This window comes from Bos indicus, chromosome 28, assembly GCF_029378745.1.
Source record: "Bos indicus isolate NIAB-ARS_2022 breed Sahiwal x Tharparkar chromosome 28, NIAB-ARS_B.indTharparkar_mat_pri_1.0, whole genome shotgun sequence".
NCBI lineage: Eukaryota > Metazoa > Chordata > Mammalia > Artiodactyla > Bovidae > Bos > Bos indicus.
The window spans coordinates 18,350,342-18,638,699 of NC_091787.1; the positions used below are offsets into that span (position 1 = coordinate 18,350,342).

A 288,358-nucleotide genomic window follows, 5' to 3' on the forward strand; every position below is an offset into this window, starting at 1 on the left:
CCATGTTTAAAAACAACTGGACTATATGATGGTTTTTTACTTTTATCTCGTTTGTTTTACTTTTTCTATTTCATATTGTTTTACCGTTTCATTTAGCTTATGTTTTCCAATTTCTCTTTTTATTTTTTTGCTGTTGTTCTTTCTCAAGCCTGTATCAAGCATAGTAGAAAAGCTTTTGCACACATACATATATATAAATGGTATGTATAATATATATATTTTAGAAAACTTGTGAATGTTTGCCTGGCTAAAAAAATTTATGACATATTGATTCCACTTGTTGTACTTAGTATGAATAGAATGCCAGATTTCTAATTTATATTTACTCAAAACTTTGATATAGTTCCATGTATTTTACATCTATTATTACTGCTAAAAGACTAGAAAGTTTATTATCTTCATGATTAAAAAAAAAATTGAATGAGGCTGGAAACATCTAATCCAATTCCGAGAATATAAAGAAATGCTATGTTGTAAAACAAAACAAAACAAAACAAAACGAAACAGGAAATTAACATGTGATATAGTATTATTAACTAAATTACAGATTTTGTTCAAATTTCACAAAATTTTATGCTAGTATCCATTATTTGTTTTCATACCTTCCTTATTCAAGATTCCACATTGTATTTAACTGCATTGAGCAGCTGCAGCTGCACCCAATAAATTCTGATAAATTTTATTTTTGTTGTTACAAATATTTTCTGATTTTCAGGTCTACTATATCCTTCTACTTTTCTGTATATTCATTCTATTTATTTTTGAGAATTTTATATTGAAACTCCAACTGAAATATTCTATAAGGGTGTATCTATAGCTTCTTAGATACACCCATCATTTAAAAGTGGACACTTAATTTCTAAATACCTATGGTTTTTAAAGTATCTTTGATATTAATTTCTCATTTTGATATTAATTTCTTATGTAAATGCTTTCTTCTCTGCAATCACACTCTGTTTTTTTAGTCTTCTAACTTTATTGAGGCTTTCAAGGGCTAAGTCAAAGATCCCTCTTGGTAAATGTCACATAGAACTTGAAAATATGCGGCTTACTTTCAAATATCTTCGATATTGATTTCTAAACATAATTCTACAGCGTTAAGAGAACACACTCTGTATGATTTCAATACCTGTAGACCATGGAAGTTTTGCACCTTAAGTCCATAGATATGTTTCAGTGTCTTATAGTCTATTGGAATTTGAATAGAATTTGTATCCTACTATTGTGTGAAACAGAGAAGGCAATGGCACCCCACTCCAGTCCTTTTGCCTAGAAAATCCCATGGAGGGAGGAGCCTGGTAGGCTGCTGTCTACCAGTTCTACCCCAGTTCATGGGGTCGCTAGAGTCGGACACGACTAAGCGACTTCACTTTCACGCATTGGAGAAGGAAATGGCAACCCACTCCAGTGTTCTTGCCTGGAGAATCCCAGGGACGGGAAGCCTGGTTGGCTGCTGTCTATGGGGTCGCACAGAGTCGGACACGACTGAAGCGACACAGCAGCAGCAGCAGTGCAGCAGCAGCATTGTGTGAGTTGTATAAAGCTTAAAAATGTTGAATTGGTTCATGACGATTTTCAGGTCTATTACATCCTACTTTTCTGTATATTCATTCTATTTATTTTTAAGGATTTGATATTGAAACTCCAACTAAAATTTTAAGGTATCTACTTAAAAAAAATAAGTATAAGATGTAGTGGAACTACATGTTACTCTGTTCTGTATTTTCCAAGCCTCCTTCTGTAAAGGTATTACCATACTTTCATAATTTAAAATATAAAAAGAGAAAAAATAAAGAAATGCTAGATAATGAAAAGGATTTTAAGTTGATGATAATGTGTTATGCAGAAGCAGCACATAACATTAATATGTAGGGGAACACAAAATACAAACAAGGACTCAGGCTATAAATGGAGTATACATAGAGCACAAAGGAAGGAGTGTAAGGGCACAAAGCCTTTGTGAACTTAGTGGTGCTACTACTTGGAAAAATGAATAAAATCTGCTGACTGTGGGTTGAGAGGAGAATGTGTGAAGAGGAGAGGAAAGATATTCTAGATAAAGAGAGGACAGCACAGATTGTTGAGGCCGTGTCCAAAGATGAGGACTATAGGAGGAGAGCACCGAGTAGGCCACGGTCGTTCCTGTAAATTGGGAAAGGTTTGGACTTTAACTCTGCTAGCACTGGCAGCACATTTTTAAAGAATCTTTTAAAATTAATTGGAAATATCTGGATTGAAGACTTGACAGAGTACAGACACATATGTATGTATGTATATATAGATATATATATTTCTATTTCTACATGTAATAAATATAAAATAAATATTTTAATACTTAAGATTAATAGATGGATAACTTAATACTTTTTCTCCCCTGTAAAATTAAAATCACTCCAACTAATTAAGCTGAAAACATGTTTCTAAACTGGCTAAATTCAACAAAAATACATCCATTCACAAAACCAAATTTTGTTTTCTTTTGAGTAAATAAAAATAAAATATATCCTGATACAACACTCAGGAAAGTATCCATTTTCAACAAAATTATCTATTTGGATATCTTGAAACATGTTTATGACAAAGCATAATTATGTATATATATCTTTTCAATATTTCTCTCCTTTAGTAGTTAACATTAAGAGATTACCACCTCTCTCAAAGCAAATTGCTGCCATTTAAAACACAAGTTTAGCAAGATAGGAGATGATTTTGCCTATCAAACACACCAAGATTGGTATTTTTCCTATCTTGAGATAAATAAAAATGTTGGTTACTATTTCTCTAATAGTTAAAGTTATGTTATTTGAACATTAAGGTACTTTGTTCATTTGAGTACATTTCTTAGCACCAGCTGCTGGGTATGTCTTTTCTCTGTTTACCCTGATTTCACAACACTGTTTACTTCTATCAGTTTAGACTAGAGGACATACCTAAAGGAAAAAGTCCAGAAAATGTTTTCATGAATCAGTCTTTTAAAGTATAGAAGTTTTAATCACATGACCTTGGTTTATCAATTTCTAATAGTTAAATATATATATGTGCATAATTAATACTTTTTAATCCAGAATCCTGACCCACATTAAAAAGGTAAAAATTATAAACAATGCCAATTATACAAATATGCCACAGAAAATAACATTCTACAATATTTTCAAATGAAATCTTGTTTTTAAAAATTCAAAAAATTCTTGTTTTTAGGAATTCAAAATTCCTAGTATTAACCAAGAATAAGCACGATACAGAAGAGACCATTTTCATTATAATTATTACTAGCAACAATGCAGTTACACATGTGTAAGCATTTAAAAAGAGGAGTGTCTTTGAAATGTAAATGCAAAAAGTCAACTCTACTTACATCATAAGTTTAAGACCAATAGAACACTGAAGACAACTATGAGAATATAAAAGGTCACGAAAGTTTAAATACTGTGTGATAATTCACTCTTTAAAAAGACAGTTTTGACAAATTCTAGCCACAGGGACAAATATTTTTCCTGCCAAACCACTTCTCTCATTCATGGTGCAGCATTTTACCTCTATCTAGTATGGTTGTTCCTTGTTCATGGTAACACAGGTGACTGCATTCAAATGGCATTTACCATAAATTGCACCGAAATGCCCTATAATTTCATTTGGACTGAATTAATTAACTTCTCAGTAGGTGGCTGAGGTACTGAACATAAGCCTAAAGAAATATTTGACTGCTTAACCTACCTTCTATGAATTGTCTCTAAATCAAGGCAGCTTCCATTTTAATAAACAGTACCAGGTAAAATATATTTAGTAAGACCTAAAGGGTAAAGATAAGGCATTTATAATAAATGGATTTAGTTTTCCACAAGCATGCATGTCCATTTAAAAGAAGTCAGGGGGCACGGCAGACAGTTAGGATTTAACAAAACTAATCAAGAGTTGGCATGCCTGATATTTTGAAAGTCTGTTTACCTTAGGAGGTATGCATTTATATTAACAAAATGCCTTCTCTGTCCTTGCAAGATTTTTAATAAAAAGCTCACTACTTTGTAGCAATTAAAATACTACTTTAATGCTGTTTTAAGTAATTTATATCTCAGGGCTTGAAATGTAAATCTAATTTTTAAAGATATTATCAGATCATCTGTATTATAATATCATAAAATACCTATTCTATTTATGATTCTCCAATTATAACATTATTAATATATGACAGTGAACTCTTTGTTTCAAATTTACAGTCTTCATATATCAAGAAGCAAATTAAAAGGACAAACAAGGAATGTGAAAAGTCAGCTCATAAAAAGCTGAAATGATTTTTATTACGTGGCATATTTTTCTCTGTCATAAACTTCCAGTTTAGGAAAATGAGAAAACAAATAGTTCTTTTGGCAAACTCCTTGAAAAAGTGTTTAACTCAGTATTTTTAGATTTTTTTTTAACTGTGGAAGAAAGAAAAGGAGGGAGGAAGAGAGGGATGAAAGGAGCCCCAACTTTGTATCATACCTTTTGCTGGGAATGGAGAGTGGGAAGAACTAACACTTAATGAGCAGTAGCTCAGAAGTACAGCTTAAGACTTCAACCCGATTTTAAAGGCTTTGTAACATATAGAAAGATGGGACCCCAGAAACAGTCTGAATAATTTTGGGGGAGATGGCCCTTGGTCAGGCTTCATCTAAATGGTTCTAGGAAGAAAGGCTTCAGCCTTATTTCAAAGTGCCCACTGAGGGCACAACTGCTAGGTAATTTCTCTAAGAACAAATTCTGGTTTCTGTACCATTTGAATCCTTCTTGATAATAATATGCATAAGGAGAAACAACAAGAATATAATTTGGAAGTTTTAAAACTGGTTTATTCTAAGGAAGGCTTTAACTTAACAAAAAAAGAATGCGTAGATGTCAGTTTCAGAAACAATTTTTCCTGCACATCTTCTAGCTTAGTAATTTAGTGGCAACAAGAGTCATTAATGCTGTCAAAAACAGCAGTGAGGTTTAAAAATAAAAATTCAAACAATAATATCCTTCACATTTTTAATATGTCATTTACTGAATTGGCAATCACAACTGAGATTTATGACAGCCTTCTAGTTAGAAAAAACAAATGAATCGTACCTTTTTAGGTTTTCATTGTCTCTAAATTTTATCAGGCAAGCATATAGGATTTCCTCCTCATCAAATGCTGTGTCTGTCCTGGTGTCTCCAGTCACAAGAGACCTTTTGTACTACTACTCCCTTGAGTCCCAATTCTTACTAGGAGTCCTGGGCAAACACAAAAGTAACCTGGCAGTTACATCATGCTACATAAATGAGAAAAGACTCTGCTATCTAAAAATAATGAAGGGATCCATTTAAATTAATGTTATTTTTTGTGAAGTAGTCATTTTACTTTGTAATAACGTAATTCTGATTCAAATAGAGTTCTTATGAGCTTTAAAAAATCTCTAGAGATTATATACAAGGCAGTAATTTAATTCTTATATTTTCATTTCTTACAATGATATTTGAGATTTTTAGTGCTGCTGCTGACAGCTTACGGAAACTGTTTTATTTGGAAATTCTGATTTTTAAAACTGTCCAGCTCTTATTTATAAGAAGCATAATTATTAAGAAAAAGGTTTTTTTTGTTCCTTTAAGGTATTCATTCTTTTGCTATTTATTCCTCACTTGATTTCATAATTCTGTTTGTGTCACTATGATTAGTTGCTATGGAAATTACCTCCTATGGAAATGATTCCAATGTCATTATTGTAATAATATGACTTTAATGACAAATATCAATAGCAGACACAAACCCCTGCTAGGAAAAGGAAATCTAAATAATATTTTTAGAAGGATTAATTCTGAAATTATCACGGCCAAATTTTCTGGTATTTTTAATAGGTCATCTGCTTTTTAAATAAGTATTAAATGAATTTTAAGGTGTTAACAGCTACTCATTTCCCCAAATGCCAACGTCACAATGGAAATTAATACCATGCATAGAAAAGTGGAAGTAAAGAACATTTCATCTACCTGTTACCTAAACTTAAAAAATGTTTTGCTTTACATATGAAAGGTAATGTCAATAGCATTTCAGGGATCATCAAGGAAACAACTTTGAATAACACATTACATATTCCCTTTAAAGATGAAGAATTTAATATTCCAAAATTTATCCCAGGAATTTGAAAGGTCAGTCAACTAGTGAGTAAAACAATAGATGAGAGCCAGTGGACTATTAGATGAGAATTCCAGAATGCTAAGAAGAAATCTTCTTGGGTGGATTCTATAATTTGTGGTTTGAATGAAACTTTTGAAACATTCCATTAGGATTAAAATTCTCACAATGAGAATATGGCTCTCATTTAACACATTTTAAATTACTAGACAATCTCTCCCCAAAGAAATTTTAATGCTTTCTTCTGCCTAGTGCTTGTTCACCATCTAGTACTAATTTAGGAATAAATTAACCCTTCCAACAATTGAGATATTGTCTAGAAACTGCCTCTTATGCTCTGCTAGAGAAATAATTCTGAAAATTATAAAAGAGAAATCCATTTCCTAATTATAAAATATTTTTATACCTATTAATTATTGATTTAAATCACTATCATATTTACCTACATAATTCATATCACTATATCTACAGTGCTTCTGAATTAAGCTTCACAGTTATAGATTTTTAAATGTTTTGCACATTAAGGGTTTTCTATACTTGCGTCCACCACCATGATCTAGGGTCCAAAATGTCTTTGATAGTTTTCTGCCTTGGAGCTGGTACTGGCTTGGCTTCAATACTGGTTTTAGTGTCTGTGTGTTCACCATCAGTTGAACTACTTTTCCTGGCAGGAAGAAGTTTTCGAGGAGCAGCCACCGGTTTCTGTAAGTGATGCATTGGGGTTGACAGTTTGGTATCCAAAGGCGAGGTCTGAGATACACTTGTTTTTTCCCAGTTGCCCTGAACCAATTGATTTTTGTTGCTCTCTGTTTTTAAGTTGAATGGCACTTTATCAGAAGGAGGAAGGGGAGCTCGTCTCTTTTTCCCTTTCTCTTCATGTAACTGCTTGCTTGCAGGAGATAATACCTTTTTCAGTGTGGCCCAAGAAGGAGATGAGGCTTCTTCATGCTGGCCAATTAGGAACTCTCCATTTGTCTCTTCAATTGTTTTTTGTATTATACCAGTTAAACTTTCAAGTTTCATAGGTGAATCAATGCCTGTAATAATTATTAGAAAAAATACATGGAACAAATTCTGAAGCAGTAAACCCTTTACCCAAGGACATTATTCCACTATGTTATCTATATAATAGTTATCCAAACCAGACCAGGATAAGTTTTTTTTTTTTTTAATATGTTTACTTGTAAAAATAACCATACTAATGGAACCAGAAAATAAGATCATGTACTGCATGCATGCACACACACACATACACACACATGCATAAGTATATTCCTAAATATACGTGGAAAATCCAGTTTTCAAAGGAGTTGAGCATCATCAGAATTTTTTTGAATTCTGCAGATTAAGTATTTATTAAATAACTTTGGTTGGGTTTAAAATCTATTCTGACTTATAGGTAAGAGTGGATTCCCTTTTATAAACCCCTGATAGGTAAACTAGGAAAATGTAACTGGATTAGTATTCCTTCCTGTAGACCAGCAAAGTCTTTGTAATAGGGAAAAAATCCAAAACAAAACCCCCATGGAAACAGAGTGAAGCCTTAATACCACTTTGGTGATTTTCCTTGGGAAAAATGGGAGACATTTATGTCAATTACATGATATTTTCAAATGTGTAAGCTCAAATGTTTCATTTTAAATCCAACATTTAAAGGTATACGTAAGTGTAGGAACACTGGTGGTAAAATACACTAGAATTTAGCACTGATTTGTGCTTGTTCACAACACTGCTCACTGAGGCAATCACACAAAGATAAATAAATACACTTCAAACTGTGGGGAAAATGGAATATTTATGAGTCTAGAAATCTAAAATTTTCCAAAGTATTAAACTTAACCAATTTTTTTGCCTGAGAGGAAAACTTCCATTTATTAATATTCATTTATCAACACTACTTTAAAACAAATTTAATAAAATATGGAAAAAATTACTGAACATAATTACATTTTAAAACGTCAAGGTTTATATCTTCAGAATTTTCATCAGCTACTCAGCTAATATTTATTTTCAGTGTACCCTTATTCATTTTGAAGTCTTAACATTTTTGTTTGATCTTAAGCATTCAAACTATGAAAAATGTGTATTCATTAATTTTGTATTAATTCATCTTTTAAACATGAGTTTCTTAGTCTATAATCGTAGTCTTTTTTCATTCATTTTTGACTGTGGCTTGAAAATTTTAGCATTTTAATGTCAATAGAATAAGCTGCTTGTTTGAGGACAATGTCGTTTTTGTTACCCTGAAGCTTAGAAAAGACAAACCTCACTTACTCATATCATGATAGACTGAGGTTGCCTCTTTTGTCAAGAACAAAGGTGGTTTCCGTGGTGACATAATCTCAATTTTCATAAGTTCTTCACAACAATGCTTCCATTGGCCTAAGAAAGAAAAAGGTAGGCTAGTTTAAAACAAATGTGAAATATATATTTAATTTTTAACAGATTATCAACACGTTTTTTGCTTTGAAAAAATAAGTGAATTCATGAAGTATTAGCTTAAAGAAGTTATAAAAACCTAGTACTACCCATTATTTCTAAGTCTAGGCACAAATGTACTCTATTTTAAATATAAATCTCTATGAACAGATATTAAGCTAAGTTCTGTAGGCTACTAAATACTATATTACTTCTCTAAATGGTCAATAACTAAAATGTTTATGGTAAAAGTTTGTGTAAGTTCTCTTAAATATTATATAAAAACATTCAGTATTTAAAACAGTTGAAAAGTAAAGATTAACTGAAATATAGTTAACTTGAAGGAAGCAAAAAAATATATAAGTAGTATTTCTCAGAAAATGATTTTAATTTTGAAAATTTTAATTAAGAAATAAGAATTGCTTACAAAAAATTCTTTTAAGATGATAATCATGCCCTCCTAAAAATCAGGAAAACTAGAAAAATGCTGTATTTTCATTTTATTTTGGGTACATAAAAACCTGTTACTATAAAGACAGATCATTCAAAATTCTAACTGGACGCGATGGACTTGAGTTTGAGTAGGCTCCGGGCGTTGGTGATGGACAGGGAAGCCTGGCATGCTGCACTCCATGGGGTCACAAAGAGTCGGATATGACTGAACTGAAATGAATTTATTTTAGGAAGGACACTTTAAAGCCATTAGGCATTCAAAATAATACTCAATAATAAAAATACTCTTGAGTAAGTTGTTTTAATATTTAAAATTGAAAAGTGTGGACCATAATAATTTTTCTTGTAATTACGGTTTACTATGTTCATCTCAAAATAAAATTCTCAGATTTATTTCTCCTGAGTGGATATAAAAAAATATTTAGCCTTTCCATCTTTATTGTGGACTTGTATGCTGAGTTTTGCCATTCTTACATGCTATTTTACATTAGCAAAGAAGTAAATGTAATAAACACGTGCCTTTTTACACTGATTTATGATCTGTATTTCTTTTTATTATATTCTCAACCTCTACATTCAACATCCAGCTTATTTCCCATGGCTTAAAAATTAAAGATACTTCATGTTTACTCAAATTATCTATTTTTGTTATTTTATGTCTAATTTATGTCATGTTAATATGGTAATATATACATAAATTTTAGATCCATCACTTTAAATAGTTAAGAAATAAAAAAAATCCCTTTCAATATGTTTTATTACAATGCTAAGTATAGAATATGGTAAAAAAATTTCAAAATATCTCATATAGCAATATATAAAGGGAATAAAATCTTGAGTTTAAGCCTCAAAGGTTGCTTTGTAGAATTTAAATCTAGTAGGATCTGAGATTTGATAACTTATTCCTCCTTTCTACTTCCTTTTTTAGATAAATATAGAAGCGCCAGCCTTTTCTTTTGGGGGGGGCATGAAAAAATGGCCTTAAAATGGAAAAGTAATGAAACACTTTAAACCAGCAAACAATTCTCTGTCAAACCTTAGATAAGGAATATAGTACAGCATTGTTTCAATATTGATAGTTCAAAGCTTTTCATTGTTTAACTGATAGCAGAATACTATGTTGAAAACTGCAATATAAAGCCACATTATCCCATGTGTTACACAAGTCAGAGATATAAATGTGGCATGTTCACTGATCAAGACATTACAATTAAACACTTTACCAGTAAATAAATTAGCAAGCATAGGTATATGTAATATGAACATGCTAACAATAAAGGCCCAGTATGAGATATTAAATGGGTATATTTTGCTCACATAAAATCTGTATATTGAAGATGTTTCCTACCACATATACTATTATAATGCTCCCATTCAAAATAATCTATTATGCTGAGCTGCTTATGAATGTCAGGTCCATGAATCAAGGCAAATTGGAAGTGGTCAAACAAGAGATGGCAAGAGTGAATGTCGACATTCTAGGAATCAGCGAACTCAAATGGACTGGAATGGGTGAATTTAACTCAGATGACCATTATATCTACTACTGCGGGCAGGAATCCCTCAGAAGAAATGGAGTAGCCATCATGGTCAACAAAAGAGTCCGAAATGCAGTACTTGGATGCAATCTCTAAAATGACAGAATGATCTCTTTATTTCCAAGGTAAACCATTCAATATCACAGTAATCCAAGTCTATGCCCCAACCAGTAATGCTGAAGAAGCTGAAGTTGAACGGTTCTGTGAAGACCTACAAGGCCTTTTAGAACTAACACCCAAAAAAGATGTCCTTTTCATTATAGGGGACTGGAATGCAAAAGTAGGAAGTCAAGAAACACCTGGAGTAACAGGCAAATTTGGCCTTGGAATACGGAATGAAGCAGGGCAAAGACTAATAGAGTTTTGCCAAGAAAATGCACTGGTCATAACAAACACCCTCTTCCAACAACACAAGAGAAGACTCTACACATGGACATCACCAGATGGGGAACACCAAAATCAGATGGATTATATTCTTTGCAGCCAAAGATGGAGAAGCTCTATACAGTCAGCAAAAACAAGACTGGGAGCTGACTGTGGCTCAGATCATGAACTCCTTATTGCCAAATTCAGACTTAAATTGAAGAAAGTAGGGAAAACCACTAGACCATTCAGGTATGACCTAAATCAAATCCCTTATGATTATACAGTGGAAGTGAGAAATAGATTTAAGGGCCTAGATCTGATAGATAAAGTGCCTGATGAACTATAGACAGAGGTTTGTGACATTGTACAGGAGACAGGGATCAAGACCATCCCCATGGAAAAGAAATGTGAAAAAGCAAAATGGCTGTCTGGGGAGGCCTTACAAATAGCTGTGAAAAGAAGAGAAGCGAAAAACAAAGGAGAAAAGGAAAGATATAAACATCTGAATGCAGAGTTCCAAAGAATAGCAAGAAGAGATAAGAAAGCCTTCTTCAGCAATCAATGCAAAGAAATAGAGGAAAACAACAGAATGGGAAAGACTAGAGATCTCTTCAAGAAAATTAGAGGAACATTTCATGCAAAGATGGGCTCAATAAAGGACAGAAATGGTATGGACCTAACAGAAGCAGAAGATATTAAGAAGAGATGGCAAGAATACACAGAAGAACTGTACAAAAAAGATCTTCATGACCCAGATAATCACGATGGTGTGATCACTGACCTAGAGCCAGACATCCTGGAATGTGAAGTCAAGTGGGCCTTGGAAAGCATCACTACAAACAAAACTAGTGGAGGTGATGGAATTCCAGTTGAGCTATTCCAAATCCTGAAAGATGATGCTGTGAAAGTGCTGCACTCAATATGCCAGCAAATTTGGAAAACTCAGCAGTGGCCACAGGACTGGAAAAGGTCAGTTTTCATTCCAATCCCAAAGAAAGGCAACGCCAAAGAGTGCTTAAACTACTGCACAATTGCACTCATCTCACATGCTAGTAAAGTAATGCTCAAATTTAACTTAGCATATATTATTAAATATTTGAAAAAATCTTTCACTATTCCAAGCAGTAACCTATTTGATGGTCTAAAACAGGTGTCATTCCTCTTTTACATGTTAGCTCTCAGATATTAAAAATTAGCGATTACCTCCCCACTGCCTCCCAACCTCCTTCTCAAGCTGTCCTTCCACAGGCTAAACACACCTAGCTCCATTAGTGTTTTCTCATCATTTCCAGTTTTCTCAGCCTCATGATTTTCTAACTCTCAAGCTAAGTCAAGTAATTGAAATATGTTCTAAGTATTACATTACTCTTACTTTATTCTGCCCTAGATATTTATCCTCTATTTTGTTGCATATATCACATTTCACTGAAGATTACAAGAAGCTACACTTATTACAAGGAGAGTAAAAATTCTAAAGCACAAGTCACTCTTTGGGATAATATATGCACTTCCATTTTTGCTTCAGATCTTCATATCTTACACAATGAATTCTAAACAGCAAATGTAATACTATTTATACTTTAAAAATTAGACTGGCAGATTTTATCTCCAAAGCATTAAATACTAAAGAAGTAGCCAGACCTGAGAACCTAGTTGTCATCACTGTATTACTTTGACAGTACAAAAATGTCATGAGATTCTTTAAGTTAATTTTTATTGGAGTATAGTTGCTTTATAATATTTAGTTTCTACTGTACAGCAAAGTGAAAGGACAGAATATACATATACGTATATTCCCTCTTTTTTGATTTCCTTCCCATTTAGGAAGGAACCATAGAAACAACTGAGTAGAATTCCTTGTGCTATACAATAGGCTCTCATTAGTTATCTATTTTATACATAGTATCAACAGTATCAATCCCAATCTCCCAATTCATTTCTCCTCAGATGTCATGAGATTCTTACCCCACCAACTGCCTCTTTTAGCATAATAAATTATTTTACATAATTTGAGGAATGAAAACACGAAATCATCTAACAGTAGTTGATATCTAGACTATATATACTATTCTCACATTTTTACTCCTCTTTCCTGTTTTTGTCTATACAAAAATTTTAAAATGCCAATGTGGATGTGTGCATACTAAGTTGCTTCGGCCATGTCTGACTCTTTCCGACCCTATGGGCTGTAGCCCACAAAATACTGGAGTGGGTAGCCATGTCCTCCTCCAGGCGATAGTCCTAATCCAGGGATCAAACCCATGTCTCCTGCAACACCTGCATTGAAGGCAGATTCTCTAATGCTAAGCCACTGGGGAAGCCCTTAAAATGCCAGAATCATTTCTAAAAGTAACACGGTCTTCTATAAGACAGACTCTCTAAATCAAGAGCAGTTAGGTAAGTAGTTAAAATTTTAGCTGTAATCAACAAATGAGAGGAAGTTGTTGTCTTTTAAGTTACATACCTAAGATCAGCTAAAATTTTAAAATAAAGAAATGCAGTACATGCAGGTAAATGTATAACAAATATTTAAACATCTACTAGTGTTAGTTGCTCAGTCGTGCGCAACTCTTTGCAACCCCATGGACTGTAGCCCACCCAGTTCCTCTATCTATGGAATTCTCCAGGCAAGAATGTTGGAGTGAGTTGCCATTCCCTTCTCCAGGGGATTTTCCCAACCCAGGGATCAAACCCAGGTTTCCTGTATTGCAGGCAGATTCTTTACCATCTGAGCCATCAGGGAAGACCCATTTAAACATCTACTGAGTGTCAAGGGACAATACTTAAGGAAAACAAGTTCTGAAAAATCCAAGAAAGCCCTGGAAGGAGTCCTCTGGTTCCCTGCAATAAGCATGAAACCTATTCAGGATTCAATTTTCTCATCTTAAAAGCAGAGAGAAATAATTTCTACTTCACTGGGTTGTTATGAAAAATAAATGAAGCCATATGGTATTTGGAAGCTAATCAATAAATTTATTTCCCTTTTCTGCCCCCTCCCCAACCATCACTGTAATAACTGGCCAAGCCATGGATCAGAGTATGCTTACAAAAATTAACCTGAGGACTGCAGATATTAACTATTTTAGAGAATTCTCAGCAACAGCTCCTAAAATGTCTAGGATTAGGATCTAATCCTAGATCCTAAAATAACTCTAGGATTATCTCGAAGAGCTGCAGAAATAACTTCCTATTGTTTAAAAATGGTTTTACTTTGCAATTCTATAGAAAAGTATCATAAAGACAGAAAATACTGATTGAATCTAACAGTAGGCTTAGTTTGCTTAGAAATAGCCATTATCAATAGTCTACATTTTCAATATACAGTTTCAATATTTTTGTTGATAAAATTCCTCCTTAAATTGAGAATATTAGAACCTCGTATATTTTACATACTATAACTCCATTACATTACTATCACATTGTTTTTATAATCCATGCCATTGAACTGTATTATTGAAACTGAAAAACCATATGTGCTGTTTAAAAAAAAAATCTCTTTGGATGATGTCCAAAATGATAGAATGAATCGGGAGTTAACAGAAGTCTACATAAAAATGAATCTCCTTCTGAACATTCCACTTATTTTATGATCATCACTATCCTAGAGAAGCTTTTTTTACTTATATAGCTTATTATCCTTTTGATTGGAGAGACTGCCTTAAGCCATTCAACCTAATATTTTGAGAAAAGGTGGTTTACTTGTTTTAGGGACCAGAACTTAAAAGTAACAGGCAATGATACTAGGAATTCACAGGTATTATCAGTCATGCACTGGGGAAAAATGGACAGAAAAAAGCATCAATGCATTGATGATATACTACCATTTTATTCAAGAGCATACAAATTCTTAATACAAACTATACAATTGTAATTTTAATATTTAGTTTGCTATGTACATCCTTTCATGCTACATGAATATACTATTAGAGAATCCAAATGTCAGCTTACTAAGATCAAAGAAATGCTGCCAGAAGGCTTCCATCCACTTCTGAAGATCTTCTCTATTGTCAGCTGAAAATATATGAGTTTCAGCCTGTCCAGCAACAGGGTTGATGACAGAGAAATTATTAATTCTTTTCGTTTTATCCTTATCCACTGCCCGAATTCTGGTTTCCTAAAAATAAGACAAAACTGATGTTTAACAAGAGACTATTTCTGTAATGATCAAATAAATGTGTTATTGCATAGCTACCATGTTTATACCAGATGCAATTACAATCTTATTGCTGATCAGTTGAAATTTAAAATACGTAATTTTGAGAATTTTCAACATACAAGCTCAAATCAAGAAAGTTTTTAAAAAATACTTTAAAAATACTGAGTAATGTTTCAAAGTATACTACACGTAGCACTAATGTTAAATTACATGAGATTAAAACATAACCTCTGTTGATCTCTCAGTTTAAGTAGGAGTTTGCTGTCTTTTATATACATCTTAAAATTTGTAATAAAACAAGTAAGCATGTTATAACTGTAATGAGTTATGTTAACTGTATTTCCAACAGTAATAAAATAATCAGTAAAGTATGTTTCTTACTCTAATATTCACTCATAGAATACAGTGTTATCAGTTAAAGCAGTAAAATCATAATGTAACATTTACATAATGTAGTAAAGTTAGGCTTTCATCATTAACATTTATTTCATATGTAACATTCATTTACCAAGCTCATAGCTAAAGATCCATAAAGTAATATAAATTTGAAAATGGTAAAAAAATTATTTTTTAAAATGATGAATGCACCACTTTATAACAAAGGCAACCGCTTCATACATGCTGATACTCTAAACCTTTTCTTTAAATTTTTTTCAGTATTTATTTTTGGCTGTGTTGGGTCTTGTACTGGACATGGGCTTTTCTCTAGCTTCAGCAAGCAGGGCGGAGGGAGTGGGGTGTTAACTCTTCATTGTGGTGCACGGGCTTCTCACTGAGGTGGCTTCTCACATTGGGGAGCACAGGCTCTAGGCAAACAGCCTTCAGGAGTTGCAGCTCAAGAGCTTTAGAGCACAGGCTCGGTTGTTCCATGGCATGTGGATTCTTCCCAGATCAGGGATCAAATCCATGCTTCCTGCCTTGGCAGGCAGATTCTTATTCACTGTGCCACCAGGAAGTCCCAATCTAGGAAAAAGGAAAGTCCCTTTTTTCTGAGTGCTAGTAGGTATGACACCGTGTGATCCGTCTTGTGTTTATGGGTAGAAGAGACTATTCCCAAGTCACATATATGCATTGCTATGTCATGTGATAAGCTAGCAACTACAAGTAGTTTCCAAGGAACTATGGAAAAAAAGTCTGAAATAGACCTATAAAGCAAAGATAGTGATCTGGCTGCCTGGATAATGACTGACACTTACATTTTTCTAGCACAATGCTGTTCACTAGAAATATGTTGTGTGCCACATAAGGAACTTAAGATTTTCCAGTAACCAAATTTAAAAAAGGTAAAATGAAACTAGTGAAAATAATTATGTAATAATTAATATATTATTTTAAAATAATATATTTTTGTAACCCAGATATTGAAAATATTTTAATATGTAATTAACTAAAAATGTTGAGATATTTTACATTGTTTTTTTCACACTAAAGTCTCAAAAAATTCCAGTCTGTATTTTTAGTTACACTATATGTCAACTTGGACTGGCCACATCTTAAGTACCTAACAGACACAAGTGGCTAGTGGCAACTGTACCGAGTAGAGCAGTTCTAGAGCTGGATGGCTAAGCCTACTGTAATGAATGCAGAATACTTGGCTGGCAGTTACAAAGGCTGGTTCAGAGTGGGAAGACATTATTCACTTTATACTGAATATAGAATGAAGAGAATCTGTGTGTAGAGTCACACACCAAAACCGATATATACATTTAATCATGTCCTATGTAGACATTTTAGAACTAGCAAAGAGTTTGGAAGAAAAGCTATCCATTCTCTGACAAACAGATAAATATGAGCAGGTGAACACCATACAGAATACATAAATTCTTTTCTGAAGGAACTCCTATTTAAATATCATGAGAAAAAATGTATGCTATATAAAGTAGTTCAGTTCAGTCGCTCAGTCGTGTCTGACTCTTTGCAACCCTATGGATTGCGGCACATCAGGCTTCCCTGTCTATCACCAACTCCCGGAGCTTACTCAAAATCATGCCCATCGAGTCAGTGATGCCATCCAACCAATCATCCTCCATTGTCCCCTTACTTCCTGCCTTCAATCTTTTCCAGCATCAGGGCTTTTCCAATGAGTCACATCTTCGCATCAGGTGGTCAAAGTATTGCAGTTTCAGCTTCAACATCAGTCCTTCCAGTGAATATTCAGGACTGATTTCCTTTAGGATTGACTGATTGGATCTCCTTGTAGCCCAGGGGACTCTCAAGAGTCTTTTCCAACACCAAAGTTCAAAAGCATCAGTTCTTTGGCACTCAGCTTTACTTATAGTCCAACTCTCACATCCATGGAAAAATCATAGCTTTGACTAGATGGACCTTTATTGACAAAGTAACGTCTCTGCTTTTTAATATGCTGTCTAGTTTGGTCATAGCTTTTCTTCCAAGGAGCAAGCATCTTTTAATTTCATGGCTGTAGTCACCATCTGCAGTGATTTTGGAGTCCAAGAAAATAAAGTCTCTCACTGTTTCCATTGTTTCCCCATCTATTCGCCATGAAGTGATGGGACCAGGTGTCATGATCCTAGTTTTCTAAATGTTGAGTTTAAAGCCAACTTTTTCACTCTCCTCTTTCACCTCATCAAGAGGCTCTTTAGTTCTTCTTTGCGTTTTGCCATAAGGGTGGTGTCATCTGCATATCTGAGGTTATTGATATTTCTCCTGGCAATCTTGATTGTTTCTCATGATGTACTCTGCATATAAGTTAAATAAGCAGGGTGACAATATACAGCCTTGATGTACTCCTTTCCCAATTTGGAACCAGTCTGTTATTCCATGTCCAGTTCTAACTGTTGCTTCCTGACCTGCATATAGGTTTCGCAAGAGGCAGGTCAGGTGGTCTGGTAGTCCCATCTCTTGAAGAATTTTTCAGTTTGTTGTGATCCACAGAGTCAAAGGCTTTGGCATAGTCAATAAAGCAGAAATAGATGTTTTTCTGGAACTCCCTCATTTCTTCAATGATCCAGCGGATGTTGGCAATTTGATCTCTGGTTCCTCTTCCTTTTCTAAATCCAGCTTGGACATCTGGAAGTTCACGGTTCATGTACTGTTGAAGTCTGGCTTGGAGAATTTTGAGCATTACTTTGCTAGTGTGTGAAATGAGTGCAACTGTGCAGTAGTTTGAACATTCTTTGGCATTGCTTTTCTTTGAGACTGGAATGAAAAATGACCTGGAATTTTGAGCATTACTTTGCTAGTGTGTGAGAGGAGTGCAATTGTGCAGCAGTTTGAACATTCTTTGGCATTGCCTTTCTTTGGAATTGGAATGAAAACTGACCTGGAAAATGTTAAGTAGAAGGACATGTGCTCATTTTCTCCTGTAAGAACTCCAAAACTACAACTCCTTGCTGAACAACTGTCGATTGGAGAATGTTGGATCCCACCAGAAAAGATACCCCATGTCCAAGGGCAAAGGAGAAGCCCCAGAAAGATGATAGGAGGAGCGAAATTGTGTTTATAATCAAACCCCTTATCCACCAGAGACGCTCAGAGGGCTCAAACAAACCTTGTGAGCACCAGGACCCATAGACCCCACAGAGACTGAGCCAGAACTGTGTTTTGAGTGTCTCCTGCAAAGTGCCTGCTGCAGGGGCAGGGGCTCTGGGTGCAGCAGACCTGGGTATGGCATAAGCACTCTTGGAGGAGGTCACCATTAACCCCACCATAGAGCCACCAGAACTTAACACAGGACTGGGGAAACAGACTCTTGGAGGGCAGAAACAGAACCTTGTATGCATCAGGACCAGGAGAAAAGAGGAGTGACCCCACAAGAGACTGACCCAGACTTGCCCGTGAGTGTCCAGGAAACTCAGGCGGAGGCGTGGGTCAACGACGGCCTACTGCAGGGTCGGGGGCACTGAGTGCAGCAGTGGGTGCATGGGACCTTTAGAATAGTGGGTCACCATTACCTTCATTACCGCCATCATTGGCCTCAGGTCAAACAACTGGGAAGGAACACAGCCCCACCCAACAACAGAAAATTGGATTAAAGATTTACTGAGCATGGCCCTGCCCATCAGAACAAGACCCAGTTTCCCCCTTAGTCAGTCTCTCGCATCAGGAAGCTTCCATAAGCCTCTTATCCTTATCCATCAGAGGGCAGTTCAGTCCAGTCCAGTCACTCGGTCCTATCACACTCTTTGTGACCCCATGGACTGCAGCACGCCAGGCCTCCCTGTTCATCACCAACTCCCGGAGTTTACTCAAACTCATGTCCACTGAGTCAGTGATGCCATCCAACCATCTCAACCTCTGTCATCCCCTTCTCCTCTTGTCTTCAATCTTTTCCAGCATCAGGGTCTTTTCCAATGAGTCAGATCTTCGCATCAGGTGGCCAAAGTATTGCAGTTTCAGGTTCGGCATCAGTCCTTCCAATGAATATTCAGGACAGATTTCCTTTAGGATTGACTGGTTGGATCTCTGTGCAGTCCAAAGAACTCTCAAGAGTATTCTTCAACACCACAGTTCAAAAGCATCAATTCTTCGGTGCTCAGCTTTCTTTATAGTCCAACTCTCACATCCATAGATGACTACTGGAAAAACCATAGCCTTGACTAGACGGAACTTTGTTGGCAAAGTAACATCTCTGCTTTTTAATATGCTGTCTAGGTTTCGATCCCTGGGTCAGGGAGATCCCCTGGAGAAGGAAAAGGCAATCCACTCCAGTATTCTTGCTTGGAGAATCCCATGGATGGAGGAGCCTAGTGGGCCACAGTCCACTGGGTCGCAAAGAGTTGGACACGACTGAGCGACTTCACTTCACTTCAGGTTGGTCATAACTTTTCTTCCAAGGAGTAAGCATCTTTTAATTTCATGGCTACAGTTACCATCTGCAGTGATTTTGGAGCCCCCCAAAATAGTGTCTGCCACTATTTCCACTGTTTCTCCATCTATTTGCCATGAAGTGATGGGATCAGAGGGCAGACAGAATGAAAACCACAATCACAGAAAACTAATCAAACTGATCACATGGACCACAGCCTTGTCTAACTCAATGAAACTATGAGCCATGCCCTGTAGGGCCACCCAAAATGGATGGGTCATGGTGGAGAGTTCTGATAAAATATGGTCCACTGGAGAAGGGAATGGCAAACCATTTCAGTATTCTTGCCTTGAGAACCCCATGTAGTTACAAAGCTTTGAAATTTTCAAATATCGTAAAATATAAGGATTGGTAACTTAGAGACAGTCTATCCTGTAGTTTTTTTAAAAAGTAGGAATGTATCTTCAGAGGATTATTATTTATGGCCAATATTGTAATTTTATTGTAATAGGATCTTTTTACACTCTTATGCCTTGGAATAAACTTCAGGAGTTAAGTTCATTAAGTAATTACTTATACAGTATTCAATAATGCTGCCCTAAATGGCATCTGGAGCCTTTGAATACATGTAATCAACCTTTTCAAATATAAACCTTATTATCATTAGCAGAGAATGACTTAAATCTCAAAATAATCTTTGATATATTCCTTTCAACCTAAATAAAAGCTGTTGCAGATATGGAGGGCTGCAGTGACAACCCTCTATTGCTGTTAATATTTAAAAACAAACCTGAATGATAAAACACAAACTATTCTTATTGCGCATTGTTGCTGAAACTGTGATTCTCTCCATTCAAATCGATCTTAATACAAATTCTGACTATCTTTTGTATTAGGTTGGTACAAAAGTAATTGTGGTTTTGAACCATGAACTGAAAATCATTATAACTAGGCTTAAACACATCTTTATTAATCAAAATAGGAACCATTACAATAACACATTTTTGCCAATGAGAACTAAGTTTGTTATTCCTACAAAGTAAAAATTCACGCTTTACAATTCAATGAACTCTTGGAAAGCATTTTCTGCCTCCTACTGGTTGTGCAAGTGTTTTGCCTGCAAAAAGTTATCCAGGTACTTGAAGAAGTGGTAATCTGCTGCCAAGCCGTCAGGTGAATATGGCAGACGAGACAAAACTTTATAGCCCAATTCATTCAACTTGAAGCACTGGTTGTGTGACGTGAGGTCGGACGCTGTCATGGAGAAGAACTGGGACCTTTCTGTTGACCAGTGCCAGCTGTAGGCATTGCAGTTTTTGGTCCATCTCATTGAGCTGCTGAGCACACTTCTCAGATGTAATGGTTTCACTGGGATTCAGAAAGGTGTATTAGATCAGACTGGAAGCAGACCACCAGTGACCATGATCCTTTTTGGGGTACAAGTTTGGCTTTGGAAAGTGCTTTGGAGCCTCTTCTCGGTCCAATCACTGAGTCAGCTGTTGCTGGTTGTCACATAAAATCCACTTTTTGTCACATGTCATAATCCAGTTAAGAAATGGTTCATTGTTGCTGCATAGAATAAGAGAAGCTGAAACTTTAAAATGACGATTTCTTTTGATTCGCGGTCGGCTCATGAGGCACCCACTTATCAAGCTTTTTCACCTTTCCAATCTGCTTTAAATGCCAAATGACCATAGAATGGCTGAAACTGAGTTCTTCAGCAACATCTCCTGTGGGTTTAAGAGGATCAACTTCTATGATCCTCTCAACTGGTAGTCGTCAACTTCAGATGGCCAGCCACTGTGTTCCTCATCTTCCAAGCTCTCGTCTCCTTTGCAAAACTTCTTGACCTACCCCTACACTGGATGTTTGTTAGCAGTTCCTGGGCCAAATGCATTTTGTTGATGTTGCGAGCTGTCTGTGCTGCTTTCTGATCCACTTTGAACTCAACCAAGAAAAAAAAAAACACTAGAATTTGCTTTTTGTTTAACACCATTTTTATAATCTAAAATAAACATAAAATAAACAAGTAATGTCATTGGTAAAAAGATATAAAGCAAGATATGCACATTAAAATGATGTATAACCTAACCACATTTATTTAAGAATGTATTCCAATATCAAATGACAAAGTTCAACAATGCAAAACCACAGTTAAATTTGTACCAACCTAATATACAGACTTAAAATGGATTTAATTTTTAAATAAGATTTTTATAGATGAATAGGCAGAATTTTTAATAATACCAATATACAATTTCAAACAAAAATAGCTATGTGGAAAATCTGACAACTTGATCATTTATATCCTTCTACAAGAAAACAGTACAACATAGAAATACTGAGCACTCCATTAACTCTGATAGCCATCAGTTCAGTTCAGTTACTTAGTCGTGTCTGACTCTTTGCAATCCCACGAATCACAGTACTCCAGGCCTCTCTGTCCATCACAACTCCCGCAGTTTACCCAAACTCATGGCCATTGAGTCGGTGATGCCATCCAGCCATCTCATCCTCTGTCGTCCCCTTCTCCTCTTGCCCCCAACCCCTCCCAGCATCAGGGTCTTTTCCAATGAGTCAACTCTTCACATGAGGTGGCCAAAGTACTGGAGTTTGAGCTTCAGCATCAGCCCTTCCAATGGCCGATAGCCATAAGTACCACTAAATCTTTATAACACGAGAGGATTTTTAAAGGTACAAATGAAACAGAAGATATCATCTGAATTAACTTCAATATGTTATCATCCAAAATAATTTAACTAGTGAGAAACTTTTTTCAACCAAGAAAGTGTATATCAAAGAAAAAGTGATTAAAAAGTTTCTGATAATGTCAGAAAGTTCATGCTATCAGTTTTTCACTGTGGAAAAAGTATCAGTAATAGTGCTCAGGACTTCACTTCCCAACAAGGAATGAATTAGAAAATACATGGTGCATTTTAGGACTGGCAGTCACTACGGGCTTGCACAATGTGTACATGTGGTGAGTTTCTCCTCTCAGCAGGGTGTGAAGGCGAACAACGTGGGTATTCTTGCCCCCATTATTTACACCAACTAAAACACTGCCTGGTACCCACTAACTGATTGAGAAATATTTGATGAATAAATGCATAACAAAAGAGTCACTCTGATAGCAATTAAAAGTTTGCTACTGAAAGACTCAGATCCTAGAGATAATCCATAGTCAGTCTTTATAGATGAGCAAACATGTTCTGAGATAAGTGTTCTCTCCAAGGTCAATTTCTTGTTTTGCTTTTGCTAATTCCAAAACTTTTAGCTGATCTGAGAGGCTTTAGAATAATACAAATACAATCTGAGAAGTCAATTTTGTAACAAAATACAATTAACTCAAGTCAAAAAGTTTTTCATTATTTTGAGTTAAAACTGTACTTTAACTTCTCTGTTTCTGTGGTAATGGAAAAATACCATATCAGAAATAGATGTATAATTTGTTTATCTTACTTTTGAATATGTGACTTTTAAAATGTCTACTATATACTCCGATTTTTATACTATATACTATGATTTTTAAATACTCTTTCCTACTAAATGGAATCAGAGTTCTTTAGAGAAATGGTTCATTTCCAGCCTGGCTCAAGAAATAGAATAAGCCTGGAACATCTTTCCTACCAGAAATCAAAGATTACTAAGGTTGTATCAAAAAGACTCAAGAGTAAACTTGAAGACGCTTCCAGTAGCCAATTAGAGGGCAACTGAACGTCAATAAGAATTACTACAGAAATGGTTTGATGCATGGAAAGTCTTAAAATCCACAAATTCATGATATTTAAAAACTAACTCATTGATCACCTCTGAAGGATGCTTGGGAACCACCTCATAGTTTTGGTAACTAGTGTATTAACTGTTGGAGAAGACTCTTTAGAGCCCCTTGGATTGCAAGGAGATCAACCCAGTCAACCCTAAAGGAAATCAACCCTGAATATTCATTGGAAGGACTGATCCTGAAGCTCCAACACTTTGGTCACCTGATACAGACAGTCAACTGATTAGAAAAGACCCTGATGCTGAGAAAGATTGAAGGCAGGAGAAGTGGACGATAGAGGATGAAATGGTTGGATGGCATCACTAAGTCAAAGGACATGAGTTTGAGCAAGCTCTGGGATATGGTGACGGATAGAGAACCCTGGTATCCTGCAGTCCATGGGTATGCTGCAGAGTCGGACACGACTGAGCGACTGAACAACAATGAAGTATATAAATGCAAAAATACAAGCGTTTATCCCGCCTTTCCTTTAAGAATTGTCCTTCAACCTAATAGCTGATAAAGCTGAGATATGCCAGCAAATAAACGAAAGAATGTTAAAAACAGCACCAGTTTGGAATCCCTGATGAAATAAAGAATTTATATAATGTTCATCAACAGACATTAACATGACTGGAAGACCCAGACAGTATTATACATCTATTGATAAAAAGAGTCACATATATTCTTACCAACAAACCAACTGTTGTTATTGCTTAGTCACTAAGTCATATCCGATTCTTTGTGACCCCATGGACTGCAGCACACTGGGCTTCATTTGTCCTTCATTATCTCCCAGAGTTTCCTCAAACTCATATTCATTGAGTTGGTGATGTCATCCAATCATCTCATCCTCTGTCTCCCCCTTCTCCTTTTGCCTTCAATCTTTCCCAGCATCAGGGTCTTTTCCAATGAGTCTGCTCTTTGCATCAGGAGACCAAAGTATTGCAGCTTCAGCATCAGTCCTTCTGATGAAAATTTAGGGTTGATTTCCTTTAGGATTGACTGGTTTGATCTCCTTGCTGTCCAAGGGACTCTCAAGAGTCTTCTCCAACACCACAGTTAAAAAGCCTCAATTCTTCAGTGCTCAGCTTTCTTTATAGTCCAACTCCCACATTCGTACATGACTACTGGAAAAACCATTGCTTTAACTACACGGACCTTCGTCGTCAAAGTGATGTCTCTGTGTTTTAATAAGCTGTCTAGGTTTGTCATAGCTTTTTTTCTAAGGAGCAAGCATCTTTTAATTTCATGATTGCAGTCACTGTCCACAGTGATTCTGAAGCCCAAAAAAATACTCTGTCACTTTCTACTTTTTCCCCATCTATTTGCCATGAAATGATGGGACTGGATGCCATGATTTCAGTTTTATGAATGCTGAGGTTCAAGCCAGCTTTTTCACTCTCCTCTTTCACTCACCCTCATCAAGAGACTTTTTAAGTCCTCTTCTCTTTCTGCCATTAGGGTGGTATCATCTGCATATTTGAGGTTGTTGATATTTCTCCTGGCAATCTTGATTCCAGCTTGCGATTCATCCAGCCTGGCATTTCACATGATGTACTCTGCACAGAAGTTAAATGAGCAGGGTGATGATATACAGCCTTGATGTATTCCTTTCCAAATTTAACAAGTCTGTTGTTCCATGTTCAGTTCTACCTGTTGCTTCTTGACCTGCATAAAGGTTTCTCAGGAGGCAGGTAAGATGGTCTGGTATTCCTATCTCTTCAAGAATTTTCCACAGTTTATTGTGACACAAAGACTTCAGTGTAGTCAGTGAAGCAGAAGTAGATTTTTTCTGGAACTCTCTTGCTTTTTCCATGATCCAGTGGATGTTGGCAATTTGATCTCTGGTTCCTCTGCCTTTTCTAAATCCAGTTGTATGTCTGGAGGTTCTCAGTTCACATACTGTTGAAGTCTAGGTTGACAGACTTTGAGCATTACCTTGCTAGCATGTGAAATAAGCACAATTGCACAGTAGTTTGAACATTCTTTGGCACTGTCTTTCTTTAGGATTGGAATGAAAACTAACCAATGAACAAACCTAAACCTGCTTCAGAAACAGAAAGAAAAAAGACAACTTGAAGATGCAATCAGCAAACTCTGGACTATAAAAACTGTGTAAGATAAATGACCAAATTTCTTCAACAAACAAATTGTGTGTAATTGTGTGTGTGTGTGTATATGTAAGAGAGAAAGCAGGGTGATGGTGGAATGAATGCCAACTGATTAAGAAATTTAGGAGACCTAATCAGTCAACTGCAGTATATGGGCCTTATTTGGATCCTGATTCAAAAAGCTGTTAAAAAAATCACAAGACAGAAATTTGAACACTGTCTGGATTTTTGATAACACACTATCTTTATATATAACTATAGATTTTCTTAAGTATGGCAATAGTAATATTTACAAGTAAAATGATATGATTGCTAGAATTTGCTTCAAAATAATCCTATGGTGGAGGTAATATTCTTTCTACATTTTGTCTTGAAATTTTTTCCAAAAAAAAAAACAAACCATAAAATACAACTACAAAAATGAACTGCCTGCTTTCTTACTTATAATACAAAGATAAGATTGCACTCACATCTTCCTCAGAAACATGTTGTAAAGATAAATGAGTTCTTTGAAAGATGTCTGGGCTAAAGTCTTATTAATCAGGCATGAAGACAAAATTGTTGATGGCTAAAAACAAGCTTTAGAACTTATACATACTCTAATGACAAAGAAGGCATACCTTCTACAAACATATGGCAAGGAATGTTTGAAATAAAGCATAACCATAAGTTAAAATAAGTACTGGGTGTAATTAGCATTAGTGTGATATAATTATTTTCAATTTATGTCAGTGAAATTAGATGCAAACTCTGAAGAAAAAGGTTGCTTAAAAAATTATTTTTGCTGTATTTAATAAAGGAAAATCTAAATAGTTGATAGGGTTCATACATTAAAAGGACTAACATAATCAGAAGAAAATCCCGTGTGCTTCATGATAATTTTACTTGCTAGGGTCCATGATAAATATAATGGTTAAAAGCCATTTCAAGACGTTTAACAAAGGACTATCACACCAACTAGTGTTATTGACTTGTTTAGTACAGATTTTATTATTCATTAAAATGAAGTCATGCATAGTATTTAAATCAAGAAAAGACTATTGATCTCAAAGACTCACACTTCTTTTCCATTCCACTCCCCACCCCACTGGCAATGGATAAAACTTTGGCTAATAAAATGCTTTCAACAATGTATAGGAGATTCAGTGGCTCCAGTTAAGTACCCTTTATTGAGGATGTCTAGCTCAACAACATTCATAGGGAAGTTTTTTGAAGTTAAACAATCACTTTGAAGTAAATCATCCTTTCAAATTTGGATTGAAAAGAAAAGGGGAATAGCTTTTAGGCTTTTCTTTTCTTAATGTGACTATTTCCACAGATGGCTCCCTCTGAAAATTAATGAACTGACTTAGCCTTACAGGAAATGCCATTTAGAAGGACAAGAATTATAGTCATAGAAAAGATCCTATGATCAAAATAGCAGAGCTATTATTTATATACCTTAGCAACTGTAAAATTTATGCTTTCACATAATTTTTAAAGCAGCATTAAGCAAAATTACTATTTTCTAAATCATGAGAGAAGACAATCAAAAGAAAGGAATTTTGCTTTGTATTTAATATTTAACATTGTTAAGCATAAAAAGAAAGATCTTAGAGACCTAGTATTGGAAATACACTAACAAGTGAAACAAAAACACTATTCTTAAAAGTTTTATGTGGTGCTTATCTGCTCTACCTATGAGAAAATACCAACTTGGCATTTATCAATGATCCTATTTATTTAAGAACACATTAATAGCACATCTTCCCTTAGAAATTTACAAATTAAGCAAAATAATTAAAACATCTATGTTATACTTCCCTCACGGCTCAGACAGTAAAGAGTCTGCCTACAATGTGGGAGACCAGGGTTCAATCCCTGGGTCAGGAAGATCCCCTGGAGAAGAAAATGGCAACCCACTCCAGTACTCTTGCCTGGAAAATTCCATGGATGGAGGAGCCTGGTGGGCTACAGCCCATAGTGTCGCAAAGAGTCAGACACGACTGAGCAACTTCACTTACTTACTTACCTTATATTTAAAACCAAGTAATTTAAAACACTGAGTAGACTGCATGGATTGAAATTTATGAGTTTATCATAATATTGGAGGTGGGACAGGACAATAGAAATGACACTCATATGCTACATCTGGGGGAGGTAATTCTACTCTAATACATGTTGCCAATATCAATATAATGTCAACATGTAAGACTAACTCCTTATTCTGAAAATTGGTCATTAACATTAAACATGAATCTAGCCTTTTCAGGAGTGACACAATTCATTCTTCTTTACAAAAGAGCACCAGCTAACACATATAGAGGAAGCACAGTAGGGAGAAAAGTATATGCAATCTCCAAAGTAATAACTGGTCTAGATAAGGGCAATCAGTTCATTAAAACCATGTGAAAGGTTGTTGGACAACAAACATATTTACACTCTGGCTATATCACTGAACTGACTACTTGCTAACTATAAAGACAAAAGTTAACATTTACTTTGAAGAGAGCTAGCAGTCATCACCTTAATCAAGTCATTAAACTTGTCATTGCCAACAGTGAGACAACCTGACATCATGTGACTCTGAACATAATGTCCTATAAAGTATTTGACATTATCCCTGAAATATTTTAATAAAAATGTGTAAAATGAATTTAATCAAGTCTCTAGACCTAATTTACAGTTTAGAAGAACTTAGGATGCATAACTGTTGAAGTGGCCTAGATTGAAAGTGAAAGCTAAAAAGATGTTTTAGCGACAATTGGGGAAGCGTGATTATGGACTGGACACTAGATGATACATAGGAAACCCTCCTAATCTGCCCAGCTGGGGTGATAGAATTATATATACACACATAATTCCATACATATAAATATAAATTACATAATTTGAGAGGCTCCTGTTTTTAAAAGGTGCATGTTGAAATATTCAGGGATGAATTAACAATACTGGAGACTTATGTTCAAATGTCTCCAGAAAAAAAAATAGATAAAAGACTTTATAAAACTTTCCGCTAAATTAGGTCCAATAATCCAATGTAAAACATGGTGACTATAGTTGATAACAGTACTGTATAAGTGAAACTTTCTAAGAGAATAGACTTAATGTTCTCATAAAAAATATCTAAACAAACTATAATCCAATAATGATTTTAATAATGATTACATAACTGTATCTTATTTGTCAAAATTATCAAACTATACCCTTAAAGACTTCCCTGGTGACTCAGAGGGTAAGGAGTCTGCCTGCAATGCCGGAGACTCAGGTTTGATCCCTGGGTTGGGAAGATCCCCTGGAGAAGGAAATGGCAACCCACTCCAGTATTCTTGCCTGGAAAATCCCATGGACGGAGGAGCCTGGCAGGCTACAGTCCATGGGGTCACAAAGAGTCAGACACGACTGAGCGACTTCACTTCTATACCCTTAAAATTGGTGAATTTTATTTTATGTAAAGTATACAACCATAAAGCTGATTAAAAATTAAATACTACAAAAAGTGTTTAACCCACTCCCAAAAAAAGAAAAATAAAGAAATAAAGCAAATATGACAAAATTGTTAATGGGTGACTCTAGATGAAACACAAGTGTTCACTGAGGTGTTTTTTTTACAACTTTTCTATAAATCTGAATAATCTTATAAGTTGAAAAAATAAGTAAAAATTGCTTTAATAAAAAATGTATCTACCTCTATTTAATTTTGTATATATATTCTTTCTGTCTTTTCTTTCCTCTCAACATATTTGTTACTTTTGTTTGCATTGCTTTATTCCCCACTTGGCACCTTGCTTTAGTTTTGTTTTCCAGTTTGTGCTTTAGTTAGTTTTGTTCTTAACTGGTAGATGTAATTTTTGATTTCCTTTGTTTGCCAGGTCAATCTACTGTACTTTATTTTTGCTGGACTGTTTTGATTTTGCTTATTGGTGTGTGTGTATATATATATGTATATTCCATTATTTTAATTATTATTTGACTGATTTTGTAACTGCCATTTGTATGGGATTCAGCTTTGGTTTCTTGTTTTCGGGTATTTGTTTTAATCTCACTTAATGCCATAACAAACCATTTCTGAAATCTTCATTCCTGACCAGAGATCAAGCCCTGAGCCTTTGGAGTGGGAGCACTGACTACAAAATCCTAGACTACCAGAGAACTAACCCTCGGGAGTATCAAATAGTGAGAACTCACACAAAGGAAACCCCTTGAATACAAGACTTGGCATCACCCAACCATCAGTAGCACCCTGTGCAGGATGTCTCATCTAAACAACAAACAAAATAAAAGTACAAACCCAATCACCAAGCAGACAGGATCACCACCTCACTCAGCCTTGCCCACCAGAGGAAAAACAAAACAAACAACAACAACAAAACTCAGCACAAATCTTATGCTATAGGAAGCTCACACAAACCAATGGACCAAACTTAGGAGGGCAGAAACCAAAAGGAAGACAGAATTCAACCTTGAAGCCTGGGAAAAGGAGACCTCAAATCCAATAAGTTAAAAAAAAAAAATGTAAAGACAGAGAAACACCACGCAAATGAAAGAACAAGCTAGAAACACAGAAGTCCAAATAAATGAAAATAGGCAAACTACCTAAAAAAGAATTCAGAATAATGATAGTAAAGATGATCAAAAACCTTGAAAACAGAATGGAGAAAAGGCAAGAATCAATTAACAAAGACCTAGAAGAATTAAAGAATAAACAGAGAGACAAACAACACAATTACTGAAATTAAAAATACTCCAGAAGGAATCAATAGGAGAATATCTGAAGCAGAAGAACAAATCAGTGAGCTGGAAGATAAAATGGTGGAAATAATTTCTGAAGAGCAGAATAAAGTAAAAAGAATGAAAAAAACTGAGGATAGTCTCAAAGACCTCTGGTATAATATCAAACACACCAACATTCAAATTATAGGGGTCCCAGAGGAAGAAGAGAAAAAGAAAGGGTATGAGAAAATTTTTGAAGAGATTATAGCTGAAAATTTCCCCAACATGGAGAAGGAAATAGTCAATCAAGTCAAGGAGCTACAGTAATCAAAGCAGTACGGTACTGGCATAAAAACAGAAATACAGACCAATGGACCAGATAGCAAGTCCAGAGATAAACCCACACCTCTGGTCGAACTAAGCTATTACAAACGAGACAAGACCATACAATGGAGAAAAGAAAGTGGCTTCAATAAGTGGTGCTGGAAAAACTGGACAGCTACATGTAAAAGAATGAAATTACAATACTCCCTCACACTATACACAAAAATAAACTCAAAATAGACTAAAGACCTAAATGTAAGGCCGAATACTGTAAGACTCTTAGAGGAATACACAGGCAAAACACTCCCTGACTGTAAATCAAAGCAATCTTTTTGAACAACACCCTAGAGTAATGAAAATAAAAACAATAATAAACAAATGAGACCTAATTAAACTTAAAAGCTTTTGTATAGCAAAGGAAACCATAAACAGAACTAAAAGAATACCCACAGAATGGGAGAAAATATTTGCAAACAATGAGACTGACAAATAGACAAAAAACACATGCAGTTCAATTAAAAAAAAAAACACACACACAACAAAAAAACCCAATTAAAAACTGGACAGAAGCTCTAGACAGACATTTCTCCAGAGAAAACAAACAACTGGCCAAAAAAGCATGTGAAAATATGCCCAACATCACTAATTATTAGAGAAATGCAAATCAAAACTACAATGAGTATCACTTCACACTGGTCAGAATCAAAGTGAAAGTGTTAATCGCTCAATCGTGTAAGCCTCTTTGCAACCCCATGGACGGTAGCCCACCAAGCTCCTCTATCCATAGAATTATCCAGGCAAGAATACTGGAGTAGGTAGCCTTTCCCTTCTCCAGGGTATCTCCCCCACCAAGGATCAAATCCCAGGTCTCCTGGATTGCAGGCAGATTCTTTACCAGCTGAGCCACCAGGGAAGCCCCCACTGGTCAGAATGGTCACCATCAAAAAATCTACAAACAATAGATTGGAGAGGGAGTGGAGAAAAGGGAACTCTCTGGTGCTGTTTGGGAATATAAATTGGTAGAACCACTATGGAGAACAGTATGGAGGTTTCTTAAAAAACTAAAAATAAAGCCATCATATGATCCAGCAATTTCGCTCCTGGGCATCTACCCAGTTCAATTCAGTCGTTCAGTCGTGTCTGATTCTTTGTGACCCCATGGACTGCAACACACCAGGCCTCCCTGTCCATCACAAACTCCACGAGTTTACCCAAACTCATGTCCATTGAGTTGGTGATGCCATCCAACCATCTCATCCTCTGTCATCCCCTTGTCCTCCTGCCCTCAATCTTTCCCAGCATCAGGGTCTTTTCAAATGAGTCAGCTCTTCGCATCAGGTGGCCATGTATTGGAGTTTCAGCTTCAACAACAGTCCTTCCAATGAACGCCCAGGACTGGTCTCCTTTAGGATGGACTGGTTGGATCTCCTTGCAGTCCAAGGGACTCTCAAGAGTCTTCTCCAATACCACAGTTCAAAAGCATCAATTCTTCGGCGCTCAGCTTTCTTTACGGTCTAACTCTCACATCCATACATGACCATTGGAAAAACCATAGCCTTGACTAGATGGACCTTTGTTGGAAAAGTAATGTCTCTGCTTTTGAATATGCTATCTAGGTTGGTCATAAGTTTCCTTCCAAGGAGTAAGCGTCTTCTAATTTCATGGCTGTAATCACCATCTGCAGTGATTTTGAAGCACAGAAAAATAAAGTCTGACACTATTTCCACTGTTTCCCCATTCATTTCCCATGAAGTGATGGGACCAGATGCCACACTGAGCTTTAAGCCAACTTTTTCACTTTCCTCTTTCACTTTCATCAAGAGGCTTTTTAGTTCCTCTTCACTTTCTGCCATAAGGGTGGTGTCATCAGCATATCTGAGGTTATTGATATTTATCCTGGCAATCTTGATTCCAGCTTGTGCTTCTTCCAGCCCAGCGTCTCTCATGATGTACTCTGCATATAAGTTAAATAAGCAGGGTGACAATATACAGCCTTGACGAACTCCTTTTCCTATTTGGAACCAGTCTGTTGTTCCATGTCCAGTTCTAACTGTTGCTTCCTGACCTGCATATAGGTTTCTCAAGAGGCAGGTCAGGTGGTCTGGTATTCCCATCTCTTGAAGAATTTTCCACAGTTGATTGTGATCCACACAGTCAAAGGCTTTGGCATAGTCAATAAAGCAGTAATAGATGTTTTTCTGAAACTCTCTTGCTTTTTCCATGCCAACGGATGTTTGATCTCTGGTTCCTCTGCCTTTCCTAAAACCAGCTTGAACATCTGGAAGTTCACGATTCACGTGTTACTGAAGCCTGGCTTGAAGAATTTTGAGCATTACTTTACTAGCGTGTGAGATGAGTGCAATTGTGTGGTAGTTTGAGCATTCTTTGGCATTGCCTTTCTTTGGGATTGGAATGAAAACTGACCTTTTCCAGTCCTGTGGCCACTGCTGAGTTTTCCAAATTTGCTGGCATATTGAGTGCAGCACTTTCACAGCATCATCTTTCAGGATTTGAAATAGCTCAACTGGAATTCCATCACCTCCACTACCTTTGTTCATAGTGACACTTTCTAAGGCCCACTTGACTTCACATTCCAGGATGTCTGGCTCTAGGTCAGTGATCACACCATCGTGATTATCTTGGTCATGAAGCTCTTTTTTTGTACAGTTCTTCTGTGTATTCTTGCCACCTCTTCTTAATATCTTCTGCTTGTGTTAGGTCCATACCATGTCTGTCCTTTATTGAGCCCATCTTTGCATGAAATGTTCCCTTGGTGTCTCTAATTTTCTTGAAGAAATCTCTAGTCTTTCCCATTCTGTTGTTTTCCTCTATTTCTTTGCATTGATCACTGAGGAAGGCTTTCTTATCTCTCCTTGCTATTCTTTGGAACTCTGCATTCAGATGGGTATATCTTCCCTTTTCTCCTTTGCTTTTCGCTTCTCTTCTTTTCACAGCTATTTGTAAGGCCTCCCCAGACAGCCGTTTTGCTTTTTTGCATTTCTTTTCCATGGGGATGGTCTTCATCCCTGTCTCCTGTACAGTGTCTCAAACCTCTGTCCATAGTCCATCAGGTACTCTGTCTATCAGATCTAGTCCCTTAAATCTATTTCTTACTTCCACTATAAAATCACAAGGGATTTGATTTAGGTCATACCTGAATGGTCTAGTGGTTTTCCCTACTTTCTTCAATTTAAGTCTGAATTTGGCAATAAGGAGTTCATGATCTGAGCCACAGTCAGCTCCTGGTCTTGTTTTTGCTGACTGTATAGAGCTTCTCCATCTTTGGCTGCAAAGAATATAATCAATCTGATTTTGGTGTTCCCCATCTGGTGATGTCCATGTGTAGAGTCTTCTCTTGTGTTGTTGGAAGAGGGTGTTTGTTATGACCAGTGCATTTTCTTGGCAAAACTCTATTAGTCTTTGCCCTGCTTCATTCCGTATTCCAAGGCCAAATTAGCGTGTTATTTCAGGTGTTTCTTGACTTCCTACTTTTGCATTCCAGTCCCCTATAATGAAAAGGACATCTTTTTCGGGTGTTAGTTCTAAAAGGTCTTGTAGGTCTTCATAGAACCATTCAACTTCAGCTTCTTCAGCATTACTGGTTGGGGAATAGACTTGGATTACTGTGATATTGAATGGTTTGCCTTGGAAACAAACAGAGATCATTCTGTCGTTTTTGAGATTGCATCCAAGTACTGCATTCGGATTCTTTAGTTGACCATGATGGCTACCTCATTTCTTCTAAGGAATTCTTGCCCACAGTAGTAGATATAATGGTTATCTGAGTTAAATTCACCCATTCCAGTCCATTTTAGTTCACTGATTCCTAGAATGTCAACGTTCACTCTTGCCATCTCCTGTTTGACCACTTCCAATTTGCCTTGATTCATGGACCTGGCATTCCAAGTTCCTATGCAATATTGCTCTTTACAGCATTGGACCTTGCTTCTATCACTAGTCACATCCACAACTGGGTATTGTTTTTGCTTTGGCTCCTTCCCTTCATTCTTTCTGGAGTTACTTCTCCACCGACCTCCTGTAGCATACTGGGCACCTACCGACCTGGGGAGTTCCTCTTTCAGTGTCCTATCATTTTGCTTTTTCATACTGTTCATGGGGTTCTCAAGGCAAGAACACTGAAGGTTTGCCATTCCCTTCTCCAGTGGACCACATTCTGTCACACTGAAACCATAATCACACAAAAGTTGCCAACCTAACCACATGGACCACAGCCTTGTCCAACTCAATGATACTAAGCCATGACAGAAGTTAGATATTTAAAAATAAATGTCATATGGTGTTGCTTATTTTGGGAATCTTGAAAAGTGGTACAAATGAACTTATTTACAACACAGATAAAGAAGTAGAAAATAATCTTATGGTTGCCAGGAGAAAAGCAGGAGGAGGGATAAATTGAAATATTGGTATTGATGTATACACACCTACATAGAAAATAGATAACTAATAAGGACCTACTATATAGCACAGGGGACTCTACTCAATATGCTGCAAATGACCTATATGGGAAAAGAATCTAAAAAAAGAGTGGATATACGTATATGTATAACTGATTCACTTTGTTGTACACCTGAAACTAACACAGTGTATAAATTAATTATACTTTCATACAAAAATTTTTTTTAAGTAAGAAATGCAAAGGAAAAATTTCTACTGAGAAAGGGCAGGAATCAGTGCTGGAATCAGCACTGGAGAAAATTAAGATGGAAATATTGCAAAGTTAGGTAATTTAACACTTTGTCATCATTTTAATTTTTGAGATAAGCAACTAAATTATATTAATCTTCCCAACCTTAACCTTACGATTTAATATTAAAATTCTTTTTGGTACTTTAGACAACAGTCATATTCACTGGTGGAGAAGGCAATGGCACCCGACTCAAGAGTTCTCGCCTAGAAAATCCCATGGATGGAGGAGCCTGGTAGGCTGCAGTCCATGGGGTCGTGAAGAGTCGGACACGACTGAGCGACTTCACTTTCACTTTTCACTTTCATGCATTGGAGAGGGAAATGGCAACCCACTCCAGGGTTCTTGCCTGGAGAATCCCAGGGACGGGGGAGCCTGGTGGGCTGCTGTCTCTGGGGTCGCATAGTTGGACACGACTGAAACGACTTAGCAGCAGCAGCAGCAGCAGCATATTCACTGGAAGCAGTAATTGTGTCATCAGTCCTCAGGGTCAAATACAGCTCATGTTGTACCAAGCCTAAGGCTGAGTCTATACAAATTATTAGATAAATAATATTCCTGTGAATCTGCAATGCTTAATTGTGGAGCCACCACGGGATTTCTAAATATGCTGATTTCAGTGATCATAATAATGGAGCTGATTGACTACAGAATCCCATCAGTTGCCAGGTCATCAGCCTTTATTACCACAGGAAAAATGAGTCAATTGAAAAAGGTCAATTTAGTCAGGCCATGTAAATACTGTTAACCACTTTTTGGAAATAGACTCATCATCAAACAAGAAAATACATACGCACTGACTACAGTAACCAAGAAGTTCTATTATAATTGTCCTCTTAAATTTAAATCGTAAAGTTTCAATAGATTCATAAGTTACTGCCCACAGGTAACTTGGCTTTGGACTGAGAACCTCATTTCAAAGCTACTTTATACTTTCAAAACTGATTCAAAGTGGATTTGGAGATAGGAAAGTTTAATTTTGCTTCATTAGCAGTATGACTATGAAGAAAAAAAAATCCATGAATTTTTAATCTATGTTTTCTACCCATTAGGAAAAAAGCGACCCATACAATTTTATTTACTAGCTAGACAAGTTCTATCTGATCTCTGAGTACGGGTTTTCACTTGTAAAACAGAAATAAGATACCTGTAAAACAGGGTTGACCTACCTGCTCTGCCTCCCTTAAAGGGCTGCGATAAGAAAAATGAATACCTTGAAGGCTGTTTTCAAATCTAACTTTTAAAATATCACTTGTTTGGATTACATTTTAATTTAGTTTATAGCTATCCATATTCCATTGTACAACATACAAGAAAAAAATTGGTAGGATTTCTTTTTTATTACTTAACTACCTAGTGAAAATAAGGTTACACAAAATCATCTATGTATCAGAAGAGCTCTAGCCAAAAGTATTTAACATGAATAAAGCAAAACAATTAGTCAAAAACAAATTTGGGAATTTGCCTGGACTTTTCAAAAATGTCAATGTCATGATAAATTTTTTTAAGAATGGCAAGTGAAGGGTACAATTTAGATAAAAAGGAAACAAATGACATGGTGACCAGATGCAATCTGTAATCCTTGATGGAGTCTTGGATAAAACAAAAAATAAAAATTGGAACATTTTGGAGACAATTGAGGCAATTTGCTCGGTATATTAGATAGCATTATTTCATCAACAATAAATTTATTGACTATGATAATAATATTACAGATATGAAGGAAATGTCCTTGTTTTCAGGAGAAACATGCTAATACACACTAGGAAAGAGATTTCATGCTGCTTGCTGCTTACTTTCAAATGGTTCAGAAAAAAATTTTTTTAAGTATCTAGAGAGAAAGCAAATGTGGTAAAAATGTTAAGAACAGCTGAATAATCTAGGAGATGGGTACCAGGTTTTATTTTTCTATTCTTTCAACTTTTCTATACATCTGAAATTTAAAAAAAAACTCTGGCGGGGAAGTGAACACTATGTTCAACAAAAAGTTGACAAACAAAGGAAAAATTACATCAATTTTCCAGTAATAAAAAGACACTGTAACCTAATTTTTAAATGAAAATAAATTCACTGTTATAATATTTGAGGTGTATTATTTAAGAGCAACATTAATCTTTCTAATACAACAGATAAATTAAGTGGACTTAATTACATAATAAAAGGTCTCACTATAGGATTTCCTTTAAGAAAAAGTGGCATCATCTCTAAAAGCAGGGCAGAAACAGATCAAATGTCATTACTGGAAAGATCATAGAAATTAACTAAATCTTTATACACTAGCAGACCAGTATCTACATGTTTTTTCAGGACATATACTAACATTTTTTCTCAAAAGATAACTTACAGGCAAGTAGAACATGTATATTACAGTTAACAGATGTGATGGCTCATGTTTTACCACACACTGAAGGCAAGCAAAGTTAAACAACTAGAAACAATTGAAGTTCATGGGCAGAAAACATGATCTTCTAATCTAGAAATACTAATTTAATTCTAGAGTTGGAATGCTATAAAGGAGGAGGAAAAACTCTCTAATAAACCCTAGACTTGGAGGATAGACAAACTTAAGATGGTGAGATAAAATAAGTCTGCCTTAGACTGAAAAATTTTCCTGCAGATTTCTGGGTAAAAACTTTCAAACTAAAATTTTATAATCTCCTTTTTATCAAACCAGTATATTTATATGTATGTGTATTCTTCTGGCAGAAGGCTAAACAACTGTCCATCAATCCCATAAGAAATCACAAAGTATACTCAGGAATTTCTTTTTATGGGTTCATTTAAGCATTAACTAGAAAGAGCATATTACTGTAACATGATGTTTATATGATATCTTAATTATACATTCATAAAAAATTTAAACCACCTGTTAATGTCAGGTCACCTTCTCTGCTTTAAGATCTATTTGCTGGTATAGATCTCCAATTACTACACTTTCTTAGAAAATATACAGTACTTCCTTTACCAGATAAGTTTTATAAATAGAAAAATAAGATTAAATTATCTTTATGAACTATTTTTAGCAGTTCTTCCCATTTTTATAAATAAGATGACAACAGTGTGAACTGTAATAGAAAATAATTTTATAAAATATTATACCTTTATCTTCAAAATAGCATTTTATTTACCTTGTTAATAGACACTATCAAAGCTGGTTCCACTTTAGCTTCAATTTCTTCTGGAGTGTAAAAACAATAGAGTTTACCCCCTCTTAAAACACAGTACAACCTTCTCCAACGAATTAGACCTCCTACCATTTGCTGAAAAAGAAAAATCAAGAAATTCTCAACTTTAAATCATTATTTATCATCTTAACCCTAAACTCAACAAAATACTTGAATTATCAGTTAGTTTTTAAAGATGTTTTAATATGATAGCTACCCAATTAATTTAATATACAATAAGTTAGTAGCCCAAAGTCAAAAAGTTAGTATCAGAGAAGAAATGTTTTGAATTCTCAAAAACATTATGCATAAAGGAAGTAATGATTATCACATAACTCATACACATAAAATCATAAATCAACGCAATTTAAGAGAAGCTAGCCTATTAAAAATTAGTGCTTAGAATTCCACAGAAATTCACCGAATGACTCAGGAAAATTATAAAAATAACTCAATGCTCAAAATATAACTTTCCCTTACTGTTCTCAGAACACGGACTTCCCTGTATAAATGCAAATTTTCTTTCCTCTTAATGGAATCTTTTTTAAAAAGCTATTGATTGACGCCCATAATTAATTATTTACTGAATATAAATAACTATAGTTATAAATAAATAAGGAGTAGGTTGCACAGAGGCAGCTTTGGAAGCCTAGAGGCCAAAACTGTGCTGAAAGCTGTCCTCATCAGTTTCCCCAAGTAGTCCTCTGTTACCGATTATCCTGTTGCTGCTATTAATGAAGCAGAGGAACCTGGAGAGGCAGCTCCCTAGCCATCAGAATTGCATTAAGACCCTTCCCCTTCCCGCCTTATCACTCCCAGCCATAACTCCTATTCTAACAATGAGGAAGCTGCCATTCAAGAGACAATTTTATATACAAAAAAAGAAAATACTTCTCAATATCAAAATGCCAAACAATTGTCACTGAGATCTAAATTAGAGCTACAATTGTTGTAGGATATTTAAAGTCTTCTAACCTGCTCATTAAGAAATCCCACAAATACATCCTCAGCCATACAGGTTGGTTGGGCGACTAGTCGGCAGCACATGTTACCATATAAGGGAAGCCAAAATGAAGATTCTTCTATTTAAATGAGAAAAAAAGTCAAGGTATAAATATGTGTTTATTTAAGGTCATTATACATTTCAATTATTTTTACAATTTTTTTTGCTTTATATAAGAACATATGTAAAGGTCCCTCCTACTCATATTACCATATTCAATGACAACATCAAATGAAAGAAAGCAGTCAGGACAGGATGATATTAAACTAATAGTTTGTAGTAGTGGTCCCCAACATTTTGGGCACCAGGGATCGGTTTTGTGGAAGACAATTTTGCTACACACTGCGAGGGTGGAATGGTTTCAGGATGATTCAAACATATTACTTATATTGTGCATTTTACTTATATTATTATTATTATTATTATTACATCAACTCCATCTCAGATCATCAGGCATTAGATTCTGGAGTTTGGGGATCCCTGGTTTATAGCATGCTGTCACCTGGAATAGACATGGAACTTTTAGTCTCTTGATCTCTTTCTTGATCTTAAAACAATTAATCAATGGAGGTAGTTCAGGGCATATAAGTAAACTCAGGTAATTTTAAAAAAATCCTAATAAAATGATTTTTGTATGTCACATTCTACTTTTTAGTCTGGTTTTCATTATAGTAATTAGCAAATTGATCCTCTGAATAAAACACTTCATAGCACAACTTAATTTAATAATAAACCTTTAGGCCCTTCCCCTTCTCCCTTTCCTTACAGTTGTAAGCCATTATGTGAAGCCCACCAAGATGGGGATCTGTGCCAAGAGTTGGGGGGAGGGGAACAGTAGTGGGCAGAGCTAGGTGCTGGAGCCAGGCAGGATAAGAAGGGTGAGTGAGAAAGCTTCCTGGCATGAGGCGGCAGAGCCTGAATGGGCTGAGGACGATGGATCACACGGGCAATCTAGAACCCAAGGGGAATCTCTTTTCAGTGGTTGGCCTGGCATGGAGAGTTGGGGTCCAGGTAGAGCAAGGAGGGTATCTATGCGCAGTGGCTGCCCAAGTGAGGTGTCAGAATCCAAGGAGAGTAAGAGAAGTGTGCACATTTCGGGGGTGGTCCAGACATGGGTGTCAGCTTGAGGAGTGAGGAAGCTGTTCACACATCTGGTAAACCAGAGGAGTGCGTCCAAGTCCAGGAAGAAGGAAATCCAAGCACAGGGGCAGCTGGGTATGGGGTGTCAGAGCACAGGGAGGCTGACGAGGGTGTCCACATGGGGTAATGAGGGCAGCCAGGCACGTGGGGTTAAAACCCGAGTCGGGTGAGGAAGGCAATTATGTGAGGAAGATGGGAAAAAGGTTGCTTTTAAGGAGACTAATCAAAGAATAAAAGACAGTAGATAATATAAAGATAATAGAAGACAGGTTTCTCACTATCACAGAAAGGAAATACAAATATGCAGAATGAACTCTTTGGTATTGGTTTAGAACTAGATGTACTGGTATGAACTCATGGTTTTCAACATATAGAGATTAAGAAATCCATGACAAAAAATATATACATGTATGTCCACTAAGAGGGCCTAGGAAAAGTGACAACTAATGGTGACAGTCTAATAGCGGTGAATTTACCTAAAGCTCCATGTCTTCTAAATAGTATTTCTATTCAAAAGAACCAGTCTTCTTTGGAGAAACGGCTGATTCCAGGACTGGGGCAGGTAAAGTACATGAAGAGTCTGAAATATTTTGTCATGCCTGAAGCAAGGAAGTACTCAATGAATGAGGAGGACATGGAAAAAGACAGAGACCCATCTTGAATGTAATCCCACTGGCCAAAACGGAGACAATTTTAATCTCAAAATAAACAAGATATTAACAGATTATAATGCACTGAGTAAAACTATAAAACACGAATCCATGTTATTATATAAATAAATCAATGAATAAGTTGGAAGTCTAATAAATATTATACTTAGTTTCAAAGTATCCTCATTCCACACACAAACTATATATTAATTACAAAAGGGGGAAGCAAAAGGAGTAACTGTACAGTAGAGAAGCTCGACAGACACCCTAAATCAAGCGACCGAGGTGCACATCATCAGTAATGGGATGAATCAAAATATGCCACCTGATAGAATGCAATGAGAATGCAGCACTTCTGTGACATTTCTGCCAAAGACGCATATCCTGAGTCTTAGCACCAGAAAACATTCAACAAACCTAAACACAGAGAACTTCTACAAAATAACTATGATATTTTAAAATGTCATAGTTATGAAAGCCAAGGAAAGACTGCAGAACTGATCTAGATTGAAAGAAACTAAAGAAGCATGATGATTAAATGCAGTAAGTGAATCTACACTGGATCCTTTGGTCATAGGGACGTTACTGGAAAAATATTTGAATGGCGTCTGTTTAATAGGAATAACAGTAATACATTAATATTCATTTTCTGACTTAGATAGCTGTAATGATGTAGCTGGATGTCTTTTAGCAGGAAATAGATACTAACATAGTTGAGAGTAATGAAGCATCAGATAAGCACCTTGCTCTCATATACTTCTTGAGAAAAACAAAAAGACCTTGATATTCAACTTTTAACTTTTCTATAAGTTTGCAATTGTTTAATATTCCGTTCTTTCAAAAAACATTAAGATATTCCTCTAATGTGCAGGTGGGTATACAGCCTTTATAACTGTATGGAAGGAAAGCACTGTATAATCTATTGTGTGTATCAGGGTATAAATAAAAATGCAACATATGGCCAGTCCTTTTTCACACTGGACCACACAAAAAAAGATTTATAAAGTTTTCACTGCACCCCTGTTGGTAAATGCCTATTAAATGACTAACCATTGGCTGTTACTATTATTAACCAAAAAGTAAGTTCAGAAAATAAAATACTTTTGGTAAAAATACAATTATTTAATATATATTTAATAGATGTAGCCAAGGTTTGGTACATCAGTTAAAAGAAAAAGACCAGCCTAAATGAAGAGCATATGTGTGGATGCTAAGTTGCTTCAGTAGTGACCAATTTCTGTGCAACCCTATGGACTGTAGCCCGCCAGGCTCCTCTGTCCATGGGATTCTCCAGGCAAGAATACCAGAGTGGGTTGCCATGCCCTCCTCCAGGGGGATCTTCCTGACCCAGGGATTGAACCCCAGTCTCTTACCTCTAACCTGCATCAGCAGGCAGGTTCTTTACCACTAGCACCACCTGAGAAGCCCAAATGAACAGCACAAAATAAAATAATTGTTATCAATGTACCTGCTCAAGCTTCTACTAAAGAATAGCACACAACAAAATTTCTGGGCCTATTCTTTTTTATTATTACCTCGTTAAAGCTGCTATCTTGTAGAAATGAAGGGCTTCATCTGAGAGAATTAAGTGTATAAATACAACACAGCCAATGATTTTAAAATGCAGATATAAATAAATGAGAATCTCCTTCCTTAAAATAGGCAGGAAATGAAAGAAACATTATATAAAAGCATGGATCTAAGAAATATATCTGAAATCAAATTTGTGATTTATGAATTTAAAGTTTTAAAGTGAATTTCTTTACATACGAGATTTATGGATGACTTGTCTTTAAGTTAGGATGTAACTCCTAAAGAAATAGAATCATAAGTGATTAGTTTTTCAGACCAGTTCATAAAGTTTGTTCAATCAACAATGTACCTGGAACCTAAACACCACATGTAACAGTTTCTCTAGCAAAATAACTTCAGATTTCATGGCACACCAAGAAAAATAATTCCTTCCTAGTTGTAGTCCTTGAAAAAAGATACTCAATGTAAAATTCTTTGCTCTACAGATCACATGCCACGTAGGCTGCAATCAGCTACTACTTCCCATGTAGATTTCTCTACAGCTCATGACCACTGGAGAATAAAGCACAGAGCTACAGCTTCTTCTACTTTTAACAAGAAGGATGGCATCTATGCTGGTCACTTAACTTGCCCAAGTATCAACTCTCATTCTTAAAAATACTACCTATAAAGTACTAGGGTTGTTGTGAAATCAAATAAGAAAATGCATATATATGACATTTATCACTGTATCTGGCATGTAACAGATGCTTCTTATAATTTCATATCCAGGGCACTCTCAGTCCCGAAGCCATATCCTTCCATTTTTCAATGCTGTCTTTCCAGTCTTGTGCAACACATTTAATCAAAATACTTTATTCTTCTTTACTAACCAAGGGTGATATTAGGGCAAGATGAAATGAAACAGGAAGTGAAAGAACAGTTTGACTTTTCATTACTCGAGGATTTTATCTAATTCATCTGTAGTTTCAGAAGGGGAACAAAATGGAGTTTTAAAATGACAGCGACAACAAAACAAAGGCAAGAGAAAGAATCCAGATAACATCTCAGTTCCATGTCAGTCAATCTTTACAATGTAACTTCATTGTTTTATAAAAAGTATAAAAATTTCTTGATGACAAATACAAGCCTTATGATACCATTTTGGCTTTTTCCTTCTTGGGAGAAAATAATAGCAAATGAAGCAACTGACAAACAATTAATCTCAAAAATATACAAGCAACTCCTGCAGCTCAATTCCAGAAAAATAAACGACTCAATCAAAAAATGGGCCAAAGAACTAAATAGACATTTCTCCAAAGAAGACATACAGATGGCTAACAAACACATGAAAAGATGCTCAACATCACTCATTATCAGAGAAATGCAAATCAAAACCACTATGACATACCATTTCACGCCAGTCAGAATGCCTGCGATCCAAAAGTCTACAAGCAATAAATGCTGGAGAGGGTGTGGAGAAAAGGGAACCCTCTTACACTGTTGGTGGGAATGCTAACTAGTACAGCCACTATGGAGAACAGTGTGGAGATTCCTTAAAAAACTGGAAATAGAACTGCCATACGACTCAGCAATCCCACTGCTGGGCATTCACAGTGAGGAAACCAGAACTAAAAGAGACACGTGTACCCCAATGGTCATTGCAGCACTGTTTATAATAGCCAGGACATGGAAGCAACCTAGATGCCCATTAGCAGATGAATGGATAAGAAAGCTGTGGTACATATATACAATGGAGTATTACTCAACCATTAAAAAGAATACATTTGAATCAGTTCTAATGAGGTGGATGAAACTGGAGCCTATTATACAGAGTGAAGTAAGCCAGAAAGAAAAACACCAATACAGTACACTAACGCATATATATGGAATTTAGAAAGATGGTAACAATAACCCTGTATACGAGACAGCAAAAGAGACACTGATATATAGATCAGTCTTTTGGACTCTGTGGGAGAGGGAGCGGGGGATGATTTGGGAGAATGGCATTAAAATATGTATAATATAAGAAACAAATCGCCAGTCCAGGTTCGATGCAGGATACAGGAACCTTGGGGCTGGTGCACTGGAAGGTCCCAGAGGGATAGTATAGGGAGGGAGGTGGGAGGGGGGTTCAGGATGGGGAACACGTGTACACCCGTGGCAGATGCATGTTGATTTATGGCAAAACCAATACAATATTGTAAAGTAAAATAATAATAATAATAATTAAAAAAAATAAAGACAGCTTTGAAAAAGAAAAAAGAGCAATAAAATTGAGTTATAAATTTCAAAAATCTTGTATATCCTCTTTATAGTATTTGGGAGACACTGACATAACTTTTTGGGGGGTGTTAGTTCTAAAAGGTCTTGTAGGTCTTCATAGAACCGTTCAACTTTAGCTTCTTCAGCATTACTGGTTGGGGCATAGACTTGGATTACTGTGATATTGAATGGTTTGCCTTGGAAACAAACAGAGATCATTCTGTCGTTTTTGAGATTGCATCCAAGTACTGCATTTCGGACTCTTTTGTTGACCATGATGGCTACTCCATTTCTTCTGAGGGATTCCTGCCCGCAGTAGTAGATATAATGGTCATCTGACTTAAATTCACCCATTCCAGTCCATTTCAGTTCGCTGATTCCTAGAATGTCAACATTCACTCTTGCCATCTCTTGTTTGACCACTTCCAATTTGCCTTGATTCATGGACCTCACATTCCAGGTTCCTATGCAATATTGCTCTTTACAGCATCGGACTTTGCTTCTATCACCAGTCACATCCACAGCTGGGTATTGTTTTTGCTTTGGCTCCATCCCTTCGTTCTTTCTGGAATTATTTCTCCACTGATCGCCAGTAGCATATTGGGCACCTACTGACCTGGGGAGTTTCTCTTTCAGTATCCTATCATTTTGCCTTTTCATACTGTTCATGGGGTTCTAAAGGCAAGAATACTGAAGTGGTTTGCCATTCTCTTCTCCAGTGGACCACATTCTGTCAAATCTCTCCACCATGACCCGCCCATCTTGGGTTGCCCCACAGGCATGGCTTAGTTTCAGTGAATTAGACAAGGCTGTGGTCCTAGTGTGATTAGATTGACTAGTTTTCTGTGAGTATGGTTTCAGTGTGTTTGCCCTCTGATGCCCTCTTGCAAAACCGAACGTCTTACTTGGGTTTCTCTTACCTTGGGCGTGGGGTATCTCTTCACGGCTGCTCTGGCAAAGGGCAGCCACTGCTCCTTACCTTGGATGACGGATATCTCCTCACCGCCGCCCTTCCTGACCTTCAATGTGGGATAGCTGCTCTAGGCCCTCCTGCGCCCGTGCAGCCACGGCTCCTTGGACGTGGGGTTGGTCCTCCTGGCCACCGCCCCTGGACTCACGTCCATCAGTCAGTGATGCCATCCAGCCATCACATCCTCTGTCGTCCCCTTCTCCTCCTGCCCCCAATCCCTCCCAGCATCAGAGTCTTTTCCAATGAGTCAACTCTTCACATGAGGTGGCCAAAGTACTGGAGTTTGAGCTTCAGCATCATTCCTTCCAAAGAAATCCCAGGGCTGATCTCCTTCAGAATGGACTGGTTGTATCTCCTTGCAGTCCAAGGGACTCTCAAGAGTCTTCTCCAACACCACAGTTCAAAAGCATCAATTCTTCGGCACTCAGCCTTCTTCACAGTCCAACTCTCACATCCATACACGAACCCAGGAAAAACCATAGCCTTGACTAGACGAACCTTTGTTGGCAAAGTAGTCTCTGCTTTTGAACATGCTATCTAGGTTGGTCATAAGTTTCCTTCCAAGGAGTAAGCGTCTTTTAATTTCATGGCTGCAGTCACCACATGCAGTGATTTTGGAGCCCAGAAAAATAAAGTCTGACACTGTTTCCACTGTTTCCCCATCTATTTCCCATGAAGTGGTGGGACCGGATGCCATGATCTTCGTTTTCTGAATGTTGAGCCTTAAGCTAACTTTTTCACTCTCCACTTTCACTTTCATCAAGAGGCTTTTGAGTTCCTCTTCACTCTCTGCCATAAGGGTGGTGTCATCTGCATATCTGAGGTTATTGATATTTCTCCCAGCAATCTTGATTCCAGCTTGTGTTTCTTCCAGTCCAGCATTTCTCATGATGTACTCTGCATATAAGTTAAATAAACAGGGTGACAATATACAGCCTTGACAAACTCCTTTTCCTATTTGGAACCAGTCTGTTGTTCCATGTCCAGTTCTAACTGTTGCTTCCTGACCTGCATACAAATTTCTCAAGAGGCAGATCAGGTGGTCTGGTATTCCCATCTCTTTCAGAATTTTCCACAGTTGATTGTGATCCACACAGTCAAAGGCTTTGGCATAGTCAATAAAGCAGAAATAGATGTGTTTCTGGAACTCTCTTGCTTTTTCCATGATCCAGCGGATGTTGGCAATTTGATCTCTGGTTCCTCTGCCTTTTCTAAAACCAGCTTGAACATCAGGAAGTTTACGGTTCACATATTGCTGAAGCCTGGCTTGGAGAATTTTGAGCATTACTTTACTAGCGTGTGAGATGAGTGCAATTGTGCAGCAGTTTGAGCATTCTTTGGCATTGCCTTCCCAGGAGGCCTGGCGTGCTGCGATTCATGGGGTCGCAAAGAGTCGGACATGACTGAGTGACTGATCTGATCTGATCTGACAGAACTTTATTTAGGAAAACCTTATTAAACATAGATTTATTAACAAATAAATCAAAGGGTGACTTTTTCCTGCATAAAATTGTGTTTATTTTTAATTACGTACTTTTTTTCCCAAAACATAATTGATTTACAAGATTTTCATTTCCATACATTTCTAGGAATATACCTATCACATCAAAAGAGTTTGGCATATAAGCTAGTGTTCTTAAATTTTCTCCAGTGGAAGCTACAAGTTTGGCTGTCAACCATTTTGGGGTGTTACTGCTGTAAGCACAGGCCTTTTCATAGTCTTTAATATTCTCCTCGGGCTTCCCAGGTGGTACTAGTGCCAACTCAGGAGACAGAAGAGATGTGGGTTCAATCCCTGGGTCAGGAAGATCCCCTGGAGCACAGCATGGCCACCTACTCCAGTATTCTTGCCTGGAGAACCCATGGACAGAAGAGCCTGGTGGCCAACAGTCCACAGGGTCACAGAGTCAGACATGACTGAGGCGACTTAGCGTGAATGCTCAATATGCTAATCTCTATTGTGTTTCTCTTAGAAAGAAATATACCACATAGTCCTCATGCTTATTTGCTCATGAGCATTTTTATTAAAGGAAAATCTAGTAATATCTTAAAGAACACTAACTACAAGGGACACTGATGAAATAGATGCTTTCTTGTGAATTTTATTCATTTCAACGGTCTTTCTGATGATTTAGTTGAAAGAATAGGATCTTTCATCATCAATTCCATTATTAACAAATCGATAGTATTTTGAATTTTCAGGTGCTTTATCAGTAATAATATATGCCTAACCAGAACACGATAAAGGACAGAAATGGTATGGACCTAACAGAAGCAGAAGATACTAAGAAGAGGTGGCAAGAATACACAGAAGAACTGTACAAAAAAGATCTTCATGACCCAGATAATCACAATGGTGTGATCACTGACCTAGAGCCAGACATCCTGGAATGTGAAGTCAAGTGGGCCTTAGAAAGCATCACTACGAACAAAGCTAGTGGAGGTGATGGAATTCCAGTTGAGCTCTTTCAAATCCTGAAAGATGATGCTGTGGAAGTGCTGCACTCAATATGCCAGCAAATTTGGAAAACTCAGCAGTGGCCACAGGACTGGAAAAGGTCAGTTTTCATTCCAATCCCAAAGAAAGGCAATGCCAAAGAATGCTCAAACTACTGCACAATTGCACTCATCTCACACGCTAGTAAAGTAATGCTCAAAATTCTCCAAGCCAGGCTTCAGCAATATGTGAACCGTGAACTTCCTGATGTTCAAGCTGGTTTTAGAAAAGGCAGAGGAACCAGAGATCAAATTGCCAACATCTGCTGGATCATGGAAAAAGCAAGAGAGTTCCAGAAACACATCCATTTCTGCTTTATTGACTATGCCAAAGCCTTTGACTGTGTGGATCACAATCAACTGTGGAAAATTCTGAAAGACATGGGAATACCAGACCACCTGATCTGCCTCTTGAGAAATTTGTATGCAGGTCAGGAAGCAACAGTTAGAACTGGACATGGAACAACAGACTGGTTCCAAATAGGAAAAGGAGTTCATCAAGGCTGTATATTGTCACCCTGCTTATTTAATTTATATGCAGAGTACATCATGAGAAATGCTGGACTGGAAGAAACACAAACTGGAATCAAGATTGCCGGGAGAAATATCAATAACCTCAGATATGCAGATGACACCACCCTTATGGCAGAAAGTGAAGAGGAACTCAAAAGCCTCTTGATGAAAGTGAAAGTGGAGAGTGAAAAAGTTAGCTTAAGGCTCAACATTCAGAAAATGAAGATCATGGCATCCGGTCCCACCACTTCATGGGAAATAGATGGGGAAACAGTGGAAACAGTGTCAGACTTTATTTTTCTGGGCTCCAAAATCACTGCAGATGGTGACTGCAGCCATGAAATTAAAAGACGCTTACTCCTTGGAAGGAAAGTTATGACCAACCTAGATAGCATGTTCAAAAGCAGAGACATTACTTTGCCAACAAATGTTCGTCTAGTCAAGGCTATGATTTTTCCTGTGTTCATGTATGGATGTGAGAGTTGGACTGTGAAGAAGGCTGAGCACTGAAGAATTGATGCTTTTGAACTGTGGTGTTGGAGAAGACTCTTGAGAGTCCCTTGGACTACAAGGAGATCCAACCCAACCAGTCCATTCTGAAGGAGATAGCCCTGGGATTTCTTTGGAAGGAATGATGCTAAAGCTCAAACTCCAGTACTTTGGCCACCTCATGTGAAGAGTTGACTCACTGGATGCTGGGAGGGATTGGGGGCAAGAGAAAAAGGTGACGACAGAGGATGAGATGGCTGGATGGCATCACTGACTCGATGGACGTGAGTCTGAGTGAACTCCAGGAGTTGGTGATGGACAGGGAGGCCTGGCATGCTGCGATTCATGGGGTCGCAAAGAGTCGGACACGACTGAGCGACTGATATGATCTGAACCAGAACACATGGCAGAACAAGCACCGCCTGTCCTCGATTATTTAAAGCCTGGCTTGAACACTAGCTAGCTACACAATCTGGCACATTACATTCTCTAAGCTATGTTTTATTCATCTGTAAAATGTAAATGATAACAAAATAAGGAACTTCGGAAGGTCAGAGAGTTAGCCAGTGGTAGAACTAGAATACGAATCCAAGGCTGATGGCTCCACAGTCTCCATTATTAATCACTTCATTGTAATGCTCCCTAATAACTATATCTCACAGAAACTAAAAATAAAAACTGCTTTAGCATAAGGACATGTAATAGGATACTCCACTCAACAGATTTTGGGGAGAACAATACAGTATTGTTAGCCTATGTCACATGTTGTACAGCAGATCTCTAGAACTTATTCACCTTGTATAACGGAAGGTTTATACCAGTTTATTAGCACCCCCTTTCTCTTCTTCCAAACCCCTAGTCACTGCATAGTAACTCCCATAGTAAACTACGCTCTGCTTCTAATAGTCTGTCTATTTCAGGGAGAAGGCAATGGCACCCCACTCCAGTACTCTTGTCTGGAGAATCCATGGATGGAGGAGCCTGGTAGGCTGCAGTCCACCACGGGGTTGCTAAAGACACTTCATATAAGTGGAAGCAGGTAGTATTTGTCCTTCTGTGACTGGTTATTTCAGTTAGCATAATGTCAAAGATCATTCATGAGGTCACATATTACAGAATTTTCTTTCTCAAGGCTGAATATGTCTGGAACATAACAGGCACTCAATATATGGTGATAACATCAATAATTCTAGAGAACTGACACAAAATGGAATTAAAACTTAATTTGCCAAGTTTTCCAATTTGCCAACTGATAATGCTAATACTATTACAAACTTGAAGTTGTGGGCGAAAGAAAGCTCAATTGAATTGTTCAGACCAATCCTCCCACTGAAAACTACTATAAAATGCTGAACCAAATCTATTTAAAAAACTTTAGAGCAACAAAGAGGTAACAAAACTAAAAGAAACTACCAGTACAAATCTGATAAATGAGAACCAGTAAGTTAAATGAGCACAGAATCTGTTTGTCTTGAGAGCATTTGCTAATCCCAGCAAATCCAATTTATGATTTAAAGATCCTGCAAGATGAGGGAAATAGATCAGAAATCAGCCTAGGACTTTAACAACAAAGGCAGATTAATGGGAGGATTCCTCATATTAAGCTGAGAGCCCGAAGGAATCACCAACGGGTAGTGAAAGTAAAGTCACTCAGTTGTGTCCAACTCTTTGCGACCCCCTGTGGACTGTAGCCTAACAGGCTTCTCTGTCCATGGGATTTTCCAGGCAAGAAAACTGGAATGGGTTGCCATTTCCTTCCGTAAATAAACCAGTCTAACTGCCCAGGATTCCCACTGCCTGGAAGTGGGGATGAAGGGATCCAGAGAAATTCAGACATGGTCTTTGGATAAAGTGAGCCTAGTCTCTCCAAGTTCCTGCCTGAAGCAGACACTAAGCATTAATTTATTCTGCTTTGTAAACAGTGAATTATAATGACTAGTACATGAAAATAACTATACATGAAGAAACTGAGTGGTAACCATTTACAAAAAAAAAAAAAATAGAAACTGACCAAGAAAGACTTTATATGTCTGAATTATTAGCCATAGACTATAAAATAGCTATACTCACTCTTTTAATAAAAACCTGAAAGATAATATTAACAGTGCATGCAGGGAATACAAAGTGGCATAGCAGATTTAAGAAAAAAATCAAACAGAACTTCTAGAAATAAGAAGTACAATAAATGAAATGAAGAACTTGGTATACAGATTCAACAGCAGATCAGACAGAGCTGCAAAGAGAATAAAGGAAATAAAAGAGTGCATTAAAAATTCTAGGAAAAGTAGCAAAGGGAAAAAAAGATGAGGAATAGATCATAAATGATAATAAAAATAGAGAACACAGTCAGAAAGATTAACATAGGTTTAATAAGAATGCTAGAGGAAGAAAGGCAAAAGAATGGACCAGAGGCTGTCTGAATAGACAAGATTTTGTCCAGAATAATGAAAGGCATCAATCAGCATAAAGAAGTTCAAGATTTCCAAAAACATCATAAATAAAACTAAATTCTTCACCTATAGCATGGTGAAGCTTCAGAAAACCAAAGACAAAGAAAAAAATGAAAAGTTACCATCACAGAAGCAACATGCTGACAAATGATTTTTAATAGCTAGTTCAAGACCCTGATAGCTCAGTTGGTAAAGAATCCACCTGCAATGCAGGAGACCCCGGTTCAATCCCTGGGTTGGGAAGATCCCCTGGAGACGGGAAAGGCTACCCACTCCAGTATTCTGGCCTGGAGAATTCCATGGACTATATAGTCCATGGGGTCACAAAGAGTTGGACACGCCTGAGCCGCTTTCACTTTCACTTTTCACAAGACACCAGAAGGTAGTGGAACTGTAGCTTTAATGCTCAAAAATAAAAATATTAAAGTGCCAAGCTTCTACACCATGTAAAAAATGCCTTTTAAGAGTGAAGCTAAGCAAAGTCATCTTCAGACAAACACAAAGAATCAAGAGGTATGATACTAACATAATATACTAAAATAAATACTAAGGATTATACTTCAAGTGGCAGGAAAATGATCCCAGATGTAATAAGGTATTATATAACACACAAGGATTTTTAACCTCTGAGCCACCAGGGAAGCCCCATTCATATCATAATTATTTGTTAAACTGCACATTTACATTTTATGAACTTTTCTCTATTTTTAATGTAATATTTTAGTGTGAAATTTAAAAAATGTATAGAGTCTCTCTCCTTACAACAAAAAGTATAAGTAAGGTAGTACATAATTTATATATTCTTCCTTGAAAAATGAAAAAATAAATAACCCAAATCATATTTCTAATCTACTTTACCAACACTACTGTATATGTTTCATCATAGGTAAAAGTAATCTGGGAGTGTAGAGAGTGCTTATGGTAAGTTTTACAAATCTTCCTAATCACTCACCTCCCTTCTTCACCCTGCTATCTATTTCTATTTAACAAATTTTAACTACCAATTATCATCTAGAGAAAAATGTTTAAGATTAATTTAGCCCCACTTTTCCCTTATATCCTCTGCTTTCTACCAACAGACAGGTTGGTTTCCTCAATTACAAATTCAAAAATAAGATAGGTCTTTGACAATTATTAACAGAAGAGTGGTGAAGTCACCCATTTCAAGTCAAAGAAAAGGATTCAGAAAATGCAAAACCTTTCTGTTCTTAACAAGCAAGCCTCACAAACAAATCTCTAGCAAATAGGAGACAGAGAGAAAAATAAACTTTTCACTTTTGGGGAAAAGGGACACACATATTTGAAAGAATCCACAGAATCACTCATGCCTATGTCATAGAAGCCAATAGTCACTTCAGAGGAACACATTAAAATCAGCAATTATTACTGTCACACGCATATATTGACATAACATTTATAATAAGTAAAATAAACACCATACGTACCATTCCCATTAACAGAGAGATTGTGGGTCTTGAAGCCATCCTCAGCGCTTTCCAAGCTCAGGGTAGTATGAGCTAGCAAACTGTACTTTGCATCACTAATAGTGAGAAAAAAGACAGGTGTCAAGAAGTGTAGTGTATTTTCTACTACATAAAATATTTAGATGTTCAACAACAACAAAATAAACAACCTGATTTAAAAATGGCAAAGGTCTTGAATAGACATTTCTTCAAATAAAATATACAAATGGCCAATAAAAATATGAAGCGATACTCAAGAACATTAATCATTAGAAAAACACAAATCGAAACCACTTCACATCCATTGGAACGACCATTATTAAAACACAACAAAACAGAAAGTAACAAGTTATTGGCAAGGATGTGGACAAACTGGAATCATTCTCCATTGTTGGTGGAAATGTAAAATGTTAACCACTACGGAAAACAGTATGGTCATTCTTCGAAAAATAAAATAGAATTACCATGTAAAGTCTGATGAGAATTTTTACTAATTGGGCCAGGTGATATGTTTCATAAATCTTCTTTGTCTCTTACTATATATGTAATAAAATAAACATTACAAAAAATATGTATAAATGTAGCAATAATGCAACACATGCATGCACTTCATTAATAAATAATGGCACACTCCACAGAATGTTGTTCCCTGGTGAAGGCGTCTTGGTTTTGGATTTTTCAGTTTTATTGAAAAACAATTGCCATACATTACTGTATAAGTTTAAGGTTTATAGCACTTGATTTTATTGGTTTGGTTTATCTGGACAGAGAAGTCCTGGCAGGCCACAGTCTAAGGGGTCTCAAAGAGTTGGACACAACTCAGCAACTGAGCATGAACATGGTGGTTTTCAATATACACCCATCATAGACAAGAGATACATCTTACTAGCCAATGTTTTTCTGTCAGTGTTTACATAAGAAAATGGATGCTTGTCTCCAAAACTTGACCAAATAAAAAAATTAACAAAACAACTCGTAAGTACATTTTTAAGTTACATTCTGAATACAACTGGTATAATTCAGACTTCTATTCAGAGTATTGGGAAGGTTGCTAGAGCAAAGACACACTATGAGAACCTCATTTTTAGTGTGGGCATTCTCTGCTATTTTCACTTGTCCTGACAAATTTCTACAGTGAGTTTTATTATTAGCTCTTATTTTTCCCTACTGTTACATAAGAAGTGCCCCACAAAAGTTGAGGAAGTATTTTTTTATAATGGTGAAGAATAAAAGCAATTGAGAACAACAATTATAATAGAAGAGCAAATATTACTACACACAAAATTGCCTATTAACAATCATATGAGTTGCTTGGTGATGGGGCACAATATTTAAGCACTATCTCAACATAATAATTGGTCATTGATACATGGATTTTATGCAACTACAATTTTTCCCATGCTAAACAATGGTAAATAGACTCCCTATTAGTGTTTTAGTGCAAAATGTGTTATTTTCAGGAAGAGATTATTGACAAGAAGTGGATAAGTGATGCAAGAGAGTGACGCTAGGTGCATCTGACACACAACAAGGCCGTCAGTGCAGCAGGATTACAGTGACAGAGAGGGAGACACAATGTCTACAAGCCGAGTACAGGCAGACACCCTACACTGCAGGAGGGTATGCCTTGTAGGGCGTGATGAGGCCCTTGGATTTTATTCTCAGTGAGACAGGAAGCAAGTGGTAGGTTTTGAGTAGAGGCATGTGCTATGATCTGACTTATATTTTTTAATGATCCCTCTGGGGCTATGTAGACAAAAGACCAAAGAGGCCAAGAGAGAAATGGAGATGCCAACCAGAAAGCTACTGCACCTCACCAGTCAAGAGCTGATGTAGGCCTGGAGTGGGGTGGTAGTTGATGGGATGGTGAGAAGTGGTAAGATTTTTGATATATTCTAGAGTTGACCCAATGTGGACACGGGATGCAAAAGAAAGAATCAAGGACAACTCCAAAGAGTTTGGCCTGAGCAACTAGCAAAAGCGACTTCTTATTAACTGCAAAGAGGCTGACTGAGAAAAGAAGGGATATGGGGAGTAAAAATTTAGTTTTGAACAGATTAGGTTTGAGACTGGGTTGTAGAGTAGGCAGGTGGATAATGAATCTGGAGTTATGAGAGGAAAAAGTATTAAAGAATGAAATTTGGGAGTTACCAATATATAAATGATATTTAATAAAAGTTACATAAAATGTGACAACTGAGTATTTGGACACAAGTACTCCATCATTTCAGATTAAGTTGAAGCACAATGAACAAAGGAGACAGGCAAGCAACAGTCACTGAGGCAGAAGAAAAATCACAAAAGTGGTGTCCAAGGAAGCCAAGTTCAAAGTGTTTCAAGGAGGGTGATCAACTGTGTTGAATACTGAAAATTCCAGGAGGAGGAACACTGGTAAATGACCATGGTATTTGGCAACATGAAGATCACTGCTGACCTTGATAAGAGCAGTTTCTGTAGGATGGGATAGAAGTTAACATGGTGAAACCTGACTGAACTGGTTCAAGACAATGAAGGACAGGAAGTGGAGACAGAGTATGTAAAAACTTTTCTGTAAAGGACAGCTGTTCAATGGGGCAAGAGAAATGCGAGGAACTTCAGCATGTTTATGTTTTTGGAAATGATGTAGTAGAAGAAAAACTGATGATAGAGAAGGGGGGACATGTGCAGGAGCCAACTTTTGAGAACTTGAGAAGATGATCGAATGCATAGGTGGGTGGTCTCAGATGGAGTAAGGGCAGTTCAAAAGGAAGGAAAGCAGCAAATGAAGATAAAAATGCAGGTAGGCTGAAAGATTCAGTTGACAGAGGATACACAAGTTCTTTTCTGATTACTTCAGCATCATCAATGCTGTATCAAATGAAGTCATCAGCTTTGACTATAGAGACCTCTGTCAGCAAAGTGATGTCTCTGCCTTTTAATATGCTGTCTAGGTTTGTCATTGCTTTCCTTCCAAGGAGCAAGTGTCTTTTAAAGTTATGGTTTTTCCAGCAGTCACATATAGATGTGAGAGTTGAACCATAAAGAAGGCTGAGTGCCAAAGAATTATTGCTTTCAAACTGTGTGCTGGAAAAGATTCTTCAGAGTACCATGGACTGCAAGGAGATCAAGCCAGTCAATCCTAAAGAAAATCAGCCCTTCACATTCATTTGAAGGACTGTTGCTAAAGCTCCAATACTTTGGCTACCTAATGCAAAGAGCTAGTTCACTAGAAAAGACCCTGTTGCTGGGAAAGATTGAAGGCAAAAGAAGAAGGGGTCAGAGAGAATGTGATGGTTAGATAGCGTCACCAAATTAATGGATACAAATCTGAGCAAACTCCAGGAGATAGTGGAGCACAGGGGAACCTAGAGTGTATGTCCATGGGGTCACAAAGAGTTCAACATGACTCAGCAACTGAACAATGACAACAACATCAGCTTTGAATCAGATCAGATCAGATCAGTCGCTCAGTCGTGTCTGACTCTTTGTGATCCCATGAATTGCAGCACGCCAGGCCTCCCTGTCCATCACCAACTCCTGGAGTTCACTCAGACTCACATCCATCGAGTCAGTGATGCCATCCAGCCACCTCATCCTCTGTCGTCCCCTTCTCCTCTTGCCCTCAATCCCTCCCAGCATCAGAGTCTTTTCCAATGAGTCAACTCTTCGCATGAGGTGGCCAAAGTACTGGAGTTTCAGCTTTAGCATCATTCCTTCCAAAGAAATCCCAGGACTGATCTCCTTCAGAATGGACTGGTTGGATCTCTTTGCAGTTCAAGGGACTCTCAAGAGTCTTCTCCAACACCACAGTTCAAAAGCATCAATAAGGAGTGGAAAAAGAGGTTCTATAAGAGAGAGTAATGTAATGTGAAATACTATTTCTGACAAGAGGTAAAGTGAAAGCCTGTGGACACTTCGGACGATTGCTCATATTGGAACTCACTTAAGATCAGTGATCCCTCTAAAGTGAGACCAGACAGTATTATTATTCTTATTTCCTCATCTATTCCTCATGAGTGCAGGTGCAGAGGAGCTAAAGGCAGGATTTAACCAAGCCAGTCAATCCTAAAGGAAATCAGTCCTGAATATTCATTGGAAGGACTGACGCTGAAGCTAAAAAGCCAATACTTCAGCCATCTGATATGAAGAACTGACTCACTGGAAAAGACCCTGATACTGGGAAAGATTGAAGGCAGGAGGAGAAGGGGATGACAGAGGACGAGATGGTTGGATGGCATTACCAACTCGATGGACTTGACTTTGAGTAAGCTCCGGGAGTTGGTGATGGACAGGGAAGCCTAGCGTGAAGCGGTCCATGGGATCATAAAGCGTAGGACATGACTGAGTGACTGAACTGAACTGAAGTTTCCCCAAAGTAAGTATAACAAAAGGAGAGAAATAATAGAAAATAATAAAATGGTAAATCAAGGAATTTAAGCTAATTGGAGTCAGAATATTGAACAGAGAAAGCTGGAAATGTGAGAGGTGGTAGATATCATTTGATATTACTACACAGACCATGTGCAATTATTAGTAATGACAAGATCTAGGGTACAACTGTGGGATGGATGGCTAAAACAGGCACAAGATCACCAGAGGCAAGGAAGTCATGAAACTTATTAGAGGTCAAGGTATTAGATGAACAGTCTGCATGCATTTTAAATTCATCAAGAAATATTATCTGAGATGGTAAGAAGCAGAGACTGGGAGAGAAAGAATGAAGATAATTCGGTGTTTTACTTTTAGGAGTGATGTAATTTATTCTTACTGACCACTAAAAGTATTAAAGTATTCTTCACTTCAAGAACAGCATCATTTCCATACACAATGGAATATGAAATACTGCTTTTAGTGTACACAGGAAGTAGCGATGTTACAGGCTGTGCATTTGTACCAAGTGCATTGCAGAGGTGGCAACCTGTGTGGCAGAATAGGCTAAAATTGTGTGATGATCCAAATATCTGTTGATTTTTTTCTCAGGCCTTATAAAATAATTGTGGCTAAGACATCTTTTCCTCAACTATTTGAGATAAACATGTAATACATTTGCCTCTGTTTCCAATGAATTACACATCTTAAAATAACAATACAAAAAAAGTTATTGATAACCTCCCCCAAGAATAAAGTATGATAGAACCAATTGATAGATAATGTGGTCTTTAAAATGATCATATTAAGACTCTGTAATAACTCAAGGAAAAAATGTGTGTGTGTACATATATACACACGTATATATATGAATGTATAGCATAATTATGAATATATATATACCTCACAAAGCTAGTTACTTTAAAACCTGGAGGAAAAATATCAGTTCAAAATTATAAAAACTATGCACAAGCTGGAATCAAGATTGCTGGGAGAAATATCAATAATCTCAGATAAGCAGATGATACCACCCTCATGGCAAAGTGAAGAAGAACTAAAGAGCCTCTTGATGAAAGTGAAAGAGGAGAGTGAAAAAGTTGCCTTAAAACACAATATTCAGAAAACTAAGATCATGGCATCTGGTCCCATCACTTTATGGCAAATAGATGGCAAAATAATGAGAGACTTTATTTTGGGGGGCTACAAAATCACTACAGATGGTGACTGCAGCCATGAAATTAAAAGACACTTCCTCCTTGGAAGAAAAGCTATGACCAACCTAGACAGCATATTAAAAAGCAGAGAAATTACTTTGCCAAAAAAAGGTCCATCTAGTCAAAGCTATGGTTTTTCCAGAAGTCACGTATGGATGTGAGAGTTGGACTATAAAGAAAGGTGAGTGCCGAAGAATTAATGCTTTTGAACAGTGGTGCTGGAGAAGACTCTTGAGAGTCCCTTGGACTGCAAGGAGATCCAACTGATACTAAAGGAAATCAGTCCTGAATGTTCATTGGAAGGATTGATGCTGAAGCTGAAACTCCAATACTTTGGCCACCTGATGCGAAAAACTGACTCATTGGAAAAGACCCTAATGTTGGGAAAGAATGAAGGCAGGACAAAAATGGAACAACAGAGGATGAGATGGTTGGAGAGCATCACCAACTCGATGGACATGAGCTTGAGCAAGCTCTGGGAGCTGGTGATGGACAGGGAGGCCTGGCGTGCTGCAGTCCATGACATCGCAGAGTCGGACACGACTGAGTGAGTGAACTGAACTGACTGGATCTATAAAGTAAAAGTGAAAGTCACTCAGGTATGTCCAACTCTTTGTGACCCCATGGACTATACAGTCTACGGAATTCTCCAGGTCAGAATACTGGGGTGGGTAGCCTTTCCCTTCTCCAGAGGATCTTCCCAATCAAGGGATCACACCCAGATTTCCCGCATTGCAGGCAGATTCTTTACCAGCTGAGCCATAAGGGAAACCCAAGAACACTGGAGTGGATAGCCTATCTCTTCTCCAGCAGATCTTCCTGACCCAGGAATCGAACTGGGGTCTCCTGCATTGCAGTCAGATTCTTTACCAACTGAGCAATTAGGGAAGCCCAATTGATCTATAATAAACTGAATACACTTTTTTCTCTTTCTAGGTTCTATTTCTAAAGTTTATATTACTTTTATAATGAAGTAACTGGGTTTCCCCAATGACTCAGCAGGTAAAGAATCCACCTGCAATGCAGGAGACACAGGAGATGCAGGTTTGATCCCTGGGACAGGAAGATTCCCTGGAGGAGGAAATGGCAAACTGCTCCAGTATTCTTGCCTGAAAAATCCCATGGACAGAGGAGTTTGGCAGGCTACAGTCCGAGTCGGACACGACTGAGCAACTAAGTGCACACACAATGAAATAAACAATGTTGTAGGATTTGTGAAGTAGCAGGATGAAAACCCTCCCCTAAAAATCAAAACATGCAAAGCATTATAATACTACATCTACCTATGTGCAGTTTAACTGACTTGCCTGTAGTTAGCAAGTAGTACACTGGAAACAGAATCCCATTACACTATACTTACTACCACTACCCTTTATACTTCATTAACAGTTTAATTAAGATAATTGTCTATTAAAACAGATACATACTATCTTTTACTATTGCAAGAATTCTGAGTGCAGGAAACATGGCTTACTAAGCTTTAAATCCAAAGTACCACATGATACAACTGCTGAATAATCATTTCTAAAATGATTAAACGAATAAATAAATAAAATTATACCCCATAGCTGAGTAATTCCTTAGTTAATCTTGAACACTGCATCATCTTTCACACTACCAAACCATCAACATCACCGTTTCTCAAAACATAAATAATCCAGTTATTCTGCACAAAGATATTTGCTTAATTAATTTAAAATGTAGTATAATGGCCTATTTTTTTAGTTAATATTTAGTTATTTTTCAGTTGATACTTTTCTGTCAAGTAAATAATCACTCTCAATTATACTAGTTTCCACAAGATAATTGTTTAAAATGATGTATATTTATACAGTGAAGAATAATGTACTAATTGGTTCTCAAGGTACATAAAATAGTTAATTCAGCTCTTAGAAACACTGGGAAAAATCTAGTTACAGGAATTTCAGTAAGCTAAATACCACAAATAAAACGAATAAATGAATCACACCAGGGAGCATGCTAAGAATTACCAAAAATGTTCACTGTCTTCTTTCAGATCAAACAATACTTTATGATGATATTTCAAGTTACTTCATTTTTAAACCATGACTAATTACAATGCCAATGCTTCCAAAATCAACAATGATCTCACTTTTAAAGCATTCTTGTCAGGATAACATTTTCTTACTAAAACATTACACTCATTCTTTTAAGCCAACCCTAATATTGAGTTCCCAAAAGTTTAATCAGCTACATTTTTTTAACAAATAGGCCAATTGTTGTAACATTTGATGCAGCAAGGGTTCCAAAAACATTATGAAAAAATAAATGACTACTTTAAATGGAAGTCTGAAAAAAAAATGTACTCTTTGTAAGGAAGAACAGCTATATTTGGTCACATGACATATTACTAGAGAAGATATATTTTGCCCATTTTGGTTAAAAATTAAAAGCTATGTTAGGAATCTTCTCATTCAACTAAATCACTATTAAAGAAATAAAAGCTGATCCTTTTAGGAATTTTGATCACTACTGCTATTCTGAAACTCCTACCAGGGTGCTGAAGTGGTCAGTTAAGGAAGGATCAGGTAAGACTGGTCCTGGGCTATGAGTTTAACTTGGCACACTCAGCATTCACACCAAAAGCTCAAAAGAAATGCTGGTATTAAAAGAATATAAATTGGTAAAATGCTATAAAAGGTTTTACCCTATCTTTTGATCAGCTTCAATGATATAAATAAGCAAATTCCATACAAGTTTCATGGGAAATGTTGATAAGGAAAACTGATATTTTGATTTAGGAATAAACCAAATAGAATTATCCTTGGGTCAGGAGGATTCTCTGGAGAAGGAAATGGTAACCCACTCCACTGTTCTTGCCTGCAAAATCCCATGGACAGAGAAGCCTGGTGGGCTACCGTCCACAGGGTCACAAAAGAGTTGGACATGACTTAGCGACTAAACAACAACAAAATAGAATGACGAACCTGAATAGAATAATGAACACTTCAAGACAAATATGTCAGTCCCTGTTACAAAGAACTTAATATCAACAATGTTATTCTCAAAAACACTTCTAGCCATTGAAGAAGAGTATAGGTTAAATATAAATTATAATATCACTTAGATTCAATTCATTTCAGTCGCTCAGTCATGTCCAACTCTTTGCAACCCCATGAACTGCAGCACACCAGGCCTCCCTGTCCATTACCAACTCCCAGAGTACACCCAAACCCATGTCCATCGAGTTGGTGATGCCATCCAACCATCTCATCCTCTGTCGTCCCCTTCTCCTCCTGCCCTAAATCTTTCCCAGCATCAGGATCTTTTCAAATGAGTCAGCTCTTCTCATCAGGTGGCCAAAGTATTGGAGTTTCAGCTTCAATATCATGCCCTCCAATGAACACCCAGGACTGATCTCCTTTAGGATGGACTGGTTGGATCTCCTTGCAGTCCAAGGGACTCTCAAGAGTCTTCTCCAACACCATAGTTCAAAAGTATCAATTTTTCAGTGCTCAGCCTTCTTTATAGTTCAACTCTCACATCCATACATGACCAGTGGAAAAACCATAGTCTTGACTAGATGGACCTTTGCTGGCAAATCACTTAGATTTATATATAATTATTACTATATATAAAATATTAAATTTATATTTAATTACTTAGATTATCTTCTATGAAATTATAATCATTGGATTTAAATTTTAAAATATCTGCCTACATTTTTAAATATAGTTGTATTTATTTATTGGCTGTGCTGGGTCTTTGTTGCTGTGTGGGCTTTTCTCTAGTTGTGGTGAGTGGGGACCACTCTTCACTGTGGTTGGTGGGCTTCTCATTGCCCGCGGGGGCTTCTCTTGTTGGGGAGCACAGGCTCTGGGGCACACGAGCTTCAGTACTTGTAGCAAATGGGTTCGTGTGTGGTCTTAGCTGTTTTGCAGCATGTGGGATCCTCCCAAACTAGGGATCAAACCCATGTCTTCTGCATTGGCAGGTGGATTCTTTACCACTAAGCCACCAGGGAAGACCCTGCCTACATTTTATAATCCTAGCAATGTTTCTTCATGCAGTGCTTCAGCATGAATTTTTTTAAATAAAATTTTTCAGAAAAAGCATTGATCGCAGAACAGTAAAAACAGTAACAATAATGGTAAGAGCTACATTCATTAAATGCTCACAACATACCAAGTTCATGAATTATCTTTCTGAACCTCATAATGATCCTATGGAGTTAAATATTATTCCATTATTATTATTCCCTTTTTACAGAGGGAAAAAGAAAAACCCAGAGAGTAGATTAACCTGTCCTGGGTCACACAAATAATAAATGACAGGATAAAAAATCAAGTACTGAAATCATGACGTTTTGAACTGTGTGAAAAGCCCAAGTATTGTTTTTACATGCTTGAAAGGTCCAGGAAACCCTAAAATGTCTCTAAGGAGGCTTCTATACTTGATCTTAGCCAAAAGGCCAAGAAGCGATCTAGGGAGCCTTCTTAAAATAAATGATTATGCCTAAGCATCCTTACCTTTCGTATTAGAAAACTGAGGCCCAGGAAATACTTGTTCAGGACACTACTAGTACTGCCATTTTCTAAATAAAGAATTTTGCTGCTTAAAAACATTTTAACACTACTGTATTTGGTGATTATCTCTAAGGTCTCTTTCAATTCTAAAATCTATGTTTCAAACTAGAAATATAATTGCTCATTTATTCATCAAAAAGTATAGTTTCATTACCTTATAGTTGAATTAAAACATTTTCTAGCAAATATTTGATATAATCTTAATCTAGAAAAGTTTTAAGTTGGCCTTAAAATTCTAAAGAGGGAAAATTAAAGGGTCTCGCTTCCTCCTTTTTAATGACATTTATATTATAAAGACATATCTTATATGACTGTTCTTCAATAGATGGCACCCATTCAAGAATCATGAAATCAATTTACTGATTCATAAACAGCATTTAAAAAAAACTGAAGATACCTAGAATAAAAGAAGTCTAATGGCTATACTATAAATAGCAAGAGCTAAGTATTGTTTCATGAAATCTGACTGCTGATGGTACTGTGTATTCAGTAACGATATAAAATGCATTTTTTACTCATGGTCTCAATCAAAATAAACTGAAAGCCACATTGCTAAAGTCCCAAGGCATTTTTCACATGTAATATAACTGATATGAAAGCTAATTAGCTATATTCTGATGACTGAGATTTCCAGGATGTACGCCTAAAATATTTTGCTTTATAATTATAGTAAAATTATTGACATGCTGAAGAGCCAACATGCAAAGAAATTCTAGGAATGCCGCCTGTACAACAGTTTTCCTAAGGAAGAAAGATAAAACCACTTGTAAAGCAACAAACACAATGTTTAAAGAAAGTATCTGAAAGAAACCAGGGCTCCTTGCAGAGGTGGTGATTCTAGTGTGAGCTGAAAAATAAAACATGAACACGGAACATGTTCCCTGGTCACAAAGCAAAGAAGCTAATTAGAGATTGTATGTGCCTGCTGAGTCGCTTCAGTCATGTCCAACTTTGCGACCCTATGGACTGCAGACTGCCAGGCTCCTCTGATTAGGCTGTGGCAAAAAGATGCTGAGTCAGCTTAGGGGTTCCCATTGATCAAAGATGGGGCAATTTGCCTTCGAAGAGAATAACAACTGCATTAGATTGAAACACAAAACTTCAGGAGTTCAAATAAAACAAAACACTAATCACCTCCATGCAAGGATATCAAATTATTATTCTAAAACTGGGTAAATAAGGCTTCCCTCGTGGCTCAGACAGTAAAATTGGGTAAATAAAAGAATTAAGTATATTTTTTCCTCCTTTTCCTTCATGAATTTTTTGCATTTATACAGAGTTCATGAAGGAAAGTTATTGAGAGAATTCCAGATTTAAAAATAAATCCGCAATATTGTAAAGCAGTTATCCTTCAACTAAAAATAAATAAAACTTTTTAAAATGACTGCATATAGAAAAATAAATAAACAAATGTAGGACAAATTTAGAAAGCCACTAAATTATAATCCTGAATGTAATAATGATCAGTCACAGCTGCTAAAACTATTAGATGTAACATTGATAGGGAACTTGACAATGGATGTATCAGGCTAACAACACCTGAACCCACTGATCAGTTTTAACCAGCTGAAGGTGAAACAAGACCTACAAATGGGATACAGTAGAAAGTACATATAATCAATATGAAATATTCCTGCCCTAAAAGAGAATCTGAAACTAATCAGTCCTCTAGATCTAACTGCAAGCTATAGGAGCACAAGGGATAGAAAAAGATATTTTAAAAAGATCACAAAGATGTAATCAGATAAATTGAAAATTTAGGAAATCTACAAGATCTAGCTTCTTCAATACATGTTGGCAAAGGAACAGAAACTTGTTAAAGAGTACAAGAAACTTAAAAGATTCACGTAAATGCAATGTTACAGACCTTGTTTGGACCTTGACTTGCACAAATCAGAAGAGAACTTCAGAATTGGGGCAATTTGAACAAAGAATGGCTATAAGATCATATTTAGGACTAATTTTTTATTTTGTTAGGTGTGATAATGGTAATGTGATTTTGCTATAGTAAGATATTTTTTAAAAATCTGTAAGACTGAAAGCATGACATATATTCAGAAATTCAATTAGTAGACTGATACGGAGCAAACAGTTTGATTTATAGCTAGTTCCTTTTCAAGAAAAAAATGTCATCTTTCTGGTAGATCTTGGAATTTCAAATCACTAAAAACACACTGTCACCCAACTTTCTACTTTCAAAGGAACATACCACCTCAGCTGGGTAAATGTCAGACAACCAAGTTTTGTTACTGCTTCAGGATGTCTTTTCCCATTTAAAATGTAAACATATTCACCACATACAATACTCTAAAATGTCACAAATACATAATTATACTATGTCTCTATAAATATTGTATTAGAAAACTTACTAAATTGAAGAACTGAAGGACAAGCACGTGATTTCACGATCTTCTTGAAGCACTGAACTGATTTTCTTCCCTGTAGCTTTGCTTATAGATGTTTTCAGTTTCTTAGCTAATTTTTTTGGTGTATTAGTTATAGAAGATTCTTCTGTACAGCAACTATATACTTCCACCTTTATCTGAAAGTCTGGCCCTGCTTCATTACTAAAAACAAGGACAATCATAATGTTAGAAATTTAACTTAGAAGAAAATAAAATTACAACACCCTCTGATGTTTTTGTAACTTCTCAAAGCAGCATTTGGAACAGGTTTATGTTAATATATATTAATAAGATAGAATCTCCCTGAGTTTATTTAGTATCTAAATGACTTGAGAGGGTCACTGCAACTTCTAGAGCTACCAGCTTCTGAAGTAGGGCGATTTTAACTCAATGTAAACAATATATTCAGGCAAATTACTTAAAGAAAAAGAATAAAATGCCCTGGTCATTTTGTTGCCAATGCTATTGTTCTTTTTTGTTCCCTTAATATAATTATTTTAAGGCATTTACATTATATGTGTGATTTCCTGAAATGACCATTCCTCAAAAGGAAAAGATGTGAAAACAAAAAGGAAAGAAAATTAAACAAAAGGCTTCTTCTGCTGAAACCTTGAGTTTTCGTTATCTTTTTCATAAAGTGCTTACAGTCCACTCAACAATGTGCCCCTCCTTCCTGCTCCACCTTTGTACCTAATAACTCTAACATTTCACTACTTGGTTATACAGGAGAAAACAAACGAATATAAAGAGATATACTTCACCAAACATTAGATGTATCTGTAAAAATGCACAATGCTACAACAAATAAACTTTGTGCATTAGCACCCAGCATAAATATAAATAGTACCAATCTTAAAAAAGAGAGAGAGACTTCAAGGCATGAACTCCTTGAGGTGGAATGAAGTCTTGATAATATTTGTATTCTTAATCTAGCATAAAATATATTCAGTATGTATTAAAAAATATGCATAAAATATTCAATGTCAAGACTGGCTTTGTTCTTTCTCAGACACAATGAATTATCTTTACAATAAAAGACTGTGGTGATATTACTACTAATAAAATATACTTAAAATTGCAAAAGAGGTCCATCAGCAGATTTTGCCTGTAAAGGAAGATCCATCAGTCTCAGAGATTTTAAATACACAGAATAGACTTTTTAAGATTTAAATAGCCAATCTATAGTTTGAATAAATCCAAGGAATAATTTAATTTGAAATACTTTTATAGTTTATTATTTGGCAACTTTTAAACATACAGTATTCCTGGTAATGACTAACAAATGTCAATATTTAGAGAAAAACCAGGGATTCATAAATACTGAATACTTATTAAAACAATCATAACAAAAAGCACATTTTAAAACAACATTTAGAACATTTGTGAGCAGTTATTTTTAGAACAATTTGAAATATTTACAGAATTATTAAAAAATTATAAATCATGAGTTGTCTTCCCAAGGAACTTGCACTATTCTGTGAAAAAAATTATGATTTTTTTCCTTTGTGGTGAAAATAAACAAAAGCAAATTGTTGTGAAGAAGAGTCCATTAACAGGACAATTTTGCCATGAAAAAATGCACTATAATAGTTGATAATGGAAATAAATATATTTAGATATATAATAAAAATTAATTTTTTAGTCTACATTATGTAAACATGTGGTAATATTTGGGGGATCCTAAGTAAATTCCTTTGGTTCAACAGAGCTTATAAGATGGTCTACACTACTAATTACACACAAAAAAAGTACTTTATTTTTCTGTGTTGTACAATTACTTAGGGAACAGTGAACCAAAGCCCCAAAACATGGTTGTAATAGTTCTTTTTTTAATGCTACATGCGTGGCAAAACTAGTACTTTCAATCTCAACTGTATATAGTTCCATAACTAAAGATTGGAAAAATCATATATATGGATTTCATTTTAATTGATAAGTAGTTAGTAGTATTTCAATATGAAGATACTGTCTTTGAAACCCTGTAAAAAATATAAATCGCATGCTGATTTAGGCCAATAGAAAAAAATGCCAGGAAAAACTTATATTAGTTAAAAATGATTTCTATGGCTACCATAAGAGTTCTTTCTGGTTCTATATTATGACCACAATAAAATAAGCTTGTAAAAGAGCAGGGCAATAAAAATGGCCCTGAGGATCACCCAATTTTTTATTGTTTTGGAGTACATGAAAGAAGTGCACCATAAGAAAAAGAACATCTTGAAATTTTACTAAAGTGCTTTTTCTACAGTACATATTTCAGAACTATCTAATAAAGTTGTTACACTATTTTAGTATTTCTGTAAGTAAACCTCCTATATGATATGTAATAAGAATCTGTTTTATGCTCAAACTCATTCTATATAAAATCATGTTATAATGATATGCCACTGTATTCATAGTTTTACTACTAATATTATATGATTTCCACTTTATTTTACATTGGAAAAATTTCAAATCCAGAAATGGCTTATAAATAATGCAACGTTCAAAATCAATTTGAACAGTTAAAGATTTTAATGCTTCAAAAATAAGTCAATAACTTTGCCTTCCTCTGAAAAAGGTAGAATTTTAGGTTCTTTTCCTTCAAATAAGATTAAAAAAATACTTACAATATGGTCACATTTTCAAAACATATATCTGTGATTGTTTTATCCACAATCACCATCTCAGTATCAAAAACTTCAGCTCCCAGTTTGAATAAACAAAAAATGGCATAGTGCTGTGATCCTAGAGAAGAAAAACAACATTAAAACGATGACTCATGTGATGAGTCATGCCTATATTATGTTAAAATCTACTTGAAAAAATAGCCTAAATATTTGTTAATAGATTCTTATTTTCATACATTGTACACTGTAATCCTTTAACTTTTTATTGAGACTGTTTTGTCAGTATATATTAATTGCTTGCCCAACTCAAATACAACTAAACTACGGAGTATCAAAAAATAAAGTTAAAAATATAGGCCTCTCAGCAGTCTAAAGTAACCACCAAACTCATAAATTTTATTCCTAGGAAACTCCTTAAGCTTTAATTAATAGCAAATTTAGCACTACATATATACTATTACCCCTGTCATTTTGGCTTCCAAATATACCTAATAAAAATAAGTTTTCTATTTTAAGAGGTTAGGAGCAGACACATTAACAACAAAACATTTTCCACCAAATAGAGAGGGGGGAAACTACAAAAACAATAAAAAGTAGAGATGTGAACACAAAAACCATAGCTGCTGGACCTTCTAATTTAATATACATATTTTTTAAGTATTAGGTGATTAAAAGACTAAATCCTCATTACTGAGAAAATGGAGCTCTTCAGATAAACTTAATTCTCTATAGTAATCAGAAAGATACACTTAATTCCCACATGTATTCCTTTATAAACTAATATATTTCTTAAATGAATAACAAATATACTAACTTGATTTTGTATTTTTCATATAAAACTAATTATGCTCAATATGATTCAGGCTTAAAGTATGAGGAACAAAGCTATCATAATAGACAAGAAAGATAAAGGATTGTCATAACTTTTCTGCATTGCCTGTAACAGCTACAAATCATTTGAGGTTAATTTCCATGACCCAAGCCATGCATGGATTTGTTAAGACTATATAAAGCTATATAACGCTGAAGGGGAAGAAAAATTAGATCAAGCTAAAAATCTTTTTTTCTTATATCCCATTAAATAATCTGAAGGAAGAGAACAAGGCAAAAAAAATCTCCAATATTTCTGGTCAAACAATGTGGCCTTTACTACTTCACTCAAACATCTCCTTTTGTTTCACAATTTCCTTCTCTATTACCTGTTGGCATCCTTGCACAGGTTCCTATCAATAAGATTGTGCTTATTCCGTCAAATGACATTTATTTCAGTGTGGATGCAGCTTTTTCTCCCAATTATCTCAAATTTACTACATACTAAAGAAAATACATCAATTACAATCAAAATCATACATACGTTCTTTATTGCTGAAGTGATCAGAGTCTTTCCACATTAGTGGTATACGAATATCTATAATGGAGGGGAAAAAGAAATGACAAGGAATAATTTTGGTAAATATCATTTCTTAGCATAACATAAACCTCTGTATTCCATAATGGATTCTGACCATCAAAACCAATATTTATTTATTATTAAATATACTAACATAGTAATATTTTCTCTTAAACATAGCTTAGACTATGAATATAAAATCTTACACTTAAACCTCACCAAGTATTACTCAAGAAATTAATTTATTAAGTAGCACCTATAATAAGCTTTTGTTATAAAATTTTTGTGATTTACGCTTTTGAAACAGGCAAAATTTGGGTAACCTAGTGTTGAATTTATATTTTGGGTAAGCAGTAGCAGCACATGTAGTTAAATAAATTTCAAAATCATAGAACAGAAGAGGTAGAAATGACTTTAGAACGAACTTTTATCCACTATGTAAACTTTAAAGATGAAAAAAATTAAGTGACTTATATAAGATTACTGGTTTCTGGAAGAGACCCAACTCTTGACAAACAAATCCAAGATCTTTCCATTAGGAAGATTTAACTTGTCTACAAAAGAATTTGCAGATCTTTATATATTCATGCTACAAACTGTAGCATTTTCCTTAAGAAATAAAACTAAAAAGAGGAATGTATTACTTCTTTCAGGCCAAGAAAGGGCCTATATTCTAAAAGTGATCTAAACATACTTCTCTCATTCACATATTCTTCAAATTCTAAGTTTAATAAATAATAAATTTATTCCAGAAATTAATCTAGAGCTTTCAAACAGTCAACATTTGTTCTTCCTAGTTTCCTCCATTCTTCCTTTTACTTTTAATACTAAGTTAACCTTATGGAGTAACAACTTTCCTTTGACATTCTTATGCTATCTGCATATTTTCAAAGTTTGAGAATTAAGATTTTACCAAATAGATTAAGATGAGCAATTATAGCATAACACAGCACAGTAGAGATCTCAATGGTAAAGTTAAGTTAGTTTTAATTTTGTACTCAGAGTACAAATTTCCAAATTTTGTGGAAATTTTCTGTTTAAAACATTTCCCTATTACACTTTGGAGTTTATGTGCCAATTTTTTCATACCTATTAATTAAGCCACTTTCAAATAATTAAATTCTTTATGAACATAAGCTATATGGCTATCTTTAAGCTGTGCTTCACTTTTAGATTCCATGATCTTTTGTCTACAATTTTGTTTAGAATTCTTTCTAAGGTTCTTAGTTCCTATTTTCAATTTCCTTTCTAGAAAAGCTTTATATTACTCTATTCTTATGCTTCCTAACTAGGTAGACATGTATGAGTGTTCTTCCCACTGCTGGTTTAGCACTAATTTTTATCAAAAAGTGAGAAAAATAAAACATTATTCTATTGAGTTCTTCTTGTGTCAAACCAAATACTTTACATATATCTCATCCAACAATAATTTTGAAAATATATCTACTAATTTATGATTGTGTTTTCACTGTCATTTATCTCAAACTATTTTTTTATTTCCTCTTTGATTTCATCATCAACCCATTAGTCTTTTAGTATCATGTTGTCTAGTCTCCATCTAATTGCTTTTTCTTGTTTCTTTGTGTGGTTTACTTCCAGTTTCATGCCATTGTGTACAGAAAAGATGCTTGAAAAAATTTCCATCCTCTTAAATTTGTTGAGGCTTGCTTTGTATCCAAGTATGTGGGTCTATCCTAGAGAATGCTGCATGTGCACTTGGAAAGAATATATATTCTGGATTTTTTGAATATAATATCCTCAAAATATCAACTAAGTTTAACTGTGAAAACACAACCATACAAAGTCTATAGGATGCAGCAATACAGATCTTCCTCAAAAAAAACAAAGATCTCAAATGAACAACCTCATCTACCAACTCAAAGTATTAGAAAAAGAAGAGCAAACAAAACCTAATGTCAGCAGAAGGAAGAAAACAATAAATATCAAAGAGGAAATATATTAAATAGATATTTTAAAACTATAGGGGAAAAAATCAATAAAACCAAGAGCTGTTTTTTTGAAAGGGTAAACAAAATCAACAAACCTCTGGTCAGGCTCACTAAGAAAGAGGATCCAAATTAAAAAAAAAAAAAACAAGAAATGAAAGAGGAGAAATAACAGATACTGCAGAAATACAGAAACCCATAAGAGAACACTATGCACAATTATATGCCAACAGATTGGACAACCTGAAAGAAATAGACAACTTCCAAAAACATACAGTCCACCAAAATGGAATCATGAAGAAATATAATTTGAAGAGATCAATCACTAGAAGTGACATTTGTTGTTGTTGCTGTCAGTTGTTAAATTGTGTCCTACTCTTTGCAATCCCATGGACTGCAGCTCCCCAGGCTCCTCTGTTATCACTATCTCCCAGAGTTTGCTCAAATTTGTGTTCACTGAGTCAGTGACACTATGTAACCATCTCATCTTCTGCCACCCTCTTCTCCTTTTGCTGTCAATCTTTCTCAGAAGTCAAACAGAATCTGTAAAAAACAAAATAAAAACTCCCCACAAAACAATCCAGGACTGGATGGTTTCACTGGGGAATTCTACCAAACATAAAAAGAACTTACACTGATCCTTCTCAAACTCAACCACAAGACTGAAGAGGAGGGAATACTTTCAAAGTCATTCTATGAAGCCACCATCACCCTTATATCAAAATCAGACAAAGACACTAACAAAAGAGAAAGTTACAGGCCAATAACTTTGATAAATATAGATCCAAAAATTCTCAACAAAATGGCTCTGATGGTAAAGAGTCTGCCTACAATACGGAGACCCAGGTTCAACCCTTGGGTTGAGGAGATCCCCTGCAGAAGGGAATGGCCGCCCACTCCAGTATTCTTGCTTAGAGAATCGCATGGAAAAACAGTCAGACACAACTGAGTGACTAAGCACAGAGCACATCCTTGATAAACACAGATCCAAAATCTATCAACAAAATACTAACAAACCAAATCAAACAACACATAAAAAAGATCATACACCACAATCAAGTTGGATTTATCCCAGGGTCACAACGATGGTTCAACATATGCAAATCAATCAATGTGATACACCATATCAACCAAAGGACAAAAACACATGATCATCTATCTCAATGGATGCAGAAAAAACACCTGATAAAATTCAACATCCATTTATGATTAAAAAAAAAACAACTCTTACCACAGTAGCGGGAACATAACTCGACATAATAAAACCTATTTATGACAAATCTATAGCCAACATAATATTCAACAATAAAAAGTTGAAAGCCTTCCCACTAAATTCTAGAACAAGACAATGCAACCCACTTCCACCACTTAGTTTGTTTTTTTTTTTTTTTTTGGCTGCACCTCATGGCTTGTGGGATCTTAGTTCCCCAACCAGGGCTTAAACCCAAGTCCATGGCAGTGAAAGCACTGAGACTTAACCACGGGACTGCCAGGAAATTCTGTCACCACTTCTATTCAACATAGCATTGGAAGTCCTAGCCACAGCGATCAGACAACAACAACGAAAAGAAATACGAGATATCCAAATTGGAAGGAAAAGGGGTAAAATTATCATTATATGCAGAAGACAGGATACTACAGAGAACCTTAAAAGACTCCACCCAAAAACATTAGAACTAACAAATTCATCAAGGTAGCAGGATACAAAATTAACATAAAGAAATCTGTTGCATTTCTCTACAATTAACAATGAAATATCAGAAAGGGAAAGTTTTAAAAAGGTGCTTTTAAAATCACATCAAAAAAATAAAAATATTTAGAAATAAACCTGATCAAGGAGGTAATTTATATGCTGAGAATTAGAAAAATACTGATAAAGGAAATTAAAGATGACTTAAAGAAGTGACCTGGAGAAGGAAACGGCAACCCACTCCAGTATTCATGCCTGGAAAATCCCATGGACTGAGGAGCCTCGTGGGCTACAATCCATGGGGTCTCAAAGAGTCGGACATGACCGAGCGACTTCTGTGTGTGTGTGTGTGTGTGTGTGTGTGTGTGTGTGTGTGTGTGTGTTAAAGTGAAAAGGTATACCATGCTCTTGAATTATAATTTATAGTGTTAAAATGGCCTTATAGTTAATGTAAGCCCTGTCAAATTACCCATCATTTTACACAAAACTAGAAAAACCCTAAAATTTATATAGGACCATAAAAGACCCAGAATTGCCAAAGCAATCCTGAGGAAAAAGAACAAAGCTGGAGGCATAAACCTTCCAGATTCAGATGAGACCTCAAAGTTACAGTCAAAAACAGTGTGGCATCGGGACAAAAACAGACATATGGATCAGTGTAACAGAAAAGAGTCCGAAAATAAACCCACACACCTATGGCCAATTAATTTTCAACAAAGGACGTAAGAATATGCAATGGAGAAAAGTTTCTTCAACAACTGATGGTGGGAAAATGGACAGCTACCTGTAAATCAACGAAACTCGAATACTTCCTTCACACCATATACAAAAATAAACTAGAAATGGCTTAAATACTTAAACATAAAACAGGACACAATAAAACTCCTAGAAAAGAACATAGGCAAAACATTCTCTGACATTTATTGTACCAATGTTATCTTAGGTCTCCCAAGGCAGTAGAAATAAAAGCAAAAAATAAACAAATGGGACCTAATCAAACTTTAAGCTTTTGCACAGCAAAGGAAATCGTAAAAAAGAAAAGAAAAGGTAACCTACAGACTGGGAGAAAATATTTGTAAATAATATGACCAACAAGAGTTTAATTTCCAAAATACACAAACAGCTCATACAACTCAGTAACAAAAAAGCTAAACAACTCAATCAGAAAATGAGTAGAAAATCTAAATAGACATTTCTCCAAAGAAGACATACAGATGACCAAGAGGTGCATCAAAAGATGCTCAACATCACTTTTTATTAGAGAAATCTATGTCAGAACTTAAATATTATCTGACCAGTGAAGTACTATCTCACCCTGGACAGGATGGCCATCATTAAAATGTCTACAAATAATAAATGCCGGAGGCAGTGTGGGGTAAAGGGAACCCTCCTCACTGCTGGTGGGAATATAAATTGCTGCAGCCACTATGGAAAACAGTATGGGAGGTTCCACACACAAAAAAAATAAAAATAGAGTTGCTATGTGATCCAGCAATTCCACTCCTGGGCATACATTCAGACAAAATTATAATTCAAAAAAAAATACACACTCAACAATGTTCATAGCAGCACTATTTACAATAGTCAAGACACAGAAGCAGCTTAAATATCACCAACAGATAAATGGGTAAAAAAGATGTGGTGTGTGTATATGTATATATATATTTACACGTATATACACACATACATAATGAAATACTGCTGTTGCTGCTGCTAAGTCGCTTCAGTCGTGTCCGACTCTATGCGACCCCATAGACGGAAGCCCACCAGGCTCCCCCGTCCCTGGGATTCTCCAGGCAAGAACACTGGAGTGGGTTGCCATTTCCTTCTCCAATGAAATACTACTCAGCCATAAAAAGGAAATAATATAATGCCATCTTCAGAAACATGAATATATCCAGACATTACCATAAGTGAGGTAAGTGAAAAAGGGAAACACAAATACTATATAGTATTACTTACAGGTGGGATCTAAAATGACACAGATGAACTTATTTACAAAACAGAAACAGAGTCACAGACATAGAAAACAAACTTGCAGTTACCACAGGGGAAATGGGGCGGGAAAGGGATAAATTAGGAGTTTGGGATCAGCAGATCCCATTATAATACAAACTATATATATATAAAATAGATAAACAAGGTCCTACTACAGAGCCCAGGGAACTATATTCATACCTTATATGGAGCAGAATATGAAAAAGAATATATAGAGGGATTGAACCCAGGTCTCCTGCATTGCAGGCTGATTCCTACCATCTGAGCCACCAGGGAAACCATGGTTGTTCAGCCAGCCAGTCGTGGCAGATGCTTTGCGACCCCATGGACTGTAGCACGCCAGGCCTCGCTGTCCCTCACCATCTCCCAGAGTTTGCCCAGGTTCATGTTCATTCTATCAGTGATATTGTCCAGCCATCTCATCTTCTGATGCCCTCTTCTCCTTCTGCCCTTGATCCGTGCCAGCATCAGGGACTTTTCCAGTGAGTCATCTGTGCGCATCAGATGACCAAAATACTGGTGCTTCAGCTTCAGCATCAGTCCTTCCAGTGAATATTCAGGGATGATCTCCCTTAAGATTGGCTGGTTTGATCTCCTTGCTCTCCAAGGGATTTTCAGGAGCCTTCTCCAGCACCACAGTTCGAAGGCATCAACTTTTTGGCATTCTGCATTTTTTACGGTCCAGCTCTCACAACTGTATGTGACCACTGGGAAGACCATAGCCTTGACTATACAGACCTTTGTCAGCCGAGTAATGTCTCTCCTTTTCAACATACTGTCTAGGTTTGTCATAGCTTTCCTGCCAAGCAATCATCTTCTGACTTCATGGCTGCAGCCACCGTCTGCAGTGATTTTGGAGCCCCAAAAGAGGAAATCTGTCACTACTTCCACCTTTTCCCCTTCTATGTGCTGTGCAATAATGGGACCAGATGCCATGATCTTAGTTTCTTAACATTTAGTCTTATGTTTAGCCTTAGCCAGTGAAAGCTGGCTCTTTCACTCTTCTTCACCCTCATTATCAAGAGACTCTTTAGCTCCTCTTTGCTTTCTGCCATTAGAGTGGTACCATCTGCATATCTGAGGTTGTTGATGTTTCTCCCACTTATCTTGATTCCAGCTTATAACTCGTCCAGCCCAGCATTTCTCATGATGTGCTCAGTGTATAGATTAAACAAACAAGGTGACAGCAGACAGCCCTGAAGTACTCCTTTCTCAATCCTGAACTAATCAGTTGTTCCATACAGGGTTCTAACTATTGCCTCTTGACCTGCATACAGGCTTCTCAGGAGACAGGTAAGATAGTCTGGTATTCCCATCTCTCTAAGAGCTTTCCACAGTTTGTCATGATCCACACAGTCAAAGGCTTTAGTGTAGCTGATGAAACACATAGATGTTTTTCTGAAATCCCCTTGCTTTCTCTATAATTCAGCAAACGTTGGCAATTTGATCTCTTCCTTTTCTAAACCCAGCTTGGACATCTGGAAGTTCTTGGTTCACATAATGCTGAAGCCAAGCATGCAAGATTTTACGTATGACCTTACTGGCATGGGAGATGAGTACAACTGTCCAATGGTCAGCACATTCTCTGGTACTACCCTTCTTAGGAACTGGGATGAGGACTGACCTTTTCCAGTACTATGGCCACTGCTGGGTCTTCCAGATTTGCTGACATAATGAATACAAAACCTTGATGGCATCCTCCTTTGGGGATTTGAATAGTTCTGCTAGACTTTCATCACATTCACTAGCTTTATTAACAGCAGTGCTTCTTAAGGCCCATTTGTCACACTCCACAATGTCTGGCTTTGGGTGACTACCATCATAATCCAGTTCATTAAGATCTGTTTTATACAATTCTTCCATTTACACACACACACACACACACACACACACGCAGAGCTAACACTCCTTCAGTTACAAGAACAACAAACTATAGGGAGACTGAAGTCTTTGGAAGCTCTTATAAGGCAGCTAAAACTGGAAAACTGTGTATCTGAAGAAAATGTCAAGATTATAGAAAACCATTTCACAACAAAAGTTACTATGATATGGACTAAAGAGGTTTTAAAGTTTGTAACTTTTATGCAAGGTTTGTTTGCCAAATTAAATTATATGTAAAGTAAACCTTTTCCTGTGTAAAGTTCTTAACCTTAATGAAGCTAAGCAAGTGCTCTAATGTTATGAACTGCATCCTGTTCTCATTATGCTCATTTTTGAGACAAACTAGAGAGTTGCTGGGCAGAAGACATTTCATTCCTTGTTAATTTTCCAAATTTAAAGGAAAAATGTAGTGAATAAATAATATGATTAAGTTTTAAAATGAGAGAACACAGATACGGTAAATAAGAGCCCAGCACGAGAGTCAGGCTCAGGCATCAGTCCTGGTTCTACACTGAGAAGTGGCTTGGACAAGTTAGTTACAAGACTGAGTCTCAGTCTCTAATTTGTAAAAGGAGGGCATTTGACTAGATCTCTAACACAGTCTGTTTCTTTATAGTTCCTTCTCTTTCCATATGATAATCTTATACTTACACAAAACCACATGCTGGCTAGAATTTTATATTATTAACTGTTGGATTCTTCTCAATATTTACTAAATTCCATGTTACATGACCTTTTATATTGTACAGGAAAATACTCCTGTTATCATTTTATTCCAGTAGAACTAAAAATAAGGAATCAACCATTAGCCCAGTCCTTAGGAGAGGTACTTTAAACTTCAAAGAATATGTACCTTATATGTGGCTGACCATCATTAGTTCAGTTCAGTTGCTCAGTCGTGTCTGACTTTTTGCGACCCCATGAACCGCAGCACGCCAGGCCTCCCTGTCCATCAGTTCCTGGAGTTCACCCAAACTAATGTCCATCGAGTTGGTGAGGCCATCTAACCATCTCATCCCGTGTCGTCCCATTCTCCTCCTGCCTTCAATCTTTCCCAACATCAGGGTCTTTTCAAATGAGTCAGCTCTTTGTATGAGGTAGCCAAAGTACTGGAGTTTCAGCTTCAACATCAATCCTTCCAATGAACACCCAGGACTGATCTCCTTTAGGATGGACTGGTTGAGAGTCCAAGGGACTCTCAAGAATCTTCTCGAACTCCCCAATTCAAAAGCATCAATTTGCTGGCACTCAGCTCTCTTTATAGTCCAACTCTCACATCCATACATGACCACTGGAAAAACCATAGCCTTTCCTGACAAAGTAATGTCTCTGGTTTTTAATATGCTGTCTGCTGCTGCTGCTACTGCTGCTAAGTCGCTTCAGTAGTGTCCGACTCTGTGCGACCCCATAGACGGCAGCCCACCAGGCTCCCCTGTCCCTGGGACAATCCAGGCAAGAACACTGGAGTGGGTTGCCATTTCGTTGTCCAATGCATGAAAGTGAAAAGTGAAAATGAAGTCGCTCAGTCGTGTCCAACTCTTTGCGACCCCATGGAATATGCTGTCTAGGTTGGTCATAACTTTCCTTCCAAGGAGTAAGCGTCTTTTAATTTCATGGCTGCAGTCACCATCTGTAGTGATTTTGGAGCCCCCAAAAATAAAGTCAGCCACTGTTTCCACTGTTTCCCCATCTATTTGCCATGAAGTGATGGGACCAGATGCTATGATCTTACTTTTCTGAATGTTAAGCTTTAAGCCAACTTTTTCACTCTGCTCTTTCACTTTCATCAAGAGGCTCTTTAGTTCTTTTTCACTTTTTGCCATAAGGGTGGTGTCATCTGCATATCTGAGGTTATTGATATTTCTCCCGGCAATCTTGATTCTAGCTTGTACTTCCTCCAGCCCAGCATTTCTCATGATGTACTCTGCATGTAAGTTAAATAAGCAGGGTGACAATATACAGCCTTGACGTACTCCTTTTCTTATTTGGAACCAGTCTGTTGTTCCATGTCTAGTTCTAACTGTTGTCTGACTCTTTGAGACCCCATGAACCACAGCACGCCAGGCCTCCCTGTCCATCACCAACTCCTGGAGTTCACCCAAACTCATGTCCATCGAGTCGGTGGTGCCATCTAACCATCTCATCCTCTGTTGTCCCATTCTCCTCCTGCCTTCAACTTTTCCCAGCATAAGGGTCTTTTCCAATGAATCAGCTCTTTGTATCATGTGGCCAAAGTACTGGAGTTTCAGCTTCAGCGTCAGTCCTTCCAATCAATATTCAGGACTGATTTCCTTTAGGATTAACTGGTTTGATCTTCCTGCAGTCCAAGGGACTCTCAAGAGTCTTCTCCAGCGCCACCATTTAAAAGCATTAATTCTTCAGCACTCAGCTTTCTTTATAGTCCAACACTCACATCCATACATGACTTCTGGAAAAACAATAGCTTTGACTAGACAGACCTTTGTTGGCAAAGTAATGTCTCTGCTTTTTAATATGCTGTCTAGGTTTGTCAAAGCTTTTTTTCCAAGGAACAAGCGTCTTTTAATTTCATGGCTGCAGTCACCATCTACAGTGATTCACCATCAGAAATATACCCTTCCAAACATATTGTTCTCACTTGCTAATTTCTTTAAGTAAATCTTAGAAATACTGTGTCAGAATCCCCCCTCCAAAATGTTTTATTAGAATTCTATTACCCAAAATGGGCTTTCCCAGGTGGCTCAGTCATAGAGAATCGCCTGCCAATGCAGGAGACGCAGGTTCGATCACTGAGTTAGGAAGACCCCTGGAGGAGTAAATGGCATCCCACTCCAGTATTCTTGCCTGGAGAATCCCATGGACAGAGGAGCCTGGTAGGTTGCAGTCAAGAGTCACAAAGAGTCAGACACAACTGAGTGACTGAGCACACATATTAGCCAAAGTCACTTGGGAACTGTTAATTTTACAAATATACTACTTACATAGAGTAGTATAATACAATTACTCTTACATCTTTATTAAGGTTATTCTTGGGATATTTATTATTTGTTTTTTTTGCTGATTTTATTGTAAAGGAGATAATTTTTGCCATCATATTTTATAACTAGTTTTGCTGACTCTGAGAGCAACTACCACCTTTTGTAAATGTCTCAGTAAATTCCCTTTGTTTTCTAGGTCTGCAATCTATTATCTTCAAATAGTACTTAATTTATCTGTATCTTTTCAGTAGTTTCAACTTTCATTCTTAGTATTTTAGCTAGAATTTCTAAAACTCTGTTGTAAAATTGATATAATACACAATGCCATTTTGTTCTTGATTTTAATAGGATTGCCTTTATTGTTTTCTATGACTTCACTGATGTCCTGTCAAAGGGCTTGCTGCTTTCTTGACCATAGTTGATGACTCACTGCATTTCACAACTGTTCTTTTTCATGGCTGTTCTTTTTCTTCTAGGGTGGTATTAACTACTTACACCACCTTGAAAGAAACACTGGACCCTTGCTTCTCTTGCCATACAACCACAGCTATTTAGTCAGTGTGCCCTTTCCCATGCCTAGCTATGTCAGATCCTCAAGAAGAGAAGGTGGACATTTCTTATCTATTTCCCAGGCGGTCATGTACTGTTCAGATGGCAAAAAAAAAAAAATGTATAAGTTAGTAATTATTTTTAAATTCAGTGTCAAAGAGTAGAATTCCTTCCACGTTCTTGTAAACGATTGACTCAGTTTTAGTTTACAGTACTCTTACCTTCTTTTATAATGTCTTAATTGACACTTTATTGTTGAAACTGATTAGGATAGCTAAATTGATGCTATTAGGTCCTAGAAGTTCTGTCATTTTCAAAAGTGAAATCCAAGTTACTTTTGTGAACTGATTTGGCTTTAGTCATGAATTAGTAGTCTGCCTATTTACCATGTGCAAGTTTTTTATGTTTAGCAGAAATAATCAGGATAAACCTCAATTACTCTTCTAACTTTCCTAAAGATCTGGCCTACAAGACCTTTTAGAACTAACACCCAAAAAAGATGTCCTTTTCATTATAGGGGACTGTAATGCTGGAGTAACAGGCAAATTTGGCCTTGGAATACGCAATGAAGCAGAGCAAAGGTTAATAGACTTTTGCCAAGAGAACACACTGGTCATAGCAAACACCCTCTTCCAACAACACAAGAGAAGACTCTACACATGGACATCACCAGATGGTCAACATCGATTGGTCTTCATCAATCAGACTGATTATATTCTTTGCAGCCAAAGATGGAGAAGCTCTATACAGTCAGCAAAAACAAGACCGGGAGCTGACTGTGGCTCAGATCATGAACTCCTTATTGCCAAATTCAGACTTAAATCGAAGAAAGTAGGGAAAACCACTAGACCATTCAGGTATGACTTAAATCAAATCCCTTATGATTATACAGTGGAAGTGAGAAATAGAGTTAAGGGACTAGATCTGATAGATAAGAGTGCCTGATGAACTATGGACTGAGGTTCGTGACATTGTACAGGAGACAGGGATCAAGACCATCCCCATGGAAAAGAAATGCAAAAAAGCAAAATGGCTGTCTGGGGAGGCCTTACAAATAGCTTTGAAAAGAAGAGAAGCCAAAAGCAAAGGAGAAAAGGAAAGATATAAACATCTGAATGCAGAGTTCCAAAGAATAGCAAGAAGAGATAAGAAAGCCTTCTTCAGCAATCAAGGCAAAAAAATGGAGGAAAACAACAGAATGGGAAAGACTAGAGGTCTCTTCAAGAAAATTAGAGATACCAAGGGAACATTTCATGCAAAGATGAGGTCCATAAAGGACAGAAATGGTATGGACCTAACACAAGCAGAAGATATTAAGAAGAGGTGGCAAGAATACACAGAAGAACTGTACAAAAAAGATCTTCACAACCCAGATAATCATGATGGTTTGACCACTCACCTAGAGCCAGACATCCTGGAATGTGAAGTCAATTGGGCCTTAGAAAGCATCACTACGAACAAAGCTAGTGGAGGTGATGGAATTCCAGTTGACCTTTCAAATCCGGATAGATAATGCTGTGAAAGTGCTGCACTCAATATGCCAGCAAATTTGGAAAACTCAGCAGTGGCCACAGGACTGGAAAAGGTCAGTTTTCATTCCAATCCCAAAGAAAGGCAATGCCAAAGAATGCTCAAACTACCACACAATTGCACTCATCTCACACACTAGTAAAGTAATGCTCAAAATTCTCCAAGCCAAGCTTCAGCAGTACATGAACCGTGAACTTCCAGATGTTCAAGATGGTATTAGGAAAGGCAGAGGAACCAGAGATCAAATTGCCAACATCTGCTGGATCATGGAAAAAGCAAGAGAGTTCCAGAAAAACATCTATTTCTGCTTTATTGACTATGCCAAAGCCTTTGACTGTGTGGATCACAACAAACTGTGGAAAATTCTGAAAGAGATGGGAATACCAGACCACCTCACCTGCCTCTTGAGAAACCTATATGCAGGTCAGGAAGCAACAGTTAGAACTGGACATGGAACAACAGACTGGTTCCAAATAGGAAAAGGAGTACATCAAGGCTGTATATTGTCACCCTGCTTATTTAACTTCTATGCAGAGTACATCATGAGAAATGCTGGGCTGGAAGAAACACAATCTGGAATCAAGATTGCCAGGATAGATATCAATAACCTCAGATATGCAGATGACACCACCCTTATGGCAGAAAGTGAAGAGGAACTAAAAAGCCTCTTGATGAAAGTGAAAGAGGAAAGTGAAAAAGTTGGCTTAAAGCTCAAAATTCAGAAAACTAAGATCATGGCATCTGGTCCCATCACTTCATGGCAAATAGATGGGAAAACAGTGGAAACAGTGTCAGACTTTATTTTTGGGGCTCCAAAATCACTGCAGATGGTGACTGCAGCCATGAAATTAAAAGACGCTTACTTCTTGGAAGGAAAGTTATGACCAGTCTAGATAGCATATTCAAAAACAGAGACATTACTTTGCTAACAAAGGTCTGTCTAGTCAAGGCTATGGTTTTTCCAGTGGTCATATATGGATGTGAGAGTTGGACTGTGAAGAAAGCTGAGTGCCGAAGAACTGATGCTTTTGAACTGTGGTGTTGGAGAAGACTCTTGAGAGTCCCTTGGACTGCAAGGAGATCCAACCAGTCCATTCTAAAGGAGATCAGTCCTGGGTGTTCTTTGGAAGGAATGATGCTAAAGCTGAAACTCCAGTACTTTGGCCACCTCATGCAAAGAGTTGACTCATTGGAAAAGACTGTGATGGTGGGAGGGATTGGGGGCAGGAGGAGAAGGGGATGACAGAGGATGAGATGGCTGGATGGCATCACCGACTCGATGGACTTGAGTTTGAGTGAACTCCGGGAGTTGGTGATGGACAGGGAGGCCTGGCGTGCTGCTATTTATGGAGTCGCAAAGAGTCAGACATGATTAAGCGACTGAACTGAACTGAAGTGAAAGATGTGGCCAGTGAGTGGTGAAGCTGGAAACAGAAAATCCAAGTATCTTCTGGAAAACAATGTAATCTCAGAAACGCTATGAAATTTTGTTGCAAATATTCATTTTGACCAAAACGAGTCATATTTTCATTCCCCTATCAAAACAAAATGGATTTATAAAGGTGAATTCATTTTTAATGTTCTTTGTTTTTATCTTTTACAAATACAGAGACAGGGTATGATTAAGCCTAAGCAAAGATGAGAAGAAATTTTGTAGGAGAAAATGTATCCCATTTTCTGAGAATTTTGGCTCCTTAATTTAAAATTATCATTTATAATAAGAACACATGAAATAAGATTAATTTCTACACTCAAGTATTCATGGTTAAGAAAATAGTTTTCTCTCTTAAATGGTTTTATTTAAACACTCTTCTAAATGGACAGTTAATGCTAATTTCATGAACTGCTGCCGTCAATAACCTATTATGAAATGACAATAGAGGCTAACTCTATCATGGCATTCAGTCTTCAACAACAATTTAACACATCTCATTTGTGTACTGAGTGGTACTACAGCATAAGCAAGGAATTATATTTAATTATTTAAGGATTATATTTAAGTATTTTTAGAATCCTCTTTAAAAATCTGTAATATTTTGTTTTTTCACATTAAAATTTATTGAACATAGTTAACAACAGTATAATATGTAAAAGTGCTGTTTGGCATCAGAAGCATAAATAAGATATAAAACATGTTTTATTCCACTCAAACTATACAGCAAACAATAGATTTTTATATATAGTTATTTTCTGAAGAATTTCTGCTAAGAATAATTCCTCTGATTTAGGACAATTATGTCATATGTAAAATACAGGTCTACCCGTCCTGTAGTAGAATTTTTGTTTATCATGAAGACATTTCTAAAAACAGTTCCTTGGGTGACATGGCCTGAAATGCAGCAGCAGGCTTCCTGGAGCTAAGAGAATAAGGCTTTCAGCCAATGAAACAAACTAGTTATTACTTAAGGACTGCTGGAGGTCTGTTGTTTCTAAAATGTATCAGTGAGATAATAATTATAAAAGATACATTATCTAACTACCAGACACATGAGTCAGTCATGTATTTATTCACTCCAATCTGTGGTATCTCCAAGCCATTGTCTTTAGCTTCCTTAAACACTTTGGAGAAACTGAGACAACACTGCATAAGTGCCATCTAGTGGTAAAAGGTTTCCTAACTGCATTAAGAATTCAGAGAAGGAAAACATCATTTCTAGGGGAATGATAACAGGGAAGGCTTTATAGGTGAGCTATTAGATCCTGAAGATACTATAGTTATTTCAAGAGTTAACTGGGGGTCAGGAGCATAGGGTGTATTTACAGAATACAGAGAAAAATATATGGCTAATACAGACAGCTTATGTATAGGAATAGTGGACGATATGACTAGAAAAATAGTTGTGAGTGTGAAAGTCACTCAGTCGTGTCCAACTCTTTGCAACCCCATGGACTACACAATCTAAGGAAAAATGGTTGGATCGAAATATAAAACTCTGGTGGGGGAGAGTCTACTCTCTATCCTATGGGCAACAGAGTGCCGTCATCATCCAATCAATATTCACTGAATAGTAACTACGTACGAGCGCTGTATTCGTTTCTGGGTATACAGTGACAAACCAAGCAAACACGGTTCCAACCCTCATGGAAATTTCAGGGTAGACAGACATTAAGAGGAAGCGGTACTCAAACTTCCGAGCAGAAAAGGAACGGAGAGTCAAAAGACTAGAGTTTGTAGCCCAGCTCAACTACTTACAGGAAGTCATTTAACCTCTGCTGCTGCTGCTAAGTGAGTCTGTAGAAAAACAGAACTACCCTGCTTATTTCACAGTGTTGCACTGAAGAGAAAACTACATTAATGTATGCAATATACATGAATCAGTTTTCTCAGACTGTAATAGTCTACACAAATGTAGAGCATAATGATGAAAACAGTGTTTTAGAACAAATATTCTGGTAGAGGTATGCAAAATAAAATGAAAAATGAAAATGGATATAAGGAATTAAAAAAAACCACTAACTCTAGGAAGTTACTTTATAGAATTTACTCAGCAATATAAAAATGATCCATTACAGCATACCTGATATGGCAATCTTTCCTCTACAAGCTGTCCGTTCTTTACTTTCAAAATTCTCACTGTCAAAAGAAAATGAAAACCTAATGAAAAAACAAAGATCTTCTCTAATAAGCAATTGTTTTAACAATCTTTCATAAATGCCTAAATATTAAAAACAAACACGTATCCTGGAATAACAATGACTTCCAGTTAATATAAACTATTTGACTCAAATTTTGTGATGTTTAGTCAACAGCTAGCTGACTTTAAAAGAAATAGAGCCATTCTCTCTTTGATTTTTTCATTTAACCTGTACTTTCCCTGATGATTGCATATCAGCTTACTCTACAATGAAAGTCTTTTGTGACCTCTTACATTTATAAACAAGATATGCCATATTTACACAAGTCCTAGGAAGTATATCTTGGGTAACCATTTCATAAATTACATTTCTAGCTTACCAGATTATAGTCATCTGAAAAAGTTAATAAATAAACTTTCTAACCATGAGCTTGCCACCAAAGAGTATATTATCCCTATAAAATCTCCAACAAACATTTAAAAAATTATTCTCTGCTACATATTCATGTGCAAGTAATATTGTAATTTATTTCCTTGAAGCTTTAAACACTAAGCATATATCAAAACAATAAATTAACTAAGGTGGCAAAGGAAGGGAGTGGCCCTCTAGAGAGAATAAATGTGGAGAGGAAAATATTAGCATGACAATAGAAAATGTCTCAAAGGAAATTCTTGGGATATAAGACACTTCCAGGTTTGAATGTAGACTATACTATTATCACAAATTTTTTTTTCAAAATAATTATTTCCATGCAGTTCAGTTCAGTTGCTCAGTCGTGTCCGACTCTTTGCGACCCCATGAATCGCAGCACGCCAGGCCTCCCTGTCCATCACCAACTCCCAGAGTTCACTCAAACTCACGTCCATTGAGTCGGTGATGCCATCCAGCCACCTCATCGTCTGTCGTCCCCTTCTCCTCCTGCCCCCAATCCCTCCCACCATCAGAGTCTTTTCCAATGAGTCAACTCTTTGCATGAGGTGGCCAAAGTACTGGAGTTTCAGCTTTAGCATCATTCCTTCCAAAGAAATCCCAGGGCTGATCTCCTTCAGAATGGACTGGTTGGATCTCCTTGCAGTCCAAGGGACTCTATTTCCATTACACCAAATCAATCCCATCTCTAAACAGTTCTCCAATATCCTGTTTCCTAATAAATAACCTACATTTAGAGATTAGCATTCCATTTCTAGAGCAATGTATCCAGGAGTAGTCTTCTGTGCACTGTTTTTTTCTTTTTCTTTTTTTCTTTTGTCTCTATTCAATTTGGTTAGCCAATTAACTGCCAGTTAATTTAATTAGGTACCTCAAGTATGTGATAAGATAGAAGCTTCATTTGAATACTGTTTTGATTCTAAAAGGGCTTTTGGAGAAAGATTGAGTGGGAGTGTGAAGTGTATCTAAGTTTCAGAAGAGTATGACACATTTTATACACATCAGTAGCCTTGCTAAAAAGACTGCACATAATATTCATTATCACGCATCAAATTTTAAAACAAAATATATCATCCTACTTTTTTTTTAATTCTTTTATTGGATTAAGCCCATAAGTATTACAGCTGAAATATATTCCAAAGGAGCAAAAATAATTTACTGAGGTACTTATGGTCAGTAAGCCTATATGGGACATTTATATATATAGTTATTTATAGAATTTATATATGTAGAATTTACAGAATCTAGCACTAGGTATAACTTAAGTAATATAGTAGACTTAAAGCCATAAATTCTCAGGATCCCATCTAATAATTTTGTGGTTACACTGGTATTTAAATTAAAACAGGGAATTCACTCAGTGAAAAATAAAAGTACTCATTATTTCAAAATAATGTTTTGTTGAATCATAAATTTTAGAGAGTCAAGTTCAATATTTCATAGACAAGTTCAGTTTGTCATGTTGGGGAATACCAGCTGGCTTATTAGGTCATCAGAGTGAAAAATTCAACTGAATAGTCTACTATGCTTTGAAATTATATACTGAAAGGCCAACTAGAAATCAAACACAAATCTCAATTTCCTCAAATTGGTACAAGAAATATAGTATAAACACAGTTGGCTGGCATTTGTAAGTAAATATTTCTAAAAATATCTCCTATATGAGCAATGCATAAATTCTTCAAATTATTTATTTCAATGAAAAAATACAAGGAAGCTCTAACACAGTGAGTAACTTCAGTATTATGGAATATATCATAGATTATGCTAAAATTTAAATCCATTAGGCATTATTAAATTGGATTAAATTTAAGGCTTTGGCAGACAAGTGAAATTCTAAAATACTAGAAACACCAAAAGCAACTGGCTGAATATTTACCAAAAAAATTTTCCCACTCTAAATTATTCAACCACCTGGCAGGGTATAGCTTTTTCCCCCTATAACTGTAAATTACTTGAATAGAAAAGTCCTTTTCAGGACTAGTCAACACATTTATTATACACAAATATTATCAAACTATAATATAAATCCAATTAACCATATAATCTTACAGAATAATTAAGTCTGCCTTTAAAAAATTAAGAGATGAAGTAATCCAGCCTCATGTTTCAGAAGCTTGAATTATTTTCAATTCAAATAACTCAATTGCTATTTAGGGTGCTAAAACGTTATGTTTTTCTAATTAATCCAAATTGACAACAAAATTGTTAAACATTATCTATTTAACAACGAGCTACTGTAGCTAAGAGTTTGCTACAGTTAAATAAATACTTGCTTTAAAATCTGCAATGTTAATGCCAATTCTAAATGCTACAATTAGCCAGTCTGAAGAAAAAGCAAATAACCATAAAAATCACTCAATCAAAAGCACAGCTATATAACAGTGTACCTTATTCTTACAAACCTGGTTTAGAGAATTATTTTGGTAAGATTTGTAAAAGCTAATTTAAAAGACAAATAAAAATATAAAAGTCAAATTTTTAACTATTTTATTAACATATTTCTGCCTGTAGGTAAATAAAATGACCAACAGAGGGTGCCAATCAGCCACTTTGTTGCTCTGTATTAAAATTAGCAGAGTAAATACAGATTACCTTATTTTATATTGTTCCATATTGGAATTTACAGTAACACTGCCTTCCAGAGTTAGCAAAATACTAAAATCTGTATTAAAATTAGCAGAGTAAATACAGATTACCTTATTTTATATTGTTCCATATTGGAATTTACAGTAACACTGCCTTCCAGAGTTAGCAAAATACTAAAATCTGTATTAAAATTAGCAGAGTAAATACAGATTACCTTATTTTATATTGTTCCATATTGGAATTTACAGTAACACTGCCTTCCAGAGTTAGCAAAATACATTAAGAAATGACACGATGAAAGTATTATTTTCTTAACAAAGCAATAGAAGAATTCTAAATAGGATTCTATTATTTAAAAGCAGGTTATAAAAATCCTTCACTTCTCACGGAAGTAAGTGAAGACTAAAACACTCAGAAATGTTTAACATGGAATTTTAAGCCATCTAAAACTATGTGGTATAAAATCAATACTTTCATAAGTATGTTAAGTTGGGAAGATGAGTTTTCTACTTTAAATCTTGAAATAACAACCTATTTTCAACAGACACCAAACAATATAAAGTTTAAAAAAGTAAAACCAGTAATGTCTTTAATATACCATACTGTATTGCGGAAATACCAAGAGTACATAATTTCACTGGCAATCTACATTTTTAGCTTTTATTTTTGTTTATGTTATAGTATATAAGTAAACTAGTCAATTGGAGTGTAAGAAACTATTTAGCTTTGTGGCATTATTAAAATCACAATCACGTTGAATGATACATATAATTAGGTCCTATAAATACCTTTGACTAGTATTACTTTCACAAAGTCAAATAGTTTCAAGAAGATAGACTAGTGGGTTAGGCCAGGAGAGCACATTATTGCTAAAATGTAAGTTCTGTAAGAATAGGAATTTGGGGGGCTTCCCTGGCGGCTCACTGGTAAGGAATCCACCTGCCAATGCAGTAGACGTAGGTTCGATCCCTGATCCAGGAAGCTCCCACATGCCATGGAGCAGCTAAGCTCACGCACCACAACTATTAAGCCTGTGTTCCAAAGCCCAGGACCCACAACCACCAGAGCCATGTGCGTGCTCCACAAGAGAAGCCACTGCAATGAGAAGTCCAGGCACCTCAACAAAGTACAGCCCCCATCCGTGGCAACTAGAGAAAAGCTCATGCAGCAGTGATGACCCAGCACAGCCAAAAATAAATAAATAAAATTATTAAAAAAAAAAAAAAGGAATAGTATTTCAGCCTATTTTGTTCACTGCTCAATCACCAGTGCCTAATATATAACTCAGTACAGTCTAAGGAACTCAATAAATGTTTAGTGAATATCAAATGAAGTAAAATAGGATATGGTCATTTTGGTGGAGCAAGTCCTACAGGTGTGACTCTTACCCATTAATAACTAGTTAGTAAGTTGCTGTTAACCTCTCAGACTCAAAATCCTCATCTGTAAATGGTGGGAAGTATTTATCTAATAGCTACTGAATAAAATAATATTTTTAATGTATTCTGTATCATTTTTTGGAGAAGGCAATGGCAACCCACTCCAGTACTCTTGCCTGGGAAATCCCATGGATGGAGGAGCCTGGTAGGCTACAGTCCATGGGGTTGCGACAAGTCTGACATGACTGAGGGACTTCACTTTCACTTTTCACTTTCCTGCACTGGAGAAGGAAATGGCAACCCACTCCAGTATGCTTGCCTGGAGAATCCCAGGGATGGGAGCCTGGTGCGCCGCTGTCTATGGGGTCACACAGAGTCAGACACAACTGACGTGACTTAGCAGTAGCAGCAGCAGTATCATTTTTGTGTTAGTCGCTAAGTCATGTCCGACTCTGCGACCCCATGGACTGTAGCTCGCCAGGCTTCTCTATCCATGGAATTCTCCAGGCCAGAATACTGTAATGGGTAGCCATTTTCTTCTCCAGGGGATTTTTCTGACCCAGGGATTGAACCCAGGTCTCCTGCACTGCAGGCAGATTCTTTACCATCTGAACCACCAGAGAAGCCCTAGTATTTGTGTATCATTCTTAGAAAGGTCCATTAAAACTAGGATTATTTTGTGAGTATTTGTGGCTTTAGTATTAATTTGAAGCTTACATGGAAGAGGCACTAAATCGTTTGTTAAAGTGATCAGAGTATGACTTTCCAGTTTCTATAAGATAATGATAGACAGTGATAGTGAAGTCGCTCAGTTGTGTCCAACTCTTTGCGATCCTGTGGACTATAGGCCACCAGGCTCCTCTGTCCATGGGATTTCCCAGGCAAGAATACTGGAGTGGGTTGCCATTTTCTTCTCCAGGGAATATTCCCGACCCAGGGATCAAACCCGGGTCTCCCTCACTGCAGGCAGATGCTTTAACCTCTGAGCCACCAGGGAAGATAATGATAGTCGCCTAAATTGGAATCTTTTCTAGAATCCTATGAAAAGTTTCACATCAACAAGGAAAGCAAATAAAATCATCTATGGCCCAAACCAACAGCATAACTGGAAAACAGACTTCAATTTACAACTGAAAACAACAGAGCCAGCTCTTGGAGGCCTTACCCAAATAGTCAGGTATTGCAAAACAATTGGCCACCTGATGCAAAGAGCTGACTCACTGGAAAAGGCCTGATCCTGGGAATGATTGGAGGCAGGAGAAGGGGACAACAGAGGACAAGATGGTTGGATGGCATCACTGACTCAATGAACATAAGTTTGAGCAAGTTGGGTGATGGTGAAGGCCAGGGAAGCCTGGCATGCTGCAGTCCATGGGGTCGCAAAGTGTTGGACATGACTGAGCAACTGAAAACCAACTGCAGAACACAAAATAAGATCAACTTATTTAATCCTCTCCTCTAGAAGATGGATACAAAATCTGGTGGCTACCACAGCCCTGGTAGGGGCTCCGAAAGCATTGTGGTTCAGAAGTTGTTAGTCTTGTGGAGAAGAGACACACACAATTGCCGAGGTATCCTTTGAAGGTTTGGCCATGAAAAAAAGAAGGAAGGAAGAAGACAAGGAAGAGGAGGGGAGAGGGAGCAAGAGGAGGCAGAGAAAGGGTGGGGATGGGGGGACGAGAAAGAAGAGGAGGAAGAGAAAGGAACTGAAATTAAAACCCCTTAGATATAAAATAGCATCAAACTATCCGAAAATCAGGAGAAGGAAATGGCAACCCACTCCAGTGTTCTTGCCTGGAGAATCCCAGGGACGGGGAGCCTGGTGGGCTGCCGTCTATGGGGTTGTACAGAGTCGGACACGACTGAAGCGACTTAGCAGCAGCAGCAGCAGCCACCCCCACCCCTCGAGGCTTTAACTCCAGGAAAACTTTCTGAAAATAAAAGAACTGAATATTTTAAGTCACTCAGTCGTGTCCAACTCTTTGAAACCCCATGGACGGTAGCCTGCCAGGCTCCTCTGTCCACAGAATTCTCCAGGCAAGAATACTGGAGTGAGTTGCCATCCCCTTCTACAGGGGATCTTTCCAACCCAGTGATTGAACCTGAGTCTCCTCTATGGCAGGCAGATTCTTCACCATCTGAGTCAATATTTCAAAGGCACTAAATGAGCCAAAATGCTCAGCCTTAGTCATATACCAGATAAATGACCTGGTCTTTTTAAAAAAGGAAAAAAATCAGACGTGAATTTATTGATAACAATACAACAATGGAGCAAGGTATTCAGAGAATCTCAGCGAAAGAAAGTGTTGGCCAAGGATTTCATATCCAATCAAGCTGTACTTTAGGTACCAACACTAAAGAAAAGCACTTTAAAGATACAAGAATGTGAAGAAAACTGTATTTCACTTTAAGGAATCCACTAGCTCATGAGCTTCCTCTAAACAACAGATGATTTTAGAAAGCATAACAAAAAGACAGGTATCAAACATTTTATTTATTGAACTGCAGACCAAAGACTAAAATAAAGGTGAGGATACAAGTGCAGGATTGGTATGTAAACACTATCTACTTAGCAAAACAGAAATACAACTCTAAAAAAAGAAGACAGAACGGTAGAAAAGGAAGAAATGGGAAAATAGAATAAGTTCATTGATTTCCACACAGAAAATTGTAAGTATAAACAAAATGGTATCATGTTGCTGCTGCTGCTCCTGCTAAGTCGCTTCAGTCTTGTCCGACTCTGTGCGACCCCATAGGCAGCAGCCCACTAGGCTCCCCCATCCCTGGGATTCTCCAGGCAAGAACACTGGAGTGGGTTGCCATTTCCTTCTCCAATGCATGAAAGTGAGAAGTGAAAGTGAAGTCACTTAGTCGTGTCTGACTCTTAGTGACCCCGTGGACTGCAGCCTACCAGGCTCCTCCGTCCATGGGATTTTCCAGGCAAGAGTACTGGAGTAGGTTGCCATTGCCTTCTCCAAAATGATATCATATAAAGCAGAAAAACAAAATAGGAGAAGCCTAAGAAAAAAAAGAATTAAGGTCATTATAAAGCTAACAGTATATAGTTTTTAAACATACAAAGTTCCAGTACTACAATGACAATCAATCTTCTTAAATCAAAAAAAGAATAAGGAAAACAGGCCACATATAAAAGACAAGCTATAATTATAATACACATAAGTTAACATATAAGAATATGACAAAACTGAAATCAAGTATATCAGCTATATATATATATAAAATATATATATTGTATATATATAAAACATATATTTTAAAGTATATCAGCTATATATATATATAAAATCAAACCCAGTTCTCCTGCATCACAGGAGGATTCTTTACCATCTAAGCCACCAGGGAAGCCCTAATTTCTCTAGTAAAAGGATTTTCAGATAGGCTCATAATGTAAAACTCATGAATACAAGAAACACACTTTCAACAAACAATTCATAAAGGCTATTTAGAGATGGACAAAGATATACCAAACAAATGCAAACAATAAGAAATCAGAGTACATAATCTTGTTATCAGGAAATTGTAGAACTCAGATCCAAAAGCTTTACAGGACAACAACAAAAGGAGACTCTGTAATGCTAAAGGCAGCAACTAGCAATGAATACATAACAAGTACTTAAGTACCAAATGTTTCATAAAACAGAAAGTATAGGATATAGAAGGGTAAGACAGCAAAACCTTAATAATAACAAAAATCTTAACCTCTTTTGGTCCAAGACAGTTCAAGTGGTCAAAAAATAAGGCAATAGAAGATCTTAAAAACGTAGCCAATAACACAGATCTTTTGCATATATATGAAAAAGTGAAGTGAAAGTCACTCGGTCACGCTGACTCTTTGCAACCCCATGAACTATATACAGTCCATGGAATTCTTCAGGGCAGAATACTAGAGCAGGTAGCCAGTTCATCCTTCTGGGGATCTTCCCAACCCAGGGATCGAACTCAGGTCTCCTGCACCACAGGCAGATTCTTTACTGTCTGAGCCACCAGGGAAGCACAAGAATACTAGAGTGGGTAGTCTATACCTTCTCCAGCAGATCTTGCTGACCCAGGAATCGAACTAGGGTCTCCTGCATTGCAGGCGGATTCCTGACCAGCTGAGCTACCAGAGAAGCCCCATTGCATATATGTAAGTATACATAGATATTGAACTTTGTTCAGTTCAGTGCCTCAGTTCAGTTCAGTTCAGTCACTCAGTCATGTCCGACTCTTTGCGACCCCATGAATCACAGCACGCCAGGCCTCCCTGTCCATCACCAACTCCCGGAGTTCACTCAAACTCATGTTCATCGAGTAGGTGATGGCATCCAGCCATCTCATCCTCTGTCATCCCCTTCTCCTCCTGCCCCCAATCCCTTCCAGCACCAGGGTCTTTTCCAATGAGTCAACTCTTCGCATAGGTGGCCAAATTATTGGAGTTTTGCATCAGTCCTTCCAATGAACACCAATGACTGATCTCTGTTAGGATGGACTGGTTGGATCTCCTTGCAGTCCAAGAGACTCTCAAGAGTCTTCTCCAACACCACAGTTCAAACCCATCAATTTTTTGGCACTCAGCTTTCTTCACAGTCCAACTCTCACATCCATACATGACACTGGAAAAACCATAGCCTTGACTAGATGGATCTTTGTTGGAAAAGTAATGTCTCTGCTTTTCAACATGCTATCTAGGTTGGTCAAAACTTTCCTGCCAAGGAGTAAGAGTCTTTTTATTTCATGGCTGCAATCACCATCTGCAGTGATTTTGGAGCCCAAACAAATAAAGTCTGACACTGTTTCCACTGTTTCCCCATCTATTTTCCATGAAGTGATGGGACCAGATACCATGATCTTACTTTTCTGAATGTTGAGCTTTAAGCCAACTTTTTCACTCTCCTCCTTCACTTTCATCAAGAGGCTTTTTAGTTCCTCTTCACTTTCTGCCATAAGGGTGGTGTCATCTGCATATCTGAGGTTATCGATATTTCTCCCGGCAATCTTGATTCCAGCTTGTGCTTCTTCCAGCTCAGTGTTTCTCATGATGTACTCTGCATAGAAGTTAAATAAACAGGGTGACAATATACAGCCTTGATGTACTCCTTTTCCTATTTGGACCAGTCTGTTGTTCCATGTCCAGTTCTAACTGTTGGTTCCTGACCTGCATACAGATTTATCAAGAGGCAGGTCAAGTGGTCTGGTATTCCCATCTCTTTCAGAATTTTCCACAGTTTGTTGTGATCCACACAGTCAAAGGCTTTGGCATAGTCAATAAAGCAGAAATAGATGTTTTTCTGGAACTCTCTTGCTTTTTCCATGATCCAGCAGATGTTGGCAATTTGATCTCTGGTTCCTCTGCCTTTCCTAAAACCAGCTTGAACATCAGGAAGTTCACGGTTCACGTATTGCTGAAGCCTGGCTTGGAGAATTTTGAGCATTACTTTACTAGTGTGTGAGATGAGTGCAATTGTGTGGTAGTTTGAGCATTCTTTGGCATTGCCTTTCTTTGGGATTGGAAAGAAAACTGACCTTTTCCAGTCCTGTGGCCACTGCTGAGTTTTCCAAATTTGCTGGCATATTGAGTGCAGCACTTTCACAGCATCATCTCTCAGGATTTGAAAGAGCTCAACTGGAATTCCATCACCTCCACTAGCTTTGTTCGTAGTGATGATTTCTAAGGTCCACTTGACTTCACTTGAATTCCAGGATGTCTGGCTCTAGGTGAGTGATCACACCATCGTGATTATCTTGGTTGTGAAGATCTTTTTTGTACAGTTCTTCTGTGTATTCTTGCCACCTCTTCTTAATATCTTCTGCTTCTATTATGTCCATACCATTTCTGTCCTTTTTGACCTCATCTTTGCATGAACTGTTCCCTTAGTATCTCTAATTTTCTTGAAGAGACCTCTAGTCTTTCCCATTCTATTGTTTTCCTCTATTTCTTTGCACTAACCACTGAGGAAGGCTTTCTTATCTCTTCTTGCTATTCTTTGGAACTCTGCATTCAAATGGGTGTATCTCTCCTTTTCTCCTTTACTTTTCACTTCTCTTCTCTTCACAGCTATTTCTAAGGCCTCCTCAGACAGCCATTTTGCTTTTTTGCATTTCTTTTTCCTGGAGATGGTTTTGATCCTTGTCTCCTGTACAATGTCACAAACCTCTGTCCATAGTTCATCAGGCACTCTGTCTATCGGATCTAATCCCTTGAATCTATTTCTCACTTCCACTGTATAATCATAAGGGATTTGATTTAGACCATGTCTGAATGGTCTAGTGGTTTTCCCTACTTTCCTCAATTTAAGTCTGAATTTGGCAATAAGGAGTTCATGATCTGAGCCACAGTCAGCTCCCAGTCTTGTTTTTACTGACTGTATAGAGTTTCTCCATTTTGCCTGCAAAGAATATAATCCATCTGATTTTGGTGTTGACCATCTGGTGATGTCCATGTGTAGAGTCTTCTCTTGTGTTGTTGGAAGAGGGTGTTTGTTATAACCAGTGCATTCTTTTGGCAAAACTCTATTAGCCTTTGCTCTGCTTCCTTCTGTACTCCAAGGCCAAATTTGCCTGTTACTCCAGGTGTTTCTTGACTTCCTACTTTGGCATTCCACTCCCCTATATTGAAAAGGACATCTTTTTCAGGTGTTAGTTCTAGAAGGTCTTGTAGGTCTTCACGAACCATTCAACTTCCAGCCTGAACTTTGTACTTTGATTAAAATAAATTCAACTTCAAAAATCTGTAAGACAGTCATGAAAGCTGACCACATGAAGTCAGAGAGAAAATGTCAAAGCATTTTGTAAAGTAGGAAAAAATAAAAATTTATCTGATCAAGATGCAATGTTAAGAGTAACTCATATACGAGAAAGTCTCCCAGAGAAAACAATTTAAAATATGGACAAACTATTTAAAACACAACTAGGAATAAATTGGACAGAGAAGGAAGTGGCACCATGGTATATTCATACAGAGAAATACTTATCAATAAAAAGGAACAATACATGCTAGCTACTGAAGAGTCTCACTGATGTATGCTAGTTAGTGAAGAATCTCAAAAATATTATGCTAATGAAAAAAACAGGGTATGCACTGGACAAATTCTATTTTTATTAATTTCTAGAGGCAAAATTAAGGCAAAATCTATGGTGAAAAAAAGAAAAAGAACAGTGTTTGCCTCTTCAAGTGGGAACAGAGGCAGGTACTACTCATCCAGCATTGAGGAAAAACAAACAAAGCATATACAGAAAGCATAGTTTATTCAAAGAGGGATAAAAGGCAACACCAAACTGACAGAAGTAATGAATGGCTGTTTATGAAACTGATAACATAAAACACAGAGAGAGAGAGAGCTATTTTAAGTAACTTTTAAACTTTTAACCTTTTATCCACAAGAATGTATATATATTTGTATGTATACACACACACATATGCAAAAAAAGAACTTTCATCATAAAAAATAATCTGAACTGATAGATGAATAGATATAAGACAAAGCAAATATAGTAAAATATTAATTGCAGAGTCTAGGTTGCAGATATATCAGTCTTCACAGTATAATTCTTTCAACTTTTATGTACACTGTAAAGTTTTAATAATTCCTATAGGTCAGAAAAGAACTACAAGGACATCTTGAACTTGCTCAGATGGATTTATATCAGCAATCATGCTGGTATTATAATTATGAAACTGTTTTATATAATCATAGTATAAAACAAATATATATACAAATCAAATAAGGAAATATATTGCTGTTTCTTAGGAATTAAGATATTTAGTATAAGAAAAAGAGATACAAAGTAATTCAAAAAACTTATAAATATCAATATAAACTCATCAGTTTTTAAGTCTTTCCCATAGTTATACCATTTTCAAGGCCTAAAATTAGCAATCCCAATAAAAGTGAGCATACCTAATGCTCGTATCTTGGTTTAAAATCACCACTGACGCTTAAAGCAGATCAAGATTCATTAAAGAAATGGCAGACTCTAGGTCTAATGCACAGAAAATACAAGGCAAACCTGGGTCTCCTTTTGTGCCAGAAAGTAAGACAGTTTCTAATGACTAATAGAGAGACAAGTCAAAAGGACAAAGAAGCCAGTTTAAAGGACCTTCCATTAAACAAAATTGGGACAATTTAATCTATAAAAAAGATTAATGAATATAAATGAAAATAACACACTGGATTAAAAACCCCCACAAATCTATGGAGACAGAAAGAAGAGGAATGCCCTTCCTTACAAAAGAATATTAGCCAAAAGTTATAGGAAAACAGAGTATTATTAATAGATAATGCCTGTCTTATAAAGTCCTAATAATTTAGGCAAGGATCATAAATGGATATAATCATTAAATGAAAGCTTGTTGGATAACAGAATATTCTCCCAGCTACAATGTAACAGCCCAAAGATTACTTATGAATCATGAAGGGAAAGCTATTATAGTATCACAGAGGAGAAATGTGGCAACTGCTATTTAAACCAAGCGATCAAACTCAACATTATTTAAAGCAGTAAAAACCAGTATCATATTGTTACACATTGCAGAATATACAGTATCCAATCTCACTTAGAAAAATTATTGAAAAATACGTTTAATCAGAATCTGACTAAGATCCAACTTTCAGTTACAGCAAAAAATGAGAAAAAGTTCAGTAATACCATAAACAATTAACTGATAGGAATTGGGGGATGCAACCCCAAAATACGCCAAAATGGCATACTATTTTGAATTAAAGTTACCTAAGAAATAGTTCATGCAAGAACACCCTAACCCTCCTTTGTTCCCCTGAAAGCAGGAAACAAGGCTCCTATGGGAAGATCTCCTCCCTGTGCTGGAGGATGGAGGCATCCTTATTGCCAGAGACACATAGTTTGGGGCAGAGAAGCTATATATGCAAACGTCATTACTTCTTCATTAATTTGCTACTCTAAGCTCAAATCTCTTTGTTTTCTCAAATCCTCACAAATAATTTACTCTTTGTCCAAAAAGGTATATAAAATAAACAACCTGCCTTGGTCAATTTTTGAATCTTTTAGTTATGTTCAGTTTAGTTCAGTCTCTCAGTCATGTCCGATTCTTGGCGACCCACGAACAGCAGCATGCCAGGCCTCCCTGTCCATCACCAACTCCCGGAGTCCACCCAAACCTATGTCCATCGAGTTGGTGATGCCATACAACCATCTCATCCTCTGCCGTCCCCTTCTCCTCCTGCCTTCAATCTTTCCCAGCATCAGGGTCTTTTCAAATGAGTCAGCTCTTCTCATTAGGTGCCAAAGTATTGGAGTTTCAGCTTCAACATCACGGCCTCCAATAAACACCCAGGACCGATCTCCTTTAGGATGGACAGGTTGGATCTCCTTGCAGTCCAAGGGACTCTCAAGAGTCTTCTCCAACACCACAGTTTAAAAGCATCAGTTCACTGGCACTCAGCTTTCTTTATAGTCCAACTGTCTCATCCATACATGACCACTGGAAAAACCATAGCCTTGACTAGAGATGTCTCTGCTTTTTAATATGCTGTCTAGGTTGGTCATAACTTTCCTTCCAAGGAGTAAGCGTCTTTTAATTTCATGGCTGCAATCACCATCTGCAGTGATTTTGGAGCCCCCCAAAATAAAGTCAGCCATTGTTTCCACTGTTTCCCCATCTATTTGCCATGAAGTGATGAGACAAGATGCCATGATCTTACTTTTCTGAATGCTGAGCTTTAAGCTAACTTTTTCACTCTCCTCTTTCACCTTCATCAAAAGGCTCTTTAGTTCTTCTTCACTTTCTGCCATAAGGGTGCTGTCATCTGCATATCTGAGGTTATTGATATTTCTCCCAACAATCTTGATTCCAGCTTGTGCTTCCTCCAGCCCAGCGTTTCTCATGATGTACTCTGCATATGAGTTAAGTAAGTAGGGTGACAATATACAGCCTTGATGTACTCCTTTTCCTATTTGGAACCAGTCTATTGTTCCATGTCCAGTTCTAACTGTTGCTTCCTGACCTGCATACAGGTTTCTCAAGAGGCAGGTCAGGTGGTCTGGTATGGGACCACCATATATACAAAATTAAATTTGTTTTTCTTTTACTAATCTGTCTTGTATTAGACCAGTCAAAAGAAATCAGAGGGGCAAATGGAAAAATTTTCCCTCCCCTGTACAGACAAATATAAAATGCAGAATACTTTTAGAGGATATTTTTTAAAGTCTAGAATCTTCAAAGCATCAATGACAAGTAGTTTTTAGAAAATGGTAAAATGATAAAAGAAACTAAAGAGACATAATCAAATGAATCTTGATTGAATTCTTGTTTGAGAAAAGCAATTATAAAGAATTTTCTTTTGACAACCAGGATAAACTGAATATTGACTGAATATTAGTTGATTATTATGGAATTCCTGTCAGTATTTTACATATGATAATCGTACTTTGGTTATGTAGGAAAATGTTCTTGTTTTTAGATGATACATGCTGAACTATTGAAATATACATCCCATGTTGTCTGCAACTTATTTTCAAATGCTTAAACACAGACAAAGAAAAATGTGTGTGTGTGCGTATGCATGCATGTGTTGTGTGAGCGAAAAATAAAAATATGCATGTGTGCACATGCAGGCATGCAAGTGTATATGAGTACAAAGATAAAGACGGAGAAAGAGCGAACATATTTGGCAAACTTCCAGGTGGAGAATAAAGATGATGTCTATCATACTATTCTTATAAGTTTTTACATCTGAAATTTCACAATAAAAAATTGATTTTAAAAAAGTTAACAAAGTAGAGAATAAAAAAGGACAATCGAGAACATGGCAAGCATAGAGGCCAGCAAAAACATTAAGAACCTAAGAACAAGGAATAAAGTAACAAGAAGAATAAGAAGTAACTGCCATACAATTAACAATTATTCAATTATAAGCCCTATTTGTTCATCATACACATGGAAGGGAGAATGACACAAAACATTATGAAGCACAAGTTAAACTGTTCTTAAATAATTACACGGCACTATTAGGTGTTCTGGGGGATACAAAGGTGAAAGAGAAAAGAATCAACATCAGGTGAATTGCCTTCAAGCTCTAGGCATCATTTCTATTTCACCAGTAAGTATGAACCAGACATTGTCCCTGTCTCCGAAAGTTTATCATGTAATTGAAAATACATATTCCAAAGAGAATATATTACGTTACAGTGAGATATTCATGGCTCAAATGTTACTAGAACTAAGAGGAAGCAAATAATCATTTTTTGAATCCTTACTGTGAGCATAAGTAAGAAATTATCTTTTTCTGAACTCACTTATGAAGGAAACTTTGATGATGCAAGTAAGGTATGGCAGAACAAAAAAGGTCTATAAAATGGAAACAGAAGATAGGACACTTCAGTATAAACAAAAGCAGGGGCAGGAAAATTCCAAATCCATTTCGGGGATACAGACCAAGCATTTGGCTGAAATAAATTTGCAAAGTAGAAATTAACAAACTAATTTGTAAACTATTATGGAAGTAGTTTGAGATCAGACCACAAATGCAGTGTCTATCTAAAGAATTTTAGTAAATGGAAACCATTAGCTGTCTTTAAGAAGTGAACCAATATAAGCAATTCTTTATGGCTATACGGGCTTCCCAGGTGGCACAGTGTTAAAGAATCCACCTGATAACGCAGGACACATAAGAGATACAGGTTTGATCCCTGGGTTGGGAAGATCCCCTGGAGTAGGAAATGGCAACCCACTCCAGTATTTGCCTGGAAAATTCCACAGACAGAGGAGTCAGGCATAAGGGTCAGAACAGTGCAATGAACTAGGCACAATTCACATTGCACGCGTATGTGTGTGTGTGCGCGCACATACAGGAAAAGGTGGTGAGTTTGACTCACCAATTAAACAACTAGCATATTGACAGACTGCTATAAACAAGCAATCCTATCCTCTAAACTAATGTCGTAAGCTGTCCACACTCTACCTCTCACCCCTACTACTACTGTCTACTCAACCTAGAAAGCTTTCTATATTTCACTTTTTTGGGGGGTGGGGGGCTGCACTGGGTCTTCATTGCTGTGCGCAGGCTTTCTCTAGTGTGGCAAGTGGGGGCTACACTTCATTGAGGTACATGGGCTTTTCATTCTGGCGACTTCTCTTGTTGCAGAGCACAGGCTCTAGGGCTCACAGACTTCAGGTATTGTGGGTTCCTGGGCTCTAGAGCACAGGCTCAGTAGCTGTGACACATGGGCTCAGTCGCTCTGAAGCATGTGGGATCTCCCCAAACCAGGGATTAAACCCATATCCCCTGCACAGGCAGGTCGATTCTTAACCAGGTAAATCCCTTCACTTTTTCCTGAGTCACTCTGACTCTACTATGAATTTTATACAAACCTAAACATTTTTTGCATATCTAGATGTAAAAAATGGATAATATACCAGAAGTTAAAGAGAACAAGGCTTCTGTTACATTATTAGAATATTATAGTAAGGCAACATTTAACCCATTATCAATATTCCCAGGTGGTTAAAAAAAGAGCTAATGATATGACTATATCACAGATTTATCAAGTAGGGTTCCTCAACTAAACCAGAAAATGACTACTATTTTCTCAGTTCTCCCAAGAACGGTACCAAACTAGCACTGTTCCCCATATACAGACGTTAAGCCATTGTATAGAATGCATGTCTTGGAGCATCAGGGCTTGTTTCTTGAAACCTCAGTTAACCAGACTATAAAATGAAGCAAGACTATTTGTTTACTTATAAGACAATTCCTAATAAATTAAGAAATAACTGAAACTGTTTGCAGAATGCTTGTTTCTGTGTAGAGAGCACCTCGCGTGAATATCAAAAAAATCCAAAACTCATGTATTAGTTTTTATAAAACTCTCATCAAAAGTTACTTATTTGATCACTTCATCTGTCCTTAAATTTGTTGTTCAGTTGCTCAGTCGTATCCAACTCTTTGTTCTTAAATATTTTCCTTAAAAATTGATTATTTCATTATTTTGTCTCACCATCATTTTCAATAGTCTGCCAGATAACCTTCCCAAAAACCCATTTTATCATACCTCTTTCTTGTTGAAAATAAAATGATAAAAGATAAGCAAACAATGAACTAAACATAAAGCCTTCAAATAACTTACTAGAGTAGCTTGGGGTAGTACAGAGTACATGGCTTCTTTGGGGAGGGTGAAGTTTTCTCTGGCATTTAAGTCATTTGGGTTCACATCCCAAACAGAGAGACACTACTGGGTGCCCTTTGAAACAGTTGCTTAGTATTTCTAAGTCCCTATCCCAAATCTTCAATAAAGTAGTTTATACCTTTCTCAGCTTGTGATGTGGTATTTATAAACGCCCTGGCACAGAATATGCCAGCTAGAAAGACTATCAGGAAATAACAATTAAATTTCTATCATTGTAAACTTTCTTGACTCTTTGCTATCCACATCCTTTCCCACTTTGGCTTGATCTTCAGCTTCATCCAAACACATCTTTTCACTGCAATTGAATAATTCATGCTCATCTTTCATCCCAAACTTTTGAGATTTTCTTTCTTAGAATCCTGCTTTCCTCCTACTCAACAAACCAAACTCTATCTATCCAATTCTTCCATTAGACCTTCCTTAACTATACCATTTTATAGTGATTTAACTCTTCTTTGAAAAACTCTAGATGTAGTCCATTAATTTTTTGACATTTTATCATAAAATTTTAGAGAAGGTAGACTAGTGTTAGGCAGTAGGCTCATTAAAGTGCTATTTAAGTTCTGGCAGCAAAGTAAAACTGGAATACTTTTCTACCTTGAAGACCACCAAAACGAAGAAAGGTACAGACTGCTGAGTCTCTGAAGGTAAAGTATTTGACTGCTGAATATACAAATATACTCACACTTTGACAAATTCTGTTCTTTGAATTTGAATTCACTAGCACAATATTTAGTAAATGTTCTACAAGTAGTAGATATTTGATAAATACTGGAGTGATTAATCAAATGCCATAATTTACATAACTTTCTTGAAGGAACTAAAAAAAAAACTATCATGGGATTCTTTTTTATCTTTAGGCTCTTTTATGTAATAAGAAAGTGAGTACTGTAATTTTCAGGTACATTTGATCAGTGACCTCGGGTTATATGTGCACATAACAAAAAGAAGTTGTAAACAAAATAATTCATACAGAATATTCAGATTTTTAAAGAAATAATAATTAACAGATGCAATGTTTCTATATGAGTGATAAACAAATATAAATGTTGAAATATAAAAGAAATATACCATCAAAGCTATTTTTATCAAAGATAATAAGTAAAGAAACTGAAGGTTGTACACATTTTCAGGTGAGAGTTCCAGATATTTTTTCTTATCTTTGTTATATAAATCCAACAGGGATTAAGACAATTTAACATTTTTACAAATCAGCAACTTCAGGAAAGCTGTACTGTCAAATTAATAAAATGGCCAGTTCACAAATCATCGTAAATATTTAAGAACATAAATATGAAGGGCAGATGTGATTCCCAGAGAACATTCTATGTAATTGTGAGTGATGACAAATACTGAGTGTTTAGTCCCACATTGTATACTTAAACCGGCTTCCCAGGTGGCCCAGTGGTAAAGAAGATGTGAGAGCCACAGGTTGAATCCCTAGGTCGGGAAGATCCTGTGGAGCAGGAAATAGCAACCCACTCCAGTATTCTTGCCTGGAAAATCCCATGGACAGAGGAGCCTGGCGGGCTACAGTCCATAGGGTCCCAAAGAGTCGGACACAACTGAGCATGCCTATACTTAAAATCCAGTGCTTCTCAAACTTTCCCACTTAAACAATCCTCCTAAACAAAATATTGTTATAAATCCTCCTTGACAAAATATTGCTAGGAGAAGCAATATATACCCCCGTGAGTAGCATAATATAAAACTAAGCCACACTTCTAAATTTCTTACACTTTATCTTAAAAATTCATGCTACAAAAAGATATGCCATAGTTTTTCTTTGGCTTTGCCTGTCTTCTGACACATAATCATGTACTCTAAGTAATATATTTGGCCCATTTGGGAAGCACTGACTTATTATGGGTATCTGAAAAATATTTTCCTACATTATGATACTGGAATAACTTCATTTTATAATGCCAGGGATAAATAATAGTGAAAATTATTTGACATATTATGAATACTAATTATATAAAAGGTGTTTTTAGGTTTTTAATATATATCTTAATTTTCAAAATGTAAATATTATGTCAACTGTAGAAAAGAAATTTTTCTTTACTACAGAAATTAAACAGAGATTAAACAGCTATCCCAAGGGAATAAAGCTAATAAATACTAGCCACTTTGTACACAAGTGTTTATTATATGATTTCATCAATATTTTATTTTTACAGAAACTTTCTCTGATGTGTGACTTTACCTTACTTTTCAAGAATTTCATGGAGGAGTACTGTGAACATCCAAATCAATGGCCACTAATGTCTAAAAAGAAACTTTTAACTAGTGCTATAGCTTTAACAATGATTAACCATGGATAATGTAAAACCATTTATATGATAAAGGAAGCCAGTATCTAGTCACTGAGTCAATTCTAAGGTCCAAATAAAACCTGGCACTGTAAAAGGCAGCACAAATCGACAGAGAGAACAAGGACCAGGAGTTACTTAGCAAATCATAAGTAACCTCTCATTAGCTTCTGTCACTAGTTAAAATATGAGTTGAGTGACTTGCTTCACTAGAACTTACACTCACCATACAAAAGGAATGTGCGTGCTGATTTTTAAGTTCCCTCCCGTTGATATCTTTAATTCTATTCATAGCTTTAATTTTGTTGCCCACTCATTTCAACTTCTATACCTAAGTTTCCCTTTCTCTCAGATAGTACCTTTTTAACAGTTTAAGTAATTAGCTTTTAAAAATTTACATTTGTACACATTAATACTCTAGTATCAATCTTGATCCTTCTCAAAATATTTCCTCACTCCTTGCTTCTTAACCACTTCATTTTACAACCTTAAAGTAATGAAAACAATAAAACTGCCCAGTAAAAACTGCTGCCTTAATAGTACGTTTACTCTGAGCCCTACTGTCAAAACATTTATGATACTAGAGGCTACTTCAGTATATTTTTTAAAAGCTTTGGTGATTTGACATTTAGATTAAATTTAAGGTTGAATCACACAGTGTTTTTAATGTAAATATTTAAGTACATTAAAAACCAAAGGTAAACAATGCCACTAACCATTTTCCAGCTTGATTTGCAATCTGCTCTTCTAACTTCTGCAGCTCCAATGTGTAAGCCATTATTCGAGCATTGCACACCATGAGATTCTTAACTGCCTGCAAAATCTGGCCTTTTTGAGTGCTCAAAGAAAGGAGTTTCCATATTCCTTCTCGTATTCGAATTTCCAAATCCATTTTTTCTTGAATGCTGCAGTTCTTAGAAAAGAGAGAGGGGGAAAAAAGCATTTTAAAAGGCAGCAAAACACAGAATAATATTTCTTTATATTCCTAAAAAATGAAACGTACTATCTAGTATTATAATTTTATAACATATCAGGAAAGTAATAAAGTTTAATATGTGATAGTATAAAAATTGTTAAATACGCTCTGCAAAATCTTAATTTCTTGCTTTATTAGGGAGCCTTTATAATCTACTAGAAAAACAGAACAGAAACAAAAGTGAGAAATACTACATATTTTTACTGTAATTGTACAAGGTTGAATAGTGCCCCCCAAACATTCTCGTCCTCCCAGAACCTCAGAATGGGACCTTATCTGGACAGTTTTGCAGATATAATTAGTTAAGATGAGGTCATACTAGGTTCATTTTGGCCCTAAATCCAATAACTATTGGCCTCATAGCAAAGTCAGACGGAGAAACAGAGGAACACACAGAGAACTCGATGTGAAGATGCAGGTAAAGACTGCAGTAATGAGTCTACAAGCCAAGGAACACCAATATTGCCAGCAACCATCAGAAGCTGGAAAAGGCAATGACAGATTCTTCTCTAGTCCCTTCAGCAGGAACATAGCCCTGCAGATACTTCTGGACTCCAGAACTACGACAGAAAAAATTTCTATTGTTTTAAGCCATTCAATTTTCGTACCTTGTTATGGCAACCTCAGGAAACTAACACAAAAATATAATAACCAAGGTGAAAAGTATAGCATATATATGTTTCATGTAAGTTGCACTGTGAAATGGCAAGATGTTAACTGATGATACTGAATTAACCAAGGAAAAACTTTCTAAAAGAACAGATGCTGAACAAAGGAACTAAGGTTTAGCAGCAGAGAGGTTAACAGGCTATTTGTTAGAGTAAGCAATGTAAATAAAATCTCAGAAGCAAGAGAATGAAAGCACCGTGCTAAGAAAATGTCAGGAGCTTTAGCTTCCTGGACCAGAGATTTAGAACATAGTTTTGTATACATTTATTTTAGTTTTAACAGTCACCATGAAACTACTAAATTATTTTAGTTCTGAAAGTCTTTCTTTCATTCTGTACAATGATCTTATAACATCCTGGCTCTAAAAGCAAGTTTCAGATATAACATCAAAATTCTATAAATTGATATGTACTCTTCTGATTTAATTCAGTGACTTTAAAAAAAATTATAAATCGCTAGATACTCTTTGTTATTTTGTTGTTTAGTTGCTAAGTTGTTACTTTTTACTATCCTACAAACATGTGTTAATGCTTCAGTATGTCTACTTCTAAAAACAGATCGCCCTGGTTTCTGTGGTTAAAAAAAAAGAATGCTATAATTTACCTTTTAAATGAAATAAAATCTGTATCAAAAATATGAATGAATCTAATAACAGAAGTTTCAGATACTGAAAAGACAATCTTTTTAAAAAGCAGAAAAGTTAGAGCAATAGTCTATGAAGATTCAGTTCAGTTCAGTCACTCAGTCATGTCCAACTCCTTGCGACCCCATGAATCGCAGCACGCACCAACTCCTGGAGTTTACCCAAACTCATGTCCATAGAGTCAGTGATGCCGTCCAGCCATCTCATCCTCTGTGGTCCCCCCTTCTCCTTCTGCCCCCAATCCCTCCCAGCATCAAGGTCTTTTCCAATGAGTCAACTCTTCACATGAGGTGGCCAAAGTATTGGAGTTTCAGCTTTAGCATCAGTCCTTCCAATGTTAACTGCTGATACTGAATTAACCAAGGAAAAACTTTCTAAAAGACTGATCTCCTTTAGAATGGACTGGTTGGATCTCCCTGCAGTCCAAGGGACTCTCAAGAGTCTTCTCCAACACCACAGTTCAACCCATCAATTCTTCAGCACTCAGCTTTCTTTATAGTCCAACTCTCACATCCATACATGACCACTGGAAAACCCATAGCCTTGACTAGACGGACCTTTGTTGGTAAAGTAGTATCTCTGCTTTTGAATATGCTGTCTAGGTTGCTCATAAGTTTCCTTCCAAGGAGTAAGCGTCTTTTAATTTCATGGCTGCAATCACCATCTGCAGTGATTTTGGAGCCCAAAAAAGTAAAGTCTGACACTGTTTCCACTGTTTCCCCATCTATTTGCCATGAAGTAATGGGACCAGATGCCATGATTTTAGTTTTCTAAATGTTGAGCTTTAAGCCAACTTTTTAACTCTCCTCTTTCACTTTCATCAAGAGGCTTTTTAGTTTCTCTTCACTTTCTGCCATGAGGGTGGTATCATCTGCATATCTGAGGTTATCGATATTTCTCCCGGCAATCTTGATTCCAGCTTGTGCTTCTTCCAGCCCAGCGTTTCTCATGATGTACTTTGCATATGAAGATTACTCGAAAAGAAAAACTGCAGATGATTTAACTTGACTATCCAAATCCAGCAAATGTACTATTCACATGCAGAAACAGACTTGTTTAATTATGTTCTGTAATTACATCATGTAATCACTGTATAAAAACCTTCTTTTGTAGCATAACTCAAAACTGATGTACTATATAAATGTAGTCATTTGCTACTTTTCCTTCTTTACACGTGACTGAATTTCAACAACTCCATCTCATCTTTTTATGACTTGTGAGTCCCAAAGTAAATTCCTTTTTAATGTAATTAGTAATTAATTATAAGAGTTATCTGTGTGACCCACATGTCTATAGAAATAAACTCTGGCAGGCAGGTTAGTATTGGAGAGCGCACTTACAGAGCAACTTGAAACTGGGATGAAAAACTACCCCACAACTCAAATATAAACAAGTACCATCTGGTGCCATTAAATTCAAGTTTGCTTTTTAAACAGTAGAATGAGGCAGCCAGTTGAACTAGCACAGTCATTCTTAAAGCTGCCTACACATTAGAATCACCTCAGGCAAAGAAAAACAAACAATTAGGATTTTTGGAAGTGGAACCTGCACATTTTTTGTTTTTTAAAATTCCTTTGGTGACTCAGTGCACAGTTCAGGTAGAGAACCAGCGCTGGACTGTTTGATATTCCCCAGCAATCTGGGAAATTGCAGAAACCTTAAGGAACCAGCAGGTGGCCACAAAAACACTAAGCAATTGGTTTCTAAGGTTTCTATCCTGTAAATGAAGATTGTCTCTCTTCATCAATTATTGATCAAGACTTCATAAAACTGGAGAGGCTTGGGATAGAGTGGAGAAAGGAAATGTACAGTCAGGGCTTAAAAAATTTTTACAGTATTTGTAGGATTAAAAGTTCATTAAAGAAATGAGATATAGCTGGCAGATATTAGAATTCTAATGTGAAGGACAACTCATTGGAAAAGACCCTAATGCCTGGAAAGATTGAAGGTGGGAGGAGAAAGGGACAACAGAGGATGAGATAGCTGGATGGCATCACCGACTCGATGGACACGAGTTTGACCAAGCTTCGGGAGTTGGGTGATGGACAGGGAAGTCTGGCATGCTGCAGTCCATGAGGTCTCAGAGTCGGACATGACTGAGCGACTGAACTGAACTGATCCTTTAGATCAGACTTCCCAGTGGCTCAGTGATAAACTGCCTGCCAATGCAGGAAACGCAAGTTCGACCCCCCGGGTCAGGAAGATCACCTGGAAAAAGAAATGGCAAACCATTTCAGTATTCTTGCCTGGAAAATCCCATGGACAGAGGAGCTTGGAGGACTACATACAGTCCATGGGGTCGCAAAGAGTCACAACTGAGTTACTGAGCACACACATCCTTTAGAGCGGGGGCGGGGGGGGGGGGGGGGGACGCTAACTATAGTTAACCTAGTGCCTGTTTTTGTAAATAAAGTTGTACTGGCGCACAGTCACGCCCATTTCTATTGTCTATGGCTACTTTCAAACTGCAAAGGCAGAACTGAATAATTTCAAGAGAGACTACGTGGCCCACAAAGCTGAAAATATTTACCATGTGTCCCTTTACAGAAGTGGTTTGCTGATCCCTAACCCAGCCAAATTAACATACATAGTGAACTGTGACCTCACCTCCCTTACTCTACAGTGAGTGGATGTGGATCTTGGAGGGCTGATACAAGTGGGATAAATTAAGTGTATTTTTTTTTTCTGGAGAATCCCAGGGACGAGGGAGCCTGGTGGGCTGCCGTCTATGGGGTCACACAGAGTTGGACACGACTGAAGTGACTTAGCATAGCATAGCATAGTTCATTTAAAATGTTGTGTTAGCTTCTGTTTTTAATGTATTCATGGAGAAACAAAAGGACCAGTTTTGTGTTCTTCATGCAAGTTCTCTTACTGTAGTATATACTATATGATCTCTGGGTCAAGAAGATCCCCTGGAGAAGGAAATGTCAACGCACTCCAGTATTCTGGCCTGGGAAATCCCATGGACAGGGGAGCCTGGTGGGCTATAGCCCATGGGATTACAAGAGTCGGACATGACTTAGCGACTAAACCACCACTACCAGACTAGAATGTACAGTACACATCTATGCTTTATATACAGAGAAAACATCTCTGGTCAAGGAAACTACTCTAACCAAGAAAAGCTTCATGGAGTCAAAGGACTTGGTTTTAGTTAAGAAGGGGTACAAAGCGCTCCAAGGCTAGGAGTGATGTCTAGTGCCAACCACAGTGAGAACAGTGATTGTGTAATGACATAAGCATTCGATGGTGATGCTTACTGACCTCAGAGAGGAAGAGTAGGCAACTAAAATCATATTGGCAGAGTCAAGACCGACTAGGACACATGACAAAAGCATGTCTCTAAATAAGGGCTTGCTATCGAGTCAAACAGAAGCCTTATCTCGTAGGTATTTAAAGTTAGGTTGATAAGACTAACCGGCTACAGCAAGGCTAAGAAGGAAATTGATGACTTAAATGTGGAAACTTAGATAATGTAGGAAACAGAAATATACTAAATTTTAAGAGCTAGAATGGCACACAAAGGAAGAACAAAGAAAATGCCAGAGCGGTGGAATCAAGCACTGACTAAAAAAAAGAAAAAGAAAAACGAAGCTGGCAGCTGGTAAAAAAAAAAACAAAACTGCATGAATCCAGATAGAACCTACACCCACCTAATGCATATAGTTAAACCATGTTAACCGAGAGACTACAATGAAAAAGACTCCAAAATGGCATATACAGATACATTGTTTCCAAAAGAAACTGTGTGTATTTTAAGAATTGTTTATGTACAGAGAAAAGTCTGGAAATTGTTAACAATGCTCATTCTGGGGAATGGAACTAGAGGAAGAGTTCATAAATTCATTTTTCTATGATTACTTTTCTGCAATGAGAAAGTATGCCTTGAATTTTAATTTTTATAAAGACTGCAAAAGCTTAAACATTTATAAGAAAAGGTAGGTGGCTGTTCCAAGTATTCGGATAAATGGGACAAAGGTAGTAACAAAACCAGTCATCTTTCAAGCATGGATGAGTGCTAGGTACTGTTAAGTGGAGTCGCTCAGTCGTGTCCAACTCTTTGCGACCCCATGGAGTGTAGCCTACCAGGCTCCTCCATCCGTCCATGGAATTTTCCAGGCAAGAGTACTGGAGTGGGTTGCCATTTCCTTCTCCAGGAGGATATTCCTGACCCAGGGATCGAACTGGGGTCTCCTGCATTGTAGGCAGACACTTTTACCATCTGAGCCACAAGGGAAGTCCATTAAGTACTTTAAAGAGGTTCTCAAATTCCAACAACTCTCTAGAATAAGCAATTTTCCCATTCCGCAACTGCAGAAACTGCAACTTAGAAAAGACAGCTAACTTATGCAAGGTTCCACAACAAGCAGAATTGGATTTTACCTTAATCAGACTTCAAAGACAATATTCTATGCTGTGAGTAGTGACAGATAACTCTAATGTTCAAGTAGAGAAGTTATACTAGTGAGTGATGATCTCAGAATCTTTGGGCCTATCTTATGGCAGGTTCATTAATATCAAAGGAAATATAAAAATTCAGTGTTAGTCAAGTATAAAATTTTTTTACTGACCCTCAATATTCCTGTTAGATTACAGCCTATTACTATTTGCAATTTTTCTCCACGATCCAAACAGAAGGAATTCCACAACTCAATTATCTTAATTTGTTGCTACCTATGAAATCATTAAGTATTGTACTTTCCTACATGTAAATAATCTCACCTTTATGTATATTTAAGTATTTCTTGTCATTCCACATAAAACTTCTTTAATGACCTTATTCTCATCTCTTTTGTACCATTCCAAAATACTGCTGCTACACACAACTCAATAAGTACGCCTGATCAGCCCCACCAACACCTATGTGATAAATGCAAGAGCCTCAAGATACCACCAATTCACTAGAAATCAAATTTTAAAAAATAATTAGTACGATCGAAGTGAAACAGAGCAGGACCCTTAAGGTCCCTGCCCCCCACGTCCTCAGCTTGCCTTTTTTGCCTGTGAAACATCTTTAGCTTAACAATAAGTTTAATCAGAGAAGTAAGAAAATACAGAAGCAAAGAAAAGCTTGAAAACAGGACAAAACAATAATATCAATAATTTAGTTAGTAAGGAAAGTCAATGCCATTTAGTTCCTTCTCAAGGGCTATAGATAATATTCTAAGCCATATCCCATGAGCTGTCTTATGGATACTGAAACCCCAACCAGGCAGAACAAGCTGTCAATACAAGACCAGACAGTAGCCATTACAGAAGCCGCCATAACTCCAAGAACTGGTCTCAAAGAAATGAGAACAAACCTACCCTGGAAGTGAAGCTTAACTATTTAAAACAATCAAGATGCCACTGGTCAGACTACCAATGACAATTTCAAGATGACTGTCAAAGCTGACTGTGCTATTTCTGCATGCAGCCCCCTCCCTCTGCCTATAAAAGCTTTTGGCCACTTGTCACTGGGGTGAAGTCAGCCTTTGGATACGAGTCTGCCCTCCCCCAGGGCTTCTCTGGTGGCTCAGAGGTAAAGAATCTGCCTTCCATTGCAGGAGACACAGGTTTGATCCCTGGGTCAGGAAGATCCCCTGAAGAAGGAAATACTAGAGTGGATACCGCTCTAGTATTCCTGCCTGAGAAATCCCATGGATGGAGGAGCCTGGTGGGCTACAGCCCATAGTGTCACAAAAGAGTGGAAGGACTGAGGGACTAAAGAACAACAACTGCCCTCCCCAACTCTTTGTTGGCCTCCAAAATGAAGTAAACTTTCCTTTCCACCAACCTTGCCTCTTTATTGGCTTTTAAGCAGTGAGCGACCCAGCTGGATACCAAATTTACAGTTTAAAAAAGGTACACAACGAGATAGAAAAAGAAACACTGCATCGAAATGTTAGAAACTTTTTAAATGCTGCCATAAAGCAGTATAAATTACCGATAAAGCTACTGCACTCTCTGCAGAAAGACTAAATGTCATGCTTTAGTTTTCACACCATTATGAACACTTCCTAATAATTTTGTATCTGCTGAGGATTCTAAGATTTCCAGAAAAGAAAATCGGTTTCTAAGCAAAGATAATAGGTTGGACCATACGAAATTGCTAATATTCTACCAATTCTGATCTACAAAACTGGGAATTTCATATGGTTTAACCTACTTCAGAAGTAGGTAAAACTGGAGATTAAATTGGAAGTGGATATCCCATTCAAAGGCAGAGTTTTCTTTCAAGCCCCATCTTTTAAGTATTCTTTAAAGGTTGAGAGTGGAAAGTATAATCTTTCAATAAATGCCAAGAAATAATAAAAGAATCCACTAGCAGACCAACTGTTTCTCAAGTTCAGATGTTCCAGTTTGCTTCTCCATCCCGCCCCACAGCATCTACAGTAACTATGCTTTACATCAAATCTAGTAACAAGCAAACTGTTCTCCACTGGCCTCGGGTGGGCTTCCGGAAAATCCTGGGGCTCCCAGTCCCCCGAGTCAGCCACACTTGCAAAAAGACAAGGTCCCAATCCTGGGAGGAGGGGTGAGGGGCAGGCGCGTCCAAAAGTCTCTTCCCGCTTCCAGGCCAGTTTCCTAAGAAACTGGGGGCGAGGGTGGGGAGGTGGGAATAGGGAGATCTCCAAGGTCCACTAGGGCCCCCAAAGTGCAGTCGCCTACTTTTTCCTTTTGTTTCTGACCTCGGCTGAATAGAGACGCGGACTGGGGCTTTTCGCGTCCTCCAGACAGAACTACCTCTTGAGGACCTGAAGCCGGGCCCCTCCCTCACTCACCTGCTGGGCCGCAGGCCCCGCCGCGCGGAGTTCGTGTCCCCTCAGGAGGTGCCGCTCCATCTCCAGCGTCACAGCTAGGGCCGCCGGCACAACTCCGAAGCTAAGGTTTGAAAAGCCCGCCCCTGGCTGGAGCCGCGGAGGACGCCAACCGCCGCCACGGCTGTACCAAGTCCCAGCGCAGGGGAGGGGGCGAGGGGGCTGAGAGCCGCCGTGCGCGCAGGCGCAGAGGGTACCCCGCGCAGCCCCTGTCTCAAGTTCGCCGAGACCCGAGTTCCCGGCGCCGGCTGGGAAGTAGGGAGCAGCTGGCCCACTTAAGGGAGAGGTTGCGGTGTGGGCGGGCCTGGGACAGGAGTGGGCGGGGTCGTGGGGAAAGCAAAGCCCACTGAACGCACCTGACGGGAAGCCTGGTTTAGGCTGGTGGTCTTCGAGGCAAGCCTTTTGCGCGCGGACCCTTCGGCCTGCATCTCACCCAAGGCCCGCCAGAGCTCTCAGGGTCAGCTGACCCAACGCTGCAGTCCTTGGACTCCCACAGACAACCTCAATTCCAGAAAACCAAGTGACACTGCCCTCAGCGATCACTCTCTCAAACAACGCAGATTGTCACCCGAGGTCACTTAGAAACCACGGCCTTATTAATCAGGCTGGTGAGACGTCGTGACAGGCATTTCACAAGCCTTTTTCTTTTGTCCCCAATGTTTCTTTGTAATTCCAGATGCCCCTCCCCGCTGCTAAGTAGTCTGTTCTTTCTTGGAAAAAACCCTTTCATTACTCTTTCCCCACCAACATCCAAAGTGACAACAGAATGAGGTATTATTTCCCCAGACTCTGATTTCTTGCTGTCCCTAAAGACCAATATAAAGACCCTTTTAATTATATTGGGAAATTAATTATTGGGAATTAATTATAATGCCAAAATATGGAATCTTTAAAAGTCAAAATTGAAGTGCCAAAGATTTCAGGCCTTTGTAAGTTCTTTAAAACCCCGCTGTCCTCTTGAAAAAGCAACAGAAGCTTCTTTGGCTTCTAACATGTTTTTTCTCCTAAGGGAAGAATCTATCAAAACAACCTTCCCACCCTCATCTCTTAAAGGCCTAGGGCACTTTTCATTCCATAAGTAAAATGAAACATTCAACATTTTTTGTTTGCCTGAGACAGTCCTTGTTTGCGTCTGTTGTCCCAATCAATATTCCACGGATCTTGGCTTGGCCTAGTTAGAGTGGATATAAAATTATGTGGTCACATCCACAAGGCTTTTTTAAACCAGTTAGTCTGAAGATGATCTTGTGAAAATATAAAGGATGCCCTTTCTCTCATAAGGGTAATTTGCCTCTTTGAGGCCCCGGACCAGTGATTCTAGAAGCTGCCCATCTAGGAATGGCCCTCTCCTTACATTAGGAATGTATGAGTCATTAAGGATGATGACCTACATCCTTACACAAAACCATAAAATACATAGAGCTCAAAGCTACTGATACAGAGTTCAACTCATTTTTTCCAAATACAGATCTACATTCCAGAGTCATTAGGTACCCTTCTCTGAGTGCACACCTCTCTCTTATACTTACCACTTTGTGGTATAATTATCCCCTACTCAAAGTGAGTCTCATGAGCCTAGTATAGTACCTGACCCAGAAATATTGGATGCTCATATCAGCCATATATTATTTTTCATATATCACACACAGCTCTCGATCAAAATACTTAGAGAAACCATCACTTCATGGAAACAGGACCAAGCCAGCCAATTGTTTTTTGTTTTGGTTTGTCTTTTAAATAATTGCTTATTTACTGAACCTGGAGTACATTAGACATGCAACCAATTTTAAATTTGCATCTTTTAACTCAGTTTTGAAGTGTTTACACACACACACAAATTAGCATGCAACAGTTGTCCTAAGGTAAAATACAGTCACCTTAAACTGTTGCAAGTATTTTCACCCAAAGTTGAAAAATTGTTTACCCTGAACATATTTAAATATATTGCATAAAACTCATTTCTTGTAGTTTTCCCCTTGCAAAGATCAAAGATAGATAGATAGACAGATATATATATATATATATATATATATGAGTAACCAATATACATCAGTCATAACATAATCCCCACACCAAAACCAGATGTTCCATTAATTTTAAATCCATCATCAGAGACCAAGAAAAGTCTCTAACAAAACAAAATTCACATGTGCCAAAAACGAAAAAGCCAAGAAAAATAAAAACCCTAGTACTAACAGTGATGCTCAGTACCTTTTTTATAGTGGCCAAAATGCCACTGATCAAAAATAAAATAGCAAGCCAACCAGTTTTAAATTGGACACTGAGGTAGGAATATTTGATGAGTAAATACCAGGTATATAATTGGAGATATACTAGGAAAAAGAGACCTAGGAAAGGTCATAGTCTGTAGAACAGACAGTTGCTATTAAAACTATTCTTTTTGGAGAAGATACAATGAGGTTCTGTCTCTTTATTATTCATCAAGGGATGTGCTCAGGAAGTGCTTAAGATACAACTATTATACAGTGATTAAAATAGCTCAAAGTAGGAATGCTATTTCCTTAGTTATACTTAGGTCCTTTGGTATTGCTGCTAATTTCCTCAAACATAGTTTTCTCTGGTGTATGCGATGTACATGAAAATTGAATAATCCATGAAAACCAAAAAATTAAAGATATCACATGAAGTAGTTTGGTCAGCTTGAGGGTGAATGAATGAATGAATTTTAAAACTCCTAGAAAGTAAGAAGTGCTACCTTTCGCCATCTCAGATGTTTGAGAGGTAACACTTGGGGGGTCTCTCATTTGACAGCTAACAGCCCACCCTCCTTGGGTTCCCACAGTAGGTAGAGTCTCACCGAACTGCCCAGGCATAGGAGCTTCAGCCGGAGATTGAGTGATGGAATTACTGTCCTATCAATGTCACTTCCCATTGCAAGTTCAACATTTAATATAAGTATCAGTTATAGCTAATATAACAAATACTTAATAATTAATTAACAGAAAATCAGTTTGGCATAAATGGACAGCCAATTTAGATAATACTAATAAATATTAAAGTATATTTTTCTTCTCTTTATTAACCATACTCCTTTTGTTAACTCTCTAAAAGGCCAAGAGAAAGAAAAATAGTAAATTTGAACTCAACTCTTACATAATAGACCCATTTTTTAAAAATGTGATTTGCCCCAGAACAGGTAACTTGCGGTTTCTAATATCCTCCTGAACATTCTTTTTTTTTTTTAAATCCCATTAAAAAACATTGTCTTGGTGCTTCCTTTACTCATCTGTTACCTTGAAGGTAATGAACTTAGAATGAACCTCACAGACTAGAGCTGTATCTTGAATTATATACATAAAAAAGAAGGAACTGAAGTAAAGATGCTAAGCAGAGGTGCAACATTTTCTGAAATGAATAAGCCATAATCTACAAACAGCTGAAGCATCATATAATCATAAGAAGAATATGCACAGAGTCTGAGGACTTATGAGCCCTATGACCTTGGGCAAGCTACTCAGTGTCCTTATCTATAAAACAAGTATAATAATACCCAGCTTGTCTTTTAAAAGTTGTTGAGGTACTCAAATGAGGTAAGATTTGTGAGAGTGCTTTGTAAACTGATTATCCAACACAAACATGAGGGATTGTTAGGCAGGAAGAAAACACCAATGCCTATGAGCGACCCAAGAACACTGAGAACTGAATGAGAAAAGCTTATATGAATGGGGTTGGATATAGTCAAAATATATCATTCACCACTGAAAAATAATTAATACCTAGATTATATAGACAGAATTCCTGCAGATCAGAAAAGTCCAACTGGAAAATGATCAAAAGTTATGGTAGGCACGTATCACAGGACAGTAAATCCAAATGACAAAATGTGTAAAAAGCTGCTAGACTTTATCATTAGTTTTAATCTGTACATGGAGGTACTATTTTATAATCACTAGACTGGTAGATAATAAGTTTGATAATACTAAGGATTGGTGAAGATACAAATCAAGAAGATACTATATACTGATAGAGGGGATGTAAATTTGTTAAATTACTTTGGAAAAAAACTTCAGAGCTATCTTGTAAAGTTGAAAATGCAAATGCCCAGCAGTTCCACTCTTAGGCCTGTACATCCTGAGATAACTTTTTGCAATCGTGTGCCAGAAACATTGCTTGCAATCACAAAAATATTAAGGCAAGCCAAAAGTTCATTTCAGGAGAACGGGTAAAAAAAACTGTGGTGATTTACCCAATGAAATATTATATATCAATAAAAATGTATAAACCGTAGATACATGTAATGTCATGGTTGAATCTTAGAAATACTGAATGAAGCAAGTTAAAGAGGAGTATATAAAATATATAATTTCTGTAAGACTAAGAGAATCTAAACAGTACACTGTTTAGGAATACATACATATGGTAGAGGTTTATATTATAAGAGAGTGCTAGAAGCAAAGCTCAGGACTGTAACAATCCCTGGGAGAGAGGCAATGGGATGGAATCAGAACACACTTTAGTAATGCTAATGCTTTAGTTCTTAAGTTAGGTGATGGGTTCACATTTTAATGTTTACCTGGTAGGTAACTTACCTAAATATTCTTTTATATGTCTCAAACATTTCATAATAAGAAATATTGCTACAATATTTACAGTATTCTTATATAAGTTAAATAATGGTGATAATGTATGGTATTTTAAAAGATACTTACCAAAATAATAATACATTTTTTGGCTTACAAAATTAGATTTACATTTAATTCATTTCCGGTACATATTATACTATGTGAAAGTTACAAGTACAGCTGTAATACATTGGTGCCTGTGCCCAGTGAGAGACGAGAACTGGCCATCTGGCCATCTGGCCATCTGGCCATGTGGATTTATCTGTGAACACTTAAGAGCCATTCTTTAAAAGCTTGGGTGAGAGGAGGGGGTGGAATTTGCAAAGGATGAGAGGTTTTGTCAGTAGGTGGGGATGAAATTAAGTGCAATTTGAGTTATTACTGTTAATAGGACCTGCATATTACACAGAGGCCTTAGGATATTCGAATGGCATTAAAATCGGAGGGCTCCATACCAAGCAAGCAATCAGCCAGAGGAATTAGTTTTAAGATTTTAATCAATGATCCTCAAACTATAGCACACAAAGACTTTTCAAGGTTTATAAAGGCATGGGCACTTTTAAAGGAATCACCATCATGGTCTTCAACTTATGTTCTCCATCCTAAAATTGATCTACATAACAACCTGCCTGCTCTCTAGGCTTCACGTAGGTCCCGTTTTCACAGCCACCTTTTCCCACTTGACAAAAGAAGGGCATCACGTTCACCCATTCCTATTGTGTGCCCCAGGGTATAAAAACCATCTGGGAGCCAAAGGGACAATTAAATTTATTGGTGTTGATGTTGCTGTAAGCAATGAACCACAGGCTTAGGGCTTACATTCATAAAAATGAAAACCAGATGTAGACGTGATATTAAAAGCTGTCTCATTCTAGCATTATTTAATATTCACCCGTGGATACATAAACTAACTGGAGGGAAGAAAAGGCTCATCCATCTCATCATGAGATTCATTTCCGGGAAAATTTTACTTTTGATGTTTAATATTGATTCATCATAATCTGTAATCAACTTATTTTGTTTTTATCAGCTAGGTACTACTAATAATTTTAATAATGCAACCCAAAAGAAAACTCTTGACAATGAAATCTAAAATTCCAATTAACATGTGTATGTTTGTGGCAGAGAAACATGATAGGATGAGCAATAAAGACCTCTTAAGCGTAAAAATATTTTATACAAGCACAAAATTTTGTGGAGGAAGTGGAATAAAAATACAAGTTCAAGTAGGAAGAGGAACACTAAAACTTACAGATGAAGTTGTTCATGTATTTAAATGGTGGCTGAGTCTTTGGCATTTTGGGTTCCATTGGACACAGTAAATATAATGTTTTAATTTTAAATTATAATTTTTCAATACATCAGCAATTGCATCGTTTGTAACTATTTAGATGTCTGCTAAAACATAACAGATGACACCTTAAAATATATGTAATGGATCAAATTTTTTTAGGTGTTTTACACAAAAATGTTTTAAAAAAATTCTGATTTGGATATCTAATAGCATCACACTATAGTACCCAAACACATCTATGTTTAACAGAGGACGTACACCTGCAAACTCACCTCCTCAAATATTTCTCTAATTCTTCTTCCACTTTGCACCCACCCCTACATGGTCTCTCATACGGACCTCTAGTTTCCAGAATGGACCCAGCTCCTTCTCTAGGTAACTGTTTTTCTTTACGTACCTTAGTGCCATGAGTTAGGCTAAACCTTTTTCTTCCTACTTTGGTTCTTTAATGGTTCTCCTTATGAATATTCACCATTGTCTTCTTTTCAAAAGTGGCCAAGATACTGCTCACATAACATTTTTAATCAGCTTTTCAAGTTCTGACAAAATAAAAAAGCCTGTTGGAATTTTTATTAGAATCTCACTGAATTTAGAAGGAAATGATATATTTAGGATATTGGCATTCCTATCTATGAACATCACATATGCTGCAAATTTAGATCTTCTTTAATGTCTTTCACTGAAGTTTTACAGTTTTTTCTACATAAGCCTTCCATATCTTTTGTTCCATTTTTAGATTCCTATATCTCGATATTGGAAATAAAGCTTTAAAGATATGTATTCTATTTGTGATTAGTGTATAGAAATAAAACTGATTTTCATCTGTTGATTTTATATCCAGCTACCATGCTAAAGGCAATGGCACCCCACTCCAGTACTCTTGCCTGGAAAATCCCATGGACGGAGGAGCCTGGTGGGCTGCAGTCCATGGGGTCACACAGAGTCGGACACAACTGAAGTGACTTAGCAGCAGCAGCAGCAGCAACCATGCTAAAGGGCTTGTCTGGTCGCTCAATTGGTAAAGAATTCTCCTGTGATACAGGAGTACGTAGGATAGACGGGTTCAGTCCCTGGGTTGGGAAGATCTCAAGGGCACGGCAACTCATTTCAGTATTCTTGCCTGAGATTCCCATGGACAGAAGACCCTGGCAGGCTGTAGTCCATGAGGTCACAGACACAAATGAAGTGACTGAGCGTGCATGCAGGCAGCATGCTAAATTCTCTTATCATTCCCAATAAACTATGGGTTTGGGCGGGCATTCTATGTAGATGACTAAGTGTGAATCATAACAATTTTGTTTCTTTCTTTTCTAATTCTTGTTATTCTTTTTACCTGACTTAACTGCAGTGGCTAAGGCAGGCGGCCATTATAGTGTTGAAGTGGTGATATCGGGCATTTTTGTTTTCTTCCTCAATTTGAAGGAAATGTTTCTAATGTTGATTTCTTTATCTCTGTAAGTATACATATTCACCCTGTAAGTTTTGATTTATGTTCTTCATTAAAGCATTAACTCTTCAAAAGTTGCCTCTCCTCTGTTCTCTCTATTCTGTCATTTCAGAACTGAAGTTTGTGTTCAAATTCGGCTAGCCTTGACTTTCTTCCAGAGAGGATTTGTCTTTGCTTCTTCTGGGAGCCAAAAGGCTCTAGGTACCTGAGACCAGTTAGGCCAGATTCTCAGGCTTACTATAAGGATCTCAGGTACAGGTCCTTCTACTTGCCACTGACAGCAAAACCCTTTGTGTATGTGAGTGTGTGTGTGTGTGTGTGTGTGTACATACACGTGTGCACATATAGCTTACAGCTCTGGTTTCAACTCAAGGTTTTTTGTTTGGTTGGTTACTATTATTCTGATTTTAGTCCCTTAGAGATTTTTCTTTCTGGAGATCTCAGCAATGCTATAAAAGTTATGTTTTATGCAAAATTTATGGTTCCTGCAAATTTATGTTTAATGGTTTCAGGAAACAAAATATTATTCACAAAATCCACTGTGCTGCTTATATTGAAGTCCACAAGTAAGGATATTTGAACAGCAAAAAATAGAAGAAGTAAATAATTACAGAATAAAAAGCAATCTTAAATTGCACATATTTGATTTTAAGAAAAACTCACCGTATTATCTCTTTCTCCTTCTGTAAATATAGCCACCAGGAACAGCTGCTCAATGTCCCAACAAGGTCATATTCCCTGATGTTCATTTTGAATGTGTCCAAAAAGGAAAATGGAAAGACAGAATTTTTAAAAGGTTATAACAGAGAGTCATGGAGAATAAATGGACTGGAAAGCCCCTTTCAGGTCTAATCAAGGAACATTTCTCTCCTCTTGGGATAAAGGATCCTTACAATATCTGCCTGCTGGGATTTCCCACCTGCTACATATCAGTAACTGCTGTGTCTCCCATTTTTCTCCAGGGAACAGTTATTGATGTTACCATGAGCACATTTTACCTGTGTGTATTGGATGTTTGGGGAACAAATGACTTGCCTTTTTAGTTCATAGGTTTTTAGTTCATAGTTCAAGAGAAGCCATACCCAGACATGAAGTGAATTTCTTCCTGATGTAGAAACTGTAATATATCACCCATAGAGCTTGCTCTTTGAACTTGATGACCTCATTGAAAGGCCCTTCGGGCACTGTTATTATCAGTGACGTTCACAAAATATTTCTGGTTTGGTACCCTTGTTCATAGATTTGCCTGTTTTTCATCTTGCAAAACTGAAACTCTATGCCCATTAAGCAAATATTCCCTATTCTCTCTCCTCCTAGCCCCTGCTAACCACATTCTTCTGTCTGTCTCTATGGTTTTGATTACTCTAGGTATCTCATATAAGTGGAATCATACACTATTTATCATTTTATGGTTAGCTTATTTTATATAGCTTAATGTCCTCAAGTTTCATCCACATTGTAGCGTATGTCAGAATTGCCTGAGAGTCATGTTTTGGCTGATGGATCGTGAGCAGAAGTGTCTGTCCAGCAGCTTTAAGAGCAAGTGTGTGATTTGATATAATTTTCTTTCCTTGTGTCCCAGTGACAGGCAACCTTACAGACAATGGATGGTACAATACCCTGGGTTTCAGAGTGAGAGAACTAGAGAACCCATAGACGTCTAGTGATGGACATGTATTATAAGCAAGAAATGCATCTTTGTTGTTTTGAGCCTCTGGACCTGGGGATTGTTTGTCACTACAGCATTACCCAGCCCATTTTGATAGATACAAGTACCAGACTAAGAGATGGTATTTACATTATAGTCTTAACCCTGCCACCTATCTATATGCCAAGTCACTTGACTTCTTTAAATGTAAGTTTTCTCACTTGTGATAGGATTAGTCATTCTCCCTTCTCTGCTTCACTGGATTTTTTTTTTTTTTGGATCCAGTATTTGTGAAAGTGAAAAATGTAAAGCATGTGCAAATATATACCAGTAGTATCATTAACACCATTGGATTGGTTTATTCTCCCCTGTATAATGCCAATCTCCAGAAAAAAAAAAAATTAGAGAAATTATGAAAAGTCAAGAATGTATTTAAATCAGGTAACAGTGAATGGATGACTTGATCATTTCAGCTTGAAGTGGTAATATTTCCACCTAAAGTAGCTAAATAACTATGCACACCTTCTCTTATAACCATGAAACCTCTTTAAAAAGTCTTTAATGCTTTTGAAATTTTATTGTAAGTTAAAGAGTTGTAACTAACAAAAGTAAAACCGAAGGTAATTTTAGAAGAAATAAAGTTTATTTTGGCCTTAGAAAATATGACAGTTTTGTGATATCAAGGTGAGAATTGAGATGGCTTGTTTACCAATATCAGTCAAGCTGATTAAACTTTGTTTTCAAACTCCATCTGCCTTTCCTTCACCCCCACTTTCTGAATTTCAAGGGCTTGACCCCTATCTTCCATTGTCATCCTCACATTAGAAAGAATGAATCATAGAGTCCTGTAAAAATGCCCTTTTCTATGGGCACCTAAAGACAGGAGAATCCGGTGACCGCTTTGCCGAGTGTGTGAGCATGTTGAGCAGTTCTGCACTGGTTAATGACAACCACAAACTGGTCACTAGAGGTGTTTGTGAGAGACATTCTGGGTCTTATGGGAATGTTGTTTTTGGCTTGCCGTTTGTTGTGTTATGAATGGCCAGGCAGGGAGGGCAGGGCTCCGTACTACTTCAGTGAAGTGCTATGCTGGCTGGTGCTGACATAGTAATGAAGATGATGTGATGAATAATTATATATGAAACTCTGAGTTACTTCTTCAATCATTTCTTTGTTACTTACAGAAAAAATATTCATTTGTAAAACATTCACTAAACTCTTTAGTTGAAATTTAAGTATAATAAGTATATAGTATCAACAAGAAACTGCTGCTGCTGCTGCTAAGTCGCTGCAGTCGTGTCCGACTCTGTGAGACCCCATAGACGGCAGCCCACCAGGCTCCCCCGTCCCTGGGATTCTCCAGGCAAGAACACTGGAGTGGGTTGCCATTTCCTTCTCCAACGCAAGAAAGTGAAAAATGGAAGTGAATTCGCTCAGTCATGTCCGACCCTCAGCGACCCCATGGACTGCAGCCTTCCAGGCTCCTCCGTCCATGGGATTTTCCAGGCAAGAATACTGGAGTGGGGTCCCATTGCCTTCTCCGCAACAAGAAACTAGTCACTTTTAACTCAAATAATGTAGTTCTGAGTTCTTCAAAGGATATTTGTGCATGCTAGAGGCTGTAGTCATCAGATATACATCTCTTTTTTATGTCCTGACAGTATGTTCACCTTTTGGGCTTTCATTTCTTTGCTTTGTAGATGTTAGCATAATGATGTCACTCTTTCTCCCTAGCATAGTATAAATAAAACCTGAGATTTTACCTGCAGGTTTAATGTGTAGCTTCCTTAATGTGTAGCTTTAAAACTTTGAAGAATTCTATGTACTAATCATACACTTGATTCATATTTGAAAAATATCTAACCAAAATATTCTTTTATATATAGCTGGGCTGAGAAAGGATATTTATATTAAATAGAAAAGGTGAATACTATAAAATAAAATGAACATATAAGATACAAAAAAAAAGAAAAAATGAGGTGATGTCCTTCTTGAAAGAACTTTCTTCTCAATGCCCAATATCTTATTTTTCTCCATGGTTTTTATTTAATTGAATTCTAGTTCACATCTTTGCTTAATAGTTTCTTATGTTCAAGATAATTATAGAAATTACATACAAAATGATATGTATTTTATTACCTAATGTGAAATTAGTTTCTACTTTTGAACATTACATTTGTTTACTGAAACTAAATTTGCCTCTATTAACTGTTTCAAATTCATAAGATTAAAAAAATTAAAAATAATGGTTAATGAAATCAGGATTGTCTTAAGTTACTTTTTAATATACTGCAGTTTAACAAAAATGAGCTTTATAAGTTGAAAATGTCTATAGAGACAATTTTCAAAATTCTTAAAAGCCCTTAGTGTATCTTTTTTTTCCTATATCTTAATTCATCAATAGGAGAAACCAATTGTTGATTAAGAATGTTAATCACCTTTTTTATTCAAACTGAGCATGTTAATCAACTTTTATCATTCAAACAAAATATTTCCCCCTGAAAAAATTGTAGGTGGTCCAGAAAATTTATTTTAATAGAATGCCAGGTTAGATTTGTTAAGTAAATAGAAGATCTTACAACATGTATTTTGAATTGGAGAATGATTAAGTAATTATCACCAAATGTATAAGATAGATGCTATACTATGTTTTCCTACCATACCAAGTAAAATCTATCCTGTAACAGTGTTAGCAAAAAAGAGATCTAGGTTGATGTTGATTCTTTATGGCTTATTAGGTCAGAATTTCTGTGACTATTGCTAAAATGGATCATAGGACTTTCAGAACAAAAAAGATTTATCACAGAATTTTAGAAATTAAAACAAGTTGTTAGAAATTATCTATCTAGTTCTAGTCCACAATTTTATAGAAGAGGATTAAAATAAGGTAATGATTATGAAGTGAAGTGAAAGTCGCAGTCGGGTCCGACTCTTTGCGACCCCATGGACTATATCCATGGAATTCTCCAGGCCAGAATACTGGAGTAGGTAGCGTTTCCCTTCTCCAGGTGATCTTCCCAACCCAGGAATCGAACCCAGGTCTGCTGCATTGCAGGCAGATTCTTTACCAGCTGAGCCACATAATGATTATAAAATGTTATAAAAATAGCAAAAGAATTTACTCCTTATTAGGTACAGTTAATATGCAACCAGGGCATACTGGCAATCTCTTCCTAAAGATCTTTAGTAATATGATAAATTGCTAGCTTTCACTTATTATGTACTTGTATGAACATTGATATATACTACTAAAGGCATTTTGAGGTGCAATTCCTATATCTGATAAAAGAACATTTCACAAAGTCAATTTCTGATGTGACCTTTTTGGTGACAACATTTACTGAAGGGCATGAATTGACTACTTACAGTATTGGCAAAGGTTTCACCCAGGTTGCAATTCATGATTTCACCAATGGCCATCTCCTCATGTTCATCAATTTCAATAGAAATATATGAAAAGTTCTTGCTACTGTTTCTCTTTCCAACTGTGAGTCCGAAAGTTCTAAGTCGTGTTGGACATGTAGACGGTTAAATGTAAAGAAGAGAGTGAGAAGGAAAAGACGCCTAGTATTGAAGATCCTGCTGGGCCACTTGTTCTCCTGCCTTCCGTACCCAGTTGTCGTAGTTTATAAATGATGCATTAATCAGCCAGGAGCTCAGGGGTTGTGACAGTTCCAAGTCTTTTAAATAAAACACCTCCCTTTACTGCACTGTGGTACAGCTGCACTTGCCAAAAAACAAATATATTAATTTATCCACTGAGAAAGTAATTTTTTTTCTTTCAAGAAGAAGCAGCAATTTTTCTTTTCAAATTTAAAGCAAAATCTAGCTTTTAAGATAGAGCTCTTGACCAAGAGTCACTTGTCTCTCAAGAGTCAGCCTCACTAGAGGAGAACATAGGCAAAACACTCTCTGACATACATCACAGCAGGATCTTCTATGACCCACCTCCCAGAATATCGGAAATAAAAGCAAAAATAAACAAATGGGACCTAATTAACCTTAAAAGCTTCTGCACATCAAAGGAAACTATCAGCAAGGTGAAAAGACAGCCTTCAGAATGGGAGAAAATAATAGCAAATGAAGCAACTGACAAACAACTAATCTCAAAAATATACAAGCAACCCCTACAGCTCAACTCCAGAAAAATAAATGACCCAATCAAAAAATGGGCCAAAGAACTAAATAGACATTTCTCCAAAGAAGACATACAGATGGCTAACAAACACATGAAAAGATGCTCAACATCACTCATTATCAGAGAAATGCAAATCAAGACCACTATGAGGTACCATTTCACACCAGTCAGAATGGCTGCGATCCAAAAGTCTATAAATAATAAATGCTGGAGAGGGTGTGGAGGAAAGGGAACCCTCTTACACTGTTGGTGGGAATGCAAACTAGTACAGCCACTATGGAGAACAGTGTGGAGATTCCTTAAAAAACTGGAAATAGAACTGCCTTATGATCCAGCAATCCCACTGCTAGGCATACACACTGAGGAAACCAGAAGGGAAAGAGACATGTGTACCCCAATGTTCATCGCAGCACTGTTTATAATAGCCAGGACATGGAAGCAACCTAGATGTCCATCAGCACATGAATGGATAAGAAAGCTGTGGTACATATACACAATGGAGTATTACTCAGCCATTAAAAAGAATACATTTGAATCAGTTCTAATGAGGTGGGTGAAACTGGAGCCTATTATACAGAGTGAAGTAAGCCAGAAGGAAAAACACCAATACAGTATACTAACGCATATATATGGAATTTAGAAAGATGATAACAATAACCCTGTGTACGAGACAGCAAAAGTGACGCTGATGTATAGAACAGTCTTATGGACTCTGTGGGAGAGGGAGAGGGTGGGAAGATTTGGGAGAATGGCATTGAAACATGTGTAATATCATGTATGAAACGAGCTGCCAGTCCAGGTTCAATGCACGATACTGGATGCTTGGGGCTGGTGCACTGGGACGACCTGGAGGGATGGTATGGGGAGGGAGGAGGGAGGAGGGTTCAGGAGGGGGAGCACATGTATACCTGTGGCAGATTCATTTCGATATTTGGCAAAACTAATACAATTATGTAAAGTTTAAAAATAAAATAAAATTAAAAAAAAAAAGAGTCAGCCTCAGTGTTGTTAAATTCATTTTCAGGTTTTATTAGAGAAAGATTTCCATTAGAAGTATAGCCAGCATAGGATTTTACCTGCTTGATTTTACATATCTAATTTTTCAAATGGAAAGTACAACAAAAGACTTGCCACCTTTACCTTCACCATCAGCCTCAATACTTCCATAGAGAATTTGTAAATTTCTGTATGTTGAATTAAGTAATTCCTCAGCATCATTATAATTCTGTGGCAATAAACCCCAAATTAACAAGGTTAATATCAAAAGGTTATACAAAACTAGATAAAATGTCAGTCTGATGCCATAGTAATCAATTTAAAAAATGAGACTACAAATCTGAGTCTATTATTATGATCATCATATTTATGATTGTATGAATAAAGTTATTCATTCCAGAATGTTAACAAGATGTCTTTCATGTATCATTAAAATAACTTGTTTCAAATACTTGGCTAAATTATTGAAGTACTTTCAATATTAATAATTTTGTACAAATGTCTAGCAAGAATAACCAGTCAAAATTAAGTAACCATCAATTAGGATAGATTATTTCTGTTGGCTCTCATTTGCTTTCCTAATAATCAACTTGATTTTTTTCTAAAATAGGTCAATATGAAATGAGTGCTAGTCATTTCACACTTCTAGCTTTTAATAAACCAAAACTGTTTAAAGAAATTAGTGATTCTCTTGTAAGTTATTAATCTTTACAGATATATCATGTTTTCATCCTTTAAATTTGATATGCTCATTTTCTCTTTAATTATCATATACTAGTATGATAATAGCACAGTAATTTTATCAGTTCTATTTCTAATAAATTTTGTAAAATTGATTTACTCTAAAATTAATCATATATGACTATAGCACAAGCATCATTCTCATTATTACACTATTGATTAAGGGGAATTTATTTTCAAGATGTTTAGCTTAAAATATAAAAGAGGGCATTAACATCCTTAATTTTTGAATTATTTTGTACTCTGGTTTTGAGTTTTGTGACTCCATGTCTAATACCTAAATCTCTCGTTAATTTAGGCTAAAGTCCAAGAGATAAAGAGTCAAACCCTTTGAATTTTCTTTTAGCAAGGGTATAATTCTAGCAAGAGTCATATTATTTAACAAGGTATAGGAAATAATACAGATCTGAAATGTCAAATAAGAAAATTAAACTTGAATCTTAGACATGTTGAAAGAGATGCTGGGTTTTTGACAGAAGCTGAAACTCCTCCATGGTTTCTATATTTGAGAAAGGTCATTCCCTTTATGTATTTATAGAATTTATCACTTCACTTAGCAATTGCTAAGTTACAGAAGAATAATAAAATAGAAAAAATTATGAAAATAACTGCAGAATAAAGATAAACAGAATCATTATCCTGAAAACATTATTCTTTTTTGAAAATTCTATCAACCAATTATTCTTAATGTTAAGTTTATCATTTAACTTAATTGGGGTCAATTCCTTTCTCACCTACATTACTCAAAAGCAGTACATATTTTCTTAATGGCTTTGTTTTAATGGCTTATTTTTCTTCTCTTAAATTATATCTATTGATCTTAGTATGCTAAATAAATGCTATGCTTAGGAAAGCATGCCATTTTTCTAACTGCTTTCTACACTTTCTAAATATTTCCCCTTTTAAAAATAGAGTTGGAATCTGTTTAGATAATACCTTAAACACTTCAGGAAACTTTTATAAAGTATGAGTTGGAAACTTTGCAAATACTAATTAATTAATTTGGAATTATTTAATTTGGAATGTAGAGTATCCTGATAGCAACTAATGGAGAGTCAGGTGGTAAATAAAACTCTCACAAGCCACTCCTTGGTAATAGCTTAGGCATACAGTTGTGAATACACCAGACATGATTCCTGACCTTATGGGACTTCTAACTGGAATGAATTTTCTAACGCATAAGACCTCATTGCTTGAAATGTGGTTCTGCCTCAGATGGACCTGGTATGATTGCTCAAACCTGATGTCCAGGTCTCACAGGGTCTCCTGATTACCTTTCCAAATGCTGAAAATATGTCATTCAGTTCACTTCAGTTGCTCAGTTGTGTCCGATTCTTTGCAACCCTATGGACTGCAGCATGACAGGCTTCCTTGTCCATCACCAACTCCCAGAGCTTGCTCAAACTCCTGTTCATCAAGTCGGTGATGCCATCCAACCATCTCATCCTCTGTTGTCCCCTTTTCATCATGCCTTCAATCTTTCCCAGCATCGGGTCTCTTCCAATGAGTCATCATTTGCATCAGGTGGCCAAAGTATTGGTGTTTCAGCTTCAGCATCAGTCCTTCCAATGAATATTCAGGACTGATTTCCTTTATGATTGACTTGTTTGATCTCCTTGCAGTTCAAGGGACTCCAAAAGCATCAGTTCTATGGCACTCAGCTTTCTTTATGGACCAACTCTCTCATCCACACATGACTACCGGAAAAACCATAGCTTTGACTAGACGGACCTTTGTCAGCAAAGTAATGTGTCAGATTTTTAATATGCTGTCTAGGTTGGTCATAGCTTTTCTTCCAAGGAGTAAGCATCTGTTAATTTCATGGCTGCAGTGATTTTGGTGCCCCCCAAAATAAAGTCTGTCACTATTTCCATTGTTTCCCCATCTATTAGTGTGTCTAGAAGATAAAATATTTTTTAGGAATATAGCCACAATCTCAAAATTCCAATAATTCCATACTATTGTCAAACATCTATTCAGTTCAGAATAGAACTATCTACTCATAGTTCTCTTATTGTTGCATAATATTTTTAAAATCTATTTTTAATTGGTGGATAGTTGCATAATATTTTTATACTTTAGAGGATTCATTTTGATATTTGGCAAAACTAATACAATTATGTAAAGTTTAAAAATAAAATAAAATTGGAAGAAAAAAAAAAAAAAAAAAAAGGAATCAGGGTGAAAATATGTTCCATACATTACTATTGGTTGATGCCTCTTAAGTCTCTTTTAATCTCTTTTTCTTTCTTTCTTACAGTTTATTCGTAGAATAAAGTCAGTTGATCTGCAGAATTTCCCACAGAGTAGATTTTTTTTATTGCATCTCCTGTTCTTCTGTCCTCTGAATTTCTTTTAAATTGGCAGTTGGATCCAGAGTAGTGATTCTCAGTGCGGGGGGTAGTCAGAGAGGAAGGAGCAATTTTGCCCTCAGGAGACATTTGTCAATGCCTGGAGACATTTTTAATTTTCACAATGGAGGTGAGTCTATTGGCATCTAGTGGGAAGAGACCTGGCATCCTGGTAATTATCCTACAATACATAGGAGAGGCCGCCTGCCCAACAAGAGTTATCTGGCTCAAAGTGTCAGTAGTGCCAAGGTTAAGAAACTACAGAGGCATGATCAAGTTCAAGTTTGATTTTTTTACCCAACTTTTTCCAGTTCATCTAACTATTTTTATCATCTTCACATTTTAAGCAATAATTGTTGGCATTAATTACATCAGTTTTAATGATTTTTAACATATAATTTGAGATATGCCATAGATTTTAAAAAAATATTTGAATGACTTTAGAAAGAGTTCAAAACTGCAAATACGATTAACATTCACTTTGGTTCCCAGACCAGATTATATTTTTGTTCACTAAAATATAATTATACTCACAAGGGTTTGATATCTCAGTACAGTTGTGATACTGAGGTACAAAGCACATTTTTTAATACTATTCATTCCAAATTAGTCCAGCTGCCCCGCTAATATATATTTTCTGAACCTATAAATTTAGTATTTATACAATTGTCTGTAAAATTTTGAGAAAATTCATGCAAAAGGCAGTGACAAGTTTGCTTCTCATATGTACAGCTATAATTAAATTTGAAAATAAAAAAGCCATCTGTCCCAGCTTTTGAAAAAAATAAAGCAACATCATTAAGAAAAAATTTGGAAAGAATATCTAATTTACAAATAGTTCAAGTCTTTAAAAGTTAGTCACTGAAAAATGCACTAAAGAAATACGTTTTTTACTGGAAGTAGCCTAGTTTTTTTTTTTTTTTTTTTTCTTGTGAAGTAAACTTCTGAGTCCCAATTCTGCCAGTCAACTGAGTGTAGCTTTTATGTCTTTATACTCTGTGTTCTTCTGTGTTTTTTTTAAACAGTGAGCAACGGAATGACATGCATTTGCAGAATGTGTGGTGGATAAAAGAGCACGCTAATCTTAAATTCTAAAAATATTTTTATGTCAAATATTAAAAACAAGATAAGGGTGAATAACCTTTTAAAATATTAACTGATTTTATGCTGGAATTGTACCCAAGCTTTGTTTGTGAGGTAAAAGCTCAATTATCTTCTTAGGAAGTGCATGAAGGTTCTACTTAACATACATGAATGTTTGGGTCAACCTGAAAATATAGATAGCAAAAAAAAAAAAAAAAAGAACAGCCTTTATAATCTGTATAATTTTTTTATTTCTTTGGATAGGGTATATAATTTGTAAGAAATTTCACTTAAATATTTTAAAATTATAATAAAAAGATAAGTGTGGTAAAATGATATATTTTGTTACCCATGATTTGTTGTAAGGGACAGAAACTGGCTCAAAAAATCTTAAATAAATGAACTATTTCTCCTCACATACCATAGAAAATCAGTGGTATAGAACCTGCCAATGGTCTACCTCCCCCTACTACCAATTTTATATTTTATTTTTTTGCTTGCTGAAACAGCCTGTCTCTCACTGAGGAGCTAAAAAATGAAATGACAGATCTGCACTTACTCAGCCTCCCTTGACCTAGATATGAACCTCTGACCCAATCCTGGCCAGTGAGACATATGGAGAAGTCCACTTGGGACCCTTAGAAAAACTTTCTTTCCTTATAAAAAGAAAAAGTCCTTGAGGAGAATCCACTTTTCTTTCTTTTCTCTGGACGTGGTTGTATGAGGCTGTGATGCTGCTGTGATTGGACAAGCTGTATGTACCAAGAACCCTAATTTGATCAACTGAGTCATTGGTAGAACAACTTACTCCTAAACTCTTCAATATATGAGGAAAAATGTTTGTTTTTAAGGGAATGGTATAAATATATAGTCCAAAGCTATACTGTTGATTTCAAGCATTGCTATGTTCAGAAACTTGTGAAATATTAACAGATATTTATCTGTTTTTCTCACTACTCTATTTTCCTCAATATTGGATTCATGATCAGGCTCCAGCTAGTGGCCCCTGCTGCGGCTGCTGTTAAGTCGCTTCAGTCATGTCCAACTCTGTGTGACCCATAGACGGCAGCCCACCAGGCTCCCCCGTCCCTGGGATTCTCCAGGCAAGAACACTGGAGTGGGTTGCCATTTCCTTCTCCAATGCATGAAAGGGAAAAGTGAAAGTGAAGTCGCTCAGTCATGTCTGACTCTTAGTGACCCCATGGACTGCAGCCTACCAGGCTCCTCCGTCCATGGGATTTTCCAGGCAAGAGTACTGGAGTAGGTTGCCATTGCCTTCTCCAGCTACTGGCCCCAGGCAGGTTCAAATTAATATCATATTTACCACTATGGTTTCAGCCTAAGGATAACTTCCTTCAAAAAAGTTCTGAGAATAGTCCTGGGATTTAGTCAGATGAATCTGACTTCATTTCTGTATCCTTTCCCGGAACAATCCTGGATATTACATAGGTGCCAAGGATAGAGAATTTCAAAACACAAGACCTATCTTCCCAGTCTAAGGAGGGAGACAGAGGTAAATCCGTTATTACAGCTTAGCAGATAAATGTCATGTGCACTGCATGTCATAGTTTTAAAGATCAGATCAGATCAGCCGCTCAGTCGTGTCCGACTCTTTGCGACCCCATGAATTGCAGCACGCCAGGCCTCCCTGTCCCTCACCAACCCCCGGAGTTCACCCAGACTCACGTCCATCGAGTCAGTGATGCCATCCAGCCATCTCATCCTCTGTCGCCCCCTTCTCCTCCTGACCCCAATCCCTCCCAGCATCAGAGTCTTTTCCAATGAGTCAACTCTTCACATGAGGTGGCCAAAGTACTGGAGTTTCAGCTTTAGCATCGTTCCTTCCAAAGAAATCCCAGGGCTGATCTCCTTCAGAATGGACTGGTTGGGTCTCCTTGCAGTCCAAGGGACTCTCAAGAGTCTTCTCTAACACCACAGTTCAAAAGCATCAATTCTTCGGCGCTCAGCCTTCTTCACAGTCCAACTCTCACATCCATACATGACCACAGGAAAAACCATAGCCTTGACTAGACGAACCTTTGTTGGCAAAGTAATGTCTCTGCTTTTGAATATGCTATCTAGATTGGTCATAACTTTCCTTCCAAGGAGTAAGCGTCTTTTAATTTATGGCTGCAGTCAGCATCTGCAGTGATTTTGGAGCCCAGAAAAATAAAGTCTGACACTGTTTCCACTGTTTCCCCATCTATTTCCCGTGAAGTGGTGGGACCGGATGCCATGATCTTCGTTTTCTGAATGTTGAGCTTTAAGCCAACTTTTTCACTCTCCACTTTCACTTTCATCAAGAGGCTTTTGAGTTCCTCTTCACTTTTCTGCCATAAGGGTGGTGTCATCTGCATATCTGAGGTTATCGATATTTCTCCTGGCATTCTTGATTCCAGCTTGTGTTTCTTCCAGCCCAGCGTCTCTCATGAGGTATTCTGCATATAAGTTAAATAAACAGGGTGACAATATACAGCCTTGATGAACTCCTTTTCCTATTTGGAACCAGTCTGTTGTTCCATGTCCAATTCTAACTGTTGCTTCCTGACCTGCATACAAATTTCTTAAGAGGCAGATCAGGTGGTCTGGTATTCCCATCTCTTGAAGAATTTCCCACAGTTTATTGTGATCCACACAGTCAAAGGCTTTGGCATAGTCAATAAAGCAGAAATAGATGTTTTTCTGGAACTCTCTTGCTTTTTCTATGATCCAGCGGATGTTGGCAATTTGATCTCTGGGTCCTCTGCCTTTTCTAATACCAGCTTTAACATCAGGAAGTTCACAGTTCACGTATTGCTGAAGCCTGGCTTGGAGAATTTTGAGCATTACTTTACTAGCGTGTGAGATGAGTGCAATTGTGTGGTAGTTTGAGCATTCTTTGGCATTGCCTTTCTTTGGGATTGGAATGAAAACTGACCTTTTCCAGTCCTGTGGCCACTGCTGAGTTTTCCAAATTTGCTGGCATATTGAGTGCAGCACTTTCACAGCATCATCTTTCAGGATTTGGAATAGCTCAACTGGAATTCCATCACCTCCACTAGCTTTGTTCATAGTCATGCTTTCTAAGGCCCACTTGACTTCACATTCCAGGATGTCTGGCTCTAGGTGAGTGATCACACCATCGTGATTATCTTGGTTGTGAAGATCTTCTTTGTACAGTTCTTCTGTGTATTCTTGCCATCTCTTCTTAATATCTTCTGCTTCTGTTAGGTCCATACCATTTCTGTCCTTTATCGAGCTCATCTTTGCATGAAATGTTCCTTTGATATCTCTGATTTTCTTGAAGAGATCCCTAGTCTTTCCCATTCTGTTGTTTTCCTCTATTACTTTGCATTGATCGCTGAAGAAGGCTTTCTTATCTCTTCTTGCTATTCTTTGGAACTCTGCATTCAGATGTTTATATCTTTTCCTTTTCTCCTTTGCTTTTCACTTCTCTTCTTTTCACAGCTATTTGTAAGGCCTCCCCAGACAGCCATTTTGCTTTTTTGCATTTCTTTTCCATGGGGATGGTCTTGATCCCTGTCTCCTGTACAATGTCACGAACCTCATTCCATAGTTCATCAGGCACTCTATCTATCAGATCTAGGCCATTAAATCTATTTCTCACTTCCACTGTATAATGATAACTGATTTGATTTAGGTCATACCTGAATGGTCTAGTGGTTTTCCCTACTTTCTTCAATTTAAGTCTGAATTTGGCAATAAGGAGTTCACAAGGCAACCACAAAAGAGGGGCGTTGGTTTCTACCAAAAAACTTTGCAAGAGTGGATGAAATAAAGGCCAAGTTTTTAAAAGCTGAGATGATATGAGCTAAGTCAGAATGTCTGGTAAACTCTTGATGCTCTTTGCTAATTCTAGACTACTTCCAACTATGCCAGTGGCCTGAGACAAGTCTTCTAGCCTCTCTGTATTCATGTCAGGAAATTAACAGGGGGTGGGGTGAGAAATAGGGAAAGGGTGGGTAGGGCTTTTCCAAAGTACTTTACAGATTTAGAATATGATTATTCTACCTTCTTGTTACAAGTATCTCCAATTGATATGACAAAGACCTAAAAACAAATAATTACTAATTTTAATCTACCATGAAATGACAACTGACCTAGTTTTCTAATTATTTCCAGGAAAAAGACTTAAACATTGAATAACATGATTAAAATTATCCCCCAATTAACTGCCTTATATTTAACAACTAATTTCCTAGGGATACATTTTACTATTTTTCTCTCAAGTGAGTTCGTCAAAAAGCTATGCTGTTAAAGTCAAAAGTTCATTTAGTGTTTTCCTGAGTTGTTTTGTTTTGATTATACATCCGTTTAAAGCTAAAAATCTCTTGGCCTTCCTTTGAGGCTTCAAGGATCCATTCATGCTCATTTACCTACATGCTGGAACATGTTTACTATACTTAATGTGAAAATCTGAATTACTAAGCTCCTATAGCACCCTCACTGCGTAGTACCGTAAAGTTCGGAAAGTGAAGAGAGAAAATAAGGGAACAGAAATGATATAAGGAGGTTAAAGTTGAGGAAAGAAAGTTCTGGGACAGGTCTTATGGTAACAGGTTAAGAACACCCCAGTCAGATTACTGATCAACCTGAAAAAGTGAAAGTGAAAGTGTTAGTCATTCAGTTGTGTCCGACTTTTTGAGACCCCATGAACTGTAGCCCGTGAGGATCCTCTGTCCATGGGATTCTCCAGGCAAGAATACTGGAGTGGATTGCCATTACCTTCTCCAGGGGATCTTCCTGACCCAGAGATTGAACCTGGGTCTCCCACATTGCAGGCTAATTCTTTACCATCTGAGCCACCAGGGATCATCCTGAGTTTGGCACCAATTTATTCTTAAAAAAGAAAGATCACTTTATCTCTTAATACCTTTTGTTTAGTAAGTACTGATTTATTCTTCATCTTGACTATCAACTTCGGTGATGTTATCAAAGAAGGACTTTTGCAAAATAACCACCACTCCCCATCCCCTTTTTTTGCCACACCACAAAGTATGCAGAACCTTAGTCCCCGACCAGAGATCAAGCCCGTGCCCCCTGCAATGGAAGCCTGGAGTCTTAACCGCTGGACCACCAGGGAAGTTCCAACTCCCCTTTTAAACTTATATTATTCTAAAACGTGTTTTAATGTCTATATTAACTTGGAATAGATCTAAATTTATATACATTTTAAATTTCATCATAGAAAACAATTTCCTCTATAGGAAAGAAATTTCTCATCTCTTTTCACGTCTCTAAAATACCAACAGCAATGGAAAATCCCACTGTCTATTACATGGGACAAAAGCTAGTGTTTGTTGGACAAATATTGAAAGATTTCAGTTTTGAGGCTTGGCATACTTAGTGTCCTATATTTCTTACTAGCTTCAAGAAATTATGTTCAAGAAAGCAGGCATTTATTATGCTTCTGCTATCCTCTCAGAAGTTAGCCTGGTAGGAGTAGAAATAAACTTTGAAAATATCTGAAAATGTATAGTTCTATTCTGCTGCCATGGGCCTGTTTATTTCAAAGTTTGATAGTAAGTTTATGAGAAAACAACAATGCCATACATAGTAACTATGTGATACATTAATTTGAAAATATTTATTATGACAAATAATGAGAGGAACAGGATGCTCTATTTGTTTAAGTGATCAAAAAACTCATTTGGAGGAATAATGAACTTTCCCTGGGAATCTGACATAAGAAACTATGGGAGGACATACACAGCTTATCTAAAGCACATCTCTGTATTTCCTTTTATTGGAAAGTTTCAATCTTTTGTAGATGAACCCAAGGTAATTATTTTATAAAACAGAGTGTTCTTAGGTTGTACTAAGCTAACAGTATGGTCACCTTGCTGCAGCTGGTGAAGTGGAACACCCAGGACAAGAAAAAGAAAATTAATACAGAACTTATCTTAGTTTTGGAGAAGGCAATGGCACCCCATTCCAGTACTCTTGCCTGGAAAATCCCATGGATGGAGGAGCCCAGAAGGCTGCAGTCCATGGGGTCACTGAAGGTTGGACACGACTGAGCGACTTCACTTTCACTTTTCACTTTCATGCATTGGAGAAGGAAATGGCAACTCACTCCAGTGTTCTTGCCTGGAGAATCCCAGGGACGGGGGAGCCTGGTGGGCTGCCGTCTATGGGGTCGCACAGAGTCGGACACGACTGAAGCAACTTAGCAGCAGCAGCAGCACCTTAGTTTACCACTCTGCACAAAAGGGACCTCCCCCTCCACTGAATCCCATGCCATTAAGGGAGGTCTGTTAAGATGTCACTCTGTAAACCCCAGACAGTATTTTTCTAATCTGTTCTCTCACCATCTGGGCCGCTGCTGCTTGCTGTTCAGGTGATTGGGTTGCAGTTAGAGGGCAAGACCTTGACAGTGACCACTTAAAATCACTTGTAGGTCTTCCCTACAACTACCATCACAGCACCCCTGGCACCATATCGCCCTGAGGCTACCAGGGAATTTTACTACAACATGCTTCAACTTGCTTTGGCAGCACCACCAGCATCAAAGTTCTCACTCAAATTAAAAACTTTTGCTCTGTGGCAGATATAGTTAAGAGGATGAAAAGACAAGTTACAGATGAACATAACATACTTTCAAATCACATAGCCTTCAAAAAAAGACTTGTGTCCAATATAGAGAGAGAATTTGTTAAGCTCAACAATAAGAGAATAAACTCTGAAAATTAAAGAAAAATAACTAAAGCATAAGACTTGAATAGGCACTTCACCAAAGAGAAGAAGGCTGATCCATACATAAAGAGATACTCAGCATCACTACTCACTTGGTTGCTGTTCAGCTGCTAAGTTGTGTTGGACTCTTTTCAACCCCGTGAACTGCAGCATGCCGGGCTTCCCTGTCCTTCACTGTCTTCAACCCTTGTTGCTAAAACCCATGTCCATTGAGTCAGTGATGCTATCCAACCATCTCCTTCTCTGTTGCCCCCTTCTCCTCCTGCCCTCAATCATTCCCAGCATCAGAGTTTTTTCCAATGAGTTGGCACAGTGAGTTGGGAAATGCCAATTAAAACCACAATGACATATCTCTTCCAACTATTATAATAGAATGACTTTAAAAAAAGACAATGTCAAGTGCTCCACCACTGGAACTATTGCTAATGGGAATACAAAATGGTACAAGCACTCTGGAGAACAGTTTGGCAGTTTCTTACAAAGTTTAACATCATACTATTATTGTCCCTCAATCCACTCCCAGGTATTCACCCTAATTAAATGACTGTCTATGGTCACACAAAAACCCATACACAAATATTTATAGCAACTTTCCTTATAATCAGTAAAAACTGAAAACAACTCAAATATCCTCCAAAGGGTGGATATTTAAGCAGATTTTGGTACAAACAAAGGACTACTGCTCAGCAATAAAAAGGAGCAAGGAACAACTTGGATGAATATCAAAGACATTGTCCTGAGTGAAAGAAATTAGTTTCAAAAGGTTGCATACTGTATGTTTCCATTTATTAAAAGATGACTTTCTCAAAAAAGAAAAAGTTTATCAATAGAGAAGAGATTAGTGATTACCAGGGAGTGCACTGGAAAAGAAGGTGAAAGAAGGTGGCTGCAAAGGAATAGCTTGAGAGAGTTTTTAGGGTCATGAAACCATCAATATCTGGACTTGAGTGGTAATAACATGAATCCTTAGTTGTTCTAACATTAATAAAACCATATCCCTCAAAAACCCAACATTATTTGTTTATTTAAAAAATAAAAGCAAAGAGGAAACTCATAAACTCCACTCACCTTCCTAAAATAAAATAAAATAAAATAAAAGAATAGCCGAGACAATTTGGTAAAAAGAAGAGCTAAGGATAAAGACTCACTGTACTAGATGTCAAGACGTATTATAAAATTATGTTAATTCAACAATATAGTATTGACACAAAATAAATAAACCAATGGAGCAGATCAAAGTCTGGAATTAAACCTATGTATGTATGGACATGTAATTTATGAAAAAGGTGGCCCTGCAGATTCAAGGAAGAAAGGATTATCACTCAAATCAATAGTGTTGGGACAGTTTGGGTGTCCATGTAAAAGAAAATTCCACTAAAGTTATACTATACAACTAGACTCTTGAGAGTCCCTTGGATTACAAGGAGTCCAACCCAACCAGTCCATTCTGAAGGAGATCAACCCTGGGATTTCTTTGGAAGGAATGATGCTAAAGCTGAAACTCCAGTACTTTGGCCACCTCATGAGAAGAGTTGACTCATTGGAAAAGACTCTGATGCTGGGAGGGATTGGGGGCAGGAGGAGAAGGGGACGACAGAGGATGAGATGGCTGGATGGCATCACTGACTCGACGGACGTGAGTCTCAGTGAACTCTGGGGGTTGGTGAGGGACAGGGAGGCCTGGCATGCTGCAATTCATGGTGTTGCAAAGAGTCGGACACAACTGAGCGACTGATCTGATCTGAAATATGAAGGCAAAACAATAAAGCTTTAGATGATAATATGGGAGAATATTTTAATAACCTGAGAATAAGGAAAGAGCTTTTTAATCAGAAAAGTAGGAATATAGATATTATTCATTACATGACAGCAAGAATTTGGAGATAATTTAAGTGTTCAATAAGTGCTGAACACTTAAATCATTAATAGAAAGATATTACCATGCAAGTAATATTTTCAAATAATAGTTAATAATATGGGAAGATATAATATTAAGTGACAAAAACATGATTCAAACTATATGCTAGTTACTGGAACTATATTAGAAATAAATACAGAAAATATTATCTCTAGTCTATCAATCAGGTTTCTGACAGGATACAATGGACACTCTCAGGCCAGGTATTTTGAAGGAATTTGATAAAGGGACTATTTACAAAGATGTGGTCAAGATTTAAAGAGAACCAGTTGTTAGAACTCAGAGAGTGGCTATATGGAGAAGGCTGCCGAACAGGAGCTGAGGCCTTTTATAGAGATATACAGCCAACCCACGTAGATCTAGCAAGTGGTGAACAAGGAGAATAAATACCTTGATTTCTCTCTCCTCCATCCTTCCAGTCTCTGACTGGTGCCTGCTCTTAGCCAAACCTAACAGGAAGCCAGAAGGCAAAGGGGCTGGTTAATGCAGCCCACACAGATCGGGCTCCCAGAGCTCAAAGCAGGGAGACTCGTGGATGCGCAGAAACGAAGGGAAGGTATCCAGCGCATCTGGGTGACAGGGTACGGGGGATGATGATTTTCTTCCTTAGAGTTTTCCCCTCTAGATTTCAAGAAAGAAAGTGTTTTACTTTGAAAATGTAAAGATGTGGTATCAAGCCCTGGATATGTTTTCTTATTATCTAAACAATGGTGTTAGGTGTTAGAGGGGTATGCCTTTTCAAAGCTGTTAGGAAGGTACAGATATCCCCTTTCATTATAAAATCCTTTATCACAGCATTGGAAACAATTCAGTGTCTATCAACAGTCAAATAAAATGAATCCTGTATGGCAAGGAGCAGAATAAAGTCCAGATTCCCTACCTCAGCTGACAAAGTCCTGGCTCTGCCCACCTCACTAACATCATCCCCCTCCTTCCTTTTTGCTTTAGTCATTGATCTTCCTGCTCCTTAAGTATGTCACTTATTCTCCCTTAGAGCCTTTGACCTAGATATTCCCTCTCCCTGGAATGAAGATCTCCTGATCTTTCTGTGGCTGGCTGCTTCTTAGATTTCATCTTAAATGACACCTCTTTAGAGATGGCTTCTTACCACCCAATCTAAAGTAACTCTCAAATCTGCTTTCCAGGCAAGACTACTGGAGTGGGTTGCCATTCCCTTCTCCAGGGGATCTTCCCAACCCAGGGATCAAACCCACATCTCCTGCCTTGCAGGCAGATTCTTTACCATCTGAGCCACCAGGAAAGCCCACCTTAATTATATATATGCTGTATATATTTTAATATTATATATGTGTGTGTGTATTATTTGCTCAGTCGTGTCTGACTTTTTGCAACCCCATGGACTGTAGCCCTCCAGGCTCCTCTGTCCACGGAATTCTCCAGGCAAGAATACTGGAGTGGGTTGCCATTCCCTTCTCCAGGAATATTATATGTGAATAGTTCTAATTTTATTCAACATACATTTTTCATATATAATACAGGATGTAGCATTCAGCTATATCTATATATTTTTTGCTTATTCATTTACTGTATGATGTTTATTTATAGTCACATGCCACTAGGCTATAATCTCCCTGGATGCAGGAATTTTGCTGGCCTTGAACATTATCATCTCCACCTGCAGTGTCCAGCTCATGATAGACAGTCAGCTCCTATCTGTGTAATGAATGTGTGTGCACCTCATACATCTACACATGCATATACACCCCAGGAACGGAGCAGGGAGGTGGGGAGGAGAGGACCGTCAATCTGTTTTCCATGGTAAGGCCAACTGAAATAAGAATTATGTTTGTTTTGAAATCCACTGTTGAAATGGTGAAAAGAAATTTTTAATCTTATACAAAATTTCAATAGTAATGTCCCACTTGCCATGAGAAAATTGTTTTTACAGAGCATACTCTTTCTTTTGAACACTACCCACCCAATTATGCCTCAGAAGTTGGTTTATGGTGCTGTGGGGAGTCTGATGTTCCATTTAATATACAGAAACAGATATTCTGTGCATGCCAGGGACAGGGGACTCTGTCTCCCTTTCTCTTGTCTCCCTCCCACAACACCACTGACTATTCTCCACATTGTGGGCACATCCACTCTCCAAGCTGCAACACAGAATCAGGCAGCTTGCTATCAATTTCCTAACATTTGATCATCATTTTGCTAAAAAAAAATTTTAGGCTAATAATAGAGGTGAACTCCCAATATGAGTTTGGAACAACCCAGGGAGAAGCAGAGACGGAGGAGTAAAGTTTAGAGGCAGAGAACAATTTGTGAGAGTTAAAAGACTAATTTAGAATATGTTATTTTGAATCTAATTACATTTCCGATGGTGATTGCTAACCAAGGACTTCGGAGAAGGCAATGGCACCCCACTCCAGTACTCTTGCCTGGAAAATCCCACGGACCGAGGGCCTGGTGGGCTGTAGTCCATGGAGTCGCTAAGAGTCAGACACCACTGAGCGACTTCACTTTCACTTTTCACTTTCATGCATTGGAGAAGGAAATGGCAACCCACTCCAGTGTTCTTGCCTGGAGAATCCCAGGGATGGGGGAGCCTGGTGGGCTGCTGTCTATGGGGTTGCACAGAGTCGGATACGACTGAAGCGACTTAGCAAACTTAAAGGTTTTTTCACAGCAAAGGAAGCCATTGATAGAACAAAAACACAATCTACTGAATGGAAGAAAATATTTGCAAATGATATGACTGATAAGAGGTGAATATTCAAAATATATAAACAGCTCATACAACTGAACAGCAACAAAACAAACAACTCAATTTAAAAATCAACAGAAGAACCATATCATCATTTCTCCAAAGAAGACATGCAAATGGCCAACAGGCAAATGAAAAGGTGCTCAACATCACTACCCATCAGGGAAATGCAAATCAAAACTACAAGCAGATATCATCTGAGTCAGAATATCATCAAAAAGAACACAAATAACAAGTGTTAGCAAGGATGTGGAGAAAAGGGAATCCTTGTACACTGTTGGTAAACCCTTGTACACTGGTGTAAATTGGTGCAGCCACTGTGGAAAACAGTTTGGAAGTTTCTCAAAAAAATAAAACAGACCTACCATATCACCCAGCAATTCCACTCCTGGGTATATATCCCAAAAAAAGCCAAAAAAAATTAATTCAAAAAGATACACACAATCCAATGTTTATAGCATCATTATTTACAACAGCCAAGATATGGAAACAACTCAAACGTCCATCAACAGATGAATGGATAAAGAAGATGTGGTACATACACACAATGGAATACCACTCAGTCACAAAAAAGGAATGAAATTTTGCCGTTTACAAAAACATGGATGGATTTGGTATTATGGTAAGTGAACTATGTCAGACAGAGGAAGAGAAATACAAGACGATATCACTTACATGTGGAATCTAAAAAATACAACAAACTAGTAAATATAACAACAAAGAAACAGATTCACAGATATAGAGATCAAACTAGTGGTTACCAGTGGGAAGAAGAATGGGGGTAGAGGCAAGATAGGGGCAGAGGATTAAGAGGTACAAACTATTATGTATAAAATAACCACAAGGATATATTGTACAACACAGGAAGTATAGCCAATATTTAATAATAACTATAAATGGAGTTGTTTTCATTTAGTCATTAAGTCGTGGTCAACTCTTTTGTGACCGTGGACTGTAACCCGCCAGGGTCCTCTGACCATAGGATTGCCCAAGCAAGAATACTGGAGTGAGTAGTCATTTTCTTCTCCAGGGAATCTTCCCAAGACAGGGATCAAACCTGCGTCTCCTGCATTACAAGCGGATTCTTTACTGGTGAGCCACCAGGCAAGTCCATAAATGGAGTACAATCTTTAAAAATTGTGAATTCTGGTGAGTTCTGGCTTTTATTCTGGCTGTAAAAGTGATAAATATTCTAAGCCTCATGTTTTTAGTTGACATTATTTAGTCATAAGATTGTTGTAAGAAAGCGAAACAAAATTAAACAATGTAAGTGAAATGTAAAGTGTTGTGTATTATCTATTCTCTCAACAAACATTTACTGAGTACCATCTTTGGGATGTGCTTCTGTTCTAGGAACTTAATATATAAAGCTTTAAGATATAGGCTGTAATCACAAGTTTCATCTCTAATTTGGAGAGAGAGATAAATATATGTAACTATATTTATGTATTTGTGTATGTATGAAGTTTATTTTTTTAGGATGCTTTCTAGACAAATGGAAGTAAAAAACTCTTATAAAAATTTTATTTTAAAAGACTTCAAAATTTTGCTTACGTGTTGTCATTGTTGTTCAGTCAGTAAGTCGTGTCTGACTCTTTGCGACCCCATAGAGTGCAGCACGCCAGGCTTCCTTATCCTTCACTATCTTCCAGAGTATGCTCATACTCATGTCCGTTGAGTCAGTGATGCCAGCCAACCATCTTATCTTCCCTCACCCCTTTTCTTCCTACCTTCAATCTTGGCCACCATCAAGGTCTTTTCCAATAAGTTGGCTTTTCCCATCAGGTGGCCCAAGTACTGGAGCTTCAGCTTCAGCATCAGTCCTTCCAGTGAATATTCAGGGTTTATTTCCTTTAGGATTGACTGGTTTGATCTCCTTGCTTTCTAAGGGATTCTCAAAAGCCTTCTCCAGCATCACATGTTAGTGGCCCATTATTTGCCATCACTTATATCTATTATTGCAATCAATGGAACTAAATGTTTACAACATGATGTGTGTACTAAGTTGCTTCAGTTGTGTCTGATTCTGCAACCCTATCGACTGCAGCCCACCAGGTTCTTCTGTCCATGGGATTCTCCAGGCAAGAATACTGAAGTGGGTTACCCTGGCCTCCTCCAGGGGATCTTCCCCGCCCAGGGATCAAACCCATGTCTCATGTCTCCTGAAATGGCAGGCAGGCTCTCTACCACTAGAGTCAGCTGGGAAGCCCACAGTGTGATACTGAGGCTCAGTCTTTTTTGTGCCATTTGAACCACCAAACATTAAATCATCATCAGTCTACATTTGTATGAGACATTTTGGTTTGTTTTTTATAGATATGAAAATTAGTAGTTCATATGTAGTATAAATGACCACTCTCTGAAATTTTAGTTTGTCATAACACAATATTTCCAGAGAAGGCAATGGCACCCCACTCCAGTAATTTTGCCTAGAAGATCCCATGGACGGAGGAGCCTGGTAGGCTGCAGTCCATGGGGTCGATAGAGTCGGACACTACTGAGAGACTTCACTTTCACTTTTCACTTTCAGGCATTGGAGAAGGAAATGGCAACCCACTCCAGTGTTCTTGCCTGGAGAATCCCAGGGACGGGGAAGCCTGGTGGGCTGCCGTCTATGGGGTCTCACAGAGTCAGACACGACTGAAGTGACTTAACAGCAGTAGCAGCAACACAATATTTCATGATGACAATGCCAGATAAATGAGCTCTCTCTATTAAAAAAGAAAAACATTTTTGTATTGAAATTAGGGACTATGAAAAGTAAATGATTCATGGATGAACTGAAAATGATTGTGTCAAAACTGAAGTCTTTCAAAGAAGAGAATGAGTTGGGAAGATTGTTCCTACAGCTAGATTTTCTCAGGTGTTCAAACAGATCCTTAATCGATTTAAATTTAAATTAAAATAGAAAGCTTAAACCATCCCTCTTGAATCTTTAAAGATTCAGTGGTGTTAACTCAGGGGTTAAAAGTTATTTTGTTCACAGTTTCTACAGTTGGTTTGCCTAAAGAGATTGCCAATCAATCCCAAAGAAAGGCAATGCCAAAGAATGCTCAAACTACCGCACAATTGCACTCATCTCACACGCTAGTAAGGTAATGCTCAAAATTCCCCAAGCCAGGCTTCAGTGATGCGTGAACTGTGAACTTCCAGATGTTCAAGCTGGTTTTAGAAAAGGCAGAGGACCCAGAGATCAAATTGCCAACATCCGCTGGATCGTGGAAAAAGCAAGAGAGTTCCAGAAAAAACATCTATTTCTGCTTTATTGACTATGCCAAAGCCTTTGACTGTGTGGATCACAATCAACTGTGGAAAATTCTGAAAGAGATGGGAATACCAGACCACCTGACCTGCCTCTTGAGAAACCTGTATGCAGGTCAGGAAGCAACAGTTAGAACTGGACATGGAACAACAGACTGGTTCCAAATAGGAAAAGGAGTACGTCAAAGCCGTATATTGTCATCCTGCTTATTTAACTTATATGCAGAGTACATCATGAGAAATGCTGGGCTGGAGGAAGCACAAGCTGGAATTAAGATTGCCAGGAGAAATATCAATAACCTCAGATATGCAGATGACACCACCCTTATGGCAGAAAGTGAAGAAGAACTAAGAGCCTCTTGATGAAAGTGAAAGAGGAGAGTGAAAAAGTTGGTTTAAAGCTCAATATTCAGAAAACCAAGATCATAGCATCCGGTCTCATCACTTCATGGGAATAGATAGGGAAACAGTGGAAACAGTGGCTGACTTTATTTTTGGGAGCTACAAAATCACTGCAGATGGTGACCTCAGCCATAAATTAAAAGACGCTTACTCCTTGGAAGGAAAGTTATGACCAAACTAGATAGCATATTAAAAAGCAGAGACATTACTTTGTCAGCAAATGTCCGTCTAGTCAAGGCTATGGTTTTTCCAATGGTCATGTATGGATGTGAGAGTTGGACTGTGAAGAAAGCTGAGCGCAGAAGAATTGATGCTTTTGAACTGTGGTGTTGGTGAAGACTCTTAAGAGTCCCTTGGAGTGCAAGGAGATCCAACCAGTGCATCCTAAAGGAGACCAGTCCTGGGTGTTCATTGGAAGGAAGGATGTTGAGGCTGAAACTCCAATACTTTGGCCACCTGAAGAGGAGAGCTGACTCATTTGAAAAGACGCTGATGCTGGGAAAGTTTGAGAGCAGGAGAAGAAGGAGACGACAGAGGATGAGATGTTTGGATGGCATCACTGACTCAATGGACATGGGTTTGGGTGGACTCCGGGAGTTGGTGTGGTGCAGGGAGGCTTGGAGTGCTGCAGTCCATGGGGGGGGCAAAGAGTCAGACACGACTGATGACTGAACTGAACTGAACTGAAAGAGATTGAATTTTAAGACTGAACTGATGAGATATTTCATTTGTTAGCTTTACACCTGTAGATGCTCAGAAATTACACATATCCATTTTCCCCCTCAAGTAGCCTATTTCTCTTTCAAAACAGTCTCACATTCCAACCTTTGTTTAGTTTGATCTTTATAAAGTATGTTATAGAAATGCTACCTGAAATCTGTAGCACTTAAAGCTTATTAGTCTTGGAGTAACTAAGGAGATGCTCTAACAAAATTCCTTAAACAACACAAAGAAGTAAGTAAGACTTCTTGAAAATTTATTTTGGCAATTTTATCGCAATTAAAAAAACTCTAGTTTGCTTTGTCTTTTGTATACATGGCCCTACTCTGCTTAATTAGAACCTAGTTATTCCTGTTTCTAGATTATTACAGTTCCCTGCTTCCCTCCTTTTCCTCTTTTGTCCTCAACCAGAAACTAAATGATCTGACTTTTAATATTTTGTTTATTGATAGCTCTTGTTATGAGTAAGATGGAGACAGAAGCCAAAGCCATTTATGGAAAGGAAGTCTATGGATTATCGGTTGATAATGATTTCCTGCTGAGTGGTAACCCCAATAAGAGCAATGACCATGCCCATCATGTTCAACATCACATCTCCATGACCTGGTAAGGGAGCTGGAACCCAGGAGGACTGCTCTGCCATGTGGCTTGCAGTCTCAGGTTTTATGGTGATAGGATTGGTTGCCAGGTTGTCTCTGACCAACAATTCTGACTCAGGGTCCTTCCTGGTGTCACACACATTGCTCAGCCAAGATGGATTCCAAAGAGGAGGATTCTGGGAAGTCAGTAGGAAATGTGGTGTCTCCTTTTGACCTTTCCCAAACTCTTCCATGAAATTAAAAGACGCTTACTCCTTGGAAGGAAAGTTATGACAAACCTGGATAGCATATTCAAAAGCAGAGATATTAATCTGCCAACAAAGGTCCATCTAGTCAAGGCTGTGGTTTTTCCAGTGGTCATGTATGGATGTGAGAGTTGGACTGTGAAGAAAGCTGAGTGCTGAAGAATTGATGCTTTTGAACTGTGGTGTTGGAGAAGACTCTTGTGAGTCCCTTGGACTGCAAGGATATCCAACCAGTCCATCCTAAAGGAGACCAGTCCTGGGTGTTCATTGGAAGGACTGATGCTGAGGCTGAAACTCCAATACTTTGGCCACCTCATGAGAAGAGTTGACTCATTGGAAAAGACCCTGATGCTGGGAGGGATTGGAGGCAGAAGGAGAAGCGGACGACAGAGGATGAGATGGCTGGATGGCATCACTGACTCGATGGACATGAGTTTGGGTGAACTCCGGGAGTTGGTGATGGACAGGGAGGCCTGGCGTGCTGCTATTCATGGGGTCGCAAAGAGTTGGACACGACTGAGCGACTGAACTGAACTGAAACTCTTCCAGTTGGTAGTGGCTTGTTAGTTCTGTGTTCCTTACCAGGACCTCCTGTCGTAAAATAACTATGGTGTCTGGCCAGGATGGGCAGTGTCATTCAGTGTGTTTCCCCAACAACCCGATAAATAAATTCATCTCTGTCTTGGGTTTTGCTAACATGCGTGACATAGGCTAACTGTACAATCATGATAAAATCACAATAATGGGAATCATTGAACTTGATTGGCCAGTAACTAGGTATAACTCTGGGTGAGAAACAATACTTTGTTTCTCAGGACATGGATTTTTAATTTTAAAATGAGTTTTCCATGACATCACTACCCTGAAAACATTTTTGTTAGTCCTGTTTCAGTAATGAAACATATTTGTTAAAAGATAACATAAGTGTATCAACACACTCTATACATCTACTAAAAGCAGAACAAACTTGGTTTGAAACAGGGCCGGAACCTCCCTTGCTTGGCCATTCTACCCACACTGCTTCCTCATCCAGGATGAGCCTTGAGTCATCTTTTCTGGAACCCTAAGTCTCCAGGGAATACAATTTGAAAGTCAATAACCTTCAATAAGCAATAACCAATGACTTAGCTATTTTTAATATTCTAGTTTGAAAAATTTATGGCCAGCATGAAAAGATGCCATAGTGAAGAAGGAACGTAGCTGTCAATAAGAGCTGAAATCAAGTTGTAGCCCTGCTACGGTGTGACTTTGTGGTTCAGTTTCTTACTATCAAACAGATTATGTTGCTTAATAATGGCATGGTGATCAATGACTGGATAACTTGAGAGATAATTGTCCTAGTTACCTATTGCTACAGAACAAACTTCCCCAAATGTTATTTGCTTGATGGTATTCAGCATGGCAGACTCAAGGCAGTCAGATTCTTACATGGTGGCTCAAGGCTCTAGGAAGAATGTGCCAGCAAACAAAGCGTAAGCTGCGTGGCCTTTTATGACACAGCTTTGGAAATCGCATAGCATCCCTGTGCCATATTCTATTTCTCAGAGCTGTCACAAGCTTGTCAGATTCAAGGGGAGGGGCTGAGACCCCCACATCTCAATGGGAGGAGTGTCAAAGAGTTTGCAGCCATGTTTTAAACTGCCAGACTTACTCAACTCTGCGGTCTCTGCGTTATTAATGCAGAAGTCAAGGAAGATTGGTAGGAGTGAGTAATGTATTTCTCTCCACAGTCTTAAGGGGAGAATATTACAAGGGATTCCACACTTGCTTCAAAATTCCATATTGGGATTAAAGGTACCAAGCCAAATGACTCCTGGGTTTCTATGCTGGAGTCTTATGCTTCAAGCAAGCCTTGGGACTGTGCAACAGAATGTTTTGGCAGAATTTTTTGCTATTGGTATCATTCACTATAAACAAGGCTTCTCTAGTTAGGACATACTAAACTGAGACAGGCTAAACTTGGGACTTTTTACTGCAGTGCTGTGGTGTTTGCATCTGGACATATCTTTCCTACAGAAACAAAACACAAAGAAACTATATGGAACTAAAAATAACTGCATGCATGCACAGTTGGGGCAAATTCTGGACCCAAAAGATACAAAGAAGCCAAAAAACAAAACAAAACACAAAAAACCCAAACTGCTACTTTTGAGGAGCCTGGTGCAAAAACAGGGTACGGTACATGCCTCCTATACTCAAGACCACGTAAGGGGTAGGCAAACACCTATGCCACCCCTCTGGCCTGACCCCTGGCCATATCCCAACCCTCACCCCATATAAGGAACAAGCTTGGGGAGAGAGCAAGCAAGGAACCTTGATGTTTGCTCTTGATCCCCCTTGCCACAGCAGGGGCCCCAATAAAATCTTGCCTGAATTTCTTATCTGGCCTCTAGTCAATTTCCGTTGTTTGGGGAAGTCCAAGAGCCCAGTTGGTAACAAAACCACTCAAGCATTATTTGGATAATGACAACAGGACAGGCACATTTGGAGGGCTGCTTCTGGAACTATGATTCTAAGAATTCCTGGCATGTAGGTTTTGTTACGTAACTAGAACTATTTGAATTTTTTTTCCCCTGCTTCCCAGTAATACTAGAAACAAATAAGTTGAAGATATAGAATGTACGTTGTCTGGGGAAACATACTGATGCACTTTTGGACATAGATCTTTTCCTAAAAATGTGTTATAACTTGGAAAGAGAATGTGAAAGTGGTTAGGAGGCTAAATTTCTTATTTTCCTTTGTACTAATAAATGGACTTGGCTGGACTTTTTCCATACAAAGGAAAGGTAGCAGGGACTATTTTTTCACCATCAAAAATGATCTTTTTTTTTTTTTTTAACCTACATTAACTCTACATGTTGCTGGAGAATTCCTCTCCTCCTATATATGTGGAATATATAGCTTGGAATTTTAAAAGATACATAAGGGAAAATAAATTCAGGAATCAAATTACTTTGGTGGAAAACTGCCATAAAACAAATATGAGATATTTTCCTAGTGTCTTGCATAAGACTACTTTATACCAAGTGGATCTGCAGTCAATAAAGATATAACTACCATAATGTCTCTTCTAATCATCACAGCCCTCTCTAAAATTACTGGTACAGGTTAAACCCTTTGTTTAGATGAAGGTAATGAATCAACTAGAGTTCTTGCTACCCCTCAGGGAGGTAATAATGACTAATTATTGGCAAGTATTGCAGTATTACTATTTAGATAACTTGCGTTATTGGAGAGGAAGGAGGGCAGTGTTTTGAAAGCTTGAGGCTCAGGGAAGGTAACTGTGGCCAAAGCCTGGAGCACTGCTGGGCCAGCCAAGTAGAGAGAGACACCAGGAAGGGAATGCTGAGCCCCAGGAGGCAGCACCAGGATACTGAGAGCCAGAGGCGCAGAAAGGAAAACGGCAGTGAGGAACAGGATGGAGGGGTTCAATCATGATAAACGCTGGCTGTGCTGATATCTGTGAGCCTATTTCTGTAAGTTTCCTGGTTACAAAAATAAAATAACCTAGTTAACAACTTGGGCTCTTCCCAGGTGCCTCAGCAGTAAAGAATCTGCCTGCCAATGCAGGAGATGTGGGTTTGATCCCTGGGTTGGGAAGATCTGCTGGAGAAGGAAATGGAAAACCACTCCAGTATTCTTGCCTGGGAAATCCTGTGGACAGAGGAGCCTCGTGGGCTACAGAAAGGTCTCATGGGGCGCAAAGAGTTGGACGTGACTGAGCAACTGAGCACACAGTTAACAACTTGGTTATAGTCCGTTCTACTCTTCAGTCTTACTTGGTAAAGTGTGGACAAGACTGTAATGATTCAATGAAATGGCACATGACAGTTTCTTAGCACGAAGGTTCTTGATAAATGATAGCTGTGTCATTAGAAAGAAAAAGATGGCCCATCCAATAGATTAATTTGGGAATATTTTTAAAAGGAGCTCTTTATAAAGGCCTGGGGTGTGGTGAAACCCTAAGCTTAGTACAACTGTACTATTCACCTGAGACCTAAATAAGTAAGAAAAGGGGACGTTTACAAGAACCTGAGGCTTCCCAGGTGGCACCGGTGGTAAAGAACCTGCCTGCCAATGCAGGAGACACAAGAGATGTGGGTTCAGTTTCTAAGTTGGGAAGATCCCGTGGAGGAGGGCATGACAACCCACTCCAGTATTCTTGCCTAGAGAAACCCATGGACAGAGGAGCCTGGTGGGCTCTAGTCCATAGGGTCGCAAAGAGTCAGACATGACTAAAGCGACTTAGCACGCACCAGAACCCGGGGACAGAGAGAATAGCTGGAGAGGGCTTCCTAAGAGCATCTGGAACTTTCAGTAGACAGACCAAGTCAGTGTGTAGCAATCCCACAGGAAGGGAGCTGGGGGAATAAATAATCCCACTGGAGCCAAAGAATAAGGGAGCTCACTGATGACATCCATATAGCCAGCCTCCCAGGGGTACAAAGCAGGGTGCATGCAGAGTGGACTTGGGGAGTGGGGGGCAGATGGAAAAAAGAACTTTGCATAACTGTAATTATAATTACTTTTCCCCTCATTTTTCCAGTATCTGCTGCCAGAATACTCAATACTTGGCACAATGCCTAGGACCTGGATTCTCAATAACACTCTATTGAATGAATGAACAAATTCAAATTCCTGCCCATGATTGTATCAGCTAGGAATTAAGTCAGGTTGATGTTAAAAGAAACCCAACTACAGTGGCTTAAAAACACAGGAGTTATTTTTTACATGAATGAAATCTGGAGGCAAATTTCTGAAGAGGCAGTATTTTTCTGAGTACATTTTTACCTCAAATAAAATCTGCTGTTACTAATAAAGAAGGTCAACATTCACTTGACCAAACAGGATGGACATCAAGAACCAAATTTTGATATCCAAGAAAAGTGAATTATGGAAGAACCATATAAGCTTTATATTTCTTGTGTTAGTCGCTCAGTCATGTCCGACCCTTCACAACCCATGGACTGTGGCCCGCCAGGCTCCTGTGTCCATGGAATTTCCCAGGCAAGAATACTGGAGTGGGTTGCCATTTCCTTCTCCAGAGGATCTTCCCCACCCAGGGATCAAACCCAGCTCTCCTGCATTACAGGCAGATTCCGACATCTGTTTCCTAGGCCTGGTCTGAACTAGCCAAAAAAACTTGCGATTTGCAACAACTTCAGTGGAAGAGAAAGAAACAAAGTCTGAGGTATTGTGTTTGTGTATGTATGTATGTGTTTGTGTGTGGGGGGGTGGAATTATCTTCCATTTTTAATTTTTTAAACCCCTCCCATCACCGATTCAATGGACATGAATTTGAGCAAACACTGGGAGATAGAAAGAAGCCTCGTGTGCTGCAGTCCATGTGATTGCAAAGAGTCAGACATGACTTAGCCTCTGAGCAACAACAAAACCCCTCCCCACCTCACTTTTTGTGCAGCTCACAAACCAATGATGATACTGAATCAAATCCCAGCTTGTCCCCCAAAAATCGTTCTAAAAATGGCCTTGAAACATCAGTAAACCTACAGCTTGACTGAATTGTTGTCTTTAAATTTTAAAAAATAATATTAAGAAAAAATAAGAAAAGTACAAAAGGCAATACATCCAGCTCCCACGTTCTCACCACTCATAACAGAAAATTAACACATAAGCACTTGCTCCTTTTAAATGTAAAAACTATGAAACAAAATCCCCCTCTAGACCATGTAAGAAAAGTGGACAAGATGCTAACGGCAGGTCCTTCCGCCAGGACCTCTTCCTGGGTCTCTTGGGAAGATAGACTTGCAAGTTTCCCACACACTAGTGTGGAAGCTGACCGCATTAGTGTGAACCGGGATGTTCTCTCCCTGGGAGATACACGCAGGAAGGTTTAGCTTTCCTGTGTGCCCCTAATTGGGTTCAGAGTTTCCAGATAGTAGAGATGGGAAGTGGGGTGTGGGGTGGGGTCAAATCAGAAGATTTCTCTGTAGAAGTCAGCAGGCCTGGAAGGAATGATCTTTTAGGAGGGGCTGTTGGATCAGACTCAAAGCAGAGCCAGACAGAGGCTATGGGAGAGACCCAGGAATGCTAGAGCACTATCAAGCTCTAAGTTAAGACCAACTCAGGCTGGCAGCACCACTGGGCCAGACCACATTGAGACCAGACTGTACGGGATGTTTGCCAACTTCAGCTGCAGTGCCAGAGGGAAGGCATGACCAATCACCAACCTGCAGATTGAATAAATTATGATCACCAACCTCCAAGTTCACCGCACTCCACCGCTATGAGATAACTTTATCTATCCTGCTGCTAAGTCACTTCAGTCGTGTCCAGCTCTGTGCGACCCCATAGACGGCAGCCCACTAAGCTCCCCTGTCCCTGGGATTCTCCAGGCAAGAACACTGGAGTGGGTTGCCGTTTCCTTCTCCAATGCATGAAAGTGAAAAGTGAAAGTGAAGTCGCTCAGTCGTGTCCAACTGTTAGCAACCCCATGGACTGCAGCCTACCAGGCTCCTCCGTCCATGGGATTTTCCAGGCAAGAGTACTGGAGTGGGGTGCCATTGCCTTCTCCATAATCTACACTAACCAGATGCTATCCAGGGAAAATTAGGGTAAATCTGAGGGGTGGGTCATTTCACTCAGAGTCACACAAAAGATAACTATCTGAAATCACAGATTGAATGCTATTGTTTACACAATATGCTGCATTTTTATAGTAATATAGTTATATGATCCATATATTACAGCAATGTACGGAAAAGACTTTTCCACCCACCCCATTCCTAATCTCCCAATAGTATTCTCAAAGAGCACAATTTTAATTGGTTTCTTGTGTATCTTTTCAGAGTTTCTTTATGCTATTACTAGAGAAGCTAATACATATTTTCAATCTTATTTTTTCATTTTCTTAAAGCAAAGGTAACATAACTATTTTGACCTTTCTTCCCATTTAAAATGTATCACTGGATTTCTGTTTCAGGGCTGTATACAGGGTACTCATTCTTTTGTTGTTTGTTTGGAGAGTAGTGTGTAAGGATATTTCACAATTTATTCAACTCTTTACTGATGGACATAGATAAAATTTTGCTATTACAAGTAATGCTGCAATGAATAGCCTTACAAATATGCTATTTTGTTTACACGCAGGTATATTTTTTAACAAAAACCTAGGGGGTTGAACTTTTTTTGTTTGACTGCACTGGATCTTCATTACTGTACATGGGCTTTTCTCTGGTTGTGGTTAGCAGGGGCTGCTCTCTCGTGGAGCATGAGCTCTAGGGCGCACGAGCTTCAGTAGTTGGACCAGTGGGCACAGCAGCTGTGAGGCATGGGTTTAGTTGCTCCAGAGCATGTGGGATCTTCCCAGAACATGGATCAAACCTGTGTTCCCTGCTTTGGTAGGTGGATTTTTAATCACTGGACAACCAGGGAGGTCCTGAACTTTAAATAAATGTGTAAAGTAGATAGAGACACTTATGCCACAGAAGACTGGAACACTACCAAGTAGAATTGTCCCAGGTACCCACTGAGAAGTATCTTTTAGGGAATCAGCTCAGTTAATGGACAAATAAGGAAGCCACATAATCTTGGTACATTTAAGAATTTTATTAGTAAATTGGTGACTTTGCCTCATATCCATAGATACATGTGAGCACACATTACAAATATAAAATTGGGCTCATAGCCTATACACCCCTGTAACAGTTCCAAGACAGAAATCCACTGAGGACATTCCTGAAAGGATTTACAAAGAATGACAAGCAAACTCTCTTGGAAATCTAAGAGCAGGGGCCAGTTCCTTGCACAAAAGCCTGGACTTCAGCTCTGGATCCCAAGCATCTGCCAAGACCTCCACAGCAGGAGCTGGAGTCCCTGCTGCAGGGGTGTGTTGACAATTTGGCTGGCTGCTCTCCATCTGACTTTTTGTCCCACTTTCAATTGCTCTGTCTACTTAAGAATTTCTGCTTCCTCATAGTTTCAGTCTACTGCTTCTTACAGCAATTTCTCAATCTTCAACTCAACCCTATGACCTTTTAACTGAGCTCTCGTTCTTATTGTCTCATAGTTTTTGAGTCTTTAGTACAAGTTTCAAACTTTATCCTGTTCATTTTTTCATTATGTCCATACAGACAATAGGTTGCTGTCAAGTCTACTGAGTGGTTACTCTTGGATCTGTTACTCTCCTGAGGCAATCAACAATGATAGAATGAGGAACCATGTGGTAAAACAAGGCCCTGCTCTCGGTTGCAAGATACCTGGGTGGGGCTATTTACCTCACAATGTGAATGGCAAGTGTATTAACATTTCCAGTGTACAGAATCATGATAACATTTTCCCATGTTGTTTAATAAATTAAAATATTTCATTGATTATAAATAACTGCATAGCCGTCTATCATATGAAAATTCTGTAATTTATGGAATAAATTCCTATTGCAGGACCTTTACATTGTCTTAAGTTATTTTGATAAGACTTTTAAAATAAAATGAAACGAAAACCAGGTTTAAAAATCCCTAAAGCTGACAAAAACCACTTAAGCCATTTACACAAAACTTAATCTAGTTTATTTCATGAATATAAGTGAAATGTAACTTAGGTTACTTCTTGTCAATGCCTTTGATAATCATAAAACTTAAGTCATCTTCCCCAAATGGTATAAGATAACCACTTTTGACCAATTTCCTGCAGTCTGGAATCCCCCAATAACTGATAATGGGAAAGGCTAAAGAGCATCCTTCTTTGCATTTAAAAACCATCTTGTAACTCCACGCCTCTGTACTTCACACAAGTTTTGGGAAGCTCCGTGGTCTCATTTCTCATTCAAAAAAGTTATTCATATCTAGTAAAGGTCTTTGAATTTTCTTTTGACAATACAAACAATACTCCAATAAAAGTCAAGGAAAGAGATCCTTTAAGGGTTAGAAACGGGGCTGGCTTCATGGATGTGACCCAGGCCATTGTGTTCAAATGGGCCCCGTGCTTGGTTTAATGTTCTGCCATAGCTGTCTTGAAATTAGTAGTAATTTTTGAACGAGAGGCCTTGCATTTTTATTTTGTGCTGGGCTCCTTGAATTATAGAGCATGTCCCAGTTAGAGAATACATGCAACAAGGAGGAAGGGATGAAACAGTGATAAGAATTGAAGAGAGGTCAAGCAGTTGATCAGAGCCTGATTAGTATTTCCCCCTTACGTATGTGTAGGAAGATATGGTATTAAGGTATATTACCAGATGCATTGTTTTCCTCTGTCCACTCTTGCCTCTTTTCACTCTCCTCACCTCCACTGGAGTAGCTTCTGGGAAGAGATGACACCAGAGAAAGGAAGAATAAGCAGGCAGTTCTACTGTTGAGTATTAAAATAGGTCTTTGGAAAGACAGCAAAAATAGCTGTCTTGAGATAAAAGGTGTTCTGAGTTGCAAGAGCCTGGATTCTGAATGCTTTAGAACAGAATAATGGCTCTCAAAGAAAATATTCTCAATTCAAGACAGTTTTCCCACCCTCTCAACTATGATAATTCATAAAGGGAGAAGAATCAGAGCACACTTAGACACTTTCATTTTCTGCAGAGGCTCTTGTACCTTGGTCTCCACTGCTGGGGCATGTCCTCAAAAAGATCTGGGGCTCCAAAGAAGAGCCATGCCTCACTCACTTCCTGTGTGAAACAGAGAGAGGCAGCAAGCTTTATGGGTCTCCCCTCAGCAGCATGGTGAGGAAGCAGTACACTTGGTGGAGGAGTGTCTTTCCAGGGGAGCCTGAGACACCCTGTCATGGTCCCCCAAACCCAGGAAGGCTGGGGAAACAGCAGAATGCTTTCCTGTTTTCCTGAGAGGCCGAGTGATGGGGACAGGCTGCTAATAGAGAGCTGGACCTAAGAGACTGTGTGGTTAGGAGTAAACAGGACACACACGTACCCATGACCTGAAGCCAGATGGGAAAGATGTTATTTCAAAGGATGCCATTGAGGGCAGATAGGATCAGGGATCAAAGTCCCTCTGTGATACCTTGTAATTACCTAAATACCTTGAACAGGGTCAAAGTGTATCAGATATCAGGGCAATAGAAGATAAAAATAGTACTTAAGTCAGTTGTATAAAAATGAAATGCATTTTAAAAACCTGCACTTGTGGTCTGAGATTCTTACTTGCTACACATATTTCTCATAGGTGCAAATATTTGAGATTAGATAGTCTCTTAGAGCTAATCAAACACATGGAAAACAATGTGATTTAAGAATGAACACTCTTCTGTTTTCACATTTCACTAATAGTTGAACTGGTGTCTGCCTCCTGAGATACACTCCTTTGTAGAGAAGTTATTTTTGAGACTTGGCATATCTTTATTTTATTTATTTATTTATTTTTTTGGCATATCTTTAGAAGTTGAACCCTCTCTTTAAATGAAATATGAAGAACCTTGATAAACGAACAATTAGGTGGGGGCCCTCCCTCATTATCCTCCTTTCAGCCAGAGATGGTCTTGGAGACACCCCCAACACACACACATAGTTATAATCCTAGTGACTTGTGCACACCTGGAAAACCACCCCTTGTTCAGACTGTTCGATGTTTTGATGGCTTCATAAATAAGAAACAAAATGATGACATTGGTCCCACTTAGCAAGCTGGTCCTTCGTCTACCTGTGTGTAAAGTGAGCAGGATGAACTAGCTTAAAGGTGTAACTGTCATTAGAATCCCCAAAAGTGGCTTTAAGGGTATCTAAGCCTGCTTCTCCTCCCCCTGCTCAGATTTGTCTGGAGTGGGGCCCAGGAATCTGTATTTTTAAAACTACCCCTTCCCCGACCTTATCCTAATATGCAGCCAACAAAAGAACATGGAGGAAGATGATCTTTGAGGACTGCCGTTGACAATAAAATTCCATGTACAAGAATTTGGGGAAAAGAGATATCTTCTCACATCTTAACCAGATCTTTAAGTGACTGGAATAATCTGCTGGTTCACCTTAATTTGATGAACCAATTGGAAAAATCTCCAGAGGATGAGAGAGTCTTCTGAGGGCACAGAGGCAGTAGAAATAAAACATTTTCAGTTTCACTGCTGTTAAATCAGACAGTAAAGCAGAACAAATTCTATTCTAAGAAAGTAAGAATTTCTTTCCAGCAAAAAAAGAGTCCCTGAAATAATTATTTGTCCTTGGCTCTTTGGAAAACCATTACTGCCAGATGGGTATAGAAGAAGAATGATTTTTATTCATATGAATGTCAATATTGCCTTCAGGAGGTAGGAATGTTAAAAACAATGTTTGAAAATTTTGGAGCCTAGGTATCATATAATTAAATTAAATCTCAGTTACAATCTTGGCTTCTCTGAGAAAAGTATTATTCTATTTTTGTTAAATATTTTAAAATTAACCCATAAGGAAATGAAAATCATCATTTTAATCTTGCCTCATATTTGTTTAATAATCTCAAATGATTAATTTCCTAATTAAGGAAATGGAATTGATTTTGGAAAGTTATCATGTAGTATTCATGGTTGAAGTGTTCAATATTTCATTATGACATTTAGCCCAGTTTAATAAAAATTCTGCAGTTTTCTAGAAGGGCATTCCTCAAATGTGTCCTATGGATGCTGTTAAGAGGTTAATAGAGGTCACACACACAAAATATTTCTATATTAAAGAAGTTTGGGAAACCCCACATACATATGTATAAGTTTGGGTTTGCATTTCCATACCCTAATTAAAGTTCTTAGAAATTTCCTTTATAGTAGGTGCTTTTACCTCAAGACTATTTATAGACATAGAATAAAAGGCAAAGACAGATTTTTTAAAAGCTATTATTCTCAGTCCTACCTCTGTTTATGCAGGGACCATAATAAGGGGAATTCTAATTCTTGGTTCTCCAAGTGGAGATATTGGCAGATTATACAGTCATTTTCAGCTGAGACTCCTAAGCAGATCAAGGTCTGAGTAGAATGAGGTCCATCTCAGAATCCTGAGGAGCACAGATGAAAAGACACAATTTGGGGTTGAGTTATCGATTTTTATCTCTTCATCAGGATGAAGGCTGACATGTAATGTAGCAGCTACCCTGTCCAAAATGGTGGTCACTAGCAACATGGACCTATTTCAATTTAAATGTAATTAATTAAAATTTAATAAAATTTAAAATTCAGCTCCATGGATGAATGCATTTAAAATTTAAATTTAAAATTGTCAATAGGCACAGATGAACATTTCCATCATTGAAAAAAGTTATACTGGAAACACATGTCTAGAACGCTAGTCCCAGCCAATGAACCCCAACTTGAATTCTGTACTCTCCTGTTTGTTTGGGGTCTTCCCTGTCCATCTACACTGAGCTCCTTTGTCTTGACAATTGGTTTTTATTTTATTTTATTTATTTATTTATTTTTTTTGCTATTGTCTTTATTTTTTTTAATTTTATTTTATTTTTTAACTTTACAATATTGTATTGGTTTTGCCATATATCGAAATGAATCCACCACAGGTATACATGTGTTCCCCATCTGAACCCTCCTCCCTCCTCCCTCCCCATACTATCCCTCTGGGTCGTCCCAGTGCACCAGCCCCAAGCATCCAGTATCGTGCATCGAACCTGGACTGGCAACTCGTTTCATACATGATAATTATACATTGAAATATGTGGTTTTTACTTTATATTTCACAATATTTTCTCTCTAGGTACTATTTTAGTACTTACCTTAGTGTTTCAATTTTTTATTTTCATGATTCTGAGAAGTGAGCCGTCTCAGTTGGTGGTTCTTCCTCTTCACTAGGGTCCCTAATGTGACTGCAGTCAGCCGGGAGCTTCACATGAACCTGGAATGTCCAAGATAATTTCACCTACATGTTGGGAACCTCCGCAAAGAATGACTGGGAGCCGCGGGGGTCTCTCTTCCTCTCCTACAATTATGGTTCAATTCTTGTTTTACTCTATAAAAACAAGCGAAATGAGAACCTGCCAGAACTCTTGGGTGCAGACCCTAGAACTTGCCCACCATTGCTCCGGTCACATTTTATAGGTCACAGCAAGTCACAAGGTCAACTGGAGTCAAGGGGAGGGGAAACAGTCTTCAATGCTCAATGGAAGATAATCAATTATACTATCCAACCCCCTTTTTGATCATCACATAAGATAGTTGTTGAAGATAAAAATATAGCAGAACTGTATAGTGAGTAACAAATAAACTTCTACTTTACAGTTTGTAGAAATATATATTCATAAATAATATTTCCACAGCATTTAGGAATGAGAGGTGAAGTAATTATAACTGCTGTGGTAAGGGTCCTAAGTGCCACAAATAAGACTGGGTGAAGCCAAATAAACAAACAAATAAATATTTAAATCAAAACCAAAACTATTGTGGTAAGAAAGGTTACAGGTGAGGAGGAGTGTGAAATGATTTTCCTTCCAACCCATTCCTTTCCTTAGAGAGTCACAGTGCTCGTGAATGTACTAAAATATCTGAGCTGTCCTACAGAAAAGAAGCTGGTTTGCAAAGAGAATTTGGACTTATCTCCCTTCATATTTACCCATCATGGGATGATTTTCCCACTTTCCTTTGAGAGGCTTAACAGAAATTCTCAGTTGGGAAGTTCATAAGTAAAAGAAATATGTGATGCCAGAACACATTCATAAGTTCAAGATGCAATTGAAAACCAAGACTTCATATTATACAAATAATATTTTCCACAATTAGAATTAGTAACTTCCAGAATGTGTATGTGGAGACAGGTAAGGGTTCAGAGTACTGTAAACTTGTGAGAATATATATTTAAATGATATTAGATAGCATTTTAACAATACTTATCAAAATTTAGAAGGCATACCATTGAAGACAGCATTTTTACTTGTAGGAATTTACCCTCATTCCAACAAATCCTTAGTCAAATCACTCCCTTAATACATTCCATGTATTTAACAACCTTTTTGTCTCTTGAAGAAAAAGAGAAATATGAAACTATGAGATAATAGTTGTTCACAAATAAGATGTATTGGGAAGAACATGCTTCTTTCTTAGCAAAAAAAAAAAAAAACCACTTCACGTTATTGCCACAAATTCGCTGGGTAAAGACTGCAGAGTTTGTGGAAAATCTCTGTTCAGTAAACAGATCCAGAATGCTGAACTATTACTTTAACAATTAGGATGAGGGAGTTGGGGTACCCGCAATGATTTTACCTCAGAGAAGGTAATTAAAAGAATTAAAACTTACTTGCCCTTTGGAGATGTCATTCGCTTGGAGGCAAAACCCTCCATGGTCATCTTGGTAAAACACAGTGAGTCAGACAGCTCAGATATTTGAAAGAATTCTGCTGACTGGCAGTGGACTGAAGTCAATGCGGGAATATATGACTATCGACTAAATTTGCTTTCAGTAGAGACTGAAGGTGCTATATAGTAAATGTTTTTAACTGACTTCTGGGTTTTTTGGATCCCTTTAAGTTTTTGTCTCAGTACTTATTATAATCAAAATTAGGACATGCTTAGAAGGTAATGTTGATTTTCAAGCACCTCATTCAATTTGACAGTGTCAGACTTTATTTTCTTGGGCTCCAAAATCACTGCAGATGGTGACTGCAGACATAAAATTAAAAGATGTTTACTCCTTGGAAGAAAAGCTATGACCAATCTAGACAGCATATTAAAAGCAGCGACATTACCGCTTTTCCAGCGGTCGTGTATGGATGTGAGAGTTGGACCATAAGAAAGCTGAGCACCAAAGAATTGATACTTTTGAATTGTGGTGTTGGACAAGACTCTTGAGAGTCCCTTGGACAGCAAGGAGATCAAACCAGTCAATCCTAAAGGAAATCAACCCTAAATATTCATTGGAAGGACTGATGCTGAAGCTGAAGCTCTAATACTTTGGCCATTTGATGTGAAGAACTGACTCACTGGAAACGACCCTGATGCTGGGAAAGATTGAAGGCAAGAGGAGAAGGGGACGACAGAAGGTGAGATGGTTGGATGGCATCACTGACTCAATGGACATGAGTATGAGCAAGCTCTGGGAGTTGGTGATGGACAGGGAAGCCTAGTGTGCTGCAAAGAGTTAGCAAAGACTTAGACACAATTGCATGACTGAACTGACTGAATTCAATTTGACAGATACATAAGTATGCAAAGATATCCATACAGCACTGATCATTGCAGAATGTTAGTCAGTCTTGACCAACTCTTTGCAACCCCATAGACTGTAGCCTGCCAGCCTCCTCCATCCATGTAGTTCTCCAGGCAAGAAACTGGAGTGGATTGCCATTCCCTTCTCCAGGGGATCTTCCTGACCCAGGGATCAAATCTATGTCTCCTGCATGGCAGGTACACTCTTTAACACTGAGCCAGCAGGGAAGCCCATTGCAGTATGGTTAGCAATTAAAAAAAAAAAAAAAGGAAGTAATTCTAATAGGGATTGGTTACCTGGATGACATACATCCATACAAAGGAATGTGGATATATGTAGCCATTAAAATGAAAATACAGGGGCTTCTCTGATGGCTCAGTCATAAAGAATCTGCCTGCCAATTCAGGGGCCATGGGTTTGATAACTGGCCCAGGAAGATCTCATATGCCAAGGACAGCTAAGCCTGTGTGCAACAACTATTGAACCAGAGCTGGTGAGCTACAATTACTGAGCCCACGTGCTGCAACACTGAAGCCCATGTGCCTAGAGCCTGTGATTTGCAACAAGAGAAATCACTGCAGTGAGAAGCCCTTGCACTGCAAATAGAGAATAGCAACTAGAGTCACACAACTACAGCCTTTGCACAATAGCAAAGACCCAAAAAAGCCATAAATAAATAATGAAAATATAGAACTACATCTATATTTATGTGGAAATATATGTAAGATATGTTAAATGAAAAAGGAAAGGGACAGAGAAATTTGCAAAATATACATTCATCCAAGCCAAAAAAAAATACGTGTGTGTTTTTGAATATAGAGAGAAAATTTCTGATATGGACTATATAAGAAACATAACAGTGGTCATCTATAGGAGAGGGCTTCCCAGATGGCGCAGTGGTAAAACTGCCTGCCAATGCAGGAGACACAAGAGACTCAGTTTGATCCCTGAGTCATGAAGATCCCCTGGAGAAGGAAATGCCAACCCGTTCTAGTATTCTCGCCTGGAAACTTCTATAGACAGAGAAGCCTGACAGGCTACAGTCCATGGGGCTGCAAAGAGTCAGACACGACCGAGTGACTGAGCACACATCTATAGGAAGGGCATGGGATGTTAATAGGGGAATTAACTATACTTTTTTTATTATTTGATCTTAAAAAAAATAATGTAAGCAAGCGTACTTTTATCATTTTTAAAAAATAATTAAATGGCAAATAAACAAAATAATTATCAAGGAAAAGAAAAAAATTAGCATGTTTTAAAACAATCCCATATGAATGTAGTTAAATGATCATTTTAATCTGAAGCACATGGCAGTCAATAGTTTTATGATACAAGAAAGAATACAGGGTTTGGGGCCAGACGGATCTATGATTAAATCCCAGCTGTTGGACTCAGTTGAGCAATTAAACAACTACACCCAGCACTAGAGTAGCGCTTTGGACAGGTCATTTACACTTTCAGAAACTCAGTTTTCACATATGTCAAATGAATATAACCACGCCTTCCTTACAAGGACATATATAAGAAAATTTGTCATAGGAACTGGCTTACACAGTTATGGAAGCCAAGATGGCCCATGATCTGCTGTCTGTAAACTGGAGAACCAGGTAAATTGGAGGTGTAATTCAGTCCAAGTCAGAAGGCCTGAGAACCAGGGGAGCCCATGGTGTCAGCCCTAATGCAAAGCCAAAGGCCTGAAAACTGGAGGCCCACTAGTGTAAGTCCCAGAGCCCAAAGGCCAGACAACCAGGAGCTCTGATGTCTGAAAGCAAGATATATGGATGTCCAATATATCTTGGACATATTTTCTTTCTTTCTCGAGAGAGAAAGAGGGAATTCCTTTATCCTCCTCCCTTTTGTCCTATTCATGCTCTCAATGGATCAGGTGATGCCCACCCACACTGGTGAGGGCCAATCTTCTTAACTCAATTTATGGAATCAAATGCTAATCTCTTCCAGAAACACCCTGGACAACGCAGACAACACTCCAGAATAATGTTTTACTAGCTACCTAGGCATCTCTCAGCCCAGTCAGGTTGACACATAAATTAACCATTACATGAGTTTCCTGATTTCACTCTGAAAATATTCCTACCCACCCGTGACTGCATTTCTATATTTTTTTTCCAAAAATACTTGTTGGCTCATGTTTAGAAAAAGATAGAACGAAAAATCATCTATTAGTGGCTTAAAAAAAAAAATGAAATCTATGTCTACGTTTGACTAAACGCCTCTGACAAACTCCCAAGCCAACTTGCCATGGGAAGCCAAGCAGCTCTATTTGTTTAGCATGTGATAAATCGTATCCTTGTCAATCATGTCTCTATGATATCTTCGTGAGTAACAAGAGACCTTTGTTCTAAAAATCTAAAGGAAATATATTTCTCAGTCTTCTCAGTTTATTCTATGAGCAAATTCTTTTTTTAATATTTAATAATACCCATTTGGCTGCCCCGGGTCTTAGTTGTCGCACACGGGATCTTCGTGGCAGCATGTGAACCCTTAGTTGTGGCATGTGGGATCTAGTTCCCTGACCAGGGATCTAACCTGGGCCCCTTGCATTGGGAGAAAGGAGTCTCAGCCACTGGACCACCAGGGAAGTCTCTATAAGCAAATTCTATAAAATGTAAAACAGCCCATAATCCTTTTAGCTGCTATTGCTAGTAGATATCACTACATCTAACAAATTTAGCAATGACTCCTTAATATCATCCAATGCACAGCCTATGTTCAAATGTCCCTTAAAATATCCCCAGGTGTGGATGTGTCTGTTGGTGAAAGTAAAGTCCAATGTTGTAAAGAATAATATTGCATAAGAACCTGGAATGTTAGGTCCATGAATCAAGGTAAATTAGATGTGGTCAAACAGGAGATGGCAAAGTGAATAACGACAGGAATCAGCAAACTAAAATGGATGGGAATGGGTGAATTTAATTTAGATGACCATTATATCTACTACTATGGGCAAGAATCCCTTAGAAGAAATGGAGTAACCCTCATAGTCAACAGGAGTCTAAAATGCAGTACTTCAGTGCAATCTCAAAAACAACAGAATGATCTCTGTTCGTCTCCAAGGCAAACCATTCAACATCACAGTAATCCAAGTCTGTTCCCCTTACCACTAATGCCAAAGAAGCAGAAGTCGAATGATTCTATGAAGACCTACAAGAACTTCCAGAACTAACACCAAAAAAAAGATGTCCTTTTCATCACAGGGGACTGGAATTCAAAAGTAGGACGTCAAGAGATACCTGGAGTGACAGGCAAGTTGGCCTTGGAGTACAAAATGAAGCACTGCAAAGGATAACAGAGTTTTGCCAAGAGAACACACTGGTCACAGCAAACACCATCTTCCAAGAACACAAGAGATGTCTCTACAGATGGACATCACCAGACGGTTAATACCAAAATCAGATTGATTATATTCTTTGCAACAGAAGATGGAGAAGCTTTACACAGTCAGCAAAAACAAGACCTGGAGCTGACTGTGGCTCAGATTATGAGCTTTTTATTGCAAAATTTGGTCTCAAATTGAAGAAGGTAGGGCAAATCACTAGGCTATTCAGATATGACCTAAATCAAATTCTTATTATTATACAATGGACAGATGAATTGATTCAAGGGATTAGATCTGGTAATCTACAGAATGCCTGAAGAACTATGGACAGAGGTTCATAACATTGTTTAGGAGGTAGTGACAAAAACCATCCCCAAGGAAAAGAAATGCAGAAAGGCAAAGTGATTGTTTGAGGAGGCCTGACAAATAGTTGAGAAAAGAAGAAAAGTAAAAGGCAAAAGAGAAAGGGAAAGATATACCCAACTGAATGCAGAGTTACAGAGAATGGCAAGGAGAGATAAGAAAGCCTTCTAAAGAAAACAATGCAAAAAATAGAGAAAAACAATAGAATGGGAAAGACTAGCAATCTCTTCAAGAAAATTAGAGATACCAAGGGAACATTTCATGCAAAGATGGGCACAGTAAAGGACAGAAATGGTATGGACCTAACAGAAACAGAAGAGATTAAGAAGAGGTGGCAAGAATACACAGAAGAACTGTACAAAAAAGATCTTAATGACTCGGATAACCACGATGATGTAGTCTCTCACCCAGCCAGACATTTTGGAGTGTGAAGTCAAGTGGGCCTTAGGAAGTATTACTACAAGCAAAGCTAGTGGAGGTGATGGAATTCCAGCTGAACTATTTCAAATTCTAAGAGATGATGCTATTAAAGTGCTGTACTCAATAAGGCAGCAAATCTGAAAAATTCAGCAGTAGCCAGATGACTGGAAGAGGTCAGTTTTCATTGCAATCCCAAAGAAAGACAATGCCAAAGAATATTTAGATTACCGAACAACTGCACTCATTTCACATGCTAGCAAGATTATGCTCAAAATTCTTCAAGCTAGGTTTCAGCAGTATGTGAATCAAGAACTTACAGCTGTACAAACTAGATTTAGAAAAGGCAGAGGAACCAGAGATCAAATTGCCAACATCCTCTGGATCATAGAAAAAGCAAGGAAATTAAAAAAAAAATCTACTTCTGCTTCACTGACTACATTAAAGCTTTTGACTGTGTGGATCACAACAAACTGTGGAAAATTCTTAAAGAGATGAGAATACTTGACCCTTACCTGCCCCCTAAAAACCTGTATGCAGAACAAGAAACAACAGTTAGTACTGGACAGACTGGTTCAAAACTGGGAAAGGAGTACATCAGGGCTGTATTTTGTCACCCTGCTTATTTAACTTATATGCAGAGTACATCATGAGAAATGCTGGGCTGGATGAATCACAAGCTGGAATCAAGATAGTTGGGAGAAATATCAACAATCTCAGATATGCAGATGACACCACTTTAATGGAAAAAAAAGTGAAGAGGAACTAAAGAGCCTCTTGATGAAAGTGAAAGAGGAGAGTGAAAAAGTTGGCTTAAAACTCAACATTCAAAAAACTAAAATCATGGCATCTGGTCCCATCACTTCATATCAAATAGATGGGGGAAAAGTGGAGAGAGTGACAGATTTTATTTTCTTGGGTCCAAAATCTCTGCAGATAGTGGCTTACGTCTTAAAAGATGTTTGCTCCTTGTAAGAAAAGCTATGACAGACCTCTACAGGTATTAAAAAGCTGAGATATCCTTTACTGATAAAGGTTCATATGGTCAAAGTTATGGTTTTTCTAGTAGTCATGTATAGATGTGAGAGTTGGACCATAAAGAGGGCTGAGTACCGAAAAATTGATGCTATCAAATTGTGGTGCTGGAGAAGACTCTTGAGAGTCCCTTGGAAAGCAAGGAGATCAAACCAGTCAATCTCAAAGAAACTCAGTCCCAAATATTCATTGGAAAGACTGATGCTGAAGCTGATGCTCCAATACTTTGGCCACCTAATACGAAGAGCCTATTCACTGGAAAAGACCCTGATGGTGGGGAAGATTGAGGGCAAGAGGAGAAGGGGGTGACAGAGGATAAGATGGTTGGATGGCATCACTGACACAATGGATATGAGTTTGAGCAGACTCTGGGAGATAGTGAAGGACAGGGAAGCCTTGTGTGCTGAAGCCCATGGGGTTGCAAAGAGATGGACACGGCTTGGTGACTGAACAACAATAGCCTATGTTTTAATATCTCTGGTGTCTTAAAATACATCTTCCTATCACATACAAACAAGTTCTGCATAATATATTTGGCTATAAGTCTCTTTATAAAGCAAAACTTATAGACCTAAAAGTAGGAGTATCCAAGTCTACAAAGATAGTTGGAGAATTTATATATTTTTTTGCTAGGTGACAAAACAAGCAGTCAAAAATTCATCTTTGATAATGTTGGTAGGAATATAAATTTCTATAGCCATTCTGGAAAACAGTTCTTCAAAGAATTAATAATTCTTTGATCCAGAAATCCCACTCCTGTATATATTCAAAGGAAAGGAAATCACAAGTGATATCTATACTCCCATCTTTCATTGCAGCATCATTCCTCACACTAAGCCAAAATATGAAAGCAACCTAAGTGTCCATCAATGAATGTATGGATAAAGAAGATGTGTATATACAATGGGATCTTATTCATCATGAGAACGAAGGAAATACTACAATTTGGGACAACCTGGATGAGTCTAGAGGGCATTTTGCTAAGTAAAATACGCCAGACAGAGAAAGACAAATAATATATGGTATCACTTTATATATGAAATCTAAAAAAACCAAACTTATGAGAGACAGAGGGTAGAATAGTGTTTGCCAGGAGCTGGGGATGGGAGAAATGAGGATATCTTGATCCAATGGTACACACATCCGTTTATAAGATGAATAAAATCTGAGGATCTAAATATACAGCATAGTGACTATAGTTAGCAATACTGAATTATATACTTGAAATCTGCTAAGATTGTAGGTCTTAGGCATTCTCACCAAAAAAGAAAAAAAATTTAAGGTGAAAATATCATTCAAGGTAAAGAAGAATTGACCTAACAGACATAGGCAGAACATTCTACCTGACAGTGAGAGAATTCACATTCTTCCAGGTGTACATGGAACAAAACTTAATTAATCCCATGCTGGATAATAGAGCAAGCCTCTACAAATTTGACAAGACTAAAATTAATCATGGCAGGATTAAACTAGAAATCAATAATAGGAAGAAAATTAGAAAATAACACCAATTTCTGGAGATGAATCACATACACTTATATAATTTGTGAGTCAAAGATGTCACAATGGAAACATCTGAAACATAATAACAAAGGAGAATACTTTAAGAAACTTGGGAAGGAGATTTCTTTAACTGGGAACAAAAAGCATTAATTTATAATGGAAGCACTGTAAAACTGAGTTACATTAAAATTACACATTAAATAAGTAGTTTCTTATGTGAAGAGGGTAAAGTCAGTGAATTAGAAGGAATACAAAGAAAACTTCTTAAGGGGTGGGGTTGGTAATGTTCTATTCCTTGATTTGGTTAGTTATTTATATGAGCATATTCACCTGTGTTAATTCATCAAGCCATAAATTTATGACATATTCTTTTATGTATGTATATGAATATTTGCCAAAAATTATTGTAAAATATAAAGTTCTTTTTTAAAATTAAAAAAAAAATTTTCTGCTTTACAATATTGTATTGGTTTTGCCATACATCAACACGCATCCGCCACGGGTGTACACATGTTTCCCATCCTGAACCCCCCTTAAGCATAAAAATAACCCTCCAAAAAGCAACTCCTTTAAAGACAAAAAAATGTAAAACTAAAAAAAAGTCTAAAGGGAACTTAGAGACTTACTCTGTATTAAAAGATTAGGATTCAATGATGTTATGTCAAAGATATTGATAGGATATTTTCCATTTAAAATTTTATGTGGAGAAGCCATGACCTAAAATGAACATGGATAACTTTTTTCACTGAATTTTTTTTATTGTGGAAAAATACATATACATAGAAGGATATGTAAGGAGATCACATCAAAATCTATGAAACATTGCAGCAAAAGCTATACTAAAAACTAAAAGTATTAGCCTTTAAATGCTTGTATCATTAAGGAAAAGATAACAAAAAAAGGACACATTTTTAGTATATCTCTTAAGAACATTGGAAAAAATCAATAAAATAAACTGAAAGAACTAGAAATATGGAATTTAAAGATAGGAGATAAGAAAGTTAATAAATGTAAAATAAAAAAGAAAGAAAGATAATAATGCTCTCAAAATATAGAATAGTAACAAAATTAAACTCTTCTTGAGTCTGATTAAGGAAAAATAGAGTAGTCCCCAAAGGTCTTTCAGCCAATCACCCTGGGATGTGGCCCCTCTCATCAGTGGGCAGAACCAGCCCTCAGTCCTCCAGGCTGCAAAACCAGCCATGCCAAGAACTGGACCTGCCTACCAGTGGGCCAGAACCAGCCAAGGACACCCCAGGCTATGCAGAAAACTGCCAGGGCCCAGCCCTGCCCAATAGCAGGTCAGCAGCTGGTCCTACCACAACAGAAGGACCCATGCAGTACATAGGGGGCACTCCCAGAGCATACAGCTCTGGTTACCAGCACACTGCTGAGCTTCTTAGGAAGTCTCCCATAGGAGGCCACTTCTCCAAGATCTAAAACCATAAGCAACTCACTTAATACATAGAAATAAACACAGAGAATTAGGGAAAATGAGAAGATGGAGAAATACACTCTAAACGAGGGAACAAGACAAAACCTCAGAAAAAGAACTAAATGAAGTGAGATAAGCAATCAACCTGATAAATGGTTTAAGGTAATGATTGTAAAAAATGCTCAACAAACTAAGGGGAAGAGTGGATGAACACAGTGAGAATTTAACAGGGTCAGAAAATACAAAGAAGAATCAAATGAAGTGGAAAGACAAAGACTAAAAGAGTTTACTACAAATAATTATATACCAATAAAATGGGCAACCTAGAAGAAAGGGATACATCTTTAGAAATACACAATTTTCCAAGACTGAATGAGGAAGAAATAGAAAATATGAGCATACTGACTGAAAATATGAGCAGGAGTGAAATTGAATCATTAATTTAAAAACTCCCATCGAAGGAAAGTCCAAATCTTCTGGCTTCCCAGATGAATTCTACTAAATATTTAAAGAAGAGTTAACACCTATCCTCAAACTATTTCCCCCAAAGTTGAAGAAGAAATTCTTCTTAACACATTCCATGAGGCCAGCCTCACCCTAATACCAAACCAGACAAAGACCCAACCTCCTCCCAAAAAAGAAAATTATAGACCAATGTTGATATTGGATTTAAAACTGAATGAAATAGAGTCAAAACTCCTCAACAAAACACTGGCAAACCAAATTCAACAACACTTCAAAAGGATCATATACCAAGATCAAGTGGGATTCATCCCAGGTTTGGTTTAATATCTGCAAATCAATGTGATGAAGTGAAAGTCACCCAATTGTGTCCAACTCTTTGCAATCCAATGGACTATACAATCCATGAAATTCTCCAGGCCAGAATACTGGAGTGGGTAGCCTTTCCCTTCTCCAGGGGATCTTCCTAACCCAGGGATTGAACCCAGGTCTTCTGTATTGCAGGTGGATTCTTTTCTGACTGAGCCACAAGGGAAGCCATAAAGGAAGATACATCTATTTAACAAATTAAAGAATCTCAATGATCAGAAAGAGCTTTTGATAAAATTCAATACCCATTTTTTTTCAATAAAAACTCTCCAGAAAGTGGGTATAGAATAAAATACCTCAAAACAATAAAGGTCATATATGACAAACCTGCCTCTTGAGAAACCTATATACAGGTCAGGAAGCAACAGTTAGAACTGGACATGGAACAACAGACTGGTTCCAAATAGGAAAAGGAGTTCGTCAAGGCTGTATATTGTCACCCTGTTTATTTAACTTATATGCAGAGTACATCATGAGAAAAGCTGGGCTGGAAGAAGCACAAGCTGGAATCAAGATTGCCGGGAGAAGTATCAGTAACCTCAGATATGCAGATGACACCACCCTTATGGCAGAAAGTGAAGAGGAACTAAAAAGCCTCTTGATGAAAGTGAAAGAGAAGAGTGAAAAAGTTGGCTTAAAGCTCAACATTCAGAAAATGAAGATCATGGCATCTGGTGCCATCACTTCATGGCAAATAGATGGCGAAACAGTGGAAACAGTGTCAGACTTTATTTTTTTGGGCTCCAAAATCACTGCAGATGATGATTGCAGCCATGAAATTAAAAGACGCTTACTCCTTGGAAGGAAAGTTATGACCAACCTAGATAGCATATTCAAAAGCAGAGACATTACTTTGCCAACAAAGGTCCATCTAGTCAAGGCTATGGTTTTTCCATTGGTCTTGTATGGTTGTGAGAGTTGGACTGTGAAGAAAGCTGAGCACGGAAGAATTGATGCTTTTGAACTGTGGTGTTGGAGAAGACTCTTGAGAGTCCCTTGGACTGCAAGGAGATCCAACCAGTCTATCCTAAAGGAGATCAGTCCTGGGTATTCATTGGAAAGACTGATGCTGAAGCTGAAACTCCAATACTTTGGCCACCTCATGTGAAGAGCTGACTCATTGGAAAAGACCCTGATGCTGGGAGGGATTGGGGGCAGGAGGAGAAGGGGATGACAGAGGATGAGATGGCTGGATGGCATCACCGACTCGATAGACACGAGTTTGGGTAAAATCCAGGAGCTGATGATGGACAGGGAGGCCTGGCATGCTGCAATTCATGGGGTTGCAAAGAGTTGGACACGACTGAGCGACTGAACTGACTGACTGACTCATGACAAACCAACAGCTAAGACCATACTCAATGATGAAAATCTGACAGCATTTACTCAAAGATCAAGAACAAGAGAAGGATGTATGCTCTTGCCACTTTTACTCAACATAGTATTGGAAGTTCTAGCCACAGCAATCAGACAAGGAAAAAATAACAGACACCCAAATTGTAAAGGAAGACAGTTTGCAGATGATGTAATATCATATATAGAAAATCCTAAAGATGTCACCAAAAACTATTAGAACTAATAAATGATTCAGTAAAGTTTCAGACAAATAGATGGCAGATAAATGGGGAAACAACGAAAACAGTGAGAGACTTTATTTTTTGGGGCTCCAAAATCACTACAGGTGGTGACTGCAGCCATGACATTAAAAGATGCTTGCTCCTTGGAAGAAAAGCTATGACCAACCTAGACAGCATATTAAGAAGCAAAGACATTACTTTGCCAACGAAGGTCCATCTAGTCAGAGCTATGGTTTTTCCAGTAGTCATGTATGGCTGTGAGAGTTGGACTATAAACAAAGCTGAGTGCCAAAGAATCATTGCTTTTGAATGGTGGTGTTGGAGAAGACTCTTGAGAGTCCCTTGGACTGCAAGGAGATCAAACCAGTCAATCTTAAAGGAAATCAGTCCTGAATATTCATTGGAAGGACTGATGCTGAAGCTGAAACTCCAATACTTTGGTCACCTGATGTGAAGAACTGCCTGATTGGAAAAGACCCTGATGCTAGGAAAGATTGAAGGTGGGAGGAGAAGTGGACAACAGAGGATGAGCTAGTTGGATGGCATCACCGACATGATGGACATGAGTTTGAGTAAGCTCCAGGAGTTGGTGATGGACAGGGAAGCCTGGTGTGCTGCAGTCCATCGGGTCACAAATAGTCGGAGATGACTGAGCGACTGAACTGAACTGAACTGAAAGTTTCAGATTACAAAATTAATATACAAAAAGTTGTTGTGTTTCTATACATTAATAACAAACTATCAGATAGAGATATTAAGAATACAATCCTATTTAAAATTATATCAAAAAGAATAAAATACCTAGGAGATAACCCAACCAAGGAAGTAAAAGCCTTATACTTAGCTAACCATAAGCCACTGATGAAAGAAACTAAAGACACAGACAAATCGAAAAATACACTGTGCTGAAAAATTTGAAAAATTGATATTGATAAAATGTCCATACTACCCAAGACAATCTATAGATTTAATATAATTTCTACAAAAATACTTTTGCAAAACTACAGCAAATAATTCTAAAATTTGCATGGAAACACAGAAGACTCCAAATAGCCAAATCAATCTTGAGAAAAGAAGAACAAAGTTGGAGGTATCATGCTCCCTGATTTCAAATTAAACCACAAAGCTACAATAATCAAAGCTCTACTGTACTGGCACAAAAACCAACACATAGATCAACTGAACAGAATAGAGAATCCAGAAATATACTTACCTAATCAATTAGCCTATTTCAAAGGAGATAAAAATATATTAATACAATATATAATAATATAATACAAAATAATAATAATATAAAATTACCAAAATATATTAATAAATATATTAAACAATTAATACCCTCTTAATAAATAGCATTAGGAAAAACATGACAGTTAATACAGAAGTGGCAAACTGAAATACTTTGTCACACTGTATACAAAAATAAACTCAAAATGAATTAAAGACAAATGTAAGACATGAAACTGTAGAACTTTTAGAAGAAAACATGGGCAGTATATTCTCAGACACTGGTCTTACAGTATTTTTTTTGGATATGCCTCTTTGGGCCTGGGAAACAACAGCAAAAATAAACAAATGGGACTACATCAAACTAAAAGCCTTTTGCACAGTGGAAGATATTAGCAACAAAACAAAAAGGCAGTCTACTGAATGGCAGAAGATATTTGCAAATGATATATCTGATGAGGTTAATATACAAAATATAGAAAGAACTCATGCAACTCAACATCATAAAACAAACAACCTGATTAAGAAATTAGCAGAGGACCTGAATAGGTATTTTTTCAAAGAAGACACATGAAAAGATGCTCAACATCACTAATCATCAGAGAAATGCAAATGAAGGCCACAAGGGGATACTACCTCACTCCTGCCAGAATGGCTATTATCAAAAAGACAAGAAATAACAAATGCTGGTGAGAATGTGTAGAAAAGGGGACCTTAGTACCCTGTTGATGCAGATGTAAATTGCTGCAGTCACTGTGGAAGATAGTACAGAGGTGTGTCATAGAACTAAAATAGAATGAATATATGATACAGCAGTTTCACTTGTGAAAACAAGATATTAACTTGAAAGATATATGTACTCCAGTGTTCCTTGTAGCATTATTTATTCAGTATGATGGCTAAGGTATGAAAGCAATCTAAGTGTCCATCCACAGATGAATGGATAAAGGAAATGTGGTATAGATGTTACAAGAGCAGACTACTCAGCCATTAGAAAAATGAAATCTCACCATTTGCAAAAATATGGATGGGTCAAGAAGGTATTATGCTTAGTGAAATAAATCAGACAGAGAAAGATAAATACCACATGATCTTATTTACACGTGGAATCTTAAAACCAAAACAAATAAACAAGCAAAATGAAAACAGACTCAAAGATAGAGTGAAAAATGGGTTTTGCCGGAAGGGAGAGGGCTTGTAAAATCAGTGAAATAGGTGAAGGGGGTTAAGAGGTACAAACCTCTGTGTATATAATAAATAAGTCATGGGGATATAATACACAGCATAAAGAATATGGTCAATAGTATTGCAATAACTTTGTATGGGGACAGATGGTTACCAGACTTACGGCGATCTTTTCATCATGTATGCAAATGTCAGATCATTATGTAGTACACCTGAAACTAACATATTTCAGTATTTCAGTTTAAAAAAGAAAAAAGAATAGAACAGATAATATAGGTTTTACTTGATTCTAAGAAGGAATCATAGGATTCTGTGATGAGAAAAAAAGTTAGGTGAACCAGCAGAGATAACACAGTACGGGGAAAGTCTTCCTAATCTAAGCGTGAAGACAACCTAGATGGAGGATATTTGGGTCCAGCGAAGGGAAGATTTCTAGGATGTTCTTGAGGTTAGAAAGAGCATCGTGTGTTCAAAACCACTCAGTTTCCATATTCAGGACAGATGAGGATCATATGGGGTAGAACTTTGCTTGAATGTATGCATAATGTCACAGAATCTGTTTTTCTTTGCCAATAACCACAGGGTGGCAACAACAGGAAAAAGAAGAAACATCTTTTTATCAAGATATATACTATGGTAATATATTATATGATATTACACGTAGATATAAACTGGATAAACAAGCCCTGTATAATATCTGAATACTATTTGAAAGAGAGATTTTTTTTTCTTGCTCTTATAAGCTTTCAACTCAGAGAATTCTACCTGTTTAGCTTATTTCATCATGCAACTTAACACCACATACATTAGTCATTTCCTGTGTGTCCAATCTACTATGTGGCTAAATTGGATCTCCAGCAACCAGAAAGTATATGAATAATCTCTGTGAAGCTCTTACTCACTATGCCTTAGTGATTTGAATACTAATTAGTATTTGTAAAGTAGGAGGAGAAACAGGAGTTAAATAGTGGTTGATTTTCATTACCTGATAGTAACAAACATCATCACAATATTATTGCAGAGAATAGCATCCTACTGTCCTTTCATCTTGTCAGTTTAAAGAAAATGAGTCTTTACCTCATTCTGCTAGGAAAGATTTGAAACAGATAAGGATAATTAAAACATGGTCTTCAAAAGGTATAAAAATAATAGTGAATAATAATAGTGAAACACTTGATATCTTTTCTAATTGTCACACCCACCCACACAAGGGCTTATTCAATAGATTGAATTGTATATCTACAACTCAAACTTGTTCAGTATGTTAGTTATTATCCTACTCCCATCTCAGAAGGTACTCCATGGACCTCTCCATCTTTCCCTCTGAATCTACTCTCCTGCATTTTCTATGTTCATATTCCTTCATTTTCTATGTTCATATTGCACAAACATTGACCCACTTTCCAACAGAAATAAAGGAGTCATCTTATCTCTTCAACGTTTGTCACATTCACTAAAACAAAAAGACCTCCTGGGACTTCCCTGGTGGTCCAGTGGTTAGGAATCTGCCTGCCACTGCAGGGGACATGGGTTCAATCCCAGGTCAGGAAGATCCCACACACCGTGAGGCAACTGAGACTCTGTGCCGCAACTACCGAAGCCCATGCTGTAGAGCCTGAGTTCTGCAACAAGAGAAGACACTGCTGTGAGAAGCCCATGGACCACAGCTAAAGAGCAGCCCCTGCTTGTTGCAACTAGAGAAGGCCCTCACACAACAATGAAGACCCAGCACAGCCAGGGGAAAATAAATCTCCCTGTCTTATTGATTCCACCTCCGAAATTGTATTTAAATGCCATATCTTCTTCATCTTCACTGCCACCACTTCAGGCCCTCATTCCAACTTTCAGATTCTTGTAATAGCCACTTAATTTTCTTCTGACTCATCTTGCACCCTTCTCCAATTTATTTGGTGTGTACTGGTTCCGATCAATCCTTACAAAATGGAAATCTCATTGCCTCTCTCCCCAGTTTAAAATTCATCATTGTTCCCTATAGTACTTTGGATTAAATATGACAGTTTTCATTTTGTCTCTAAAGTTATTCATGATCTGCACTTTACCTCTCTGCCATATGTACCTGACACAATAGCCAGGCTGAGCTATCATACTTGCATTTAACTACATACCACACTGTGTATTCTACTGGGCCCTTGCATACACTGCTATTGCCTCTCTTGAAGTTTTTTCCCTCTTTTTTATACTCTCATATCTTTCAAACACTCCCCAGACCTGGCCACATTGTATTCAACCTTAAAGATTCAGCTCAAATGTCACCTTTCCCCAGGAATATGTATGTCTTTGATCTCCCGCCTTCATCAATCTGGGTTATATGGCCTTCTTTGTACTACTCTATGATGAAGGTTGGCAACTGTTTTCTGTGAAGGGCCAAATAATAAATATTTTAGGTTCTGATAGCGTCCACAGGATTCTCCAGGCAAGAATACTGGAGTGGGTTGCCATTTCCTTCTCTCAGTAGGCTACACAGTGGACCCTAAAAAGATCCATGTCTTAAAACCAGGAAACTACGAATGTTACTTTATTTGAAAAAAGGATTGTTGCAGATGTAATGGGTTGTGAGATGAAACCATCCTGAACCATCCAGGTGGAGACTAAATTTAATGATGTGTCCTTATAAAAGAAACATATAGGAGAAGATAGGTAGAAAGGGAGGATGCAATGTGACCATAGAGACAGAGGTTGGAGTGGAGTGATGCTGCCATGAATTAAGCAATGCTGACAGCCACTGGAAGCTGGATATGGCAAAAAAAAAAAAAAAAAAAATGGACAGCTCTGGAACCCTGTGGGGAGTGTAGTCCTGTCAACACCTTGACTTTGGATTCTGACCTACACGATGTGACAGAATCAATTTCTATTATTTCAGCCACCCAATTTAGCTAATCCAGGAACACATGTAGCAAGCTGTACAATCTCAGCCACCACTATACAAGTCTGCCACAGTAGGGTGAAGATACAGACAATATGTAAACAAACGGGCATGACTGTGTTCCAGTAAAAACTTTATTCACCAAAACAAACAGTAGGACAGATTTGACCCACAGGTTGTAGATTGGCACTTACAGAGCAGTGATTATCATACTCGATTATTTCTCCTCAAGCATATTGAAAGCAAGAACTATGACATATTCTTAGAATTTCTAACTTAAGAATCTCAAATTTTAATTCCTATAGTGGCCAGGCAGGTGAATTAAGTGAGTGAAGTAGACTGGATGCAAAAGTGAAAGTGTCACCTAATGATGGCGACATCTGCTAGGATCCTGGCGAATATTGCCATGCTAGTGCATGCTAGCGCTTCCCTCGTAGCCCAATCAGTAAAGAATCCACCTGCAGTGTACAAGACCAGGGTGCAGTTCCTGGGTTGGGAAGATCCCCTGGAGAAGGAAATGGCTACCCACTCCAGTATTCATGCGTGGGAAATTCCATGGACAGAGGAGCCTGGCAGGCTACAGTCTATGGGGTCACAAGAGTCAGACACGACTGAGAGACTAAACCCCCACCAGGGCTGCATATCTAGGAGGACCACTGTATGAATTGTTAATGATAAATATAAATATAAATATATATATAGGGTTGGCCAAAAAATTCATTTGGGATTTTCCATAACATTTTGGGCAACCCAATAATTACAAGATAATAGAAGGGATAAATGAAGTAATAATTTTAAAAGTTTAGTCCTAAAGAAGGAAAGAAAAATAGAAAAAGTAGTAACAAAACAGCCTTAATAGAACACAGATAGCAACATGATATATACACCAAACTATGTCAGTTATTATTTTAACTGTAAATGAACTAAATACACCCAGTAAAGGTTTATGGTTGTCAGATTGGATTAAACAACAACAATATCGTGTTTAAAGTGTCACACTTTAGGTATATACAGGAATGTTAACAGTAAAAAACAAACAAAAGATATGCCATGCAAATAATAGACAAAACAAAGGTAGTGTATCTATAGTAAAATAAGATAAAATAGATTTAATGCAAAAAGAATTACCAAATTTGCAGATATAAAGTAAAAAGAATAATTAAGAAACCTCATAATTGTAAAAGGATCAATTCAGCAGGAAGTTATTTACAGTCCTGAGTTTTTCTGTACTCCATAACAGAGCTCCAAATATTAAAGGAGAAATGAACAGAATGAAAAGGCTCAGTGAACAGATCCATAATCTTAAAGAAACACTTCAGCATACTTTATTTAATAGCTCATAAGACAGTATAACAAAAAAACTGTAAAAACAATACCCAATTGACCAACTTGGCCTAACTGGCTTATATAGAATACTGCCTTAAACTATGACAGAATTCACCTTTTCAAGTGAACATGGATTTTTTACCAAAATAATGAAGAAAATCTCAACAAATCTAAAAAAAGCAGTCAATCTCAGAGTTCTCTTTAGACAACAGAATCAAGATAGAAATCAATAACAAAATATAACTGGCATAATGCCAACTGCTTGGTAATTAAATATTTGGCTGTTTTTCAGTTGCTCAGGTGTCTGACTCATTGTGATGCCATGGACTGCAGCAGATTCTTAACGACTGAACCACCTGGAAGTCCCAGTTAAATATTTTAACACCTATTAATATGACAATTTGGGTGAAATGCATAAGTTTCTAAAGCTATATACATAATTTACCAAAATAGAAGCAGAAAATTTGACTAGCTCAGTATTTAAGCCAGTAGTTGACTAGCTTAGACATATTTTCTCTATTATTTAAAAATCTCTCCTAAAGAAAACTCTAGGCTCACATGGTTTCACTGGCAAATTCTTACAAAAATCTAAGGGAAAAAAAAATATGCACAATTTCGTCTAGAAAACAAAAAGACATCTGTTTCTAATGCAAGTCTTAAGAGCAATATAACTAGAATTCAAAAATCTGACAAGGACATTACACGAAAGAGAATTAACAGAACCAATCTTTCATAAACACAGATGAAACATCTTTAACAAAATATTAGACAATTGAATCTAATGATATATAAGTTGAGCTTATTCTAGGAATGCAAGATTGGCTTAACATTTAAAAATTAACCCAATCATATTAATGTAAATAAAAGATAAAGATTATATGACCATCTTGATAGATGCAGCAAAACAATTTGACAAAAATTTTCTCTTCGGCATGTATTCTGTATTTAAAAACAGACTTCACAAACTTGAAATAAAAGGCAACTTTCTTAAACAATTAAAGAATATTACCAAAATAACAACAATAGCAAACATCATATCCACTGGTGAAAAACTGAATACTTTCCTTCTAACCTTGGAAATGAGATAAGGATGCCATTCTTACTATTTATAACTGAGGTTAGAAGTAGTGGAGGTCCCAGCCATTGTGGTATATTAAATGTGTGTGTGTTTGTGTATATATATATACATATACATATATATGAATTTGAAAAGAAAGAAAAGTTGTCATTATTTGTAGGCAGCATGATTATATGGTAGAAAATCCAAAAGAATCTATAAATTCTGTGACCTAATATTGAATCTGCAACATTGCTGGATAAAAGATCATTCTTAAAAAATCATTTGTATTTCTATATATCATTTGTAAATAGAACATTATATTTTAAAATATATTATTTATAATAGCATATTCTGACTACATAAAAATAATTCTCATAAAATAAATATCATATAAAATATTGGGTTAGCCAAAAAGTTTGTTTGGGTTTTTGTAAGGTGATATGAAAAGCCGAAGAATTGATGCTTTTGAACTGTGGTGTTGGAGAAGACTCTTGAGAGTCCCTTGGACTGCAAGGGAGATCCAACCAGTTCATTCTGAAGGAGATCAGCCCTGGGATTTCTTTGGAAGGAATGATGCTAAAGCTGAAACTCCAGTACTTTGGCCACCTCACGCGAAGAGTTGACTCACTGGAAAAGACTCTGATGCTGGGAGGGATTGGGGGCAGGAGGAGAAGGGGACGACAGAGGATGAGATGGCTGGATGGCATCACTGACTCGATGGACGTGAGTCTCAGTGAACTCCAAGAGTTGGTGATGGACAGGGAGGCCTGGCGTGCTGCAATTCATGGGGTTGCAAAGAGTCGGACAGGACTGAGCGACTGATCTGATCTGATGAAAAGCCTGAGTGAACTTTTTGGCCAACCCAATATTTATAATTCCCCAACACTGGAAACGAAAAAACTCCTTGAGGGAAGCTAAATATTTAAATAAATTTAGAAATAAACATTTCAGAAAGCTTTTAACATTCAGAAATCTCAATATTGTAAAGATGTCAATTTTTCCCAAATAAATCTATAAATTAATACTACCCCAATCAAAATTCTAACAGGATTTTTGGAAAAGCTGACAAAGCTGATTCTAAAATTCATATGGAAATGCAAAGGGCCAAGAATACCTAAGGCAACTGAAGAAGAAGAGCAAAGCTGAAGATTCATTCTACCTGAGAACAAAACCAATCATAAAGCTATAGTTAATGAGGACCTCATGGGATTGACTTATTTTAAAGTTATATAAACTAACCAGTGAACTAGATTAGAGGTCTATACATGAATAGTCATCTGATTCATGATAAAGGTAACAATGTAATGGGTGAAAGAAGAGTATTCTCAATAAATGTTGCTGGATTAACAGGATATGTTAAAAATACAAACACACACACACACACACACACACACACACATATATATATATGTACCTCTTCCTATACCATTACTCAAAAATTAATTCCAGATGGATTGCCAATCTAACTGTGAAAATACAACAATAAAGCTTTTAGAGGAGAACACAGGAAGACATCCTTCTGATCTTGGAGTAAGTAGATTTCTTAAACAAGACATAAAGTGCATTAACACAGAGAATAACATCCCTATATATATATATATACACACATATATATACACACACACATATATATCTAACAAAGGAGTAATATCTAGAATGTGTACAAACTTTTATTAATCAGTAAGACAGATGACCCAAGAGAAAACCGAAAAAAAAAAAAAAATCTGGACACATCATGAGAGGATATCCAAGTATCCTAAAATCGTGTAAAAAGGTACTTCAATCCCATGAGCCATCAGTTCAGTTCAGTCGCTCAGTCGTGTCTAACTCTTTGTGACCCCATGGACAGCAGCACGCCAGGCCTCCCTGTCCATCACCAGATCCCGGAGTTTACCCAAACTCGTGTCCATTGAGTCAGTGATGCCATCCAACCATCTCATCCTCTGTCATCCTCTTCTCCTCCCGCCTTCAATCTTTCCCAGCATCAGGGTCTTTTCAAATGAGTCAGTTCTTCGCATCAGGTGGCCAAAGTATTGGAGTTTCAGCCTCAGCTTCAGCTTCAGTTTCAGCTTCAGGAATATTCATTCCTTCCAATGAATATTCGGGACGGATTTCCTTTAGGATTGACTGGTTGGATCTCCTTGCTGTCCAAGGGACTCTCAAGAGTCTTCTCCAACACCACAGTTCAAAAGCATCCATTCTTTGGCACTCAGCTTTCTTTACAGTCCAACTCTCACATCCATACATGACTACTGGAAAAACCATTGCTTTGACTAGATGGACCTTTGTTGGCAAAGTAATGCTTTTTAATATGCTGTCTAGTTTAGTCATAACTTTTCTTCCAAGGAAAAAGCGTCTTTTAATGTCATGGCTGCAGTCACCATTTGCAGTGAGTTTGGAGCCCCCCAAAACAAAGTCTGTCATTGTTTCCATGGTTCCCCATCTATTTGCCATGAAATGATGGGACCAGATGCCATGATCTTAGTTTTCTGAATGTTGAGTGTTAAGCCAACTTTTTCACTCTCCTCTTTCACTTTCATCAAGAGGCTCTAGTTCCTCTTCACTTTCTGCCAATAAGTGTGGTATCACCTGCATATCTGAGGTTATTGATACTTCTCCCAGCAATCTTGATTCCAGCTTGTGCATCATCCAGCCCAGCATTTCACATGATGTACTCTGCATATAAGTTAAATAAGCAGGGTGACAATATACAGCCTTGACATACTCCTTTCACGATTTGGCACCATTCTGTTGTTCCACATCCAGTTCTAACTGTTGCTTTTTGACCTGCATAGAGATTTCTCAAGAGGCAGGTCAGGTGGTCTGGTATTCCCATATCTTGAAGAATTTCCAGTTTGTTGTGATCTTCACAGTCAAAGGCTTTGGCATAGTCAATAAAGCAGAAGTAGATGTTTTTCTGAAACTCTCTTGCTTTTTCGATGATCCAACTGCTGCTGCTGCTAAGTCGCTTCAGTCGTGTCCGACTCTGTGCGACCCCATAGACGGCAGCCCACCAGGCTCCCCCGTCCCTGGGATTCTCCAGGCAAGAACACTGGAGTGGGTTGCCATTTCCTTCTCCAATGCATGAAAGTGAAAAGTGAAAGTGAAGTCGCTCAGTCGTGTCTGACTCTCAGCGACCCCATAGACTGCAGCCTTCCAGGCTCCTCCGTCCATGGGATTTTCCAGGCAAGAGTACTGGAGTGGGGTGCCATTGTCTTCTCCAATGCATGAAAGTGAAAAGTGAAAGTGAAGCCGCTCAGTCATATCTGACTCTTAGTGACCCCATGGACTGCAGTCTACCAGGCTCCTCCATCCATGGGATTTTTCAGGCAAGAGTACTGGAGTGGGGTGCCATTGCCTTCTCCGATGATCCAACAGATGTTGGCAATTTGATCTCTGTTTCCTCTCTGCCTTTTCTAAATCCAGTTTGAACATCTGGAAGATCATGTTTCACGTACTGTTGAAGTCTGGCTTGGAGAATTTTGAGCATTACTTTGCTAGCGTGTGAGATGAGTGCAATTGCATGGTAGTTGGAGCATTCTTTAGCATTCTTCAGTATTCTTGTCTTGAGGACCCCATGAACAGTATGGAAAGGCCATCAGGAACTTCTAAATTAAACCACAGCTTGAGATTACTACTACACACTCACCAGAATGGCTAAAGTCAGAAAATGCCAAGAGTTGAAAGGGATGTGTAGGTACCATTTGGAACTCTCATACATTGTTAGAAGGTTTGTAAACTGGTACATTTTTGACTACTATTAGGCAGTATCTACTAAAACCAAAAAGGGTCCATACAATAGGATTTTATTTACATGAAGCACACAGAGGCAAGCCTAAGCCCCTCTGTGATACAAGTCAGGACGATGGTTACACTAATGGAGGAGGGTACAAGTGTTTAATAGGAATACCAAGGAGTGTTGTGAGAAGCAGGAAATCACCCTGTTTCCTGATCTAGATGTTGGTCACAGGAATGTATCTGGTTGTGAAATTCGTTAGGATTTACACTTACCATATGAAAAACTATTATATGTATACTTGTCTCCAATAAAAAGTTCAAAATACACTAACAACTCATTTTTAGAGAGGAATTAAACTAGAAGGTCAAGACTGATGTACATCATTAATTTCACCTTACAATAATAATGTTCCAAAGAAGTTATCTTTTTAATTCACCTTATGATCTTAGTTCTGAGCCACCTGATAAAATACCTCTCTCTTAACCCTAGAAAATCACTCCTGTACTGCCGTGGAAGGCTGAGATGGGGCAGGTGGGGGGAATTCTTCTTCCCAATCAGAAGATTTATTTCTATAGCCTATATGTTATTCTCAAGTTCAGTTCTCCATGCCTATACTTATAAGTGCCCACTTCCCCCCTCTTGCTTTTAGAAACAAATATAACTTTCAACTAAAACAGAAGAAAATGGCCTAGGTGTAGGTCCTAGAAAATAGGCCCTATTTTGACAAAACATCAGTTGCATAATTCATTTTTCACGTAATCCAAACTCATTACCTAACAATACTTGTATTTTAACTGTATCTTTTTCTGTATATTTTATTCCATAGCAATATGTTTTCTACCCACCCCCAACCATTTTCTTAGGGGAGACGTCTCAAAGGTTTATTTTCATATTATAAACTACTAAGAAAGGAACACCGGGCTTTGAAGTTTTGTGAATAATACTCACTGAGAATCTTCTAACATAGCAGTCATGCATTGCACATTCAACAGTTAGTTTTTGAGGACCCTTGGGGGGTCAGGCAATGATCTGAGCACTAGGGGTACAATGGAATAATGGTCAAGCATAGGTTCTGAATTTAGGTAGTCTGTGTTTAAATTGGAGAAGGCAATGGCACCCCATTCCTGTCCTCTTGCCTGGAAAATCCCATGGGCGGAGGAGCCTGGTGGGCTGCAGTCCATGGGGTTGCTAAGAGTCAGACATGACTGAGCGACTTCACTTTCACTTCTCACTTTCACTCGTTGGAGAAGGCAATGGCAACCCACTCCAGTGTTCTTGCCTGGAGAATCCCAGGGACAGGGGAGCCTGGTGGGCTGCTGTCTTTGGGGTCACACGTGACTGAAGAGACTTAGCAGCAGCAGCAGCAGCAGTGTTTAAATTCCAACTAAATAATTTACCACTAGCGGCACCTGGGAAGCCCAAATAATTTACTACTTGTGTAAATATGATCTATTAATTATATTATTTTTATGACTCAGCTTACTCATTTATGGGGCTTCCCTGATGGCTCAAATGGTAAAGAATCCACTTGCAGTGCAGGAGACCCATGTTTGATCCCTGGGTTGGGAAGATCCCCTAGAGAATGGAATGGCAACCCACTCCAGTATTCTTGCCTGGAGAATTCCATGGACAGAGGAGGTCTGTCAGGATGCCAAGAGTTGGACATGACTCAGCAACTAAGCATGTATGCTTGCACACTCACACACTCATACACACACTCTCACTTATGAAATAGGGACACCAGTAATTTCTCTCTTGGCCCAGTTAGGAAGGTTAAATGGCATATTATGTGAAAATCACTTAGAACCTTCCTTAGCATGTGGTAAACATGCCATATGTCAGCTGTTATTACCAGAGATGACCTCATTTTTGCCAAATCGCCTGTTGACAAATGACAAACTGTATCACCACCACACCTGCCTGCCATGCCCTCTTTGCTAGACACCCCATCCATACTAGCAAGGAAATGACAAACACATTAACTGAACTAGCAACTAAGATTGTAGCACTGGAGAGCCCTTGGTCCATTCCAGGCCCTGCCTTTTATAAGTAATGGCACTAAAGCCCAGAGATGTTGCCCCTCTTGGACTGAATCTCACACAGCTAATGAGGGAGTGAAACTGGTGTTAGACCTTGAGTCTGCACATTTCCAGTCCAGGTGTTGGGGTGAAGAAACCTGTAAACTGGAAAATTTGAGCACTCTCTCAATTGGCTCATGTTTGATCCCACCAAAGTGTTAGTTGCTCAGTTGTGTCCGACTCTTTGTGACCCCATGGACTGTAGTCCAAGTTCCTCTGTCCATGGTATTCTTCAGACAAGAATACTGCGTTGCCATTTCCTCCTTCAGGGGATCTAACTCAAGTCTTCTGCATTGCAGGTGGATTCTTTACTTCTGAGCCACCAGGGAAGACTTGACTCCACTAAAGGGAGCAAGTAAGTTGCACTCCTCCTAGTGGGGAAGGGGAAACCTCCCTGTAAATTGCCTATTTTTAGCCTCCGTATACTCTGTGCTCTTTCACTCACTCTGGCTAACAGACTGCTGTGGGATTTAAGGCACTTTCCATGGTGTTGCTTGGTGGTTGCCATGCCAACGAAATTTAACAGAAATAGAGTGCTCTAGTAGATTATTCTGGTGAAGGCTAAAAAGCCAGATTACAGCTCTGACTCTGAAGCTTAAATGATGCAAGTGATTAACTGATGCAAGTGATGCAAGTACTGGCACATAGTAGGTACACCATTACACTGGTGGAAAAACAAAACATGAATGCAATTAGTTGCATTAGGGAGATGAAGACCTAGCAGCAGATGCTACTTAAATCAATCCTCAGTCAGCCTGAAACAAGTTCACTCATAATCACCCTGGATTTTCGTAATTACCTGACAGTGTGTGAAATGCTTTGTCTGATTCCAAAGGACTGTCTCTGCTCTTCAGGTCACTTACTTCTGCAACCCAGGGGACTCTGCATACACATGCCTGTTGCAGACATGCAGAAGGAACAGTAATCTGACCTGCATTCCCTTCACAGGAGCTTTATACAAACAGGGAGCCCTGTTCAGTTCTTCTAAGGTCAATTTCTGGTAAATGTAATCACCATATTTACTATAAAACACATTTGAATTCCAGAACTAGGATTTGAATCAAGCCTAACTCCAGAGCCTGGACTCTTAATTACATTGATGTGATAATTCATTTGCACCCCTCCCCCAAATCTGAGATAATTACTGAGATATTTACAGTTAAAATCAAGGTTGAAATGAGTAACAGTACCTTCTGAGAATAGAGACACCCTGTGAAGTTAAGATTCATCAGAGTAACTGCAGATGAACAAAATCTCTTTTTGACAAGAAAACCCAATGGTAACTTTTATTCTGGTTTCATTTCAACAGTTAGACTAGGAATATTCCAAAAGAGGTTAAAAAAAAAAAAAAAGCTGAGTCATCTGTGTCCTTTAGAAAGGAAGAAACCTCTCTTTAGGATGGGAAATCTTCCCTTCTGCTTGGGGGGACAGGGGGAGGGTGTATCTCAGAGATGGGAGTGCGAATGGTAGGGGTCTCATTTCTTTATTCACAACCCATATACTTTTCTAGACTTAGTTCTGCCAGTTAACTCAGCACCAGCATACTCCGCTAGGAAGTATGGACTATCGAGGCTAGTTATTCTGGGATGACAGAATGAAGAGGTCCTAACATATACACCCGCATCTTCCTGCCGGCAGATTTTCAAAGAAGATGCCCGGCCGTGCTTCATCCTGACGCACACTCTCCCGCTCCCCGATAACTGTAAAGTCCAAACAAACCCTGCCAGGGCCTGCAGAAAGCGCAGCGCTTCAGAGGCTGGCACGCTTTCCCCCTTCCTCCCCCGGAGCGGGGAGAGATCCCGGCACCTCTGCCGGTGATGTCAGTGGAATCCTGAGCCCCATCCCGCTCCGCGGCTGGGAGAGGGCAGACGGTGCTCTCGGCAGCCGGGAAGAGCTGGGGTGTCCCCCGCGGGACCACGGCGGTCCGGGACCCCCGAGGCGAAAGCTCTCTCCGCGCGCGGGGTCCCGGCAACCGCGCACGCCGCCCCAGCTGGCACGCGCCACGCTCCGCCCTGGAAGCCGCTTTGGTCCCGGCGCGGGGGTGCGCGGGGGGTGAGAGCAGGCCCGCTCAGCCTGATTTACGGCTCTGCTGAAAACCGCTTCGTTCCCGCAGCAGTAGCACCGTCGTGGCAGCAGCAGCAGCTGCAGCAACAAGTCGGGTAAGTGGGCATCTGCGCCCGCGGCCCGGCCCAGGGGGCGCGGCAGAGGGGGCCGTCCGGGCTGGGCAGCAGGTCCCGTCCCGCACCACGGCGGGGAGCTGGGCATCTCGGCCCTCGCCTGCGGGCACTCGTGTGCGCACGTATCCACTCTGGCACCGGCGGGCTGGCACGCAGAGGAGCTGGGGTGGGGAGAGCCGGGACCCCTGAGGCACACTCATTTCCAGCCTGCCCCGCTTAAGGCAGAGGAAATTAGGGCTTGTCTGCCAACCCTGTGAACTGGGGCCCCCGCTGGGCCCTTGAAAGCTGGCGCACTCCCGGGGTGCATCAGCACGGGTTTCCCCATCCGGGGATGCCATTCCTTCCCCATTGCTCCCTGGAATTCTGGTACCCCTTCTTTCACGTCTGGCCTGCGTTTTCGGCCAGAGTTGGCCTCCTGTCCCCAGAACACGCGTGTTTAAACAGCTTGCTGTAGCACAGGAAGAGGTTCCCCTCTTTGGGGGCAGAGGCTTATTAACATGGAAGCTTTGTCTACTGTGTGGGGACCACTGGCACCTCTGTTTTCAAAGAGGTTGAGGGCCCAATAATAGTACTTTTTAGCCAAGACCCTTGGCTCCCTCCCTTTGGGGTCCCGTGCTTATTACTTACATTTAAGAAACCATTCCTGGAGGGACTAGATATGCCCTGCTGGCAGAATTGGGCTGCTAACAGTCATCTGTTGCTAGGGTTAAGAAAATAAATTTCTACGAGGAAATAAGAACTTCCCTTTACTAAGAGTTATGCTGTTACCTACATGGTTCAAACTTTGGCCACCCTAGAGGTCGTCATGTTAAAACAGGATCAGAGTCGAGACAAATCCATCCAGAACACTCTGTTTTAGTAAAACCTTATCTGTGGCCCCACTTAGTATTTTGATACATTGGGTTTCCAGATTTCAGTAAATCTGGAGTATTAGGGGAGCAGCATTATTACGATAACACTTTGATTTAAATCATCACAGCAATAATTTTAAAATTAAGGGCAGAAATCTCAGATTGAAAATTTTTCAGCTGATAGTGTGCTTAATGCCACTGCACTAGTTTGAGTGATACTTTTCCTATATTTGAGAAAGGTTGCTGAGTTTGCTGTCTTAGGACCTGTTTTGACAATTCATATGAGTTTCTCTCTCTCTCTCTTTTTTTTTTTTTTCATGTTTATCAGGGTCCTCAGTAAAATAGTGTGTGTTTTTGCAGTGACTGTACTAAATTCAGGAGGGCAGGAAAGTTGAATTCCGTGTGGGAATCTGACACTTCCTTTTGGCCTTGGATTAATTGCTTTGCCTCCTTGCTCCAGTTTCCTCATCTGTGAAAAGGGAGTGATAACCATCTTTTTTATCTTTAAGTAGGGGTTGGCAGACTTTTTCTGTAAAGACCAAGTAGAAAGTATTTTGAATTAGCCTGCTATAGGGCCTCCATCTCAACTATTCACCTCCATCCTTTAGCGCAAAGCAGCAGTAGACAATGTGGAAATGAGTGGAATGTTGTTGGATTTGGCTCGTGGATTATACGTTTTAATTTTAATTAGTTATTATATGTAAAAGTAATTTGGAATTTCAAAGCCTCTGTCCCCATGGAGATCAGCTCATTTCAGTAGTATTTTTTTAAACAGACATGCAAACTACTTGTTTTATTCTTCCCTGCCCAGGAACTTTTAGAGTAATGCAACAGAAGGCGTTTGAGGAAAGCAGATACCCCTGGCAGGAGTCCTTTGAGAATGTCGCTGTGTGCCTGCCCTTCCGTTGCCCGAGGTGTGGGGACCATACCAGATTTAGAAGCCTGTCCTCGTTGAGGGCCCATCTGGAATTTAGTCACAGCTACCAGGAGAGAACCCTCTTGACAAAATGCAGCCTCTTTCCATCCCTCAAAGACACAGACCTGGTCACTTCCTCCGAACCCCCGAAACAGGGAAAATTGCAGAGCTGTGGCAACATAGTAAAGCAGAAACCGAGCTATGTTAACTTGTATAGTATTTCGCACGAACACTCCAAGGACAGGAAGCCATTCGAGATGGTGGCAGAGAGGCCTGTGTCGTATGTGCAAACCTACACTACAGTAGACCTACGTGCAGACTCGCCGGATGCCCCGAGGGCCAGTCCAGGCCTTCCTGCCCCAGACACCAAAGCAGCTTTCGAGGCACATGTCAGAGAAAAGTTCAGTCGGATGGTCGAGGCTGTGGACAGGACCATAGAGAAGAGGATTGATAAACTCACCAAAGAACTGGCCCAGAAAACTGCTGAACTGTTGGAAGTTCGGGCGGCATTTGTGCAACTGACGCAGAAGAAGCAGGAAGTTCAGAGACGAGAGCGAGCCCTGAACAGACAGGTGGATGTGGCCGTGGAGATGATCGCAGCCCTGAGGCAACGCCTGACGGAATCCGAAGAGGAGCTTCTCAGGAAAGAAGAGTAAGTGGCGTTGAAAATGGATGCTAACCCCCTTGCTTTAGACACTTCCCACCCACTCCCAAGTTACACTCAAGTGTGAAGCATAGTTTGGTTTTAATTGCTTGCAGGTACCTTGCTGCAGTCTCCCATTGATATAGTTGAATGTGGGAGACTCAAGACTTTTAGTACAGTTTACCGTCTCTGCTATGGCCTCCAGCTCAGCAACCTGAAAGTTGAAATATTGTATTCCTTCTCACCTTAGAAACTGTAGACATTACAAATGTCTACTACAAGTGTCCTCTGTCCATGGTGGGATCCATTCCTGGTGTATGTGTGTGTGTGTGTGTGTGTGAGGGGAGTAGGGGGTGGGGGGATAGGGGTGTTGAGTTGAATGGGAAGGCAGAAAGGGAGTGCTGGGCACCCTGTCTTACTGACAACTCCATGTAATAAAATCAAGAACATGAGATGTTGTCTTATTCAAATGTAAAAATATAGTCTGCTGTTGCTGCTAAGTCGCTTCAGTCGTGTCCGACTCTGTGCGACCCCATAGATGGCAGCCTACCAAGCTCCCCCATCCCTGGGATTCTCCAGACAAGAACACTGGAGTGGGTTGCCATTTCCTTCTCCAATATGGTCTAAATATAAATAATTTTTGCTTCTTAGCCATTTTGTATTACCTGTCTGTGTTAATTAAATATTAGTAGCTGAGAATCTATTAATAATAATTTTTATTTCAAAGAAGCAGACATTAGGAAACCCAGAGGAAGCATCTGAGATTGCCATACTTTTATGATTTAAGTTTGAGAATTTTCTTTTTGTAAAATACTAGACTTAGTCATGCCTGCTTGCAGAGTTGACGCTGGTTTTTACAAATTACAGGTGATTGGAGAAGCTGTTAGTTTAAAAATTATCATACTTGGAAAAGCATTTCCTTATCAATAAGTATGGATTCATCTCAAACTAGAAAAGTATATGTAACAATGCAGTGTTATATCCCAAATGCAGAATGTTGGGTTTAATTTTAAGTGGAGGCTCAGAATTCATAGAACCAAAGGAAGTAAAAATTGATTGACTGAAACAGCCTAAAAGGAAGGTTTTCAAATAATTTGAGGTGTGCTATACAGATTGACTTAATTTCATGCTTTCTTTGTCCTCTGGCACTCTTCTATCTGGTGTTGTCTCTTAAAATGTAATAATTAAAGCTTCCTCCACTTGGTAAGAGGCTGAGAAATCCTATGTATTAAAGAGATCATCACTTGCTATTACTAAATGCTTACCGCCTGCCTGGAGAAAAAGCCTGCACTGCTCAACTAGATACTTTTTTTAAATCATGTGGTGAGGACAGATTTGAATCAGCCACTGATTTACTTTACTCCTATGGAAATGATCTCCTTTGAAAAATGTCTTGCTCTTGGCTCTTGGTATTTCCTGGTGGGAAGTTAGTGCCTTGACTTGCTGTAGCTCAAGGGTGAGTAACACTGCACCACTGAGGAAACGGCAGATGGCATTGCTTTATGTGCAGAGAAGAGCGTGGAGCTAAATTTGTGACATTTCTGTTTGGTGGAAGAGCAGTCAGTTTAAAAGGCAACCAAATTAATTGTGTGCATTTATTTATTTGTCATGTTTTATTTATTAAGTACACAAGTAATAAGGGAGATGGGCTTTGGGGTGGTGGTTGCCTGGAGCATGGGAAAACAATACGATGGTAGGGAGGAGCATATGGTTAGATCTGGGTGATTGTCGGAGAAGGCAATGGCACCCCACTCCAGTACTCCTGCCTGGAAAATCCCATGGGCAGAGGAGCCTGGAAGGCTGCAGTCCATGGGGTCACTGAGGGTTGGACCCGACTGAGCGACTTCACTTTCACTTTTCACTTTCTTTTTTTTTTTTTTTTAATTTTATTTTATTTTTAAACTTTACATAATTGTATTAGTTTTGCCAAATATCAAAACACTGGAGAAGGAAATGGCAACCCACTCCAGTGTTCTTGCCTGGAGAATCCCATGGACGGGGGAGCCTGGTGGGCTGCCGTCTATGGGGTCACACAGAGTCGGACATGACTGAAGTGACTTAGCAGCAGCAGGTTATTGTCAAGGATCTAACTTTCATTTTGTGTTCGAGGGTGCTTTATTATTAGAAAAATCACTGGTCAAATAACTTCAATAAAAGTGGGCCACGCATGAATCAGCAGTGATAATATGTTATATATGGTTAATCCAGTGCTGTTACCAGAGGACCAATTAGAAAACTAAATATATTCGTAAAAATAAGATTTAACAGGGCAAAATTGTATGTGTTAAAGTCCTCCCTCCTCTTCAGGTATCCCCCTCCCCATTCTCTGGTGACAGCCACTGTTTAGGTCAGTGGATATCCTTATGGACCTTTCCCGCATGCGTACAGTCATAGGTACTTTATGTGCACGTATAGAGTTACCGTCTTTTCCCAGTGGAATCATGACACATACTGTTCTAATCTGTTTGCTACTGAGGAGTACCTGGGTTTTGTTCCATTTTCCTGGTATTAAAAAGTAATGTCTCAGTTAATGTCCGTGTACATATATCTTTGTTCACATTTTGGGGTGTATACCTAAGGATAAATTATGAGTTGAGTTTTAGTATGACATTTTTGGACTACCAGGGGAAAAACAGCAGTGACAAAAACGGAACAAAAACCACTTTAAGTGAAAATGTAGTGAAACTGCCTTAAACTTTTAAACATAAGATAAACAAAGTCTTCATTTTGTTACGCATTCGTTTGGCCTGTCCCATTAATTTCTGTATTCATGCCTCAAATAATCACTCTTTCTGTACATAAAATAGGACTGAAAGAGTGTTCTTTCCAGGAAGGACAGTGGAGCCCTTGGTCTGAGAGAGCGACTGTAGCCAGCGGCCTCGGTGGCTAGAGCTAGCCCCACCCCCACCCCAGGGTGGGGAGCAGAGCAGGCCAGCTGTCCATTTGTCATGCCAGGGTGACTGACCAGATGAGCCTGGCTCAGCCACGCTCCTTCCCCCCTCACCACTCCCTCCCAGTGCTGTGGCTTCCACCAGAGAAAAGAGGTGACCTTTCAGGTACGGAAGGCCCTGCCTGCCCAACAAACACATCAGGAGCTGTGCTCTCCTGTTTGTTGTTGTTATTGTTTGTTCACTAAGTCTCCAACTCTCGCAACCTCATGGACTATAGCCTGCCAGGCTCCTCTGTCCATAGGATTTCCCAGCTCAGAATACTGGAGTAGGTTGCCATGTCCTCCTTCAGGGGATCTTCCCAACCCAGGGATCGAACCCACGTCTCCTCAGCTCTCAAGGCTCATTTGTGAGAAAAAGTAGGTTGTTACAGTCCCATTTGAAATTGACTTAAACTCCAGGGACCCTTTAAGATGCAGATGGTAGATTTGGTTTAAAACATAAGCAGACTTCTAGTATTTTGACATTTTCATGAGGTTCTCTTGATTATGGATTTCCCCCTCAACTTTAAAATCCTTTTTGGGACTTACCTGGTAGTCCAGTGGTTAAAACACCGGACTTCCACTGCACAGGGCACAATTCCATCTCTGGTCTGTGTTTGGGAACTAAGATCTCACAAGCCGTGCAGCATGGCTGAAGTAAAAAAAAAAAAAAAATCCTTTTCTTCATACTGAAATAAAAGACTTAAGGGCTGATTCTGCCTTGAGGCCATCTATAGGCTGAACCAGCTTGGATATAGAAGTCATCTATATGCTGTGTAAGAGATTCTTTGAATTGGCAGAGTTTTGTACTTCTGAGCGAGTCTCATTGTACCTCCACAGAGAGGTATCTCTGTTTTTGGAGTGCACATCCAAGAAAGAAACTGCCCACTGTTTTCAGTCTGTGCAATTTTACAAGTCTTATGCAAACAGATACTGTATTTACTTGTCCCAGAATATTTAGAGCTTGTAGGTAGCACTGTCCATGATCAGGTAAATCGACCCTGGCCAGCCTTGCAGTAGGGTATCCCTTAATTAGAAAGATAGACATGGATTGGATTGTAGCTGACTCCTGGCCGATTTGGTTACCTGGGGTTCAGAGGACATCAATGTAGTAGCAGTAATCCTAAATTTACTTGCATACTCAGGTGCTGGCAAGGTTGGAAAGCCCTGCCCGAGCACCTGTGATGTGCCCAGCGCTGTGCTAGGTGTGTGTGTGGTGTGGGGGCGGGGGGAACGCATAACATTCTTGGTCCTTTTCCCTAAGAAGCTTCCACACTACATAGGAAGAATAAGTCATACCCATGTTCAAACTCACTGCTTAAATACAAACCATGGTTTCAAGTTGATGAACATTAGAGAAAGGGTTTTCCCTTGTGTTGAGGCCGCACTGAAGAGTGAGGAGGAAAGGTGGGATTTGCACTGGTAGTCAGAGGACAGTGACATTGAAGGACATCAGAGAGGTGACTATTAGAGATGAACCCCGAGGGCACTGTGTACTTTCCGTTCTGGAAAGAAACCATGTTCATTTTACACATGTCAGAAATAACGCCTGAAACAGTAGAATGACAGGGACAAAAATTTAGTAACAAACCTGAAATGGGAACCCGAATTTCTTGTCTCTTTGCTGAGTGCCTTTTCCATTAATTCACTCAGCCAGACTTCTGAAAATGGGTTATTTGCCCAGAGCTTCAAGACTTAGGTAATACCAAATCTGGCCTGTTTTGGAGTGGGCTTACTTCTCTGCTGTGTTGAGAGGCCTGGCATGGTGACATCATTTAGCATCAGAAGTGTTGGGAAATGGGGAATGGCGGCATCATCAGTATAGTTATGATATGAAGCTTCTGGAACACCAGCTCAGGACTTCTAGCTTCCAACAAGGGCTGTGAACGTGGCCCTCTAGATGTTCATGCCCAGTCAGGGTGGAGTATGTGCCACTGCCAGCCTTGGATGGCAGTGAGGGGGACTCTTTGTAGTTCCATGTCGTTCCATACTCCTCCCTTGCAAGCTGCCATAGATATGACCTTCACTTTCTTCCTTCATCATTTGTCCTGTTCCCAGGCTGGTGTCAGCCAGAAGACAACTCTTTATTGAGTGCCTACTGAGTGCCAGGTACTGTTCTGGGTTCTGGTCATACAGTGATAACCAAAGGAGTCCAGTTCCTGCTTCTATGACAGGAGTAGATGAGCAGATAAGTCAGACATTAAACATCATGAGGGGTGTGTTAAAAGAGACATCCCAGGGGTGGCTTGAGCTAGGAATGTCCATTTAGGTTTCTATCCAGAGCTGGCTGTCGAATGCTGTCCTTTGAAAGACAAGTTTGACTTGGTAACTTCCTTTGCACAACTGAACCCACTTTCCCATCTTTGATCAACTAAAGCAGTGAGCGGGCAACTTGGTCTCCAGACTGACCCATAGCTAGGAAGCAGGCTTAGAAAATTCACGTTAGATGGAGAGTTCAGTGGAACAGCGAGGTGTCTGCTCCATGTTTTAATGCATTTATTTGAATGGAGTCCTCCCTATGCAGGCTGTGCTCCGTGCAGACTTACAGACTAATGTAGGAAAAAACAGGATGTCAAACATGCCCTCTTAGATCTCTGATAAAATTTGGAGACCCCCCCCCAAAATTTTCAAATTTTGTAAAAGAGATCCCACCTCTATTTCTGTAGTAGGTACCTTTGTTGTAGGTCACTTACTTGTTTTATGCCCCAGTACTTGTCTGGAAAAAGAGACAAAGAAACCTCAGAATCTTTTAGTCAGTTACAGATTTTTGACTAAAGATGGAGTTATTAATAACACATTTCATGCATTCAGCAGAAATTTGTGGAGCCCCTTATGTGTCTCTCTCATGTCCGTCCTCCCTTCCCCTTCCACCCTCTCTGTCTGGACTGAGGGGCTTAGGATGTGGTTTTGATCTATTTAGAGCAAATAAGAATAATTTGATTTTCTTCTTATTTTTTTTTTAAGTCCTTAATTAGAATTGTATTCTTTTTGGTGTGTTCCAGGAGGTCATGAAAGAAAGATGAGGCAAAGGGCTGACCCGAGTGGAAGTGTGATGTGGCTCCTGACGTGTAGCAGGTGTGGATTCCACCTTGTGGGCCCCTCCAGGGACACAGGAGCTGACCCCGAGCTCTGAGTGAGCAGCCAGGCTTCCAGCACTCGGAGGCGGTTGGCTCTAGTTTTAGGATTTGCCTCATGGGTGACATTACAGTCTGTCTGAGGTGCTCTGTGATCAATAGCTAGGCTATTTTTAACCAGGGGTATTTTTACCATTTCGTATACTCTGAAGAGGTTCATAAATCAGTAATGCAAAATGAAATTTAAATAACGGGGTAGAGCTTTGCCCTTGGGATGGAAGCTGTTAAAGTGTTGTTTAAGAATAGAAAAGAGGCATCAATTTTAGATCCCACCTCTATTTCTGTAGCAGGTACCTTTGTTGTAGGTCACTTGTTTTATGGCCCAATAATTGTCTGGCAAAAGAGACAAACAAACCTCAGAATCTTTTAGTCAGTTCAAGATTTTTGACTAAAGATGGAGTTATTAATAACACATTTCACGCATTCAGCAGAAGTTTGTGGAGACCCTGATGTGTTCTGGTGTCATGCTAGGGGCTGTGGGAGTCGCAGTGAAGAGGCAGGCCAGGACCCCGAAGTCCCTGGTTTTGTGGTTGATGGTGTCGATGGCACACTAGTCCCTGGAGTGTGGTGTGGCAGGCTACCAGGTTCTGCGGAAGAACACAGCAGATCGCCTCACCCACGTCTAGGGGCCGGCCTGTTGGGAGCCTGAGGCTAGAAGGATCATTAAGAGGGGGCTTGTGAAGGGACCCTGGTGGAGGGAACAGCGTGTGCAGAAGTAAGCATCTGGCTTGGAGGCTGAGGGGAGTGAACTAATGCTGGAGCAGAGAGGAGGTGATGTGCCTTGATAAGGCCCGAGGTGAACCGAAGGCTCACAGGATGGCCGTGAAAGCTGGAAATGGTTTGTTGACAGTAGATTACAGTGGGTGATATGATCAGTGTGCCGTCCCTCAGTAACAATGCACGGTTCACTGCCAGTGTAAAACCGCAGTGAACACCACGGAGCGTTCACATGCATTTCCCTCTGTCTCTCCACCTGCTTCTAGACAGTGTATCTTTGATTTTTCTGAAATTAACCTGTCTGTAACCTACTTCTGACGGAGAAGGCAATGGCACCCCACTCCAGTACTCTTGCCTGGAAAATCCCATGGATGGAGGAGCCTGGAAGGCTGCAGTCTATGGGGTCGCTGAGAGTTGGACACGACTGAGCGACTTCACTTTCACTTTTCATTTTCATGCATTGGAGAAGGCAATGGCAACCCACTCCAGTGTTCTTGCCTGGAGAATCCCAGGGACGGAGGAGCCGGGTGGGTTGCTGTCTATGGGGTCGCACAGAGTTGGACAGGACTAAAGTGACTTAGTAGTAGTAGTAGTAACCTACTTCTGAAGAAGTAACTGAAGGGATTCATTCTGTAATAAAATGAAGTATGACCTATGTTTTAGAGCTTATAGCTATCCTGCAAATGAATGAGTGCATGAGTGAACAGATATTTCTTTCTAAATAAAATTTTGTACTGAAGGGGCTTTTTCCCTTCATGCCTCCTTCTAGACTTTTTCTGTATACCTGTGCATCTCAGGATACTGACAGATTTCTAGGTCTGCAAATCATTCAGCATGATAACGAGCTTCAGGCCAGTTTCTTGTACTGTATACTGGTATCTTTTTCCTTTAGTATCAGATATTGCTTTAAATAAAAGTATTCTCCGCTGAAGCTTAAAACCTTGATTTCAATCATATTTAACCTTTAAAAAAAAATAAATAATAAGTCAAAAATAGGGCTGGAAGCAGCTTAGAATCAGTTAATTTTCCCAGAGCTGGTCTGCACCCACACCTGGGTTGAATTTCAGGTTTGCCCTTATCTTCTCATCTGCCTTCCACCTTTGCACTGTATTCTGAGTCAGTATTGAGAACTTAAAACCACACGTCTTTTACTCCGCTTTCTGATAGCATCATGTTGTTACTCTTTTTCTTAGTCACATTCAGCTTTGTAACTTCGTGTTTGTTTCTTTTAATGTCTGCGTCCCTACTCTGTGGGGAGTTTGCCTTACCACAGCTGGATCCAGCCCACCACCTGCTTTTGTGGAGCCCCTGTGCTAAGAATAGTTTGGTTTTTTTTTTTTTTGAATGCTTGAAAAAAATTCAAAAGGCAAATAATAATTCATGACATTTGAAAATTATATGAAATTCAAAATTCAGTGTCCATAAATGAAGTTTTATTGTTACACAGCCTCTGTGGCTCTTTTGTGCTAGGCAGACTTGAATACTTGCAACAGAGACCATATGAACTGCAGAGGTTAAAATATTTACTTCCTGGCCCTTTACAGAAAAAGTTGGCTGACCCTTGGGTTAGACAGTAAGCTTCATGAGGACGGCCACTGGTTCATAAGTGCTGTTGCACTAATCCCAAACCTGGTAGCATTCAGTAAATGTTTGCTGAGTTACTGAATAGTGGAGTAAATAAATTTAGGGATTCTGGCTGCACTGTACAGGGTTCTAGCCTGTGTTGTCCACCCTCATCTGAGTTCTGAGATTTAGGATCTCTGTGTATATGGTAGGGCTTCCCAGGTGGCGCTAGTAGTAAAGAACCCACCTGCCAATGCAGGAGACGTAAGAGATGCAGGGTCAGTCCCTCGATTGGGAAGGTCTGCTGGAGAAGGAAATGGTAACCCACTCCAGTACTCTTGCCTGGAGAATTCCAGTGGACATAAGAGCCTGGTGGGCTACAGTCCATAGGGTCGCAAAGAGTCAGACACGAGTGAAGTGACTTAGTGTGCACTGTACATGGTATTGCCAAATTCAGGCTTAAATTGAAGAAAGCAGGGAAAACCACTAGACCATTCAGGTATGACCTAAAACAAATCCTTAATGATTATACAGTGAAGTGAGAAGTAGATTTAAGGGACTAGATCTGATAGACAGAGTGCCTGATGAACTATGGACAGAGGTTTGTGACATTGTACAGGTGACAGGGATCAAGACCATCCCCAAGAAAAAGAAATGCAAAAAGGCAAAATGGTTGTTTGAGGAGGCCTTACAAATAGCTGTGAAAAGAAGAGAAGTGAAAAGCAAAGGAGAAAAGGAAAGATATAAGCATCTGAATGCAGAGTTCCAAAGAATAGCAAGGAGAGATAAGAAACCCTTCCTCAGTGATCAGTGCAGAGAAATAGAAGAAAATGATAGAATGGGAAAGACTAGAGATCTCTTCAAGAAAATTCGAGATAGCAAGAGAATATTTCATGCAAAGATGGGCTCAGTAAAGGACAGAAATGGTATGGACCTAACAGAAGCAGAGGATATTAAGAAGAGGTGGCAAGAACACAGAAGAACTGTACAAAAAAGATCTTCACGACCAAGATAATCACGATGGTGTGATCACTGACCTAGAGCCAGACATCCTGGAATGTGAAGTCAAGTGGGCCTTATGAAGCCTCACTACCAACAAAGCTAGTGGAGGTGATAGAATTCCAGTTGAGCTATTTCAAATCCTAAAAGATAATGCTGTGAAAGTGTTGCACTCAATATGCCAGCAAATTTGGAAAACTCAGCAGTGGCCACAGGACTGGGAAAGGTCAGTTTTCATTCCAATCGCAAAGAAAGGCAATGCCAAAGAATGCTCAAACTACCACACAATTGCACTCATCTCATACACTAGTAAAGTAATGCTCAAAATTCTCCAAGCCAGGCTTCAACAATATGTGAACCATGAACTTCCAGATGTTCAAGCTGGTTTTAGAAAAGGAAGAGAACAGAGATCATATTGCCAACATCTGCTGCATCATGGAAAAAGCAAGAGAGTTCCAGAAAAACATCTATGTCTGCTTTATTGACTATGCCAAAGCCTTTGACTATGTGGATCACAATAAACTGTGGAAAATTCTGAATACCAGACCACCTGACCTGCCTCTTGAGAAATCTGTATGCAGGTCAGGAAGCAACAGTTAGAGCTGGACATGGATCAACGAACTAGTTCCAAATAGGAAAAGGAGTACGTCAAGGCTGTATATTGTCACCCTGCTTATTTAAATTCTATGCAGAGTACATCATGAGAAACGCTGGGCTGGATGAAGCACAAGCTGGAATCAAGATTGCTGGGAGAAATAACCTCAGATATGCAGATGACACCACCCTTATGGCAGAAAGTGAAGAACTAAAGAGCCTCTTGATGATAGTGAAAGAGGAGGTTGAAAAAGTTGGCTTAAAGCTCAACATTCAGAAAACAAAAATCATGGCATCCAGTCCCATCACTTCATGGCAAATAGATGGATAAACAGTGGAAACAGTGAGACTTTATTTTGGGGGGCTCCAAAATCACTGCAGATGATGACTGCAGCCATGAAATAAAAAGACTGTTACTCCTTGGGAGAAAAGTTATGACCAACCTGGACAGCATATTAAAAAGCAGACACATTACTTTGCCAAGAAAGGTGCATCTAGTCAAAGCAATGGTTTTTCCAGTAGTCATGTATGGATGTGAGAGTTGGGCTATAAAGAAAGCTGAGCACCGAAGAATTGATGCTTTTGAACTGTGGTGTTGGAGAAGACTCTTGAGAGTCCCTTGGACTGCATGGAGATCCAACCAGTCAATCCTAAAGGAAATCCGTCCTGAATATTCATTGGAAGGACTGATGTTGAAGCTGAAACTCCAATACTTTGGCCACATGATGCAAAGAGCTGAGTCTTTTGAAAAGACCCTGATGCTGGGAAAGTTTGAAGGTAGGAGGAGAAGGGGATGACTGAGGATGAGATGGTTGGATGGTATCACTGACTCAATGAACAGGAGTTTGAGTAAACTCCGGGAGTTGGTGATGGACAGGGAGGCCTGGCATTCTTCAGTCCATGGGGTCGCAAAGAGTCGGATATGACTGAGCGACTGAACTGAACTGAACTGTACATGGTATGGCAGCAGTTCTCAAACTCTTTGGCTTTAGTTCCGCCTACACTCCTAAAAAATCTGAGGACCCCAAGAAACTTTTCTCTGTGGAGGTTTTATCTATCAAGGTTTACTATATTAAAAATTAAAATTTAGTGAAGTAAAAAGGATAGTTATTAATTCATATAAAAATAACAATATTAAATCCATTACTTAACACAATGAAAATATTTCAAAAAAGAACAATTTTCCCAAAAACAATTTAGTGAAAAGAATGGTTTTGTTTTCGAAATTTTGGAAATACTTTTAATGTCTGGCTTAACAGGAGGCAGCTGAACTTCCTTAGTTCTGCCTTTAATCTGTTGCAAATTTGTTGTTTTGGTTGAAGTAGCTGAAGGAAATCTAGTCTCACACAGATAGGTAGTAGGAAAGTGGAGAGGTACGTTAATAGCCTTTTAGAGAATGGTGGCTATTCTGCTCTGATACTGTGCCAAAGCTTGACAATTGGTAGTTTCTCAAAGGTTAATTGCAGTGTGGAATCTGAAACCACACCAGTGAACAAACATTTCCTCCTCCCCTCCATTGAAATCCATTGGTCTGCCTTGCACTTTGAATGGATATTTTACTGTTAGGAGTATAATTATTTTAAAAAGCACAAATGCAAAGTAGTTAAAGCTCTTTCTCTTTCATTCAGGAAGTTCACAAGATTCCTTGGGGAAATAGGTGTTTCTGGATATTGTTAATCCAGACTGAACAGGATGTGAAAAGGGGGATGTGAATATGTGCACACATATTATTCCACTGTTAATCACCAGCTTTTATTCCTGTTTTTATCTAATACAGATACCCAAACACAGTCTCAGTATGATGAACTTCTCCAGCCCTTTTCTCGTGTAACTTCTCTTTTAGAATTAAATCATCACTGTTTTTTTTTTTTTTTTCCTTAGTTGATGTGAAACATCCATAAACTGAAATTAGGTTAGTATTGATGCCAGGTTGTTTGGAAAAAAGGGTATTAATGTCTTAGCTTTAGGGCACAAGATAATTGGATGAGGGAGGTTAGAAAAAGATGCTTCTTTTTTACAACATGACATAACACTATATAATCAACTAGTGGCATTAATGTTTTAAAAACTTTTATATGAAATAAAAAAGTTTCATATGGAACCAGTTATAAAACATCACATGATGTAAAAATACAGCCGCAATCATAAGCTGCAGTGCATTCAGATTTGTTTTCTTGCTTTTGAGATGTTGATCCTGTGGGATTAAGCTGTCAAATACTGATGTCTTATACTCTAAACTGTATAGCCTGAGAGCCCAAGAATAGTAAATATGCGCAAGAAAAAAAAAAAAAGACTGGAAAAAGTACACCAGAATCTTGACAGTAGTGACCTCTGGGTTATGGGACTATGGGTCACATTTTTTTTCTTCTTTGTCCTTTTTAAACATTGATTACGATAAATATTTATTGAGTATTATGTGTCATGTATTGAATGATGGAGTTACAGTGAAAAGGTGATTGAGCTTCTGCTCAGTTGGGTCTTCCATAGATCACTTTTTATATTTCTCATAATAAATGTGAAATACTTCTGTAATGAGATAAATATAGTAAATATTTAAACCAAAATAAACTGAAAAAATACACTGGCTCTTTTTTCTACGTTTTTGGTTTTGGTGGGCAAGAGGGTTGTGGGTTTCTGGTTGTTTCTCCTTTAAGTACCAGTGTGGAGATGCTTCAAGAGTCAGTTATCCTGAATATCACTCTCTTTCTAGAGGACTCTTTATTACGGGCTTGATTCCACATAAATTGAAGCCGTGATTTTGGAAAGAGGAAGGAGTAGCCATTTCCTGGGCTTTGTTTTTGGTGGTGCTTTTGAGCCGTATGAAGATGTTCCATCCAAAGGTTCTCTACTATAACTAAGGACCATGACAGGGCTGCATGTGACACCTGGATGGACCCTCACTGTTTTGCTGCTGGTTAGGGGTTTTGTGACTCACCTAGGAGGCAGAGCAAAGGCAGATGACAGCAGAACTTGAAAATTGGCGTCTCTCTGTGGCTTGAACAGCTTTGAAAGTGTACATCTTATATTCAGGGCTCATGGGAAACATCTGGAAATAGAATTGGAACTTAATTACAAAAGAGAACTTTCCAAAAGGACTCTTACTTCTTATATGTGAATACTTCTTAGCTACTGAAAGATAATGGAATTCTTATGGGCTCTGAGTTTATATTTGATCTGGATAGGAAACTAGAACAAGTTTGATGAGTAGTTTTTTGGAGTGAATCATTGTTAGAACCAGTCTTTTTTCTGTTTGTATAAATATATAATTGTGAAAGTTTTGCAGAGATGCTTGACTCTGTAGGAAGTGTCAGAAACTTTTCAGTATGGCAAAATATAATGTAATATATTTGTGAGAGAAAAATCATTACTAATTGTAAAAGTGGCCACCTGACTAGTTGTACAGAATAAAGGAGTTGGAAGTCACCACCAACTTCCTGAGCTGAACATCCATGAAGTTGTACTCTCAAGAAATTATGGAGCTTAGCAGAAAATAAAAATCAAGTAGAGGCCGAGAAGATTCAGAGAAGGAATAGAATTTAATTGACTATCTAGAACAAATGCCTGAGGTTAGATTTAAAAAAAAAATAGGATTTGTTCATCTAAAATGAAAGAGGTTTAGGGGACAATGATCAGATTCTTTAGAATCTTGGTTCTGCATGAGTAGAACATGGCCAGAAAAATGAGGGACCACTCCTTGAAGGTTGAGAGTTCAAAGACACATAAATATTGTATCCAACAGGTAATGAAATTATTGAAGTCATTTGCTCCAATGGGTGTGACAAAACATACAAAGAGGATGGCCAGAAAGATCATGATTTGTTATTGCGTGAGGCAAATCAAATAAGAGAATTGTGATACTGTGTACCTACTGTTGGTGCCGACTAGTGTGTGTGTGTATTTGTAGAGATGTTTGTGAGGACGATTACCAAATGTAAATGGTGATGGTCTTGGGATAATGGGATTTTAGGTGATATTTTCCTTATATATTTAATGTGTTCGAATTTTTAATAAACAACTTATTTAGTTGTAACTCAGGGAAGTATTATTTTCATACTTGCATTAGAAATAAGATATAAAGTAGTAATACAGTTATTAAAATTTTTCTGGATTTGTGAATCACAATGAATTATGTAGATGAAGGTATTTTGCTCAACTTTTTAGGGAGGGGCAGCCTGCAGGTTGCTTCTCCTATGTCAGCTATAGTAGCTTCCTCAACATACCTTGGATCTGCTCAAGATGGCAGTTCTTGGACTGTTTTATTCTTAGCTCAAAATATACTATCAGACATAGACTATGTTATATGTTCTGGTGCTCAGTGTGGCATCTTGCTTCCATACTTCCCTACCTGTAGTCTTTTCTTCCCTAATAGCCAGACTTTTAAAATACAGGACAGAACTTTTCTCAGAAGCGGCCAGTGGTTTCCCGTCTCATAATAAAATCTGGAGTCCTCATGCTGACCTGGGAGACCCTACCTGGTCCCGGCCTCAGCTGATCCGCCCTTCCCCGCTCTGCTCTGTACCTGAGACCATTCTGCATGTTCCCGCCAAGGACCCGGCTTGCTCTTCCCAGCTGTCTTCACGGCTGTGCTTGCTTCCTGGTGTCCATTCAAATGCTGCCCCATCCAAAAGGTGGATGTCTTTGCTGTCTACAGTATCACTTACTCCTTTCCTTCCTCTGTCAGTCTTTGTCCCCTTACACCCAGTTTCCATTTCCTCCTTAGCACTAATCACCAACTGACACATATGTTTATTTTATAGTGACTATCTTCTACTAAAATGTAACCTCTCAATGCAATCACTAAAATGTAATTTTATGTCTTTTATCATGGCTATGGCCATACCACGTAGGGCAGTGCCTGACACATAGTAGGCTCTCAGTAAATATGAGTTGAATGAATGAATTCACAACCCACTCCAGTATTCTTGCTGAAAAAATCCCATAGACAGGGGGGCCTGACGGGCTGTGGTCCATGGGGTCGCAAAGAGTCAGACACAGCTGAAGTGACTGAGCACAACACACACGGCCATACTACATAGGGCGGTGCCTGACAGGGTAGGCTCTCGGTAAATATTCACTGAATGAATGAATTCCTGTCTCAGTTCTCCATTTTGTGTTCTGACATTTTTGCCTTGCAGAGAGGTGGTTACGTTCAACCATTTCCTGGAAACAGCAGCTGAGAAGGAGGTTCAAGGAAAAGCTCGGCTGCAGGACTTCATAGAGAATCTGCTGCACCGGGTCGAGCTAGCGGAAAAGCAGCTGGAGTACTACCACAGCCGGCAGGGGGCCGGCCCCTGCGGGGACCCCCGAGAGCACGCGGTGAGTCCTGCAGGCCCGGCGTGAGGGTTGTGATGCGACAGGTGGGGTCAAGGACAGAAGAAAAGGGTGCTGAGGAATGACTTGCAGGAATTTCCTAGGCATCATTTGAAAGCATGGCCCCAGCCACACCTGTGTCGCGGAAGTGAACAGGTGAGTCTAGGACACTTGGGAGTAAGTGAGACCCTGGATGCCTGGTCTCCAGTTCTTCACCTCCAACTCCACACCAGGCTGAGGTGGTAGAAATACGTTTATGTTGCAGCGTAACAGTTTGAAGTATCCAAAGAAATCATCTGTCCCAATCATGTGTCAGGTGGATAGGAAGTTATTAGTATTATCCTGTTTTTGAGCTCATCAAGGAATCGTCTGAAAACTTTCATGCTTCTTAGTTAGCGAAAGATTTAATCACTTTTTCCCCCCTTAATAGGAAGGAAAACACTTGTTGGTATTCTCTCTAGGTGAAAGATTCTTTAAATAGATTTTTAAAAAGACTAAGCAAAATTCCCAAATGGTATTCTATAATAGGATTTTGCATATGATTTTATATATGGTTGCAGGGACTTAAACCCCCAGAGCCCAAATGAGAACCCTGAGTATAGATGAAGGTCCAACTCTCATAAGTGGCTTGATCAAGGTTGCCTGGACTCTTTGGAGGGTGGGTGGGAGGTGGGTGGTTTACAAATAAGCACACTTCAGATGAGGGATGTGGGTGGTCACATTTACCGCCCATACAGTTTCCTTGATGGTATAAACAACAAAGCCAAAGAATGGATTTTTGAAAACCTAAAGTGGTTTATTTATAACATTTTCATTATCAATTGAATTCTATTTATGCTTACCATCTTCTCAGAAGATTTAAAAAGATTCTTTTACTAACCCTGAAATGAGGAAAAGATTAGTAAGGTGTCTGTTGGTTGATTGAAAAATTTAGGCTGAGCAGTCTGGAAGCCAAGATTTAATAGGAAACATGATTAAATAAACAAAGAAGGAATGAAATGAAAGGCAGGTGGATAAAGAAGGAAGACCAGAGGGAGAGACACAGATAGCAGGAAAGTACAGAGACAAGGAGGAAGGGAAGAAATGAAGACTTACACAGTGCTTACTGTAGTAACGTTTACTCAGCCTTACAGCTGTGCAGTTGTGCAAGCCCCTGTGCAAGCAACTGTGCAAGCGGTTGAGAACAAAGTAGATTGGAAGGAAGTCAGTGTGTTATGCCTATGAGCTTTCCGTAACTGTCATCAAAACAGTTTTAGCTACCTGACGTATTTGTTATTTTCTGGGTGGGTGTCTGTGGTCTCCTGAGAAGGAAGCCTTATTCCCCTCCTTGGTTCCCTAGTCACCTCCTTGGGAAACTACAAGTCCAGTCATAGACAGAGGGACACTCTGAGCTCTTCCCTGCCTCTTCCTTCCACTTTGCCCTCTCTCAGGAGTGAGGTGTGGCATGAGATCATGGAGACCAGATGTGAGGTGAGCCCACCTGGCTTCTAGATCATTCCCACCCTGCTTCTGACTGGGTGAGACAGTTTGTCTTCCTGGGCCCATCATTCTTCTCTAAAATGAAGTAGTTGGACTAGATGCTCTATAAGGCTTTAAACTTCTCAGATTCTCTGATCATCACCTGACTTTGGTGGTTAGGAGTTCTAAAATTAAAATGTAGCCATAATATTTTCAGTACTTAGGCTTATAAGTAACGCAGAGCTACGAAATGTATAAATTTTTATTGTACAAAATTAAGAAGTTCTTAAAGAAAGAGAAAAATAATAGAAGGCAAGGAGAGAGAAAGGAAGCCCATTAGTTCTTGCCTTTATTTGTATTTCTGTGTTCACTTCCTCTGCTCACTTTACTTTTCCAGCTTGGAAACTGAACACCTTTTAAAAGACATAGCCAATCATTAGTTCTTACCTGCTTTATCATATAATCAAAAGTCAAACAGCTCCCAGCTCTTGTAGTCAAATGTATAGATATAAAATTATATGTGTGTGTGCTGCTGCTAAGTCACTTCAGTCGTGTCCAACTCTGTGTGACCCCATAGACGGCAGCCCACCAGGCTCCCCTGTCCCTGGGATTCTCCAGGCAAGAACACTGGAGTGGGTTGCCAGTTCCCTCTCCAATGCATGAAAGTGAAAAGTGAAAGTGAAGTCGCTTAGTCGTGTCCAACTCTTAGCGACCCCATGGACTGCAGCCTACCAGGCTCCTCCGTCCATGGGATTTTCCAGGCAAGAATACTGGAGTGGTGTGCCATTGCCTTCTCCTATACGTGTGTGTAGGTACACATAATGTATATATGCACACATGTACACATAAATATATGTATATATGTATACATGTACATACAAATATGGTAGGACATGTAATAGTAAATATTTATGTTTTTGTTCTTTATGTCCCAAACATGACACCATCTGCCTTTTTCAGATTTAATCCACATAGGAAAGAATTTAATTCAAGTCAAATAAAATACAGTTGAGACTGAGTGGGAATTTAGAAATGAGAGATGTCTGTAAGCAGGGCATGATCAGGCTGTAGCGAGGTAAGCTGACTTTTGGAGGGAGGACACATCGCCCTGAGAGGTGTCAAGGATGAGATGTTTGATTTCTGAAAGAATGGGCAGATGTGGTTTTCCCTGTTTTCACGTATAGTCCTCTCAACTCTACTTTGGGCCATAATGTGCCATGTTATGAGACAGTCTACGAATCCTAAAATCATTTTTCCTTTTAACTTAGTCTATTTTACATAATAAAATACATTTACCATGTCTTTGATGTAATCTAACTACTCAGTCTGGCCATGGAAGAACTTGGACGCTTTTAGCAGGATAAGCCATGGGTCATATCTGTAGTAACCTGTTTGGTTCAGCTTAGAGAAGGTGCAGGCCTCTGGAGCCTCAGCTGTGCCTGGGAGAGCTTCTTGCCCGGGTGCACCCCAGGATGGAGCAGAAATTTCAACTCCCGGCACCTAAACTCCCTCCTCCAGAACCGTGGGTAATGCCATCCCCAGCCTGGCCGGCTCTCCCCATTTCCACCAAGGCTGCTCTGCAGAAACAACACTGCCTCTTCCTCTCCCTTCTTCCCTGCCTCCCTCCCTCCCTCTCTCCTCCTCCCTCTTTTTCTCATTACCCCTCCAGAGAGTAATGACATCTTTAGATTGATGTGTACCTCTATTCTTTCTAGCTTTAAGATTCTTTTGTGCACTAGAAAAATTTCCTTCCCCCTCACAATTAGCGCCTTTTCTGAAATAATGTTTCGGCATTAATCCCCTTGAGCATTTATGTTCTTTTTCACCTGGCTGATTTCTAAAAATGCAATGTGCTTACTCAGATAATTTGTCTGTATGCTCTGAAACATGCTGTCGAATTAGACACAAAGTGACCTAATATACCATCTGCCAGAATTACTCACAGACCTGCTCAAATAGAAGGTCATGAAATAGCTTGGATAATCTTATTTTAAGCATTGCATTTATTTCCTGCAGGTTGCTAAATTAGTGCTAGCAGTAATTCATTTACCGTATTTATTGGGGACGCAGCGCTTACTGGGTGCTGATGAAACTGCTGTGAACGAGATCGATGAGGTCCCTGGTCTCAGGGAGGAGGGACACACAATAAGCAAACACATAAGGAAGATAATTCCGTATAGTGAATAACTACTATGAAGAAAAAAGTAAGATGACACGTTTGAGATGGTCACTTTAGCTTTAGCAAAAGGCTTTCGAGAAAAGCCCTGCTGAGAAGGCAGCATTTGCACTGTGACCTAAATGGCAAGGAGGCAGTTCTGGAAAATTTGGAAGTGGAGCATTCTAGGCAGAGAAATAGAAAGTGCAGCTGCCTCAGGAGGGAATAAGCTTGGCACATTTGAGTGGCGGGAGATAAGTTGGAAAGGCAGGAGGGGTCCAGATCAGGCAGGAGCTTCTTGGTCGTATAAGGAGTGTGGATCTGTTCCATCACACGTAGGGAAAAACCATTGGAAGGTTTTAAGTAGGAGATGATCTATGTTTTAGCAGAACCACTGTGCCGCTCTGGAGGAACTGATGGAGGGATGCAAGAATAAGACATGGGTTATGTTGTGGCTGGTGAGAGGGGACAGCAGCTCAGATAGAGCCAAAGTAGAAATAAAAGGTATAGGGTATGTTCTTGGAGGAGAATTAACAGGACCAATTGGCCTGGATGAAGGATTAGATTTAGCTGGTGAGGGAAACTGAGGAGTCAAGAACAAATTCATGGTTTTGGCCTAAAAAGTTGGGTATATACAGAGAGGAAAGTTGGAGGAGGGCTAGGTTTCCAGTTTCCCAAAAGCTGTCATATCCTGAGACACCATGTTTGTGCTTTAGAAGTACTTAGATTGGCTCTCAGTACAAGGTTATTTATATTTTTTTCAACCAGAAATGTTGACCAGGGCCTCTCTTGATACCTATTGTCATACCCTTCTCTCCCTAAATAAAAAGACAGAGTAGTTGGACCAGGAAAAAATGGAGGTAGGTGGATTGACTGAGTGGGAAGAGCGTTTCCATCTGCCTACAGCTGTGGATCCAGAAGGAACACTGGCCTCTTGTGTTCACAGGGAGGAGAGCAGAGGAAATTCGTTATCACAGGCACCACCTCTACCCACAAACCTCATAATCCGTCAGATCACTGTTGGCCTTTTCCCCAGTAAGGGAACATGTGTGTGTGTGTATGTGTGGGCATGCGCAAACGCATGTGCATGCACGCACACACACACACACACACACACACACACACACACTTTTGAATAAAATTCCAAAGGGAATTATGTACCCATATGCAGCAAATCATCACATTATGTGTTTACATACACACATAAAGTTGAAAACATTTTGTTATATCTCTATAACAATGATTTTTTTAAGTGGGGAAGTATTTAAAGGAAGAAAAACCCTGTAAGTTTTTACAGTTTATAGAGACACTGAATCCATTCAAGGAGCCCAACTGATTGGAGCAGGGAGTATGGGCGGACTGGAGGAAAGAGAGTAGAAATGCTGATGCCTCCAGAGTTCCCAGAAGCTGCCAGTCTGGTGTTTGCTGGGGCCTTCTTTGTATATTACAAGACCTCAGGACCCTCATGCAAGGAAGGTGCCTTTTGCTGTTCAAATTTACTAATCCCATGCCAAACCCAGCCAGCGTGGACAGGGTTGGCAATAATGTGACATTCAATTGTGTCCCAAGGCAGAAGGCAGGAATTCTATCTCACCTTCTTGGCCACCAAGAAGTCTGTTTAAGAACCCTTTCTGATTTGCTGCTGTCTACGGCTTAAGCTGCATACAGAAAACTTGGAGGAAGATCCTGTTCTGTCAGGCTTGGCTTTTTGGGTGACTTGAGTGTAGCAGGGGTGGATGTTGGCCATCCTGGGCCAGGATGGCCTTTTCTCCACATTCTCTTTGTCACCCTCTTCTTCTGTCAATCTGCCTGTTAATGTGACAGCACTTCTTTTAGTTGAAGGCTGCATGCGGGAGGTTGGGAACTGAAGCTTGGGAATACACTGAAAATACACTTGCCTATAAAGTGTTTGGTGACATCTGGAACACAAAATGATAATTATCAATTTATTCTGCAAATGGTATTCTGAGCCCAGCCACAAAAGTGCATGCAGATATTTCAATGAGAGTGGAAAATTATCTCAATGATAGATGGCCTCAGGACAGTTGTGGAGTTGGGTTTTTGTGTGCTCTCATTTTAGAAATGATGTATTTTAGGCAATAAATAAATTTGTGCCAATTTTCCCTTTAGTTGATACACTGTGACCAGTCATAGCTGTGTAAATTAGCTGCAAATACAGCTTGAATCAATCGAGAAATAATGGCACATCATTCCAGTTTTTAAAAACATGTTTCGTCAAATGTTGTTCTCTTGAGGGGCTGTTTAACTTTTTGAAATTTTTGAGATCTGCTGATACTGGCTTCTTGGAATTCTCAGAACAGGGAGCCACAGAGGCTTCCTGAGTAAGCAGAGCTGAGCACGAACTGTTCTTGTTCACTGCAGTGATGGATGGTGCCATGGGCTGTGCTCCTGATAACAGTCACTGGCTTCCTTAATGGGAATACAGTTTATCAAAAACATAAGGAGGAGTTTTATAAAACCAAACCCAACCTTTAAGTGAAAGTAATATTTTGTCTTGTTTTCCTTCAGCTTACAGATATCTCCTCAAATAGGAAGCCCAAATACCTGTATGTATATCTTTTTATACTTAGACCATTTGATTAATGTTTGCATGACATGCCTTCCTGTTACACTTTTTATGGTATCTATAATATAAATGTATTTGAGAGCTTCAGGTGAAAATTTACCTGCTTATTTACCTTTCTAAAAATGTGGATGTGACTTTTATGCTAATGGTCTATGAGTATATGGCAGTATGATAGTACTACAGGAGTCTTTTTAAAGTATTGTGTAATAGAACTTTCTCGTATTGTGCTATCGTGTAGTCATAGTAACCCTATAGTGCTATTAATGTAGTGTGCACACTGATATATATATATATATTTTATACATAAATTTATACTGTGAATCATATACTTTATGATAGCTGTACTACAGATTTGTTTGAATCCCCTAGAAGTCACTTAAATAGTCAAAAGGTTTAGGTTCTGGTCTCATCTTCTCCATAGACCGCTGTTTGTTACCCTCGATAGTCATTTAGGTTTTCTATGCCTCAGGTTCTATCACTGGTAAATAAGACTAGTAATATCTCCCTGGGAATTTAGTATCATGAAATCATTTTCATGAAGGCCATCGTATCAATGTGGAAGGAAAAGTATCAGTATACAATATATTACTTGTTTTACTGGAGCATTACTGCCACCTTAGCACGTAGAAGTGATTGTGCCATGAGTAGTTTTTATTCTATTAAAGACTTAAATCTTTCTGCTTATCTACCTACTCCCACAATCATCTGTAGAAGCCGAGGGCACCTGCATTCTGTGTATAACCACCCTGATCTCAAGACCCATTTCCATCCAAAGGGAAGGATGAAAAAAGCCAAGGATGACAGAGCCAGCGTGCAGCCCGCTAAGTCCCTGCATGAGCAGACCGAGTCGCCAAGAGAACTCTGCAGACCAGCAAAGAAAGGGGAGCCTCTGGGGTTTGGCCGGAAAGGCAACATCAGACCCAAAATGGCCAAAAAAAAGCCGACAGCCATCGTGAACATCATCTAAAACGGTGGGTGGTTCTGGACCACAGCACTGGGCTTTGGGAATTGTGTTCTAGGGGCATCAGTAGTGTCCTTTTGGACATACTGCATTATAAAACATATTTCATGTCAATGTGGGCATTGACCTGGATTAACCAGAATTTAACAAATGGGAATCTTGGTGAACCAGGCTTTTTTACAAGTCCCTTTTGGAAGCAGGAGGCAGATTACAGAATTGTTTTTAAAATAATGAAATCAGTCTTATTCCAAAGTTTTAGTAAAATGAAGCTAGCTCCAGCTCTTAAAATAATTGGCCCAGTAAAATTCTATGAAATAAAAATATTTTTGTTTTTAACCTCACTGTCAGTTAATTTGGGAGCCTCCAAAATAAAGCTTCTTGTTTCCCTGAAAATTCTGGTTAATTGAGATTCCAGTTTTTGGGTTGCTTCAAGAACTCATCCCATTAGACTTCAGTTGTCATCTCGACAGACTGTTTTCCAGTTTGTTCGATTCAGGTTTTTTGTTTCTCTGGATGCATGTTCATTCTTATTTTGGTGCCTCTCTGCTTTCTTCCTTGGCTGAGTATTCTGCACTCTAAGACTGTGCTGCCAGCCTCTATCTTAATAGCTGCTTATACTGCTGAGGTTGGGGAGGACAGTAAAACCCTTATGCTCAGCACCCGTCGGCAGTTCAGGGTCAGAAAGGTTAGATACCAGTGGACTACACAGTTAGTGCATTGCGAGCCACCCAGGAGACACCACAGATGTTACTCAGCTCTTTCCTAAGACCTGCTCCCCCGGGTGGTGGCGGGGAGAGGTGGTTTATTAGCAGCCTCTCTGTCAGCTATAGGCATGACTTTCTCCTTGCTGGCCTGACTTTTCCATCTCTTGCTGCTTCTGTGCCATTTTATGACTAAAACACACGTTCTTACCTTTCAGCCGAGTACCTGATGTATTTGTTGTATATGGCTTTCTAAAGTGATTTCCGAAATAAACAGTGCATGTGGGATCCAGAATCTGAAATCATCCTCCCCTCTCTGCCTCCCTAAAATGGCCTTTGTTTCCATAAAGAACCATCTGTCATGAACCTCCTGCTTTATAGTTTTCTTCAAGAATAAATTTCTGTGTTAGTTTTTAAAATTTAGCAATATCATCAGGTCTCCCGCAGAGTTTATAAGTGCTGACATTCCTTTGGAAACAAGAACAGTTATGTCCACAACTATATACATATAATATATATATAACAAATACAAAATGTATATGTCAAGTATATTAATAATTTATTTTTAAATACTCATGAAAAAGGTGTATGTTTGTGGTGGGTGATTTTTAAACTATATATGTTCATGTAAATTGAATTCTCTGATTTTAGAAATTAAAGCTTAACCTAATTAACATTAGTAGGATTATGATTGTTACTGCAATAAGCATCAGATTAGCAGTGCATTAAAAATAGGTAACAAAACAATTACGTAAAATGCCAGTAAATTGAAAAGTGTAATTTATATAAATACTTTGAGCCTATCATAGTGAAAATGTTGATTTTTGAATCTTCACTTGACTTTCAACTCATGGGGATAGGCCCTTCACGTGGTGTATAGGCAGCTATCAAGTGGTAAAAAACATTGCTGTGAATATCACTGTTAGGATGACACGGTAAAAACTGTAATGTTAAAATAACTGTTTATTTGGAGAATTAACCTCTTCCAAGGTTATTTATTATTGATGTTTATTCCATGATTGCACTTACCTTTTACATACTAAAAATTTGACTGGTTTGTTGTATTGCATGCTCTTTGTCCCATAATGTGTGTGTGTAATGACAGTAGTTTGCTTTTAAAGGTAGTATAAGCCAGATTTTTTTCCCATTTTATTTAATGTAACTTACGTTTTCAGTTTTCATTTAATATGCCTTGAGGGCATGACAGCTCTCTCTGACAGTGGTACCCAGTGATCTTCAGAAAGCACCGTAATGCCCTATCTACTCTGTGTACATTATACAAGACAAATGATTTTAAGGTTTATTATATTAAACTTTTTTTAAGTTGCAACTAAATTCTGATCCTTATATAAGGAAATGCATTATGTATATTGTGCTTCCTTAGAGACATAAATTTGGTTTTGAAACATGCGAGCCATCTCATTCTAAGGGATATCCCATTTACCTGCCATGGCCTGAGCCTTGTGCCATGTCCCACTTGGGTGTTATTTTTAAATGCATTCTTTGTGCTCATGGGTAGTCAACCTCAGAGTTGGTCTTTTTCAGAAATCACCAAAGTTTTCTAGGAAAACATGTTACAGTTTAAACTGAAGAATGGATCTAATTTTATTATTTGTTTTGTAAGGAGGAAGTCTTTGTTTCAACCTGCTTTCATTCTCTTTTCCCAAAACTAGGTTACAGATTCTTAACTGAAAAGTTCAGACTACTTAGACACTGTTTTCCGGTATTCTGCAGGGTCATTTTGTTGTATGGAAGTTGGAATATTTGTTCCTGGATTTTAAATAAAGGTTTTTAGATTATAAAATATTATAATAATAAAACTATATTTATGACTAATGTGTTGGTATGTTTTGTCTAGCTGAAATGTTTCTGGGGAGCCAAGCTGGTTCTTCATGAATAAGCTGTTCATTGTACATATACACACCATGATCTTGTACCTGTAAGTTTTCTTAAGAGCTTAGCTGGATCATTTTTGTTTATCACAATGCCTCTATCCAAAGGTTCTTTTTACATATGTTCACACTGAGAAGTCCTCATTAAAAGCTCATTTGGCACTTTTCTCCCATCTTCCTCCACAACCATGAGTAACTTTCCTACAATGTATTTTTAAACTTGTCAGCTCTTAGCAAAAACCATGAACAGATTTCACAGTGTGTATCTCAGATGGTATGTGCTATACATCCTAGTCATTATAAGGCTCAGAAAGTGATCAGGATAGTTAACCGAGTTGTGTCACAAGTAGAACTACTCAGCCATGGTCTTTTAAGAACCATGGAATTAGGAAAATGCAGGGGATTCTGTTTGTTCAGGAGCTGTTAGAGCCGTTAGGGAGATGACTCGGTCTGTTCTTATGCTTACTTGTGTTGAAATTAATGGGTTCACCAGGTTATAATGCTCCTGAGAAATAACTGTGACATTCTTGATTATCTATGGCCATTAGAAAACATAAATAAATCCCCGTATCTCAATTCTGTTCAGTCTGGGTCCTTGAAAACTGAATTCCAGAGATGGCATGCATGCAGGAACCAAACACAATCCCTGGAAACATTTCAAATATTTAAAAGGGTGGGGGACTTCAGAAATTGTTTTTCTTATGGTGAATTTTTTTCTTTTCTTTTTTCTTTTTTGTCCGTGTTTTCTCTGAGTAAAAAATGCACACATCTGAATTTTTTATTTAAAAAAAGGATCTTCAACCTGTAGCCCAATGATATGTTTACTCCGGGTTTGCAGCCATTATTCCATACCAGAAATGAATTTTTTCCATTCAAGGAAGCTCACGCAGAGGCAAGATTGGCGATCCTGCCCACCCTATAATGGCTATGCTATGCTACGTTGCTTTAGTCATGTCTGACTCTTTATGACCTTGTGGACTGTAGCCGACTAGGCTCCTTTGTCCATGGAATTCTCCAGGCAAGATTACTAGTGTGCGTTGCAATGCCCTTCTCCAGGGGATCTTCCCAACCCAGGGATCGAATCCACATCTCATTATGTCTCCTGCAATGACAGGTGGGTTCTTTACCGCTAGCTGTACCTGGAAAGCCCCGCCCTGGGACAGGGATGCTGGTAAATAAATTTTGTGTATGTGCAGGCAGGTGTCTGGGCTGGTGAATGAGAGCTTTGGTACCCATGTGCTATGAGGCGAGGCGAGGAGACACAGCTGCTGCCCTTGAATATCTGAAGTGTTGCCATAAGCAAGAATACTAATTTTTTGTGGTTGCAAAAGACATTACTAAGACAGTGAGTGGAAGTCCTGAAGGAGCAGGTATTAAGTCATTAACGGAAAAATGTCTGAGTGCAACATGGAGTGGGTCACCTTGTTGAAAAGTGAGGATTCTTCTAAGACCACTTGCAGCCCTAGGATTCTGTCATATGTGATACTGCATTATTGTAAATATTGGCTGGGTAAAACTCAGTGTTGACATGACATTGATCTTGGAGATTTTCCCCACTGGCTTGGACTTTGTAAAGGTTTCTGTAAGGCGTATCCACAGTTATCCTCATAGAATGCTTTTGAGGCAGGCAGGGATGAGGTGGTATCAGTTGCTTCTCTTAGCAGATACAGGAACAGCAGTGGGGGAAATGAGAGAGACACATGTGGCGGCGTTACCTCAGTCAGAATCAGGTGCTTCCCAGGAAGCATCTCACCTTGCTAAAATGTCGTTTCAGTGTTTAAAGAGAAGGTACATTCCTTGCTTACAACATGGCTTCTGAATGCAGGCCAACCACTTCATCTGGCGTTCAGTTGAGTCAACAGCAGTTCTGTCCGACGCTGGGAGAGAAATTGGCAGCATTGGACTTGGTAGGAGATGGTGCAGTGTGTCAAGCTCCAGCAATGTGCCCTCCTCGGGCATTTTTTTCCTCAGCCATCTTTCAGATAGTGTTGGTGATATTTAACTTTAGCCTTTCTTCTTAAGGCAAATTTAAGTCACATACTTAAGAAGGTGATTTTATCATATTTAACAATGAAGGTGAGGCTTATAGTGGTTTGAAAGAGTTGTCTAGGGGCCAAAATCTCCTTCATGCTGGAGCCAGAGTGAGAACCAGAATACTGTCTTCATGAGCCTCAGCTAGTGCTCTTCACAACTTTGTGCCACTCCTTGATGAGAGTCCCAGAACATGGTCCTTAATATCTGCATTCACTGATTATACAGTGGCTCTCAATGTCCTAAAAGTCAACTTAGTATTTATTATCAGTTATTGCACCTACTTAATGCAAGCCACTGTGGAGGATATAAATATCACCAATCTGTACATTCTACACAATCTGTACATTCCCTGCCTTATAACAGAGCCACCCCAACTTGCCAAGGAATTCCAAAGTTTCAGATTCTAAATCTGTTAAGAGTTCAATGCACACATGTTTGGATCCTTCAGATTGGTAGTTTACTGATTGATGAGAGGGGTACTGCGTTTTCCTTGGTCAGATATATCGTAGAGAAATAGCTGATTATATATCTCAATCCTTTTTGTTCAAGGTGGAGCATCCATTTCCCTCATTCTCAAGAACCACCACTTTATTTTTATCCTTATTTAAGTCTGCTTGTAACTTGACACCATAGCTGAATTCTTTATACTATAATCCTAAACACAGAGGGCTGGTGGAAGAAACTGTGGTTCTTATTAGGTGAGGGACACCCTAGCATAAACACAAGGGAGCTTACAGGGAGTAAGGGCAAATGAGAGAACACACAGCCAGCTACTAGGATTCAGAACAAAGCCCTGAGCTTGCCTGCAGACTCTGGACTGGCCTGCCTCTCCCACCCCGCCTCGCCCCATAATTCCGATTTGCCTCTGTCCAGACCAGCTTCCTTCCAGAGGCTCGCCTGGACCTGCTGTTCCCCCTGCATCACAGGTATGCTGGGTTATGCCTTCTGCCTGAAATGCCCTTCTCTTTCTTACCCTGATTAATTTCTACTCAACCTTCAGATTTCCAATAAGTTATCACTTTCCCAAGGCAGCCTCATAAGGCTTAGACCACCATGTACCTTCAGAGTCAGATGTAGTGAATCTCACCATTTGCCTTATCATGTAGAAGAAGCTATTCATCAAAGTGAATTCCCAGTTTGGCCCAAGTGAAAGTGAAGTCGCTCAGGCGTGTCTGACTCTTTGCGACCCCGTGGACTGCAGCCCACCAGGCTCCTCCATCCATGGGATTCTCCAGGCAAGAATACTGGAGTGGGTTGCCATTTCCTTCTCCAGGGGATCTTCCTGACCCGGGGATCAAACCCAGGTCTCCCGCATTGCAGGCAGACGCTTTAACCTCTGAGCCACCAGGGAAGCCTGTTTGGCCCAATGGCTTAAACAAATCCTGCTTTAAGTTCTCACCAGAGAAATTTTGTCAGAATTACTGAAACTAACTATACATCCAACAATCCACTCATCCATCCATCCATGCATGCATCGAACCAACCGTTCACCAACATTCACCAGGAGTCCTGTAGGAACTAGTCACTAAGGGATACAGGCTGCCTCCTGACCAGATATATTTGGAATAGCTAAGGAAGTTTTCTCAACCTTTAAGGCCAATCCCAACACTATTGGCCTTTCTGGAATGGTGTCTACATTACCCTGGCTGGCCCTAGGGCTTTTGCTGTCTTTCAGGACCACATCTAAACAGAGTACCTGACTCAGTCATGCTCCATCTCATGATATGTGGCTGAACCACTCTGCCACCACTTTGTTAGCTCCAGCTTAGGCCCACAGTCCTACCCCTTCCCTTTTTCTGAGTGACTGAGCTTTAGCCTCACTCACAAGGAATGCACCAAATCAGATGAGTCCCCATTTAGCTTTTTTTCAGGAAAATTTAAAGACTGCCTTTTGCTGACACAGATGGTTGATGGTCATGAGATGCCCTCAGGGAGTGGGGGAAAAAGCCCTCATTCCAATTGGTGTGGACTTGGTTCCAATTGCTCTTCACTTGGTCAGTCAGTTTAGTAGCTTGTTTGTGTCTGACTGTTTTCGACCACATGGACTGCAGCACATCAGGCCTCCCTGTCCATCACCAACTCCTGGAGCTTGCTCAAACTCATGTCCATCGAGTTGGTGATGCCATCCAACCATCTCATCCTCTGTCATCCCCTTCTCCCCCTGTCTTCAATCTTCCCTGGAATCAGGGTCTTTTCCAGTGAGTCAGCTCTTCGCATCAGGTGGCCAAAGTATTGGAGCTTCAGTATCAGTCCTTCCAATGAATATTCAGGGTTGATTTCCTTTAGGATGGACTGGTTGGATCTCCTTGCTGTCCAAGAGACTCTCAAGAGTCTTCTCCAACACCACAGTTCAAAGGCATCAATTCTTTGACACTCAGCTTTCTTTATGGACCAACTCTCCCATCCATACATGACTACTGGAAAAACCATAGCTTTGACTAGACAGACCTTTGTTGGTAAAGTAATGTGTCTGCTTTTTAATATGCTGTCTAGGTTGGTCATAGCTTTCCTTCCAAGGAGAAAGCATCTTTTAATTTCATGGCTGCAGTCACCATCCACAGTGATTTTGGAGCACAAGAAAATAAAATCTGTCACTGTTTCCATTGTTTACCCATCTATTTGCCATGAAGTGATGGGACTGGATGGCATGATCTTAGTTTTTTGAATGCTGAGTTTTAAGCCAGCTTTTTCATTCTCCTCTTTCACTTTCATTAAGAGGCTCTTTAGCTCTTCTTTGCTTTCTGCCATAAAGGTGGTGTCATCTGCATATCTGTGATTATTGATATTTCTCCTAGCAGTCTTGATTCCAGCTTGTGCTTCATCCAGTCTGGCATTTAGCATGAGGTACTCTGAATGTAAGTTAAATAAGCAGGGTGACAATATAAGCCTTGACATACTCCTTTCCCAATTTGGAACCAGTCTGTTCTATGTCCAGTTCTAACTGTTGCTTCTTGACCTGTATACAGATTTCTCAGGAGGCAGATAAGGTGGTCTGGTATTCCCATCACTTTAAGAATTTTCCACAGTTTTCTTGACTACAAATTGGCACTTACCAGGAGCATTGCCAATGGCTGAAAACAGAGGCATTTGCCATCTGCTATGGAGATTGAATCCCTTGCTGCTATAGCTGTTGACCTTCAACAACCCCTGAGGGAGTTCGGGATGGAGTGAGGCACTCTGGGCTCCAGGGAATCTGGTGGGACATGTCTTTAGATAGTTGGATGTTTTTAGGAACAGATTTTATGATCTCAATCCTTGCATCTCCTCATATCTAGAGAAGCACTAAATCCCTTCATGGTGACATCAGATCCTCATAACTAACAAACCTTCTGTAAAATGCATGCTTCATGGAATTGAACTCCCTCTTCACCAAAACCTTATATATTGACTTTCCCCCACGGCCGCTTTAGAGAAGTCTCTCAGACCTATCTGAGATGCTGCCTCCTGGGCTGCAATCTCCATTTTGCTCCAAATAAAACTCAACTCGCCGCTCTCAAGTTGTACATCTTTTTTAGTTGACAGTTTGCCGTGATCCACACAGTCAAAGCCCTTAGAGTAGTCAGTGTAGCAGAAGTAGATGTTTTTCTGGAATTCTCTTGGTTTTTCTATGATCCAATGGATGTTGGCAATTTGATCTGGTTCCTCTACCTTTTCTAAATCCAGCTTGAACATCTGGAAGTTCTCAGTTCATGTACTGTTGAAGCCTAGCTTGGAGAATTTTGAGCATTATTTTGCTAGCATATAAGGTGAGTGCGATTAGTCCCTTTGCCAGATCCCCAGGTTTGGAAATCTGTTGTGGGCCCAGAACTTTAACAGAGTGTGAGAACTTCTTTGATACAACTGCTCTCCAGTTTGTGGGTTTCTGCTTGATGGCTCTATGGTGGGGCTCACGTGCTGTACCTCCCAGGTCTGCCGCAGCCAGAGCCCAGGCCCCTGGGGCAGGCCACTGCTGACCTGTGCCTCTGCAGGAGGCAGGTCTGACTCAGTCTCTTGTGGGGTCCCTGGGTTCTGGTGTGCACAAGGTTTTGTTTGAGCCTTCCGAGCATCTCTGGTGAGTATGGGGTTTTGCCCCTCCTACCTTCTTTCTGGGGCTTCTCCTTTGCCCTTGGACATGGGGTATCTTTTTTGGTGGGATCAAACATTCTCCTGCTAATGGTTGTTCAGCACTTAGTTGCAATTTTGGAGTTCTCCCAGGAGAAGATGAGCACATGTGCTTCTACTCTGCCATCTTGGTCCCTCCTTCACTTGGTCGTCAGATTCTGTTTTTAGCCTTAGCCCCTCTAAATTACTCTGTGCCCCTTTGGCAGTGTGGGGTGAAGCTGCAAATGCTTCTGGATCCTCTGTATGCCTCAACCTGTCTATCTGAATGTAAGGCACCCACAATAAATTGCACTTTATGGAGCTGCCTGCTTTGTTTTCAGCCACAAGATCATTCTCAGTTCAAGTGATGATATGATCCAATAACCCTGCTTCCCAACCTGTAACACTTTATTTGCTTCACAGCATTGATTACTATCTGAAGTTATTTACTCATTTATTCCCTACCCCACCTTGTGGAAGTGCCATATTGTTTATTGAGTACTGCCCCAATACTGATTGATGAAAATGTGTTCAGTGAATTAGTGAATTGGTTCTAGACAGAAAGTCCTTCTCCTGAGCTCTGATTTGGAGCAAGGCTAATAAATAGCCATTGATGACTGGGAGGTTATAGTGAAAAGACTTGGAGGAATCCCTGTGGCATGTAGGATACATGGAGGAATCTTTGGGGTACCCCATCTGGTCTGAATGTTCTTCCTTAGATGAAGGCAGTTTGTAACCAATGTTTGTCCTCCCAGGGATAACATAGGCTTCTGCAAAAGGGAAGCGGGCTAACAGGCAACCCTCCCTCTCCAGATGGTAACAGAAGTGTATATTCCTCAGGGAATGTATATAACAGTGTAATGCATATCTTTGAGTTGTGCAGAAACTAACAGCCCTGCCCAGGTGGAGGATGGTGACTACATGTTGACTGCAAGCACACAGACCCCAGACTGGTCAGAACCAGAAGGTTGATGATTAAGACTCTTAAAACACCATCCTGTTTCTTCACTGTGAACCAATCAGAAGGAATTCATGTACCCTGCAACCCTCACCCACAATGTTGCCTTAAAAAACCCTTCCCTGAAAGCCATCAGGGAGTTTGGGTCTTCTGAGCATGAGCTGCCTGTTCTCCTTGTTTGGTGCTAGCAATAAATGCTGTATTCTCCTTCACTACACCCCAGAGTCAGTAAGTTAGCTTTGCTGCATGGTGAGTGAGCAGACTCAAGTTCCACTCAGTAACAGTATCTGTGTTCTCTATTAACTCTCTAGCTAATTCTGATACACACCAAAGTTTGACAGCCACTGCACTGTATGGCTGCATTTCCCAATGTTTGTTCCATGGAACACTAGATCTCAGAGTGTTAACAGTTAATTAAATAAATTATCAGATGAAATAAGTTATCCTACTGCAGATGGTTCAGAATCATTAAATGGGAATGTGCATCACGAATCTCTTCAGAGGGGGAAAAGTGTCTGATGCTTCCGAAACTTATTTAGCCATGGAACTATTTCTTCTTGAGAACGTGCATCTTCTGCAACTGCTACAGTTAGTGTTCAGAATATACATTGGTAAATATTTGAAAATTACAATCACTCCCCACTACCCCCACTTGATGAGAGAACTTCAGATCTTTTATCTAAAGGCAGTACACATTTAACAGCCCAAGTGGCCAATTTTAGGTGATTTGGGGGTCACCTGAAACCTTGTTTCTCCAAGTGGTCTGTGAAACAACTTCCTGCCTCCCTTGGGAGTTTGTTAGAAAAACAGAATCCCAGGTCCCAGATTGGAACCTGGGAGTTGGAATACAGAGTTGGAATCTGCATTTTAATAGGATCCTTGAGTGATTCATTAGCATAAGTATAGAGAAGTGGCTCTTAATGGGGCCCGGGGTAGGGATAGGGGAGGCAGAAATACAAGGGGAGCTATTCAATATGCAATGAGACCTTTTGCTGAGGCCCCACCAAGGTGGCACAGTCTTAAAGAACCCACCTGCAATACAGGAGACACAGGTTCAATTCCTGGGTGGAGAAGATCCCCAGGAGAAGGAAATAGTAACCCATTCCAGTATTCTTGCCTGGGAAATTTCATGGACAGAGGAGCCTGGTGGGCTACAGTCCATGGGATCACAAGTCAGATTCAACTTAGCAAGTAAACAAAACAACAATCAAGAAGCAGACCCTTCCTGATACTTAAAGCATTTATCAAACAATAAACTATATAAAAAAACATGCATTGCAGGTGGATTCTTTATCGTCAGAGTCACCAGGGAAGCCCTATAAATTAATATATTTGTATATAACAGAGAAAATACTTGATGGTGACTCTACTAAGTGTACAAATTGCTTGAGATTTCATTGTTGTTCTTAGGCTTCTTAGCACTAGTGAACTAAAAGTGAAACTCAAAAGTTCCTTTGTCTCTTTATTCTTAAGAGCTTTCATCTCCACCTCTGAAATACTTTGCCAAGTGTACCACCCTGTGGATCATCCAGGTAATCCAGCTTCCTTTTCTCTGTTCATATGGCCTCTCTTGTGTCTGGATTTTTGTGGTATATCTAGATTCTCTCTTTGCCTTGCCTTCTGGTTTTTAGCAGCATTAACATGATGTTCCCAAGTGTGGTTTTCTTTGTATTTATTTTGCTTATGGCTGCTTCTTGAATCTGTGGCAGAGTTTCATGAATTTGTATATTGCTATCACTCTTCATTAGGAAAATTCTTGGCCATTTTATCTTCAAATATTGCTTTTGCTTCATTCTCTCCTGTCCTTCTAGAGTTTATATGTATTACATATTTTCATTCTGTCCTACATGTCTTTTGTGCTTTTTTCTATATTTTCCATTCCTACTTTCATTGTGCTTCAGTTTGGACATTTTCTTTTTTCTTTTCTTTCTTCCTTTTTTTTGCCTCGTGGTGTGGTTTGCAGATTCTTAATTCCTGGCCAGGGATGGAACCCGTACCCCCTGCAGTGGAACCATGGAGTCCTAACCACTGGACCACTGGGGAATTTCCTATTGGTCATTTTTGCTGTTCATTAGTCCTGTCTTCTGTTTCTAATCTCTATTAAATCCATAATATCACATATTTTTAAATTCTTAAATTTCCATTTGATTCCATTTAGAGATTATAATTCTCTGAAAATTTCCCATGTTAAAATTGATATTGTCTGTTTTCTTAAACATACTACACAGATATTTTAAAGTTCTATTTTCTTGAACATATTAATCGTAGTTAAAGTCCTTCTCTGCTAACTACAATATCTATGTCATCTGTGGTTCTATTCCTACTGAATGGTTTTTCTTGTGGTTTTAGTAATATAGTCCTGAGTCACAGCATGTATACAATTTTTTTTTTTATTAAATGTTGGTCATGTGTCTAAAAATTATATCACTCCAAGTGGCTTTTTTTTCTTGAGTGGGTTTATCCTTTCCTCTGCTAGGTAGGTGAAATTTCTTAAACCACTCAGGGAATGAACTGAGTTGAGGCTAACTGACAGTTCTGGCAAGGTTCAGTCTGCCTCTGAACCTTGTCTTTTACTAAGATATTGCCCTTCAGGATTTTCTCAACTAAATGTCTCGTGTGTTCACTGTTGCCCCTCTTCCTGGCAGGATCTTTTTTTTTTTTTTTTCTCTTTTGCATTATGAAACAGTGGGAAATTCCTTTTTGATTTTCAGACATTTCTGATACGACTTGCAAGTCCTAAAGTCTTCTCTTTGTTTGGCCAGTACCATACATGCTTGCTAAGTTGCTTCAGTCTTGTCTGACTCTTTGCAACCCTCTGGACCATAGCCTGCCAGGCTCCTCTGTCCATGGGATTCTCCAGGCAAGAATACTGGAGTGGGTTGCCCTGTCCTCCTCCGGGGAATCTTCCGGACCCAGGGATCGAACCCGTGTCTCCTGCATTGGCAGCCAGGTGCTCTTATCATTAGTGCCGCCTGGGAAGCCCCCAGTACCATCAGTGTATGAAAACATGTTAGTGTTTTAGTATTTTCTGCTAGGCTTTTCAATTACCTGCCCTGCCACTTCAGAAACTGGCAAATGTCAAATGTCTTGAGGGTTTTGCATTTGAGGTCCCTTGAAGTGAAGTGAAGTGAAGTGAAGTGAAGTGAAGTCACTCCGTTGTGTCCAACTCTTTGCGACCCCATGGACTATAGTCTACCGGGCTCCTCCATCCGTGGGATTTTCCAGGCAAGAGTACTGGAGTGGGTTGCCATTTCCTTCTCCAGGGGATCTTCCCAACCCAGGAATTGAACCCAGGTCTCCTGCATTGCAGGCAGATGCTTTACTGCCTGAGCCACCGGGGAAGCCTGAAGTCCCTTAAGCCTTTAATTATGTCTCTATAGCACCACTGCTGCTGCTACTGCTGCTAAGTCGCTTCAGTCGTGTCTGACTCTGTGCGACCCCATAGACGGCAGCCCACCAGGCTCCTCTGTCCATGGGATTCTCCAGGCAAGAACACTGGAGTGGGTTGCCATTTCCTCCTTCAATGCATGAAAGTGAAAAGTCAAAGTGAAGTTGTTCAGTCGGGTCTGACTCTTAGCGACCCCATGGACTGCAGCCTACCAGGCTCCTCCGTCCATGGGATTTTCCAGGCAAGAGTACTGGAGTGGGGTGCCATAGCATCACAAGACCATTCAAATCTCTGCTAGTTTTTCTTCCTCCTGGCACTCTGGAAAAATCTCAGACTGACAATCTCTTACAATCTGCATATATCCCAAGGAAAAAAGTGATTGTACATGCCAGAGGGCTGAGGTTCTTTCCTCTTGAGAAATTTAGATTTTTACCCTCTTTGATTCAGCAGTTGTCTATCTTTAAACAAGTGACCTTGTCTTACCCAGAATTTCTGGTTGTTTTTGAAGGAAGTACTGGTCAACCACAAATTATACCATCCTACCCAGAACTAAATTATGGAAAATTCTGAAAGAGATAGGAATACCAGACCACCTGACCTGCCTCTTGAGAAACCTATATGCAGGTCAGGAAGCAACAGTTAGAACTGGACATGGAACAACAGACTGGTTCCAAATAGGAAAAGGAGTACATCAAGGCTGTATATTGTCACTCTGCTTATTTAACTGTTATGCAGAGTACATCATGAGAAACGCTGGGCTGGAAGAAGCATAAGCTGGAATCAGGATTGCCGGGAGAAATATCAATAACCTCAGATATGCAGATGACACCACCTTTATGGCAGAAAGTGAAGAGGAACTAAAAAGCCTCTTGCTGAAAGTGAAAGAGGAGAGTGAAAACGTTGGCTTAAAGCTCAACATTCAGAAAACGAAGATCATGGCATCCAGTCCCATCACTTCATGGGAAATAGATGGGGAAACAGTGGAAACAATGTCAGACTTTATTTTTTTGGGCTCCAAAATCACTGCAGATGGTGACTGCAGCCATGAAATTAAAAGACGCTTACTCCTTGGAAGGAAAGTTATGACCAACCTAGATAGCATATTGAAAAGCAGAGACATTACTTTGCCAACAAAGGTCCATCTAGTCAAGGCTATGGTTTTTCCAGTGGTCATGTATGGATGTGAGAGTTGGACTGTGAAGAAGGCTGAATGCCGAAGAATTGATGCTTTTGAACTGTGGTGTTGGAGAAGACTCTTGAGAGTCCCTTGGACTGCAAGGAGATCCAACCAGTCCATTCTGAAGGAGATCAGCCCTGGGATTTCTTTGGAAGGAATGATGGTAAAGCTGAAACTCCAGTACTTTGGCCGCCTCATGTGAAGAGTTGACTCATTGGAAAAGACTCTGATGCTGGGAGGGATTGGGGTCAGGAGGAGAAGGGGATGACAGAGGATGAGATGGCTGGATGGCATCACCAACTTGATGGACGTGAGTTTGAGTGAACTCTGGGAGTTGGTGATGGACAGGGAGGCCTGGCATGCTGCGATTCATGGGGTCGCAAAGAGTCGGACACGACTGAGCAACTGAACTGAATTGAACTGAACCCAGAACTGAATATTCTTATCTCGCCTTCTGAATTGACACTTTGGTTTTTTTTCTCCCTAGTCAGTTTTTTTGGTTGTGTTTTTTTTTTTCACCTTTTTATTTTTTACTGGAGTACAGACAACTAACAGTGTTGTGCTAGTTTCAGGTATACAGCAAAGGGACTCAGCCATACATATGCATATTGGTTTTGACATTTTGATCACATAATTTCTCTGACTTTTCATTTTGACTTCACCCATGGATGCTATTTCTTGGATCACCCTCAGCTCTGAGGCATGCAGATCTCGCAATCCCTTCCCCAGTAGGGTTCCTAACACAGATTAAGTGTCTTAGGCTTCTACTTGATCAGATGGAAGATCACCAGGAAAAAACTATGAAATTAAAATAGTATGAGCTGAACACAGAGTGAGCCAAATGCAAGAAATCGCTTTTGGTGGAAGAATGATTATTTGCATCCATAATTAATGTTCACCTAACAAAAGAAAAGGAAGTGTTTTCTCTAGATATTTTATTATTTGAAGAATGGTTTACATCTGAAACATTCCCATGCTTTCCTAATACTGAATCCAAAAGCACATGTGTGATATCTTGAAGGCAGAGCCTATTACTTCCAATCTCTTGATGACAGAAAATAGAAAAAATAATAGATTGAAGATTTTTGAGTGGCCACGGATCCTGAAATATTAGGTGGCAATTTAGAATTCACAATAAACTTTTCCTATTCACCCTGACATCTTATGAGAAAAAGAAGGAGATAGAGAGAGAAAAGGAAGTTGAAGAGACATGTAACCATACAGCATGAACTATTACTGTAATCTGATGTGCTTCCTCAAACCAATTATAAGAACCTTTGAAGGCAAGGTCCCTCTGGAACTCAGTAATCCAGACAATTTCAGATGATTTGAGATCTAATAGACCTATTTTGTTAGCAGAAGAACTATTGGAAATAATATTAAAAGATGTATTTCTATTTGAGAGAATCAACCTCAATAAATGTACTTACTTTGTTTACCAAATGACCATTTATATTGTTCCTAAAAATTTCTAACATTGGTCATCAACTCCTTGAGTCTATTTGAGGTAAACATACTATTCTTTCTCCTTATTTTGTGTCATTTTTATTAATACATTAGCCCAACGCTGATTATTACTGTGCATCCTGTCTAAAGTGCTTAGAGTAGTTTATTTTAGTACTTTGTACCATGGCAGTCATTTAAAAAAAATACCAGTAATGATTACAGCGGATAAAACATTCAGTAGTCTTTCATAAATAGAAACTGCTCTAAACATGAACAAAATGTCAGTTTCATTTCTTTGCTAATATCATGCTTTATTCAACTAAAGTTATTTCCTCCAGCCTTTACCTCTAAAGAGTTGGCATAGAAAGTAAGAGATGATGAAAATAAGCTCATCTTAATCAAAACCTTGGAAATTTTGCTAATTTTCCTCAGAGCCATCATACAGGAGGAAAAATAATTTTCCCTCTACCCTTGTATGTTCTGGGCTGAGACTCCCTTATAATAAAAGACAGATTAACAAGAGGAAAAACAACTTAAAATACATATGCAGTTTTGTAAAGATATGAGAGTCCACAAAGATAGGAGACTCAGAAGGGACCAAAGCACACAAAGGCACAGTAAATGTGTGAAGAACTGACAAGACAATGCAGCTTTAGGATAGGACTCTGTGGATCACAACAAACTGTGGAATATTCTTAAGGAGATGGGAATACCAGACCGCCTTACCTGTCTCCTGAGAAACCTGTATGCAGAACAAGAAGCAATGATTAGAACTGGACATGGAACAACAGACTGGTTCCAAATTGGGAAAGGAGTACTTCAAGGCTGTATATTGTCACCCTGCTTATTTAACTGTTATGCAGAGTACATCATGAGAAATGCTGGGCTGGATGACTCACAAGCTGGAATCAAGATTGCCAGGAGAAATAACAACAACCTCAGATATGCAGATGATACCACTCTAATGACAAAAAGTGAAGAGGAACTAAAGAGCCTCTTGATGAAAGTGAAAGAGCAGGGTGGAAAAGTTGGTTGAAAACTCAACACTCCAAAAACAAAGATCATGGCAACTGGTCCCATCACTTCATGGCAAATAGATGGGGAAAAAGCGGAAACTTTTTTTTTCCCCTTGGGCTCCAAAATCACTGTGGATGCTGCCTGCAGCCATGAAATCAAAAGATGCTTGCTCCATGGGAAAAAAAGCTATGACAAACCTAGACAGTGTATTAAAAAGCAGAAACATCACTTCGCTGACAAAGGAGTGTATAGTCAAAGCTATGGATTTTCCTGTAGTCATGGTACAGATGTGAGAGTTGGACCATAAAGAAGGTGGAACACCAAAGAGTTGACGCTTTCAAATTGTGGTGACTCTCAAGAGTCCCTTAGACAGCAAGGAGACCAATCCAGTCAATCCTCAATGAAATCAACCCTGAATATTCATTGGAAGGACTGATGCTGAAGCAGAAACTCCAATACTTTGGCCACCTGATGCAAAGAGCTGACTCACTGGAAAAGGCTCTGATGCAGAAAAAGACTGAGGGCAGGAGGAGAAGGGGATGACAGAGGATGGTTGGATGGCATCACTGACTCAATGGGCATGAGTTTGTGCAAACTCTGGGGGACAGTGAAGGACAGGAAAGCCTGGCTGCAATGCATGGGGTCGCAAAGAGTCAGACACGACTTAGCAACTGAACAACAACTAAAATGATGAAATAATGAGGTTTGTTTAATACAACCTTGTTGGCCCTAAACACCCTGAGTCTGGTGACAAGAATGCCTTTTACCCTCCTAATATAGGGGAAGGTACCTTTTACATGGAAGATTTATCTCCAGCTTTAAGGGGGATAAAAGGGTCAGAAGATCCTTTTTGCACCAGCTGTTTCTCAAATACCTTTATTCAAAATAATCAATATGTCTAAGTGGCACGTAAGGGACATTCTGAACCCCTACACTATTTATCTAACTTAAGGTAGATGTGCTTCATCATCCACAGCCCAGACATGGTTGTGATATTTGCCTGAAAGATGGACAGGACTTCAGAGATCTTTAGTCTCCTTCCTGTTTTATACGTGGGGAAACTGAGATGTGGACTGACAGCGTGATTTTCCAAGGATCACCTAGACAGTTAGTAGCAGAGAAAGAAGGACAATCTGAATCTCTCAATTTTCTTAAACTGGAAGCTCCTTGAGAGTAAGTATCAGATTTACTTTTCTCAGAAACTTACTTTTTTCTTACATTGCATCTCTCTATTTAAAAAATACCTAAATCAAAAAAAAACACAAAAAACCTAAATCAGATTCAGTATGTATATTGTGCATTGTATGCTACCTTTGTGCAAAAAAGGAAAAGGAAAGAATAGGAAATATATATTTGTAAAAAAAAAAAAACAATGGAAAGATAAACTAAAAACTACAATATATTAGTTCCCTTTCTTAGGGGAGGAAGAGAATAGGAAGGAGAGAGATACAATGAAGACTTCTCCGAATTACTTTGTTTCATGATTTTGATTTTGAACCACCTGTTTTACATAACAAAAAAACAACTTAAACATGTAAAAATCGAAAATAATGAGAAAAATACACAAATAGCTAAAGGAATGAAAAATAGAAGCCAACACGATTACAGTCAGGAATAATTTTTAGTGGTCTACCCTCCAGTGGTGATATTCAAACAGAATGATGAACTCAACACTGCTGAATATTTCTCACGAAAGGAAAGTCAGCAGCAAATGTCTGTATTCTGCTTTGGTGTGGTCTATTCATTCTCAAAGATTGTGTAACATGTTTCATGGCCAATCTCAGACTATGTCATTCTTAAAGATGGTATCTACTAGTTCTGCTTTGGGCTGTGTAGTCAGATTAAATTCAAATCCACTATTTACTACTCTTGTCACTTTGAGCAAAATACTTAACGTCTCTGGGCTTTCATTTGCATATATATAAAGTGCAAGCAATAATGATCCTTACCTCAAGGACTTGCTCTGAGCATTAATATAGATAATCCACATAAAGAGTTTAGCATGGTCTCAGATGCATACTGAGAGCTCAATAAATTTTAGCAGTTATTTAAAGAAATACTGCTTCAACAAGGAGAAATAACTAAGAAATAAAAGTCAATGGATCTATTTTTATATTAAAAAATGTAAACTACCATATACATACAAAAGAGTATATATAATATATAGGTATAATTTTTAAAATAATTAAGTAAATTCTCGGGAGCTCCTGCCTAGCTTAAGGTATAGACCTCAATGAATTTTTAAGTCCTTGCAGATAATGTTCTCTTTAGTTTTGCTTACTTTAGAAATCTTTAAAAATAGGTTTTACTGTATCTTTTGTGATTAAACTTTCTCAACATTTCTTTATTTGGGATTCATGCTAGTTGCATTTCACTTTGTTTCATGGTTGCATTGATGCTTTCAAATTGTGGTGTTGGAGAAGACTCTTGAGAGTCCCTTTGAGAGTAAAGAGATCAAACCAGTCAATCCTTAAAGAAATCAACCCTGAATATTCATTGGAAGGACTGACGCTGAAGCTGAAACTCCAGTCCTTTGGTCACCTGATGCAAGGAGCCGACTCACTGGAAAAAACCTTGATGATGGGAAAGATTGAGGACAGGAGGAGAAGGAGACAACAGAGGATGAGATGGTGGGTGGTATCACCAACTCAGTGGACATGAGTTTGAGCAAACTCTGGGAGATCGTGAAGGACAGGGAAGCCTGGTGTGCTGCAGTCTATAGTGTTGCAAAGAGTCGGACATGACTGAGTGACTGAACAACAGCAACAGGGTTGCAAGGTGCTGCGTTATGTGAACACACCACAACTATTTAAAAAATCTACTCTACCACCGACAAGTATTTGGGTTGACTTTTTTGCTATTAATAGTGTCAAATGACAAAAATAATGCAATTTAGTAATGAGTGGGATGACTTAATTTCCAGAGACAAAGTATGTGTGGTTACAGTAGTGGGTGGTAGAGCCAGAGTAATAATCAGATTGTTTTACCATGGACATCTTTGGTGGTGCCTCATTGATGTCCCTTGGACTGTAATAGATAGGCAGCCATTTTGTTAGGTAACAGAGACCTCAGTCATCGACAACTGTGTTCTCATCCCCAATTTCCAACCTGAGTGAGTTCACAGGACCCTGTGAATGGAGGGGAATCTAGTCAACCTGAAGAAGGATCCTACAACACTGGCACAGTTACTGTAAATCTGGTGATAGCCTTGCCCTCAAAAATCTGTGGCTATTTACCAGAGTTAACCCACAGCCGGTAAAGTAAATACCCAGATTTTTCAGGACTTACTTCTCACTGGCTCTGACCTGATACATATCACAAGGACCCAAAGGTCCTTGAGTTTTATTTATCAATAAGAGTAGAGACTTTGGAGTTTAGGTGAAAAATGGAATTTTAACCTAAATCCATATCACAGTTGGCCCAGGGGGTCTGCAAAGCCAAACTGCGCTAATCTTTGAAAGCATGATTGAAAATGATTTAATCAGCTACTGGAAACATCCCCACATTGGCATCCTCACCTTTGGAGTAAAGCTTTTGTGACAGGAAAGGCCCGGTAGAAGTCCTTAGATTTGCTCCTCCCAAATAGTAAACAACAATTAATACTACCTCCCTGAGGTAACTGCAGAGATCAGTGCCACGATCAAATCTTGAAAGCTGTAGGGCCATTGATTCATTTCACATCAGCATTAATTCATCTGTGTGGTCCATGCAGAATATAGATGAATCTGGAATAATGACAATGGATTATTGCAATTACTACTGCAGATGTTACAGGGGTGGGCTGCTTGCTGAAACAATAGTTGGTATTAGCAATTGATCTGGATAATGTTCTTCCCGCTCTATTCTGAATAGCAAAAGAAATCAGAGGCAGTTTGCTTTCATCTATCAGGGATAGCACTATACTTTCATCATCTTCATTCAGAGCCCATGTCAACATTCTGGGTTTTGGCAAGAAATTAGTCCACAGAAACCAAAGTTGTCTCATCACGCTATAGTATCGTTTTAGTGTGTTAGTCCATTACATGGATGACTCATACTTCTTGAACCAAAGTAGGAAGTAACAGGTACTTTAGATGCTGTGGTAAAATACTTGCATGCTGGAGGTGGGAAAAACACCTAATGAAAATTTAAGGTATGTCATCTTGGTGAAACTTCTAGTTGAGTGACTTGGGAAATGAGATATCTCCTAAAAAATAGAAGACAAATTGCTATATCTTATACGCTTATCACTAGGAAGGTTCAATGGATTTCTTTGGATTTTAAAGGCAACATACACCACATTTGAGTGCTCTGTTCTGACACAATACCAGGTGATGACCTGTGAGTTCGCCAGCTTTGAATGCTCCCAGAATAAAAGAAGCTCTGTAGCTGGTCTAGACTTCTGTGCAAGCTGTTCTGCTGTGAGTCTTATGACCCAGCAAACCAGAGGCTAGAGAGGCTGTAGTGAGCTCTGAGATATGCTCTAAAAGAATCAGCACGCAGATCCTCAAGATTTGAGAGGCAAGCCATGCCTTCTTCTGAATATAGTCATTCTCCTTTTATGAAATAATTCTTAGCTTTCTACTAGGAAGAAGAGACTAGGGTTTCCCAGGTGGCGCTAGTAGTAAAGAACCTGCCTGCCAAAGCAAGAGATGTGAGAGACGCAGGTTCAATCCCTCGGTCAGGAAGATCCCCTAGAGAAGGGAATGGCAACCCACTCCAGTATTCTTGCCTGGAGAATCCCATGGACAGAGGAGCCTGGCGGGCTACAGTCCATGGGATCACAAGAGTCAGACACGACTTAGCAACTAAACCACCACCAACATATATAGTAGATGTTACATAAATGTTAGTCCAGCTCAGCAATTTCCAAACTATGTTCTGTAGGATGTCCCTAAATAAGATACTCTAAAAGAATTTCTGGTCTACCAAGTTTGAAGATTTTTGAATAGAAATTAAAAAAAAAAATGCAGGCATGCTCAAGGAGATAAGATACCAAGATATACTTTACATTTCAGCATTTCCTAAACTTACTTGCCCCTAAAACCCCTTCTTTGCAAAGTATTTCACAGGAATAGTGCTTTCCAAAATCTACCTTGAGTTTTAATAATTTAGACTTTGACAGAATATTAGTTTTGATAGCCAGGAATGAAAGTGTTACATTTTAATACTAGCTCACTAGAATGTAAGATATGCTTATCCTGATTATTCTACAGGACTAGAATTCATAGTTCAGAAAGAAATTTTAATTGAATATCCTTGCCATGAGGGTAATATAGGTGACATTACCCAAAAGGAGCATATAAATCAAATTTAGTGATGATTTTTCCATTTTGTAATAGGGACTAGGGTTATAAGGAGATCACAGCTCTGTGAATTCAATTAGGATATAATGAAATGCACTCTTTGAGCTTTTTCATGCCAATTGATTTAGAAAGAGAAAAAATATGATAATAAGCATGATATTTGGCATTATGATTACACATCAGGTTATTCGGATTATTAAAATAATTCTTAATGTAAAAACTAAATGTACCTAATTTTGCATTGAAGTTCATGGAGTCAGCAGTTTATTATACTTTCTTTTGAGACACTGGTGGGAGGAAAGAATTGTAAACAAGATAAGGATATGGTACGATAAAGAAAAAATGAGATCTACTTACAAAAGACTTTTCTTTATTAATGAGGTTTTATAACAGGCCATATCAACATTATTATGTATAGATTAAAAGGCAGAGACAACAGTTTGCTGACAAAAGTCCATAGAGTCAAAGCTATGGTTTTTCTACTAGTCATGTATGGATGTGAGAGTTGGACCATAAAGAAGAATGCTGCTGCTGCAGCTAAGTTGCTTCAGCCTAAAGAATTGATGCTTTCAGCGAGAAAAACAGCGCGCGGTAACCAAAAGCACAGCGCCTATGCCTGTCTCAATTAGGGTTAGATGAGAAATGGCTGCCACCAACCCGGGGTACATATACACAATGGAGTATTACTCAGCCATTAAAAAGAATACATTTGAATCAGTTCTAATGAGGTGGATGAAACTGGAGCCTATTATGCAGAGTGAAGTAAGCCAGAAGGACAAACACCAATACAGTATACTAACGCATATATATGGAATTTAGAAAGATGGTAACGATAACCCTGTATACGAGACAGCAAAAGAGACACTGATGTATAGAACAGGCTTATGTACTCTGTGGGAGAGGGAGAGGGTGGGAAGATTTGGGAGAATGGCAGTGAAACATGTGAAATGTCATGTATGAAACGAGATGCCAGTCCAGGTTCAATGCACGATGCTGGATGCTTGGGGCTGGTGCACTGGGACGACCCAGAGGGATGGTATGGGGAGGGAGGAGGGAGGAGGGTTCAGGATGGGGAACACATGTATAATTTTTTTTAATTAAAATTGAAAAAAAAATAAAATAAAAAAAAATAAAAATGATTCACATACCTAAAAAAAAAAAAAAAAGAATTGATGCTTTCAAACTGTGGTGCTAGAGAAGATTCTTGAGAGTCTTTGGACAGCAAGGAGATCAAACCTGTCCATCCTAAAGGAAACTTTTTTGATCAGGGCTGCTCTGGACATCTGATTCTAGAAATTAAAAAAAGAACTTTTAATTAATTAACTTCCTTTTTGGCTGTGCTGGGCCTTCGTTGCTGCATGGGCTTTTTCTAGTTTCAGTGAGTGGGGTCTGCTCTCCAGTTGCAGTGCATGGGCTTCTCATCGCAGTGGCTTCTCTTGTTGCAGAGCACGAGCTCAAAGGCACAGGGGCCTCAGTAGTTGTGGCACCTGGGATCTGCCCGAACCAGGGGTCGAACCTGTGTCTCCTGCATTGGCGGGCAGATTCTTTACCACCGAGCCACCAGGGGAGCCCCGGACTACTGATTCTAAAACACCAGACAATGACAGCTTAAAAAGTTCCTACATATTCTGATTCAGTCAATCAGGAATGAGATTCAATAGTATGTGTTATAAATATTTCTCTAGGTATTTCTAATGTAACCAAGTCTGGGAACCACTGCTGCAGATACAAATATTGGTTACCAAGATTCTTTATGAAACAAGGATTCTATACCCAAAGTGATCCTGTTCATAGTTAAAAAATTATTCCTAGTTTATCACACTTATTTTAATATGGAAAGATTTTTTGCTGGATTTTATGGTCATCTTGTGGAACTAGAGTACCACAAAAACACTTTGGGAAGTGAGATGCTAGAGAATGACTGGAGACATCTGGGAAGGCTGACTTTAGTAGGATCTTTTCCAATTAATTTCAACCCAAACTGCTTGCTGTAGTACATTTAGAAATTCATCTTTGGGTCTTGGAAGTTGTCCAATTTCAAGTCCTTTGTTTTTTAAACAGTAATCCTCGCCTTACTTATTAAAGGTTTCAGACATATCAAAGTTCTAAATGTTTTTTAATTCATATAATTAAATGAAGAAAAAAAAGAATAATTTAAAAAATTTGGGGGATGGAGACAGCCTTTCTAAATAAGACACAAAACCTATAAGCAATAAAGGGTTGATAAATTTATTACATAAAATTGAATACTTCTGTGCAGCAATTGTGTCTAAATATGACACACTCATATATGTATATATATGGCTATATACTCATAACATAAATGAAGAAAATATTTGTAATATATATGTTGTGTATGCTCAGTCATGTTCTACCCTTCGAGGCCCCATGCATTGTAGCCGACCAGGTTTCTTTGCCAATGGAATTTTCTAGGCAAGAATACTGGAGTAGGGTGCCATTTCCTACTCCAGGGGATCTTCTTGACCCAGGGATCAAACACTCAGAGACTTTTGTGTCTCCTGCATTGGCACGTGGATTCTTGACCACTAGCCCCACCTGAGAAGCTAATATATATGCTAGGCAAGGGCTAATTTCTTTAACATGCAAAAAGCCTCTGACAATTCAGTAAGAAAAAGACGGCAACCCAAAAGAAAATATGCATATGAACAGTTCAGAGTACTAACTACAAATTCTTTATATTTGAAAACGGGTGAGCTAAATATGGTCCAGCCAAAGGTCTTTATTGTTCCATCTACCTAAATGGTTCTTTCCCCAGGTGTCCTTTACGCTCGCACCCTCACCTATGAAACTTTTGCTCAAATATCACTTTCTTATGAGGCAACCCCTACTCAAAATTGCATCTGACTGCCAGCATTTCCTATTCCTCTTCCCCACCTTACTTTTCTTCTGGCACTTATCACTATTGGATATACTATATTTATCTCATTTATTGAGTTATTATTCCCTTCTAATGTAGGTCAAAACAGCCAGATTTTCATTTTGACTCTATAATAGTAAGCTGTCAACAAACAGTCAAAATATACGAATCCTTCCTTTGATGCTAAAGCCTATATAGAGGTTTTATTCTTATAATTCAAGAAGCAAACTCTTCATATTTGTCTCCAACCCTGATTATGTAGTTCACTCTCTTTACTAATGATGTCACGGGTGTCTAGCTCCTGACGTCTCCTTCTCTCTCTCAGTGCCTTGAGGCATGCTCATCTGGGTGACTCCGGCTATTTTTGGTTTCCCATCTCCAGCCTCATCCAGTGTCACACTAACCACACAGCTCTGCACTTGCTGCTTCCTTGTTCAGATGCCTCAGTGGTCTGTTACTCATTACAGAAATCCGGGTCTTCCATGAGCTAGTCAGTTGCCCTTCAGCCTCCCCTCCTAAACATGCATAGACCAAGTCCCAGCCTCCTGAACATACCTAGAACTTCCTTCCCTTGTGATTGTTCAGGGCTCTTTTATGAGCCCTGGTCATAAGGTCAGGTATGGCCACAGAGGGGCACGGGAGACGCTCAGGAAAAGAAAGTGTGTTATAACGACTGAGCCTAGAGACAGAAGGCATGCCATGCCAGGTAGAGCCATCTGAGGAACACCAGGTTTTGGTCAACTGGCAGAAGACAGGAGCCAGAAGAAAGTCAGAACTAGAGGCTTTGAGGGGTTTCCGTGGGAAAGGCCGGGCAGGGCAGGAGAAGTAGTTTAGGACTGGCTAATTTGAATAATTTTGGCAAGCTCTAGGTCTTCATGGTCCCTAGTTGCCTGGCATCTGGCCCTGGGATGATTAAGGCAGAAGAAGGCTGTCTTCTGGGGTGTAGGGGCCAGAAAAGGGAGGCAGTGCTCTGGACAGGTAAATTTGCATGTCAAAGGCCTGCTCCCAGCTGGGTATTTTTGCTATCTCCACAGGTTAGCCCAAGAGGGGCAGATCTCTACACAGCCAAAAAGATGTTTATAAGATGTCAAACCATAATATACATAAAATGAATAATAGAAACAATACAATACTTCTGCCTATGTTGTTTTCATGATCTACAATACCTTTTGCCAAACCTTCCCTTTTCTCTATATTTCTTACTGAATATCTATTTAGCCTTTAAGCTCCAGTTCAAATATTAGTTTCCCTGGGAAGTCTTCTGATTCCCTCAGCAGGAAGCACTACTTCCCCCTGTGCTCCCATAACACTTTGTAATTTTTCTTTTACATCCCGCCTTGGTAATGTGTGTACTTGAGTTATCTCACTTGACAGTGTTACCCCAGTAGGAATGCTGACTCCCGTTAATCGCCCTGCATTTACTTGTGTTCGGTCTATGAGATGAGGAGGAAATGGCCCCTGTACCACACTGTTAATGAACATTCTATAGATGCTAGAAGGCAGCTCCTCAGTTCCGTTGCTGTGGTAGGTTCCAGGGCTATAGATCAGAGCCTCCTTGTTGCAGAACAGTCTTCAGAGTTGCTGAAAAATCAATCATGGAAGACTTAAACTTACGAAAAATTTCTGCATTTACTTTATTTGAGTATCACAGAGGTCAGGATGATGGAAGAGCAAGGGTGGTACAGGAACTCTGTAGCTTCAACCACAGGTTAAGGCAGGAACCAGTTTTTATACCGTCCATCACCTGGATAGGCTTCCCTGGTTGCTCAGATGGTAAGGCGGCTGCCTGCAGTGCGGGAGACCCAGGTTCGATCCCTGGATTGGGAAGATCCCCTGGAGAAGGAAATGGCAACCCACTCTTGCCTGGAAAATTCCATGGACTGAGGAGCCTGGTGGGCTACAGTCCATGGGGCCTCAAAGAGCCGGACACGACTGAGCGACTTCACTTTCACTTTCACCTGGATTGCTCTGTGATTGATCCTATGTGATTAATTCCCTTGGTCCTTCTGGAGACAGGACCTAGCAGGAGACATTTCAGGACCTGGATACAATGATATTCACCTTATGTGGCCTCTTCTGCCCCACCTCTTTAGTGAGAACGCTGATAGTGCTATTGTGAGACTGGAAATACGAGATTTTTAAAAGATCCGTGGGATGAAGACATAGACTCAAAGATACACGCTGGGTGTCATGCCCTTCCCTTCCAGCCCAACATTAGAGGGTAGGGGTGAGGAAGGCCCTCATTTATAGCAATTGCCATTTTCCATGGTGTAAATGCTCACATCATGGCAAATTTCATGACTAAGAATCTGTCTGCAATGTGGGAGACCTGGATTTGATATCTGAGTTAGGAAGATCCCCTGGAGAAAAGAATGGCAACCCACTCCAGTATTCCTGCCTGGAGAATTCCATCAGAGGAGGCTGGCAGTCTACTGTTCATGGGGTTGCAAAGCGACAAACACTTTTATTCTCACTTTCACAATGTGCAGTCCCTGAATGAGGAGTTGGGAAGAGAGGCCCACACTGGGCTCTCTTTAACTGACAGGAACTGGCTGCAGCACGTTTCTGCATTCTCTGTCTCTCTGTGCAACTGGTTCTGTCTCCAACCAGAAACGCCTCTGTGTGCCAGCTCTGGTTATGGACACTGAGCTCTCTCAGGATGCTCCCCAGTGGATGCACAGAGCGAGAAGCAGGAGGACTTGTCTTCACTGTTGCCTGTCATGCACGTCCCAGTGTATGCCCCAATCTCAGCCTCCACCCACTGGAGAAATACTGTTTCACACATTGCTAGTGTTGATAAACACTGATTGCTATTAAATATTGATCTTCAAACATTTAACCTTGAGAATCGCAAAGTGGCTTTTGTTAGAAACCAAGTTATTATAGGCATATTTGCCATTTAAAGAAATTGTTTAAAATAAACTTCCTTATGGGTTTCTGAGTCCTTCTGATGTCATTTTACAAAATGCTTAAATGAGAATCTACTCTAAACGAGGAGAAGTAGCTTTGACCTTTTTAATAAACTAGAAGATGAAAAAAATTATCTAACTGTAGGTAACAAGATAGGAATCAACTTTTTATTCAAACTGTCTGTGTGTGACTCCCTGAATATCCATATCTTGGTTTTCCACAGCTCAGTTTATTGGGGACATTGTAACAACAAACATGCCATTCTTCTAACCACTCTGGAAGTTTCAATATCTGGCTTATAACATCAGGGGGAGAAATAAGCTTCCTCTCTATTGATAGGTTTGGGGTTATTGTCTCTCTTGCCTGTCAGAAACTAAGACTGTTTGAAGCTGGATGTTTTGCCTACCACCAGGAGTCATAACTGGAGGCTTATTCATATCTTAGTTTAGAATGAGGTGATGCGAAGGTTATGGTGCTGCTGCTGCTGCTGCTAAGTCGCTTCAGTCATGTCCGACTCTGTGCGACTCCATAGACGGCAGCCCACCAGGCTCCCCCATCCCTGGGATTCTCCAGGCAAGAACACTGGAGTGGGTTGCCATTTCCTTCTCCAGCACATGAAAGTGAAAAGTGAAAGGGAAGTCGCTCAGTCGTGTCCGACTCCCAGCAACCGGTGGGCCAACTCCTAGGTGAGGGCTGACTGGAATCGATCACCAGTTCTCAAAGGGCAGGTAGTAATCACTAGGCAAACTCTCATGAATAGCAGTGACATATTTACATTTATTTTTTTCTGATGTGAAAGCAATAGTCATTGTAGGAAACTTACAATTATAGGAAAGCATGAAATCATCCCAAATTCCAGAAAGAGCAACAGTTAACTTTATAAATAATAAAATTAGACTGATATTGTATGTGCATAGTTTCTATGAATCTTGTTAATATTATTAATGATACTACATCATTCTACCGTATGAATTAGTATCAGTTCAGTTCAGTTCAGTTGCTCAGTCATGTCGGACTCTTTGCGACCCCATGGACCGCAGCATGCCAGGCCTCCCTGTCTATCACCAGCTCCTGGAGTTTACCAACTCATGTCCGTTGAGTCAGTGATGCCATCCAACCATCTCATCCTCTGTCATCCCCTTCTCCTCCTGCCTTCAATCTTTCCCAGCATCAGGGTCTTTACAAATGAGTCAGCTCTTCGTATGAGGTGGCCAAAGTATTGGAGTTTCAGCTTTAGCATCAGTCCTTCTAATGAACACCCAGGATTGATCTCCTTTAGGATGGACTGGTTGGATCTCCTTGCTGTCCAAGTGACTCTCAAGAGTCTTCTCCAACACCACAGTTCAAAAGTATCAATTCTTCAATGTTCAGCTTTCTTTATAGTCCAACTCTCACATCCATACAGGACTACTGGAAAAACATAACTTTGACTAGACCAACCTTTTTCTTAAACTAATGTCCCTGCTTTTTAATATGCTGTCTAGGTTGGCCACAGCTTTTCTTCCAAGGAGCAAACATCTTTTAATTTCATGGCTGAAGCCACCATCTGCAGTGATTTTGATTTTGGAGCTCAAAAAGATAAAGTCTCTCATTGTTTCCCCATCTATTTGCCATAAAGTGATAAGACTGGATGCCATGATCTTAGTTTTCGGAATGTTGAGTTTTAAGCCAACTTTTTCACTCTCCTCTTTCACTTTCATCAAGAGGGTCTTTAGTTCTTCTTCGCTTTCTGCCATAAGGGTGGTATCATCTGCATATCTGAGGTTATTGATATTTCTTCCAGCAATCTTGATTCCTGCTGTGCTTTATCCAGTCTGGCATTTCTCATGATGTATTCTGCATATAAATTAAATAAGCAGGGTGACCACATGCAGCCTTCATGTACTCCTTTCCCAATTTGGAACTAGTCTGTTGTTCTATGTCCAGTTCTAACTATTGCTTCTTGACCTGCATACAGATTTCTCAGGAGGCATGTCAGGTGGTCTGTTATGCCCATCTCTTTAAGAATTTTCCACACAGTCAAAGACTTTGGCATAGTTAGTAAAGCAGAAGTAGATGTTTTTCTGGAACTCTCTTTTTTTCCAATGACTGGGCAGATGTTGGCAATTCGACCTCTGGTTCCTCTGCCTTTTCTAAATCCACTGGAACGTGGCCTGGCATGGAGAAGTTTGAGCATTACTTTGCTAGCGTGTGAGACAAGTGCAATTGTGCGGTAGTTTGAGCATTCTTTGACATTGCCTTTATTTGGGATTGGAATGAAAACTGACCTTTTCCAGTCTTGTGGCCACCGCTGAGTTTTCCAAATTTGCTGGCATATTGAGTGCAACACTTTCACAGCATCATCTTTTAGGATTTGAAAGAGCTCAACTGGAATCCCATCACCTCCACTAGCTTTGTTTGTAGTGATGCTTCCTAAGGCCCACTTGACTTCGCATTGCAGGATATCTGGCTCTAGGTGAGTGATCACACCATCATGATTATCTGGGTCATGAAAATCTTTTTTCTATAGTTCTTCTGTGTATTCTTGCCACCTCTTCTTAATATCTTCTGAAGCTTCTGTTAGGTCCATACCATTTCTGTTATTTGTTTTGTCCATATTTGCATAAATATTCCCTTGGTATCTCTAATTTTCTTGAAGAGATCTCTAGTCTTTCCCATTCTATTGTTTTCCTCTATTTCTTTGTGAGGAAGGTTTTCTTATCTCTCCTTGCTATTCTTTGGAACTCTGCATTCAAATGGGTGTATCTTTCCTTTTCTCCTTGCCTTTCACTTCTCTCCTTTTCATACCTATTTGTAAGGCCTCCTCAGACAGCCATTTTTTCTTTTTGCATTTCTTTTTCTTGGAGATGGTCTTGATCCCTGTCTCCTGTACAATGCCACGAACCTCCATCCATAGTTCTTCAAGCACTCTGTCTATCGGATCTAATCCCTTGAACCTATTTGTCACTTCCACTGTATAATCGTAAGGGATTTAATTTAGGTCATACCTGAATGGTCTAGTGGTTTCCCCTACTTTCTTCAATTTAAGTTTGAATTTGGCAATAAGGAGTTCATGATCTGAGCCACAGTCAGCTCCAAGTCTTGTTTTTGTTGACTGTATAGAGCTTCTCCATCTTTGGCTGCAAAGACTATAATCAATCTGATTTTGTGTTTACCATCTGGTGATGTCCATATGTAGACTCTTGTTGTGTGTTGTTGGAAGAGGGTGTTTGCTATGATCAGTGTGTTCTCTTAGCAAAACTCTGTTAGTCTTTGACCTGCTTCATTCTGTAGGTCAAGGCCAAATTTGCCTGTTACTCCAGGTATTTCTTGACTTCCTACTTTTGCATTCCAGTCCCCTATAATGAAAAGGACACCTTTATTGGGTATTAGTTCTAGAAGTTCTTGTAGGTCTTCATAGAACCATTTAACTTCAGCTTCTTCAGCATCACTGGTTGGGGCATAGACTTGGATTACTATGATATCGAATGGTTTGCCCTGGAAACGAACAGAGATTATTCTGTGATTTTTGAGATCGCATCCAAGTATTGTATTTTGGACTCTTTTGTTGACTGTGATGGCTACTTCATTTCCTTAAGGGATTCTTGCCCACAGTAGTAGATACAATGGTCATCTGAGTTAAATTCCCCCATTCCAGTCCATTTTAGTTTGCTGATTCCTAGATGTCGATGTTCAACCTTGCCATCTCTTGTTTGACGACTTCCAATTTGCCTTGATTCATGGACCTAACATGCCAGGTTCCTATGCAATCTCGCTGTTTAGAGTATATGACTTTACTTCCATCATGAGTCACATCCACAACTGGGTGTTGTTTTTGCTTTGGCTCCGTCTCTTCATTCTTTCTGGAGTTATTTCTCCACTGATCTCCAATAGCATATTGGGTACCTGCCAACCTGGGGAGTTCATCTTTCAGTGTCCTATCTTTTTGCCTTTTCATACTGTTCATAGCGTTCTCAAGGCAAGAATACTGAAGTGGTTTGCTATACTCTCCAGTGGACAAAGTTTCTGGGGCTATGCAAATGCTCAGCTAACCTGGATATCTTGTTGGATGTAATTTCTTTGGATATTTTTCTGTCTGTTGTAACATCAAGCATAAGGTATCTGACAAACAAGATGTAATATGACAAATAAGGTGTGGCCTCAGGTATATGGCTGTCACACCCATCTTCTAAGAAAGTGGTAATAAGGATTAAGAGTCTAATCCTATCATTCTGCCACTGTTTCCATTTATCATGTAGGCTGTAATTATAGTGTTTCCTTTTTCAATGGCTCTTAATGTGTTTGGCCAAAGGGGAAAGCCAAAGCAGTTGGTAAAAGTCAAATGTTTCACCATCTGTCTCTATCAAGTTCCCTGATTACAGTTTCAGCCAGGGAGGACTAACTGTTTACAAATAGGTCAACAAATCTATTGATTTAAACCAGCATCTCCAGATTTTGAAAAACACAATGGCCTTCCCCCACCTGCTCTTTCCTACTACTTATGACATTATTATCAAGTAATAATGCTAATGGTATTATTAATAGAAAATACTACCGCTCTTAGGCATCCTCCGAGAATACTTTATGCAAAAACAAAGATATATGTATTTATATGAAGAACAAAGCCACATGGAGCCAGACCTACATGACTGCATATTGTTTTTAGTTCACTTTATAGTATGTATTGAACCTCTGTTTTTCTTTACTTTTCTTTTTAATAGCAACATAGTCTATGCATATCTCTAATGTGATTTTTTAAACCAATCCCCTATTGATGGATATATCCTGTTTTTGATGGTTTCAATCAATGCTACATTGTAGATCCCGGGAAGTCTTTGGAGTATACATTTATGATGAAGAGTATATGTCACAAAATAATCTGTCAATGATAAAGACAAAGTATAAAAGAGCTTCTAGATATAAAAATAAAGAATGAGTAATATTTTAAGGAGGGTTTTACAAAAAGAACCATCTGATAAACTTTCCATTCTGCCATTATAGCTGGTGAGGCTTAAGTACATTTGTTCTTTTTTTGTTGTTGCTTTTTTTTTTCTTAGTATCCTATGCAAACAGAGACTCCAGAAATGGCATTGAGATCTAAAAATTACACTTAAAAAAGATTTGATGTAGAGGAAAGAAGAGGAGACCCAAGGTCTTGTTATAGCTGGTCACAAACTATTATATATCATGATCTTGGATAAATCACCTTTTGAGAGCTCAGCTTTTCTGTCTGTAAAAACAAAGTCTTGGGACATCTTTAAACTGTCTTTTAGAATGGTTACATGTCATTTGGTGCCCCAGTAGTATTGTTCATGAGCAGATGCTGGTCAAATCTTGAAGTCAGGCCCTTTGAAAATGGGCTCTGTTGGCAAGGAGGTGATTCTTTGCCCAAATTAGCATTGCTGGATGCTGAGAGGCAAATATAAGATATTTTAGGAGAACATTTTTCATATTTTCCATATTGCCTTTGTGATTTGGCCCCAGACATACGTTCATCAGCTCTGGGAGGAATTTGAGTCAATAATCTAATTGACTTAATCCTCGGAATCTTCCATAGTAAGAAGCAATCTTAGGAATGATAGAATGTCAGTGTTGTTCCTGTATCTTGAACAGCTTTGGTCTTTCCACCTTGGAATCTGATTTAGAAAGTGTTTCACTGGATGGGTGCCTTGGTATTTGCAAATCTAGCATAGAAGGACTGACCATTGACATTTTCTGGATTCTCTTTCTAAATCCCTCACTTAAACATATAAGTAATAGTTTAAAATTCCTTAAAAGACCACTGACTTTTTAGACCAGTGAGAGTAAATTAGTACTTCCGTATTTTCAATTTACTGCAATGCTGGATAAAAAGTAATGTTCAAGAAACAATAGTAACTGCTGCTGCTGCTGCTAAGTTGCTTCAGTCGTGTCCAACTCTGTGTGACCCCATAGTTGGCAGCCCACCAGGCTCCCCTGTCCCTGGGATGCTCCAGGCAAGAACACTGGAGTGGGTTGCCATTTCCTTCTCCAATACGTGAAAGTGAAAAGTGAAAGTCAAGTCGCTCAGTCGTGTCCGACGCTTAGTGACCCCATGGACTGCAGCCTACCAGGCTCCTCCGTCCATGGGATTTTCCAGGCAAGAGTACTGGAGTGGGGTACCATTGCCTTCTCTGACAATAGTAACTATTACTATTATAATGACAGAAGCTGAGCAACTTTGCAATAGCAAATCAGGATAAGGTTCAAGGTCTGAAAGATTTTTCAAATGTATCAGTAAGACCAAAGAGAATCTAAATAGAAAATATAACTCCTTTGTCTCAAAAGGTATTAAAAAAAAAATCTGTTCCCAGAATATTTTACAAGTTCTAAAATGTATATCAAGCCCTCTCTCAGTATGCCTAAACTAGGCATTTATTTCTACTTACTCTTCATTCACCATGAGCTTTAGCAAATCTAAGGATCTGTCCTCAGCAAAACCACTCCACACTTTGGGTTTCCCCTGACCACCCCAGATCACTGGGGGAATCAAACCAAATGGAAGTACAAGTTACCCTAGATGTGGGATGTTCCTTACAGGACCTAGTATTTGGCATCATTAAATTCAGCTTGGATTTTTCTGAGGAGGGATAAAAACTGAGGGTGAAGGAAAAGGCTAGGATTATTCACACAGAACCAATGAGTTACTAATGAGTTTAATTACCTTTTAGAGTTTCCTGGAATTAGAGTTCCTGAAATGAATTCCCTCAGATAGTAGACAGATGACTCACCAACTTTGGCCATGGAAGCAGGCTGAGTCATGTAAAGTCGGCTGAACCACCTGCTTTCAACTTTCTTTTATAAGAACTAGGACTGGTTGGATATTTCTCTCTCTTTGATTGTGAATATTAAGCATCTAAATGTATGGAGAATATGATGTCCTTCTTAGGAAAAAGCACATAAGCTTCTCATGCACAGATGGACTGCATTAGTAAAAGCAGATTAGTAGTTGTTTTTAGTTCCTATTCAGAACACCTACCTTGCTAGATTCTTTACTCACAAGATAAACCAAGTGATAGTTGATTCGAAACCAGATAAGGATTTAAGAGACTGATGAGTGACTTCACAGAGCCATAAAACCTGTCCAGAGAACATCTTAAGATGTCATTTGCAGGATTCGCTTTTAAAGTATGAATGTTAATCTGGACCCCATATACAGTATGAGTGGAGCATTTTAGGGGGAAAAAAAAAGATGCTTCACAATGGGGGAATGTTGAAGGAAGTCAGCTAGTATTCTCATTGGAAACACTAAGGAAGCATTTTCAAGTGCTCAGTTCTCCTGCTGCACATGTTTTAAGAGTTGTTGTTTCCCACCCCCCCCCACCTCCCCCCTCGCCCCGCCACCCCAAGGAGCATGTGGTTTAGTGGAGGCAGGTTTGGCATAAAAGAGAGAATCCAGGTCAAAGAACATGAAGACTCTTGAGTCCTGTGACCCAGATGAACATTCGGGCCTTTCTAAGCTGCACTTTCTTTCTGATGAATGAAAAGGGTATTTTAGATTGGTATTTCCCAAACTTGCTTGAACAGAAGAATCCCCTGGGGCACTTTTTAAAACTACAGATATTCCCTCACCCCATCCAAGACTATTGAATCCAGATCAGCTGGGTGAGGCCTGTGAACTAGCATTTTAACCTGCCCCTTGGGTGATTCTTAAATTTAGACAAGTTGGGAAACAGTGTATTAGATGATCGGTATGATATCTTTCAGCTCTGAGATTGCTCGAAGGATCTTTTGAAATACCAAAACTTTTCTTTTTCTCCGTCCTCAAATTGGGAAGGTAAGAATCAAATGTAAAACAAATCAAGGTAGGTAATAGGTAGAGAGGTATTGGTGAGGTTGGTCTGCCCCTAAACTATAAGGCATAGATAGGAAGATGCTTTGGGTATACTCAACATTAGATACTCATGGATTGTGTGTTGTTCCTGATCTAAATGTCTTCTCTCAAGAAGAGCCTGATCAATTCATTCGCCCTGGAGTTTTAAAGAGCTCAAGTGCTTCCTTGAATTTTCAGATATATTAATAAGACCCGAAGCCAGCAGAATGAAGGCATTAAGAATATCAGGAAGCAGGGCAAGCACTAAGATCATGCACTGACCCCACCTGCTCAGAAAACCTTACTGAACTGTTTCCACATGAAGCAGGAGAGTCTGCATCAGTTCAAGCATGGTAGAATGGGACAGTAGTGACCCAAGCTAGGAAATATACTAGAAATCAGAACAAAATTAGTGTTTCTGTCACAGAGCACAAACTCTGGAGAGCCTCTTTGAGCAGTTTTAACCTTTTCATAAACCCATCTGCTAATAAGAGACATTGGAACAAACTTGTTTAGAAGAGCAAAAGGTCATAAATCATACATTCATCCCTTCATGTACTCAACATTATTTATTGAGGAAATTCATTTATTCATGTATTCCACATTACTTACTGAGTCTTCTCATGCACCAGGCGCTGTTCTAGGTCTCCCAATATAGCAGAGAACAAGATGGGTTCCTGAGTAATCTGGATGTTCCAAGACTTGTATTCTAGAAGGTGAAAGGGATCAGAATATGCTATCCCAAAATATGCCACTTTAGCATAAAGATGATTTTGTGCTGATTTAAGAAAGCAGATGCAGGTAAAAGCTCTTTATCCTTCCCCATCTGTCTAAAGGCAAAGTATAAATGCCCTTTGTGAAGATGATCCCTACCCCTTCTCTTGTACCAGGAGAAGAAAAACAGCCTTAATCGCCTGACTTGGACAGTGCCAAGATGAACCTGCACAAACTAACCTCACTGAAATAGTTCTTGTCTTCCGTTAGCTTCTCCCATATATCTCACAATTTGCTTCTCCTAAACACCTAAACCCCTTTCCTTTGTTTTATCACTGTTTTACAAATGCACTGTTCTGTTAAAATGGTATTTAAGCCTCTGGATCTAACTGCTTCTTTGGGATTTTTACTTCATTTCTTGAGGCCCTCCCATATGCATATGAAATAAACCTTTTTCTCTTGTTAATCATTTCATCAGTTTAATTTCCAGGACCCAAGCATGAACCTAAGAGGGTAGAGGAAGAATTTTTTTCCCCCTCCTGAAAAGAAGACAGAGACAATAAGTAAGTGAACAAATAAATAAGACCATTTCAGAGGATAAGATGGTTGGATGGCATCAGTGATTCGATGGACATGAACTTGGGCAAACCCTGGGAGATTGTGGGGGACAAGAAGGTTTGGTGTGCGCAGTCCATGGATTTGCAGAGTCAGACACAACTTAGTGATTGAACAACAGCAAGAGGATGATAGGTGTTATGATGGAAACACAGATAAATGGTCTTAAAGAGAGATTATAGGGGTAAAGTATGGAGTCTACCCAATAGGCCTTGCTAAGGAGATTTGGGAAGGACTATTAGACATGACTTTAACCCACTCCCAGATGAGCTCATGTCTCTGTGTCTCCAGAGAGGACAGAGGACCTACTCATGGAATGGTGAGACTAGAGCCCAGGTTTCCTAGTATTTGGAGGCAACTTTATTCTAACAAACTTAATTTTCTGAATGATACCCAATGAAGAGGTTTTACTTTTGCCTCACAAGTGTCTTAGATATATTTCTCTGAGTCCCTTTATTTTTATTGTTTGCTGTGGCTTAAGTACTGAAATAGGTTTGGAGATCTGGAGCTGTGTAAGGCTCTCCATCCTAAGTGCTGAGGAGTCTCAGCCCATTTTTAAAAGTTTAAGGGACAACAGCAAGTCAATAATACTGAGGCATTGTAGATTTTTAACCTCACCTGACAAAGACTATTGGAAAATGGCTTGTTTCCAATCAAAGAAGATCTGGAATAGTTTAATCACCAGAAATGAAAGCAATCCTAAGTCTCATCCATTAAGTTAACTAACATGAATGTTATTATTATTATTTATTTTTACCATATATCTTTACAGTCACATTTCTATCCAGACTCCTGATAATGCTTGAATCCTTCCACAAGAAAACAAAGAAACTCATTTCTTTTCAAACATATTGACTCAGTCTACTCTATCCTGTTTCCCATAAGCCAAGTGGGTGAATGATATGCTCAAATATGATGCTGTTTCTGAAATATTTACCAGAATCACGGAAAGTAAAAGTCACTCAGTCATGTCCAACTCTTTGCTACCCCATGGTCTATACAGTCTATGGAATTCTCCAGGCCAGAATACTGGAGTGGGTAGCCTTTCCCTTCTCCAGGGAATCATTCCAACTAGAATGATTAGTTGTATTAAAAGTGATTTGGTGGGGTAGAGGGGGGGCGCTTCCCTGGTGGCTCAGAGGTAAAGAATTCGCCTTGCAATGCAAGGGGCCGGTTGGATCCCTGATCCAGCAAGATCCTGCATGCTACTGAGCACCTAAGCCTGTCACCACAACTGCCAAGCCTGTGCTTCAGAGCCAGGGGCTGCAGCTATGCAAGCCTGTGCGCACGAGAGCCCCTGCTCCACGACAAGAGAAGCCACCGCAGGGAGATGCCCACGCACCGCGTCTAGAGAGTAGCCCCCGCTGTCTGCAACTAGAGAAAAGCCCTCATAGCAACAAAGACCCAGCACAGCCAAAAATAAACACTTTTTTAAAAAGGTATTTTTCGGACTTAGTACAAGACAAGCTACCCAATCTTAACAGTCCAGTGGCATCTTGTGCTCCTTTTTCCTTGATGCTTAGAAGGTGAGATTTTATATCTGAGGCTCATGGAGACTATTATTTCTTTGTTGTTTGGTTTTGTATAGTGTAATAATTTAAGACTAACTTTCCTTTCCTTACCAGCCTAACTAGCGCACTAGTCTGAATATCTCTGAGGTTCACTTACACACATGTAAAGGAGCCATCGCCATCTTGTGTATCAGAGAAGATGCTACAATTAGCATGTTCCCGTCAGTTCTACCAGGCAAGCAGCCAATTTTTCAGACCTTGGAAATTTTCTTCTAGATAGATGGGAAAGTCCCAATGGCTACAAGAATTCAGTAGAGAGGTGGATGAAACTGGAGCCTATTATAAAGAGTGAAGTAAGCCAGAAAGAAAAACACCAATACAGTATACTAACGCATATATATGGAATTTAGAAAGATGGTAACAATAACCCTGTGTACGAGACAGCAAAAGAGATGCTGATGTATAGAACAGTCTTAGGGACTCTGTGGGAGAGGGAGAGGGTGGGAAGATTTGGGAGAATGGCATTGAAACATGTATAATATCATATATGAAATGAGTTGCCAGTCCAGGTTCGATGCACGATACTGGATGCTTGGGGCTAGTGCACTGGGATGACCCAGAGGGGTGGTACAGGGAGGGAGGAGGGAGGAGGGTTCAGGATGGGGAACACATGTATACCTGTGGCAGATTCATTTCGATATTTGGCAAAACTAATACAATTTTGTAAAGTTTAAAAATAAAATAAAATAAAATAAAAAGAATTCAGTAGAATAAAATCCTGTTAATCGATACTAAAGTAACTAAAATATGTTAAAAAATTATCATTATTCTGGTGATTGAAAAGAAGCCACAGGGTGCAATACTTTGTATTGGAGCGGGGGAGGGGGGGAAGCAAATGGCAACAAAGTAACTAATAACTGAGATTTGGTTAAATGAGAAAATTCTAGAACATATTCAGGTTATCAATGATAGCACATACAATGTAACATTAAGAATAATTTTTATGCCCTACAAGATTTTAGACATTAATTAGTTTCACTGCTTCTTAGAATGATTTTCATCAGTCAGCTTTTAGTCATTAGGAAATAAATATTTCCTGAAGCCTTTTGAATTCTGCTAAGACCCTTGACGACCAACACCATTGTACTTACTCAGCTCCCACCTGCTGAGTAGTACCAATTAACTTGTAAAAGTCATTGATCCCACAGTTGGTCACCTTGTGCCAGGAATTTAATATATCTGACTAGGTAGGCTGACCTGTAAAATGGCAATAACAGTAGTGTCTACTTCATAGGCTGGTTTGTAAGGTTATGTGCCAAATTCAACGAATGGTATGTGCTGTGCTGTGCTAAGTCGCTTCAGTCGTGTCCGACCCTGTGCGACCCCATAGGCGGCAGCCCACCAGGCTCCCCGGTCCCTGGGATTCTCCAGGCAAGAACACTGGAGTGGGGTGCCATTTCCTTCTCCAATGCATGAAAGTGAAAAGTGAAAGGGAAGTCACTTAGTCGTGTCTGACTCTTAGTGACCCCATGGACTGCAGCCTACCAGGCTCCTCCATCCATGGGGTTTTCCAGGCAAGAGTACTGGAGTGGGGTGCCATCGCCTTCTCCGTAATTGATGCTAAAAGAAATGTTGCTAGTACACATGCACACACACAAACACACACACACACACACACACACCTCAAGCATTTCAAACAAGTCCTATGAGCAGATGATTTTCTCATTTCAAATTCACTTTTAAACTCTCTAGCTAAGAGGGAAAGTCAAATGCCAAACTGAAATATATGGATGAAAAATGTGTTCTCTGCTCTCTTAGTGATTTCAGAATTAAAGAGCATTTTGGATGCTTTATTTTATAAAAGCCTTCCTCAGTCTATACCCATGCATACAAATATAGGTGTTTGTGGTTGTTTTGAGGACTAGGATTGGATGGAGGCAGGGAAATGTTGAATTCAGTTAAGCAACTTGCTGTTTTGCAACTAATGATTTTTAAGCACTGGTTTGGCTTGAATTTAACCGTTTTTTAAAAAATGTAGTTTTCTAAAATTCATCTTAAAAAGTTGATCTATATCAAGCTTTAGAGTAACTTGGTCATGGTTTTCTTGCTTTCTAGAAGACCTATTCATGTCATAGAGTAAATGTCAAGTTTTGCACAGGAAATCAATATTCCACTTTAAGAGGATTTGCAAATAAATAGTTATTTTAAATCTTTCTTAGGAAAGTGTTCTGAAAGAAAGTGAAATTATAGACGCAGACAAGGTTCAAAGGGAATTTTAAGCAAGTTATTTTCATCTTTAGCTATGTTTTCCAGTAAGTTAATAAACAGCCAAATTAAGGCAAGGTGTAATTCAAAAACCTTTTTCATTCTAAATTTACATGTATGTGTGTGTGTGTGTGATATGTAATTCAAAGGTTGTGAGATTGGTAGCAAAAAGCCTTCCACAAAAGGCCTCTGGCTTCTTTCTTTTGACATTAACCAGGCCTGGTAGGCTGCCGTCTATGGGGTCGCACAGAGTCGGACACGACTGAAGCGACTTAGCAGCAGCAGCAGTCATGTGGAGCCCTGACAAGTATGTTTTTTACCACTAGGGGGTGACAACTGATAATGAACCAGCTTTTTCTGTGACAAACTTGGCTTGGTTCTGTAGGTGTTCAAGTTAATGTTTCTTCTTTGACTACCTGGTGATTTTTTTTTTTTTTTTTTTTGCTGAACATGCTCCACAGCCAGTATCAAACCTTTTATCATATACAACAAGAGTCTGATGGAAGGACAACGAGTGCTGGATAGCTCTGCAGATTTCAAGTAAATGTCTGGAAAACTAGTTAACAAATAGGAACACTTATTCATTCATGCATTCATTTGATAAATAGTGAGAGTTCATAGGCCCTGTGACAGCAATGGGTGAACGAGAATATAATTTCTGTCCTCATGGAGGTTTATTGTAGGGGGAAAGATGACAAAAACCAGGCAAACAAACACATCCATAAGATAACTGTGAGCTGTAACAACACAGATAAAGGAAACACATGTGAGGGTGAGATGCAGACTAACCGGAATTAGAGGAGAGGTGTGACATGAGATCAAGTATTACTTTAGCTGAGGCTTTGCTGTTCTCCACATAACCCGCAGATTTCAGAAATGCATCCATGTCTTTCTTTAGTTATCTCCACTTGCATAGATTCTGGCAAAATCCTCATAACTCAGCATTTTGGCACCTTGGAAGCTTGGACTATCACTGATGGTTGATCTCTGACACTTATCAGTACATCTTTCCCAGATACTTGGAAAGCCTCACTAGGAAAGTCCCTCAATGGAAAGAATATGCCTATCTCTCTCTATTATGCATTACAGAATGGAAACTTGTGTAACTGACTAGCTTGCATCCATTCTGTCTCAACAGTTGGAACACTTCTTGAGAAATTACACACACATTTCAAACAAAATATACTGTTAATGTAAAGTTGGTCACTTAGCATGGAAAATGAGAAAATTCTAATGTTGATATAAATATTGGTTAGACTATTATCTTACTGCTATTAATACTGTACATTTTCTAGTCATTACAGACCACTTAATGTCATCTCCTATTTTAAAATTTCTCTCCTTACTTGAAAGGCCTCCCCCTCTTTTCTCTATCAATATAAGTCTGCCTCATCTTTCACCTTCTAATGAGTCTGTCTGTCTCTGTCTTTCTTTATGTATCTCGACATACCATATGTATTCCTTCCTTTTCTTTATTCCAGAAGCACTAATTGTAATTGAGCAATTGGTTAAATAATATATACTTAGGATGATTATAATCATTTCATCTACGTTGGAAAAAAATGTTGATTCTTTTCTTTTCCAGCCTTCTTTGCAGCTGAGAATGAGACATGCGACTAGTTCTAGCCCATGTGATAAAAGGGGAAATATACCGGTATCGTATATATATTCATATATGTATAACCATATATTCTCCATGTCAAAAGGGAAAAGGTACATGTGGAGGTTCTCTTATGGCCTTGGCTCTTCTGTTGCACTTCCTTTTGTTAAGGTTATGAGGGATATAATGTTTGGATGTTTTGAAGAAAATAGGAAACCCAAGAGACTCTTGGAGTTGCCAACCCAGAGCTCTTAACATGTGAAGCTGCTGAACTAGCTCTGGAATGACCATCCTCCAGCTTCTTACTAGATAATTTAATGCCTTTATTATCCACCATTAGTTTGGTATACTGTTCCTGAGAGCCAAAGGGACTCTAACCAACACAGTATAAATATTAAAATCCCTCAGAAATATCATCTCACTGTCAATTTTGATACTCCTGAGAACTTGGTCCAGTGCTTCACACAAAGAAGTACCCCAATACATATGTGCACTCAGATGTTTTTTCTTTGTTCTCTTTTCACTTTTTTCCCTCACTAAAGAACTTTTGAGGATCAATCCCAGATTCTTATTTAAAAGACTGAAGGAACTTTTCCTATAACTCCTATAACATGGGTCTGTTAATAGAAGATGTATATATGCCATGGTGTAGCTTATTTTCACTTCACCAGGGCAAAATTCTTTTACAGGACTGAGGTCTTCCTTTTTCATCTTTATATATACTGATGCCAGCCCTGAACCTTGCAGAGAGTACATAGACAACAGGTGAGTAAGTGTGGGAAGAGAGGAGGGAAGGAAACTAGAGGCAGGAAAATTCATTTGGCTATTTGAAGAGTATGAGATACATAAACTGTAGATTTACTGAAGCAGAAATTTTGCCTTATTCATCTTTGTGTCTTCTATACTAGTATTTCTAAAGGTATAGTTTGATCATTCAGAACCAACTGGAGCTTTGCTAGTATTGACATTCCTGGGCCCTACTGCAGAACTCCAGGGAGACAAACCTCTGAAAGTAGATCCAGGAATCCATGATTTTACTCACTTGCAAATCATTGCTCTAGTGCCTAGCAAGGCATTTTGTATACGTTAGATACTCAGTAAATAACAGAATGAATAAATTAGTGATGTAAAGATAGAACAATCTCACATACAGTCTCCAAAGTCATTCTTTTAAGATTATTTGATGAGGCAGAATATTTCATTTGAAAACTAGAAAAGTCCCCCCTTCAAGCAGGCAAAATATTTTTTGACAACCAACAAGACAAATTATTATTATTTTTTTTTTAGCTTTAACATATATTTTTCTAATTTTATTTTATTTTTAAACTTTACATAATTGTATTAGTTTTGCCAAATATCAAAATGAATCCACCACAGGTGATTCACTTGGTCTCAAATATAAATAAATTGAAAGCAAGAATCAGGTTTCTTTTAAAATACTTGGACAATTAAGAATGAAGACAAAACACTCTGGGCCCCCAACTTCTTAAATATTCCTGCCTACTCCTCCTCAGAATCTGGGTGTGACTTGATTTGGCACAAGTTCATTGAAGAGTGAGCTCATTCTCTAGACAGGGATACAGCACATCTACAGAGAAAAATGGTAAGCACAGATTCCTCTTCGAAGTGGTAATCTGTCTGTTCCCAGCTCTTCAACACAAGTGGAAGGCTGAATCATTTCCATGACAGATACAGCCCTGATTCTTTCAAAGCTATGGTTAAGAGTTTGTGCTTTCCTGCTTTGCTGAAATAGGGTTATGCTACATATGATCTATCCTGGCATAAGCAGATCAGCTGTTTAAAGAGCCACCATCTGGATTCTTTCTGTGCAGGAAGTGGAGTAAGCTCTTGCTTGAAAAGCTGATGTTGGGGAGTCTGTTTTAATACAGTGTGGTTTCAAAAAAGTGAGAAAGCATCCGTTTGACTGGAGGGAGTGCAGAGGTCTTCTTTAGCCAAGTAGTTTGCACAACAAATTTGATGATCTAACTCCACCCTAGCTATCCAGACTTATCTCTCTCCTCTTAACAGAGCCAAGCCAGTTTTCTTCTCTTGGCCTAATATCCCATGTTCCTTACAGCCCCTGTGGTCTTGCCCAAGATCTTTTGCCCCAGCTGGAATGCCTTACTTTCTTACTCTCTTATCTCCAGCAATAATAAGGAGGATAAAGCTCCTAATAATCATAGAGTGGTAATTATGTGCTTTACTTACATTGTCTCATTTAATCCTCACATCTCCAAGAAGCAGGTATATAATTTGCTGTTAGTTGCTCATTCACTAAGTCGTGTCCGACTCTTTGCGACTCCATGAACTGCAGCACATCAGTCCTCCCGTGTCCTCCACTATCTCCTGGAGTTTGCTCAAATTCATGTCCATTAAGTCAGTGATGTGATCTACCCATCTCATTCAGTGCTGCCCCCTTCTCCTCTTGCCTTCAATCTTTCCCAGCATCAGGGTCTTTTCTAATGAGTCAGCTCTTCACATCAGGTGGCCCAAGTATTGGAGCTTCAGCTTTAGCATCAGTCCTTCCAACGAATATTCAGAACTGATTTCCTTTAGGATTGACTGGCTTGATATCCTTGTAAGGTATAAAATTGTCTTTATTTTTATAGGTAAGTAATAGATAAAACAAAGAGGTTAAATCACTTGGCTAAGGTCATCCTGTCGGTATGTTATAGAATTGAGATTCATATGCAAGGATGTTTGATCCTAGAGTCCATATTTGGAATCATAATGCACTCATTGAAACTGTTTTCGGGCCTTTGAGTCCGTTGTCCTCCCATGAAGCCCTCTTTTTTAAACTGATTTTTTTTAAACCCTATATATTGATATTTTAAGTAACAAAATCATAGATTGTCAGAGAAAGGACTTCAGAGGTTATCTCTACCACTTCTCTTCTTCTACAGATGAGAAAACAGACTCACAAAGAGGTGGTTCCTGTCAGAGGTCTTAGAGAACTCAGTTCTGGGGCCCCTTTCTAGAGTTTCTGATTCAGTAGATCAAGTGCAAGGGCCTAGGAATATGTGTTTTAAAAATAGTTCCATGATTGAATCCAATCATTAGGCAAAGCTGGGAATCACTAATATCCTCTGTCACTTGGTGCTTTATCTGTGTTCAATGTTTCATCTGTTCATCTTATTTCTCAAACATAATGCTTTGGAGACCTTGTTATATACTTCAGTATCCCTTACAGTGTCTAGCCAGGAAGGAGCTAGATATATTTTAAGTTCCTGGCAAATGCTTGTGAGTCAAAATGAAGAAAGTTTTAGACGCTGAATATTTAACTAGGAAGTGGCAGGGAAATGGATTACGGCAATTAGGTACAAGGCCACGTACAGCAAATGCTCCACGCGGGAGGCAAAATAGGTGATAATTATAAGATTTGACTTTTTTCATTTGCTTCAGCTCATAATGACTTGGGAGTCAGGTTGGACAAAGATTTCAGGTGGCAGAGTACTGATTTCTGATTTTGTTTTGTCTTCCTGAGCTGGGTAGACATGCTGAATAAAGGTGACCCCCAGATGCTCAGGACATGTCTTGTTCTGCTGTGAGCACATGGAACAAAGCCCTATGACACTCTTGCCTTGGAGTGGCAGAGCCTTATATGGAAGCAGAGTGTACTTTTTACTTTACTGGGGGATCTTTAAATAGCAGGGAACAGCAACTCAAAGCTTTTCAAAGAGCTACTTAAAGTTATTTTTCTCCATGACAACAGTCTGCCAATAAGGATACAATTTAAAGAGCTAGGACCCTAGGAAGAAAGAGAAAAGGAAAATTTCCCTGCCAAAATGAATGCTCAGAGATGAACCACAGCCGGAGTGTAAATTCTATACATTGAGTCACAACTAGAGAATAGAGGAGATGAGCAATCAGATTGCGTTCTTTAATTATCTGTGTGAAAAATCAGGAGGATATTTAAAGGTGTTCACTTGGTGGTAGATGGGGTGGAGGGAGATACTCAGAGGCATATGCCATGATTGCTACTGCTGAAATTCATTTCTTAAAGATTCAGAGGATTGATCTTGTTCTTAAAGATCAAGTTCTAAATAATCCTCTTGGTCTTCCTGTGTCCTAACCTTGCAAAAATAGCATTTTCTCTGCCTAGTGAAATCTTACTGCCAGGAGAGGCTATAGTAGACTCAACTCCTAATTCCCTCTTTTCCATCAAATGAAAATGTTCAGATGTTTTCTCCGGGAGCCCCCACACTGTTGTTGTTGTTTAAAATTAAAACTTTATTTTTTTTTAAGAGCAGATTTAAGTTCACAAAGTGAGGGAAAGATACAGAGATTTCCCATATTTCTCTGGTCCCTACACATGCCTCCTCATTATCAAAATCTTCCAGCAGAGTGGTATATTTATTACAGTTGGTGAGCCTACACCGACACATCATAATCACCCCAGGGCCTTAGTTTACGCTACGTGTGGTTCACTCCTGGTGTTGTACACACTATGAGGTTGGACAAGTGTATAATGGCGTGTACACATCATTATTGTATCATACGAAGTATTTTCACTGCCCCCCAAATCCTCTGTGTTCCATCTATTCATCCCTTCCCCCATCTCTCAACTCCTGGAAACCGGTGATCGATCTTTTTACTGTCTTCACACTTTTGCCTTTTCCAGAAAGTCACATAGTTGAAATCACACAGTATGTGATTGGTTTCTATCAGTAATATGTATTTAAGTGTCCTCCATGTCTTTTCATGGCTTGATAGCTTATTTATCTTTTAGTGTTGAATAATATTCCATTGTCTAGGTGTACCACAGTTTATTTATCCATTCACCTACTGAAGGACATCTTGATTGCTTCCAGGTTTTGCAACTATGAATAAAGCTGCTATAAACATCCATGTGTGGACACAGGCTTTCAACTCCTTTGGGTAAATACCAAAGAACACGACTGCTGGGTCAGCTGGATCACATAGGAGAGTATGTTTAGTTTTGTAAGAAATTTTCAAAGTGACTGCACTATTCTGCACTGCCATTAGCAATGAATGAGGGTTCCTATTGCTCCTCATCCTCACCAGCATTTGGTGTTGTGTGTTTTGGATTTTGGCCACTGGAATCGGTGTGTAGGGGTATCTCGTTGTTTTAATCTTCATTTTCCTGATGACACATGAGGTGGTGCATCTTTTCATACGCTTACTTGCATCTGTGTAGCTTTTTTGGGTGAGGTGTCTGTTAAGGTCTTTGGTCCATTTTTTAAATCGGGTTATTTTGTTTTCTTATTGTTGAATCACATTGAGACTTTATTTCTCTGTTCTCAGAGGACACTTAATCCTCCAGGTTAGGGGGATTTATAAGATTTATCTTCTATTCCTAATTGTCCCCAAGAATAGGATACACTTGCCCTCATAACCTTCTTACTCTTCACCCCCAAACAAGTCCTAGATGAACTCAGCAGCATTAGCTTTAGAACTGATCAGTCCCGGAAAAGAACAGATTCATTTTCTATCTGATACAGGGATACCCTCTCCAGTGTTTCCTTCAAATGCTCATCTGGATTTTATTCAGTTGCAGGACTCCCTTTAGCTTGACAGTGGCAAGTTTCACCACTGATTCGTGCCAGGGATTGCCATTCATTTAAAAATATTATTGAGTGTATCTTATGTGTCAAGCTCTGAGCGAGTGAACAGTTAATCAGACAGCTATCAACTTCTTCCTTAAGGGGTAAAAGTGGTTTCCCTATAACAACCAGCTTTAATTCTGCCCATTGAAACTATAAAATTAGTCATTCTATTCCTTTGGAAATTTAAAGACAACCAGATTCCTCAAAGCCCATTGACATTTCTAGTCCCCGCCCTGCAACCCTCTACCCCCTGCTTCCTTTGTAATGTGCTCCCGTTGGTCAATGACCCTTTCAAAGGCTACTGCTGACATTTCACCTTACTTGGGCTCTTCTGGCCTGTGTTAGATGCTCAGGGCTTCTTACAGTTGCCTAAATCTGTGGAGTTACATTGCTTGACATGTTTCTAGACTCTAGATGTGCAGGCTTGTATATGTATGTCTTCCTTGGGGAGAAGGAGTTAAAAACATTAACTTCAACCTGGGGAGTTGTTTTTCTTCTCCTGCTCTTTAACCAGAAAAATAGATGTGATTGTACCTTTGAAAACTGAAATGCTAGCTTTTAAACAACTTACAAATAATAGAGTTCAAGATTTCAAGGGGAAAACAGGCTCCATGAAATTTCTGTGATAGGAACCCCTATGTTGCCTTTTAGTTGGTAAATTAAGAATAAAAGGTAACCAGAATGTAATCGCCTCTAACTGCAGTTCACTGAGAACTAATGTCCTTTCTGACCGGGATATGTTAACAAAAAAATTAAGCCAGGTTTCTCCACGAAGACAATTTAAATAGGCAATGATTATAGTCCTTGAACTTTTGCTCCCCCTACCCCCAGGTCCAGCTTGACTTTGAGGGAAGGTGGGACAGGAATCTGGGGCCAGGCTGTCACGCCAAAACACACTGCTGCCCCCCCCCCTGACAAGGGCTTGCAGCTGGTATAACCACGGATCAGGCAATACCTCTGCTCTTAGTCTTGGCTTCTTTAGGGCTGAAAGCATCAGACTAACTCTAGGAAGAGTTGACCATTTCTCTCTCTCTCTCTTTTTAAATTTGTAATTGGAGGATAATTGCTTTACCATGCTGTGTTAGTTTCTGCTGTACAACAATGCGAATCAGCTCTAAGTATACATATATCCCTCCCTCTGGAGCCTCGCTCCCTTCCCCTGGCCCCATCCAAGACCATTTCTCTAATTTCAGAGTCCGGAAGGAATGATTTGTTCTCCTGGCTGATTGTTCTCTGTTCCCATTTCCCACCTTGTTCTGCTCACGGGATATGTTCTCTGACTTCATCTGCCCTGCTCTTGACCCAGGAGGCTGGCCTCTGCAGGTTCATCTCCTGGCTCGCCACCTGGCTTCTAGCTCCACTTGCCCAGTGAGAGGCCCAGGTGAGAGGGTAGGAAGGGAAGAAGGTCGGTGTATATCTTCCAAGCCCCGTGCTTCTGCAGCGTGTCTTGGAACCCAATTACTTCAAACTGTGGCTACTATGGCTTCTGCCAAGCAGCCCTTCATCTGGGGTTCCAGCTCTAGTTAGGCTCTAGGTCTCTGGGCCCTGTTGGTAATGGCCTCCTTTCATTAAACCACTGGGTGCCTCAGCCACTCTAGCTTTTCCTGAACCCTGCCTTTATCTACGTCATATCGTTACATCCTTTTCATTAAGATCATCTGAAATAAATCCTTTCCCGCCAGGGCCCGGATAGTAAACCTCTGGGTGTTCAGGTCTCTTGTGTAGTCATGGAGCATTATGCCGTCAGCACCAGAGAAGACTTCTTATTTCTTCAGGCAGGTACAGTCCCCAGTTACAAGACCACAGGTTAGGCAGTCTCAACCTGGCAGCTCCTCAGAATCACTAGGAGATTTCAGAACCCAAATTATTATATGAAACTCTTCTGGGGTGGGGTCCTACAATTTCTACTTTTAAAAAAGATCCACGGGACGAGAATAGCAAGATAGCGGTAATTGTTCAACTTGGGCGATAAGTACCTGGGGATCATTATGCCATTTTCTCTACTTCTGTGTATGTTTGAAAATTTTCACTATAAAAAAGATTTAGGTATGTTAGCTTCTTCACTGAGAATCTCCGATTCAAAGCAGGGATTGGAAATTTTGTTTTGCTAGTCTCATCATTCCCTATCTCCACTGGCCCCCATCACCCCATGATAGGCCCTCCATCTGTGTAAACAGCTGAGATGAGACAGAGAGCTCCAGCATCTTTCATTTACTGTAGTCCTAGGTACCAGAGACACCGGACCCCAGAGACCCCAGTCCCTACCCCTACAGGATTCCTTTATAGATTGGGGTTGAGCAGATTTGGCCAAACATCTTGGTCCTTCTTAAACATTTCCCATTCACATAGACATGATTGGTGACTTTTAGTCAAGTTCTGGAAATGTAGTTAGAAGACCCAAGTCACCACACTCTGGTGTGGCTCTTTCCTCTGTCCCTCCTTCCGAGAAATTCCCCAGAAGCCGCAGAGTTCTATTTGACTCCTACCAGAAAAGGACTCAGAATTCTGAGGAAAAACATTCAGGCTTTTCAGTCTCTGCTCCTGTGTGATCTTGGGCAAGACACTTATCTTTTCAATTTCTTTGACTTCATAGCATAGTAGTTAAAAGTACATCTCTGGGTTTGAATCACAGTTCTGCCACTTCCTGGCCATGCAACTTGGGGCAAGTTGTTTTACTTCAGTATGCCTCAAATTCTTTTCATGTTTAGGATGAAAATATTGATAGAAACCACATCGTTGTGTTGCTGGGGAGATAAAATGAGCTATCACATGTAAAAGGAGTAAGCAGCATGGTGCCTGGTATGTAATGAGTTCTAAGTAGGTGCTAGCTGATGCTGTATCATTATTGCTAATTACATTTGTATTTATAATTTTGGAGGACTAGGCAGAAGGAAACACAGCAACAGTTTCAGATACAGAGTACCCAGGAGTGTTAAAAATCGCAATAAAATTTGACAGTTACTGCAGTAGATCTTGTAAAAATTAATGGCTACTAAATCTAGAGTTAAAAACGATCCATTCAAACAAGCCAGTGTGGCTGATTCCCTAGCTCCTAGTCATTTTGTATAGTTCTGGGCGTCAGCTTCAGTCTGGATGGAAGGTCTGGAATTGTTCTTACCCTGCTCAGGCCTGGACTGACATAGCAGCCTAAGTTATGGGGTTTGATGTGTGGGAGGTGGTAGTGAAGGGAAGCGCAGAGGACCATGGAGAATGCTTCTAAATCAAATAGAAAAGCCAAAATGCCTAGTTGGCCTTGGTTCCTGTATGTCCATTCTCAGCCAACTTGAGGACACACGGCTTCATTTAGTAAATCTGACCTCATGTTCATGTCAATTAAAAACTATGCAAATGTGTTTTGAATTTTCTAGGCAAGGGTGTACTACCTCCTAATGCTGACTTTTAAAATTCCTGATAAAATCCAATCTCCAAAAGTTGGACAGCAAGAGAAAGAGAGAGAGTCAGAGAGGAAAAACAAAAATTAGCCCTTTTAATAATTTAGCACAAAAAAATATAGTACTGCATAATTATACCCTAAAAGAACAACTCCTTAAAGTCCTCCCTTGACTAGGAGGAGAAGGCTAGCTGGCCCCTCTTTTCCTCACCTCCTCTCATGTCACATGCTCAGTCGTGTCCAACTCTTTGCGACCCCATGGACTGTAACCCACCAGGCTCCTCCGTCCATGGAGTTCTCCAGGCAAGAATACTCGAGTGGGTAGCCAATACCTGTAGTCTCCAGTTTAAGACCCATTGTTTCAAACCTTTTTTTTTTTTTTTTTTTAATAGGAGCCAGGTACTGAGTGACATAAACTGATTCATTCTAACATCAGTGTCTGGCAAGTGGTTGAAAGCTAGCCTTTCCTTGGACAGGTATGTCTTTACTCTGAAACACTGGTCACTTAAACTCTTTGGCATATTCTGTTAATTGTTCTTACTTCTTGTGGCATGTGCTTAAAAGTCATTAGCTAAGAAAAGCCAGATATTCTATGGCTAGTTTTGATTTGTGAATGGCAAGGAGAAATACAGTCATAGTGCAAGAACTCAATTATAACCCACCACCAGCTCTGTTGTCCTGAAGACTGCTGGCGAGTCAAATTGGGGTGACTGCCTATGTTCCAATAGCCAGGTGACGTCCCCTTTCTTTGGGGGAAATGCCTTTTCCTTCCAAATTCTCATCTCTCTACTCCCTGCTCTAGCGTATGTCCTGGTCAGAGCTGTGTGACAAATCCTTGCTGGCTACTGTGGATGGTTTAATGGTAGCCAACTGAGCTAAACTAAGCAGTTGGTGTCTCACACCTCACTTTGGGTCAGAGCTGGGAGGGGACCCAAGCTGGTCTCACCAGAGTCCTTCCTCAGGACTTATTCTCCCTGCTCCCAACACTTTGTTATGAAAATTGTCAAACATAAACAAGGCTAAAAGAATTTTATAGTGAATACTCACCACCTAAACTCTACCATTAGCCATTAAAACTTTAGTATATCTGATTTATCATCCATCTGTCCATCCATCCATCCACCCCTGTAATCTAGCTATTAACTCAAATTATTTTTGGTGCATTTCAAAGTAGGTTGTAGATATCAGTACACTTCTCTATAAGTATTTCAGAATGTATTTATTAAGTAGGGCTCAAAGTTTGTTTGTAGTTTTTTGGGTATAAAAATCATATACAATGAAATGTGCAGATCTTGTACATTTACAGAGTTTTGACAAATGTATACACTCAGGATTTATTTCCATACAAGTAGAGAGAAAGCTTCTTTCCTCTTTGGAGAGTGAGGCTCAAAGATGTGAGCCTAGAGTGAGGTCAGTTATGACTCTGGCTTTGGATTCTGAAAGCCAGCTGGGGAAAGCTGACATACCAATATGGAGGCAGAGCTAAGAGATAAAAATACCTGTGAACGTATTGTAATCATTTCTGCCTTTTTTTGCAGCTTGGTTGTGTGAGCCCATAAATTCTTATATTTGCCCAAACTATTTTGAGTTGTTTTTCTTTTACTTGCATCTAGTTCTGATAAATATATGTAAACTGTCCCCTTCAATGTTAAATAAGACTTTATGTGTCTACTGCAAGTATCAGGATTAAGTTGGGGAGTGATTAAGAAAGTATAAGTTTTATTAAAAAATCTAAGAAGCTGTGGATCTAGTAAATTGAAAACATTGGCCTTAGCTAGGTTCTAGTTGTGGATCCACTGTATGTGCCAACAAAGGACAATTTTGCTCAGGCACTAGGGTCTTTATTCAAAGAAGAATTATTAACAAATAAAAACAAAAGCAAAAGCATGACATATGATAACCTTGATATTAAAAGTGTAGTTAGTGATATTAGGAGCAGGGCCCTAGTGGACTTGCTAAATATTCTTTCTAACTTTGAACATTACCTAGTATTTGTGGCTTTAGCTAAATAATTACAGAAACAGAGACAGTGTGTTTTCACTGTTAGAGGTGGAATAGATTGCAAAATGCCAAAATGGGTCCAATCTGGAAAATGTTGAGTCCATGTGTGAGAGAAAGGAAAAGAGAGGAAGACTCTCAATCATCCAAGGGGGAGTAAAGGAAGTGTTTTATTGCCCAAGAGAAATTTCTTTTCTGTTTTTTTTTCTTTTGGTCCTTACATATGATACTATTTATCAGTTGTTATTTTAGTATTTTATGGTCAGAAATTATTTCTTTTTCTCTGTTTGTCTCAAATCACAGTGCAAAGTTTTTCCTTGGTGATTTCTATAAACATCAGAATAGTGGTTACTTTGGGGAAAGGGAAGCACTTGTGAAAAGAAAGGGATCCTTGGGGTGTTTCCAGAAGAGGTGTTCAAGTTCTGTTCAAGTAGCTTTGCCTTTTCCAGAATGTCACATGGTTGGACTCACACAGTAGATAGCCTTATCAGATTGGTTTCTACCACTTAGTAATATGCAATTAAGGTTCCTCCATGTCTTTTCATCAGAGAAGGCAATGGCACCCCACTCCAGTACTCTTGCCTGGAAAATCCCACAGACAGAGGAGCCTGGTAGGCTGCAGTCCATGGGGTCGCTGAGGGTCGGACACGACTGAGCGACTTCACTTTCACATTTCCCTTTCATGCATTGGAGAAGGAAATGGCAACCGACTCCAGTGTTCTTTCCCAGAGAATCCCAGGTTCGGGGGAGCCTGGTGGGCTGCCGTCTTCGGGGTCAGAGTCGGACACGACTGAAGTGACTTAGCAGCAGCAGCATGTCTTTTCATAGCTTTTTAGCTTATTTCTTTTTTAGTGTTGAATAATATTTTATTGCCTGCTGCTGCTAAGTCGCTTCAGTCATGTCCGACTCTGTGCAACCTCATAGACGGCAGCCCACCAGGTTCCTCTGTCCCTGGGATTCTCCAGGCAACAACACTGGAGTGGGTTTCCATTTCCTTCTCCAATGCATGAGAGTGAAAATTGAAAGTGAAGTCGCTCAGTCGTGTCCAACTCTTCACGACCCCATGGACTGTAGCCTACCAGGCTCCTCTGTCCATGGGATTTTCCAGGGAAGAGTATTGGAGTGGGTTGTCATTTCCTTCTCCATCTATTGTCTGGGTGTACCACAGTTATCTATTCACCTACTGAAAAACATCCTGGTTGTTTCCAATTTTTGGCAACTATGAATAAAGCTGATAGAAACATCTGTGTGCAAATTTTTATGTAGCTTTCAGGGTAAAGATAAGATGGTGATGATGATGATTTTTCAACTCCTTTGGTTAAGGAATTGCAGTTGCTGAGTCTGCTGAATGATATGGTAAGAGTATGCTCGGTTTTGTAAGAAATAGCCAAACTCTTCCACAATGGTTGTACTATTCTGCATTGCTATCAGCAGTGAAGGATTTCTCATTGCTCCACATCCTTATATTTAGTGTTGTGGTTCTGGATTCTGGCCATTGTAATAGGTGTGTAGTGGTATCATATTGGGTTTTTTTTTTTTCTTTTCCGTTATGATCTGTTATAGGATATTGAATATAGTTCCCTGTGCTATACAATAGGACTTTGTTGTTTATCCTTATTATTGTTTTAACTCAACTAAGTTCTTAAGAGCATTCTGATATAAGCAGGTAATTGGTGATAGCAACAGTTAATAATGTTTAAATCTCTGATTTGTGGCAAGCATGTGCAAAGCACTTTACAATATCATCTGATTTAATCATTCCACAACTCTGTGAAATAAGAACTATTATTGTTTCTAATTTTACAAATAGAAGAAGACTGGGGCTTGTGAGGGCTCAATATGGAACAGCAGGGCTGACTTCATAGACATGAGATCTGGGCAGTCAGTCACACAGGGCCCTGTGATCAACTTTATATTTGGTTTAATGCTCTGAAGGTACTGTCTTAAAATTCTTGATAATTTCACACAGGGGACCTGCATTTTCACTTTGTACTGGGCCTGGAAAATTACACCCTGTGGAGTAGAGTTGGATGTTTGACCCCAGAAGGTTGGCGATTAAGCACAATTCTATTCTGCTGCTTATCCCTCTTTAAATGAAACTAGGAGAAGGAAAAACAAAGAAACAAAACAAGCAAAACACCCCAAATGAAGAAACAAATAAAAAAATAAAGTAACAGATGACAAGCTGACATGGCATATGCATGTATCTAAAGACAGTAAGGAACCAATCTGGGGAGGGTAATTTTAAAAATGTGTGGCTTGTACTTAAATGAACATTTCTTGGATATTGCTCTTGGTGAATGACATTAATATTTGAGACTTGTTCGACCTTAGGAAATGCACACACTCCCATGACATTTTCATTTTTTTATGTTCTTCATGAGTCTCAAGGCAAAGAGTATTTTTCTGAAACAAAATGTTATGTGGGGGAACAAGAGGGGTGAGGTAGGAGAAAAATCTGTTAATTTGCTCATTGTTTTTCTCAACTGGAGGACAGCTTCTCATTGCCCAACTTTTAGGCTTATAAACTCATTGACCCTTGCACCAGATAAAGCTTAGGTACAGAAAGCACCTAGAAAATGGTGGGTACAGACTGGGGAAAGCCACACTGTGTCTTCATCCATGTAAGATAGAGGGAGGGGTTGAGGTCACTCTTTTTCCTGTGTCCTCTTTATTTCCTGCTTGTTCTGTTTCGGGCTTAGAAGCTCCCTTTCCCTCTGACTGCAGGGGCAGCTATGTTTTCCATCTTACTGCAGTTTTTGCCCTTGTTTTGCTTGTGATCTCCGTCTGTGCTTGTCTCTTGGAGTATTGCTCAATTTGAGTTGCTGGTTAATAGCTTGTCTAATTCAGCCTTAAGGGTCCTCATCGCTTGGCAGTGAGATGAAGCTTGGCTCCTACTTCTCCCTGGTATGACTTGTTCAGTGGAGGACAAGGGTGAGGATTAGTGGCCGCAAAAAGGTGGAAGCTGGTCCAGAGACTCCAGCCTTTCTTCCCCATGACCTGCCAAGACATTTACTGACAGCCCCTGGACAGCTTTGAGGCTTAGATGCCTCAGGAGTTTTAAATCTTATAGCTTAGTGTTACTTCTTAATCAGAAAATGGAATCACAGGAGAAAGAGCTTTTCTTACTGCATGGGGGCTTGGCTAGGGTTCATTTATCGTTACTGACATTCCCCTTCTTGCCCCACCCAGTTCAACAATGCCCATCATTGTTTCCAAAAGGGTTTCACCTGTGTCTGGTGAGCACTTGTGCAGGCAGGTCTGAAACAGTATCCAGCTACAGGTTCAGTCTTCTTACAGTGGGAACACAGTTCCCAACGACCAACATTCCAAACTGAAGGACTGTCATGATTTAACTAATTTTTTCTTCATTCTGGGTTAAGGATAGATTTTTAAATAATAAAAATAATACCTACTCCCGGCCTCAAGGTTTGTTTATATGTTCCTCACCATACACTTGTTAGGTAGACAGGATAACAACCACTATTATTCCTATTTTGTCAGTGCAGAAACCAAGTTTCAGGGAAGTTGGGATTTGCCCAAGATCTAAGGTGTCAGCATAGATATCTCTATGCCAAGATCAGCATTTCTCCATTACTGCATCACATCACTTCTATCATGAAACAAATTCAGAGCAGAAAGAAGGAAGTTACTTGAGAAAGTTGGGTGTAGCTTTCAGGGTGAAGGTAGGATGATGATGATGATTTGTGATTTCAGCATGTGAACCTAAACTGTCATCCTGTTCACGGGTGGTCAGGTATGGTCTGGGCTGACTGGAGGGTCATCTATGTATTATGGACCAAGGAACTTGATAAAAAGGAAAAATGCAGACCCCCCCTCAGGAAAATTAATCACTCTCAGAATAATGACCTGAAATTCTATGGTTAACTAAAGAGCAAATCCTGTTCTCTAGACTCTTACATTGATCAAGATTGAAAGAATCTTGAATTTCTTGCTTCTCAAAGTGGAGTACATGGCAATATGTGAGGGTCCTTTAAGCTACATATTAAATTATGGTTCATCTTGCAAGAGCACCACCAGCTCTATTTGAGAAGAAACAGTGAATAGAAAGAGCGAACAAACAGACTATGTCTGTCAATTAAAAATACCAACATCTTAAGGATAAGAAGGAATTTTTGGCCTGAACATTACAGAACAGAAAAAACTGTACATCTGCATTTGGTCTCTTTGGGTTTATACACCCCAGGTACTAACCTTAGGGAGAAATTTTCATTCTCTTGTAGCTTTGGGCAATTTCTGTGAAAAGTCTGAAAAGCACTGCCCATTTTCATAGACACGTTGAAACTAAGAAAAGTTAAATGATTCTCCTATGGTCACAGCAGGTCTGCATTCAAAGACTTCTGAATCTTTGTCTACCATTTCCTCCATTATTCCACAAATCCATTCTTTACTGAGAAAGTGTTTCTAAAACAAGAATATATTTTCCTGCCTTAGGAAGGCTAAGAGGCAGAAATAATGGCATATTGGAAAATGGAGACTATGTTATAATGAGAATCATTCTCATTGTCAAAGCAATGTGGGACACAGGTTGAGGAGTTGCTTGCGTTGAATGTGAATGTAACCTAGTAAGGTCCAGCAAGGGGCTCTTCTAGTCATGTTTCAGCTGCCGTCTTGCTGCTAAGGCTTTGTCTCTTTCTTCCACAGTAAAAAACAAATTCTGGTTACTAAGACAACTATTCTCAACCTTGGTCACTCACCCAGAGCCAGACATCCTGGAGTGTGAAATCAAATGGGCCTTAGGAAGCGTTACTATGAACAAAGCTAATGGAGGTGATGGAATTCCAGATGAGCTATTTCAAATCCTAAAAGATGATACTGTTAAAGTGCTGTACTCAATATGCCAGCAAATTTGGAAAACGCAGCAGTGGCCACAGGACTGGAAAAAGTTAGTTTTCATTCTAATCTCAAAGAAAAGCAATGCCAAAGAATGCTCAATCTACTGTACAATTGGGCTCATTTCACATGCTAACGAGGTAACACTCAAAATCCTTCAAGCTAGGCCTTAGCAGTACACAAACCAAGAATTTCCAGACATACCAGCTGAATTTAAAAAGGCAGAGGAAGAAGAAATCAAATTGCCAACATCCATTGATTCATAGAAAAAGCAAGGAATTCCCAAAAAACATCAACTTCTACTTCATTGACTACGCTAAAGCCTTTGACTGCATGGATCACAAGAAACTGGAAAATTCTTAGAGATGGGAATACCAGGCCACCTTACCTGGCTCCTGAGAAACCTGTTTGCAGGGCAAGAAGCAACAGTTGGAACTGGACATGGAACAGTGGACTGGTTCTAGATTGGGAAAGGAGTATGTCAAGGTGGCATATTGTCTCTGGGCTTATTAACTTATGGGCTTCCCTAGTGGCTCAGACGGTAAAGAATCTGTCTGCCATGTAGGAGACATGGGTTTGATCCCTGTGTTGGGAAGATCTCCTGGAGAAGGGAACAGCTACCCACTCCAGTATTCTGGCCTGGAGAATTCCATGGACAGAGGAGCCTGGTGGGCTACAGTTCACAGGGTCGCAAAGAGTCAGATATGACTGAGAGACTTTCACTTCACTTTGTTAACTGATATGCAGAGCACATCAAGTTAAATGCTGGGCTGGATGAATCACAAGCTGGACTCAAGATTGCCAGGAGAAATAACAACCTCAGATATGCAGAAAATACCACTCTAATGGCAGAAAACAAAGAGGAACCAAAGAGTCTCTTGATGAAGGTGAAAGAGGAGAGTGGAAAAGCTGGTTGGAAAACTCAACACTCCAAAAATGAAGATCCTGGCATCTGGTCCCATCACTTCATAGTGAATAGATGGGGGAAAAGTGGAAACAGTGACAGATTTTATTTTCTTGGGCTCCAATATCACTGTGGTTGCTGACTGCAGCCATGAAATCAAAAGACGCTTGCTCCTAGGAAGAAAAACAATGACAAATCCAGATAGCACATTAAAAAGCAGAGACATCACTTTGTTGACAAAGGTCCGTATATATGAGAGTTGGACCATATACAAAGCTGAGCACCGAAGAATTGATGCTTTTGGACTGTGGTGTTGAAGAAGATTCTTGAGAGTCCCTTGGACAGCAAGGAGATCAAACCAGTCAATCCTAAAGGAAATCAACCCTGAATATGCATTGGAAGAACTGATGCTGAAGCTGAAACTCCAATACTTTGGCCACCTAATTTGAAGAACTGACTTATTGGAAAAGACCCTGATGCTGAGAGAGATTGAGGTCAGGAGGAGAAGGAGACAACAGAGGATGAGATGGTTGGATGGCATCACTGACTCAATGGACATGTGTTTGAATAAGTTCCGGGAGTCGTGATGGAGAGGGAAGCCTAGCATGCTATAGTCCATGGGATCACAAAGAGTTGGACACGATTGAGCACGTGAACTGAACTGAACTAAGGTAAGCAGCTATCAAGAATGGAAGTTGATTTTTACTTATAACTAGAAATTATAGGTTAACAAAATAGTTTGTAAGTATAACGATATATTTTCTTTTAAAAGATTCTTTTAGAAAGTTTAGACCAGTGGCTCCCAAACTGTTTGAAGGCATCCTGCAGTGAATTCACAAGAGCCCCACAGAATATTTTAAAATTTCAAGAGAAACACAGTAACACCTCTTGGACACTGTGTGAACTACTACTATTAGGTGGTTTGGACCTAATTACAAAAAAAAAAAAAAAAAAAACATAATTTATATTGGTTTAAAGTACCAGAAAGAAATGACTGAAACACTGAGGGTGCCATGAATGAAGAAAGTTCGAAACTTTTAAAGTGGCCTGTGGAAATTACTAAGATGTTAAGTGTTACTGACAAATGGGATTTGTGTGCTTTACATTTTCTGCTTTTGATTTATCTGAACTTTCTAATTCCACTGTGAACGCTTACTGTTTTAGTAAAACAAAAAGTTATTTTAAAAATAAGTTCTCCTGGATTTGTGCAAGAACCATTTATTGAGCATTATCGGGGTCAATTTCTGGGCTTGACAGAGGAAGGCAAAGATGCCACATCCTCTAAAAGAGCACATACTTGAGGGTGAGTGGAGAATGTAAACAAATTATTGCTTTGTGGTAGGACAGGCTCTGAGTCAGAGGTTGGATTGGGAGCTCTGCACTCTGCTTTGGAGATTAGAAAACTTTCTAATTTAGAAGGCAGGTGTTAGGTAAGTCTTGTAGAATAAATGAGACTTCCCTAGATGGAAAAGTTGTAGAACAGGGTTCCCCCTTTCAGCCTGTGGGTAGCAATTTTTATGGCTATGGTGGTGATTGTGGAGGGGTTTGGTGGTGGTACTGGTGGTAGGAAACTGGAAGGTCGGCCAGGATGGAATGGGAAGGCTTTGATGGGTCATGCTCTTGACTGGACACTCAACTTGTAAAGGTTGGGAAAACACTGACAGGTTTTAAGAACAGGAGTGTTGTACGAGTTGTGCTATGGAAGGATCACTCTGGCAGCACTGTGAACAGGGCAGGGGAGGGGACCAGCCAGGAGGATTTTGTAATAGTCTAGGAAGAGGTCACAAAGCCCTGGTTGACTAATGATGAAGATTATATAATGGACCTCTGTGGACCAACTCAGCAAAAGCAGACTATCCAGATGTAGCACATCATTCATCTCAGATATTTTGGTGTCTTTAAGAATAAAAACTTGTTTTTTTCTGATGATAAAGATAATACGTGATAGATGTAGAAATTTGGAAGATGTAGAAATGTATAAAGAAGAAAATGAAAGCATTTATACCCTATGACCTGGAGCTGGGATACATATGTATTTATATATCACATATAAAATAGTAAACATGACATTATATGTAAATACTGATATAAGTCTCAAATATATATATACACATAGTTAATTTAAAACATGCACACTTGGTACAGTAAAATCTAACTTACTGAAGGATAGAAAGTAAAAAATATTAATTATTGCATGGTTACCAAATGCTGGGCATACTCGGAAACACAAAACAGATAAGAATTTATCCTATATATTAGCTTATTTAATCCTTATAACAACCTTGTGAGATAGGTCTATGGTTTTTTTTTTTTCATTTCCAGGTAAGAGTTGAAGTATAGAGAGTTCAGTAACTTGCTCTATGTTCTAAAACATGTAAGTGTCAGAACTGGGATTTGAACCCAAGCACTTTATGGCCATGGTCTGTATCCTTAAACCCCTATGGTACAATTTTGAGTGATATATTTCACTTCTGTTTTTAGTTAATTGACTTTACACAGTGCCTCTCCCTTTCATGGATCACAGCCTTGTTGTGGTGAAGGGGCTTGCGTAACTCAGTGGAGCTATGAGCCATGCTGTGCAGGGCCACCATGGAAATAGAAAGGGAAAAAGTGAAGGCAGTGACACATTTTATTTTGGCTCCAAAATCACTGCAGACGTGACTGCCGCCATGAAATTAAAAGACGCTTGCTCCTTGGAAGGGAAGTTATGACAAACCTAGACAGTGTATTCAAAAGCAGAGACATCACTCTGCCAACAAAGGTCCATATAGTTAAAGCTATGGTTTTTCCAGTAGTCATGTATGGATGTGAGAGCTGTACCATAAAGAATGCTGAGTGCCGAAGAATTGATGCTTTCGAATTGTGGTGCTGGAGAAGACCCTTGAGTCCTTTGGACTGCAAGGAGATCAAACCAATCAATCCTAAAGGAAATCAAGCCTGAATGTTCATTGGAAGGACTGATGCTGAAGCTGAAGCTTCAGTGTTTCGGCCACCTGACATGAAGAGCCAACTCACTGGAAAAGACCCTGATGCAAGGAAAGATAGAAGGCAAAAGAAGGGGGTGGAGAGGATGAGATGGTTAGATATAACACTGACTCAATGGACATGAATTTGAGCAAACTCCAGGAGACAGTGGAGCACAGAGGAGCTTGGCATGCTGCAGTCCATGGGGTCACAAAGAGTTGGACACGACTTAGCAACTAAACAACAACAACACCACTGTGACTCTGACATTCTACCACTGCAATGTTGTACAACTGAACTTTCTGTTTCTTGAGACTTTGGTTTTAGACAGTATCCTTTGACATCATATTCATGAATTCTCTTTCACTCCCACATTTCCCACTTCTATCGGCTTGATCGTTCAAACTATTTGTTTAAGAAGGAAGGACTGGGTAATTAATAAAGGTGGCTGAGTATGGGCAGGACAGTCTGTTCTCCGCCACTGGATAGGTGGGTAATTAATAAAGGTGGCTGAGTATGGGCAGTGCAGTCTGTTCTCTGCCACTGGATAGGTATGCCTCCTTAGCAGGCATTTCTCTCTGAAGATAGATACTGGGTGTATACATATATAGGTGGGACATGTCCACTGACAAACTTCCTTAGGGTGCAAACATACGCAATCACGCAAATGCTATTCTTTTCACCACAAAACATCCAGATCAGAGGGCTTCACTGTAGAATCCCATACAAGGAGCAATCTTATCTTCTTAATGGAGCAGATCTTGGGGAGGAGTGAAGGTTTCTGAATCTTTGCTTGTTGACCCATCTGCACGTATGAGAACGGTACAAAAAGATGAGAAACATCAAATGGTAGAATCCTTCTCTGGATAACCTTGATTTGGGCTCCTCTTCCAATCCTGAGCTTTGAAAATGTGGATGCCCAATGTGGAGGTTCTCCAAGTCTCCTTCGGAAAGAACATTTCCACCCCTTCCACAGCCTTCTCCTGAGAAAATCTGGGATCTTTGCTCTGCTTCACCCATCAGTCCTGTTCACTTCCTTTCCACTTTCCAGAAAATTACCAGAATCCCTGTTGATAGTTCTCTTTTTCTGTCTTCAGCATGTTTATCAATTTATTCTCTTTACTGACTCTTCTGCAGAATTTTGAAAGGGAATGCAGATAAATGCATGCATTCTGTCCTGAAGATATATGTTTATATTTAAGTAAGTTTAGATGCTGTGAATTTCATGTTTTAACCACAGGATTAATGGAATATTATCCTTTTAAACAACTTTATTTATTTATTCACTTACTGGTGCACTGGGTCTTCATTACTGTGCGCTGGATTTCTCCAGTTGCGCTGAGAGGAGGCTGCTCACTTGTTGCACAGCATGGGCTCTAGAGCAAGAGGGCTTAGTTGCTCTGTGGCATGTGGGATCTTTCTGGACCAGGGATCAAACCTGTGGCCCCTGTATTGCTAGGTAAATTCTTAACCACTGGACCACTAGGGAAGCCCATGAATACCAATCCTGAAGAATTTTAAAAGTTATTTCTCAAAGTCACTCTGGGAACAACCCATAAAGGAAATGACTGTCTTATGTTGGATCCAAAACCTAACATTCTTATTTGTTATTGCTAGTACTATATGTATATATTTACTGTATGCCCATAGCATTCAGAACATGTCAGTCCACGGAGGATGGCTAAAACACACACAGCTTGAGAGAGGGTTTCTCTCTACTGGGCTTCAAAATGAAGAGATCACAGCACTGGGATAGACACTTTTCAGGAGAAAATGATGACTCACACAGGGATGACTTAAAGGCATCTGGTTTCCATCTTCTTTGTTTCTTCTCTTGGACTCCATTCACAGGCACTTCCTTCCAGCTGGAGCTTTTAATGGCATAATGTGAAGGCAAGATCCACAGAAGTGGGTTTAGAGGAGGGACTTGAAGGAGAAAATGCAGATCATCAGGGGAGACCATGGAAAATTACACCCAGATGGGAGGTAGCAGTAAAAGTACATACATCCAGACTAAAATGTACCAATTAAAACATTTAGGGAAAGGCAGAGAAGGGTATGATTTTTAATATGGGGAAACAAAAATTTGAACTGAATAAAAAGTCAAAGTGATACAATCATGATTGTAATTAACAGCATATTAATGTAATTTCTGTTTCTAGTCTGGGAAAATTATGTCGTTGTCTCTCCTTATTTAAATGAATGCAGCATAGTAGTACTTGTGGCTTTGTTGAGTCATTCGCCTAGCTCCATTCATGAAAGCGATATATTTCTTCCCATTTCATAGCTGAAAACACACTAACTTCCCTGGTGTTCCAAAGTGATCTGGGATGGTGGTAGATTGGTGATAGATTGTTGTTAAAATAACCATCAGAACCCATAAGAGACTTGAAGGAATGAAACAAGCAGTTGGTTTCTGTATACAAACACTCATTGCTCATGTTCCCCTCTTCCCGATCCATCAGTAGAAAGAAGGAAGCTCATTTCCTTTTTAAAAATGAGAGTCTGTTATATTGTTCTTTTTTTTTCACACATGGTATTTCACTTAACCAAACATCACCTGATCTGAGTGATTTGCCCCTGGTCTTATTCTACTCACTACACCCAACAGCTCTTGTGGGCAGGGATAGGGATGGGTGGGGTGGCATGTGATATTAATGGACATAGGCAGTGGTGGTGTTGGAGGCTGTGACAACAGTTATGTTCTTCTGGATATCGTAGTGGGCAGAGTCAATCCAAGCTGAGAACAAGTCAAAGAATAATTATTTGGCATTTCACGATTCACGGGGTCACGAAGAGTCAGACACGACTGAGCGACTGAACTGAACTGAACTGAACTGAAGATATGGCATTGTCCAAGTCTCTGCAGAGATATGGTATAAGGAGTAATAGGTATGTATACACAAAATGGTAATACGAGGCAGATAGTATTACACTCGGAGAAGGCAATGGCACCCCACTCCAGTACTCATGCCTGGAAAATCCCATGGATGGAGGAGTCTGGTGGGCTGCAGTCCATGGGGTCGCTAAGAGTCGGACACGACTGAGCGACTTCCCTTTCACTTTTCACTTTCATGCATTGGAGAAGGAAATGGCAGCCCACTCCAGTGTTCTTGCCTGGAGAATCCCAGGGACAGGGGAGCCTGGTGGGCTGCCGTCTATGGGTTGCACAGGGTCGGACACGACTGAAGCCACTTAGCAGCAGCAGCAGCAGTATTACACTGCAAGAGAGGTACAAATACAGCTGACAGGGTTAAGAGAGATTAACTCTGAAGGTGGGAGTGACAGAAAGGAGTACAAATCAGAGGAGACCGAATGGTCAAAGGAGAATATGGAATGTGTGGGGAGGATTTTTTGCCTCATTGATTTGGATAAACCAAAGACAGGGCTGGCTTGACATGTAGGCCAAGGTTCCATGAACCCAAATGCAGTTATAAATGTGTGAATCCAGCCAAGTATAAAGCAGTTGGGAGTGTTAGAATTTGTGACAAACTGAGGGCCATGTCCCACTGAAATCAGCTTTCAGTTTCATAATAAAAGTTCAAAGTCAGATAATTCAAGTCATTGTCTGCACACTGTCTCTGTCATCAAAAGATCCCCCTACTCCTCTAACTTCATATTCCACTATCTCCTTCATCGCAGAGAGAGACCCACACTTTCCTCCATAGACACAGTCCTGACTGCATAACTATCGGTGATAGAATCTTCTAGAGCTGACTCTCCCAGAACTGTGATATAGAGTAGGCTTCAAAACAAATAAACTTTTCTACTTGGAAGATGGAATTCTTTAGAAGTCAGTTTAATTAGCTTCTGCAGGGCGTTCTCGGAGAAGGCAATGGCACCCCACTCCAGTACTTTTGCCTAGAAAATCCCATGGACAGAGGAGCCTGGTAGGCTGCAGTCCATGGGGTCGCTAGAGTCAGACATGACTGAGCGACTTCACTTTCATTTTCACTTTCATGCATTGGAGAAGGAAATGGCAACCCACACCAGTGTTCTTGCCTGGAGAATCCCAGGGACGGGGAAGCCTGGTGGGCTGCCGTCTATGGGGTCTCACAGAGTCAGACACGACTGAAGCGACTTAGCAGCAGCAGCAGCAGCAGCAGCAGGGTGTTCTAGCACATGTGGGCCATGAACCTAGCAGTGGAAGAGCTGGCTGAGCCTCTCAGCATCCCTGGGTGCTCCTGGAATTCCAGGGCTATGCCCAGGCAGAGGGGAAGGAGGAGCACTACTTCAGCCAGGTGGCTGCTTCACGTGTTGGGCTCCTGAGTAAGATCTTTTCTGAAGAACGAGTGACTTCTGAACGCTGTTTTGATGCAGGTGAGCAAACTCCATCCTACTTCGTTAGAGAAGGACTTGGGTGTGACGCCCAGCCTCTCCTTTCCTTACAATCAGCCTGCTAGGAAAAACTCCTCTTGTTTCTCCTTTATTCACTATGCCAACACTCTAAACATCTGACTTCTAGTCACCAAATACGTGGATGTTTTCCCCACACTAAACGATTCTCTAATTCTTAGCAGACACTGACTGGGTGTCCCACAAATTTAACTCAACTCCGACACTGCCTTCTTGGAGATAGCATCAGATCCCACAGGGGAACAGCTCAGATCCACAAGACTGCCCCACTTTACATGCCACTCGCAAGTCCAGGTTGTCACCTATATTTCTGAATGAATGTTATAAGTCAGGGTCCACATGACCCCCTCCTCTGTTTTGATCACTTGCTAGAATAGTGCAAGAACTCAGGGAAGCATTTACTGATTTATTTTAAAATAACACAACTCAGGAATAACCAGATGGAACCAATGAATAGGACAAGGTCTGGAGGGATGGGTGTGGAGCATCCATGCCCTCTCCCTGTGTGCAACCCTTCCAGCACCTCCACATATTCACCAGCCTGGAAGCTCCTCAAATCTCCTTGTTCAGGAGTTTTTATAGAGTTGAACCTCCAGCCCTCTAATCCCTTGGTCTTTCTGTGACCAATTCCATCCTGAGGCTGTCTAGGGGCCCTACCTTAAGTCACCTCATTTGCATAAACTCAGGTGTGCTGAAAAGGGCTTGTGATTATACAGACACTCCCATCACTTAGGAAATACACCAGGAACCAGAGACAAAGACCAAGTATATTTCTTACTATTACGCCATAGTCCTACTCAGAGCTTCCCTGTTTGGCACACAAGGGTTTAGCCACCCCGACCCCATTTCATTCCAGTAAATACAGGGCCTCAGATGTAACTGCTCAATAAGAACTCATTGAAACATAGTAAAAATCACATTAGTTCTGATTAAATTAGCAGCCATATTTTCCAGAATTGAAGACAATCCTAAGTACCAAACAGGTTTAAAAGGAAAATAATAAATCCATACATAGCAAAACTATAGGACAGAAAAGGAGAAAAAACTTAACAAAAAAAAATGAATTAGAATCTAACCCTTGTGCAAAATGTCTAAATTGTCTCTAATCCTTTCAATAATAAGCAAACCTGTCAATGTATTTTACGGTACATTAAATCAAAAGAATGTGATTCTGTAAGCAAACAGGAATATTTTAGTATTCTCCCATCTTTTTAGGATTTTAGGCATTTGTAAATGGACTTCTTGTTCCTTCCTTTGATTTCATTCAGTGAAATTCTCAAACTCCAGTGTGCAGAGGAATATTTTGTACAGGGTTGGACCCCCACCAACAACCAATATACAAAGGAAAGTGATACACACTTAGATATAGCCCCTACTCCTCTTCCTGCGTACACACACACACACACACATACACACACACACACACACACACACAAGATGCTGACTCTGGGGAATTCAACTGTATTTGCTTTCCATATGTTTCACACTTTCTCTTCATCTCACACAGGTATCCAGGTTGTTATTTCTTGCTTAAGGCAAGGAAGGAGACAACCTGTTTTTGAAAGGGTGAGGAGAGAAAAAAGTTGCTTTCCCAGGCTGAGAAGGGACCACAGCCTGTGGCTTCTGTGAGCAGGAAGGCTCTGGGTATCTCTCTGTAACTGTGGCCAGTGGAGGAGAAAGCTGTGCGTGTACCACCACAGCCTAGACCCCGGGTGCAGGTCAGTTCACTTTGCCAGAGATTCCCAATTCACAGATGGCCTGGAAGCAGCAGAGGTGAAACCTGAGTGGCCCATGGAGACAGGGACAGTTGAAATCTCAGTGCTAATCAGCCTAAGAAATGACAAATACTCTAGGAGTCTTCCCAATACCTCTACACCACACAATACATTGTACTCTGTTAGATCCACACTTTTGTAGAGTCCTGGTGTGTGAGTCATGCAAGCATCCCAAGCACAGCTGGGTTAAATATCCTGCTAACCTGGTGGGCTGGTTACTCAGAATGTACGGGAATCTAAAAAGTTCATGTTTCTTGAACACATAACTTCTAGATGGAGATTTACACTTACTTTGGATATTTGTTGAGTGCCTTGCTTTTTTTTTTTAGTTCAGTCTAAGATTATTTTTATCATTCTTCTTTACATTTTGTGTTTTTTTTTTTTTAATTTTAATTGGAGGCTAATTACTTTATAATATTGTGGTGGTTTTTGCAACACATGTACACCTGTGGCTGATTCATGTGAGTGCCTTGCTTTTGAGAAGGATTCCCTGACAGCCGCTAGGGATCCATCTCTGTCAGCCCAGGGAGGAGGCAGGGGGGCAGTAAGGTACCTGAAAGTCAGCAGGAGGAGATGAAGGGCACCAGTTTCTCAGTCTTTCGGAGGCCTTGCTGTGGATAGGGCAGTGCCCTAATCAAGCTCTGCCAATGCACATATTCAAAAGCAAACCAGCAAACAACTTCACTCCAGCAAATCATTTTATTAGGCTCAAGATGAGCTCCCGCCTGCAAAGCTCTCAAATGCCAGAAAGTGTGGGCTGGGCTGCCACCTACTTCCCATCCCAATCCTGCTGCTTAGGGTTCACTTGAATGGCTAATTGATGGTCACCTCACTTTCTTGTCAAAGCCAAAAGATTATACTTAATGCACAACTTAAGCCGTCCCCTGGACTTCACTTGTTTGGACCGGCAATCATGTTTTCTGTTCCCTTCCCCACTTACCTTAAGTTTTAGCAATTGCTCTCTGGGTTCAAAAGAGCGTCCCACTAGGCCATTGAGATGTTGAAAGGCCCCCTGACAAGGGGAAATGTTTATCTGCTCTCAGAGAGAGAAAGAACTGGGAAAAATATATGCAGCTTTGTTATATGACAGGATGCTGGTTTCTTGTGAGCAATTTCTTAACTTTCAGTTTAATAATAACTGTAATCAACGTGGTACATTAAGAGTCGGTTAGAAGTGTTGTTAGTCAGTAACCAGAAACTTTACAGGTGGTACACAAGTCATAATGGTGATCTCTCATACAATGTAAACATAATGTCCCGTGTTCCTTGGGGCTTTGTAAGGTGCAGTCTATCTTTGGGGACCGAGGAAGATAAAGGCCTGTCACTAGCTCTTCACTGGTCCTTCCTCCTGAGGATTCCCAGCAGATGAACTTGCTCAGCATGCACAAACCTTTCAAGGATGCATCTGGATGATCTACTACCAACAGGTCTCTTTCTGGCAGATGGGGGACTCAGCTGTGTGATTTGGGGGTCACCTCAAAATCCTGATTCTAGTAAGATGTAGATGGAGTCATCAAGTCATCAAAGAGGAACCAGGGAGGCATGCTTTATCAGGAAAAATAAAAGTCTCTGAACTCAAATAGTCCGAATATTAAACCTCACCCTCCAGTTGCTACCAATGAGATAATCAGGTAAGTTAAAACACAAATATACATCTAAGCTCAGCCTGCAGGGTAAAAACTACAATTGGGGTTATCAAGTTCTTTTCTGCTGTGGGTCCAGTGAGCCTGTGTAACCAACTTATATTCATATTTGTCGTGTATGGATGTGAGAGTTGGACCATAAGAAAGCTGAGCGCCGAAGAACTGATGCTTTTGAACTGTGGTGTTGGAGAAGACCATTGAGAGTCCCTTGGACTGCAAGCAGATCCAACCAGTTCATCCTAAAGGAAATCAGTCCTGAATATTCATTGGAAGGACTGATGCTGAAGCTGAAACTCCGATACTTTGGCCACCTGATGCAAAGAACTGGAAAAGACCCTGATGCTGGGAAAGACTGAAAGTAGGAGGAGAAGGGGATGACAGAGGATGAGATGGTTGGATGGCATCACCAACTCAATGGACATGAGTTTGAGCAAGCTCCAGGAGTTGGTGATAGACAGAGAAGCCTCGAGTGCTGCAGTCCATGGGGTCACAACGATTCGGATGCGACTGATTGACTGAACTGAACTGAATTATCTCACTAAAAAAGCTTTCCTGACATGATCCCCATATTATGTAAGGCCTCAGTTACATGGTCACCAACTTAAAGCACTCTGTCCTACTTTTCCACAACACACAAGAAGAACATAATAAAGTCACTTTCTTTGTAATCTGTCTCTATTGCTGGCATACAAGCTCCATGGGGGTAAGGGATGTTTTTCTTACTTATTGTGGCATCCCAAACTCTTTGTACACAGCCTAACTCATAGCAGATGTTCAGTGAATAGTTGTTGAGTGAATGGCTGAATGATCTGTCTCCCAATGTTGGTAGGAGGACTGAGGTAATGCTTCTAACCGAGTCTGCACATAGAACCAGTCAAATCAATTCATTTTTTTTTTATTCCTCCCTTTTCTATTTCGCTGGTGTTTGACAGATGTATTTATTTTCCTGCTTTCTTCAAACTCTAGGTTGTTCATATCCTAGTGAAAAATCATGATTTTAGAGCCGGGGTGTAGGAAGCCCTCATGCCAGAGATAACACAGCTGCAATCAGAAGAGCAGTCATTAATTGCCAGGGTCACATAATCCATTTGGTGGCAATCTGGTGACATGTTTAGCACATGGTCTAGGTCTTCTGCTTCTTCATTGTAGCTCTAGCCTCCTCATTGCACTTGGTATATTCTGCATTTTTTTTTTTTTTTACTTTCTTTCTTAATCTTCAACCTTTTCTCAAAGATTACCTGAGTGGCTAACCTGACAGTGACAGTGGCCTGGCCTGGCTGAGACGTCTCACAAGAAAAAGGATTTTCTTACCAAATTGAGCAAACTTTAGCCATTTACTGCAAGTGTGTGTGTGTGTTTGTGTGTGCCCTTAGTCACTCAGTAATGTCCGACCCTTTGAGACCCTATGGACTGTAGCCTGCCAGGCTCCTCTGTCCATGGGGATTCTTCAGGGAAGAATACTGGAGTGGGTTGCCATGCCCTCCTCCAGGGGATCTTCCCAATCCAGGGATTAAACCCAGGTCTCCTGCATTGCAGGTGGATTCTTTACCATCTGAGCCACCAGGGAAGCCCTTTAAATAAGCTAAAAACTTGGCTCCAAACCTGGAAAAAAATAATTGGAATTCATTTGCCATATATAGGGCACTTATAATGGAAAAAGAAATATGTTTTTATAGTTTTTTTCTAAATCCATAGGCATTTTCTTCTTTAATTGTATTATTCATCAGAATTCAGACCTTAACGGTTTTAAAATAATACATTGTGTGACTCAATGCTGTAAGTGACCAAATTGTGGATTTTCTTTGTTCTAATGTCCTTAACATTTGTCAATTTTGGGATTGTCTGGAAGATGTAGAAGTCAACTGAGAAGACTACATTATTTTAACCATTTAGATGACTGAGTAGCAGAAAGTTGCTGAAGGTATTTACCAGATTTAGATCAAGGACTTCTAGGAATTAATGAGTACCCTGGGGAAACCAATCTGTAGTCCCCAAAGAGAAGTTGGACTTATTTTCTGCTGTGGCCTGGCCTGAATTCAATGGAATCAGAATTCTGAAAAAGTGCAGAATTATCTGAAAAAATGAAATCACACTTTCAGAAGCAATTCCCTCATTCTGATGCTATGACTCATGCTGTAAGCTTCTCTGTATGCTTTTGATGCTTAAACATGGAATGACCAAGTATCTGTCATTATCAGTTCTCTTAGTTTCTAAAGCTACTTGTGCTCAACTTTTGGGTAATGTTTGTGTTTGCATGGCTCTGTGACAATGAGACCCATCTATTCTATTTCACTGACACTGAGACCCATCACTAACAATATAAATCTACTGTCAGAATTCCAATGGTCAGTGACTGAATGTACCCAATAGTTCTCAAGAAGATCGAACTGGCTGAATAACAGTATTCTCTCTGATTTCATCAACAAGGATTGACTATCCCTAGGCCAAAAACTTTATGTTTTTATGTGAAGATATTTGGCTAAAGTATCTTTTTTGAGTCACTTTAAAAATTATTCATTAAATAACTAATAGTAACTTTTATCATATGAGTATAAAAGTAATAATCATAAAA

General features: G+C 38.8%; 2 protein-coding genes across 4 annotated transcripts; one reads left to right on the forward strand and one right to left on the reverse strand.

Moving 5' to 3' along the window:
• Positions 1-577: 577 nt before the first annotated feature.
• Positions 578-165,702, reverse strand: RTKN2 (rhotekin 2). 3 transcript variants are annotated; one of them, XM_070782162.1, is made up of 16 exons: positions 162,637-165,702; positions 161,766-161,907; positions 159,180-159,247; positions 123,127-123,201; positions 121,414-121,555; positions 106,765-106,961; positions 86,121-86,176; positions 70,016-70,069; positions 68,662-68,779; positions 66,017-66,214; positions 53,522-53,616; positions 39,564-39,670; positions 38,553-38,684; positions 14,854-15,019; positions 8,405-8,512; positions 578-7,167 (listed from the first exon to the last, which is right to left on the reverse strand). In XM_070782162.1, exons 6-16 carry the CDS (start codon positions 106,938-106,940, stop codon positions 6,662-6,664), a joined length of 1,716 nt encoding a protein of 571 aa, XP_070638263.1. In that variant the 5' UTR covers positions 106,941-106,961; positions 121,414-121,555; positions 123,127-123,201; positions 159,180-159,247; positions 161,766-161,907; positions 162,637-165,702; the 3' UTR covers positions 578-6,661. The 3 variants fall into 3 exon arrangements, with proteins under 3 accessions (XP_070638263.1, XP_070638264.1, XP_019809843.2); XM_070782163.1 differs by lacking the exon at positions 161,766-161,907; XM_019954284.2 differs by lacking the exons at positions 121,414-121,555; positions 123,127-123,201; positions 159,180-159,247; positions 161,766-161,907; positions 162,637-165,702 and adding an exon at positions 115,104-117,150.
• A 27,210-nt stretch (positions 165,703-192,912) lies between these two features.
• On the forward strand, positions 192,913-218,590 carry ZNF365 (zinc finger protein 365). The gene is made up of 5 exons (XM_019954198.2): positions 192,913-193,655; positions 208,718-208,898; positions 215,035-215,072; positions 215,804-216,063; positions 216,973-218,590. Exons 1-4 carry the CDS (start codon positions 192,913-192,915, stop codon positions 216,057-216,059), a joined length of 1,218 nt encoding a protein of 405 aa, XP_019809757.1. The 3' UTR covers positions 216,060-216,063; positions 216,973-218,590.
• The last annotated feature ends 69,768 nt before the right edge of the window (positions 218,591-288,358 follow it).

Coding starts and splice junctions, on each gene's coding strand:
- RTKN2 (XM_019954284.2), bottom strand. CDS start 115,163: ATGGAGCGGCACCTCCTGAGGGGACACGAACTCCGCGCGGCGGGGCCT. Junction 53,617..66,016: donor TCCTTCAGTTCTTCAATTTA/GTAAGTTTTCTA, acceptor TCTCACTATTAG/TGATGCAAAGTACAGTTTGC. Junction 39,671..53,521: donor TCTCTCTGTTAATGGGAATG/GTACGTATGGTG, acceptor TCATTTAAATAG/AAGAATCTTCATTTTGGCTT.
- ZNF365 (XM_019954198.2), top strand. CDS start 192,913: ATGCAACAGAAGGCGTTTGAGGAAAGCAGATACCCCTGGCAGGAGTCC. Junction 208,899..215,034: donor GGGACCCCCGAGAGCACGCG/GTGAGTCCTGCA, acceptor GTTTTCCTTCAG/CTTACAGATATCTCCTCAAA. Junction 215,073..215,803: donor AATAGGAAGCCCAAATACCT/GTATGTATATCT, acceptor AATCATCTGTAG/AAGCCGAGGGCACCTGCATT.